Source organism: Hyla sarda, chromosome 9, assembly GCF_029499605.1.
Source record: "Hyla sarda isolate aHylSar1 chromosome 9, aHylSar1.hap1, whole genome shotgun sequence".
In the NCBI taxonomy this organism is placed as follows: Eukaryota; Metazoa; Chordata; class Amphibia; order Anura; family Hylidae; genus Hyla; species Hyla sarda.
Window position 1 is genome coordinate 145,115,443 of NC_079197.1, and position 233,914 is coordinate 145,349,356.

General features: G+C 42.8%; 3 protein-coding genes across 5 annotated transcripts; 1 reads left to right on the top strand and 2 right to left on the bottom strand.

Moving 5' to 3' along the window:
* Positions 1–7,284: 7,284 nt before the first annotated feature.
* On the bottom strand, positions 7,285–60,544 carry LOC130290411 (cytochrome P450 2G1-like). The gene is made up of 9 exons (XM_056538027.1): positions 60,302–60,544; positions 49,319–49,481; positions 47,829–47,978; positions 46,962–47,122; positions 41,054–41,230; positions 37,998–38,133; positions 35,658–35,845; positions 29,670–29,811; positions 7,285–7,830 (listed from the first exon to the last, which is right to left on the bottom strand). The coding sequence occupies exons 1-9, from the start codon at positions 60,476–60,478 to the stop codon at positions 7,646–7,648; spliced, it is 1,479 nt and encodes a 492-aa protein (XP_056394002.1). The 5' UTR covers positions 60,479–60,544; the 3' UTR covers positions 7,285–7,645.
* On the top strand, positions 51,078–218,274 carry LOC130290403 (cytochrome P450 2F2-like). 3 transcript variants are annotated; one of them, XM_056537997.1, is made up of 15 exons: positions 51,078–51,215; positions 60,344–60,467; positions 76,736–76,800; positions 107,863–107,897; positions 131,888–132,011; positions 162,941–163,110; positions 181,480–181,655; positions 185,929–186,091; positions 196,899–197,048; positions 197,246–197,406; positions 205,736–205,912; positions 206,034–206,175; positions 207,236–207,423; positions 214,186–214,327; positions 217,894–218,274. In XM_056537997.1, the coding sequence occupies exons 6-15, from the start codon at positions 163,089–163,091 to the stop codon at positions 218,073–218,075; spliced, it is 1,503 nt and encodes a 500-aa protein (XP_056393972.1). In that variant the 5' UTR covers positions 51,078–51,215; positions 60,344–60,467; positions 76,736–76,800; positions 107,863–107,897; positions 131,888–132,011; positions 162,941–163,088; the 3' UTR covers positions 218,076–218,274. The 3 variants fall into 3 exon arrangements, with proteins under 3 accessions (XP_056393972.1, XP_056393973.1, XP_056393974.1); XM_056537998.1 differs by lacking the exons at positions 76,736–76,800; positions 107,863–107,897; XM_056537999.1 differs by lacking the exons at positions 76,736–76,800; positions 107,863–107,897; positions 131,888–132,011.
* On the bottom strand, positions 77,315–132,022 carry LOC130290417 (cytochrome P450 2G1-like). The gene is made up of 9 exons (XM_056538045.1): positions 131,846–132,022; positions 123,329–123,491; positions 121,389–121,538; positions 118,623–118,783; positions 110,117–110,293; positions 107,851–107,986; positions 102,921–103,108; positions 88,834–88,975; positions 77,315–77,544 (listed from the first exon to the last, which is right to left on the bottom strand). The coding sequence occupies exons 1-9, from the start codon at positions 132,020–132,022 to the stop codon at positions 77,360–77,362; spliced, it is 1,479 nt and encodes a 492-aa protein (XP_056394020.1). The 3' UTR covers positions 77,315–77,359.
* Positions 218,275–233,914: the final 15,640 nt, after the last annotated feature.

Here is a 233,914-nt window from a genome sequence, read left to right on the forward strand (position 1 = left end):
GTATTAGGTAATTGTGCTGGCTATTTTTCCTTTTTTTTTTTTGCTGAACTCCACTGTGAATGGTGGTGGATTCTGTGTTTTGTCTCTCTACTAGTGTCACCTTTCACTGTGTTTCTTGATGGAATTACTGGGTAATAATTTGTACAACACAGGAAGTCTCGCTTAGTTAAACTAGACCTAGTGGGCTGAATGAAAACTGCAAGATTTCATGATATTTATAAAAATTTAAATAGCAAAATGGAAAAGTATTTAAAAAAAATCCCCAAAAATTTGTTAAAAAATATGGTTAACATAATATAACAAATTTAAACAATAAGCCATTATCTGATGACACGTTCCCTCTAACTTAATAGGAACTCTTCAACCAATCTACAACACCCCCCCCCCCCCCCCCCCCTTACTGGTTTACTGTGAGAAAAAAGTTGTCATAGAAGCAGCCCATGAAATCATGATTGATTTAGAGCATTTTTGAGGGATAGATTTACTGTAACTTGGAGCAATCACCCGTATCTACAGTATCTCACATAAGTGAGTCCACCCCTCTCATTTTTGTAAATATTGAATTCTATATTTACATGTGACAACACTGAAAAAATGGGCGCAAAGGAGACCTGAAAGAAAGGGCTTGCTATTGGCGCTATACTGGTTCATGGCAAAGAAGCAACTGCGGACCACAAAAGTAAAATATAAGTGGTTTATCAATAAAATTAATGGACTAAACTTTTAATATATTGTTCCTTACGTTGTTATAAGATACTTTGCTATTTACATGGTGAGGCACAGCTCTTGCAGGCTTCAGTGACGTCGCGCCTGCTGGGGAACACACACTTTCCGGGAGCTCACACACTGTGAGCAAAAGCAAAGATATGATACACAGCTTCTTAAAGCTCAGAATTTTTTTTTAAGGGCATGAGGGGTGTTAGGAGCAGTTATGGAATATAATCTGAGTTAGTTTAGAAAACTGCAACATGAGGGCAGAGGGTCCCCCCAGTCAGACCTGCGAGAGGATGCACAATGGCGCAGATAGGCTGTTACGCCGAGCGCTCCGGGTCCCCGCTCCACCCCGGAGCGCTCGCAGCATCCTCTCATTCGCAGCGCCCCGGTCAGACCTGCTGACCGGGTGCGCTGCAATATCACTCCCAGCCGGGATGCGATTCGCGATGCGGGAGGCGCCCGCTCGCGATGCGCATCCCGGCTCCCGTACCTGACCCGTTCCCCGTCTGTCTTGTCCCGACACGCGCGGCCCCGCTCCTTAGGGCGCGCGCGCGCCGGGTCTCTGCAATTTAAAGGGCCACTGCGCCACTGATTGGCGCAGCAGGCTTAATCAGTATGTTCACCTGTGCACTCCCTACTTATACCTCACTTCCCCTGCACTCCCTCGCCGGATCTTGTTGCCATTGTGCCAGTGAAAGCGTTTCCTTGTGTGTTCCTAGCCTGTGTTCCAGACCTCTTGCCGTTGCCCCTGACTACGATCCTTGCTGCCTGCCCTGACCTTCTGCTACGTCCGACCTTGCTCTTGTCTACTCCCTTGTACCGCGCTTATCTTCAGCAGTCAGAGAGGTTGAGCCGTTGCTGGTGGATACGACCTGGTTGCTACCGCCGCTGCAAGACCATCCCGCTTTGCGGCGGGCTCTGGTGAATACCAGTAGCAACTTAGAACCGGTCCACCAACACGGTCCACGCCAATCCTTCTCTGGCACAGAGGATCCACCTCCAGGCAGCCGAATCGTGACAGTATGCCCGGAAGAATTTATTTGTAGAAGGACAGCTCCAGCTCCCACAGAGGAGGCATCTACCTCCAATAGAAAGGGTTTAGATGGGTCAGGTCTGGAGAGCACGGGAGCAGAAGAAAAGGCAGACTTGAGATGTTTAAATGCGTCTTCCGCTTGGGGAGACCAGGACTTAGGATTGGCATTTTTCTTGGTTAAAGCCACGATAGGGGCCACAATAGTGGAGAAGTGTGGATGAAGTGACTCGTGATCTTTCCACCATATGAAAAGAAACCCAAAATTCTCTTTTACAGGCTTCATCCCGGATGAAAAGATTTGCTGATAAAAAAAGAAGAACTCCCCCCATTTTTGCTCCCGGAGACAAGGTATGGCTCTCCGCTAAATATGTCCGCTTTCGTGTCCCCAGTTACAAACTGGGACCACGCTATCTTGGTCCTTTCAAAATCTTGTGTCAGATTAACCCTGTCTCTTACAAACTCCTTCTTCCTCCTTCTCTCCGTATTCCCAATGCCTTCCATGTCTCTCTCCTTAAACCACTCATCATTAACCGCTTCTCTCCCAAAGTTGTTGCTCCCACTCCTGTTTCCGGTTCATCTGACGTCTTCTCCGTGAAGGAGATTCTGGCCTCCAAGACTGTCAGAGGTAAAAGATTTTTTTTAGTGGATTGGGAAAACTGTGGCCCAGAGGAGAGATCCTGGGAACCTGAGGACAACATCCTAGACAAAAGTCTTATCCTCAGGTTCTCAGGCCCCAAGAAGAGGGGGAGACCCAAGGGGGGGGGGTACTGTTACGCCGAGCGCTCCGGGTCCCCGCTCCTCCCCGGAGCGCTCGCAGCATCCTCTCATTCGCAGCGCCCCGATCAGACCTGCTGACCGGGTGCCCTGCAATATCACTCCCAGCCGGGATGCGATTCGCGATGCGGGAGGCGCCCGCTCGCGATGCGCATCCCGGCTCCCGTACCTGGCTTGCCCTGTCTTGCCCCGGCGCGCGCGGCCCCGCTCCTTAGGGCCACTGCGCCACTGATTGGCGCAGCAGGCTTAATCAGTATGTTCACCTGTGCACTCCCTACTTATACCTCACTTCCCCTGCACTCCCTCGACGGATCTTGTTGCCATTGTGCCAGTGAAAGCGTTCCCTTGTGTGTTCCTAGCCTGTGTTCCAGACCTCCTGCCGTTGCCCCTGACTACGATCATTGCTGCCTGCCCTGACCTTCTGCTACGTCCGACCTTGCTCTTGTCTACTCCCTTGTACCGCGCTAATCTTCAGCAGTCAGAGAGGTTGAGCCGTTGCTGGTGGTTACGACCTGGTTGCTACCGCCGCTGCAAGACCATCCCGCTTTGCGGCGGGCTCTGGTGAATACCAGTAGCAAATTAGAACTGGTCCACCAACACGGTCCACGCCAATCCCTCTCTGGCACAGAGGATCCACCTCCAGCCAGCCGAATCGTGACATAGGCATTGGCCAACTGACTACGTAGGATCTCTCTGTAGTAGGTCAGTTTGTCTTCTCTCTCAGTAGGTGTAAAAAAGGCCCCAATTCTGTCCCGGTAGCGAGGGTCCAATAAGGGGGAGAGCCAGAAGTCATCCCGATGCCGAATGGTGACAATTCAGCTGTCACTATGCAAGCAAGTGAGCATGCATCGTTCCATTTGTGCAAGTGACTCGGAGGGACTCCCTTCATCCCGTAATCCTGGCAACTAACAAATAATGTGGCTTCCTAAAAGGGCCTAAGCAAACGGCAGGTGTCACGTAGGAGCTGACACTGGTTGACATCGAAGTTACACAGGGGAGTACCCCTATTCGCTTGGATCAACAAGAAATCCTTGATGACCTTTTTCTGTTCGTATAGTCGGTCCAACGTATGGAGGGTGGAATTCCAATGGGTGGAAATGTTGCATATCAGACTATGTTGGAGGATGCAGTTCTAACGCTGCAGCTCAAGGAGGGTGTGCGTTGTGGTGTACGAGTGACTGAAGTGCATGCAAAGTTTCCTTCCCATTGTAAGGATGTCTTGCAGATGGATGGAACACTTTAGGAACCACTTGACAACCAGATTGAACATGTGTGCCATGCAGGGTTAATGGCTTCCTTGATGCAGCGCAGACAAGATGTTCTTCCCATTGTCAGTCACCATGGTACCCATTTCCACCAAGAAAGCCATGATTCGATTTCTTGATGAATCACTTTGACCAGCAGGTGAAGAACAGCGTGACACCGCCGTGCCTTGCACACATGGTATGCTGGAGGGTCACTGTGACTTGTCCGTGCAGTGGAGGCTGAGGACAAAGCGGAGGATGAGGAGGCAGAGTTGGACATTGTCACAGGACCAATGGCGGGACAGCATGGAAGCGGAAGCGGCGTGATCTTGCCAAGGTGCTGGTGTGGCTGTGCAGGAACCACATTCACCCAGTGGGCCGCAAAGGACATGTATTGTCCCTGATCATAGTTACAGCTCCACACTTTGGCACTGCTTTGCACTTTGGTACACACCGACTGGCTCAAAGACTGGCCCACCTTCTGTTCTACATGTTTGTGCAGGGCTGGTACTGCCTTCTTCACAAAGTAATGGCGGCTTGGCACTCTCCACCTTGTCTCGGCACAAACCATCAGTTCTTGGAAAGGTGTAGAATCCACCACTTGAAAAGCGAGGGACTGCAGTACCAGCAACTTGGACAGGAGCACATTCAGCTTCTGCGCCGTTGGATGAGTGGGCGCATACTGCTGTCTCTTGGACATAGCTTCGATGATGGATTGCTGCCAGAATGACTGACGAGAAGTCAGAGGAGCAGGAGCATCTGGATGAACAGAAGATGGAAAAGAGCTCCCTTCGGCTGAGGTGTTGGAGCCTTCGCTGGCTGAAACAGGGAGCGACGTGCCACTGGGTGATGCAGCGGCTGCTGCAGCAGGCTGGACCACCGCATCGGAGCCATGGTTCTCTCAGACCGCTTGATGGTGACACTGCATATGTTGATGCATGGCCGTGGTGCCAACATTGGAACCCTGGCCACGCTTCACCTTTTGACGACACATCTTGCAAGTGACCATGTTAACATCCTCTGGATGCTTGATAAAAAAGAGTGGCTGATTTTCCCCCCCAACAGTCTGGCACTGACTTACTGCTACTGCCGTTTACTCCGGGAACCCCTGCTCCACTACCTCCCGGGCAGGTAGGCTGCCACAAAGCAGGTGGTCACGGGCATGTTTGACTCCAGACTTCCAATTGCTGCCACTATGCTGACTCCCAACCATGCTATCACCTTGCTGGCTCAGCTGCTGCCTCACGGGAATCCTGCCATCCTCTTCTCCTGATGATGATGAATCCCCTTCTGCACCCGGCTCCAAATTGCGATCGGCTTTATCATCATCGAGTTGTGTCTGCATGTCACTGATGTCCTCCTCAGGTTCCTCAACAGTGTCTGTTTCAGGAGCCTGAACCCTCGTAACACCACCTCAACACCACCTCCCCCGCCACTCTCCTCATCACTACTTGCCTGCCTAGCGGAGGAAGCGGCGGATGTCTCCTCCACTTCTTGGATGGGCAGTAGCTTCTGACTGTCCTCTAGTTGATTGCCCTCACTGTATAGTGAAGCTGAGCCCACAACATACAATACTTCTCTGTGTGAGGGAACAACATAGGACAGAGGCAGTGAGAGGGCAGGGACTGCTCCCAGGCCCTGCCAACTGACGTTTGAGTCTGAGGAACCCACCGACTGTTGACTGGGGGTGTCAGAAGTCCCTTGGGATGAAATGGATTTAAGTTAACCAATCAATGACAACAGATGGGTTGCTGGTCGAGTCACGACCGCTAGCTGATAGCAGGAGCTCAGGCCTCTCGCTGTGACTCCTGCTGCCATGCGCCCCTAATCTGCTGCGACCTCTGCCTGTGCCTGATAAATTTAGGCCTCTGCCACTCCTCTGTGCACAGCCTGGCACTTCTCTGCCTGACATACTTGTAGAACTGCTGAGTGCTTATATATTTCACATATTTTTAGGATAATACGCCCCAGTATGGTTGCACCAAAAATAAGCACAACAATCTAGTAAGTCTTTTAGTGCTTTTACACTAACTGCCCCCTAGTAGCTTTAATCAGAAGAAACGTAGAAGTGCTATGTGCGTGTATATTTCACTCCATTTAGGATGATATGCCCCAATACGGTTGCACCAGAAATAAGTGTACTATCTATCTCTATGAACTGTCTCTGCCTGTCTGCCTGCCTGCAGTGTTGCAGGTTTGAGGTGAATGGATTTGCCGCTGTAAAGATCTGATTCTGTATTGTCAGTAACACACAAATCCCAGAAATACTGCCTAATGGTTGCCGAATATATAGGGCTGTGACATCATAGGGCTGGCTGGCTGCTGATAGGCTGCATTATGCCATGTGATTCAGGGTGATCCCTCCTGCCCACCTTCCCAGAATTCCTTGCCCCATGTCCTCACACATGTAGCCACCATTTTAGCCCCCTGGTCCACACAAAATGGAGTGAATGAAGCGATTTGTTATAACGAATCGCGTCAAATTTTGGAATCATTACGAATTGAATTTTGCATGGAATTCGAATTTGTCCAATTCGATTCGTCCATCTCTAATCTTCACCTAACAACTGCTATTTCTAAAATGGCTGCTGTAGCTATGTGCCTCTAGCTATTTGAAAGGCATTATGGAATTCCTGAAGTCATGTGATCCTTCTTCTATTTTCTGCCATGTGGCTGGTGGTATTTTAACAGGTTCTGCTGAACCAAACCACTCAAAGTTGGAGTTCTTGCCGAACCAAACTTTAGGCAAAGTACTGAGCTCAGGTTCTATGGGTTTGGTTTGCTCATCTCTAATTCCTATATTTTGTGTCAAATGCAGGCAACAATGGTTGATAGGATCAGTTTCTCTAAAACTTGTACTGTAATTACTAATGTTCCACATTAAGACTGCTACTATATTGCAAATTCAGTCAAGCATCACAGACTAACTATTAAAGCAACTACTTCAGGCCGCCATCTTGCAGCACCAGCAGGCTGAGGCAGAAGTTAATTCACTGCTTTTCTTTCTCATGAACATACACTGAGGTACCACAATATGTAATGGTTGAAGTGTAGCTATCATCGGGACAAACTTCTGACATATCATAAGTTGTCAGAAGTTTGCATCGGTGGGGGTCCAGTTGCTAAGACCCCTAATGATCGCAAGAATGAAGGGGAAGACATGTGCGAATGCAAGCACTGTGCCCATTTATCTGTTTTTAGCTTTAACTTTTTCATCCTAATAATCTCAGCTCAATGTGTCTACGCCATAGATGATGACAAGAAGAAAAGGAAGGAAACTGGCACCTCTAAAGCTCACCTCTAATCTCACGGGGATGGACCTTAGTCTATTTGACATCTAAACCCACTTCTACCCCCAATACTTCTTCAGCTAAAAATTGGACCCTAGCTTCTCTACCGCAAAAGCTTCCTTCAATACTCAAAGTCTATTCCCTTAGTGGAGATGACAACTGAGCTCCCTTTAACATTCCTCTCCTCTGCGAAGATAAAACATAACAGCTCTATACAAAAAACTAAAACTTTATTAGTATTTGGAAATAGAGACGACAATCAGATCTTGCAAGAATTCAGAGAATCCCCACAAAAGGTCTTCATGTCTGCTCTAATTGATATGGACAAACATATTTATTAAGGTTTATTTAGGTTTACATGTAAATGTGTTTAATTTCTGATTAATTTAAACCAGGCATCATTACATGTTATCCATGTTACATTACATATGATACATTGAGACATTTGCCACTTTATTGAGTTTTCATTTCATTTCATTATTTTTTTCTCTCTTTGAATTCCTTTATTTTATTTATTTTACCCTGAGGATCACATAGTTGAAGCTTGGTAGAAGCATTTGAAATAACACTGCATATCACCTTATCCGAAATTAAACACGGGGGATAAAAGACAACCGATAATTTTTGGGAATATTTACAAACCCAGCCATTAGGGGTTGGATGTCTTCCTCTGTGACTTGCGTCTCAGGAGATAGCCTATAGTTCTGTAAGATGGTTGTTAAGAAAATGAACAGCTCCATCTTGGCCAGACCTTCTCCGAGACAAATCCGCTTCCCTAATGTCGGAAACAAAAAAATCATTGTTAGCAGTAAATTATATTTATTTGATTGCATTCCACCAAATATGGTATATACTGCCTCCATTGTACCAGCAAATTATCTAGCATGCCTTTCTTCATCATGGTCCTTGTTACACTTATCTAACTAGTTTGTAGGCCATGTAAAGTTATACTTTTTTGTAAATATATGACATTTTATACTTTTTCTACCTTTTTAGAAATGTTATACCTTTTTCTTGTTACTGCTGCTCCTCTCTGCCCCTTGTTTACTGCTCATCGTCTAGGTTACAGACCACCTCTTTACTCTGGAAGCAGTGGCTATGCTGCTGCTGATGTCACAACCTTTCTCTGCACCTACCAGGAAAGGGCTGGGACCCTACACATACACACTGGCCCTCATTTACTATCGCCAAACCGACAGCATTTTTCGGGTTTATGTTTTCGCACATTGTCTGCGCCATGGCGCAGACAATGTGCGACATGTCGCGACACTAATTCCCGAACCACCCGACTCGGCTTGCTGAAAAGCCTAAAAAGAGGCAGCCACCGGGAAGGGGGCATGTCGACCTTCGCACGAAGCAGCGGCCTACACGACCCCTCAATACAACTCTATGGCAGAGCCGAAGCGCTGCCTTCGGCAATCTCCGGCTCTACCATAGAGATGTATTGAGGGGGCGTGTAGGCCGCCGCTTCGTGCGGAGGTCGACACCCGCTATCTGGGCGGAGAGCCTGGCCCCTGTACAGAGAGATCGCAGGGGGCCCCAATGGTTGGACCCCCCGCGATCTCAAACTTATCCCCTATCCTTAGGATAGGGGATACGTTTTTCACCACTGGACTACCTCTTTAAGGCCTAACCCAATGTTTCCCAACCAGGGAGCCTCCAGCTGTTGCAACACTACAACTGCCAGCATGCCCGGACAGCCTTTGGCTGTCTTGGCATGCTGGGAGTTGTAGTATTGCAATAGCTGGAGGCGCCTTGGTTGGCAAACACTGCCTTAGGACCCAGAGTATTGTATTATACTCCAGAGCTGTACTCACTATTCTGCTGGTGAGATCACTGTGAAACAGAACCACTTTTTTTAGATTTATTATTATATAGATGTATAGAGGGTGGGGTGTAGCTCTGTATAGGTATATGTAGAGCTACACCCCCCCCCCCTCTTCCCCATAGGTATATGCAGAGCTACCCTCCCTCTTTCCCATAAGTATATGCAGAGCTACACCCCCCCTTCCCCATAGGTATATAGTGTAACTCTGCATATACCTATGGGAAAGAGGGGGGGGGGGGTAGCTCTGCATATGCCTATGGGAAAGAGGGGGGGTAGCTCTGCATATACCTATGGGAAAGAGGGGGGGGGTAGCTCTGCATATACCTATGGGAAAGAGGGGGGGGGGTAGCTCTGCATATACCTATGGGAAAGAGGGGGGGGGGAGTAGCTCTGCATATACCTATGGGAAAGAGGGGGGGAGTGTAACTCTGCATATACCTATGCATATACCTATGGGAAAGAGGGGGGGGGGGTGTAACTCTGCATTTACCTATGGGAAAGAGGGGGTTTCCTGGCTACCTACCTGCCCTTTTACTGTGCAGGACACCAAGGAGGGCATTATTACATCTTGTGGGCCTATAGATGGGAAGATTGTAGAGGAGGGGAGGGCACTGAATATATGCACAGTCTGACATGTTTTTCCTGCAGATGTCTTATCCGGACAGAGAAGAAAAGGAAAGAGGACGCCGCTGATCAGAAAAGACGTAATTGTGAGTCCCAAAATGTAACTGTAATCACTTATATGGTGTATACATCCTGTGTACAGCTGATATCTACCGCCATATGGTCCTGTATATAATAACTTATATTGTATACAGATCCTGTATAGTATACTGGTCTGTATATAGTGGTTTTATTCAGTACAGTATGGCGGTATTATCCAGTTATTGTGTGGTGGTATATATTTACTCCTTGTATACCAGTATTATTGGTCATGGGAAGTTACTTACGTTAAAGTGTTTCTTATATATATAAATTTTAGTTTATTGTGTGTGGGATTTACGTGGAATAGGAGCGTGGCAGAAGATTGACGAGCTGCAGAGCCTAGCAGGGGCCCTTGCCTTTTTTTTTTGGTCCGGGGGCCCCGAGTGTTGTCAGTCCGCCCCTGGGGGGAGGGGAGGGAGGGGGTGTAATTAAGGGGGGTGCGTGTGTGTGGTGGGCGGGGGGGGGGAGGGAAGTGCCAAACAAAGGGTCCGCCCCGGGTACCAAATGCTCTAGGTACGCCCCTGTTCTGCAATAATACACTAGGTTTCCCAGGTCCCGTGGAAGATTTGAAATCCGCCCGGGAATTAAACCCAGTGTATTACTACAGTACAAGAATGTGACAGGAGGGTGGGAGAGGGGGGAAGAGGGGAATGTGACAGGAGGAGGGGAGAGAGGAGAGGGGAATGTGACAAGGGGGGAATGTGACAGGAGGAGGGGGGAGAGGAATGTGACAGAAGGGGGGGGGGAAGAGGGGAATGTGACAAGGGGGGAATGTGACAGGAGGAGAGGGGAGAGGAATGTGACAGGAGGGGGGGGGGAAGAGGGGAATGTGACAAGGGGGGAATGTGACAGGAGGAGGGGGGAGAGGAATGTGACAGGAGGAGGGGGGCGAGGGGAATGTGACAAGGGGGGAATGTGACAGGAGGAGGGGGGAGAGGAATGTGACAGGAGGGGGGGGAGAGGGGAATGTGACAAGGGGGGAATGTGACAGGACAGAGAGGGGAGAGGAATGTGACAGGAGGAGGGGGAGAGGAATGTGACAGGAGGGGGGGGAGAGGGGAATGTGACAAGGGGGGAATGTGACAGGACAGAGAGGGGAGAGGAATGTGACAGGAGGAGGGGGAGAGGAATGTGACAGGAGGAGGGGGAGAGGAATGTGACAGGAGGAGGGGGGCGAGGGGAATGTGACAAGGGGGGAATGTGACAGGAGGAGGGGGGAGAGGAATGTGAGAGGAGGCGGGGGAGAGGGGAATGTGACAAGGGGGGAATGTGACAGGAGGAGGGGGGAGAGGAATTTGACAGGAGGGGGGGGGGGGAGAGGGGAATGTGACAAGGGGGGAATGTGACAGGAGGGGGGGAGAGGGGAATGTGACAAGGGGGGAATGTGACAGGAGGAGGGGGGAGAGGAATGTGACAGGAGGGGGGGGGGAAGGGGAATGTGACAAGGGGGGAATGTGACAGGAGGAGGGGGAGAGGAATGTGACAGGAGGGGGGGGGGGGAGAGGGGAATGTGACAGGAGGGGGGGGAGAGGGGAATGTGACAAGGGGGAAATGTGACAGGACGGAGGGGGTTTGGGAATGTGCTTTCTGTTTGCTGCAGCCATAATCTCCAGCAAACATAAAGCAGTTCTTTTCTCACACTCCAGCGCTTCTGAGTGGAATGAATTCTGACAGGAATCTTGTCAGAATCCGAGAGGGATTCTGCTGCGACACTATAACTCATATGCAACATTGTGCGACACTCACATGCGACACATTAGTAAATATGTGTGAAATGCCCTAGCTATCAGTGGGAAAAAAGAAAAAATACAACCCGGAAAACTTAGTAAATGAGGGCCACTGACTCCCTTGCCAGGGAACTTTATCTTTAAAGGGGTACTCCACCCCTAGACATTGCAATAGCTGGGGACCCCCGCAATAGCGCTGGAGGGTCTGGCTCCCGACCATGGGGATGGAAGATCATGATGTCACGACTCCGCCCCCGTGGGACATCACGTCCCGCCCACTCAATGCAAGTCTATGCAAGCCCCCTCCCATAGACTAGCATTTAGGGGACGGCGCAACTCAAGGGTGAAGAGTAGTTGTCTTTGAGGGCTTTTGTTTCCAACAGGTATTTTTCCATGGTATTTACTAATGTATCTTGTATTTACTAATGTATCTTGTATTTTGCTCTTTTTACACTTACTCTGAGCTGTTGGGTTTTCCAGCGCTCAAATCTACCACATTTTATGTGGGAATTAGTAAATTTGAAGGTTTCTTCTGGAAATGTCGTTTTTTTTTTTTTTGGAGACATGCCAAGAGGGAAGTTAGTAGGGTTTTTTGGATTTTTTTGTCAGAAATTCTGGTGCATAACACATCGACAAAAAAAAAAAAAAAAAACTACAAAACCTTAGGAAATGAGGCTAAATAGTTCTAGAAAGGATGGTTCAGAAGTGTTATATTTTGGGAAATACAAGTACCGTATATACTCGAGTATAAGCCGAGTTTTTCAGCACGATTTTTCGTGCTGAAAACACCCCCCTCGGCTGATACTCGAGTGAACTCTCCACCCGCAGTGGTCTTCAACCTGCGGACCTCCAGAGGTTTCAAAACTACAACTCCCAGCAATCCCGGGCAGCCATCGGCTGTCCGGGCTTGCTGGGAGTTGAGTTTTGAAACCTCTGGAGGTCCGCAGGTTGAAGACCACTGCGGCCTTCGACATCATCCAGCCCCCTCTCACCCCCTTTAGTTCTGTACTCACCTCCACTCGGCGCTGGTCTGGTGCTGCAAGACTGTCCGGTGAGGAGGTCGTCCAGTGGGATAGTGGTTCCGGGCCGCCATCTTCACCGGGGAGGCCTCTTCTAAGCGCTTCGGGCCCGGCCCCAGAATAGTTACGTTGCCTTGACGATGACGCAGAGGTACGTTCATTACCAAGGTACCTCTGCGTCGTCGTCAAGGCAACGCCTCTATTCTGGGCCCGAAGCGCGGAGAAGAGGCGCCCCCGGTGAAGATAGCAGCCCAGAACCACTATCCCATCGGATGACCTCCTCACCGGACAGTCCTGCAGCACCGGACCAGCGCCAAGCGGAGGCGAGTACTGTACAGAACTAAAGGGGGTGAGAGGGGGCTGGATGATGTCGAAGGCCGTAGTGGTCTTCAACCTGCGGACCTCCAGAGGTTTCAAAACTACAACTCCCAGCAAGCCCGGACAGCCGATGGCTGCCCGGGCTTGCTGGGAGTTGTAGTTTTGAAACCTCTGGAGGTCCGCAGGTTGAAGACCACTGAGGGCGGATGATGACAAGAGGATGATGAAGGGGGGGTGTGGGATGATGACAAGGGGATGATGAAGGGGGGTGGGGATGATGACAAGGGGATGATGACAAAAGCATGATGAAGGGGGGGGTGTGGGATGATGACAAGGGGATGATGAAGGGGGGTGGGGATGATGACAAGGGGATGATGAAGGGGGGTGGGGATGATGAGAAGGGGATGATGAAGGGGGGGTGTGGGATGATGACAAGGGGATGATGACAGGTGATGATGATGAGGGTCTGGATGATGACAGGGTGATAATGATGAGGATGTTAATGACGGGGGTCTGGATGATGACAGGGGGGGATGATGTATTTCCCACCCTAGCCTTATACTCGAGTCAATAACTTTTCCTGGGATTTTGGGGTGAAATTAGGGGCCTCGGCTTATACTCGGGTCGGCTTATACTCGAGTATATACGGTATTTACCAAAGCAGCCATGTCAGGTGAGTCAGGAGACTTCTCCTTAAAGGGGTACTCCGGTGCTTAAACATCTTATCACCTATCCAAAGGATAGGGGATAAGATGCCTGATCGCGGGGGACCCCCGGGATCATGCACGCGGCACCCCGTTTGTAATCAGTCTCTGGAGCGTGTTCGCTCCAGGACTGATTACCGGCGATGTCACGCCTCCGCCCCTGTGTGACATCACGCTCTGCCCCTCAATACAAGCCAACGGGAGGGGGCATGATAGCTATCACGCCCCCTCCCGTAGCCTTGCATTGAGGGGCGGAGCGTGACGTCACACGGGGGTGGAGGCGTGACGTCACACACCGCCCGCCCTGCGGTCGACCATAATCAGACCCGGAGCGGACACGCTCCAGGGACTGATTACAAACGGGGTGCCGCGTACATGATCCCAGGGGTCCCCCGCGATCAGGCATCTTATCCCCTATCCTTTGGATAGGTGATAAGATGTTTAAGCACCGGAGTACCCCTTTAAGGAGAAGTCTCCTGACTCACCTGACATGGCTGCTTTGGTAAATACCGTATATACTCGAGTATAAGCCGACCCGAGTATAAGCCGAGGCCCCTAATTTCACCTCAAAATTCCAGGAAAAGTTATTGACTCGAGTATAAGCCTAGGGTGGGACTCCCGCAATCAGGCATCTTATCCCCTGAAAGCGACTCGACCTCACAGACAGCTGAGATAGGCGTGGTACACAAGGCGAAGGCAAGTTCGGACGTAGCATGAGGTCAAGGCAGGCGGCAAAGGTTCGTAGTCATGGGCAATGGCAAAGGGTCTGTATACACAGGCTAGGGATACACACAAAACGCTTTCTCAGGGCACTAGGGCAACAAGATCTGGCAAGGACAGGAAGGGGAAGTGGGTTTTTATAGGTTTTAGACTGATTGGGCCAGGCACCAATTAATGGTGCACTGGCCCTTTAAATATTAGCAAGTTTGCGCACGCGCGCCCTAAGGAGCGAGGCCGCGCGCGCCGGGAGGAAGCAGCAGCGGGAGGACGGTGAGTGACTTGGGAAGTCCCGTCACACGGATTGCATCCCCGCCGCTGACAGGGGGACGGCGCTCTCGGTCAGGAGCAGTGACCGGATCGCTGTTAAAGGGAGGACGCCGCGAGTGCTCCGGGGAAGCAGCGGGACCTGGAGCGTTCGGTGTTACAGTACCCCCCCACTTGGGTCTCCCCCTCTTTTTGGAACCCAGAAATTTATGAATTAGCTCCTTGTCAAGAATATTGGCCTCGGGTTCCGAAGACCTCTATTCAGGGCCACAATTCTCCCAATCAATAAGATAAAAATTTTTACTTTGGGCAAACTTGGAGGCGAGAATCTCTTTCACGGAGAAGACATCAGAGGACCCAGTGACAGGAGCAGGAATGGTGACCTTGGGGGAATAGCGGTTAAGTATGAGAGGTTTGAGAAGAGAAACATGGAAAGAGTTGGGAATACGAAGAGAAGGAGGAAGATGGAGCTTGTAGGAGACATTATTGATTTGGTTTTTGATTTTAAGGTAACGAGGACCCAGCTTGTAGCTAGGGACACGAAACCGTATGTATCGCCACACTTTGTCACCAGGGGCAAAGACAGGAGGAGTTCTCTTTTTATCCGCATGTCTCTTCATGTGAGAAGAGTAAGAGCGACTTTTGAGTCTCCTTCCAGAAAGAGGAGAAGTCCCGGGTTAATTCATCCACGGCAGGAACTCCAGATGAAGTGGGAATGGGGAGGGGGGGCAGCGGGTGACGGCCATACACCACAAAAAAATGGAGATTTGGAGGAAGACTCAGAATTTTTGAAATTGTACAAGAATTCAGCCCAGGGCAGAAGGTTGACCCAATCATCTTGACGGGAGGAGACAAAATGTTGCAAATAGTCACCAAGAATCTGGTTCACTCTTTCCACTTGTCCATTGGATTGGGGGTGATAGGAGGAAGAGAAATTCAATTTGATTTTTAATTGATTGCAGTGTGCTCTCCAAAATTTTGAAACAAATTGAACGCCTCTATCCGAGACTATATGTGTGGGAAGCCTGTGAAGACGAAAAATCTGCAGAAAAAATTGCTTCGTCAACTGTGGCGCAGAAGGAAGACCAGGAAGCGGGACAAAATGACCCATTTTGGAAAAACAATCAACGACCACCCAAATGACAGTGTTGCCATGAGATGAGGGAAGGTCAGTCATGAAGGGCAAACTCCGCTAGTTGCAGTCATAAATTGAGTTTGGCTGCCCAGAAGTCCAGCGGATCTTCAACGGTTGTTGGCAGGGTCATGTCGAGGTAAGCCACCACCTGCTGGTTCAGGTCCTGCTCCATGTCCACCTGCTGCTGATGAGTAGCTTCACTATGCGGCTGAAGGAAGCTACTCATCAGCTACTGTAGACTCAGGCTGCTGCTGATTGAGCCGGTACTGCTCCTGCCACCCCTCCCCTCCCCAGCAGCCATGGCAGTGGAAGGTGAGCGCAGAGGGCCCCCCGAGTCAGACCTGGGAGTGGATGGACCATGTGGCCGATAGGCATCGGCCAACCGACTACGTAGAAGCTCCCTGAAGTAGGTCAGTTTGACCTCCCTCTCAGTGGGTGTAAAAAAGGCCCCCATTCTGGGCCGGTAGTGAGGGTCTAATAAGGTTGAGATCCAGAAGTCATCGCGCTGACGAATTTTGACAATTCGGGGGTCACTATGCAAGCAATTCAGCATGCATAGTGCCATTTGTGACAGTGACTCACTGGGACTACCTGCCTCCATCTCCACTGCATACTGCCACGGTGTGTCTGGGTCCTCTGTCTCGCCTCCCTCGTAATAACCCTCCAGCTCCTCTGGCTGCTCCTGCTCCTCCCCTCCTGTCCAATGACCAGAAACACCGGCCATCTCATCCACCGTAAACTGTGCTCCGCTCTGCCCCTCATCATCCTCCTCCAGTTCATCCCCCACAGGACTCATGTAGCCTTCTGATGTAGGCGCAACATCTCCATTGCCATGACCAGCCATGTTTTCAATCATTTTTTGGAGTAAATGTAGGACTTAGTGGAATTACGTCGTTCATGGCGTAATTCGAGCGGCTAACAAAAAATGTGTCTTCCTCAAAGGGCCTCAGCAAACGGCAGGTGTCATGTCTGAGCTGCCACTCGTTCACATTGAAGTTACACAGGGGAGTACTCCTATCTGCTTGTATCATCAAAAAATCGGTGATGGCTTTTCTTTGTTCGTATAGTCTGTCCAACATATGGAGGGTGGAATTCCAACGTGTGGCAACGTCACAAATGAGACTATGTTGTGGGATACCGTTCTGACGCTGCAGCTCAAGCAAAGTGTGCTTGGCGGTGTACGAGTGGCTGAAGTGCATGCACAGTTTCCTTGCCATTGTCAAGACGTCTTGCAAATGGGGTGAAGACTTGATGAACTTCTTGACAACCAGATTCAACACATGTGCTATGCAGGGCGAATGGTTCACACTTCCTTGTCGCAGCGCGGCCACAATGTTCTTCCCATTGTCGGTCACCATGGTTCCCATTTCCAGATTTCGTGGAGTAAGCCATACTCGGATTTCTTCCCTAATGACATTCAGCAGTTCCTCACCTGTGTGACTCCGTTCTCCAAGGCAAACCATGTGAAGGATGGCTTGACACCGCTGTGCCCTACACACGTGGTACGATGAAGGGCCACCGAGATTTGGACGTGCAGTGGAGGCCGAGGACACGGGGGACGAGGAGGAGGAGGAGGCGCACACTGTAAAAGGACCAACTGCCTGGGACCGAGAGCGTGGAGGAGGAAGCGGTGTGACCTGTCCAAGTTGCTGTTGTGGCTGTGCAGGAACAACATTTACCCAGTGGGCCGTAAAAGACATATATTGTCCCTGCCCGTAGTTACAGCTCCACACGTCGGCGCTGCCGTGCACTTTTGAACACACCGACAGGCTCAAGGACTGGCCCACCTTCTCTTGTACAAACTTATGCGGGGCTGGTACTGCCTTCTACGGCTGTCCTTTCAAAGTATATAGGTCCTAGACAGAATAACAGTTACTAAATAGTACACTCCTTTGTTGTATGTATGCCCTTTGCAATGATGAGCGCACTGGTATGCGTATTTCTACGCAGAAAAAACACTTTTTTTTAAAAAAATACAACAGCAGGTGTATACTAATGTGTGGAATAGCACTGAATTTAGCACAGAGACAGAATAACAGGTAGTAAATAGTACACTACTTGGTTCTATGTATGCCCTTTGCAATGATGAGCGCACTGTTAAGCGTATATAGACGCAGAAAAAAAATTTTTTGTTGTTGTATACACCAGCCGGTGTATACTAATGTGTGGAATAGCACTGAATTTAGCACCGAGACAGAAATACAGGTACTAAATAGTACACTACTTGTTTGTATGTAGGCCCTTTGCAATGATAAGGCCACTGTTAAGCGTATTTGTACGCAGGAAAAACTTCTTTTTTTTTCTTTCATACACCGACAGGGGTATAACGTGTGGTATAACACTGAATTTAGCACAGAGACAAAAAAAAAAAGGTAGTATATGGTACGCTATTTGCTTGTATGTAGGCCCTTTGCAATGATAAGGCCACTGTTAAGCGTATTTGTACGCAGGAAAAACTTCTTTTTTTTTTCTTTCATACACCGGCAGGTGTATAACGTGTGGTATAACACTTAATTTAGCACAGAGACAGAGTAACAGGTGAAAAATGGTTAAAAAAAAAAAGGCACTAAAGTCCACACTAATATGACTTATTTCTGAACAGCAGCAGGACCCAACAGTGCAGCACCACACAAAAAATCCAGGGATTAAACCCTACATTGCACTCTGTCACACAATTCTGAGCAGCAGAAGTTTTGTGGAGCAAATAAAATTAAACTCAATTTGGCTGAAAAATGAGGAGATGAGATGCTTCAGAAAGTTCAGGCAGCTTGGAGATCTGTATGAGGCAGCTGACAGCTATCTGCCCCTCTCTGCTGCAATGCTCAATAACGTGAATAGGAGGTTTAGCAATCAATGATCCTTCTCAGAGTAACAGCACAGCACTCTGCACTCCTGCCTTTCCCTAATGCTGATGTGACTAGCAGTTGCAGTGTAACGCTGTGGTATGAGCTATTCACACACACACACAGTCCCGTCCTCTCCATCTGAGTGCATAGATGAAACGAAGAGAGGCAAGATGGCCGCCGATTATATAGGGGCTGTGACATCACAGGGGTCAGTGAACACTGATAGGCGGCATCTCACATGTGATTCAGGGTCAGCCCGCCTACCTTCATTCCCGCCGCTGTTTCCCGTCCTCCCATAATCCCCTGCCCCATGTACTCATATGTGGATCCGCCATCTTAGGTCTTCAATAGCCTGGAATGCTGTAAAATGGAGTTTAATGAAGCGATTATCGCGATAGAATCACAGCGATATTTGTATTCATTGCGAATCGAATTTTTCATGAAATTCGTAACGAATTCAGGTTCGTCAACTTCGATTCGCTCATCTCTAGTGATGAAGTCCATGGCTATGTGGGACCAAGGCTGTTCAGGCACTGGCAGAGGAAGGAGAAGACCTGCAGGCTTCTGGAGTGGAGTCTTGTCACGTGCACACACTGTACAGGCTCGTACGAAATCGGTCACATCTTTTCCAGGGAGGACCACCAATAGTGTCTGGCAATCAACTGTATAGATTTTTTTGACTCCAGTGTGACCAGCCAGATGGGAGGAATGACCCCATTTGAGAGTCCGGAGGCGAAGACGTGGAGGAACATAAGTTTTTCCTGGAGGAATTGGCATTGCAGGAGCAGAAGAGATCAGACACTCAGGAGGTATGATGTGCTGAGGAAGAGTCTCGGCTTCTGAGGTATCGGTGGAACGTGATAGAGCATCAGCCCTGACATTCTTGTCTGCAGGACACAAATGGATTTGAAAATTGAAGCGGGCAAAAAACAGCGACCATCTGGCCTGGCGAGGATTTAACCGCTGGGCGGATTGGAGATAAGACAGGTTTTTATGGTCCATGTAAATGGTAATGGGGTGAAGGGATCCCTCCAGGAGATGTCTCCATTCCTCAAGTGCCAACTTGATGGCCAACAGTTCACGGTCTCCTATAGAATAGTTCTTTTCAGGAGGAGAAAAAGTTTTGGAGAAGAAACCGCAAGTGACGTTTTTTCCCTTAGCGTTTTTTTGGAGAAGGACAGCTCCAGCTCCCACTGAGGATGCGTCAACCTCCAGGAAGAAAGGCTTCAGAGGATCTGGCCTGGACAAGACTGGTGCAGAGGCGAAGGCGGCCTTACGGCGAGTAAAAGCTTCATCCGCTTGGGGAGGCCAGGACCTCGGATTCACGTTTTTCTTTGTCAGTGCCACAATAGGAGCAAAGATGGTGGAGAAGTGGGGAATAAATTGACGATAGTAGTTGGCGAATCTGAGGAAGCGCTGGATAGCACGGAGTCCAGAGGGGCGTGGCCAATCCAAGACCATGGAGAGCTTGTCCGGATCCATTTAAAGACCTTGTCCAGAGACCAGGTATCCCAGGAAAGGAAGAGAGCTGCATTCAAAAAGGCATTTTTCCAATTTGGCGTAAAGATGATTTACACGAAGGCGCTGGAGCACTTGACGGACATGGAGCCGGTGTTCCTCTAGGTTGGAGGTAAATATTAGGATGTTGTCTAAATAGACAACAACGCAGGTATACAGTAAGTCCCGAAAAAATGTCATCGACAAAATCTTGAAATACTGCAGGGGCGTTGCAAAGTCCAAATGGTATGACGAGATACTCGAAGTGGCCATCTCTGGTGTTAAAAGCGGTTTTCCACTCATCTCCTTCTCGAATTCTGATGAGGTTATAAGCGCCCCTCAGGTCGAGTTTAGTGAAAATTTTAGCTTCACTCAGACGGTCAAATAGTTCCGAGATGAGAGGCAGAGGGTAGCGTTTTTTTACTGTGATTTTATTGAGGCCACGATAGTCTATGAAGGGGTGTAGCGAACCGTCCTTCTTGGCAACGAAGAAAAACCCCGCTCCAGCTGGGGAAGAAAACTTCCTGATGAAACCTCTCTTTAGATTCTCCTGTATGTATTCAGTCATGGCCTTAGTTTCTGGAGCAGAGAGAGGATAAATTCTGCCACGGGGTGGTGTGGTACCAGGGAGCAAGTCGATAGGGCAGTCGTAGGGCCTATGTGGTGGTAAGACCTCTGCCTGCTTTTTACAGAAGATGTCAGAAAAGTCCTGATAAGTTACATAGTTACATAGTTACATAGTTAGTACGGTCGAAAAAAGACATATGTCCATCAAGTTCAACCAGGGAATTAAGGGGTAGGGGTGTGGCGCGATATTGGGGAAGGGATGAGATTTTATATTTCTTCATAAGCATTAATCTTATTTTGTTCCAGGAATGTATCTAATCCTGTTTTAAAGCTGTTAATTGTTCCTGCTGTGACCAGTTCCTGAGGTAGACCGTTCCATAAATTCACAGTCCTCACGGTAAAGAAGGCGTGTCGCCCCTTGAGACTAAACTTTTTCTTCTCCAGACGGAGGGAGTGCCCCCTCGTCCTTTGGGGGGGGGTTTAACCTGGAACAGTTTTTCTCCATATTTTTTGTATGGGCCATTAATATACTTATATACGTTTATCATATCCCCCCTTAAACGTCTCTTCTCAAGACTAAACAATTGTAACTCCTTTAATCGCTCCTCATAGCTAAGATGTTCCATGCCCCATATTAGTTTAGTCGCGCGTCTCTGCACCCTTTCCAACTCCGCAGTGTCCCTTTTATGGACAGGTGACCAAAACTGAACAGCATATTCCAGGTGAGGCCGTACCAATGCTTTATAAAGGGGGAGTATTATGTCCCTGTCCCTTGAGTCCATGCCTCTTTTGATACATGACAATATCCTGCCGGCTTTGGAAGCAGCAGCCTGACATTGCATGCTATTCTGTAGTCTGTGATCTACAAGTACACCCAGATCCTTCTCTACCAGTGACTCTGCCAGTTTAATCCCCCCTAAGACATACGATGCATGCAGGTTATTAGTACCCAGATGCATAACTTTACATTTATCCACATTGAACCTCATTTGCCAAGTGGATGCCCAGACACTTAGTCTATCCAAGTCATCTTGTAACTTGTGCACATCCTCTATAGACTGTACTGTGCTACAAAGCTTGGTGTCATCTGCAAAGATAGAAACAGAGCTGTTAATACCATCCTCTATATCATTGATAAATAAATTAAACAACAGCGGTCCCAGTACTGAACCTTGGGGTACACCACTAATAACCGGGGACCAATCAGAGTACGAATCATTGACCACCACTCTCTGGGTACGATCCATGAGCCAGTGTTCAATCCAGTTAGTCCAGTCCAATTCAGTCCAGTTGATAGACTTTTGGAAGGCCAGACAATGGAGTTGCGACGGACACTTGACTGGTTGGTGCAGACTTGAGGCAATGTTTGTGGCAGGAAGAGCCCCAGGATTTAAATTCCCCAGTGGTCCAGTTGAGGGTAGGAGTGTGATGCTGGAGCCAGGGCAGGCCAAGAAGGATGTCAGAGGTACAGTTAGGCAAAACAAAAAATTTATTTTTTTCTTGATGGAGAACACCAACGGTCATGAGCAAAGGTTCAGTGCGGTAACGCACGGTGCAGTTCAGATTTTCTCAGTTTACAGAAGAAATGAAGAAGGGTTTGATGAGACGGGTAACAGGAATGAATCTGTTGATAAATGAGGCTTAAATAAAATTTCCTGCAGAACCTTAGTCCAGGAAGGCCACCGCAGAGAAGGAGGAATTAGCGGATGGAGAAATCCGCACTGGAATAGTCAGGCGTGGAGAGGAAGAATTCACACCTAGTAACGCCTCTCCCACGTTAACTAGGTGCGTGCGTTTCCCTGACGCGGAGGGCAAATAGGGCAGTCCTTAAGGAAATGTTCAGTACTGGCACAGTACAAGCACAAATTTCCATTTCTGCGGCGAGTCCTCTCTTCTTGGGTCAGGCGAGATCGATCCACTTGCATAGCCTCCTTGGCGGGATGCACAGGAGTAGGTTGCAAAGGACTCTGGAAGAGAGGTGCCAAGCGATAAAACCGCCGGGTGCGAACAAGATGCTTTTCTTGGTGGAGCTCCTGGCGTCTTTTCGAGAAACGCATATCTATGCGGGTGGCCAACTGGATAAGTTCAGGCAAGGTAGCGGGAATTTCTCGTACGGCCAGAACATCTTTGATGATGCTGGATAAACCTTTCTTGAAGGTCACGCAGAGGGCCTCATTGTTCCAAGCTAGCTCAGAGGTGAGGGTGCGGAACTGGATGGTGCATTCGCCCACTGAAGAGCTCCCTTGGACGAGTTTCAGAAGAGCCGTCTCGGCAGAGGAGAACCGGGCTGGCTCCTCGAAGACACTGCGTACTTCCTAGAAGAAGGACTGGATGGAAGCAATTGCAGGATCGTTGCGGTCCCAAAGCGGTGTGGCCCAGGACAAGGCCTTTCCAGATAGTAAACTGACCACGAAAGCCACCTTAGACCGTTCTGTGGGGAACTGGTCCGACATCATCTCAAGGTGCAGGGAACATTGGGACAGGAATCCCGGCACATCTTAGAGTCCCCATCAAATTTCTCAGGAAGAGACAAACGGACTCTAGAGGAAGTAGCGGCAGCTCGGAGTGGAGGAGATGCTGGAGCTGGCGGAGGAGATGGTATACGCTGTGGAGGCAGAAGCTGCTGGAGCATGGCGGCCAACTGCGACAGCTGTTGACCTTGTCGGGCGATCTGCTGAGACTGCTGGGCAACCACGGTAGTGAGGTCAGCGAGACTTGGCAGTGGCACCTCAGCGGGATCCATGGCCGGATCTACTGTCAGGATCCGGACTGGTATGCGGGTAGTGGATCCCCTGTGTCAGTGAGGCGATGACGTGGGCCGTACCAGGGGACCGGTTCTAAGAAGTTACTGGTTTTCACCAGAGCCCGCCGCAAGGTGGGATGGACTTGCTGCGGCGGTAACTCCCAGGTCGTATCCCCTGATAGCGACTCGACCTCACAGACAGCTGAGATAGACGTGGTACATAAGGACAGGGCAAAGGCAAGGTTGGACATAGCAAGAGGCAGCAAAGGTTCATAGTCAGGGGCAACAGCAAAGGGTCTGCATATACAGGCTAGGGATACACACAAAACGCTTTCTCAGGGCACTAGGGCAACAAGATCTGGCAAGGACTGGAAGGGGAAGTGGGTTTTTATAGGTTTTAGACTGATTGGGCACTGGCCCTTTAAATATTAGCAAGTTGGCGCATGCACGCCCTAAGGAGCGGGGCCACGCACGCCGGGAGGAAGCAGCAGCGGGAGGATGGTGAGTGACTTGGGATGCGATCCGTGAGCGGGGACGCCCCGCCACGCAGATCGCATACCCGCCACTGACAGGGGGACAGCACTCTCGGTCAGGAGCAGTGACCGGAGCGCTGTTAGAGGGAGGACGCCGTGAGCGCTCCGGGGAAGCAGCGGGACCCGGAGCGTTCGGCATTACAACATTGCACTTCCAATGGAGATCTATACAAGCTGTTTATCAATATCGGGAGCACTCCTTTTAGAAGCATGCATTTGTCAATCATTCACCAAAGACCTGCTCCAAATTCAACCAGGCAAGAGGAGCACAGTGCCTGAAGGGGAATTGGGCAGTTTGGAATACTCCTTTAACCCTTTCCCCCAAAATCAGGTACATGTACATGGTCATTAGGGACGACTTCCTGCATCACCACGTACAGGTACCTGATGAGAATAAACTGTCACAGCGCCGCCGGGCGCTGTGACAGTTTATTGAGCTCAGTTGTGCTGCTCAGTCAAGCATCCCTGAAGCAGGCCAGGGACAAATCGCAGCGGTCCCAGGCCGGCGATCGCTGCTATTGGTCCATCAGTACAGACGAATCAATAGCAGGGATCTGGTTCGAGTCTCCTTCTTCCCCCACTCCTCTGTTGCTTCACTGTGTGAAGCGATCAGTGGTGAGGGGGGCCCCATCGGAGGAGGCCACCCGCGTGCACTAGGGACTGATCCAAGTGCAGCTCCAATCCTGGGTTAACCCTGTAGATGTTGTGGTCACTGTGACCGCAGCGTCTATTACAGTGACAGAGGGAGGGAGCTCCCTCTGTCACTGATCGGCGCTCTGCAAAGTGAAAGCAGGGCGCTGATGGTTGCCATGACCGCAGGACTGACACTGGCCTCTGTTGTCATGGCAACATGAGGATCAGTCCCTACCTAAGGTAGGGACTGATATATCCTATGCCTGTCAGCACTGATAGACATAGGCATAATTCAATGGAGTACAGATGTGTGCTCTATTGAATTATGTGTATAATAGTAAAAAAAAAAAAAAAAAGTGTGAAAAAAGTGGAAAAAATAAGAAAAGTAAAAAAAAAAACAAAAGAAAAAAATGTGAAAAATAAAAGAAAAACATTTTGAAAAAAATATAAAAAAAATTATAAAATAAATTATAAATGTATAATACACCCCCCAAAATAGTCCCCCCATATACATCAACATGTCAGGCAAAAAGAGTCGTCACACAATAAAAAAGTTACAGCTCACGGAATGTGGCGACCTACAAACATGATTTTGAAAAAATCGTATCAATCTGCAGTGTAACGTTAACATGTCCTTTATACCGCATGACAAACGACCTAAAAAATTTAAAACAACCGCAGAATAGATTTTTTTAATGTATACCACTTCATAAAAATAAAAAGAGATCAAAGTGTCACATGTACCCCAGAATAATACCAATGAGAGTGTCTCCCAAAAAATATTTTTGCATCCCAAGGCCCCTGTAATTTTATATGATGCTAACAAAATATCCTAAACTAAAAGGATGCCTTAACCCCTTAAGGACCAGGCCAATTTTCACTGTAGGACCAGAGCATTTTTTGCATATCTGACCACTTTCACTTTAAGAATTAATATCTCTAAAACACTTTTACAGAATATTCTGATTCTGAGATAGTTTTTTCGTGACATATTCTACTTTATTTTGGTGGTAAATTTTCGTCGTTACTTTTCTGGTGAAAAATCCCAAAATGTCATGAAAATTTTGCATTTTTCTACATTTGAAGCTCTCTGCTTGTAAGGAAAATGGATATTCCAAATAAATTTAATTTTTATTCACAAATACAATATGTCCACTTTATGTTGGCATCATAAAATGGACATATTTTTACTTTTTGAAAAGATTAGAGGGCTTCAAAGTAGGGCAGCAATTTTCAAAAATGTCATGAAAATTGCAAAATCTGAAAGGACAGATGTTACAGAACTACAACTCCCAGCACGCCTCGGCAGTCTATGCATGCTGAGAGTTGTAGTTTGGAAACATCTGGAGGGCTACAGTTTGGGCACCACTGTAACAGTGGTCCCCAAACTGTGACCCTCCAGATGTTGCAAAACTACAACTCCCAACATGCCCAGACAGCCTTTGGCTGTCTGGGCATGCTGGGAGTTGCAGTTCGGGCTTCCTAGTGGTTGCCACACTAAAGATCGCTTTACTGCAACTTTCCTTTCCCTCCCCCACCGTCGCTTCCCTACCTGCGCCGCTGATCTCCGCTGATGTCTGCGATGATCGCCGGGCCCCACGTATCTTCTTTTCAGGTACCGGCTTCCATCTTCTCCCCTCGTTCTGCCCGACATCCAGGGGTGGGCAGAACAGGGGGTTGCCATGGTAACCTACTGTCCTGCGCTGCCATTGGTCAGAATCAGTTCTGATCAATGGCAGGGGATAGGAGGAGATCGCAGCACTGTGACCTCACTCCTAGCCATCTGGATGATCGGGGCTGTCACTGACAACTCCGATCATCCCTATGTTCCGGGTGATCGGGTCACCGGAGACCCGATCAGCCCGGAATAGCAGAAAATCGCATGTCTGAATTGACATGCGATTTTCTGCGATCGCCGACATGGGGGGGGGGGGGGGTCTCAGGACCCCCCTGGGCATTTGCACGGGATGCCTGCTGAATGATTTCAGCAGGCATCCCGGTCCGATCCCAGCCCAGCGCATGGCGGGGAACGGAACTGCCCATGACGTAACTGTACGTCCTTGGTCCTTAAGACCCAGGGTGTTGGGACGTAACGTTACGTCATGGGTCCTGTAGGGGTTCAAATCCACACAGCACGCCTTCATGTCTGAGGCCTGTGGGAGAGACACATAGCACACAAAGGCCACATATGGGATATTTCTAAGTATGTCAGAATTCAGGAAATAAATCTTGAGTTTTATTTTTTTGTCAACACCTACTGTGTTATAGGAAAAAAAATTTGATTAAAATGAAAAATCTACAAAAAAATTTAATATTAAAATTCTGCCTCCACTTTGTTTTATTTCTGTGAAATGCCTAAAGGGTTAATACATTTCTGCAATATCATTCTGACTACTTTAACCCCTTAAGGACTCAGGGTTTTTCAGTTTTTGCACTTTCGTTTTTTCCTCCTTACCTTTTAAAAATCATAACCCTTTCAATTTTCCACATCCATATTATGGCTTATTTTTTGCGTCGCCAATTCTACTTTGCAGTGACATTAGTCATTTTACCCAAAAATGCACGGCGAAACGGAAAAAAAAATCATTGTGCGACAAAATCGAAGAAAAAATGCCATTTTGTAACTTTTGGGGGCTTCCGTTTCTACACAGTGCATATTTCGGTAAAAATTACACCTTATAATTATTCTGTAGGTCCATACAGTTAAAATGATACCCTACTTATATAGGTTTGATTTTGTCACACTTCTGGAAAAAATCATAACTACATGCAGGAAAATGTATATGTTTAAAAATGTCATCTTCTGACCCCTATAACTTTTTTATTTTTCCACGTACCGGGCAGTATGCAGACTCATTTTTTGTGCCGTGATCTGAAGTTTTTATCGGTATGATTTTTGTTTTGATCGGACTTTTTGATCACTTTTTATTCATTTTTTAATGGTATAAAAAGTGACCAAAAATGCGCTTTTTTTGGACTTTGGAATTTTTTTGCGCATACGCCATTGACCGTGCGGTTTAATTAATGATATATTTTTATAGTTCGGACATTTACGCACGCGACGATACCGCATATGTTTATTATTTTTTTTACACTGTTTTATTTTTTTTATGGGAAAAGGGGGGTGATTCAAACTTTTATTAGGGAAGGGGTTAAATGACCTTAATTAACACTTTTTTTTACATTTTTTTTGCAGTGTTATAGGTCCCATAGGGACCTATAACATTGCACACACTGATCTTCTACACAGATCACAGGCGTGTATTAGCACGCCTGTGATCAGTGTTATCAGCGCTTGACTGCTTCTGCCTGGATCTCAGGCACGGAGCACTCATTCGCCAATCGGACACCGAGGAGGCAGGTAAGGGCCCTCCCGGTGTCCTGTAAGCTGTTCGAGATGCCGCGATTTCACCGTGGCGGTCCCGAACAGCCCGACTGAGCAGCCGGGTCACTTTCACTTTCACTTTAGAAGCGGCGGTCAGCTTTGACCGCCGCTTCTAAAGGGTTAATACCGCACATCACCGCAATCGGCGATGTGTGGTATTAGCCGCGGGTCCCGGCCGTTGATGAGCGCCGGGACCGACGCGATATGATGCGGAATCGCGGCGCGATCCCGCTTCATATCGCGGGAGCCAGCGCAGGACGTAAATATACGTCCTGCATCGTTAAGGGGTTAAGGGGTGTAGTTTATAAAATAGGCATGATTTATAGGGGTATCTAACATACAGGCCCCTCAATTCCACTTCAGAACTGAACTGGTCCCTGAAAAATCAGATTTTGCTATTTTCTTGGAAATCTGGAAAATTGCTACTAAATTTATCAATCCTCTAACATTAAGAAAAAGTGAATGAATGTTTATCAAATAATGGGAACATAAAGTAGACATATTGTAGATGTGAATTAACCATTAATTTGGTGCGGTATGACTATTTGTCCTACAAGAAGAAAATATCAAATCACATTTTTTTTTTTTTACAAAAAATGCTAAATATATCAATCAAAATTTACCACCAATGTAAAGTACAATATGTCATGAAAAAACAATCCCAGAATCACTTTCATAAGTGAAAGCGTTCCAAAGCTATTACCCAATAAGTGGACACATGTCAGATTTAGAAAATTAGCTTTGGTCATTAAGGTCAAAACAGGCTGTTGAGTAAAGGGGTTAAGGGTGTTTCTTTCTTGTTTACAATAAATTCTACCTTTTTACCTTTATGAGTGTGCACAGTATCATTGTTGAGTGATCTGAACTTGGCAAACCCAGAATAGATTCAAAAATAGTTTTGGCCAATTACGAATATTATTTTTTTCTTTTTCACAGTACACATCACAGTGATCATCCCTCTCTGCTTCCAGCTTGTGTGGTGTAAAGAAGGCTCTAATACTACTGTGTGAGACTGCCGTGCGAAGTTTCACATATGCGAAAATTAGCAAATGCAAATTTTCACATATGCGAAAATTAGCATATGCTAATTTTCGCATATGCGAATTTGTGCATATGCAAATTTTCGCACATGCGAAAATAAAACACGAATATTACGAATATGCAAATTTAGCGAATATATGACGAATATTGGTCCATATATTCGTGAAATATTGCGAATTCAAATATGGCCTATGCCGCTCAACACTAGTAAGCACTGAACAGGAACCCAGTATGTGAAAGATTATGAGGGACATTTATCAATGTTTGCTTATGAATTCCTTTTTTTAGTTATTTTTTTCTTACAATTTTTTTGCTTAGGCGCGATTTATTTATCAACGCGTTTCAGCCTGTTGATACATTTCTTTTGCATAAGCAATTTTTTTCTTTTTTTGCTTTGGTAGTGGCTTTTTCTGCTCCATGTCTGAGCTGGAGTAAATTTTGTAGGTTTTTTCATGCCATGCAACTTTTTTGCAACTATCGCACTTGATAAATCTCTGACCACTGCAACTCAAAAATCCCTTTTTACTTTGGTCAGCAAGATTTTTATTTTTTGCTTGGGACACTGCACAATCAAAAAGTCGCAGAACTTGTGACTTTTTGCAACAATTTTAAGCAAAAAAAATCTACTAAATGCTTTGATAAATCTCCCCCTATGTCGGCGGGAGCCACTCCCCCCCCCCCCTCCTCCAAAGCATTGTATGTTGATGCTGCCTTCAACATGCGATGGCCTTTGAGAGACCATCATATGCTGAAATTATTGTATGTCGGGGCCATCGTAGGTCGAGGGGTCACTGTATATGTCCTATGTACTTTTTTTCTTTAGCAGTGGTCCACTCAACATCTTCAGAATACCACCCAAAATCTCAGATCACCGTGTGCAGTAAATTTATCAGAAACCAACCCATGATTCCTTAGTTTTGCGTGGTTGAATCCATTTTAACCCTAATACCTGCCGAGAATGGCATGTAGCTGTCATTCTTCTTAAAACATCCTTTGCCGTCTAAGAAGTGGTTAGGATCAAACTTAGTGGGGCAGTCAAGCTTTGTGGGGTCTTGCTGAACAGTGCACAACAATGGATAGACATCGGTACCCTAGGGAATAAAAATGAGTATAATGGTGAAATAATGCTACTCATAATCTACAAATCAGATCAGTGCAGGCAATGGATCTCCTAGGATGCACATTGGGTGGATGTATAGTCAATGAACACACTACTTTAACTATATAAGGACATTCAAATACTCTTACATCTTATTTTCTTTAAAGAGTACCTGTCATCAACAAAAACTTTTAATATGTTGTTCATAATCATTAATGAAGAGATATTGTAATATATCTTCATTAAAAAGTATTAATATTTATACCAGTTTTTTCATTTTATACTTTTGGCCACTAGGGGTCTCTCTTCTATGCCTGGTCTGCAGGCAGCTTCCTATGCTTTTCATAGTAAGTGTACAGCTTTTAGGACTAATGTTGAAAGGGCACTGGTCCTTCCACAGGAAGTTCAGTACTCTCAGCTGTGAGCTACAAGCCTGCACATGCCTCTCATATAACAGCCAGTCACCTCCCCCCTGCTCTGTGTTCTCCTTGCCCCTCACTACATGTTATCTTATACATTGAATTATCTCACTGCACTCCCTGCTCAGTGCCCCCCCCCCCCCCCCTGACATTCATACATTCATCTTAATTACTGCCTCTGTAATTGTTCCCACCGCCCCTGGTTCTCAGCATTGACTTTTTAGTGCAGAGAGACACAAGAGAGAGAGAGACAGAGGCTGCCGTCCCTCCCCTGTACTTAGTCTGTATGCACACTGCAGAGCAGTGTTTCCCAACCAGGGTGCCTCCAGCTGTTGGCTGTCTGGGCATGCTGGGAGTTGTAGTTTTGCAACAGCTGGAGGTACCCTGGTTGGGAAACACTGCTGCAGAGGGAGAGCAGCATACAGGAAGACTGGCTGAAGCAGAGTCCCAGCCAGGCTTCATGTGACATCATGCCTGCCGGGACCCGCCTCCTTACACCCCTCAGAAAAACAGTGCTCCTGAGCTAATGAAGAGGGATAAAAAAAAAAGGTATTTCCACAGCGTTTTAAACCTCAATAAACACAGGGATAGGCATAGTTAGAGTAAGGGACAGATGGGGAGGGGGATCAGGGAAAGTTTAGATGATGACAGGTACTCTTTAAGCAATATTCACACTTTTTGTGCCTCATTTTGAATTGTAAACGGCTGGGGAAAAAATGGACCGAAGGAAAAAAATGGCAATTGTTGAGTGTTTACTGCTCATTAAATGTAGTATTTTTAGCCAAGAAAATATACATGGAAAGATTTTCTGCTTTGTATGTGCTTTAACCCATTTTGGGGTTTGGCGAAAAATACTGATCAAACTGCTATGTGTGAACACTGTCTTAATGAATATCTTCAATCTTGAACTTAGGTATTACCAGAGGAATTCTTTTTGAGGGTGTAGTTTCCTTCTGCATCTCCAATTTTTTGTTTTGAATTGCAGAACTTACAGAATATCAAGTATCTACCACTACAATTACGATCAACTAGAATCGTACCTCTTGAGTGGGAGTTCCAGAAGAGTTGACTATAAAATTATGTGCAGTAAAAAATATGCACTTAAAAGATGATAACCCGTTAATAAGGGACCAATAGTCATACAAACAGTACATCAAGAGGATGTATTAAAGGAGTTATCCAGGAAAAAACTTTTTTATATATATCAACTGGCTCCAGAAAGTTAAACAGATTTGTAAATTACTTATATTAAAAAATCTTAATCCTTTCAGTACTTATGACCTTTTAAAGTTAAGGTTGTTCTTTTCTGTCTAAGTGCTCTCTGATGACACCTTTCTCGGGAAATGCCCAGTTTAGAAGCAAATCCCCATAGCAAACCTCTTCTAAACTGGGCGTTTCCCGAGACAGGTGTCATCAGAGAGGACTTAGACAGAAAAGAACAACCTTAACTCATAAGTACTGAAAGGATTAAGATTTTTTTAATAGAAGCAATTTACAAATCTGTTTAACTTTCTGGAGCCAGTTGATATATAAAAAAAAAGTTTTTTCCTGGATAACTCCTTTAAACCTAAAATACAAACAAGAAAAACTCCTCAAACTGTTCAACACACAGCAGCACGAGGCACCGTATTTTTCGCCCTATAGGACCCACCGGCGTATAGGACGCACCCAATTTATAGGTGCAAAATAAAAAAAAATAAAGATTTTGAACCCAATAGTGGTCTTCAACATGCGGATCTCCAGATGTTGCAAAACTACAACTCCCAGCATGCCTGGACAGCCAACGGCTGTCGGGGCATGCTGGGAGTTGTAGTTTTGCAACATCTGGAGGTCCGCCGATTGAAGACCACCCGCCGATTGAAGACCACCCGCCGCTCCGGACCCGTCACCGCTGCCCTGGATGTCGCTCCATCGCTGTCACTGTGTTCCCGTCGCTCCGGAGCGTCTCTGCTGCTAGCCGGGTATCCTCGCTCTCCCTCGACGCCATCACGTCGTTACGCACGCCGACGCACGTACACGACGACGTGATGACGAGGAAGGAGAGCGCCGGCCATACAGGGAATCCCTGAACGGAGAAGACACCGAGGAGGCAGGTAAGGTCCTTCCCGGTGTCCTGTAAGCACTAACCCGGCTATTCAGTCGGGCTGTTCGGGACCGCCGCAGTGAAATCGCGGCGGTCCCGAACAGCCCGACTGAACAGCCGGGTTAGTGTCACTTTCCCTTCAGATGCGGCGGTCAGCTTTGATCGCCGCGTCTGAAGGGTTAATACAGGGCATCACCACGATAGGGGTGTATTCGCCTTATAAGACGCACCAACTTTTTCCTCCCAGTTTTGGGGAAGAAAAAGTGCGTCTTATACAGCGAAAAATACGGTAATTAAATATTATGAGAGGTCTATAAAAGATATCATTCCAAGAGTACTGTTTCCAATCTTCTGAAGGAACAATGTATTAGGGCATGCCCAATCTGGGCTCCCGCTAAAGCAAATAGACTACATGAGGATTTTACTGCTTAAGGACGCAGCCCATTTGGGCCTTAAGGACGCAGACAATTAAATTTTTACGTTGTGTTTTTTCCTCGTCGCCTTCAAAAAATCATAGCTCTTTTATTTTTTCATCCACAGACTAGTATGAGGGCTTGTTTTTTGCGCGACCAGTTGTCCGTTGTAATGCCATCACTCACTTTACCATAAAATTTATGGCGCAACCAAAAAAATACTATTTGTTTGGTGAAATTAAAAAGAAAACCGCAATTTTGCTAATTTTGGAAGGTTTCGTTTTCACGCCGTACAATTTACGGTTTATTCTTTGGGTCAATATGATTAAAATGATACCCATGATAACATACTTTTCTATTACTGTTGCGCTTAAAAAAAATCTCAAACTTTTGAACCAAATTAGTACGTTTAAAATCTCCCTTTTTTGAAGACCTATACCTTTTTCATTTTTCCGTATAAGTGGTGGTATGAGGGCAAATTTTTTGTGCCGTGATCTGTACTTTTTATTGATACCATATTTGCTTAGATAAAACTTTTAATCAATTTTAATAATTTTTTTTGAATAAAATGTTATAAAAAAGCAGCAATTTTGACTTTTTTTCTTTTACGTTCACACCGTTCACTGTACGGTATCATTAACATTTTATTTTAATAGTTCAGATATTTACGTACGCGGCCATACCAAATATGTATATAAATATTTTTTTAACACTTTTTGGGAGTGAAATAGGGAAAATGGGACAATTTTCACATTATTTTTTTTACTTTATTTTTTTTAAACTTTTTTTACTTTTATTTTTACACTTTAATAGTTCCCATACTGTTCAGTGCTATGTATAGGACATAGCACTGATCAGGGTTATCGGTCATCTTCTGCTCTGGAAGGCAGCGGAGGCAGGTGAGGGGACCTCCGTCTGCCGTGCTGGATGATCGGATCGCTGCGGCAGCGCTGTGGGCGATCCAATCATCCATTTTAATGATCTGAGGGGTTAATGGCGGACATCCTCGGGTGATCCGGCATCTCTCCGATGCTCGCGGTTATGCTTAGGACGTAAATGTACATCCTGGTGCGTTAAGTACCACCTCATCAGGACATACATTTTCGTCCTGCATCGTTAAGGGGTTAAATGACAGAGGCTTTGATCCCCATATATTGGGAAAAGATCACCTTTGTGAAGGATTTCCATCGCAGGAACTTATTACAACATCCTTATCAAAAGTGAGGATACTACAGACCAGAAAACTAGCGAACAGATACAAATCCCACTTTTCATACAACATAATGATCAGGTGGGGGTCCCAAAGAAAATTGGGAATAAATATTCTTAAAATTGATCCGGTCACCTTTTCTAGAAATATCCACTTTTATCTTTAGATGTTGGAAATCTCATTGAAACCATTGTTAATAAAATATGACAAACACGGATTGTGGCTTCCACAACTCCAAAGGGCGCTATCTATGTCATTACATAATTAACCACATCAACTTGTTAGGGAATTCCAAAATTCAGATAATCAAAGATATCACTTGTGCACCGAGGGGATGATCTTTATCATCTATATCCCCTCTAGATAATCATATGTGAGCCAAACCAAAAGATTACAACTAAAACTCTTTAGTAATATATCTATTGGCTTTTTGAGGTCATTCTCTATCCGAACATGTCACAGAGAAACTTGAGGGTACCGGGCAGAAAATCCAATTCTATATAATTAATATATATTAATTCTATATAATGTGAGAAACATCTTAGGTCGTTTGATGAACACTGATCAGCCTTTATGTGCATTTTTGAAATATTCAGATATTTATTACCTCTGGATCTCTGAATTATTAGTTGATTGGCTGGTATTAGTTCATTGTGATAGTAGTGTTGGGCACTGTAGATTCTTTGGGTTGGGTGCACTGCACCAGACCCAGTAAATTCATGGCGTTGGGATGGTAAACTAGGGATTTTTTATACATCCCCTGCTCATGGTTAAAACATTCCCCATACCAGGGGCTATGTGCCTAACCCAGCAAATCCATTCCCCAGGCACGGTCTATGGTTTATTCATTGATGGTATGCCTACTAATTTTCTTATTTTTTTTTATTATGTCGAATGAAGAAAAAAGAAAGCTTTTTAAAAAAAAAAAAATTAATAAAATAAACTATTTAATAATGAGTGAAAAAGGAGGTGTTTTTTATTTCAATTAAGTATTTTTTTTAAATAATTGTGTATGTGTTTTTTATGACTGATTTTTGGTTTAGTAGGGAATCCATCTAATAGATAGAATCTCTTACTAAGCAGGAACTTAGTACTAGCCCTTACAACAGCTAGCAATGACCCTGCTCCATTACCCCAGTACCAACCTGCATCAGGGATACTGGGAAGAGCCAGGTACTGGCAGGCCCAGACCATCAAAAATGATGGTCTGCGACTGGGGCAGGAGCAGGCTGGCAAAGCCAAAATAAAATGTCCTTTCCACCCTGGTGCTACTAGGCTGCTGCTGCTTGGTTTGAACCTAGCTTATCATGAACAATTGGAGGACCTCACACTTAAAAATAAAAATAAAATAATAATAATATTAAGAATTGTTACGTAGCAGTACCCTTGTGGGAACAGCCATTTACATTATGGCTATGAAATCCTGTTTTATGTTTTTTTAAGCTAAGAGGATGTCTACAAATAGTGATCAACTGATTTAATTGGGTGCCATACAAGTCTTGATTTTCCTTGCAGTGGAGCAGCAGGGAAACAGAGGACTTTCTTATAGCTTCTACTGAGGGACATGGCAATGAGGACTGTGATCACCTTGTCATTGGTTGACCATTATAACAAAAAACAATTATCTAAAACAGAATCAAACAACCTCTTTATAAATTCACCAGTGTCAGTTGTATTACTGTTCACTAATGATGCATTATTTCTTTATTCTACCTTGGGAATAGTGTATCCCTTGAAATGAACATCTTTTGTTGTTGCGTGAGGAAGATTCAGCGGTATAATATCACTAAATCTCTGGATCTCATGGATAACAGCATTCGTATATGGCATATTATTGCGGTCATCAACATTTGGGATGCGGTTTTCACCAACCACACGGTCTATCTCTGCATGCAGTTTAGCTGAAAGGAAAATCAATAAATTCAATGTTTTATGTAACAAAAACAGAACAAGCTTCATACAGAGAAAGTTATAATAGATGACAGAAATTCAGTTCATCCTCATCCAATCAGGTATAACACCTTCAAACTGGCAATAGGAAGCATGGAGCCATTGCTCTATTAGACATTTATGACGTATCTTGTGAATATGTTATTCATGGCCCATATAAGGATACCCCTTTAAGTTGATGGCCCACATGATATATTTGTCGGCTTGTGGCAAAACTCAGCATGCAGTAAGTCTCATAAATTCATTATTACAGGTGTGGTCTGATCAAATACTGGAGGGTACAAAAGTCCTCCCGATGCCATATATAAAAAGTTTTTTATAAAGATGCTTTTGGGAAGTGTATCTATTGATGAGAGATAGTTGAGTACTAGACTTGCCTCTTGGATGCATACAAAGACATTTTTCCCAGTTGACAGACTTTGAGAGAGGATGCATCATTGGACTAAGTGAAGCAGGGTGGCCATCTAGGTCATTCGGACTAGGCTCTTAAGAAGTGTTTGGAGCAGTGGTTATGAGAGGGCACACATAGCGAACAGGCTCAGGAAAGCCCAGGAAGGCCACCAATAAAAAGGATATTTTTATCTGCAGACAATCACAAGTAGCTCCCACTGTTTACTTTTCCATCATCCAGACACATGTGGAAAATTCATTACACACCCCGGTTGTGGCAAGAACATTTCCAAGTGCTTAGCAAAAGGAAATTTTGCGTGTCCTTTTGTTGATAGCCAGCCACCGTCCCCTTTGTTTGCAGAGGTATCGTGAATGAGAAACTTGGACTGCTACAGATTCAAACCATATAGGCCTAAAGGGGTACTCCGCCCCTAGACATCTTATGCCCCTTTAGATAGGAGATAAGATGTCTGATCGTGGGGGTCCCGCAGCTGGGGACCCCTGTGATCTTGGCTGCAGCACCCAAGACATCCGATGCATGGAGCCAACTTTGCTCTGTGCCGAATGACTAGCGATGTGGGGCAGACGGTCAAGAGCCACTCACAACATCATGGCCATGCCCCCTCTATGCAAGTCTATGGGAGGGGGCGTGATGGCCATCACGCCCCCTCCCATAGGCTTGAATTGAGGGGCGTGGTGATGATGTCATGAACCTCCGGCGCTGCACCCAATGCTCCAAACGAACGCTGGGTGCAACAGGGAGATAGTGGGGGTCCCCAAGGGGGCCCCCCATGATCAGACATCTTATCCCCTATCCTTTGGATAGGGGATAAGATGTCAAGCGGCAGAGTACCCCTTTTAGCGACAAATCCAGGTTCTAGTCTGGTTGAGTTACAGTATGGAAACCCAATGGTGAGTGTTTTAATCCTGCCTTTGCTGTAGAGCGACATGCTTCCCCATCTGCTGATGTGATGATCTAGGGAACCATCGCATACGACAGTCAATCACTTATAGTAGGATACAAGGGACATTTGTGCAGGACATCTTGAGGCCAAATGTGTTATCTTTTATGGCTTTAAACTGCTTTTTTCCAGAAGAATAATGTTCCCTCACACACAGCAAAGGTTTCCCAGGAATGTTTCCACCATACTGAAAAACCTCCTGGGTCATCTCAGTAAATCCTTTATGGGACCAGCTGGGGAGCCAGCTTTGGCAACCTATGAGTGTGCATGATCTACAGACTGAGCTGCAACATCTGTTCGCAAAAGTGCTGCAGGATGCCACATTGAACCTGTATGCTTCCATGCCCAACCATCTTTTATCCGGGTTACAGGTGGCGTACCAATTCCACTCTAGTATAAAAAATATTTACATATATCATTATTTCCTTCACACACATGGAGGGAAGGAGAATTTATCACTCCCTGGGTCAGCGCAGCACGACAATTTTTTTGCAAATAATTTGCACAATTTTGCCAATCTGCACTGGTTCAGAGAATCATAAATTCCTCCCATAAACTTTTATTTGATTCCAACAACTCCTTCCTTGTGCATAATTTTTATGGTGTTGCAGTACTGTGTTCTGGTCTGGGCTGTCCATTATTTTATATATTTTTTTTGCAGCCAGCAGATGTACCCATGATCAACTTGTCACTGAGGGATCTGGCTGACAAAAAGTTATTGCCCATAGGGGCCTACCAGCTTAATACTGACCTTGTATTTCAGGGTATCTCATAAGTATCAGGAATCCATGTCTTAAAGTAGAGCTGACTGTTTCTGTCCCAGCAAAAAACATGTTGAGTATGGTCATTCTCATGTTATCCCTGTCAAAACTAGGATTGTCCTTTTCCTGAAAACACAGTGGGAAGATTTATTAAGCTGTGTTAGTGGTGGAGGCTGCCAAAAGTCACAGAATCTTGCTCCAAACCCCTTGATTTGTGCAATATTTGTGTAACTTTAGACAGTCTGAATCGCTTACACCTAGAGGGCAAGAGGGGTGGCACAGATTGGCATGCAGGTAGTGTGCAGGGGGTGAGGAGTTACATTCCCTACATATAACATTAGGCTAAATTTTTACCTGCAAATATTGCAGTGGGCATATAAAACTAAAGTCAGCATTTGAAAGGTACAGTAATGTCGGTTTATTTGTTTTTGTATTTTTCTGTTTGGGTGTGTATTCACACACTAGTTTGTTCTGAGCAGTTTGCTATTCTCCCTGGACAGGGAATGGTTAATGTTCTGAACGAATGAGAACTTGGGTGTGTTTATTTTAACCAGAGTTCTTCTGCATTTTCTGCTGGTTATTGTGCAATACACTTCCAAGTCTGCTTGAGCATGCAACCTGTATTAATCCTGTGATATATTGTATCTTAATTTTTGCCATGATTAAGGGGTCCTCTGCCCCTAGACATCTTAAGGGGTCCTCCGCCCCTAGATATCTTATCCCCTATCCTTTGGCAATAAGAAGTCTGATCGCGGGGGTCCTGCAGCTGGGGACCCCTGCGATCATGACTGCGGCACCCCAGACATCCGATGCATGGAGCGAACTTTGCTCCGTGCGGGATGACTAGCGATGCGGGGCAGTTGGTCAAGAGCCGCTTGTGATATCACAGCCATGCCCCCTCAATGCAAGTCTAAGGGAGGGGGCGTGATGACCGTCACACCCCCTCCCACAGACTTGCATTAAGGGGCGTGGTCGTGACATCACAAACCTCCGGCGTTGCACCCGACGCTCTAAGCAAATGCCGGGTGCAGCAGGGAGATCGCGGGGGTCCCCAAGGGGCCTCCCCCACGATCAGACATCTTATCTCCTATCCTTTGGATAGAGGATAAGATGTCAAGGGGCGGAGTACCCCTTTAAGTGACAAATCCAGGTTCTAGTCTGGTTGGATTACAGTATGGAAACCCATTGGTGAGTGTTTTAATCCTGCCTTTGCTGTAGAGCGACATGCTGCCCCATCTGCTGATGTGATGATCTAGGGAACGATCGCATACGACAGTCAATTACTTGTAGTAGTATACAAGGGACATTTGTGCAGGACATCTTGAGACCACATCTTTTAGGGTTTTAAACTGCTTGAGTCTGCCAAGTCTGCTTGAGCATGCACCTTGTATTTATCCTGTGATATACTGTATCTTAGTTTTTGCTAGAAATGAAGAAGGAGTCCAGCACTGCAGTGAAGGCAGCTTTATTATGTGAGGAGCAAGCATTAAAAGCACACTAGTCAGACATGTTTCAAGCGTGAAAGCTCTTCCTCGGCCTTAGTTTTTGCCATGATTAAATAGTTTTGTTTTATTGTAGACTTTAGTCTGTGTCACATTTGTCAGTTTTAAGATTAGTATGTTTGTTCTGCTCAGTCTGTGTTCACACTGTTTTAGTCTAGTGTTAACTGTGCTCTGTATGTTATTAGCCCTGCATTGGTTTCTTGAAGTCTGTTCAGACTTGTCCGGTTTTAGTATTGCTTGTTACCTGTGCTCTGTATGTTATAATTCCTGTTTGGTATCCTGGAGTCTATTTAGAGTCATGTGGTTCTGGTTTAAAGTTTCATGTATTATATATCTGTTCCCTACTGGGTCAGCTTCCTGATCACACGGTGGAGTGTGCTGGCCAGTAGTCTATTTGGCTTTATTATAATGGCTACTCCTTTTGTGGAGTGGGGTGTCCAGTTTGTTTGTTCTGTGTCCCAGTGTGAACAGTGTCCTATGTTACCTGATCAGTTTAGTGTTTTAGCTTTCAGTTCTTCTGCTCATCCCCTGCAATTCCTGGTTTCTGCTGTATACTCGTACCATGCCTAATCTTGTTCATTTATCCATGTTTGCCGTTTATCTGGATTCCAGTTTGTTAATCGTTTGTTAATACACCATATTCTGCCCTGTTAGTACTTGTATCCTGTCTGGTTTATCTGCTCTGGTTTTTGTATTCCTGTTCTGTTTGTGGCCTGTGACTGACTATGTATATTATTTGTTTTTATGCCACTGCACTTTAGCGCAGGGAGGGACCAGCTCCAAGTTGTCGATTCACCACTTAGGGTGTATGGGCAAGTAGGTACAGGTACATTAATCTGATTATGGACAAATCTTGCTGAATAGTATGCAGTTGTTTCTGTAAAATAGAACTAAATGCAACATATTAGCAATAAAACTTTAAGAAGATGCGACTTTGGTTATGTAGAACAGCAAGAATGTGTAAATATTGTGGTTCTAATATATGTTTTTTTTTTTACTTTTCTTTGTTAGAAAATGATTTAAAAAAACATTACAACAATGCCAATACATATCACAGTATAGTGCATACAGACTTCATTTCTTTACATTGTTGTACTTAACAAAGAAAACAATTCAAAAAATTTTCTTTAATTTTAACCCCTCATCCTTTGAAGTCAGGTGAATTGTCCACCCATAAAAGGGAATTCATGATTTTTTCTTTAATGGCCTTAGCCACAGATTTTTATAAATTATGTACATCCCTTCCCCTTATCCCCTTACACCCTTCCCTTCAATTCCCTGGTTGGACTTGATTGACGTATGTCTTTTTCCAACCATACTAACTATGTAACTATGTAACTATGTACTGGTAATAATACCTTCTGTCACTGACATTCTCCACAATCCCCACTGTACTAGCAAGTGCCAACTAGATGTTTTTTAAGGAGCCAAGGGTTTGCTTTATGTCAATAAGGGTCAGCTTCCGGATCCCACCCCAGACAAATTCAGATGCCCCCACCACTCATCTCCAGTGCTTAACTTTCTCCTAACCATAACGCATATACCTGCTTGTGTTTGATGAGGAAACAATCAATGAAGTCTCTGGGTAAGTTGGAATCAAGTGTCTCCTCATTCATCTTTATTCGTTCCAAGATGAAATCGTTGAGTCTATTCAAACTTTTGTTTATTCTTTTGTGTGGTCCAGGTACATAGTTCATAACTGATGGCAGCATATCCAGTAACTGGTTTAAAAAAAAAAAAAAAAGCAAATTTTTCACTTCAAATTAAATGCTAACAATGTTACTATTAGTGTTGAGTGAACCAAACATGTTAAACCCGGACACTGTCCAAACTTTGCATAAAATTCTGTTTGGCATAAACACCAACCTTACGTGATTTTTTTTTTACTTAACCTGTACGCTGGAGTGCAAGCTTACCCCTGAGAGATGTCTAATCTGTAAAAACATTTAAAGGCAACAACTTGGAATTACAGTATGTGACAAGTCTGTAATTTGTTTGAGGGAATGGAAATCATATTGGTCATTCATGTTATAAAACAGAATGGATCACCAAGCTGCAAAATCTAGGTTAGGGGGCATCAAATTCAGAAATATTTACCCTGTCACCATCAATTACATGCTTTCTCTTTAACCTTTAGAGAGGGTGACAAAGGTTGCAAGGGAATCTTTGGCAGGGCTAACAGCAATTATGACATTGTTTATATGGTTTTTATTGATTTATTGAAAACAGAGATGAACTTGGTTGGTTTCTCTGTCTCAGCTAAACCTCAACAAAACTTTTGGTTTGGACAGAACTAGTCCTGTCAAAACCGGATTTTATGTTATATTACTTTTAATAGATTCCCTGGGCAAGCTTACTGTGCCCAACTGTGGGATTCTCCCCTTTGTACTACACAGCAAGTCAACGCTACTGTTCACAACATTGGCTTTCTGCCAATTGCCAACTGCTACAGAGTTTGTCATAAATTTTGCATATAAAGTCAGGATCAAAAGTTTGGGCACCCCAGGTAAAAATGTGTATTAATGTGCATAAAGAAGCCAAGGAAAGATGGAAAAATCTCCAAAAGGCATCAAATTACAGATTAGACATTCTTATAATATGTCAACAAAAGTTAGATTTCTTTTTGGCAGGAATGAGCAAAGGTACGTTTAGAGAAGGAGGGTAACAGAATTTAATGAGAAGAACCTCTGTCCAACTGTTAAGCATGAGGGTGGATCAATCATGCTTTGGGGTTGTATTGCAGCCAGCGGCACAGGGAACATCTCAAGAGTAGAAGGAAAAATGGATTCAATAAAATTTCAGCAAATTTTGGATGCTAACTTGATGCCAACTGTGAAAAAGCTGAAGTGAAAGAGAGGATGGCTTCTACAAATGGATAATGATGCTAAACACACCTCGAAATCCAAGGGGGATTTCATCAAGAGGCGTAAACTGAAGGTTTTGCCATGGCCTTACCTGAAAATCTATGGATAGACCTTAAAAGAGCAGTGCGTGACAGACAGCCCAGAAATCTCAAAGAACTGGAAGACTTTTGTAAGGAAGAATGGGCAAAGATACCTCAAACAAGAATTGAAAGACTCTTGGCTTGCTACAAAAAGTGTTTACAAGCTGTAATACTTGCCAAAGGAGGCAGTACAAGATTTTAACTCACTCTGCAGGGTGCCCAAACTTTTGCAGACACCATTTTTTTTCTGTTATTTTGAAAGTGAAAATGATGGAAATAAAATCTAACTTTTGTTGACATATTATAAGAATGTCTAATCTGTAATTTGATGCCTTTTGGAGATTTTTACATCTTTCCTTGGCTTCTTTATGCACATTAATACAAATTTTTACCAGGGGTGCCCAAACTTTTGATCCCCACTGTAAGGGTATACAGTAGGTGTTTCAGGAAACATTTTGCCCCTGTTTTTATGCTAACACCCCCCCCCCCCCCACTATTACCCGAGTTACTAGGTTAATTATTAGGCTGGCAACATTCAAATACATGACCCTTGCAAGCCTGGTAACACCAGTTTGCTGCTGTTTTGCTTTGTGCCTGGCTGTTTATGGAAAATAGGGTGGACACCCCTTTTGTTTTTCAATTATTAATTATTATTATTATTATTAAAAATGAACACCTATTTTTTATAACCAGCCAGGTAAATAAAAACAAACAAGCAAACAGCAGCTACATTGCATTCCCAGGGTGGCAAGGACTATTTATTTTGACCATTGCAAGCCCAATAATACCAAACTAGTGTTGAGCGGCATAGGCCATATTCGAATTCGCGAATATTCGCGAATATATGGGCGAATATTCGTCATATATTCGCGAATATTCGTTATATTCTCATTTCATTTTCGCATATGCGAATATTCGCGTATGCGAAAATTATCATATGTGAATATCAGCATATAAAAAAGTAGCACCCGCAAAAATTCGCATAAACGAAAATTCGCATATGTGAAATTTAGCATATGCTAATTTTCGCATATGCGAATTTTCGCACGACAGTCTCACACAGTAGTATTACAGCCTTCTTTACACCACACAAGCTGGAAGCAGAGAGGGGTGATCACTGTGATGTGTACTGTGAAGAAAAAAAAAAAAAAAAAAAAAAAAATATTCGTAATTACGAATATATAGCGCTATATTCGTGAAATTCGCGAATTCGCGAATATGCGATATTCGCGAATAATATTCGAATCGCGAATATTCGCGAGCAACACTATACCAAACTGCTCCTGCTCCAGTCTCTTCCTGTGCCACTGTATTCTGGGGTAAAAATGGGTTGTTAGTGCTAGCTGCTTTGACGCTAAGTCATGACTTAATACTGGGAGCTGTCTATTAGATGGCTTCTACTACTAAAATAAAAAAATTAAAAAAACGTTCAAAACATTCTGTTTTTAGTAAAATAACTTTCCCCCCAATTCTCCTCATTATTCCTTTTCTTGATCCAAAATAATCTGCCTTGAGGTGTAGGGGCATGCTTGGACCAGTTGTCCCGCATGTAACATCAGCGTTGACAGTTGTGTCAATGTTGCATCCAAGACCGGGGTCAATTACATCATTTTCAGACACGATTGTCAAAAATCACATGTTGGGAAAATGAGGTCACCAGCAAAGATCTTATATACAACATCTCAGCATCCATGTCATGTGTGATCATAGGGGTAAGCACTGATGTTGCATAGGGGACAACTGATCCAATCAAGCCCAGAAGTGGAAGGTTACCAAGGAATGATGGTATTTTACCGCAGAGGGGAACCACGCACTATAGTGTACAGCGCTGTTCACCAACCTGTGGCTCTCACGTCATGTCTGGAGATCCTCAGGCATGATTACAGTTGTAGTTTTGTAACACCTGGAAAGACACAGGTTGGGGAACAGAATGTTGTACACTGTACAGCAATGTTCACCAGCTGATGAAAAACTGCAACTCCCATCATGCCTATTTAGTCTTAGAAATGATGAGAGTTTTAGATTTTTAAACTAATAAAAGTGTTAACCAGGACACTCGGAGGGATTTTATTTTAAACGTTTAAACCTGGTTTTCCTTTTCTTGCACTTTTTTGGCTTAGTAATGGAAGTAGTCTGATTGGTGGCATCCATTACTAAGCCAAGAATTAGCATTAGCCTTTAAAATGGCTAGTGCTAGACCTCCATTAATACCCCAGGAAACAATGGCACTGGGGTACCAGGAAGAGCCAAGTGCCATCAGGTTCAGAACAACAAAAAATTTCACTTTTTCTGGTATTATTTTACTTTAAATTGCCAAAATAAATGGCCCTTGCCACCTTAGGTAATGCCAGGCTGCTGCTGTTTCATTTTATGCCTGTCTGGTTATTTTAAAAAAAATAGGAGGGATCCCATTAATATTTTCATAAAGAAATACATTTTTCAAAACCAGCCAGCAGCAGCCTTGCATTCAAAAAACTGTAATGGATGCTGTCTATTATTAAAATTAAGAACCCCCAAGGTCCCTTATTAACCCTTTTTATTTAACTAAAAAAAATCTTCTTTTATCTGTTCTTGACCTGAAGTATTCCTGGTCTTCTTCCTGTCTGCGCTTACTTCCTGCCAGAAGCAGAAAGTTTTTGGCACACAAGAAAACCTGTAGCAGTCATTGATTGACAGCAAGCAAATACTGTGATCATCAGCATTGGCTTGCTGTATAATGCGGGGGTAGAGGGGGATTCGGGCACAGTGTGCCTGGCCCAAGGATGGGGTGGGCAAGTACAGGGTGGGCCATTTATATGGATACACCTTAATAAAATGGGAATGGTTGGTGATATTAACTTCCTGTTTGTGGCACATTAGTATATGTGAGGGGGAGGGGGGGACTTTCAAGATGGGTGGTGACCATGGCGGCCATTTTGAAGTCAGACATTTTGAATCCAACTTTTGTTTTTCCAACAGGAAGAGGGTCATGTAACACATCAAATTTATTGGAAATTTCACAAGAAAAACAATGATGTGCTTGGTTTTAACGTAACTTTATTCTTTCATGAGTTATTTACAAGTTTCTGACCACTTATAAAATATGTTCAATGTGCTGCCCATTGTGTTGGATTGTCAATGCAACCCTCTTGTCCCACTCTTCACACACTGATAGCAACACCGCAGGAGAAATGCTAGCACAGGCTTCCAGTATCCGTATACACTGCTATATACTACTATATACACCGCAGGAGAAATGCTAGCACAGGCTTCCAGTATCCGTATACACTGCTATATACTACTATATACACTGCAGGAGAAATGCTAGCACAGGCTTCCAGTATCCATATACACTGCTATATACTACTATATACACCGCAGGAGAAATGCTAGCACAGGCTTCCAGTATCCGTATACACTGCTATATACTGCTATATACACCACAGGAGAAATGCCAACACAGGCTTCCAGTATCCTTATACACTGCTATATACTACTATATATACCGCAGGAGAAATGCTAGAACAGGCTTCCAGTATCCATATATACTGCTATATACTACTATATACACCGCAGGAGAAATGCTAGCACAGGCTTCCAGTATCTGTATACACTGCTATATACTACTATATACACCGCAGGAGAAATGCTAGCACAGGCTTCCAGTATCCGCAGTTTCAGGTGCTGCACATCTCATATCTTCACAGCATAGACAAATGCCTTCAGATGACCCCAAAGATAAAAGTCTTAGGGGGTCAGATCGGGAGACCTTGGGGGCAATTCAACTCGCCCAGGATGACCAATCCACCTGACACCCATAATGTGGTGGTCACCATCTTGCTGGAAAAACTCAGGGAACGTGCAGCTTCAGTGCATAAAGAGGGAAACACATCATCATGTAGCAATTTCGCATATCAAGTGGCCTTGAGGTTTCTATTGATGAAGAATGGCCCCACTATCTTTGTACCCCATATACCACACCATACCATCAATTGTTGTGTTCCAACAGTCTTGGAGGGATCTATCCAATGTGGGTTAGTGTCAGACCAATAGCGGTGGTTTTGTTTGTTAACTTCGCCATTCACATAAAAGTTTCCTCATCACTGAACCACATTTTCTCTCCTGTCAGAGTTGTAACTGTAGGCAGCTTGATACACTGAGCCTGTCTGTGCTGGAACATCAGAGAGTAGAGGAGCTGGGGGTACACAGCCAAAAGTAGCTCCGGGAGTCCAATCTGCCCAGCTTGTCTGCTTCAACTGAAAGACCTGGCTTGGTAGCCCAGACCTCAGTTATCTCCTGGTGCTCGGTACTTTACAGTTTATAAGTTCACTTTTGGCACCCCCTTTTCCGCTTCCCTGGTACCTGGCCACTGTCCCTCACCCTGTGCACTTACTGGTGCATATGTGTGTTGTTGTTTTTTTTTCACCTCAGTTGCAGAAAAATATTGTTTATCCAAAGTACACATATGCAGCTGTATAGACACTATACTTGGTGTTTAGTGCGTAATAAAGATACATAGTTGCACTTACCTGTCCGCACTGACTACTCATATCCTTAAACACTGCCGCGAACATGGTCAGGAGTTTCTGGAAACTGTCATTACTGTATTCAAACCGGTTTCCAAACACAATGGAGCAAATTACATTTGAGACGGCTTGAACCAGAAATCTAGTTGGGTCGATGAACTGTTCTGGATAAACAACATATAAATGGAAAATTTATATATAACATATAAATTATGTGTTAGGGAAGAAAGGAAGAAATAGGTAGGTAGTAAGACACAGTTTGAAGGAAAAAAAGAAGCACAAGAAGGAAGGAAGAAACAAAGGAAGGAAAAAAGGTTGAAAAAGAGAGAGAGGGAAGGAAGGAAAAGATAGGTAGTAAGACACATCAAAAAGAATAAGGGAGAGATAAAAAGAAAAGAAACAGCTAAAGAAAAGAAAAGAAAGAAAGACATGAAAGGTAGTATGAAATTAGAGAATAAGGTAGAGAAGGCGTGATCTTCTAAGTCTTTTTCAGCTGCAATATATTGTAAAAGACAACAAGACAGCCTTACATACTGCAGAGAAGTGTAAGAGTCAATAAACAAGACACTTGTAACACTAGAGGCAACTATCAGTTTTAAGTATATAGGTCCTGTGGATATCCCAAAAAATTGTATCCATTGTGCAATAGATACTGCAATAAACTTAAAGACCGCTACTAAGCATATTACAGGAAGTGCATAATGCAAAGTGATAGATGAAAATAAATACATACACCTACAGTATATAAAAATGATAGCTGGTATATAACTCATAACCCATAGCCTATAGGTACTGCACACCAGCGTGAGCTGGAAATAAACCTTTTGTATATATAACCCACTGCCTCCCTGTTAGATGATATTTAGGTACCTTTTTGTGTTCTGATCTCTGTCATAAGAAAATGGGCTTCTTCTTGGATCCTTTCTTCAATAGATTTCTTTCCCATGCCAAAATTTCTTAGAACTGTAAGGGAAAATCTGCGCAAATCTCTCCACATAGGACCATTGGCAAAAACTATACCTGAAAGAAACAAAAACATAGCTTATATATATTGTAATAAACTATGAAGCTTTCTAAATATTATCTGTTATCCATATTTGTTACTTTACTGAATGTAAAACATATAATTGTATTAGCGAAAGGAAAAATATGGATTCGGTGGCTGTACACTAATATTAAGTATGTTGAGTCTAGACTGAGGTACTGAGTTGCACTATACTCAAAAGGGCCAAAAATGTAAGCAAAAAATAGGGAATTCAGACTTCATGGTGTAAACTTATTACTTATTAAAGGGGTTATCCACCATAAGGTGATTTTTGTACGTACCTGGCAGACAGTAATGGACATGCTTAGGAAGGATCTGCGCTTGTCTTGGGGCTAAATGGCTATGTTGTGAGATTACCATAATACTGTGGCTAGCTTTTTGTAAACTGGTATTTCCTGTTTGAGTTTTCCTTTTTTGACTACAAATCCCATAATTTAATTTTCCTCCCTCGCACACATCAGCCACTCCACCCATTGAAACATAAATGAGCTGCATCCATTCAAAAGACCTGTGGTTTTCAATCAGGGTGCCTACAACTGTTGCATTAGTTGCTGATTGATCTCTCTGCCACCAAGCGATCGCTCCACCCATTGAAGCAGACAGACTCCCTGTCATCAGCCTAATGATGTCAGGTCTCGGCCGCATTGCAACCTGAGAAAAAATCTGTGACAACAGTCATTTTGTATGCTGTTAAAAATAAATCTTGGGGTAAAAAAATATTGGGGTGAAAGAAGAATTGTGAGAAAACCGTCACATACAGGTACAGACACTATATTATGAACTACACTAACTTTACAGCCCCTGTAGCATAGTCAAATAAAAAAAAAATCCTGGAATACCCCTTTAAAATGTAACCTTCCAATTATGGAAATGCAAGGAAAGAAGATGTAGCTGGTTAAATTTAAATAAAAATATGTGATTTATTAAATAAATATCAATGTTATACACTTAGTCTGGTATCCTTGCAGGGCCCTTGCTACAGATCCAGTAAAATTAGTTAAAATAACATTAAAACATGGTATCAATGCCAGTATTTGTAATAATCATTATAGCAGTCAAATTTTCACAGTATGCCACCTTTGTATTGTGTCTCAGTTATAGATCCTTAAAGACACATTTGATTAGATCCAATTATGTAGTCTATGCAAAAAAATCCCCAAAATTATCCTGTGTGCCAGTAATTAAACTAAGCAGCGTTGCAATGTGAGCGCTGGATGATGCAAAAGTTATAGTATAATTGCACGCTGTCCCATTATCTGGACGTGGCCTTTAGCGGAGGGTATTATATAATTGTATTACATACTTATAGGCTTACCATGTCCTTTCACAAATTGATCAATAGTAGGGAGCCTTCCACGACCACTAAATTCCTCTGCTCGGTCAATTAATGCTTCCTTGACAGCGTTGTACCCACATAGGACAACTATTGGATTGTGTCCGAAATATACCGTGTATACTGAGCCATATTTCTCTCTAAACTGAAAAATTAGATACATTTGTAAAATAATAAATCATATGCATTATACATTCCTTCAAAGTTGTTAGGCTAGGTTCATACTACGGAATTTCACACTATGGAGTAGAATTTCAAAGTGGAATTCCACTCAGAAATTTCAGTGCAGCAGAATCCCATTGCTGGCAATGGGATTCCGCTGCCCAGTGCACACTACGGAACATCAGTGGCGGATCATCCACCGTGGAAATTCCGCTGCCAATAAAATGAGGTTGCTCATTCTTTAGGCAGAATTCACACCCCAGACATTGTCGTCTATTAGAATGGCAATGTCTGCGTGGTCCTAGCGCCAACTGATTCAGTCGGCGCTCGGTTTACTCAGAATTTGGCCCGATTTTGTCCATCCAAAAATTCCGTACTTCGAACCTAGCCTTACATTTCTACTGTTATATCAAATTACCACCATATACATACAAAAGGAAAAACTGGAGCAAGCTCACCCATTCATTGCTGATGTGTCAATCAACTGCTTCATCTGGTTCAGACGGCCACAAAGAGAAATGGTCTGCAGGACCCAATCTTCAGTGCTAGGAAGTGAGATAAGTATCTCTGGTGTTCATCTTCCATAAAAACCAACGTGTTCTGAACCCCTATGTCATGGTCCTAAGCTATAACTAAATGTGGTGTCCCGGTACCGTATTGTATACCATACCTTGGTTAGGGGTCCCCAAAGTCAGAGTTCCTAGTAACTGTGGGGTTCCGCTTCTTTAGTCTTCCCCTAATCACCCCTCAAATAGTTAATATATTGCTAAAATAAATGTAAATACTGTATAGAAAGTGTATACTTACCTTGCATAGCGTCGCAGGGCCTGCGGGTCATGTGACTGTGGTTTAGTCTCTATGGTAGGTAAAAGGACCTTTGGAGGTTCTGGGTCATATGATACCCAAAATACCTTGTAAAGCTGATTGACAGATGGTCTGGACCAATCTAAAAATGACCAGCCCCTGCCCATATTAGGGAGCTGCAGCCAATAGATGCGCTCTTATTCTCTTTCTTCTAGTTCCTGTGCTGCGAGGCAAGCAGCATCTCTTTGCTCTTGGGTTGCTGACACTTCATGAGGACAGACCTCCGCAACTTACAACGACTGCTACTAGGCCACAGCCTGCCGGCCTCGGCTCAAATCAAACAGTGAGTTCTTACAAACTTCCTCGCTACTTCTAGCAAGGACCCTGGACCTAAACATAACCCTAAATCCAGTGGATTTGCACATACTAAATCCTACTAAGCTAAAGAACTTAAAAAAGTCCCAACCATACGTCAATCTCAGCTGCGCTGTACATAGACTTTGTTATAAGGACTGTTCCTGTATTCGCATGTTAAAATCTTCAGTAAAGTTTCTGAAAGTTTTCAGCAAAGCTCTGGTTGTGGACATTGCATTTATTCTACATCTCCCTATCGCTTTTGGGAAGGGTGGCAATAGGCCAAGCATCACAGTATTAACCCTCACCCTGGCATCACGACTGACAAGAGTTAATTATAACCATGATATACCGCACAGCAACACCCCAACTGCCATACACCCCCCCCCCCCCCCCAAGGCACCACATAAAGATCATGATGTAATGGTCCGAAACATGAAGGATTCTTAGGGCTGCCTGGGAGACCCCGATTTTATGATTTTGTAGTAATTTTTAAACAAAGTTCTTGTTTTTGTGAAAGAGGAACATCAGAGATACTTCACCTCCACCCACAAGACAGGTAAGTATCACTTTTATTTTTTAATTATTTTATTCTAACAAATTGTATTAGTGTTTTTAAAACAACAGAAAACTACAGAAAAGTAAAGCAAGCAGCAGCGTATCTCAAAGTTAACCTATTAAGAAAGGTAACAAAAGTGTATATAAAAAAGCTGAAGACATAAATGTGATTTATACATACCCAATGAATATATAGAAGAATATATACACAACAAACCAAACAGGAGAAATGAAAACTAACTTTTGTTTGAAATGTAGTTCAAGAGCAAAAAGTTAGTGGGCTGTGGAGAGTGACACAGTGGGGGAGATTTATCTAAACCTGTGCAGAGGCAAAGTTGTCCAGTTGCCTATAGCAACCAATCAGATTGCTACTTTCATTTTAAAAAGGGCCTGTGCAAAATGAAAGAAGCGAGCTGATTGGTTGCTATGGGCAACTGGGCAACTTTGCCTCTGCACAGGTTTTGATAATTGGGGAAGATTTATCAAAACCTGTCCAGGGGAAAAGTTGCCCAGTTGCCCATAGCAACCAATCAGATCGCTTCTTTCATTTTTGAAAAGGCCTCTGTAAAATGAAAGAAGGCATCTGATTGGTTGCTATGGGCAACTCAGCAACTTTTCCGTGGGACAGTTTTGATAAATCTCTCCCAATGTCCCCAAGTGAGTTTTCCATGTAGTTTTATGGTTGTTGGAGATGTCACCTTCCTATTTGCTCTTTATGTTGAATACCGTATTGTTTTTTAACCTTATATAATAATACTGTATGACTAATGCACTTATGTACCGTTAAGTGTTACTGCCCCCTAGTGATTATTTTGTATCAAGACTAAGAGCCAGTGATTTTCACATATGCATTAGCTATAGGCGTATATGGGAGAAAGTCCTAACTAGAAGTGACCCTTTGTTCAGGTCCGGTCCCCTCTCAAGCCTGAAGGAGGATTTTCTGTACCTGTGAAGAGGAGTCTAGTCAATCTTTGGAGAATATGGGAGAGAATGACAGGTGGTCTAGAACAGCCTATCTTACCCTCCTAAAGTTTATTCCTAAAAGACCACCCCGGACCTGGATGGAGCCATAGCATCGGTGAAGTCTACAGAATTTTTAGGACCACCAGTTAACAACCAATTGATTTCAGGCTCTCTATAATAGTGCCAGTAGCCATGAGGGCCATACCAGTCCTTCTCAAAACTGCCACAAGCCGAGTGGGCTACACTTTATTCAGACAAGGGGGAGGAGAGATGCAGTGCCTCACGGTTATTTATGGCCTATTGGGCTTTAAAGGGGTACTCCCACCCTAGACATCTTATCTAGTGTTGAGCGGCATAGGCCATATTCGAATTCGCGATATTTTGCGAATATATGGACGAATATTCGTCATATATTCGCTAAATTTGCATATTCGTAATATTCGCGTTTTATTTTCGCATATGCAAAAAAATTGCGCATGCGAAAATTAGCATATACAAAAATTAACATAAGCGGAAATTAGCATATGCAAATTTTCGCACATGCGAAAATTCGCACACCAGTCTCACACAGTAGTATTAGAGCCTTCTTTACACCACACAAGCTGGAAGCAGAGAGGGGTGATCACTGTGATGTGTACTGTGTAAAAAAAAAAAAAAAACAATATTCGTAATTATGAATATATAGTGCTATATTCGCGAATATTCGCGAATATGCGATATTCGCGAATAAAATTCACATTGCGAATATTCGCGAGCAACACTAATCTTATGCCCTATCCAAAGGATAGGGAATAAGATGTCTGACCGTGGGGGTCCCCCGCAATGTTGCATGCGGCACCCACCTGGTTCTTGTCCGGAAGCGCTGGAGGGTCTGGGTCGCCACCACATGAACGGAAGTCCGTGATGTCAGGACTCCGCCCCTGTGTGACGACCCTCCCATAGACTCGCATCAAGGGGATGGGGCGTGACATCACAGCCTTCCGTTCACGTGATCGCGACCGAGACTCTCCAGCGCTTCTGGACAAGAAACAGGTGGGTGCCGCATAAAACATTGCGGGGGTCCCCAGCGGTCAGACATCTTATCCCCTATCCTTTGGATAGGGGATAAGATGTCTAGGGTGGGAGTACCCCTTTAAGTCAGGTCTAGTTAGAGTAGCTGGGAGGTCTACAGTGTGGTGCCTTCATCCTGAAGCTATGGGCATTGCCGAGGATTAGGATATATAGAAGTGTCGGGAGCCAACCAATGTGAATTAACCCTCTTTGGTAAAGAAGAGAATAAGTGGACTGAGATTACTTTAACTTGCTAAGGAAATGAGAAGAAAGAAGACAGGGACCTGTAACTTGCATTCCAGCATTATCTCAGCATTCCCCTGTTCTGATTATCTACAGCCAAAGAATTAGAATTCATTGATATTTCACTGCGTGATTTGTATTTAGATTCAATTGAATCAATTAAAGATAGAGAGAATGGGGGAAATTTATCAAAGGATTTACACTGGTTTTTCCTGTCTAAATTTGTCGCACAGAAAGTCGCAGTCTAAATATGTGCGACTTTTCTGCGACTTTTGCTGTAGAGGATTTTTAGAACATGATGCATGCAAGTCTATTTTAGACGGAAATGCATTGGAAAATGAATGAATTTATCAAGTGCGACTTTTGTGCGACAAGTCGCATCTGCCCAAAATACGCTGAAATGTCAGACCATGTTGGAGCAGGTCTAAATGCAGTTTAAGCTGTAGACCCTGAAGTCTGAGCACAGAATTTGCAGCTCAGGTAGTGCAGCTCATCCAGGATGGCACATCAATGCGAGCTGTGGCAAGAAGGTTTGCTGTGTCTGTCAGCGTAGTGTCCAGAGCATGGAGGCGCTACCAGGAGACAGGCCAGTACATCAGGAGACGTGGAGGAGGCCGTAGGAGGGCAACAACCCAGCAGCAGGACCGCTACCTCCGCCTTTGTGCAAGCAGTAGCAGAAGGAGCACTGCCAGAGCCCTGCAAAATGACCTCCAGCAGGCCACAAATGTGCATGTGTCCACTCAAACGGTCAGAAACAGACTCCATGAGGGTGGTATGAGGGCCCGACGTCCACAGGTGGGGGTTATGCTTACAGCCCAACACTGTGCAGAACGTTTGGCATTTGCAAGAGAAAACCAAGATTGGCAAATTCGCCACTGGTGCCCTATGCTCTTCACAGATGAAAGCAGGTTCACACTGAGCACATGTGACAGACGTGACAAAGTCTGGAGACGCCGTGGAGAACGTTCTGCTGCCTGCAACATTCTCCAGTGTGACCGGTTTGGCGGTGGGTCAGTAATGGTGTGAGGTGGCATTTCTTTGGGGGGCCGCACAGCCCTCCATCTGCTGGCCAGAGGTAGCCTGACTGCCATTAGGTACCGAGATGAGATCCTCAGACCCCTTGTGAGACCATATGCTGGTGCAGTTGGCCCCTGGGTTCCTCCAAATGCAAAACAATGCTAAACCTCATGTGGCTGGAGTGTGTCAGCAGTTCCTGCAAGAGGAAGGCATTGATGCTATGGACTGACCCGCCTGTTCCCCAGACCTGAATCCGATTGAGCACATCTGGGACATCATGTCTCGCTCCATCCACCAACGCCACGTTACACCACAGACTGTCCAGGAGTTGGCGGATGCTTTAGTCCAGGTCTGGGAGGACATCCCTCAAGAGACCATCCTCCACCTGATCAGGAGCATGCCCAGGCGTTGTAGGGAGGTCATACGGGCACGTGGAGGCCACACACATTACCGAGCCTCATTGTGACTTGTATTAAGGACATTACATAAAGTTGGATCACCCTATAGTGCGGTTTCCACTGTGATTTTGAGTGTGACTCCATATCCAGACCTCCATGGGTTGATACATTTGATTTCCATTGATAATATTTGTGTGATTTTGTTGTCAGCACATTCAACTATGTAAAGACGAAAGTATTTCATATGATTCGTTCGTTCATTCAGATCTTAGATGTGTTATCTTAGTGTTCCCTTTATTTTTTTGAGCCAAACAGCTCGGGAAATCTCCAAGGCTTTATTTAGCACATAACAGGTAAAATCAAACATGCAGGGGCATCTCAGGCTACAGCTATTTTAGTGCCTTAGGGCACTAACTGCCTGTGTAGCCCACCAAACACCCTCAAGCCCATGACCATGACTGATTGGCGCACTGCCAGGCCCAGCCAGCCTGCGGGTACCATCCATTCTGCTGGCGTGGCTTTTCACCACAATGCAAATATCACTTCATGGGAAAGTTTATCAAAACCTGTGAAAAGGAAACGTTGCCCATTTGCCCATAGCAACCAATCAGATCGCTTCTTTCATTTTTCAGAGGCCTTTGTAATAGTGAAAGACGTAATCTGATTGGTTGCTATCAGCAACTGCACCACTTTTCATCTGCACAGGTTTTGATCAATCTCCCCCCATGTGTTGGGATACTTTCGGATACTTAAGGTCCTTTTTTGGACCTACCCCCTTAACCCCTTAAGGACACATGACGTACTGGAACGTCATGTGTCCACTCCCGATCTATAACGCGGGGCCACGGCGTGGCCCCGCGTCATAGCGGTTCGGGCCCGGCCTCTAACAACGGCCGGGACCCGTGGCTAATAGCGCGCGGCATTGATCGCTGTGCCGCGCGCTATTAACCCTTTAGACGCGGCGTTCAAAGTTGAACGCCGCGTCTAAAGTGAAACCGAAAGCATGCCGGCTAGCTCAGTGGGCTGTTCGGGATAGCCGCGGTGAAATCGCGGCATCCCGAACAGCTGACAGGACAGCGGGAGGGCCCCTACCTGCCTCCTCGCTGTCCGATCGCCGAATGACTGCTCAGTGCCTGAGATCCAGGCATGAGCAGTCATGCGGCAGAATCATCGATCACTGGTTTCTTATGAGAAACCAGTGATCAATGTAAAAGATCAGTGTGTGCAGTGTTATAGGTCCCTATGGGAGCTATAACACTGCAAAAAAAAAGTGCAAAAAAAAAGTGAATAAAGATCATTTAACCCCTTCCCTATTAAAAGTTTGAATCACCCCCCTTTTCCCATAAAAGAAAAAACACAGTGTAAATAAAAATAAAAATAAACATAAATGGTATCGCCGCGTGCGGAAATGTCCGAATTATAAAAATATATCGTTAATTAAACCGCACGGTCAATGGCGTGCGCACAAAAAAATTCCAAAGTCCAAAATAGTGCATTTTTGGTCACTTTTTATATCATGAAAAAATGAATAAAAAGCGATCAATAAGTCCTATCAATGCAAAAATGGTACCGTTAAAAACTTCAGATCACGGCGCAAAAAATGAGCCCTCATACCGCCCCATACACGGAAAAATAAAAAAGTTATAGGGGTCAGAAGATGACAATTTTAAACGTATTAATTTTCCTGCATGTAGTTATGATTTTTTCCAGAAGTCCGACAAAATCAAACCTATATAAGTAGGGTATCATTTTAATCGTATGGACCTACAGAATACATATCAGGTGTCATTTTTACCGAAAAATGTACTACGTAGAAACGGAAGCCCCCAAAAGTTACAAAACGGCGTTTTTTTTTAAATTTTGTCGCACAATGATTTTTTTTCCCGCTTCACCATAGATTTTTGGGCAAAATGACTGACGTCATTACAAAGTAGAATTGGTGGCGCAAAAAATAAGCCATCATATGGATTTTTAGGTGTAAATTTGAAAGAGTTATGATTTTTTAAAGGCAAGGAGCAAAAAACGAAAATGCAAAAACGGAAAAACCTCCGGTCCTTAAGGGGTTAAGTCTGATAAATAAAACTAGAGTGGTATATTTTGCTATAAACCATGTACTATGCACCTGTAGTCACACGCCATTTTCTCCAAACAGACAGCATAGAAAACAATGGCAGAAGGCAGAAGAGTAAAGTAGAAAGCCTGGTCCAAAGGTCTTCCTTCTGCAATTTGCTAACTGCTATGTCTGGCAGAATGACTGCTGTATGTGAACTTCTCCTGTCTTTTGGTGTTTATTCACTTGCTGTCAGCAGTTTTAGTGTATGGGTCCATGCCAGTTTTTTTTTTTTTTTTTTACTTATCCCACTGTCTATAATAAAGATTGTTTTTTATTGCAGGTCACACTGTTCTGTTTGTATGATAATGGATTGCAGTGGTTTCATAAGCTGTTTGTCTTGTTCAATCGACATTTATGATTGCAGTTTAGTTTTTAGAATGTAGTTTGCCTATACAGTGGTCCCTCAATATACAATTGGAATCCGTTCCAAATGGACCATTTGTTGAAACCGTCGCATGTTGAGGGATCCGTGCAATGTAAAGTATAGGACAGTGGTCTACAACCTGCGAACCTCCAGATGTTGCAAAACTACAACACCCAGCATGCCCGGACAGCCAACGGCTGTCCGGGCATGCTGGGTGTTGCAGTTTTGCAACATCTGGAGGTCCGCAGGTTGAAGACCACTGTTAGAGGAAGTTGTACTCACCTGTCCCCGCCGCTCCGGACTGTCACCGCTGCCCTGGATGTCGCCTTCCATCGCTGTCGCCACATCCCCGAGGTGTCCCCGACGCTCCGGTAAGGCCTCTGCTTCCCCGGCATCCGCGCGCTCCGTCGCCGCCATCACGTCGTTACGCACGCCGCTCCTATTGGATGACGGGGCAGTGATGTGATGACGATGATGGAGAGCTCCGGCAATGCAGGGGATCCCGAAGAGGATGCGCCGGAGCCCCGAGGACAGGTAAGTGATCGTCAGCGGACCACACGGGGCACCGTAAACGGCTATCCGATGGCAGCTGTAGCAGTCTGCGCTGCCGGATAGCAGTTTATGCAATGGACCCGACATACAAAAGCCTCTGAGAGACCATCGTATGTTGAAATGATTGTATGTCAGGGCCATCGTAGGTCGAGGGGTCACTGTATATTGATTGTTATGTACTGTTGCCATGTGCTGTTTCCTGTCCAGGTTATATATGTTTTTACATGTATTGCAGACTACTGTTCTTTTACGTTTCAGTCCTATATTTGTCAGACATTCCTTTAGTTGGTGTTTTCCTGTTGTCCAGTTTGCACATTGTCTAAATCATCCTGCTCGACTCCGTCTACTACTACTCCCTGCAAAATCACAATGCTGTGTGCCTCTAACTTCTATGGTTAGTGCCAATTTTCTTTGTTTTTGACATTGTTACAAGCTTTTATTAATTTCTTGTGCAATAGCTGATTGGTTCCAAAATTCTGCCCTAAGATAAATCCTTGGGGTATCTGAGTACTGGTAGCCATTGTGAGGATTTTTTCAAAAGAATTTGTTACAATGCCACATTAAAGGTTGGTACATAAAATGGGAATGCATAGGCTGGGGGGGGGGGGGGATGGCAGGGAGATTACGGGGGTCCCCAGTGGCGGGCCCCCCGCGCTCAGACAAATTATCCCCTATTCTTTGGATAGAGTATAAGATGTCTAGGGGTCGAGTACCCCTTTAATGGTACATCCTCTGATTGGTTGACTGTTAAAAGTGGGGTACCCCATGGGTCAGTTTTGGGTCCTATTCTATTTAATATATTTATTATTGACCTTGTAGAGGGTTTTGTAATAAAGTCAATCTTTGCAGAATATACTAGGCTCTGCAAAGTGGTTAACACAATAGAGGTTTGGGCTGAGAAGTGGCAGATGAGGTTCAACACTGATAAATGTAAGGTAATGCACATGGGGAGGAAAAATCTGGGCTGGAATTATGTATGAAATGGGAGCACACTTTGGACGTGGAAAAGGACTTAGGGGTCTTAGTTAATAGTAAATTTAGCTGTAGTGACCAGTGTCGGCAGCTGCTGCCAAGGCAAATAAAATCATGGGGTGCATCAATAGGGGCATAGATGCCCACGACAAGGAAATAATTCTACTGCTGTACAAATCACTAGTCAGACTACACATAGAATACTGTGTACAGTACTGGGCACCAGTGTACAAGAAAGATATAATGGAGCTGGAGGGTTCAGAGACGGGCAACCAGAGTAATTCGGGGAATGGGAGGACTACAGTACCCAGAAAGATTATCAGATTTGGGGTAATTTAGTTCAGGAAAAAGAAGGCTTAGGGGAGACCGAATAACTATGTATAAATATATCAGAGATCTCTCCCATGACCTATTTATACCCAGGATTTTATCTATAACAAGGGGGCATCCTCTACGTTTAGTGGAAAGAAGGTTTTTAAACCAGCACAGACGGGGGTTCTTTACTGTAAGAGCAGTGAGACTGTGGAATTTTCTTCCAGAAGAAGAGATCAAAAGGGTCTGGATGCATTTTACTAGATTTAAAGGAACAAAACGTTAAACCGGGGATTTATTCTGATGCCATATTTGGCGTTCGGAAGGATTCCCCCCCCCCCCCCCCTAGTATGGGGTAATTGGCATCAACCTCATAAGAGTTTTTTTGCCTTCTTCTGGATCATCACAGTAGGGACCCGATAGAGATATAGGTTTAACTTGATGGATCACCACTGTATTTAGCGTGGAGAGTCAGGTCTGCGTTCTCGAGAATGTTGAGGTCACAAAGGTTGACTTTCTGAGATTAGACACCTATCTCCTATCCTTTGGATATGGTATGGATAAGGGGGATAGTTTTTTTTTAAGTGGCTGGGATACCCCTTTAATTACTTAAACGCTAAGATAATAATGCTCTGGTATCCTCGGTAATAGGCTTATAGCCATGGCTGGCCTGGAGGACTAGGTTAGCTCCCTGACTTCCAAGTCAACCCATCTGTGCTTGTGTTTGAAGGGTTCTGATAAGAACAGTGAGGTAACAGTGAGAGAAACTCCCCGGTCTATACACTTAGATGCCGTGGTTGAATTATAGTGGGAGCCCAGCGGTCAGAACTGTCACTGTCCTAGCCCAGAGTCAGTTGCCCAAAAGTGAGATACCAGAGAACTGGAGAAAGTTCTGAATTTTTTAAGAGTGGTTGTTAAAAAAAAAAGCATTTACCTCAGAGAAGAGAATGATGAAGGAGCATGTGCTATTTGTATAGTGAATTGGTCTTTGCCATTCAAAGGTGTTTTTTCCGCTGGATCAATTAGGTACTTACTGTATTTTTTTGTTTTACCCTCTATGTAAACAGTTAATATAATTTTCAGAACATTCCCTTAAAACTAACCTCCATCAAGGATTTGACCATCTCTCCTCTCTTTATTTGCAGGACATTTCCAACAATAGGCAAGGGTGTAGGTCCTGGAGGTAAGTTACGTCTTCTGTATATGGAATTCCATGTGGAGTAGATAAGCGATGAAATGATCAGAGCCAGGAGCAGGGATTCAAACCAGGTAAGATCCATCTCGCCTGTAATGTATGTTCTGCTTGTTCTGCCTGAGCATTTGTTACAAATTATAGACTTACTGCAGGTCAAATCTCATCCTTAAAGGTTGTGTTCTTTGTTGTTTTCTCCAAGTAGGTTTTGGCATGGAAAGTGCTTGGCAAATTTCCTAGTACAGTCAATATTTGATCTTGCCAAAACCGATGCCAAAGGATCTGTTGTGGACAGTAGATTAACATGCTTGATAAACATTTATATATTCGTACAAAAAAAATTGAGAAACAGAAACATAGCTGCACATCCACCATTTGTATGTTGATGTACTTGCAGCAGCATGATCTCAGCATCATTTCAAAAACTAACAGGTTGTTAGTATACATTTTGGTCAAAAAGTACAAGCCCACATGTCAAGGCCACCTAGTCAGAGTGGGTCCCGTACCTAACACTGGCACAGTGCCGGGCGGCGACCACTGCCTCCACGACACCATGCCCACAGGGGAACGACCCAGTGGCTAGACAGCCCCACTGCTGCCCGACCAAGCCCCTGGCTCTGGGCCACACCACCCCACAGACTAAGCATCACAGCAACAATGGGCACCACAGAGCACCACACCAGGGTGAACACTAGTGTCGCTCGCGAATATTCGCAATACGAATTTTATTCGCGTATATCGCATATTCGCGAATATTCGCGAATATAGCGCTATATATTCGTAATTACGAATATTCGTGTTTTTTTTGCTTCCAGCTTGTGTGGTGTAAAGAAGGCTCTAATACTACTGTGTGAGACTGGTGTGCGAATTTTCGCATATGCGAATATTAGCATATGCTAATTTTCGCATATGCAAATTATTGGTTATGCTAATTTAGTATATGCTAATTTCCGCGTGTTATTTTCGCATACGCGAATTTGCGCATATTTTCGCATATGCGAAAATAAAACGAGAATATTACGAATATGCGAATATTCGCGAATATATGACGAATATTCGTCCATATATTTGCGAATATTCGCGAATTCGAATATGGCCTATGCCGCTCAACACTAGTGAACACCTACCATGTGCTCCCTGCCAGAGGGCTGGGAGAATGTAGGGGGAAACCCATATGCAGTCTCCTGCTGATTAAAAACTCCTGGACCGAATGGGTGGAGTGCAGTGCTGGCTATGAAAAATTATTTATATTGATATATTTGTTTAGTCTGAGCACAGAAACACAAGTGACTATGATCTGGTACTTAGGATGATGTCATGTTGGCGCTTTTTTTCCTTTTAAGCATTTAGTATTGGATGTGCTGTGTGTTGCCATATAGCATCTAATGAAGAGGCTGTGATGCATAAAAATGTGTTGACATCTATAAGACAAGAGTGGTTTGCATCTGAAATTCTTTTTTTTTTTTGTTTGTTTGTCTTTTTATCTTTACTGTTTCTACATCGGTTGACACATTTATAGATTGGAATCCCAGAGGCTGCACTACGGTGGATTTATACATGATAAGTTGTTGTGATCTGGACACAATAAACAGAAGCTGTGCGGCCCCTCATTGCACAACATATTGTCTCAGGAGCTCTACTCTTTCTATCTTTACTCAGAATCATAATACTGTGGATGACTGTCCCCTCATCGGTCTCTCCTTTGACTCTAAGCTATTAAAGCAACCGGCTATAGAGTACATATTTGTCTACCTCCTCTCAAGTTAGATGAGATGTTGATGCTTTGATTTTTTTATACAGGGTGGGCCATTTCTATGGATACACCTTAATAAAATGGGAATGGTTGGTGATAGTAACTTCCTGTTTGTGGCACATTAGTATATGTGAGGGGGGAAACTTTTCAAGATGGGTGGTGACCACGGCGGCCATTATGAAGTCGGCCATTTTGAATCCAACTTTTGTTTTTTCAATAGGAAGAGGGTCATGTGACACATCAAACTTATTAGGAATTCCACGAGAAAAACAATGATGTGCTTGGTTTTAGCATAACTTTATTCTTTCATGAGTTATTTACAAGTTTCTGACCACTTATCAAATGTGTTCAATGTGCTGCCCATTGTGTTGGATTGTCAATGTAACCCTCTTCTCTATATACTACTATATACTACTATATACACCGCAGGAGAAATGCTAGCACAGGCTTCCAGTATCCGTATACACTGCTATATACTACTATATACACCGCAGGAGAAATGCTAGAACAGGCTTCCAGTATCCGTATACACTGCTATATACTACTATATACACCGCAGGAGAAATGCTAGCACAGGCTTCCAGTATCCGTATACACTACTATATATTACTATATACACTGCAGAAGAAATGCTAGCACAGGCTTCCAGTATCCGTATACACTGCTATATACTACTATATACACCGCAGGAGAAATGCTAGCACAGGCTTCCAATATCTGTATACACTGCTATATACTACTATATACACCGCAGTAGAAATGCTAGCACAGGCTTCCAGTATCCGTATACACTGCTATATACTACTATATACACCGCAGGAGAAATGCTAGCACAGGCTTCCAGTATCCGTATACACTGCTATATACCACTATATACACCACAGGAGAAATGCTAGCACAGGCTTCCAGTATCTGTATACACTGCTATATACTACTATATACACCGCAAGAGAAATGCTAGCACAGGCTTCCAGTATCCGTATACACTGCTATATACTACTATATACACCGCAGGAGAAATGCTAGCACAGGCTTCCAGTATCCGTATACACTGCTATATACTACTATATACACCGCAGGAGAAATGCTAGCACAGGCTTCCAGTATCCGTATACACTGCTATATACTACTATATACACCGCAGGAGAAATGCTAGCACAGGCTTCCAGTATCCGTATACACTGCTATATACTACTATATACACCGCAGGAGAAATGCTAGCACAGGCTTCCAGTATCCGTAGTTTCAGGTGCTGCACATCTCGTATCTTCACAGCATAGACAATTGCCTTCCGATTACCCCAAAGATAAAAGTCTAAGGGGGTCAGATCAGGAGACATTGGGGGCCATTCAACTGGCCCACGACGACCAATCCACCTGACACCCATAATGTGGTGGTCACCATCTTGCTGGAAAAACTCAGGGAACGTGCAGCTTCAGTGCATAAAGAGGGAAACACATCATCATGTAGCAATTTCACATATCCAGAGGCCTTGAGGTTTCCATTGATGAAGAATGGCCCCACTATCTTTGTACCCCATATACCACACCATACCATCAATGTTTGTGTTCCAACAGTCTTGGAGGGATCTATCCAATGTGGGTTAGTGTCAGACCAATAGCGGTGGTTTTGTTTGTTAACTTCACCATTCACATAAAAGTTTCCTCATCACTGAACAAAATCTTCTGCGTAAACTGAGGGTCCTGTTCCAATTTTTGTTTTGCCCATTCTGCAGCACCTGAAACTACTTCCTTTGGAGCATACAGCAGCTGATAAGTACTGGAAGGGTTAACATTTTTAAATAGAAGTAATTTACAAATCCGTTTGACATTCTGGCAGCAGTTGATTTAAAATAAAAATGCTTTCCAGTGGAGTAACCCTTTAAGGGTGGTTTAACCCCTTAATTACGCAGGACGTAAATGTACGTCCTGGTGAGGTGGTACTTAACGCACCAGGACGTACATTTACGTCCTAAGCATAACCGCGGGCATCGGAGCGATGCCCGTGTCATGCGCGGCTGATCCCGGCTGCTGATCGCAGCCAGGGACCCGCCGGCAATGGCCGACGCCCGCGATCTCGCGGGCGTCCGCCATTAACCCCTCAGGTGCCGGGATCAATACAGATCCCGGCATCTGCGGCAGTTCGCGATTAAAATGAACGATCGGATCGCCCGCAGCGCTGCTGCGGGGATCCGATCATTCATAACGCCGCACGGAGGTCCCCTCTCCTTCCTCCGTTCGGCTCCCGGCATCTCCTGCTCTGGTCTGTGATCGAGCAGACCAGAGCAGAAGATGACCGATAACACTGATCTGTTCTATGTCCTATACATAGAACAGATCAGTATTAGCAATCATGGTATTGCTATGAATAGTCCCCTATGGGGACTATTCAAGTGTAAAAAAAAATTTAAAAAAATGTAAAAGTAAAAGTAAAAAAAAAGTGAAAAATCCCCTCCCCCAATAAAAAGTAAAACGTCCGTTTTTTCCTATTTTACCCCCAAAAAGCGTAAAAAACATTTTTTATAGACATATTTGGTATCGCCGCGTGCGTAAATGTCCGAACTATTAAAATAAAATGTTAATGATCCCGTACGGTGAACGGCGTGAACGAAAAAAAATTTAAAAAGTACAAAATTCCTACTTTTTTAATACATTTTATTAAAAAAAAAATTATAAAAAATGTATTAAAAGTTTTTTATATGCAAATGTGGTATCAAAAAAAAGTACAGATCATGGCGCAAAAAATGAGCCCCCATACCGCCGCTTATACGGAAAAATAAAAAAGTTATAGGTCATCAAAATAAAGGGATTATAAACGTACTAATTTGGTTAAAAAGTTTGTGATTTTTTTTTTAAGCACAACAATAATATAAAAGTATATAATAATGGATATCATTTTAATTGTATTGACCCTCAGAATAAAGAACACATGTCATTTTTACCAGAAATTGTACGGCGTGAAAACAAAACCTTCCAAAATTAGCAAAATTGCGTTTTTCGTTTTAATTTCCCCACAAAAATAGTGTTTTTTGGTTGCGCCATACATTTTATGATATAATGAGTGATTTCATTACAAAGGACAACTGGTCGCGCAAAAAACAAGCCCTCATACTAGTCTGTGGATGAAAATATAAAAGAGTTATGATTTTTAGAAGGCGAGGAGGAAAAAATGAAAACGTAAAAATTAAATTGTCTGAGTCCTTAAGGCCAAAATGGGCTGAGTCCTTAAGGGGTTAATCAACTTATTAAAGTATATCAATGGACCATACAAAAAATATGTAAAAAAAAAACTATTTCAGGTAAAACTCTCTCAAAAGCAAGGGGGCACTCCCTCCGAATGGAGAAAAAGGTTTTAATCCACCTAATGAACTGTGCCACTGCCCCTCCTATGAGCTGACATTGCCTCCTAATGAACTGTGCCAGTGGCCCCCCCCCCCCCCTAATAATCTATGTCACTGCCTCTTTATGGACTGTGTCACTGCCTCCCTAATGATATATGACCCTTCCCCTAATGAGCGGCAGCTATGTCACTGTCCCCTAATGAACTGTGCCACTGCCTCCTTAAAAATCTGTATCACGTCCCCCTAATGAGTTGTGTCACTGTCTCTAATAAACTGTGTCACTGTGACCATTTAATCTTTGTTTACCAACCTGTGACTCTTGAGGACTTGGCCCATTTTGGCAGTAGGAAAGCACGATTGTTTCTTGCATGACCAATTACACTTTGTATACTTTGTAATTGTTATTGGGGGGGGGCAGTTGATAAGAAAAAAACATTTTTGCAACTTTTGGGGGTTTGGTTTTTAAACAGTGTACTTTATGGTTAAAATGACATGTTCTCTTTATTCTGTAGATCAATGCGATTGAAACTATACCCAATTTATATAACTTTTTTTTTTTTTTTTTTACAAAATTAGTAGGCCTAATATTGTTCTTTGCTGACCCCTACCTATAACTTTTTTTTTCATATATGGGGCTGTATGAGAGCTAAATTTTTTTTGCGCCGTGATCAATATTCTTTATCGGTACCATTTTTGTTTTGATGGGAGTTTTTCTTTTTCTGATATTCAGTTAAAAATCTGTGTTTTTTTGTTTTTGGTATTTTTTTTAACGTTCACGCCATTTACCATACAGGATCATAAACCTTAGTTTGGACAATTACACATGCGGCGATACCAAATATATTTTATATATTTTATTTTTAATTTTTTCAGGGAGGGGTGTGTGGAAAAATAAGGGGGATTTTAAACTTAAATGGACACTGTCAGATACACAAACTTTTGATATGTTGTTAAGCATGTATAACCAATAGGTTTTGCAATTACTTTCATTAGAGAATTTTCAGTATTTCATACCAAAAAAGCCAGTCAAACAACTGCCCCCTGCCTGCTTGGACACATACTAGTCCTGCTGTGTCCATGCGTCATCACCTATGTCATGGACACACTTCCTTGATTGACAGCTGTGAGCGCAGGGCTCATACCTGAAGGAAAAATCCTCCCACTGTCAGCTTGTGTCCCGCTACTGTCAGTGAGAACAAGCTGGGAGTTGTAGTTTTGCTAATGCTAGGGGAGATGTGAGCAGACAGCATACTGGGGGAGGGGGCGGAGACCTGCACAGTGAGGCCACGCCCCCTCCCTTTGAGAGGAATTCAGACTAGTGAGCTAAATTAAAAGGGTAATGAAAAAATAAATAAAGGTGCTAGACACATAAAAATAGACGTACATGGTCAGGTTTAGGTACTGAGTGATATATATATATAAAAAAAAAGATTTTTGTTGGATCTGACGAGTACACTTTAACCCCTTAACGATGCAGGACGCTTCTAAAGTGAAAGTGAAAGTGACCCGGCTGCTCAGTCGGGCTGTTCGGGACCGCCGCGGTGAAATCGCGGCGTCCCGAATAGCTTACAGGACACCGGGAGGGCCCTTACCTGCCTCCTCAGTGTCCGATCGGCGAATGACTGCTCCGTGCCTGAGATCCAGGCAGGAGCAGTCAAGCGCCGATAACACTGATCACAGGTGTGTTAATACACGCCTGTGATCAGGATGAGAGATCAGTGTGTGCAGTGTTATAGGTCCCTATGGGACCTATAACACTGCAAAAAAAAAAAGTAAAAAAAAAGTGTTAATAAAGGTCATCTAACCCCTTCCCTAATAAAAGTTTGAACCACCCCCCTTTTCCCATAAAAAAAATAACAGTGTAAAAAAAAATTTAAATAAACATTTGTGGTATCGCCGCATGCGTAAATGTCCGAACTATAAAAATATATCATTAATTAAACCGCACAGTCAATGGCATACGCGCAAAAAAATTCCAAAGTCAAAAAAAGCGCATTTTTGGTCACTTTTTATACCATTAAAAAATGAATAAAAAGTTATCAAAAAGTCCGATCAAAACAAAAATCATACCGATAAAAACTTCAGATCACGGCGCAAAAAATGAGTCCTCATACCGCCCCGTACGTGGAAAAATAAAAAAGTTATAGGGGTCAGAATATGACATTTTTAACGTATAAATTTTCCTGCATGTAGTTATGATTTTTTCCAGAAGTGCGACAAAATCAAACCTATATAAGTATGGTATCATTTTAACCGTATGGACCTACAGAATAATTATAAGGTGTAATTTTTACCGAAATATGCACTGCGTAGAAACGGAAGCCCCCAAAAATTACAAAGTGGCGTTTTTTTCTTCGATTTTGTCGCACAATGATTTTTTTTTCCATTTCCCCATGCATTTTTGGGTAAAATGACTAGTGTCACTGCAAAGTAGAATTGGCGACGCAAAAAATAAGCCATAATATGGATTTTTAGGTGGAAAATTGAAAGGGTTATGATTTTTAAAAGGTAAGGAGGAAAAAACTAAAGTGCAAAAACTGAAAAACCCTGAGTCCTTAAGGGGTTAAAGATATAGGGGAGATTCATCAAAACCTGTGAAGATAATAAGTCCACCAGTTGCCCATTGCAACCAATCAGATCGCTTCTTTTATTTTTCAGAGGCCTTTTCAAAATTGAATGAAGCAATCTTAGTAGTTGCTATGGGCAACTGATCGACTTTTCCTCTGCACGAGTTTAAAAAAATCTTCCCGATAAAGATTGTCTTACTGCCCAAAATATGTGCGACATCTTATAGGGGATCGTTTCCCCTATATTTTTATATCTTGATGTCTGTAAAGCTATGTTCAATGTCCACACAGAAAATCTCTGTGCTGACATTCCCCCGAGAGTGGAGCGCGGGCAGAATATGCAGACGCTAGGACCGCTCCAAAATGCACCATCTCTTAGACGACAATGCATTTCTGTGCAGACTCTGCAGAGGAGGAGGACTATGGAATCAGGATTTCCACTGCAGAAATATCTGCTGCAGAAATTCCGCCGTATGCACAGCGCAGTATAATTGATAACTGATATCAATGGGACTTTGCTGCTGCAGAATCTTTGAGCAGAATTCTAATGCAAAATTCATCACAGAAATTCCATCCTGTGAACAAAGCCTATGGGCGCATTCACACCACCGACTGCAGCCAACCACAGTTTCCAGCCTGGAAACAAGAATTGATGAGCTCCAAAAATGAGTCGATGGAGTCACTAGCTGACTCCATCCAGTTCATTAAAATGAATAGGGTGTGGCGCAGGTCAGGCAGCAGACTCACCCCTAAATCATGATGTGAATGCAGCCTAAGATGTATCTGAATTTGGATTTTTTACTGGATTGCAAATAAAGTGATGTTTTACCCATGTACATGCTAGTTGCAAAATTGCTATTTTTTGGATTTGAGAGAATTGCTGTGCACTACGAGACTCCTAGGTGATGTCAGGGATGGACACGTGCTTGGCATTTCTCAGAGCACAATCAGTACGGTTTTCTTGCCAATAACCATAGCATGATAGTGTACTATGCTTACTCAGTCTTATTTTATGAATTATTGATATTCAGCAGTAAGCTCTACATAAAAGGGAGAACTGTGCTGAAATTGTGCATAAAGGCTTGTCCACAGCACTGACAAACAACGCCAAACTTCTTTCTTAAAACTTAGGCATGGGATACATAGCAATGACAACTGCTGTTTCACGCTATTGCCCTTTGTCAATGCCCTGCCCTTCAAAATACATTCCCCATACAAATACATCACACCCAACATTATTCAGCTAATGCACAGGTGAAAAAGATTTAAACAATGTAACTAACAACAGGCACATCTATATACTGTGCAAACAGTTAAACAGGATAGAAAATAAATCTAGTTATTTGTAGTAGGCACAATGCGATGCTGTATCAAATGAACTCGCTCAAATTGTTTTGGTCTTTAAGACCAAGCGGTCCTAGTGCTCTAGTCACTTGAATCCACTTGGCCTATTTTTTTTGTAATATTGATTTAAAAAATGGTGGTTTTTAAATCCTGTCCCTGCTGGAACACAATTGTTGGACATGTTACAGGCCTGCAAAGTAGATTTCATTAGTGTTATCAGGGGCATTGCTAGGGGGGGCTGAGGGGGCTGTAGTCCTGGGTCTGGTGCCTATAGCCCTAGGTCTCAGGCTGCCCCTTTATTTTTTTATTATTGCCACCTCTGTGGAGGTAGTGGCTTCTGGGAAGTTACGTGCCACATGTGGGTACGTCACATGCTGCCAGACTGACCACTTCAATAAAAAAAAATTTTAAGCTTGCGGGCAACAGATTTAACAGGCACACTGCCACTTTAATTGCAGGTGCAGCGGCTGATTGGAGTAGACATGCCCCGCACGCACATCTGCTCCTAGCCCCTGCCTGCAATTCTGTCACATTGGTGCTTAGTAGGGGAAACGGAGAAGAGGTCTTCTGGGCCTCCTGCACCTAAGCTGTGCTGCATCTGACCCCGCATCTGATGAGGTGGGATGTAAGGGGCCAGGTAAAGGTTTGCATAAGAAATGTGTGTATGTATGATGGATAGATAGATATATGCAACATGTATGTGTGTATGATGCATGTATGTATGATAGATGTGTGCATATGTGACAGAAGTATGTATGTATGTATGACTGATGTGTGTATGTATGATAAATGTAAACATGTTTAATAGATGTATGTATAATAGATCTGTGTATGTTTCATGGATGTATGCATAATAAAAGTATGTATGATAGATAAGTGCATTTATGTATGATAGATATATGTACGTATATGATATGTTTGTAAGTGTGATAGATGTGTGTATGCATGATAGATGTGTGCACATATGTATAATAGATGAGCATTATTGATGAGGGGTCTGGAAAAGGAGACAGACAGAGGTGTCTGGAGTAGGAGACAAACATAGGGGTCAGTAGAAGGAAATAGACAGAGGGGTCTAGAGGAGGAGGACAAAGGAGTCTTGAGGAGGAGGCAGACAGAGGAGTCTGGAGGAGTTGGTGGAAAGAGAGGTCTAAAGGCGGAGGAGGCAGACAGAGGGGTCTGAAAGAGAAGGCAGACAGAGGGTTCTTGATGAGAAGATGGACAGATGTGTCTGGAGAAGGAGATGGACAGAGGGGTCCAGAGGAGGAGGCGGACAGAGGGATCTGGAGAAGGAGGCCGGCAGAGGAGTCTGGAGGAGAAAGTGGACATAGCGATCTGGAAAAGAAGGCAGACAGATGGGTTTGGGGAGGAGATGGACAGAGGAGTCAGGAGAAGGAGATGGACAGAGGCATCAGGAGGAGAAGGCAGTCTAGAGGTGGAGGCAGACAGAGGAGTCTGGAAAAGGAACAAACAGAGGGGTCTGGGGTTGGGGCGAACAGAGGAATCTAGAGGAGGAGGCAGACAAAGGAGTCTAGAGGAGGTGATGGACAGAGGGGTCTGGAGGAGGGGGACTGAGGGGTCTGGAGGAGGAGAACTGAGGTGTCTGGAGGAGAACAGAGGGGTTGAAGGAGGACAGTGCAGGGGTGGAATTCAGCCGAACTGAGAAGAAACAGTGTGTAGCAGTATTATTATTACGGGTACAGTGTGTGACAGGGGGCACAGTTTCTGACAGGGTTATATTTTGGTGGCACAGTGTATGGCAGGGTTATACAGTAACCCCCCGACCTACGATGGCCCCGACATATGATAAAATCGACATACGATGGCCTCTCAGAGGCCATCGCATGTCGATGTCAGCATCGACATACGATGCTTTTATATGTCGGGGCCATCGCATTAAGTGCTATCCGACAGCGCAAAATGCTTAAGCTGCTGTCGGATAGCAGTGTAATGTGCCCCAGCAGGTTCACTTACCTATCCCCGCTGCTCCGGGTCCACTTCGCGATCCTCCGGCATCTTGCGCATCTTCTCCAGGGTCCGGGCCTTGCTTTCCGGCGTCGTTATCACGTCACTACGCACGCCGCGCCGGCGCAGCAGCGTAGTAACGTCACCGGAAAGCAAGACCCGGACCCTGCAGAAGATGCAGAAGACACCGGAGGATCGCGAAGAAGACACCGGAGCAGCGGGACAGCATCGGGAGCCCCTGGAACAGCAGCGGGAGCGGTGAGGACCTGGTGCGGAGCGGCGGGGACAGGTGAGTACAGATGCCTATACTTTACATTGCACGGATCCCTCAACATACGATGGATTCGACAAACGATGGGTCGTTTGGAACGAATTACCATCGTATGTTGAGGGACCACTGTATTCAGATGGAACAGTGTATGAAAAGGTTTTATTAAGGGGGCATGATGTCTCACAGGGTTTTATTCAGGTGGCACAGTTCCTGGCAGGATTACAATGATGATTGTCTTAATACAGAGGATGAGGATCTACCGTCAAATTTAGGAACCAGTGATGTCTGGGTGTCAGACTCTGCAGAGAAGATGAAGCTGGAAGAAGTCCTGGTGTCTGGACAAGATGAAAAAGAAAAGAAAAGAAAAGCAACAACTACAGAGAAGACTTCACTCAGGTCACTGATATCATTGTGTATTCTGTCTGATTATCCCATCAGAACTGTAGTCACTTGTAGATTCTGCAGTTATGATGGATGACAATGTTCCCCAATCTGTGGCTCTTTAGCTGTTACAAAACTACAACTCCCATAATGCCTGGTGCTCAAGGAATGATGGGAGTTGTAGATTTACAACAGTTGGACAGCAACTTAAACTGAGGTGATTGGTCGGGGTCCCAGCACCCTATTTTAAAATACCCGGGCTTATTTTTGGTCCCAGTCTGGCCCTGCCGATGGCCCCTTTGGTGTCTGAACAAATCCCTTCCTTTTCCAGTGTGGTACCTGCTGAAGAGAAGGACCTGTCAGACCAGGTACAATATTTATATGTGACTGTCAGTCATATTATTCCTACTATCACTCCCATCATGCTATACCAGTGCTATATGATCAGTTACAGTAGTATGACTGGTACATATAGTACTAGTATAGCATGATGAAGGTGATAGTAGTAATAATATGACTTACACATATTGCTCTAGTATAGTATAATGGGGTGATAGTAGTAGTCTGCTACTCTCAGCCCCATTATACTATACTAGTGCTATATGTCAGTCAAATTATTATGACTATCACTCCCATCATGCTATACCAGGGCTACACGTGTCAGACATACTACTAAGCAGCAGGTATGATGGCTGCTGGGGCAATACTTTTGATGTCATTAATGCCCCAACAGCCATCATAGCTGCTGACAACCAGTTGCAAGAAGAAGCAGAACAAAGAAGAAGATTGGAGCTCCGACATCATACAATCACATAATGTCAGGCTGCATGACATGCGGAGATCAAAAGAAATCCTGGCCTCCAATTATTTGTGCTGGCTCCTAGATTCAAAACAAATTTGTAAAGCGCTGCAGTGTGTTGTGTAGAGTAGTGGGAGAAAATTAAAGAAGGAGGCTGGTGTGGTTAGGGGCATGTCTGAGGGTGTGGCTAGGGGTGAGTCTGAGGGTGTGGCTAGGGGGTGTGCCTGAGGGTGTGGCTAGGGGCGTGTCTGAGGGTTTGGCTAGGGGTGTGTTTGAGGGTGTGGCTAGGGGCGTGTCTGAGGGTGTGGCTAGGGGCATGTCTGAGGTTATGGCGGAGGTGTGTCTGAGGGTATGGCTAGGGGTGTGTCTGAGGGTGTGGTGGAGGGGTGTGTCTGAGGGTGTGGTTAGGGGTGTCTGAGGGTGTGATGGAGGGGCGTGTCTGAGGGTGTGGTTAGGGGTGTCTCTGAGGGTGTGATGGAGGGGCATGTCTGAGAGTGTGGTTAGGGGCATGGCTGTGCTATTGGCTCTAGCCCCGGGTCTTCTGGAGATCTAGCTTTGGCCCTGAGTGTTACCATCATATTGGTCTCTAAAATCAATTATTAGTGTAGCCCAAACATTGCAAATACTTATCAACCTTACATATTTACGAATACAAACATATAGGGCCTCATGTACTATGTTACCCCTTTTTTTTTTTTTTTTTGCCCCAGTGATTTTTTATTCCACTTTCCCTCACATGCATGTTTTATATGTGTCATGAAACATTGACAGTTTTCATTTATTTAACCTCTGGTTTAACCCCTTAAGGGCACAGCCCATTTTGGTCTTAAAGGGGTACTCCGCCCCTAGATATTTTATCCCCTATGCAAAGGATAGGGGATAAGATGTTTGACCACAGGGGTCCCACCGCTGGGAACCCCAGCGATCTCTCCTGTAGCACCCCAGTGATCTTGTGCATGGAGCAAACTTCGAAGTTCGCTGCGTGTACAAGATGACAGGGGGTGCTGCAGGAGAGATTGCGAGGTTTCCCAGCGGCAGTAGCCCCGCGGTCAAACATCTTATCCCCTATCCTTTAGATAGGGGATAAGATGTCTAGGGGTGGAGTACCCCCCTTTAAGGACAAAGCCAATTTTTATGTTTTTATTTTTTCCTGCTCTCCTTTTAAAATCCATAATTCTTTAATTTTTCCACCTACGGACCCATATGAGGGCTTATTTTTTTGCGAGACCAATTGTACTTTGTAATGATATCTTTCCTTTTACCATAAAATATACCACAAAACCAAGAAAGTATTATTTGCAGATGAAAATGTATAAGAAAAATGCAATTTAGCAATTTTTTGGGAGGTTTGGTTTTTACACAGTCCACTTTATGGTTAAAAGAATACATTATCTTTATTCTGTAGGTCAATGCGATTAAAACAATACCCAATTTATTTAGTTTTTCTATTACTGTACTACTTTCTGCTGCTGGTACAGGCAGTCCAACATTTGTAAGGTTGAAATCCAAAGAGTGTTGGAAAACGTGTAGAGAATTAAATGATACACATTGAAATTAGTTATGCAAGTTAGTTGCCATTTTATTAACTACATTAGTTACCATAGTTAGTTATTATTATATTAATTAGATAGTTACTACATTTAGTTTCCATTATATTATGTAATTCTGTAATGTCCAATTATGTACATCCAAAATTGTAAAAATGCTACAGAATATGTTGTTGTACTATATAAATAAAATCAGCATGAATATAGTATAATAAGCAGGTTTCGGGACGATCATGTTGGCACTGCAATTATAGTGCAATTTTAGGCATAAGAATAGCAAAAGAGAATGTTTCCTAGTCTATGATTATGAGGAGACAGCCAAAGTGAGATTTCCTCATGTAGGCAATGCAGCAATCCTCTGCAGTTTGGCTTTCTTTTCTCCCCCAGGCCTAGCAGATTCATGTCACCTGTACTTTTAGTCTAAATTAAAAAATATTATCCTTCCAGTACTTATTAGCAGCTGTATGCTACAGAGGAAGTGGTTTTCTTTTTCAATTTCTTTTTTGTCTTGTCCGCAGTGCTCTCTGCTGACACCTCTGTCCGTGTCATGAACTGTCCAGAGTAGCATAGGTTTGCTATGAGGATTTTCTTCTGCTCTGGACAATTCCTGATATGGGCATCGGGTGTCAGCAGAGAGCACTGAGGACAAGACAAAAAAAAAAAAATTTAAATAATTTCCTCTGTAGCATACTGCTGCTAAAAAGTACTGGAAGGATAAAGATTTTTTTTAATAGAAGTCATTTACAAATCTGTTTAACTTTCTGGCACCAGTTGATTAAGAAAAAAAAATGTTTTCCACCGGAGTACCCCATTAAAGGAAATCTGTCATCAGAATCACCTGCACTAAACGTGTTACACAGGCTTGTAGTGCGGGTGATCCTGATTAAAACGCTTCTTACCTGGTTTAAAATGGTTCAGCTGTTCTGCAGATATCTATATTTTTAGTTTTCTGTTATTCCCTGGCTTGGGACTCAGTGGGAGGTGTTATCATCTGGGACTCGGCCACACGTCATTCTAGCTGGGCGGAGTGGCCGCCCGGCTCATGAATATTCATGAACTTATCCTCGTGGTCTAACTCCTTTTTCTCGGTCTGGTGGGGAGGGCCGCGCATGCGCCGCGTTCCGTACACCCGGAAGCGGCGTTCTCCCCCCGCGCCGCTTCCGGGTGTACGGAACGCGGTGCATGTGCGGCCCTCCCCACGTGACCTACAAAAAGGAGTTAGACTACGAGGATAAGTTCATGAATATTCATGAGCCGGGCGGCCACTCCACCCAGCTAGAATGACGTGTGGCCGAGTCCCAGATGATGACACCTCCCACTGAGTCCCAAGCCAGGGAATAACAGAAAACTAAAAATATAGATATCTGAAGAAGCGCTGAACCATTTTTAACCAGGTAAGAAGCGTTTTAATCAGGATCACCCGCACTACAAGCCTGTGTAACAGGTTTAGAGCAGGTAATTCTGATGACAGATTTTCTTTAATATATGTAAGTAATATGTATAGTTCTCTGGAACCAAGGGAGCTATAAAAATAAATTATAACAATAATGATTTTTGACAAACAATTACTACACCACAAAAAAAAAAATGGCTAACCTAAATTTTTGATTAAACAGACTGTGCGTAAAAGTGGCACAAAAGCACTATGCTCTGCTTTTTACAACGTGAACTGCCAACAAAGAGGAGTAATTTATGGACCTTTATTTATTTAAAACATACAAAATCTGTGTTTTTAAACAAGCATGTGGCCATAACTTTGACATTAGCTTAGCCTCAAAGGGTTACTCCACTGCTCAACATTTGGAACAAACTGTTCCGAATGCTGGAGCCATCGCTGGGAGCTTGTGACATCATAGCCCCACCCCCTCATTACATCACCCCCCACCCCCTCAATGACAGCCGCCACACCCCTCCCATAGACTTGCATTAAGGGGGCGGGGCATGATGCCATGAGGGGGTGGGGCTATGACACCACGAACTCCTGGCACTGGCTCCAGCATGCGGAACAGTTTGTTCCAAATGTTGAGCAGCGGAGTACCCCTTTAAAACCAGTATAAAAGTACTTGAATACATTCCTAGGTGATCTAGCAGACCTACAGGGCTATAGGGCTCTTGGGCTGTGTCATAACTAAGTTTCATGGTTATTGCTGACTACATATAAACGTATTCACTCAGAACTGAATTTTTTGAAAAGATTTGGCAAACTTTAGTTGAAAACTAGCAAAAAAGTTGAAAAGTAAAAAAAAAAATGTAATTATTCTGCACTCAGTACCCAATAATAATAAACTGAAAACAGAATTTTAGAAATTTTTGTTAATTTATTGAAAAGAAAAAACTAAAATATGACATTGACATCAGTATTCTGACTCTTTGCTCAGTACTTAGCTGGAACACTTTTGGCAGTGATTACAGCCTCCAGTCTTCTTGGGGATGAGGCCACAAGGTTTGTAAATTTATTCTTTTTACAAATCTCAAACCTTCTAGTACTAATCAGCTGCCATGGAGGAAGTTATGTATTCTTTCCAGTAGTAAGACACAATGCCCCCTGCTGCCATCTCTATTCTAACCTTTTTAGCTAAAAAATCTCATCTCCAGGCGTTCGCTCCATTGATGATGACAAGAGGAAAAGGAAAGAAATTGGCACATCTAAAGCTCACTTCTAAGCTCACAAAAAGAAGAACCTTAGTCTTTCTGGCACCTAAAACCATTTCTACACACTTCTCTAATAATTGGACCCTAGCTTCATAGTGAAGACAACAATTCCCTTCAACATGTGTTGAATTTTTGAAAAATTTAAACCAGATATCATTACATTCTATCCATGTTACATTGGATATGATACATTGGGAAATCTGTCACTTTATTTAACTTATTTGTGTTTTTATTTATTTGTTTATTTATTTATGTATTTATTTATTTATTCCTTTATTTTACCCTGAGGATCACATAGTTGAAGCTTGTTAAAGCATTTGAAATAACACTGCATATCACCATATCCGAAATTAAATGCGGGGAATGAATGACATCCGATAATTTTTGGGAATATTTGCAAACCCAGCCATTAGGGGTTTGATGTCTTCCTCTGTGACTTGCTTCTCAGGAGATAGCCTGAAGTTCTGTAATATGGTTGTTAAGAAAATGAACAGCTCCATCTTGGCCAGACCTTCTCCGAGACAAATCCGCTTCCCTAATGTAGGAAAAAAAAACATATTATTAGCTTTAAATTATTAAGTAGCTTGCAGTCCCCCAACAATGGCATATACTGCCTCCATTTGCACCAAAAAATACCTAGCATGTATTTCTTCATCATGGACCTTGTTACAGTTATCTAACTAGCTTTTAGACAAATATAAATATGAATAAACTAAGGACCAAACTTTTGCATAACAAAAATAATGTATTGTTTTACTTAAAGGAGTACTCCGGCGTGAACTTTTCCCATTTTATCCCGTCCGGGCTGCAAAATAAAAGAAAACACACTGTCTCTTACACTCCGGTACAGGTGTTCGGTCCCCGGGCTGTATTCTTCTTACTTCCTGTTAGCCCGTAGTGTTGCTTGCGAATATTCGCGATGCGAATTTTATTCGCGAATATCGCATATTCGCGAATATAGCACTATATATTCGTAATTATGAATTTTTTTTTTTTTTTCACAGTACACATCACAGTGATCATCCCTCTCTGCTTCCAGCTTGTGTGGTGTAAAGAAGGGTCTAATACTACTGAGTGAGACTGGCGTGCTAATTTTCGCATATGCAAATTTTCGCATATGCAAATTTTTGCACATGCGAAAATAAAAAGTGAATATTACGAATATGCAAATTTAGTTAATATATGACAAATATTCGTCCATATATTCGTGAAATATCGCAAATTCGAATATGGCCTATGCCGCTCAACACTATTAGCCCGACACGTCACACGGAGCTTCAGCCTATCACCGGTAGTGTTGAGCGGCATAGGCCATATTCGAATTTGCGATATTTCGCGAATATATAGAAGAATATTCGTCATATATTCGCTAAATTCGCATATTCGTAATATTCGCGCTTATTTTTGCATATGCGAATATTCGCGAAAATTAGCATATGCGGAAATTATCATAAGCGAAAATTCGCATATGCGAGAATTTGTACGCCAGTCTCGCACAGTAGTATTAGAGTCTTCTTTACACCACACAAGCTGGATGCAGAGAGGGATGATCACTGTGATGTGTACTGTGAAAAAAAAAATGAAAAAAAAAACAATGAATATTCGTAATTGCGAAAATATAGTGCTATATTCACGAATAAAATTTGCATTGCGAATATTCGCGAGTAACACTAATCACCGGCCGCAGTGATGTCCCGCCTAGGCTGGTGATAGGGTGAAGCTCCGTGTGATGTGTCGGGCTAACAGGAAGTAAGAAGAATACAGCCCGGGGACCGAACACCTGTACCGGAGCTCTGGGGGCTCGTTGGCAGGTAAGAGAAAGTTTGTTTTCTTTTATTTTGCAGCCTGGATGGAATAAAATGAGTAAATTGCGCTCCAGACTACTCGTTTAAAGGAACACTTTGGACCAAACTGCATTATATCAAGAACAAGATTTTTTAAGAAAAATGAAATTAAATAAATACAGGCGCAGATAAAATAGAACTTTTTATTATAACTTTTTATTATTTTAAAAAGGTGGAAGAAACGGTAAAGTGCATATGCGGATAACGGCCAATAAAACTGTCTTGAGTTCTCCTGGCAATCTGTCCAATAGAAACTGTAATGAAAAGCAGTGCCCAATAATATAATGTAATGTACTATTCAGTATTGTTAATGTCACACAGGAGGATAATTACCTACATGTTTTAGCAGCTTGTATAAATGTGTATAGAGACAATACAGAAATGTAGGTGCACTACTGTGGTAGATGTATACAATGACATTGGCTAATCCCTCAACACTGATGTTAAAATGGAGACATTCGCCAGTGTATCCTTATATTAAGAACACACCAACGCCAAGGTTTCTCAGATGGCACGGGACCTAACACTAACCTACCTGTGCGTGAAAAGCAAAAACCAGGGGCCAGTGGGCAATTACAGCAGCACTAGGCCGACATGCAGCCTACTCCCAGTTCCCTTCAGCGTGACTGAGCACACATACAATGGAAGGGGGGGAGAGAGGCTACAAGCCCCACCCAAGTTGGCTGATATAGGTGCATGGCCTCACAGGTGCAACCCTAATGCTGCCTGGAAAATTTTCAAGGCGCATTAACATATGGAGTTTACACACCTCCAAGTATAAATTTTTAAACAACAACAAAAAATGTGGTCTCCAATGGCTGGAGGTGCTCAACCCCAAATGCGGTTGTGCATATATACTGGGGGAGCAGATCCTGCCCTTGTAGTCCGTTGCTAGGGGCGATCCACAGCATAAAAATGCATACAATGGAGGATGCCTGCAGCGGACTACAAGTGCCACAATAGAATCCTACACCAGATAAACGGTGTGGATGTGTAACAATTAGAATACATTGTATACATCTACCACAGTAGTGCACCTACATTTCTGTATTGTATTATTCTAATTGTTACACATCCACACCGTTTATCTGGTGTAGGATTCTATTGTGGCACTTGTAGTCCGCTGCAGGCATCCTCCATTGTATGCATATTTATGCTGGGGATCGCCCTTAGCAACGGACTACAAGGGCAGGATCTGCTCCCCCAGTATAAATGCACAACTGGATTTGGGGTTGAGCACCTCCAGCCATTTGAGACCACGTTTTTTGTTGTTGTTTAAATGTGTATAGATGTAAAGAGGAACTCTTGGACATAAAGTGCAAAACGTGCTTTGTAATTGTATCGAGGTCTGTAAAATTAACATATATTAATGTAATATTATAAATAAAGCTGAAAAAAAGATAAATTATTAAAAAATTATTAAAAAACGTGGAGCTCACACTAAGGAACACAAGATTAACTGATGTCCTTCACTCAAAGGATAGGGAGAAAAGTTAAAAAATGTAAAAAGATCAGTCCTCAGTGTTCCACTCACGAATGAGTGTGTAATGGACATCTGGTTACTGTTTTATATATTCTCTGAAGCGAGCCTATATACCGCATGGGCCCTGCGGCAGGCAGACTTCTAGAGATTTTTTAGAATTGTGTAATAAATATTACTAATTTTGTACACTAACTGGCTTTACAAAAATTAATTATCACCAGATATCCATTACACACTCATTCGTGAGTGGAACACTGAGGACTGATCTTTTTACATTTTTTAAAGCTGAAAAAAAGCAGACCCTATATATGACTTAGTTCTTTCTTCAGCCAAGGAAATAAGTTGCGTCGTGCTGATGGAGTTTTCATACATGAGGTAGGACAAACGTTGTTTTCAATAATTTATGCTTATAGTATTTTCATCCTCTTATGTATCTATAGATAAACAGACTGTGATAGTTAGAACAAGGTATAGTGAGTATATTTCACCTGTCTAGCCGCATACATTAACGATACCTGTATTTGTGGAAGTCCCTGTGTGTTCCGTAATCCTATAAACTTACTGCAATCCTCTTCAACGCAGGTAAGGTACGTGTATGAGGAGAGCTGCTTGTGGGAGCGGACGGGTAGTGCCCCGGTCAGTGACGTCTCTACCGTACCGGACTCCCGCTGTAATCTGAGATGGTCAGCTGTTTGCCGCTAGTGATGTCACTACGGTGCGGGAGAAAGTCCACAATACCTCCAACGTGTTTCAAAGATGTTCCGGTCTCCTTCGTCTGGGATAGATCTGTATTGGTTGCCTCTGCTATTTGTACACCGAGCTGTCATCTTGAGCGTCACCACTGCCTCCTCTTCTGCATGAGTTAGTGAGGATATTGATTTGTGGTTTGCTATATTTTTCCATTGTGTTTAATGTTACTTTTCCTCGTATTTGTTCTCTTTTTATATTTCCTTATGTATTTTCTGAGTTTATCCTTTTAGTAAATATTTATTACTTGTCCAGAAAACCAAAGATTTCGAATTCCGTATTCAAACCATATGGTGCCCCTGTGTTTAATTCAAAGCTTCCATTCTTAACATCTGCACTATGTAAAGTCCTCTCCACCAATGGGGTGTAATTTGTTCCAGACAGCAAAAAATGTATCCTTTTTCTAGTTGAATTATGATTCTCCTTGTAGTGTATAGACAAAGGGTGTCCCTCAAAACCTCCTTTTATATTGTACAGGTGTTAAGATATTCTTTGGTAGAAAAGTCTTTTAGTGCATCCTATGTACCATTTGTGACAGGGACATTTGATGCCATAGATGACTCCCATTGTTTTACAGTGAATATGGCTGGTTATCCTCCTTGTTATATCTCCATTTTAAATAGAAAAAATGTTTTATTTTCCATATTACTACAGGGTTTACATTTCCGGCAAGGAAAAAAGCCTTTGGAATGTTGTAACAGGGGAGGAATAGATGTTGTGAATGTTTTTTCCTTTTTCTTATTATTATTTTTCACTGTAGGTGTCACCATATTACCCAAATTGGGTTCTTTTTTGAAAATAAACGAGGGTTTATCTGGCAGTTTCTCCCCTATCACTCGATAATTTTTCAAAATGTCCCAATGTCTTTGTATAATACGTTTTATTTAGTAGCTCTGGTTAGAAGATGTCGTAATAAATGGAACATGCACATTTTCATCATTATTATCACATTTATCTGTATTTAAATTTTTTTTTTAATAGTGTATTCCTATCGATTCCACTTCCTTATTTGTTTTTTCTAACTGATCTTTTTCATACCCACTGTTTATGATTTTTTTTTTTTTAAAGTTGCCTTTTGTTGATATTCTTTTCTTTCTGTACAGTTGCGGCGCAACCTTATGAACTGGCTCCCTGGAATATTTTCTAGCCAGGCTAGTAAGTGACAGCTGCTTTTTTGAATGATGCTATTAGAGTCCGTGGGTTTGTGGAAAGTATTAATTTTTATTTTGTTCTCTTCAATGTAAATGTTCAAATCTAAAAAATGGATGTTCATAAAAGTATAGGTGGGCGAGAATTCGAAGTAAAAATCATTTTCATTAACATCCATTAAAAACTGTTTTAAAAGTTCTTCTTCGCCTCACCAAACGAATACCACATAATCTATGAATGTTTTCCAAGGACCAAATTCACTCCCAGCTCGCCCAAAGGGAATATAGCAGTGTCTTTCCAATGTCCCCCATACAGATTAGAATAGCTGGGTGCGAATTTGGTCCCCATCACAGTCCCCCAGTTCTGTTTGTAAAATTCTTGGTACATAAAATAGTTGTGTTTTATGTACAACCAGGAATTTTACGTACAGTACTGGGGGACTGCGATGGGGACCAAATTCGCACCCAGCTATTCTAATCTGTATATGGGACATTGGGAAGACACTGCCATATTCACTGGGGGGCAAGCTAGGTGCGAATTTGGTCCTTGGAAAAGATTCATAGACAATGTGGTATTCATTTGGCAAGGCGGAGAGGAACTTTTAAAATAGTTTTTAATTGATGTTAATAAAAATCATTTTTACTCAGAATTCTTGGCCACCTATAGTTTTACGAACATCGATTTTTTTTAGATTTAAACATTTACATTGAAGAGAACAAAATAAAAAATAAAACTTTCCACAAACCCACGGAATCTAACAGCTTCGTTCAAAAAAACAGCTGTCACTTACCACCCTGGCTAGAAAATATACCACAAAACCAGTTCATCAGATTGCACCTTAACCGTACAGAATAGAAGAATATCAACAAGAGGCACCTTTTTTTTTTTTTTTTAAAGAAATTCATAAAAAGGGGGTATGAAGAAGATCAGTTGGAAAAACAAGTAAGGAAGTGGAGTCGGTAGATAATAATACACTATTAAAAAACAAAAATAAAATACAGATAAATGTGATAATAAAGACGAAAAAGTTATTACGACATATTCTAACCAGAGCACAGGGGCACCATATGGTTTGAATACTGAATTCAAAATCTTTGGTTTTCTGGACGAGTAATAAATATTTATTGAAAGGATAAACTCAGAAAATACATAAGGAAACAAAAAAAAGAGAACAGATACAAGGAAAAGTGACATTAAACGCAATAGAAAAATATAGCAAACAACAAATCAATATCCTCACTGACTCATGCAGGAGAGGAGGAAGTAGTGACGCTCAAGCCGGGTGTACAAATAGCGGAGGTAACCAATACTGATCTATCCCAGACGAAGGAGACTGGAACGTCTTTGAAACGTGTTGGAGGTATTGTGGACTTTCTAACACACCGTAGTGACGTCACTAGTGGCGAACAGCTGACCATCTCAGATTCTGGCGGGAGTACGGTACGGTAGAGACGTCACCGACCGGGGCAGTACACGGGGTACGTGTAAGCAGCTCTCATCATACACGTACCTTACCTGCATTGAAGAGGATTGCAATAAGTTTATAGGATTATGGAACACACACGGTCTTCCACAAATACAGGTATCGCTAATGTATGAGGCTAGACAATTGAAAAATACTCACTATACCTTGTTCTAACTATCGCAGTCTGTTTATATATAGATACATTAAAGGATGAAATTACTATAAGCATAAATGATTGAAAGCGTTTGTCCTACCTTATGTATGAAAACTCCATCAGCATAACGAACCTTATTTCCTTGACTGAAGAAAGAACTGTAGGGTGAGACTAAGTCACATATAGGGTCTGCTTTTTCAGCTTTATTTATAATATTAAATTAATATATATTAATTTTACAGACCTCGATACAATTACAAAGCACGCTTTGCACTTTATATCCAAGAGTTCCTCTTTACATCTATACACATTTATACAAGCTTCTAAAACATGTAGGTAATTATCCTGTGATTTCAACAATACTGAATAGCACATTACATTATATTATTGGGCACTGCTTTTCATTACAGTTTCTATTGGACAGATTGCAAGGAGAACTCAAGACACTGATAGTAACATAAAGAGGGAAACACATCATCGTGTAGGCCACTGGATTTGCGAAATTTCTGCATGATGATGTGTTTCCCTCTTTATGCACTTAAGCTGGTACGTTCCCTGAGTTTTTCCAGCAAGATGGTGCACCATCACATTATGGGTGTCAGGTTCGAGCATTCCTAGATGAACAGTTTCCTGAAAAGTGGATTGGTTGTCGTGGGCCAGTTAAATGGCACCCAAGGTCTCCCGATCTGACCCCCTAAGACTTTTATCTTTGGGGTCATCTGAAGGCAATTGTCTATGCTGTGAAGATACGAGATGTGCAGCACCTGAAACTACGTATACTGGAAGCCTGTGCTAGCATTTCTCCTGCGGTGTATATAGTAGTATATAGCAGTATATACAGATACTGGAAGCCTGTGCTAGCATTTCTCCTGCGGTGTTGCTATCAGTGTGTGAAGAGTGGGAGAAGAGGGTTGCATTGACAATCCAACCCAATGGGCAGCACATTGAATACATTTGATAAGTGGTCAGAAACTTGTAAATAACTCATGAAAGAATAAAGATATGTTAAAACCAAGCACATCATTGTTTTTCTTGTGAAATTCCCAATAAGTTTGATGTGTCACATGACCCTCTTCCTATTGAAAAAACAAAAGTTGGATTCAAAATGTCCGACATTGAAATGGCCGTCATTGTCACCACCCATCTTGAAAAGTTTCCCCCCTCACATATACTAATGTGCCACAAACAGGAAGTTAATATCACCAACCATTCCCATTTTGTTAAGCTGTACCCATATAAATGGCCCACCCTGTACTTTATTACTACTAAGCAGTATGCACTACTTTATGCTCTTTTTTTACTCAAATCATTTTATTTTTTATTTTTGCTGTCATGAATCGTCATCAAAGGGATGTACACCACCCCATAAACAAACAGGTTGATGCATAACTAAGCTGTGTCCTTTCTTTGACAGACAACATGAGCCCAGACCATGGACTCCTGGGTCCCCAGATTGGACCATTGGCCAGAACTTTCCCAGTTTCCTATGGGTGTTCTAACTTGTCCATCCTCCAGTGTAACATCATAGAGAGTGTTCAGCACAGCAGGCGGCAGCTATGGTGCTGTAATAACTCAATTATGAATGATGAAATATAAAAAATAATTAATTATGAAAAATGTAAAATTTAGAAAATTATCACAATTTAACAAAATTATGACCTGGTGAATTGTAGACAAACCTAATCAATACAATTCATATCTGAGTCCGACTATTTCCTCAGATATCAATTTTTTTTTTTTTGTGATGGGATGACATTAACGCTAAGGATGTTGTTTTGCAATATACAATAATACACAGGTATTATAAAAGTATGCAGATTTATTGGTTATAATGTTGTAAACATAAGTGAGTATTAAAGGGGTTGTGAGCTGCCCTGACTTTCGGAGCTCCGCTCACAGCATCTGGAAGTTCATTACTCCAAACGCTGTGTGCGGTCTTCCGTCTTCGCAGCCGCCAGGCGTGACATCACGCCTGGCCCCTCGCAATGTCTCGCCCACCCCCTCGTGATGTCTCGCCCGCCCCCTCAACGAAAGTCTATGGTAAAGGGGAGCGACTGCTTTCACGCCCCCTTCCCATAGACATTGGTAGAGGGGGCGGGCGTGATGTCAGGCGAAACGTCACGAGAGGGCAGGCGAGGCGGCCGCGAACACGGAAGCCCGCACACAGCGTTCGGAGCAATGAAGTTCCGGACGCTGTGTGCGGAGCTCCGAAAATTAGGGCAGCGCACAACCCCTTTAAACTCAATGATATATGCAAATGAATATCAATTATATATATTAGTAAGCATTACAAGCTTGTTAATTGACTATGTATAGTAGAACAATACATGTGAGTAGTGAGCAACTTTGTTAGGATACAACATGAGCTACAAGGTTAGGATATCAAATAAGAAAAGGTTATACACCACTCTGTCGAGAGGAAACCTCATGATATCAAGATGGGCAGTATCTAATAATAGACATATCAATATGGAATGCTAAATACACTCTGCCCCTTCTAACCCACTACACATCCCATGACTCCATGAATGGGCAAATCTATCTAAGGATGTAAACATGGAAGAAATTTGATATACTTCCACCCAATTCTGGATTTTATTGCAAGACTGGAGGCTCATATTATGCAATTCTTTCTTTACTGAAAATATCCAGCAGCAAAACAGTTAACAATAAGAAAAGGTGAAAAATTTTTAAAGGTGCAGACAAACATGCTATGCATAATACTTAGCCAATTAACAGTATGCAAGGTTATATAAGTCATTTGTGTCAACAGTTATCCCTCTTTCTTTGCTGCTCATGGAAAGATAAGTCACAGTATTGCTGTTCTCTATTTTCCATTCTAGTATTACTTGGGTATATTCCATATTACTTTTAGTCTATCTATGATTTATTTTCTATTCAAACGTATGTACAATTTCAATGGCGTCACCAACTTTGGCAATTTACTTGCCTTTTTTTCAGCCTCTCATCTGCTTCTTGGTGTTTCACCAAATTGTTAAAGCCAGTGATGGCCGCTCTACGGTCACGGGGTGTTCGTATAATAATATATCTAGACGATATCCTCATTATGGCTCAGTCTCTCTCTTTGATTCGACTTCACACTCAGTGGACCTTATCCCTGCTTACAGACTTAGGTTTTCTCATAGATTTGGAGAAATCCACCCTCACTCCTTCCAAGAAATTGGAATTTTTGGAATGTTTGGGTTTCGTTCTGAATACCGCCATTCTAAGTCTCCCCTCCAAGAAAATCTCTTTGATTCGAAAAGAAATTCACTCCTCAACAAGGACTTAATATCTCTACACTCAATTGCCCGGATCATAGCCCTTTTCTTGGCTTCTAGCCAAGCCATTTTTCCTGCCCCTCTCCATCACAGGGTACTTCAACGGTTAAAAATCCAAAACTTGCCAAAAGGCTTAGATTAATCAGAAGAAGTCAATTTTTTCCCAGAAGCCAAAGAAGAACTACTTTGGTGGCTCCAACACATTCAGTCTTGGAATGGGAAGATGATTTTGAACTCCAAACCAGATCTCTGTATAGAAAAGGACACGAGTCTTGCCGGATGGGGAGCTCGCTGTGGGCACCTCTTCACAGGAGGGAAATGGTCTCCTTTGGAATCCCATCTACATATTATTTGTCTGGAGCTTTTAGCAGGCTTTGTTGTTGCATTGTTGCATACTTCTCCGTATGGACAATGTTTCCGCTGTTCAATATATCAATTGTTCGGGCAGAACTAAATCAAAAACTCTAGCCAACATAGCCAAAGACATTTGGCATTTATTTCTGGACAAAAACATCATCTTGAAAGCAGAATATTTACCAAGCGTTTCCAACTCGGTGGCAGATTGGAAATCTGTCACTTTATTTAACTTACAGTATTTTTTTATTTTTTTATTTGTGTATTTATTTATTCCTTTATCTTATTTATTTTACTCTAAAGATCACATAGCAGAAGCTTGTTAAAGCATTTGAAGTAACACTTCATATCACCATATCCAAAATTAAATGCGGGGGATTAATAACATCCGATAATTTATGGGAATATTTGCAAACCCAGCCATTAGGGATTTGATGTCTTCTTATGTGACTTGCTTCTCAGGAGATAGCCTGAAGTTCTGTAATATGGTTGTTAAGAAAATTAACCTCGTACAACCCCTTTAACAATGCTATTGTGTAAAACATTGTCATTATCTTGAATAGAGATGAATGATCTTTCAGAAAGTTTGGCTCTCCGGGCTCGCCGAACTTTCTGAAAGTATTTGATTCACATTATACCTTTTTAACATGCCTTTTTAAACCAAAAAGTCATGCTAAAAATGCACAATGTGAACAGACCCATACTTGCCGCACCTTGTTCCAGGCTGTGAGCTTCTTCTTGTGTAGCTCTGCCTCTAGTGATGTCATCACTGTAGGCGGGGCTACACAAGAAGAGGCCCAGACCAACAAGGAGGTGGTAAGTGGACGTCTATGCACTGTACATACATATAGATGGCTGTATAATGTATACATTCCCCCACCACCCCCAATGAGTTAATTAATGCTCAGCAGCGCTAATTAACCTTTTCCTTGCTAGGCTGAGCAGTACTCGCAGCTGTCAGCTGTGAGCACAGCTTAGCCCATACATTGCCAGTTTGGCTGAGCCGAACCTGGCAATGTTCAAAAGTTCTGTGAGCCGCGATTCCAAACAACCCCCCTACACCCGGTCTCGTTCAAGTGTAATCCTGAAGAATGGCATGCAATGAATGGTATGGGAATGCATAATAACTCAAATAATTGAAATCATGTAATAGCTGTATTAGTTCTGCAATATATATATATATATATATATATATATATATATATATATATATATATATATAATTTTTATTTATTTGCTTATTTATTTATTTATTCTTTTTATGTACTGGGAATACACTGTTAGCAGTAAATTTGTTAGAAACAATCCCATTATTCAATAGTTTTTATCAATTTTAACTAATAATACCTGCAGAAAATGGCATGTAGACGTCATTCTTCTTAAAACATCCTTTGTTGTCTAAGAAATTGTTAGGATCAAACTTGCTGGGGCAGACAAGCTTTGTGGGGTCTTGATGTACAGTGCACAACAATGGATAGACATCTGTGCCCTAGGTACGTGGAGGATGAAAATTACTTTCATAGTGAAATAAATGCTACATATCATTAACAGTCAGATCAGGGTAGGCAATGGGTCTCCTTGGACACAAGTTGGGTAATGTATAGTTGATAAACCCACTCCTCCAACTGTATAAGGACATGTAAATATTCTCATATTTTACACTATGTTCACACATCGTTTTTTTAACCTAATTTTGAGCTGTACGTGGCCAAAAAAAATTCATTTTTTTTAGCCAGTTACTGCTAAAAGATTGATTGATTTTACTGTGTGTGAACATAGTCTTAGACTGAGTTTATACACAGTATTTTGGTCAGTATTTTCAGCTAAATCCAGGAGTGAAACTGACATAGAGAAAAATTATAAAGGAAGATTTGCTGCTTTTTCTGTGCTTTAAACCAATTCCTGAGTTTCCTAAATACTATGTGTGAACCCAGACTAAAAGGGGAACTCCAGTGGAAAACAAGGGGGAAACACATGTTTTCAAATCAGCCAGTGCAAGAATGTTAAAAAATATTGGTAAATTACTTCTATTTAATAATCGGAAGCCTTCCAGTACTTACCAGCTGCTGTATGCTACAGAGAAAATCTTTTGTTCTTTCCAGTCTGACCACAGTGCTCTCTGCTGACACCTCTGTCTGTGTCAGAAACTGTCCAGAGTAGAAGCAAATCCCCATAGAAAACCTCTCCTGCTCTTGACAGTTCCTGATGCATACAGAGGTGTCAGCAGAGAGCACTGTTGTCAGACTGGAAAGAACTAAACAAATGTCTCTGTAGTTTATCTGAACTATACAGCAGCTGATAAGTACTGGAAGGGTTATTAAATAGAAGTCAATTACAAATTTGTATAACTTTCTGGCACCAGTTGATTTGAAAACATTTTTTTTCCCCCGGAGTTCCCCTTAAAGGGTTACACAACAGGATGAGTATATTCAACATTGTATGGAGCAAGTGTGGGACACGAGCCCACTCCATAGCTGCTTTTGGATCACTCTGTATTGACTATGTTAACTGCTTAGATGCCACATCACTTAAAAAGCAGCATTAAAATGGTAATGCTACACGTCGTTGGTTGTAAAGTGGATGGATTGCCACCCCCCAATAAGATTGCACCAAAACAATCCATTGTTATGGCAGTCAGAGGCCATAGGCAGCCTGTACTAGCAGAACACTTTGATGAATTGCAAAACCAATGCCTTGAATTGATTAATCAATTAAATGATTGCTTATAGATGTCCTCTAGGGGACTTCAACAGTTCTAAAAAAAAAAAGTAACCCCAATAAAATTTCAAATCATGAATTTTTTCTATTTTTTAAATAAAAAAAAGTAAAAAATAAATAAATACATTGGTATCCCTGCATCGGGCAATGTCTAAAATATTGATATAAAAAAGGTTAAAAAAAAATACCAAATGCCAGAATTGGAGTGTTTTTATTTGGTTCAATCACATCATCTTTATTTGGTTAAATCACAAGAAATGATACCAATACAAACTACAGATACTGGTGCAAAAAAAAAATTAGCCCTCGTAGAGCTCCATATGCAGATGAGTAAAAATTGGAAAAATTAAGGTGCGTGTTATAGGCCAGTGCATGGTATACCCCGATAAAAATGGTATTTATTTATTTAGATTGTTTTTTGAATAATGAACGGCCTGGAGTACCCCTTTATTATCTAGAATAAATAAATGTGTTCTAGTACAGCTCACGAGTGTACCTAACTCTGGGGAACCGAGGATAACCAACAATGACACAAATACCATGTGTCTAAACCTGGGAAGGGATAAATATATATATATGTATATAACAAACAACAAAAAACGTGGTCTCAAATGGCTGGAGGTTCTCAACCCCACATGTGGTTGTGCATTTATACTGGGGGAGCAGATCCTGACCTTGTAATCCATTGCTAGGGGCGATCCCCAGCATAAAAATGCATACAATGGAGGATGCCTGCAGCGGACTACAAGTGCCACAATAGAATCCTACACCAGATAGACGGTGTGGATGTGTAACAATTAGAATAATACAATACAGAAATGTATGTGCACTACTGTGGTAGATGTATACAATGACATTGGCTATCCCTCAACACTGATGTTAAAATTGAGACATTCGCCAGTGTATCCTTATATGAAGGACACACCGGAGCCCGCACACCAACACCAAGGTTTCTCCAATTGGTGCGAGACCTAACGCTAATCCTACCTATGCTTGATAAGCAAAACAGGGGCCAATGGGCAATTACGGCAGCATTCGGTCGACTCACAACTTCCTCCCAGATACCCTCCAGCGTGACTGAGCACACATGCAATGGGAGGAGGGAGGCAAGCTGCAAGCCCCACCTGAGTTGGCTAATATGGGTGCCTGGCCTCACAGGTGCTACCTTAATGCTGCCTTGTAGATATTCAAGGCGCATTAATTTTGGAGTTTACACACCTCCAAATATAAATTTTAACAAACAACAAAAAACGTGGTCTCAAATGGCTGGAGATGCTCAACCCCAAATGCGGTTGTGCATTTATACTGGGGGAGCAGATCCTGCCCTTGTAGTCCGTTGCTAAGGGCGATCCCCAGCATAAAAATGCATACAATGGAGGATGCCTGCAGCGGACTACAAGTGCCACAAGTTTTGCTTATCAAGCACAGGTAGGATTAGCCTTAGATCTCGCACCAATTTGAGAAACCTTGGCGTTGATGTGCGGGCTCTGGTGTGTCCTTCATATAAGGATACACTGGCGAATGTCTCAATTTTAACATCAGTGTTGAGGGATAGTCAATGTGATTGTCTACATCTACCACAGTAGTGCACCCATATTCCTGTATATATATATATATATATATATATATATATATATATATATATATATATCTACAGAGATAAAGTGCATGTGTGCAGTTACTCCAACATATGAATGCAAATTAAAGGGGTACTCTGGTGGAAAACTATATATCGTTTTTTTCAAATCAACTGGTTCCAGAAAGTTAAACACATTTTTAAATTACTTAATCCTTCCAGTACTTATCAGCTGATGTAGGCTCTAGAGGAAGTTGAGTTGTTCTTTTCTGTCCGACCACAGTGCTCCCTCTGTCCCTGTCCAGAACTGTCCAGAGTAGAAGCAAATCTCCATGGCAAACTTCTCCTGCTGCAGACAGTTCCTGACATGGACAGAGGAGTACATTTTTTATTTCAGGTGAAGCATTGAAGCATTTTTGTACACATTTTTTGTGTGCTGGTGATGTGTAGGTGAACCAAATGTATTAAATGTTCATTAGGCATTTGATAAATTTTGTGCAGGTCACATTTTCTGAACTTTCACTCTACTAACACCAAAAGCTAAGATCAGTCTGATGTTTTTTATGTGACTTTTTGGTAGTTTTTGCACAAAAATTTGACTTTATTTTTAAGTCTTAGTTGATAAATTCATTACCACTGCAAAAGATTAACGTTAAAGGGATACTCCGATGAAAAACATTACATTTTTTTTTTAAATCGGCTGGTGCCAAAAAGTTAAACATATTTGTAAATTACTTCAATTTAAAAATGTTAATCCTGCCAGTACTTATCAGCTGCTGTACACTATAGAGGAAGTTCTTCTCTTTTGAGTTTATTTTCTGTCTGACCACAGTGCTCTCTGCTGACACCACTGTCTGTATCAGGAACTGTCTAGAGCAGGATAGGTTTGCTATGGGGATTTGCTCCTGACACAGATAGAGGTGTCAGCAGAGAGCACTGTGGTCAGACAGAAAATAAATTCAGAAAGAAAAGAACTTCCTGTGGATCATACAGCAGCTGATATGTACTGGAAGAATTAAGATTTTTTAATAGAAGTAATTTACAAATCTGTTTAACTTTCTGGAACCAGTTGATTAAAAAAATATATACCGTATATTTCCACCGTGTCATGATACAATGCACCAAGTGTGACATGGGATGCTACATTGGTGAAACCGGGCAGAAAATCAATAAAAGGATGAATCTACACAGACATTCCATCAACCGCCATAAAGAAAATGATATCATTGGATATCATTTTACCCAATCAGGCCACTCCATACAGGACCTTACAATCAGGATACTGAGAGGGAATTTCAAAAACACACAAGAGAGAAAGACATTTGAAGCTAAAATGATAAAAAAAAAAATTATTCCAAAAACAGGGGACTCAAAGTGGATTTGAGCTTTTTATCTCATTATCAAAATTTCTTATGACCTGTGCTGTACTGTATTCTCTTATAATCTGTGCTGTACTGTATTCTCTTATATCCTGTGCTGTACTGTATTCTCTTATATCCTGTGCTGTACTGTATTCTCTTATAATCTGTGCTGTACTGTATTCTCTTATATCCTGTGCTGTACTGTATTCTCTTATATCCTGTGCTGTACTGTATTCTCTTATAACCTGTACTGTACTGTATTCTCTTATAACCTGTGCTGTACTGTATTCTCTTATAACCTGTGCTGTACTGTATTCTCTTATAACCTGTGCTGTACTGTATTCTCTTATATCCTGTGCTGTACTGTATTCTCTTATATCCTGTACTGTACTGTATTCTCTTATAATCTGTGCTGTACTGTATTCTCTTATATCCTGTGCTGTACTGTATTCTCTTATATCCTGTGCTGTACTGTATTCTCTTATAACCTGTACTGTACTGTATTCTCTTATAACCTGTGCTGTACTGTATTCTCTTATAACCTGTGCTGTACTGTATTCTCTTATAACCTGTGCTGTACTGTATTCTCTTATATCCTGTGCTGTACTGTATTCTCTTATAACCTGTGCTGTACTGTATTCTCTTATATCCTGTACTGTACTGTATTCTCTTATAACCTGTGCTGTACTGTATTCTCTTATATCCTGTGCTGTACTGTATTCTCTTATAACCTGTGCTGTACTGTATTCTCTTATATCCTGTACTGTACTGTATTCTCTTATAACCTGTGCTGTACTGTATTCTCTTATATCCTGTGCTGTACTGTATTCTCTTATAACCTGTGCTGTACTGTATTCTCTTATATCCTGTGCTGTACTGTATTCTCTTATAACCTGTGCTGTACTGTATTCTCTTATATCCTGTGCTGTACTGTATTCTCTTATAACCTGTACTGTACTGTATTCTCTTATATCCTGTGCTGTACTGTATTCTCTTATATCCTGTGCTGTACTGTATTCTCTTATATCCTGTGCTGTACTGTACTCTCTTATAACCTGTGCTGTACTGTATTCTCTTATATCCTGTGCTGTACTGTATTCTCTTATATCCTGTACTGTACTGTATTCTCTTATAACCTGTGCTGTACTGTATTCTCTTATATCCTGTACTGTACTGTATTCTCTTATATCCTGTGCTGTACTGTATTCTCTTATATCCTGTACTGTACTGTATTCTCTTATATCCTGTACTGTACTGTATTCTCTTATATCCTGTACTGTACTGTATTCTCTTATATCCTGTACTGTACTGGATTCTCTTATAACCCGTGCTGTACTGTATTCTCTTATATCCTGTGCTGTACTGTATTCTCTTATATCCTGTACTGTACTGTATTCTCTTATATCCTGTACTGTACTGTATTCTCTTATAACCTGTGCTGTACTGTATTCTCTTATATCCTGTGCTGTACTGTATTCTCTTATATCCTGTGCTGTACTGTATTCTCTTATAACCTGTACTGTACTGTATTCTCTTATATCCTGTGCTGTACTGTATTCTCTTATATCCTGTACTGTACTGTATTCTCTTATATCCTGTGCTGTACTGTATTCTCTTATAACCTGTACTGTACTGTATTCTCTTATAACCTGTGCTGTACTGTATTCTCTTATATCCTGTGCTGTACTGTATTCTCTTATATCCTGTGCTGTACTGTATTCTCTTATAACCTGTACTGTACTGGATTCTCTTATAACCTGTGCTGTACTGTATTCTCTTATATCCTGTGCTGTACTGTATTCTCTTATAACCTGTACTGTACTGGATTCTCTTATAACCCGTGCTGTACTGTATTCTCTTATATCCTGTGCTGTACTGTATTCTCTTATAACCTGTACTGTACTGTATTCTCTTATATCCTGTACTGTACTGGATTCTCTTATAACCTGTACTGTACTGTATTCTCTTATAACCTGTGCTGTACTGTATTCTCTTATATCCTGTGCTGTACTGTATTCTCTTATAACCTGTACTGTACTGTATTCTCTTATAACCTGTACTGTACTGTATTCTCTTATATCCTGTACTGTACTGTATTCTCTTATAACCTGTACTGTACTGTATTCTCTTATAACCTGTACTGTACTGTATTCTCTTATAATCTGTGCTGTACTGTATTCTCTTATATCCTGTACTGTACTGTATTCTCTTATAACCTGTACTGTACTGTATTCTCTTATAACCAGTACTGTACTGTATTCTCTTATATCCTGTACTGTACTGTATTCTCTTATAACCTGTGCTGTACTGTATTCTCTTATATCCTGTACTGTACTGTATTCTCTTATATCCTGTACTGTACTGTATTCTCTTATATCCTGTACTGTACTGTATTCTCTTATATCCTGTGCTGTACTGTATTCTCTTATAACCTGTGCTGTACTGTATTCTCTTATATCCTGTACTGTACTGTATTCTCTTATATCCTGTACTGTACTGTATTCTCTTATATCCTGTACTGTACTGTATTCTCTTATAACCTGTCCTGTACTGTATTCTCTTATATCCTGTACTGTACTGTATTCTCTTATAACCTGTCCTGTACTGTATTCTCTTATATCCTGTACTGTACTGTATTCTCTTATATCCTGTACTGTACTGTATTCTCTTATCACCTGTGCTGTACTGTATTCTCTTATATCCTGTACTGTACTGTATTCTCTTATATCCTGTACTGTACTGTATTCTCTTATATCCTGTACTGTACTGTATTCTCTTATATCCTGTGCTGTACTGTATTCTCTTATAACCTGTGCTGTACTGTATTCTCTTATATCCTGTACTGTACTGTATTCTCTTATATCCTGTACTGTACTGTATTCTCTTATATCCTGTACTGTACTGTATTCTCTTATATCCTGTACTGTACTGTATTCTCTTATAACCTGTGCTGTACTGTATTTTCTTATATCCTGTGCTGTACTGTATTCTCTTATATCCTGTGCTGTACTGTATTCTCTTATAACCTGTACTGTACTGTATTCTCTTATATCCTGTGCTGTACTGTATTCTCTTATATCCTGTACTGTACTGTATTCTCTTATATCCTGTGCTGTACTGTATTCTCTTATATCCTGTACTGTACTGTATTCTCTTATATCCTGCACTGTACTGTATTCTCTTATATGCTGTACTGTATTCTCTTATATCCTGTACTGTACTGTATGCTCTTATAACCTGTGCTGTACTGTATTCTCTTATAACCTGTGCTGTACTGTATTCTCTTATATCCTGTGCTGTACTGTATTCTCTTATATCCTGTGCTGTACTGTATTCTCTTATAACCTGTGCTGTACTGTATTCTCTTATAACCTGTACTGTACTGTATTCTCTTATATCCTGTGCTGTATTGGATTCTCTTATAACCTGTACTGTACTGTATTCTCTTATATCCTGTACTGTACTGTATTCTCTTATATCCTGTGCTGTATTGGATTCTCTTATATCCTGTACTGTACTGTATTCTCTTATATCCTGTGCTGTACTGTATTCTCTTATATCCTGTGCTGTACTGTATTCTCTTATATCCTGTGCTGTACTGTATTCTCTTATAACCTGTGCTGTACTGTATTCTCTTATATCCTGTACTGTACTGTATTCTCTTATATCCTGTACTGTACTGTATTCTCTTATTTCCTGTGCTGTACTGTATTCTCTTATTACCTGTGCTGTACTGTATTCTCTTATATCCTGTACTGTACTGTATTCTCTTATATCCTGTACTGTCCTGTATTCTCTTATATCCTGTACTGTACTGTATTCTCTTATATCCTGTACTGTACTGGATTCTCTTATAACCCGTGCTGTACTGTATTCTCTTATATCCTGTGCTGTACTGTATTCTCTTATATCCTGTACTGTACTGTATTCTCTTATATCCTGTACTGTACTGTATTCTCTTATAACCTGTGCTGTACTGTATTCTCTTATATGCTGTGCTGTACTGTATTCTCTTATATCCTGTGCTGTACTGTATTCTCTTATAACCTGTACTGTACTGTATTCTCTTATATCCTATGCTGTACTGTATTCTCTTATATCCTGTACTGTACTGTATTCTCTTATATCCTGTGCTGTACTGTATTCTCTTATAACCTGTACTGTACTGTATTCTCTTATAACCTGTGCTATACTGTATTCTCTTATATCCTGTACTGTACTGTATTCTCTTATATCCTGTGCTGTACTGTATTCTCTTATATCCTGTGCTGTACTGTATTCTCTTATATCCTGTGCTGTACTGTATTCTCTTATAACCTGTACTGTACTGTATTCTCTTATAACCTGTGCTGTACTGTATTCTCTTATATCCTGTGCTGTACTGTATTCTCTTATAACCTGTACTGTACTGGATTCTCTTATAACCCGTGCTGTACTGTATTCTCTTATATCCTGTGCTGTACTGTATTCTCTTATAACCTGTACTGTACTGTATTCTCTTATATCCTGTACTGTACTGTATTCTCTTATATCCTGTACTGTACTGGATTCTCTTATAACCTGTACTGTACTGTATTCTCTTATAACCTGTGCTGTACTGTATTCTCTTATATCCTGTGCTGTACTGTATTCTCTTATAACCTGTACTGTACTGTATTCTCTTATAACCTGTACTGTACTGTATTCTCTTATATCCTGTACTGTACTGTATTCTCTTATAACCTGTACTGTACTGTATTCTCTTATAATCTGTGCTGTACTGTATTCTCTTATATCCTGTACTGTACTGTATTCTCTTATAACCTGTACTGTACTGTATTCTCTTATAACCTATACTGTACTGTATTCTCTTATAACCTGTACTGTACTGTATTCTCTTATATCCTGTACTGTACTGTATTCTCTTATATCCTGTACTGTACTGTATTCTCTTATATCCTGTACTGTACTGTATTCTCTTATAACCCGTGCTGTACTGTATTCTCTTATATCCTGTACTGTACTGTATTCTCTTATATCCTGTACTGTACTGTATTCTCTTATATCCTGTACTGTACTGTATTCTCTTATATCCTGTGCTGTACTGTATTCTCTTATAACCTGTGCTGTACTGTATTCTCTTATATCCTGTACTGTACTGTATTCTCTTATATCCTGTACTGTACTGTATTCTCTTATATCCTGTGCTGTACTGTATTCTCTTATATCCTGTACTGTACTGTATTATCTTATATCCTGTGCTGTACTGTATTCTCTTATAACCTGTGCTGTACTGTATTCTATTATATCCTGTGCTGTACTGTATTCTCTTATAACCTGTACTGTACTGTATTCTCTTATATCCTGTGCTGTACTGTATTCTCTTATAACCTGTGCTGTACTGTATTCTCTTATATCCTGTGCTGTACTGTATTCTCTTATATCCTGTACTGTACTGTATTCTCTTATAACCTGTACTGTACTGTATTCTCTTATATCCTGTACTGTACTGTATTCTCTTATAACCTGTACTGTACTGTATTCTCTTATAACCTGTACTGTACTGTATTCTCTTATATCCTGTACTGTATTCTCTTATAATCTGTACTGTACTGTACTGTATTCTCTTATAACCTGTACTGTACTGTATTCTCTTATAACCTGTACTGTACTGTATTCTCTTATATCCTGTACTGTACTGTATTCTCTTATAACCTGTACTGTACTGTATTCTCTTATAACCTGTACTGTACTGCATTCTCTTATAACCTGTACTGTACTGTATTCTCTTATATCCTGTGCTGTACTGTATTCTCTTATAACCTGTGCTGTGCTGTATTCTCTTATATCCTGTGCTGTACTGTATTCTCTTATAACCTGTACTGTACTGTATTCTCTTATATCCTGTGCTGTACTGTATTCTCTTATAAACTGTACTGTACTGTATTCTCTTATATCCTGTGCTGTACTGTATTCTCTTATAACCTGTACTGTACTGTATTCTCTTATAACCTGTGCTGTACTGTATTCTCTTATAACCTGTTATGTACTGTATTCTCTTATATCCTGTGCTGTACTGTATTCTCTTATAACCTGTGCTGTACTGTATTCTCTTATAACCTGTACTGTACTGTATTATCTTATATCCTGTGCTTTACTGTATTCTCTTATAACCTGTACTGTACTGTATTCTCTTATAACCTGTGCTGTACTGTATTCTCTTTTAACCTGTACTTTACTGTATTCTATTATAACCTGTACGGTACTGTATTCTCTTATAACCTGTACTGTACTGGATTCTCTTATAACCTGTGCTGTACTGTATTCTCTTATATCCTGTGCTGTATTCTCTTATATCCTGTGCTGTACTGTATTCTCTTATAACATGTACTGTACTGTATTCTCTTATAACCTGTGCTGTACTGTATTCTCTTATAACCTGTGCTGTACTGGATTCTCTTATAACCTGTACTGTACTGCATTCTCTTATAACCTGTGCTGCACTGTATTCTCTTATAACCTGTACTGTACTGTATTCTCTTATATCCTGCACTGTACTGTATTCTCTTATATCCTGTGTTGTACTGTATTCTCTTATAACCTGTACTGTACTGCATTCTCTTATAACCTGTGCTGTACTGTATTCTCTTAAAACCTGTGCTGTACTGTATTCTCTTATATCCTGTACTGTATTCTCTTATATCCTGTTCTGTACTGTATTCTCTTATAACCTGTACTGTACTGTATTCTCTTATAACCTGTGCTGTACTGTATTCTCTTATAACATGTACTGTACTGTATTCTCTTATAACCTGTGCTGTACTGTATTCTCTTATAACCTGTGCTGTACTGGATTCTCTTATAACCTGTACTGTACTGCATTCTCTTATAACCTGTGCTGTACTGTATTCTCTTATAACCTGTACTGTACTGTATTCTCTTATATCCTGCACTGTACTGTATTCTCTTATATCCTGTGTTGTACTGTATTCTCTTATAACCTGTACTGTACTGCATTCTCTTATAACCTGTGCTGTACTGTATTCTCTTAAAACCTGTGCTGTACTGTATTCTCTTATATCCTGTACTGTATTCTCTTATATCCTGTTCTGTACTGTATTCTCTTATAACCTGTACTGTACTGTATTCTCTTATAACCTGTGCTGTACTGTATTCTCTTATAACCTGTGCTGTACTGTATTCTCTTATATCCTTGACTGTACTGTACTGTATTCTCTTATATCCTGTACTGTACTGTATTCTCTTAAAACCTGTGCTGTACTGTATTCTCTTATATCCTGTACTGTATTCTCTTATATCCTGTTCTGTACTGTATTCTCTTATAACCTGTACTGTACTGTATTCTCTTATATCCTGTGCTGTACTGTATTCTCTTATATCCTGTGCTGTACTGTATTCTCTTATAACCTGTACTGTACTGTATTCTCTTATAACCTGTGCTGTACTGTATTCTCTTATATCCTGTGCTGTACTGTATTCTCTTATATCCTGTGCTGTACTGTATTCTCTTATAACCTGTGCTGTACTGTATTCTCTTATATCCTTGTCTGTACTGTACTGTATTCTCTTATATCCTGTGCTGTACTGTATTCTCTTATATCCTGTGCTGTACTGTATTCTCTTATATCCTGTGCTGTACTGTATTCTCTTATAACCTGTGCTGTACTGTATTCTCTTATATCCTGTACTGTACTGTATTCTCTTATTGCCTGTGCTGTACTGTATTCTCTTATAGCCTGTGCTGTACTGTATTCTCTTATATCCTGTGCTGTACTGTATTCTCTTATATCCTGTGCTGTACTGTATTCTCTTATAACCTGTGCTGTACTATATTCTCTTATAACCTGTACTGTACTGTATTCTCTTATAACCTGTGCTGTACTGGATTCTCTTATATCCTGTACTGTACTGTATTCTCTTATAACCTGTGCTATACTGTATTCTCTTATAACCTGTACTGTACTGTATTCTCTTATAACCTGTGCTGTACTGTATTCTCTTATATCCTTTACTGTACTGTATTCTCTTATAACCTGTGCTGTACTGGATTCTCTTATATCCTGTGCTCTACTGTATTCTTATATCCTGTGCTGTACTGTCTTCTCTTATAACCTGTACTGTACTGTATTCTCTTATATCCTGTGCTGTACTGGATTCTCTTATATCCTGTACTGTACTGTATTCTCTTATAACCTGTACTGTACTGTATTCTCTTATAACCTGTACTGTACTGTATTCTCTTATATCCTGTGCTGTACTGTATTATCTTATATCCTGTGCTGTACTGTATTCTCTTATAACCTGTACTCTACTGTATTCTCTTATATCCTGTGCTGTACTGTATTCTCTTATATCCTTTACTGTACTGTATTCTCTTATAACCTGTACTGTACTGTATTCTCTTATAGCCTGTACTGTACTGTGTCTTCTGCTTGTGAGCTTAGATTTGCTTTGGACTTGATAAAGGGAGGAATCCCGAAAGCTTCTCTACAAAATTCTGTTAGTCCGATAAAAAAAAAGGTATTACAAGATACTGCAACATTTTTTTGATTTGCATCTGCCTCACTGGACTAATATGGCTACTCAAATTTACTACATATATATATATATATATATATATATATATATATATTAAATTTGAGTAGCCGTATTAGTCCAGTGATGCAGATGCAAATCAAAAAAATGTTGCAGTATCTTGTAATACCTTTTTTATTGGACTAACAGAATTTCGTTTTTTGATTTGCATCTATATATATATATATATATATATATATATATATATATCTTTTTTTATTTAGGTATTTATTTGTAGAGTTGAGCGGCATAGGCCATATTTGAATTTGCGATATTTCGTGAATATATGGACGAATATTCGTCATATATTCGCTAAATTCGCATATTCGTAATATTTGCGTTTTATTTTCGCATAAGAGAAAATTTGCATATGCGAAAATGAGCATATACAAAAATGTGCACATGCAATATTCGCACATCAGTCTCACACAGTAGTATTAGAGCCTTCTTTACACCACACAAGCTGGAAGCAGAGAGGGATTATCACTGTGAAAAAAAACCAAAAAACAAATATTCGTAATTGCGAATATATAGAGCTATATTCGCGAATATTCACGAATTCGCAAATATGCGATATTTGTGGATAAAATTCGCATTGCGAATATTCGCGAGCAACACTATTTATTTGTACCCTTTAATTGTTGGGGGGTGGGGGTTCCAGGTCCAGAATCAGGGGTATGGGATTCTAGTTACATCAGCCATTATTTTAAAGCTATTAATGTAGGGCGCAATGCAAAAAAACTCAAAAAAATGTATACATCTCTCAAAGATAACTGTCTCTACTTCTTTCAAAGCATACTATGCCAATAGTAAAACGCATTTTGTGTAAGATGTGCATGAAGACCAATTTTCAGTGCAATTTTAGGTGGTCTTCTCAAAGAGTTTTTTTTACTCTACTGTGTTACTGAATTCTGAGATAATAGATGAAAACCTCTGGAGGGTCCTGATTTAATTTTTAAGGAAACCCAGATTTGCTTTTCTTTGTGACAGAGCAGCAGGGAAATAAAGGACGTTCTTATTGGTTTTCCTACAGATTTTATATATATTCAGAGTCAAGGCAGTGAGCACTGTGATCACCTTCTCATTGGGGGATCATTATAAAAAAAAATATTTTTTAAATAAAAATAAAGCAAAAAACCTCTTTATAAATTCACTAGTGTCATTTGTATTGCTGGTCAGCAGTAAAGCATAATTTTTTTCCTTACCTTTGGTATAGTGTATCCCTTGAAATAAACATCTCTTGTTGTTGTATGGGGAACATTCAGTGGCAGGATATCACTAAACCTCTGGATCTCATGTATTACAGCATTCATATATGGCATATTATTGCGGTCATCAGTATTTGGGATGCGATTTTCACCAATCACACGGTCTATTTCTGCATGCAGTTTAGCTGGGAGGAAAATAAATAAAATTAATATTTAAAGTCACGAATACAGAACAATTAGGTCTATTTAGAGATAGATGGTGGAAATAATCCACATCCATCAGTTATCACACAGCCCCATTAAAGGGGTACTCCACCACTAGACATTGTCACGATGCCGGCTGGCAGGAGGTGGATCCTCTGTGCCAGAGAGGGATTGGCGTGGACCGTGCTAGTGGACCGGTTCTAAGTCACTACTGGTTTTCACCAGAGCCCGCCGCAAAGCGGGATGGTCTTGCTGCGGCGGTAGTGACCAGGTCGTATCCACTAGCAACGGCTCAACCTCTCTGACTGCTGAAGATAGGCGCGGTACAAGGGGGTAGACAGAAGCAAGGTCGGACGTAGCAGAAGGTCGGGGGCAGGCGGCAAGGTTCGTAGTCAGGGTGGATAGCAGAAGTTCTGGTACACAGGCTTTAGACACACAAAACGCTTTCACTAGGCACAAGGGCAACAAGATCCGGCAAGGGAGTGCAAGGGAGGAGCTCAGATATAGCCAGGGAGCAGGTGGGAGCCAATTAAGCTAATTGGGCCAGGCACCAATCATTGGTGCACTGGCCCTTTAAGTCTCAGGGAGCTGGCGCGCGCGCGCCCTAGAGAGCGGAGCCGCGCGCGCCAGCATATGACAGCAGGAGACGGGAACGGGTAAGTGACCTGGGATGCGATTCGCGAGCGGGCGCGTCCCGCTGTGCGAATCGCATCCCCGACGGCCATGACAGTGCAGCGCTCCCGGTCAGCGGGACCGACCGGGGCGCTGCGGAGAGAGAGACGCCGTACGCGCTCCGGGGAGGAGCGGGGACCCGGAGCGCTAGGCGTAACAGTACCCCCCCCCTTAGGTCTCCCCTTCTCTTTGTCCGGTAACTGCCTCCCCTGGGATGAGGAGACCGGGAAAGGATGGAGGGATTCCTCAACGGAAGGCAGAACAGCAGGAGTAGGAATGGGGAGGGAGGGCAGAGGGCGAGGCCTGGCACGGGGCAGTGTGACACCAGGACGAGGGCCATGAGGAGGCACCGAGGCTTGCCTGACTGGACTGGGAGGGGGGGAGAGGCACTTCTTAAGGCAGGCAGAGTCCATAACGACTTTAGGGAGACCGGATACAGAAGGAACCACAGGGTCACGGCAGGGAGTACTGGGAACCGGTTTAAGGCAGTCCTTGAAGCAAGAGGTACCCCAGCTCTTGATCTCCCCTGTGGACCAATCCAGGGTTGGGGAATGGTGTTGAAGCCAGGGTAGTCCCAGGAGAATTTCGGACGTGCAATTGGAGAGGACCAAAAACTAAATTTTTTCGTGATGATTTCCGATGCACATTAGGAGGGGCTTCGTGCGATAACGCACGGTGCAATCCAACCTGGCTCCGTTGACCGCGGAAATGTGGAGTGGCTTGACAAGACGGGTCACCGGGATGCGGAATTTATTCACCAAGGACTCCCGAATAAAATTCCCAGAGGCACCAGAGTCCAGGCAGGCCACGGCTGAGAGGGAAGAGCTGGCTGAAGTAGAAATCCGTACAGGCACCGTGAGACGTGGAGAAGCCGACTTAGCATCAAGAGACGCCACACCCACGAGAGCTGGGTGCGAGCGTGCGTTTCCTAGACGTGGAGGACGGATAGGGCAATCCACCAAAAAATGTTCGGTACTGGCACAGTACAGACAAAGATTCTCTTCCTTACGGCGATTCCTCTCTTCCAGGGTCAGGCGAGACCGATCCACTTGCATGGCCTCCTCGGCGGGAGGCCTAGGCGCAGATTGCAGTGGAGACTGTGGGAGAGGTGTCCAGAGATCTAAGTCTTTTTCCTGGCGGAGCTCTTGATGCCTCTCAGAAAAACGCATGTCAATGCGAGTGGCTAGATGAATGAGTTCATGCAGGTTAGCAGGAGTTTCTCGTGCGGCCAGAACATCTTTAATGTTGCTGGATAGGCCTTTTTTAAAGGTCGCGCAGAGGGCCTCATTATTCCAGGATAGTTCTGAAGCAAGAGTACGGAATTGTATGGCGTACTCGCCAACGGAAGAATTACCCTGGACCAGGTTCAGCCGGGCAGTCTCAGCAGAAGAGGCTCGGGCAGGTTCCTCAAAGACACTTCGAATTTCCGAGAAGAAGGAGTGTACAGAGGCAGTGACGGGGTCATTGCGGTCCCAGAGCGGTGTGGCCCATGACAGGGCTTTTCCAGACAGAAGGCTGACTACGAAAGCCACCTTAGACCTTTCAGTAGGAAACTGGTCCGACATCATCTCCAAGTGCAGGGAACATTGCGAAAGAAAGCCACGGCAACACTTAGAGTCCCCATTAAATTTGTCCGGCAAGGACAGGCGGAGGCTAGGAGTGGCCACTCGCTGCGGAAGAGGTGCAGGAGCTGGCGGAGGAGATGGTTGTTGCTGCTGTAGCTGAGACTGAAATTGCTGTTGCTGTGACTGGAGCTGCTGAAGCTGCGACTGGAGTTGCTGTGTCATGGTGGTCAAGTACGACAGCTGGTGCTCTTGACGGGCTTGCTGGGCGACCAGTGTAGGGAGGTCGGCGACAACTGGCAGAGGAACTTCAGCGGGATCCATGGCCGGATCTACTGTCACGATGCCGGCTGGCAGGAGGTGGATCCTCTGTGCCAGAGAGGGATTGGCGTGGACCGTGCTAGTGGACCGGTTCTAAGTCACTACTGGTTTTCACCAGAGCCCGCCGCAAAGCGGGATGGTCTTGCTGCGGCGGTAGTGACCAGGTCGTATCCACTAGCAACGGCTCAACCTCTCTGACTGCTGAAGATAGGCGCGGTACAAGGGGGTAGACAGAAGCAAGGTCGGACGTAGCAGAAGGTCGGGGGCAGGCGGCAAGGTTCGTAGTCAGGGTGGATAGCAGAAGTTCTGGTACACAGGCTTTAGACACACAAAACGCTTTCACTAGGCACAAGGACAACAAGATCCGGCAAGGGAGTGCAAGGGAGGAGCTCAGATATAGCCAGGGAGCAGGTGGGAGCCAATTAAGCTAATTGGGCCAGGCACCAATCATTGGTGCACTGGCCCTTTAAGTCTCAGGGAGCTGGCGCGCGCGCGCCCTAGAGAGCGGAGCCGCGCGCGCCAGCATATGACAGCAGGAGACGGGAACGGGTAAGTGACCTGGGATGCGATTCGCGAGCGGGCGCGTCCCGCTGTGCGAATCGCATCCCCGACGGCCATGACAGTGCAGCGCTCCCGGTCAGCGGGACCGACCGGGGCGCTGCGGAGAGAGAGACGCCGTACGCGCTCCGGGGAGGAGCGGGGACCCGGAGCGCTAGGCGTAACAGACATCTTATCCCCTATCCAAATAATAGGGAATAAGATGTCTGATTGCGGGGGGTCCCGCCACCAGGAACCCCCGCAATCTCGGCTGTGGCACCCCAGACATCCGATGCACAGAGCGAACTTTGCTCCATGCCGGATGACTGGTGATGCGGGGCGGAGGCTCGTGACATCGCGGACACGCCCTGCTTGTGATGTCACGGCCATGCCACGGCCGAACGCCGGGTGCAGCAGGAAGATCGGGGGGGGGGGGGGGGTCCCTAGCTGTGGGACCCACACGATCAGACATCTTTTTCCCTATCCTAGATGTCTAGGGGCGGAGTACCTCTTTAACTTAAAGGGGTATGGCCCATAAATGATTGAAAATGTGGTCAGATTAGACACTGGGTCTTGGCACAACAAAAAGTCTTGCCATACAAAAAGTCTCACAGAAGCTCTATTGTGTATCTTTTGATAAGAGATTGTTAACTGCTCGATGTGCCTCAAAGACAGTGGTCTGATTTTAGTATGGAGGCCTTGAGGTGATCGCTTAAATCCTACCATTTGCTGTGGAGTGACAAACTGCCCCAACTGTGGGTGTGAGGATCTGGGGAGCCAGGTCACCCCTAATAGTCATATGAGGGACATTAACAGCTCAGTGATATATACAGGATATCCTGTGGTCACATGTGTTACCCCTCATGTCAGGGTTTTCATCTGGCTTTTTTTTTTTTAGCAGGATAATGCTCTTCTTCACACCACAGGGGTTTCCCAGGAATGTCTCCAATGTCTCCATATTGTTATCACTTACATGTATCATTGAACCTTTCATATACAAAGGGGGGGGGAGGGCTTTATCATTCCCTAAATTCTGCTAGATTTTGCTCAAGCTCAGTTCTTGGGAGTTTGCACAAATAATTTGCACAAATTTGCCAATTTGTACTGTGCGGGAAAATTATCATTTCCCCCAATGAAATTTCTTTTGATTCCAAAAACTCTTTCTAGTGTTTTTTGTCAATGAGTTTATATGATGTTGCAGTACTAGTAGTGTGGGCTTTCTATATGTTTTCTTGCTATATGCACCGTATAATTATTATTAAAGAGGTATCATCACTAGGGGATGACTAGCTGATCTTTGGGAGTCTAACTATTGAGACCCCCACCAGTCCCAAGAAAGGAGGAAATTGTCCCCAAATGAATAAAGCAAAGGCGGTGTGCTGTATTGATTCCTCACAGAATAGCCATATACACATGTTATGATCCATTCATTTGGGGGACAATATTCCTCCATTCTTGGGATTGTTTGGGTCATAGCAGTTGGATCCCCACTGATAAGCAGGTTAGCCATTACTCTGTGAATAGGAGGTAACATTTGATGTTAAGAATACTCTTTTAATTAAAATACATATAAATGTATATACCTTGAATTTGCCACAAATATATGTATTAAATTATCAGCTCATACTGACCTTGTATTTCAGGGTATCTCATAAGTATCAGGAGTCCATGTCTTAAGGTAGTGCTGACTGTTTCTGTCCCGGCAAAAAACAAGTTCAGTATGGTCATTCTCATGTTTTTCCTGTCAAAGTAAGGATTGTCCTTTTCCTGAAAACACAATGTATAACTGAATTTTGAAAAAAAAAAATTAAAATTTCCATTTTCCAAGTGACATTTTTAAAGGTGGACCTGTCCAAGCTGAAGTCTTTAGCTGATTGGCTAAACCTTACAGAAAAAGTATGCAGCAGTTTCTGTAAAATATTTGTCATGACCGACCGGGGGGACAGGGAGTATGAGCCCTAAGCTGTCCCTAGAAACACTCCCTGCCTACTTGCCCATCCACCCTAAACGGTGGATGAACGACTTGGAGCCAGTCCTCCCTGCGCTAAAGTGCATTGGGTGTAAAAACAAATAATAACATACATAGTTGGTCAAAGGCCAGAAACATAATGGGAAAACTACCAAACAACCAGATATACCAGACAGAATATAAACATACAAACAGGGCAGAATATAGTATACTAACAAACAGTTCAGAAACTGGAATCCAGATAAACGGAAAATAAGAATAAATGAACTAGACAAGGTATAGAATAAGTAAACAGTAGAAACAAGGAAATGCAGGGGATGAACAGAAGATCTGAATGTTAAACACTAAACTGCTCAGGAACATGGAACACTGTTCACACTGGACTAAGATAACTAACATAAACAGATTGAGTTCAGAGGACACAGATCAGTGAGTAAGCATAGAGGACACTATAGACCAATGGTAAAGCACAGAGGAATCACTAGATCAGTGATCATGTGCTCTATGATCAGTGCATCTACTATAAACTCTAAAGATCAGCAATCATGAACTCCATAAAAAAAACTGATACAAGAAAACCAAACTCCATAACGTAGAGGAACACGGGTCAGGATAATCACAGTGTGAACACAGACTAAGAAACAAGGTACAAGCAGAACGGACATACACTAATCCTAAAAAAGACAATTGTACTTCAGACTAAAATCTACAATAAACAAGACTATTAACCATGGTTAAAAACTCAGAAATACAAGGTGCATGATTAAGCAGACATGAACAGAGTAGCACTAAAGCTAAGATGCATAATAAAACATAGTCAGATAAATGCAATCACCAGCCACCAGAGTGCAGCAGAGCTAGGGTTTTAAAGCCACACCCGAGCTGCAATTTGAAGAGAACCTTAACTCTTCCAAGGCTAAGAAGAATTAGAACAATAACTGCTCAGACATAAAAAACAGTATTTGAACAGACCCCAAGACATAAAAAACACAAAAGCAAATAAACAGACATTACAATAGTACTAAATACAACACATAAGGCTCATTAGCATAGCAATAGAACAATAGAGCATTGGAGATATAACTTTAGTTGTCCAAAAACAACAAAAGGAATTGATCTGGCACTGCTGGAGTATTAGGACACAATACACACTATGGAGGAAATTCAGGCAAGTGCACAATGTGCATCAACGGACTGGTGGTGCTCTATTGTAACAGTCACTCGTATAGCATATAAGATGGTAGAAATGAATCAATGGCACTCACCATCTGTAGTCTTCAGAAAGTTTAATAAAACTTCAAAGTAGCACAGTAGACATACAGCAGGGAAATGCTAGAGACAAACACGTCTCTCTCCCCTGTTTGTCTCTAGCGTTTCCCCGCTGCATGTCTACTGTGCTACTTTGAAGTTTTATAAACTTTCTGAAGACTACAGATGGTGAGTGCCATTGATTCATTTCGACCATCTGACATCTTTGGTTGTGTAGGACATAAAGGATGTATTTAATTAATTGTGTATTGGAAATAACACCTTCGGTCACTGACATTTTGTTACCATCCCCTAAGGTATATTGACTCAATCATTGGCGCAATCGTCACTGTATCTGAGTGTGCCAGGCTGCCAGCTAGATGTTTTTTAAGCTGCCGGACACCAAAGAGATCAAGGGTATGCTTTATGCCAATGAGGATAGGCTACTGGATCCCAACACAGGCAAATGCAGGTGCTTAACTTTTTCCTAAATCTAAGGGTCTATTCACATGGCAGAATTCCGCCTCAAATTAAAGCCCATAGACAACTATGAGATTCCGCACTCCCATTCACACTTCTGAAATTCAGAAGTGTGAATGGGATTGCGGAATCCCATAGAAGTCTATAGGCTTTAATTTGAGGCGGAATTCTGCAGTGTGAATTGACTTTTATGCAGATACCTGCTGCTGCTTGAGGAGGAAGCAATCGATGAAGTCTCTGGGTGAGTCGGGATCAAACGTCTCCTCATTCATCTTTACTCGTTCTAAGATGAAATCGCCAAGTCTTTGGAGGCTTTTCATTATTCTCTTGTGTGGTCCGGGTACATAGTTCATGATTGATGGCAGCATTTCAAGCAACTGGGAGAAGAAGAGCAAATGTTCTACTTCAACGAAATGCTGATTATGTTACTATGATTATGGCTAGGTTACAATTGTATCAAGTAATGTGCTACCCCCTTATATGCAAGCGTTATCTAGCTATAACAATTCTTAGAAATGGTTTAGCAAAAGCACCTTTTTTTAAGGTTAAAATATATTAATTAAAGTGTACATGTCATTAGCAACAACTATTTTATATAATGTAGATAACATTATATGTATATTTGTTAAATACATTGGTTATAAAATGTATATATTTGTGGGTGAAAAAATGCTGTAACTGCAGCTATTGCCTGTGTGACTCTATGAGGAGACCAAATACAGGAAGTGTGGGCGGGACAAGCAGGGCTCTGTGCAGGCTCCTGGCTTGTCAATCATCCTGATGTGTCACAGAGTCTCACTGCACAGAGCCCTTCTTGTCCTCAGTGTACAGAGCCCTGCTTGTCCTCAGTGTACAGAGCCCTGCTTGTCCTCAGTGTACAGAGCCCTGCTTGTCCTCGGTGTACAGAGCCCTTCTTATCCTCAGTGTACAGAGCCCTGCTTGTCCTCAGTGTACAGAGCCCTGCTTGTCCTCAGTATACAGAGCCCTGCTTGTCCTCAGTGGACAGAGCCCTGCTTGTCTTCAGTGTACAGAGCCCTGCTTGTCCTCAGTATACAGAGCCCTACTTTTCCTCAGTGTACAGAGCTCAGCTTGTCCTCAGTGTACAGAGCCCTACTTGTCCTCAGTGTACAGAGCCCTGCTTGTCCTCAGTATACAGAGCCCTGCTTGTCCTCAGTGTACAGAGCCCTGCTTGTCCTCAGTGTACAGAGCCCTGCTTGTCCTCGGTGTAGAGCCCTGCTTATCCTCGGTGTAGAGCCCTGCTTGTCCTTAGTGCACACAGCCCTGCTTGTCCCCAGTGTACAGATTCCTGCTTGTCCTCAGTGTACAGAGCCCTGCTTGTCCTCAGTGTACAGAGCCCTGCTTGTCCTCAGTGTACAGAGCCCTGCTTGTCCTCAGTGTACAGAGCCCTGCTTGTCCTCAGTGAACAGAGCCCTGCTTGTCCTCAGTGCACAGAGCCCTGCTTGTCCTCAGTCTACAGAGGCCTGCTTGTCCTCAGTGTACAGAGCCCTGCTTGTCCTCAGTGTAAAGAACTCTGCTTGTTCTCTGTGCACAGAGCCCTGCTTGTCCTCAGTGCACAGAGCTCTGCTTGTCCTATGAGCTCTGCTTGTTCTCTGTATACAGAGCCCTGCTTGTCCTCAGTGTACAGAGCCCTGCTTGTCCTCAGTGCACAGAGCTCTGCTTGTCCTATGAGCTCTGCTTGTTCTCTGTATACAGAGCCCTGCTTGTCCTCAGTGTACAGAGCCCTGCTTGTCCTCAGTGTACAGAGCCCTGCTTGTGCTCATTGTACAGAGCCCTGCTTATCCTTGGTGTACAGAGCCCTGCTTGTCCTCAGTGCACAGAGACCAGCTTGTCTTTAGTGCACAGTGCCCTGCTAGTCCTTAGTGTACAGAGCTCTGCTTGTTCTCAGTGTAAAGAGCCCTGCTTATCTTCACTGCACAGAGCCCGCTTGTCCTCATTGCACAGAGCTCTGCTTGTACTCAGTGTACAGAGAACTGCTTGTCCTCAGTGTACAGAGCCCTGCTTGTCCACAATGTACAGAGCCCTGCTTGTCCTCTGTGCAGGCTCCTGGCTTGTCAATCATCCTGATGTGTCACAGAGTCTCACTGCACAGAGCCCTTCTTGTCCTCAGTGTACAGAGCCCTGCTTGTCCTCAGTGTACAGAGCCCTGCTTGTCCTCAGTGTACAGAGCCCTGCTTGTCCTCAGTGTACAGAGCCCTGCTTGTCCTCAGTGTACAGAGCCCTGCTTGTCCACAGTGTACAGTGCCCTGCTTGTCCTCTGTGCAGGCTCCTGGCTTGTCAATCATCCTGATGTGTCACAGAGTCTCATTGCACAGAGCCCTTCTTGTCCTCAGTGTACAGAGCCCTGCTTGTCCTCAGTGTACAGAGCCCTGCTTGTCCTCAGTGTACAAAGCCCTGCTTGTCCTCAGTGTACAGAGCCCTGCTTGTCTTCAGTGTACAGAGCCCTGCTTGTCCTCAGTATACAGAGCCCTGCGTGTCCTCAGTGTACAGAGCCCTGCTTGTCCTCAGTGTACAGAGCCCTGCTTGTCCTCAGTGTACAGAGCCCTGCTTGTCCTCAGTGTACAGAGCCCTACTTGTCCTCAGTGTACAGAGCCCTGCTTGTCCTCAGTGTACAGAGCCCTGCTTGTTCTCAGTGTACAGAGCCCTGCTTGTCCTCAGTGTACAGAGCCCTGCTTGTCCTCAGTGTACAGAGCCCTGCTTGTCCTCAGTGTACAGAGCCCTGCTTGTCCTCGGTGTACAGAGCCCTTCTTATCCTCAGTGTATAGAGCCCTGCTTGTCCTCGGTGTAGAGCCCTGCTTGCTGTTAGTGCACACAGCACTGCTTGTCCCTTGGTACAGAGCCCTGCTTGTCCCCAGTGTACAGATTCCTGCTTGTCCTCAGTGTACAGAACCCTGCTTGTCTTCAGTGTACAGAGCACTGCTTGTCCTCAGTGTACAGAGCCCTGCTTGTCCTCAGTGCACAGAATCCTGCTTTTCCTCAGTATACAGAGCCCTGCTTGTCCTCAGTTCACAGAGCCCTGCTTGTCCTCAGTGTTCAGAGTCCTGCTTGTCCTCAGTGTACAGAACCCTGCTTGTTCTCAGTGCACAGAGCCCTGCTTGTCTTCAGTGCACAGAGCCCTGCTTGTCCTAAGAGCTCTGCTTGTTCTCTGTATACAGAGCCCTGCTTGTCCTCAGTGTACAGAGCTTTGCTTGTCCTCAGTGCACAGAGCCCTGCTTATCCTCAGTGTACAGAGCCCTGCTTGTCCTCAATGTACAGAGCCCTGCTAGTCCTCAGTGTACAGAGTCCTGCTAGTCCTCAGTGTACAGAGCCCTGCTTGTCCTCAGTGTACAGAACCCTGTTTGTCCACAGCGCACAGAGCCCTGCTTGTCCTCAGTGCACAGAGCCCTGCTTGTCCTCTGTGCACATAGCCCTGCTTGTTCTTAATTCACAGAACCAGGGGCGCACCTAGAGCATTTGGCACCCGGGGCGGACCCTTTGTTTGGCACCCCCCCCCCACGCACACACACGCACCCCCCCTTAATTGCACCCCCTCCCTCCACTCCCCCTAGGGGCGGATTGACAACACTCGGGGCCCCCGGACCAAATAAAAGGCAACGGCCCCTGCTAGGCTCTGCAGCTCGTCAATCTTCTGCTACACTCCTATTCCACCCAAATCCCACACACAATAAATTAAAATTTATAAATGTAAGAAACACTTTAAAGTAGGTAAATTGCCATGATCAATAATACTGCTATACAAGGAGCAAATATATACCACCGCACAATAACTGGATAATACCGCCATACTGTACTGAATTAAACCACTATACACAGACCAGTATACTATACAGGATCTGTATACAACATGTGATTATATACAGGACCATATGGCGGTAGATGTCAGCTATACACAGGATCTGTACCATATAAGTGATTACAGTTTCATTTTGGGACTCACAATTACGTATTTTTTGATCAGCGGCGTCCTCTTTCTTTTTCCTCTCCGTCCGGATAAGACCACCATGTGGATCTCTTAACATCTGCAGGAAAAACGTGCCAGACTCTGCATTTTTTCAGTGCCCTCCTCTACACAATCTTCCCATCTATAGGTCCACAATCTGTAATAATGCCCTCCTTGGTGTCCTGCACAGTAAAAGGGCAGGTAGGTAGGTAACCAGATAACCCCCTCTTTCCCATAGGTATATGCAGAGCTACACCCCTCATTCCCGTAGGTATATGCAGAGCTACCTCCCCCTTTTCCCATAGGTATATGCAGAGCTACAACCCCCATCTTTCCCATATGTATATGCAGGGTTACCCCCCTCTTCTTTCCCATAGGTATATGCAGAGCTACCCTCCTCTTTCCCATAGGTATATGCAGAACTACACCCCCCCTTCCCCATAGGTATATGCAGAGCTACAACCCCCCCTTCCCCATAGATATATGCAGAGCTACACCCCCCTCTTCCCCATAGGTATATGCAGGGCTACACCCCCTCTCCCTCCCTTTCTCATAGGTATATGCAGAGCACCCCCTCTCCCTCCCTTTCCCATAGGGATATGCAGAGCACCCCCCTCTCCCTCCCTTTCCAATAGATATATGCAGAGCACCCCCCTCTCCCATAGGTATATGCAGAGCACCCCCCTCACCCTCCCTTTCCCATAGGTATATGCAGAGCACCCCCTCTCCCTCCCTTTCCCATAGGTATATGCAGAGCACCCCCCCTCTCCCACCCTTTCCCATAGGTATATGCAGAGCACCCCCCTCTCCTTCCCTTTCCCATAGGTATATGCAGAGCAACCCCCCTCTCCCATAGGTATATGCAGAGCACCCCACTCTCCCATAGGTAAATGCAGAGCACCCCACTCTCCCATCGGTATATGCAGAGCACCCCCCCTCTCCCATAGGTATATGCAGAGCACCCCCCTCCCATAGGTATATGCAGAGCACCCCCCCCCTCTCCCATAGGTATATGCAGAGCACCCCCCCTTCCCTGTAGGTATAGGCAGGGTTAAAAAAAATAAAAAAAAGGATGCTCACCTGATATCCCACGCAGCGATCTCCTGAGCTGCATGGCCCACGTCTTCTCCCCTCCACAGTACAGGCGCCGATGAGTCACGTCATCGGCGCCTGTACTGCGTGAGGGCGGAGGTCACGTCTCCTCTGTGTAAGCTGCAGATGTGGCTCACACAGAGCGGATGCCTTCTCCTGTATGTGCGTGTATCGCGCATGTAGGAGAAGGCACCGCTGTCTGCTGGGGATCTGGGACGAGTGTCCTAGATCCTCAGTAGTTGCGGCGGCGGGTCAGTCCGCCCCTGGCACCCCCCTTGAGAGTGGCACCTGGGGCAGTATAGTTCCCCCACATTAGGTGCAGTATAGTTCCCCCACATTAGGTGCAGTATAGTTTCCCCACATTAGGTGCAGTATAGTTCTCCACATATACAGTGTATGGCTGGAGGCTGTATGCCTGTGTACTGCCCCACTTCAGTGTTCCGACCACCACTCCTCCGGTCCGGGGTCACAATCTACTGCTATGGCCTACAGGCCATAGCAGTAGGTCCTGGGACCGGAGGAGTGGTGGTGGGAACACTGAAGATGACGTACAACATACAGGTAACTTAGCATGTGCACGCGCGTCCTCCTCCTCTGCTGCTCCGCTCCTCTCTGCTGTTGCAATGGGCGCACACACGGGATGTCAGTTACGTCCCTGCGTGCGCTACCTCCCGGCAGCCCCTGCGTTTTTAAGGTTAACGCGGGGGCCGCCAGAGAGAGGTAACCGCTGGGGCATCCTTGTGTCCCGAAAAGATCTTTCGGGACACAGGGATGTCCAGAATGTGATGGGGGCCCCCTGCGGTGGTCAGGGCCAGAGCGAGGCCCCAATCAGAGCGAGGGTTGGTAGAGCCGCCTCTGGCTCTGACTGCCGGCCGCCGTGGCCCGCGAGAGTACAGAGTTGCGAGAGTAGAGAGGATTTAAACTCTCTTGCGGTCTTGCAGCATGGGCAGCTCTGCTCCTCCATCAGCCCCTACGTTAATCCGTCCCTGACTAAAACGTATTTTTTTCTCTCAAAATTAAAAGCAGCCCGAATGCTGCTAAGTGAATTCTAATCACAGGGCTTAGTTTTCAGTCTGCTGTACTCACCGCATCCCACTCTGCAGCGATGTGCTCAATACCCCATAATAAAAAAAAAATTTTGATTATTTTTTAACCCATTAAAGACGCTGGGCATACATGTACATACATGTACACCCTATGCTAACTCTGGTCAAGCCACCGTGACCCGTGTCTAATGCTAGTCATCACCGATCATAGTGGTGCCCAGTATAAACTCCTTAGACGCCACAATCAAAGTTGATTGCGGCGTTTAAAATAAATGTAAAAAAAAAACACAATCCTGACTGCTAAATTGTGCAATGGCATAGCATTGCTCAGTGTATGCAGTCTACGATTGCATGTAATAGTCCCCTATGGGGACAAAAAAATTGATAAAAAAAATAAATTATTAATAAATATGATTCAACCTCTTTCTTATAAAAGCCTGAATCACCCCCTTTTCCCATAAAAAAGTAAACAAAAATAAACATATGTGGTATTGCATATGTCAAAACAAAAATGGTACCAATAAAAACTACAGATAACGGCACAAAAAAAGGCCCTCACACATCCCCATATACGAAAAAATGAATAAAATAGGGGTGAGAAGAGCACAATTTTAAACATGCTAATTTTCATGCAGAAAGTTATAATTTTTTAAAAGAAATAAAACCTATATAATTTGGGTATCATTGTTACCATTTGGACCTACAGAATAAAGAAAATGTGTCATTTTTACCGAAAAGTACACGTAGAAGAAGAAACCCCTAAAAGTTTAAAAAAAAAATGGGTGAAAAAACAAGCCCTCATATGGGTCTGTAGGTGAAAAATTTTAAGCGTTATGATTTTTGGAAGGAGAGCAGGAATTAATGAAAGTGCAAAAGTGAAAAAAAAGGGGTTAAAAAAAAGGAAAAAACTAACATTTTGCATGGGCATATGTTTCAAATCCTTGCTATGCCACTAAAAATTTTGCAGAGTGGGACTCCCACTTTTTTTTATACACCTGGAGTGGAGTCACCTGTGGTAGATTCACTTTATTGGACATGATTTGGAAAGACACAGTCCTGTCTATATAAGGTCAGCTGACTATGCCTATGGATGCGTTTTTGCAGAGTAATAACATTACTAGTTATGTATATTAGATTTATAGGGACAGATCGTTGATCCAGGGATTTATTCTGATGCCATATTTGGAGTGGGGAAGGAATTTTTACCTGTAGTATGAGGTTTTTTTTGCCTTCCTCTGGATCAACTCAGTAGGGACTCATTAGGGTTAAAGGTTATACTTGATGGACTCTGGTCTTTTTTCAACCTTATGAACTATGCAACTTATGAACTATGTAACTATTAGAGCAAACACTAAGCCCTGAGGGGAAAATAACTTTCTGTAGAACTCAGAGACAAGACTGATTGGGGGCACACATCTAGAGAAGAGTACACAAATTATTATTATAGTTTTTTTTGTTTTGTTTTTTGCTGCATCGGAAGTTTCCAAGAGCACAGTGGCCTCTATAACTCTTAAATGGAAGAAATAATCTTCCATTTAGTAATCAGGATTAGTAATCAGGAGTGAAGGTCCTGTGTGCAAAGTGATCAGAAAGAAGTTACTATTCAGTAAAAGAAAAATTAAAGTCCAACTAAAACACCTAGACTCTCAATCTGTGTTAAATAAGATTCTCTGTTGTGTTGAAACCAAGATTGAATTTTGTGGCCTCAATTCTAAGTATCACACCTGTAGGAAACTAGGCACTACTCGTTACCTGCCCAATATCATCCCTACAGTGAAGTATGGTGGCGACAGCATTATGCTGTGTGGGTGTTTTTAAGCAGCTGGGACAGAGAGATTGGTCAGGGTTGAGGGAAAGATGAATGGAACATAGTACAAAATAATCTTAATAAAAGCCTGTTAAAAAGGGCTCTTAATACAAAATTTATTAGTTTGAACAAGACAATGACCCCCTAGTACACAGCCAAGAAAACTGTCCTTGTGTGGCCCTTGAGTGGCTAAATACTGGAACCCAATCAAACATCTCTGGAGAGACCTACAAATCGCTGTCTGCCAACGGTCCCCATTCAATCCGACAGAGCTTGAGAAGATCTGCAGAGAAGAATGGCAGAACATCCCTAAATCCAGCTTTCTTTATGGGGTATTGAGTGCAGAATGATGAGGGGGGTTTTTTTAACCACAAGGCCACAACATGACAAAAAATTTTAAAAAGGAAATAATGTAATGGACCATGTGGTCTTATTTCTGTCAACAATATTCTATTATTCTATGTTACACGAAAACTAATTTACTAAACTACTTAACTACTTTATGGTCCAGTTAAAATTCTGCTTCTGAAATACAATGACTGATGAAAAAAGATCAGATGGATCCAGTAGACAACAATGTAAAAATTACACTATAGAATCACATTGCAAGGATTTTACTTTTAACTTTAGTGTGAGTGACACTGCTGTATAAAAATTCTTGTATTTGACATTAGTTACAGTCAATTGTAATGTTCTGCCCTCACTAGAGGTGTAACTTATAGCTTCTGCAAAATCTGTAAAAGCTTCTGCTCTCCAACTTACTTGATGTCTAGTGCATAGTACAGAAAAATATTAGCACTTACCTGTCCACACTGACTACTCATATCCTTGAACACTGCCGCGAACATGGTCAGGAGTTTCTGGAAACTGTCATTACTGTATTCAAACCGGTTTCCAAACACAATGGAGCAAATTATATTTGAGACGGCTTGAACCAGAAATCTAGTTGGGTCGATGAACTGTTCTGGATAAACAACATAGAAATGATAGATTCTTGTAAAACATATAATTTATGTGTTAGGGAGAAAAGGAAGAAAAGAGGAAAGAAGGAAACAAAAGTAAAAAAAGGAAGTATGAAGGAATGACGGAAAGGAAGGAAGGAAAAACGGTAGAAAAAGAGAGAAGTTTGAAGGAAGGGAAGAACAGGAAGGAAGGAAGAAATGAAGGAAGGAAAAAAGGAGGAAGGAAGGGAGAGAAGTATAAAAGAAGGAAGGAAAGAAGAACAAGAAGGAAGGGAGAAAAGTATGAAAGAATAATGGAAAGCAGAACAAGAAGGAAGGAAGGAAGGGAAGTATGAAAGAAGGAAGGAAAGGAGGACAAGAAAGAAGGAAGGAAAGATGGACGGAAGGAAAACATGTAGAAAAGGAAATAATTATGAAGGAAGGAAGAAAAGAAGAACAAGAAGATAGGAGGGAAAATTTACAAAAAGAGAAGTTGAAAGCAAGGAAAGAAGAACAGGAAAGAAGTAAACGAGGAAGGAAAAAAGGTTAAAAAAAAAAAAAGAATGTTGAGGGAAGGAAGAAGGAAGGAAAAAAGGAGGAAGAAAGGGAGAGAAGTAAGGAATTAAGAACAAGAAGGAAGGAAAGATGAAAGGAAGGAAAAAATGTAGAAAAGGAGATAATTATGAAGGAAGGAAAGAAAGAAAGAAAGAAAGAGGAACAGGAAGATAGGAGGGAAAAGGTACAAAAAGAGGTTTAAAGCAAGGAAAGAAGAACAGGAAAAAAGTTAAAAGCAATGGAGAGATAGGTAGGAAGAAATAAAGGAAATAGAATAAAGAGAAAAGGATAGAAAGAGATTAATAGGTAGGAAGAAAGATAGGTGGAAGAAAGAAAGGAAGGATAGCAATGAACTAGATGAAAAAAAATGGAATTAAGAAAGAAAGAGTACAAAGAAAGGTAGAAAAAAAGAGAATGGTTTGCTATATTAGCTGCAATATATTGTAAAAGACAACAACACAGCCTCAGATACTTAAAGGGGATCTGTCATCAGTGTCACCCACACTAACCTGTTCGTACAGGCTTGTAGTGTGGATGACGCTGATTAAAATTATATGTACCAGAAGCCGATACGTTCCGTTATCATTCTTATTCCGTTTATACAAATAAGCAGCTTGGTTCATGGGCGGTGCTTACAAGCCTCCACAAACACGCTGACGTCATGGCTGCTGCTTCCTCATTCTGCCCAGCTAATAAATATTCATATGGGAAGCAGCAGCAAATGTGCAGATGTAGGCAGAAAGGAGCAAGCTTGTGAGGGCCGCTCGGCAACAAGCTGCTTATTCGTATAAACGGAAAAAAGAAGGAGAACAGGCGAATGGAGGAGCTCGTGGTATGTATCATTTTATTTTTTGTCACCCACACTACAAGCCTGTACCAATAGGTTAGTGCAGGTGACACTGATGATGGATTCCCTATAAAACAAGTCCAAGAATATTGGCAACAAGACAGCGGGTGACATTTTTTGAAAAGTTTTGAATATGTCAATATTTTCTTACTAAATACATTTTCAAAGGAGTTATTGACATAAAATTTTCACCAGATGTTGTTCACTACCCAATTAATCCATTAACAAAGAAACAAATTAACAAAGAAACTAAACAAAATTTGTCAGAAAATTCGAATTGCGAATATTCACGAGCAACACTAATTAGAACTACAAAGCCATGGCTAAGACAAAGAAACAAGTCTAGCACAGACAGGACTAAAACCCAAATAGAACAAAATCAGAACAAAACTGAAATCGAGAGCCTGGAGGCCTCAAATACCCCTCCTAAGCTTCTGATTGGCCCAGGCTTCTAACACCTCACTCCTCACTCCTCATTTTTATTTTATGGATTACCTGGATTGTTACTAACATCTGGGGAAAATGTCATGCCAAAAGCACCCTTGGAAATATAATTAGTGGGGAAAATGGTGACGTGTTCAATACTTACGTCACTAGCTTCATATGTAGATAACTCAAAAATTCCTATGCATTGTGCTATCGATATTGCAATGCATGTAAAGATTGCTACTTAACATATTATTGTAACTGCATAATTCAAAGAAATAGATAAAAATAAATATATACACCTACATTATATAAATATTATAATTAGTATATAACTACTACATAACCTATAGCCTGTAGGTACTCCAAAAGCATGGTCTGTGCTTAAAGCCTGAACAGTGGATTAACATGGGTGAGGAGGAAACAAATCTTGTGTATATATAACCCATACAGGGGCCGGAGTATAGTGATGTCACGGACCCGTCCCCTCAATACAAGTCTATGAGAGTAGGCTATGGGATGTCTATGGGATGGTCACCACACCCCTTCCCATAGACTTGCATTGAGAGGGCAGGCCATGATGTCACAAGGGGCGGGGCCTTTATGTCACAATACTCCGGCCCCTGTATCGCCCGTCATCAGGCACGGATCGAAGTTTGCTCCGTGCAGCAGATGACACAGTGTGCTGCAGGTGAGATCATGGGGGTTCCCAGCGGCAGGACCCCCATGATCAGACATCTTATCCCCTATCCTTTGGATAGAAGATAAGGTGTCTAGGAGTGGAGTACCCCTTTAAGTACCTTTTTGTGTTCTGATCTCTGCCATAAGAAAATGGGCTTCTTCTTGGATCCTTTCTTCAATAGTCTTCTTTCCCATGCCAAAATTTCTTAGAATTGTAAGTGAAAATCTGCGCAAATCTCTCCACCGAGGACCATTGCTAAAAATTACACCTGAAACAAAAAAAAAACATAGCTTATCTATGTATGTTGTAGTAAACTATAATTCACTGAAAAGGAGTATCATGCAAATTGCACATATCCCTAGTATTAATGCTAAAATATGATCACTGACGGCAATTGTAATACTAAAGCATAACCTTTAATGAGATATTATTAAAAGATAAACGACCCAACCCGTGGCGATAAGTATAAACCAACTGATCAAACATTTAATGAATACACAATCAGTATTCAATTGACCAACAAGAGAAGAAATGTACACACACACACACACACACACAGGTACTAGAGGTTTATCAGGGGATATTTCCCTTTTTTAGAGGGAGATGTCTGTATATGTGCTAATGAGTCTCTATAAATGGACAATTGGTTTCCCATTCTATAAACAGATGTGGTCATAAGATGCTAAGCCAGCAATGCTTCAGCAGGAAACATTGGCGTTAGTTCCAGAGCTCCAACAGTGTCGTGGCCTCCAAGAGGCCTCCTGTAGACTATGACACTATGGGAGCTTGGGACCTAGCGCCAATGTTACCTGTCGAGCCTGCACTAATCTAACAATTGACACCTGAGTGAGTAGTCCTGGGTGGACCGGTGTCTGTACATCTTTGCAAATTGAGAGCACTATCTTATGACCATATGTGTTCATAACCATATCTGTTTACCCAAGCCTGTACATATCCCCTGATGAACCCCTAGTACCTGTGGGGGAAAAATGCATCGGGATTAATAATTTGTGTTTACAGGATATCTGGATTTTTCTTTTTTAAAGGGAGATGTCTGTATATGTGCTAATGAGTCTCTATAAATGGACAATTGGTTTCCCAATTTATAATTAATTGTTGGTCAATTGAATACTGATTGTGTATTAATTACATGCTTGATTATTTGCTTTATACATGTCCACATTTAATAATATCTCATTAAAGGTTATATTTTAGTATTACTATTTGCCAAAAGTGATAATGTTGTAAAAAATGATATACCATATTTTTCGCCCGATGAGATGCACCCAATTTTAAATGAGGAAAATCTAGAATACAATGTAAAGTATAGGTCACAGTGATCTGGAACCAGCAGACCTCTAGATGTTGCAAAACTACAACCCCCAGCATGCCAGGACAGCCGTTGCAGGAGTTGTAGTTTTGCAACATCTGGAGATCCGCAGGTTGAAGACCACTGGTATAGGAGGTAATACTCACGTGTCCCCGCCGCTCCGGACTGTCACCACTCGTCACTGCTGGCCTGGATGCCGCCTTCCATCGCTGTCGCCGCGTCCCCGGGGGTGTCCCCTTCGCTCCGGAACGTCTCTGCTGCCCGGTATCCTCACTCTCCGTCGCCGCCATCACGTCGCTACGCACACGACAACGTGATGACGACGAAGGAGAGCGCCGGCCATGCAGGGGATCCCGGCACGGAGCAGACACCGAGGAGGCAGGTAAGGTCCCTCCCAGTGCAGCCAGTTTAGTGTCACTTTCGCTTCAGACACGGCGGTCAGCTTTGATCGCCGCATCTGAAGGGTTAATACAGGGCATCACCGCGATCGGTGATGTCCTGTATTAGCCGCAGGTCCCGGCCGTTGATGGCCGCAGGGACCGCTGTGATAGGTGTGTTTTCGCCGTATAAGACGCACCAACTTTTCCCCCCCAGGTTTGGGGAAGAAAAAGTGCGTCTTATACGGCGAAAAATACGGTACCTTTCCATACATTATCTGATATCTATATTTGTTACTATACTTAAAGTAAAACACATAACTGTATTAAACACTATGCTCATAGGCTTACCATATCCTTGCACATATTGATCAGTAGTAGGAAGCCTTCCACGACCACTAAATTCCTCTGCTCGGTCAATTAATGCTTCCTTGACAGCATCGTAACCACAAAGGACAACTATTGGATTATGTCCAAAATATACCGTGTATACTGAGCCATATTTATCTCTAAACTGAAGAATAACATACAAATTGGAAAATATTAAAGCATATACATTATATATTTCATTCAAAGATATATTATTGCAATGCCACACTTATACTTACCGTATTTACCGGGGTATACCACGCACCGGGTTTTACCCAAATATCCATGGTAAAATGAGGGTGCGTGTGTGCGCGTGTATACCCCGATACACCCCCAGGAAAGGCAGGGGGAGAGAGGCCGTCGCTGCCCGCTTCTGTCCCCCTGCCTTTCCTGGGGTCTAGAGCCCTGCTGCCGGCCCTTCTCTCCCCCTGGCTATAGGCGTTGTTGCTATGCACGGCGCGGCGCACTGACGTGCAGCGCATAGCAACGACGCAGGGGACGCACGCCGGAGGCCTGCAGCAGCGCGGACCCGACCCCGGCAACAGGTTATTATGCCACCGGGGATGGGGGGAGGCAACGGGGCAGCAGCGCCGGCAATGGTTGCCGCTGCCCCTTCTCTCCCCCTGGCTGTCGGCGCCGCTTCTCTCCCCCTGGCTGTCGGCGCCGCTTCTCTCCCCCTGGCTATCGGCGCCGGCAATGGGGCGCCGGCACCGATAGTCAGGGGGACAGAACGGGCAGCGGCGCCGATAGCCAGGGGGAGAGAAGGGCCGGCAGCAGGGCTCTAGACCCCAGGAAAGGCAGGGGGAGAGAAGCGGGCAGCGACGGCCTCTCTCCTCCTGCCTTTCCTGGGGGTGTATCGGCGTATAACACGCACATAGACTTTAGGCTAAAAATTTTAGTCTAAAAAGTGCGTGTTATATGCCGATAAATACTACATTGAAAAAAAAGCCTGCTGGACATTGTCTTTGGGAAGAGTATCGCTGGTGTTTGTCTTCCATAAGTACAATAAATTTTGTTTATCTGTTAAAAACCGTTAAAAAATCTTAAAATAAGGCTGGGTTCACATCACATTATAGGCAATACGGGACCCCCATACGGCTGGGGGGAGCTAAAACCGGGCGCTCCTGTATCCCTGCCGTATGCGGCCTGTATGTCATGTATTTCAATGAGCCAACCAGAGTGAAACGCTGACTTTGGTCGGCTCATTGTTGCCCCGTATGCGGTTTTCCCACCGGACCTAAAACCGTGGAAGAAAACCGCATATGGGGCAAAAATGAGCCGACCGGAGTCAGCGTTTCACTCCAGTCGGCTCATTGAAATACATAACATACGGCAGGGCTACGGGAGCGCCCAGTTTTAGCTCCCCCCCCCAGCCGTATGGGGTCCCCTATTGCCTAAAACGTGATGTGAACCCAGCCTCAGGATGTCCCGGCAAGCCCAAAACCCTACGTGTTTTGGACTGCTACATTAGGGTAATTACCTATGATTTTTATGGAAAACCAAACACCAAAAATGCTCACGTAACTTCATCCCTCCCCCCACCAAACAAGTTCTCACTTTTAGTTCTAACAAATTTTGTTAGAATTTTTTTGAAATAACAGAATGTACAGAAACAATGTATAGCAGACAAAATCGTATCGCAAAGTATAAGTTATCAAATCAAGAAAAAGGTAACAAAACACCCTTGTTACCTTTCTTGATTTGTTAACTTATACTTTGTATGGTATAAAAAGACAAATAACAGAAATGTGATTTACAAAACAAAGAAAGGAATGGGGGCTCAAACTATCAATCATAAACTAATTAACCCCTTAAGGACTCAGCTTTTTTTCCGTTTTTGCATTTTCATTTTTTCCTCATCACCTTCTAAAAATCATAACGCTTTCAATTTTGCACATAAAATTCCATATGATTGCTTATTTTTTGCGCCACCAATTCTACTATGCAGTGACATTAGCAATTTTACCAAAAAATTCACGGCAAAACGTAAAAAAAAAATCATTGTGTGACAAAATTGAAGAAAAAACTTAATTTTGTAATTTTGGGGGCTTCCATTTCTACGCAGTGCATTTTTTGGTAAAAAATGACACCTTATCTTTATTCTTTAGGTCCATACGGTTAAAATGATACCCTACTTATGTAGGTTAGATTTTTTTGTACTTCTGTAAAAAATCATAACTACATGCAGGAAATGTATATGTTTAAAATTGTCATCTTCTGGCCCCTATAACTTTTTTATTTTTCCGCATATGGGGCGGTATGAGGGCTCATTTTTTGCATTGATCGGACTTTTTGATTGCTTTTTATCCATTTTTTTTATGATATAAAAAGTGACCAAAAAACGCTATTTTGGAATTTGGAATTTTTTTGTGCGTACGCCAATGACCGTGCAGTTTAATTAACAATATATTTTTATAGTTCGAACATTTACGCACATGGTGATACCACATATGTTTATTTTTATTTACACAGTTTTTTTATGGGAAAAGGGGGTGATTCAAACTTTTATTAAGGAAGGGGTTAAATGACCTTTGTTAACTTTTTTTCACTTTTTTTTTTTGCAGTGTAATAGCTCCCGTAGGGACCTTTAACACTGCACACACTGATCTTTTACCCTGATCCCTGCAAAGCCATAGCTTTGCACGGATCAGCGAGATAGGGGCAGTGACGGATAGGACGTGACGGAGACAGGTGAGGGAACCTCCGCTCACATCCTCACTGATCAGGACATCGCGGTTTTATCACGATAGTCCTGATCAGCCCGACTGAGCTGCCGGGAAGCGTTTACTTTCATTTTCAGCACGGCGATCAACTTTGATCGCCGCATCTGAAGGGTTAATAGTGTGCAGCACAACGATCAGTGCCGCGTGCTATTAGCCCAGGGTCCCGGCTGAATAGCAGCCGGGACCGACCCGGTGTGATGCGATGTTTTAAGTGCGAGTGCAATGTTTTAAACACCGGGACTGGGCGCAGGGCGTACAGGTATGCCCTGCATCCTTAAGAGGTTAAAGGAGTGCTACTAGGTGCATTGAAACATAACCATCACAGACAAGAGAAAAAGAAACACATCATAATAGTGCATACTCTTCATATATGAAAATATATCAAACTTTATTTGCAATTATCAAAAATCTAAAACGCTCACAAACAAGAACTGAATGGAGCACATTTGCTCTACCTCAAGGAGAACATGTATAAAGGTATACCCCAAAATAAATCAGCGCCATCACCCTCATCAAAGAATAGTCAATATAAATCAGAGTTATAGCATATACCTGCTAATGTAAGACATATGTAACACCAATGATATGGGGGGGGGGCAAATACAATACATGATATAGAGTATAATGCTAAATAAAAGTCCAACCCCAGTATCCACTAGAATAGAATAAGTTGTTATTATAAACAAATAATAATCATCTCCAAGCTGGTAAACTGATAATGGACAGAGATCAGAGGGGGGAGGCAATTCCACCAGGTGTTTTAAACATGTGCACCCTTACAGAAACCCGGAGGGAAGGCAAACTTAAAATAGGATTCACATTAAAAACTACAGATGGCATCAAAAAGAGATGGAAAATATTTGAGAGATTTAATTTAGGGAGACTAGACAGATCAATAGCCATTTCAGCTTTTATCTTATACAGTGATCCCTTGGCATACGATGGTTTCAACAAACGATGGGCTTATATGTTGAATACTGCATCGACTTACGATGCATCTGACGCCCCCCGGAGAACCTTTTTCCAGGATGGCCCCCATCCTGAAAAACGATTCTCCGGTGGTGCTGACTGCTGGAGCTGCCGCTGGGCCATTTGATTTGCCCTGTTACACTGCACTGGCACTCACTTGTCCCCGCTGCTCAGGCCATAAGTGCGCCGTCCCTGTATGCAATCACCGATGCCTGCAGTGTCCTCGTCACCACTGCTCACTCCGCCACTGCGTCCAATCCCTGCAGCCCTGCACCGCCCTCATTACTGCGCCCCATCACCACGCCACCCCTGCATCCAATAAGCCTGCAGCTTCTGCTGCAGCATGCAATCATAGCTGCCCTGCTCATTTCTCGCACACTAGGGGTCCAAATGCACCTCTAGTGTGTGTGAAGTTGCAGGGGTATATATCAGCAAGGCAATATTTTGTATTGCTTCTTATTCAATACAGTACTGTATATAAGGCCAGAGGGCAGTGGCGTTGCTAGGGTTGGTGTTACCCTCTGCAGTAGAAAATGGTGTCATCTCCCATTGCGAAAAACGATTTCCAGTAATATAATCAAATATACCAATTGCCATGTAAGCGTAAAGCTTTTACCATGTGAAGGACGGCTCTCAGTGTGAACTAATCTGTGATTAGGGTATGCTGGGAGTTGTAGCTTTGTAGCTGGAGGCACCCTGGTTGGGAAATACTGAGAAAGAAAGATAGATAGATAGATAGATAGATATGACATGGAAAGAACAGTGTTTCCTGAACAGGGTGCCTCCAGGGGTTGCAAAACTACAACTGCCAGAGGCATATTCACAGTGTAGGGTCCGTCCCAATGAGGTCACCTTATCCTGGTGGGATGGTCCAAACTATTTGGCCAAATGGTGAGCAAAGTACCTACATTTTTTCATTTTTTGCATTGTAGCAATATAGCATTTCGTGTTTTATCTGTATCTGTGTGCTAGCAGTGTGCTGCTGTATTCTCCTGTTTATAGATAGATAGATAGATAGATAGATAGATAGATAGGGAATACATATAGGACAGGGGTACTCAACTATTTTTAGTGAGGGTCTGCTTATTCAGGTCTGCCATCCGGTAAAGGTCCAACCTGCCTCAGTGCTACGAAGGAAATAGCAAACGAGCAACTGAAGTGTAGAGGATGTATGACCTGAATACTGCCACACACTGTACCCCTGAATATAATTCTGCCACACACTGTACCCCTGAATATAATTCCGCCACACACTGTACCCCTGAATATAATACTGCCACACACTGCACCCCCGAATCTAATACTGCCACACACTGGGCCCCTGGTATGTTACTGCCATACACTATTCCCCTGCAATATTACTGCCACATGCTATGCCCTAATCCCGACTAATTGTACCTCTGTGTCCATTAAAACAATGAATGCCCCCACAATAAATGAAGCCACTCTGCCCACAGAATGAGTGATGCCACTGTGCTCCCTCAATAAATAACGCCACTGACCCAAGCAGTGCAGGTGAAAGCTGCCGTGCCGATCAGCAGAGGAGGAAGAGGAGCTGAGTAAGTCCCCAGCGAGAGAGCTCAGTCTTCCACAGGCCTCCAACCATCCCTGTCACAGTCTGTTTCTGTATGCACCCGCTCTGCTCTGCAGATTGAGCTTACAAAAACTGCCAGTGACAGGGATGATCGGACGCACCTGGGTCAGGGTGTCACACCACCAGAGGTCACCCCCCCCCCCCCCCCACTAGCAGAGGGGGAGGTCAGCACTGTATACAATACTGGACTATACTGTATACAATACTGTACTGATTGAACTGTTTTAAGTTGCTCCTTCTGACTAATAAAAGTAAGGACATATTTTATCTGTACTCTTTTTGTGGTTATTTTTACCTTTATTCTTAGCAGACAATCCCATTTCAGATTATGTTGGATTCAAGAACATACCACTAAAATAATCAGATTGTATTGATTATGTATCCTAAGAGTGTAATTAGAATGTTACATTGTCATTTCAATATGGTCATGTTTCTCTGGGCTCCTTCTACCAGGATGCTCCTTAGAGGCTAGCTGCAGCTTTACCAACCATTTCAAACTGCTCTGATTACTTGGTGCACCTCTCTACCTTCTGCATTGGCTCTTTGAAGGGATGGTAAAAACATAGGCTAAGTTCACAATGACTAGGAAACTCATGGATTTCTTAGGTACAAGAGTGGAGGTTTCCTAAGATGGCGCCTCAACATGCTGTTTTTCCATTAACTCTGGGTCTCTTATCACTGCTCCACAGGACAGCTCTACACAGTCTGATTGCTCCTTAAAGGAGAACTCCAGTCAAATGAAATTACCTTTATATAGCTGCACAAGATAAAGTTATATAACTTTGCAATGTTAGGTGTGATCTTTGCTGGGCACACCAGCTCAATTTGAATATTCGTTGTCGCGGCTCACATGACCCGCACCTAAGCACCAAAATTGATATTCCTACAGTGAAGCAGCGCAAGGCAGTGTTTGGCAGCTCCCAAAGTCAGGTCCAGTCTAATCAAGTTAAGCCTAGTCAAGTTAAGTCTATTCAAGCTAACTCTAGTAAAGTGTTAGTCACGTCGATAAAGTCCCAGCAATCCCATAAGAGAAACTTTGGTTTCTTGCTTCATATATTAATACAATTGCACATCAGTTGAACGGAACTGTCTCTACTACCTTCCTGCAATTGTTCAAGTAAAGTTCAAAAGGCTACCTTAACCTGGCATTTGAAGTATTCTTTACCCGACATAGTAGGCAGGTTAACACTCCTGGCATCACGAACATTCACATTAGTGACATCACCCACAAGTCTACAATTCACGCTATTCCCTGCCTACTACACCTGTTCCTCTTATCCTGCCTTCTTCTCTGCCTGATCCTGCCTGATGCTCTTGTACATCACTGACCTTCTGTATATGACCTGGACTGTTGACTACACCTCTTTATTTTAAGCAAGCTAACACCACCTGGTTACTTCTGAGCTACTCAGCTCTGCTACATCGAATGCACCAGGGTGTAATGCTTTGCCTGGCCATCTGCCACTTGTGGTAACGATCCAGCTGAAGTCCAGTTTCCATGTCCTGGTGTGGGATAAAGGGTGAACATCAGCTGACTGCCTATACAAACCCCAATAATATAATATCCCCCGCTCTGTAATATTGATAGTCTGTCTTATAATCATAACAATCACAGAGAAGAATGTTGCTACATCACAAACATATGTTATATAAACCCCAGCAGGTGTGCTGACAGCTAGTAGCCTCAAGCCCTTGACAAAGCCAACTTGCTTGGCAAAACGTTTGGGAGGCTACCTGTTTTAATGAGCGGTCTTACCAATGGATGGGTTAAGTTTAAAGCTCAGATTAGTGCCGACAACATACATATTCAGAACTTTAAATGCAATAACTGTGCTGGTAACTCTGGTTTTTAGTCTTATTAGAAAGGAGACAGTTTCTAGAGGGGAAAAAATGTACTATTCTACCCTTTTACAAATATCTGGTGTGACCACACATATACAGTTTGGGTCAGTAGCCCATAGGTGAGATTCCAGGGTGCTGGAGAATGTTCTAAGGAATAGTTGATCTTAAGAGTAGTTGGAAAAAGAAATGAATTTACTTTAGAGAAGATAATGCTAAGGGGATATGTGTAATGTGTATAGTAAATTGGTCTTTAAGGCAATTCAAGGGTGGCTTTTACTTTTCTCTGGATCAGCTTGGGTTTCTCAGTAATAACAGTATACACTTAGTTCTTTTTCACTCTCTATTCTCTATGTAAGCAGTTAAAGGGGTACTCTGTTGGAATTTTTTTTTTTTTATGAACTGGTGCCACAAAGTTAAACAGATTTGAAAATTACTTCTAATGAAAAATCTTTACCCTTCCAGTACTTTTTAGCAACTGTATTCTACAGAGGTTCTGTTCTTTTTTAATTAATTTTTTGTCTTGTCCACAGTGCTCTCTGCTGACACCTTATGCCCGTATCAGGAACTGTCCAGAGCAGGAGAAAATCCTCATAGCAAACCTATGCTTCTCTGGGCAGTTCCTGACACGGACAGAGGTGTCAGCAGAGAGCACTGTGGACAAGACAAAAAAAGAAATTCAAAAAGAACAAAATTTTCTCTGTAGCATACAGCTGCTAAAAAGTACTGGAAGGGTAAAGATGTTTTAATAGAATTAATTTACAAATCTGTTTAACTTTCTGGCACCAGTTGACATAGAAACATAGAATGTGTCAGCAGATAAGAACCATTTGGCCCATCTAGTCTGCCCAATAATCTGAATACTATGAATAGTCCCTGGCCCTATCTTATATGAAGGATAGCCTTATGCTTATCCCATGCATGTTTAAACTCCTTCACTGTATTTGCAGCGACCACTTCTGCAGGAAGGCTATTCCATGCATCCACTACTCTCTCAGTAAAGTAATACTTCCTGATATTACTGCAGAAACCTTTGCCCCTCTAATTTAAAACTATGTCCTCTTGTGGTAGTTTTTCTTCTTTTATATATCATCTCCTCCTTTACCGTGTTGATTCCCTTTATGTATTTAAAAGTCTCTATCATATCCCCTCTGTCTCTTCTTTCTTCTATACATGTTCAGGTCCTTTAACCTTTCCTGGTAAGGTTTATCCTGCAATCCATGTACTAGTTTAGTATCTTCTTTGAACTCTCTCTAGAGTATCTATATCCTTCTGGAGATACGGCCTCCAGTACTTATAAAGACCTAAAAAAAATGTTTTTTCACTGGAATACCCCTTTAAACAAATTTTTCAAACTTCCCTGTCAAAACTAACCTCCATCAAGGATTTGACCATCTCTCCTCTCTTTATTTGAAGGACATTTCCAACAATAGGCAAGGGTGTAGGTCCTGGAGGTAAGTTACGTCTTCTGTATATGGAATCCCATGTGGAGTAGATAAACCATGAAATGATCAGAGCCAGGAGCAGGGATACAAACCAGGTAAGATCCATCTTCTTCAAGTGTTAAGTATGTTATACTTGTTTTACCAGATCATCAGGGACAGCTGGTTAAATAGTTGCCATTATTATAATATACACTATTTGTAGGAATATAAAGATATTATTTTCTCCAATGAAAACTAGATCTGGGGTTGGGATGTACTTGGCATTTCTTAGAGCACAGTCAATATAGTTTCTTGCCAAAACAGATAGCAAGATAATGTTCTATGTTTACTATGCTTTTTTTTTAATTTTTTATAAATTTTTGTTACTCTGCTGCAGTCTGAGCATTAGATGAAAGGGAAGAGCTTAAAGGGGTACTCCGCCCCTAGACAGCTTATCCCCTATCCAAAGGATAGGGGATAAGATGTCAGATTGTGGGGGTCCAGCCGCTGGGGACCCCCGGGATCTACCATGCAGCATTCACCTTTAGCGGCTTCTGGAACCGATGGAGGTCCTCAGGCTGAGTCCATCTCAACCACGAGGACGTAGCATAGTGACGTCACGGCTCCACCCCTGTGTGATGTCACGCTCCGCCCCCTAAATGCAAGTCTATAGGAGGGGCGTGACAGCTGCCACGCCCCTTCCCATAGACTTACATTGAGGGGCGGAGCATGACATCACACGGGGGCGGAGCTGTGACATCACTATGCTTCGTCCCCGTGGTCACCATTAACAAGCTCCGGGGACTGATTCTAACGGGGTGTGTCGTGGAAGATCACAGGGGTCCCCAGCGTCCGGATCCCCGCGATCAGGCATCTTATCCCATATCCTTTGGATAGGGGATAAGATGTCTAAGCACCAGAGTACCCCTTTAACTGACATTTTACATAAAAAATGACTTGTCCACAGCACTCCCTAATAACTAATTTCTATATTATAACACAGACATGGGATGCAGAGTCAAGCCAATGGCTGTTTTTCGTTAATGCACTTTTTCAAGGCTCTACCCCTTCACAATACACAATATAATCCCCATATAAATAGGTAACGCTCAACTTTATTCAACCGATATATGCATGAAAAAGATAATCCAACAATAGACATAACAACAGAAAAGTGTTATGCAACACAACTTAACCAGTTCCGAGTATGCGGATGGCAGCATCACAGGTTTGATTATAATCCTCTAAAATAAGTACAAAAAGGTGCAGTCTCCAGATAATGTGCAAACAAAATGTGATTTATTAAACTAATATCACAACAGCCGTAACATGAGTTGAATAAATCACGTTTGGTTTGCAAGCTGGAGTGCTGCGCAATTGTCTACCAACAATATATACTGTATATTCGTTGTGCAGAAAGTAAAACACGGTAAGCATAAACAGGACAATAAATCTAGTTATTTGTAGTAGACGCCCTGACATGCTTTCTCATGTGAACACACTTCGATCGCTTTGGTCATTAAGACTAAGCGGTCCTTGTGCCCTAGTCACAGAAATAGACTTGGCCCCTTTTTGTAATCATTTCTGCTTGTTTCCTCTGGAACACAATTGTTGGACATGTTAGGTTTTAGGCCTACATAGTATATTTTTATTAGCCTTACTATCATGTTGTTCTCTGAATCCCATTATTAGCCAATGTCCTTACTTAGCAACCTTACATGTTCAAGGAAAGATATATATATATATATATATATATATATATATATACAGTGGTCCCTCAACATACGATGGTAATCCGTTCCAAATGGTCCATCGTTTGTTGAAACCATTGTATGTTGAGGGATCCGTGCAATGTAAAGTATAGGACAGTGGTCTACCACCTGCGGACCTCCAGATGTTACAAAACTACAACACCCAGCATGCCCGGACAGCCAACGGCTGTCCGGGCATGCTGGGAGTTGTAGTTTTGCAACATCTGGAGGTCCGCAGGTTGAAGACCACTGGTATTGGAGGTTGTACTCACCTGTCCCCGCCGCTCTGGACCATCACAGCTCCTCACCGCTGCCCTGGATGTCGCCGTCCATCGTTGTCGCTGCGTCCCCGGGGTGTCCCCGACGCTCCTGTAAGGCCTCTGCTTCCCCGGCATCCTTGCTCTCCGTCGCCGCCACCACGCCGCTACACACGCCGCTCCTATTGGATGATGGGATGGCGTGCACAGCGACGTGATGACGACGATGGAGAGCGCCGACGATGCAGGGGATCCCGAAGAGGACGCGCCGGAGCCCCGAGGACAGGTAAGTGATCGTCAGCGGACCACACGGGGCACCGTAAACGGCTATCCGGTAGCAGCTGAAGCAGTCTGCGCTGCCGGATAGCAGTTTATGCGATGGCCCCGACATACAAAAGCATCGTATGTTGATGCTGCCTTCAACATGAGATGACCTCTGAGAGACCATCTTATGCTGAAATGATTGTATGTCGGGGCCATCGTAGGTCGGGGGGGGGGGGGGGGGGGGCGGGTCACTGTACAAAGTCCCAAAATCACAGCACCAGCCAGGTCATGGATCTTGAAAAACTTGATTACTTTATTCTCCCCACAGCAAATGCAACGTTTCGGCAATAGTAGCCTTTATCAAGCAATGCTTGATAAGATGCTTGATGAAGGCTACTATTGTCGAAACTTGCATTTGCTGTGGGGAGAATAAAGTATTCAAGTTTTTCAAGATCCATGACCTGGCTGGTGCTGTGATTTTGGGACTTTGACTACATTGATCCTGGGCTGGTTGCCTGGGTGGTCAGGGGCACAGAGGTCGCTCCCCGGTGCTGTCTCCCACCCCTGTCTTCTATATATATATATATATATATATATATATAATATGCAAAGATGCTCGGCACCACTCTAGTGTATGACACCGGACTAAAAGAATATAAGTACGGTCCCTTGAAACTGCTGGAGGTTCCTAATTGCGGTGCTGCACATCTGATAGAGTTTATAAAACTTGAATCACGGAGAAAATAGAATGGAAAAATGGAGCACTCACCGGAGTCCTGTGCAGTTGCTTCTTTATTCACATGAAGACATAGGGTAAAACAGCAGGGAGGACAGGTGGACGGATGCGGGGGGAGAGATCGACTCGGTGACGGGCCGTTTGCGGGGTCTGACGAAGCTCTTCGGTGCGCAAACGGCCCGTCACCGAGTCGATCTCTCCCCCCGCATCCGTCCACCTGTCCTCCCTGCTGTTTAACCCTATGTCTTCATGTGAATAAAGAAGCAACTGCACAGAACTCCGGTGAGTGCTCCATTTTTCCATTATATGTATATATATATAAATATATATATATATATATATATATATATATATATATATATATATATATGTGGGATGAGTATTTTCCTCAGGGCGAGGCCACCACTCCTGGTGTAATGGAGCTTCAGAAGGCCATTAAGCACTTCGCGGGCATTCTGGGTAGGGGAATATGTAAAGCAGCTCATTACATCCCCTTTTCAGTTAATGTTCCCTGGTATCAGCTTAGCTCCTGTAAAGGAATATAAAAAGCTGATCGGGATTTTATGCCAAGCCAGACTACTCCCCAAACGGGAAGTTTCTACCCATCTGCAGACAGCTGTTTAAAACAGCTGTCTGCAGATGGGTAGAAACTTTCCTTTTGGGGAGTAGTCTGGCTTGGCATAAAATCCCGATCAGCTTTTTATATTCCTTAACAGGAGCTAAGCTGATACCAGGGAACATTACCTGAAAAGTGATGTAATGAGCTGCTTTGCATATTCCTATATATATATATATATATATATATATATATATATATATATATATATACATCCCTTGTACTTGTACATGTGACCTCTTTTATATTGGAAAGACCATTATCTATATTTTTCTAATCGTTCTTCCAATATGACAGTAGATGCACGTACAAGTTATTGAATTAACGTAAGTAATTAAGTAATTAATGTATGTAGGGGATCCACCCATCACCACATCCCAAGGGTGTAAAGAAATTACAACACCCTACATTTGTATTTACATTCAGGTTTATTCTGTAAAAAAAATTATCAATGGGGGAGAAACTTTCATACTTGCCTTAGAGCAGGACATCTCAGAGATTTTGGTTTCTTCTAAGTAAATTGATGGTCTTTGAAGCCGCCACCTCTCTATTTAGAGGATCTTCTTCAAGTATGTACCAGTGGTGATTATGCCTCTTATGATGTTGTCCATATTTTCATAGCCAAATAATCTTTTTTTCTTCTTTCTGCATTCTATTGTGGCTCTGACCTTGGCTAGGTGACTTTTTGCATCTCACAGGTCCTTTGGGTTCATTTGTGACCATTTGTCATGCACCATTATTCTGTTACTTATCTCCACAAACTGAGTCCCTAAAAACAAAGTTCACTGGTGACCACTAAGGGGTCCTATAGATGATTGCTTTTGGTGGCTGTTTAGTAGAGTTGAGCAAACTTTTTAAAACACCTTGGTTTGAGACAGGTTCATTGGAAACCGGCAATGAAATAAGCCTAAAAACACATGTATAACACTACCTAAAGTTCTTTTTAACACTGCTAGTGTCACCTAGGAATGTATTCAAGTAGTTATAGACCATGTTCACATATCGGAATTTCCATGTCAAATTCCGCATTAGAATCCAGCACGGAGATTCCGCTGCAGCAGAGTCCTGTTTAATTCAGCGGGATTCCGTTGCTCTGTGCACACATTTTCTGTGTCCATGGAAAAAATGAATGTGTTTATTCTTTCTGCAGACTCAACATAGAATGCACAGCTGTCTATGGGACAACAAATTCCTGTGCGGTCCTAGCGCCGGCATGTGATGTGACCAAAAAAATACAAAGTTCTGGCATTTGTAATTCTTTTATGTTTATGTTATTCACTGTGCAGTTTCATTGATGTTATGATTTAGTGGTTTAGACAATTGCACTCGTGGAAATACCAATTTGTGGCAATACCAATCATTTTATTTGTCTTTTTATATTCAGTTTTCCTTTTTTTTTTTTTTTTTTTTTTTAGGGGAAATTTCTATCCCATATCCTCAGATCTCAACCTCATATTCTGTCCTCATATCTCATTCTCATATCCCGACCTCATATTTCATCCTCAGATGGGACTGAGCTGTGAAGAAGACATTGTAGGCCGAAAACAGGGGGCTTTGCTGTGTGGGAGGCGTGGTTTGTGGGAGTGTAGCTTGCAGGCCCGGCTGGCCCATTCACCTTGAGATTTTGGAGTAAGGTGGGGTTGAGCTGTGATGACGAGTTTGTAGTTGGAGGACCTGTTATGTGAGTGTATCAAGCAAAAATGGTCTGTTTGGTCAAAAAAGGGATAGAAATAGAACAGTGGCTTGCAGGAGGGGGCATGGCTTGTTGAAGGGGTGTGTCTTGTAAGCTGGACTGACACAATCATCTGGATATGCGAAGCTTGAGAAGTAAGTCACGGGAAGTCGCACAGACTTGCATAGAATTTTAGACAAAAAAAACACCCTTGCAAATGGGGGTGGGTTAGGATTCATTTAACTATCCTATATTTTCAGTTGACATATGTGTCACAGTAACATGTGTACCAAGTGTAATCAAAATATCTCCAGCTGTATGGTATCTGGCATCATGCAGTGATATATATATATATATATATATATATATATATATATATATATATACACATATATTATAATATGTAAAATATTTTTCAAAACTTTTGATATTTTGTCTAAGAAGATTAGCTTAGTCATACCAGACCAGTGTCAGAAGAGTTTACTTATCTGAGAGAAGTTAATTATTGTTTATACAAAGAAAAAAGATTTACTACAGAGATCATCCGGGGTTATGTAGAAGAGATCAGAACATAATGCAGACTCATGTTTATTGCCTTAGTTACCTAATATCTCAATATCAGTAGATTTCTTATGTTGAACTCAGAAGTGGGGTTTTCATGGTCCTGTAATGTTATGGAGGAAAGATCTGTCATAATTCTGTGTATACTGTATCACCTTGTGGCACTTAAATCTATCGCAAATAAACCTATGTATTTTTGATAAGGTGAGTGCTCCCTTAGAAAAAGTATGAAAAATACTTTTGAGTGTTGCTTGAGACAAGCACAGTTCAGCCCCTTCACCAGTTTGTTACTCCCCTCTGTGCACTGGTCACCTCCTTTACCCTCTGATTGACCACTAGGCTATATTGTAACCCCTGCCTTTCCCCTGTAATCTAGAACCACAGGGAAACGTCAAATGGGCACCAAAACCGCTGACACCCTTTGTAATCTCCGGGCAGGCCCCCAGCGTTCTGAACATTTTTGTTTAGAACGTTGGGTTCAGGTGGCCGTGGTTTTGAGGTCACGCCAGACCCCCTCCAATCACGTCTATGGGAGGGGGTGTGACAAGTGACCATAGCTGCCACGCCCCCTCTCATAGACATGAATGAAGGGGGCTGGCGGGACATCACAATCATGGCCGTCTTAACCCAGTGTTCTGAACAAAAATGTTCAGAACACTGGGCTGCTGCCTGGAGATCGCGGGGGGGGGGGGACGGGGGGGGGACTGTGGTCCTAGCTTCCGGACCTAGCTTCCGGACCTAGCTTCCGGACCTCCCGCGACCAGACAACTTGTCCCCTATAAATTGAGTAGGGGATAAGATGTCCAGGGGTGGAGTACCCCTTTAGGGTCTATTCACACGTACAGGATCCTGCGCAGATTTGATGCGCATGATTTGTAACTGCAGATTAGAAGCTGTGTTCAGTCATTTAGTTTACATTGAAATCTGCAGCAAAAAATCCTGTGCATCAAAATCTGCGCAGGATACTGTTCATGTGAATAGACCCTTAAACTCTGATATTTTTGCGTCGAGGGAGTCAAATAACTAATGAGATGTATGTATTGATTCAGGTTTCAAAGCCCTTACAATGCCCTTACTTCATACCCTAAAAACCTGACACAGCTGCTTCAACTGGGACCCCTCTTTGTATTGCATTGCAGCATTTCCACACCACATGGGGCATGCTGTGTATTTGAACAATCTCTAGCATATCTATAATCCGCCATTTGCAGATTATTTGCAAGAACATTCACATTAACATTTGCAGATTATACCATGTAATGGTGCAGAGCCATATATTATATATGGCACCACTGTAGCAAAGATACAAATGCCCCCAAATCCTGTTACCCCCTATTTTTATGTCCCTAGTACATTTTTAAGGATAGAAGAGATTGCAAGGAATGTACTCACCCTTTCTTAGAAGTGTAAAGAAGGCTTTATTCCATTACTGGGTACAACAGCAGTGCGGGAGGGAGGAGAGAAGAGCTCCGTGGATCTCGTGGTCCGACGGTTCCGTTTCGCGGTCAAACACCGCTTGGTCACGCCTGGGGGCATGACCAAGCGGTGTTTGACCGCAAAACGGAACCGTCGGACCACGAGCTCCATGGAGCTCTTCTCTCCTCCCTCCCGCACTGCTGTTGTACCCAGTAATGGAATAAAGCCTTCTTTACACTTCTAAGAACGGGTGAGTGCATTCCTTGCAATCTCTTCTATCCTTTCCATTGTTGTCTTTTGCTACAATAGGATTTTTTGCACCCCCGAGAAGCCACAACACTTTTCCTAAATCTTGTTTGAACACACCTGAAATCCAATAGGAGCTACCTGATAGGAGTGCCGAGTCTTTGCTCTATCTAGTACATTTTTAACTGTGCCCCTACGGACTGTGAAGGTACAATATTCGTCCGTGGAAGAAGTTATGTTGTTATAGAAGTCTGGGACTATCACCCACTCATGTAGTAGTCTATAAAATGCATGATATTGATGTGATGACATACTGAATGTGCACAGTGCAACGCTAACGTTGCTTTCTTTGAATGGAACAGATCTGATGAATACTATGTGATAGCAGGATAACAGGCATTTTGTCTGAATCAACATATATTTAATGTCTGGAATATTTGACAATAATTAAGTACAGACTAGAGTGCATGTGGAGACTACATTAAGACATGTGCGTCATGTAACATATTAGTCTGGTGGCGGCCGTAAGAATATATTAACATTATATTTGTAATGGTTTTTTTTTAACAAGTAATTATTAAAAGTTATGTATTAAAAGGTCCCCTTTTTTTTCTCAATTTTTTCCCCTATGGACTATACTCCTTTTTTTTTTTATAATAAAATGTTTTGGTATTTTCCGGCACAAGACCGTACAAAGGAAAAAGGGCATTTTTACGATTTGTATATAGCATTTCTGCATCATCTGCGCATAATTATCAATGATAATAGTATACATTAGAGATGAGAGAGCTGATCCCAGCAAAATCAGATTTGAGCCAAATTTTGCATTTGGCTCGGCTCGTCAAACTTTCAAACCATCCCTGGTTTGGCTTGCACAAAATCACATAAAACACGTGGGGTTTTGGCACCCAGAGACAGCAGGAAGCACAGGGGGCAATAAAGTGACGTTGGGGTGACAAGCATGTCACTTGATAACCTAGGTATTAATATGATTTGCTGGTTTATGTGTCAATCAACTCCAAAAGCCAATAGTAGACAGCAAGGGGGTAGGGAATTTTACACAGTTTTTAAGGGCTTGCAGCATTGCGGTGGGTGGAGTGAGAGAGAGAGAGAGAGAGAGAGAGAGAGAGAGAGAGAGAGAGAGAGAAAGAGAGATTAAGACAGATAGACAGTGTGTGTAAACAGGAGCCTGAATCCTGCAGAATCCCAAAAGCCTTATCCTATCAATAACCCCCACAACAGGCTGTGCATAAATCCTATGGGGGCTGTATAAAAATTCACAGCCTTGATCTGTGGGCTGATCTTAGTGGGACCTTCTGTCCACTGTCTCATTGTATACTACAAATTCCAGCAAGCCTTTTTCAAGGCTCATACAGAAAAACTAAACAACTACTGAAAGGAGCAAAGCTGTGGCTGACTTGTATGATAGCAATACATATTCAAAGCCCCACAAAACACACAGAATAGCTCCTTTATTTACAATTTTCGCGATTGATTGCACACACAGTATACCTACCGATTGAAACATGATAGTGTGTGTAGTCAATTAGAATGTGTAAAGCCACTGTACTTGTATATTCTTGGTTTTCTTAAACAACCATACTTTCCTGATCTTGTTCCATGCTCCGGTTCTCCCCTTACCTACCTTCATATCTTCCCTTCTGGGGCACTCTTGGAGCATGGGAGGAGCTTTGTGATGTCAGCCCTGCTGTTTGCTAGCAGCAGGAACAAGCAAAGAAGCAGGAGAGGTGACGTCAAAAAGCTCTGCCTATGCTCCAAGCCCCGGAGCAGAAGATACGGAGGAAGATAGTGAGAAAACCAGGGCAGAGAACGAGATCAGGTAAGTATTGTTGTCATCAATGTCACCTGCACTACCTGCCTGTACCGAAAGGTAAGTGTAGATAAAAAAAGAAGACAGATTTCCTTTAAACACACATTATACCTACCTGGTTGTGACATAGCAGTGCACCAAAAAATGTGTTCAAACAACATGCATTAGCCTTGTTAAACATGCATAATATCTACCTGATTGTGACATAGCAGCGCAATTAAAAACACGTGAATTCAACACGTATTAGCCTTGTAAAACCACTGTATGTGTATATTCTTGGTTTTATCAAACACACATTATATCTACCTGGTTGTAACATAGCAGCACAATTAAAAACTTGTACATTCAACACGAATTGCCTACAGTAGTTGACTAGTAGATGAATGCATAATAACTCCGGATTATATTCACTAACTACTACTACTACTGTGTTTGAGGAACCCACCGACTGTTGACTGGGGGCGTCAGATGTCACTTGTGATGAAGTGGATGACCGAGTTAACCAGTCAATTACAGATGATGGGTTGCTGGTCGAGACATGACCGCTAGCTGATACCAGGAGCTCAGGCCTCTTGCTGTGACTCCTGCTGCCACTCGCCCCTAATCTGCTGCGACCTCTACCTGCGCCTGATGAATTTAGGCCTCTGTCACTCCTCTGCCGGCTATTAACCCTTTAGATCGCCGCTGTCAAAGTTGACAGCGGCATCTAAAGGTGCCTGTAGTCAGTCCCTGGTGGTCCAGTGGGGTGGATCGCCCCCCCCCCCCCCCGCAGCGCGATCGCGCGCGGGGGGGGGGTTCGATCCACTGCTGAGGTAGCCTGAGGGCTTAGCTCTCCTTCGATGTCAGCTCTGGCTCTCTGAATGATACAGCCTGGCAGGGCCAGGATTTATCATTCGAGCACAGAGCACACAGATAAATGGGATTGTATGTTATCCCATTGATCTGTATGAGGAATCAAATGATTCCTCGTAAAAGTCCCCTAAGGTAACTAAAAGTGTAAAAAGAAAAAGTTTTAAAAAAGTTTAAAAACACACACATTAACCCCTTTCTTATTAAAAGTTTAAATCACCCCCCTTTTCCCAAATTCCATATAAAAAATATATAAACATAATAAAAAATAAACATATATGATATCACCGCGTGCGTAAATGTCCGAACTATAAAAATATATCATAAATTAAACCGCATGGTCAATGGTGTACGCGCGAAAAAATTCCAAAGTACAAAATAGCGTATTTTTGGCCACTGTTCATACCATTAAAAAAAGGAATAAAATGCCATAAAAAAACCTGATCAAAACTAAAATGATACCGTTTAAAACTTCAGATCACGGCACAAAAAATAGCCCTCATACCACCCTGTACGCGAAAAAATAAAAAAGTTTTAGGGGTCAAAAGAGGACAATTTTAAATTTATACATTTTCCTACATGTAGTTATGATTTTTTCCAAAAGTGCGACAAAATCTAACCTATATAAGTAGGATATCATTTTAATCGTATGGACCTACAGAATACAGATAAAGTGTAATTTTTACCAAAAAATGTACGGCGTAGAAACAGAAGCCCCCAAAATTTACAAAATTGTGTTTTTTCTTCAATTTTGTCGCACAATGATTTTTTTTTTTTCGTTTGGCCATAGATTTTTGTGTAAAATGACTGACGTCATTACAAAGTATAATTGGTGGCACAAAAAATAAGCTCTCATATGGATTTTTAGGTGCAAAATTGAAAGGGTTATGATTTTTAAAAGGTAAGGAGGAAAAAACGAAAGTGCAAAAACAGAAAAACGCTTGGTCCTTAAGGGGTTAAGACTTTAACAGAAACAAAATGATACACCGAGTAGATGTACGTATGTGGTATGCACTTATGAGGGCAATAGAATGCTCTCCACTACACTTAACAATATTTGTCTACAACACCAGCAAGTGTGTACTTTTGGATGTCCTTTCACAGTATGTAGGCCTTTCAGATTTTAACAGGAACAAATTTGGGCTTGAGGTGAATCACTGCTGTAATACACCCACAATTTCACTTTCTCTTTTAATCTTTCTGCCTTCCCTATCTGTGCTTTTAGGCTGGATTCGGGCTTGAGGTGTATCGCTGCTGTAATACACCCGCAATTGCAATTTCTCTCTCAATCTCTCTCCCTTCCCTATCAGTGCTTCTATGCTGGATTTGGACTTCAGGTGAAACACTGCTGTAAAAAAGTTTTTCTATGCAACACACTGCTGTCTGTCCCTCTCTCTCTCTCTCTCTGTAATAGAACACTGATGTTACTGGGAGGTGAATCGCTGATGTAAAAACTGATTTTCTGTTCAACACACACTGCTGTCTGTCCCTCTCTCTGTAATAGAATGCTGATCTGACTGGCCGCAGGGGTGGCTGCATGCTGCATGTGATTCAGGTCATCCGGCTTACCGCCTTCCCAGAGTTCCTTGCCCCATGTCCTGACATGTGGATCTGCCATTTTAGATGCTCTGGAGCCTGGACCACACTAAATGGAGTTTAAAGAAGCGATTTGTGCGATCGAATCGCGGCAATATACGCATTAGTTGCGAATCGGCTATTTCCTGAAATTCTTAACAAATTCGGATTCGTCAGATTTGATTCGATCATCCCTAATGTCAACATGTTAGTGAAAACAAGGCTGCATGTGACTGGGGTGGGTCATGAGAACCATGGAGACAAAACATTTCATAACCAAGCAGCGAAGAAGTAAAAGGGCACTCATGCTCATTGACATCAGCAAAAGAAGTCAAAGCTGTTCTTGCAGGAGTCAGTGACCTACTCATTAGTGGTGCAGTGTTAGGGTATCATAAACAATATATGTATAACCATGGTCTGTTGAAGTTCCGTAAGGAAAGAAACAGCTGTAACCACTGGCGTCTACTCACACTAAGCAGCATGCCGCCACCGAAAACCTGTATGTATCTGCACTGAAAATAAAGAGGAAGACACAGTACAGTTGGTGAGTGCCTTCGGATTCTTTTACTATGGATTTGCACACACCTGAAGTTTTATCGCGAATGAGCACCACTACATTCTGTGCATAAACGGTTTCTCCAAGTAGGTTAGCTACCGCACTCATGTACAGAGGACATACTTGCAGCGCCTGCACTTTTATCTTTACTCACTAATAAAATTATGGGTTGTCTGCAGACCCCACTATATGGAACATCTCTATGTTTCATATAGTGGGGTCTGCAGACAACCCATAATTTTATTAGTAGTTTAAAATTCAATGTATGAACAGAATGCCATAAGAGCCTAAGCTCTCCCCAGTGTTGGCTTTTGTTATATTAGTTGACAAAGAATTTTGGATGTCATGTTTACCAATACTTGTTTATGTATAGATACAAAAAAAGTGTGTACAGTATTGTTGACAATTCTGTAGCTATTTGTATCATGACTGATTTTTCTATAAAAATAAATTTTTAAATAGAAGAAAATAGAAACTAATGTTTGATATATCAGCACGACTAACCTTTTTGAATTAGTGCTTATAAAAATATAAGCACGGGTGTCTGTCAGAGTTTGCAAAATATTAACCAGCTTTTAGTTGCCAATGTCAATTTTAGCTGGGGTCAACATCACCATAGGTAATAGTGCCATAAGGACAGCTGGCAAACATCAGAATAGTGAAGATGGTAGAAGTAGATTACCTCAACCAGAAAGAACAGGGGGGGACATTATCTAAAAATTTCTAGTTTTATAGTCACATGGAGCACTGACACAATATCAGTATTGGAGGGAAAAGCCTGACTGGCCTAACAAACAAAAGAATCCTTTAGCGGGCCCAGATTCTGACACAAAAATGGGCCCCAAAAGTCCAGCAGTATAACACCATACGGCTATAAACAATCACCAAAAAAGTTTGTAAATTAAATAATTTATGTGGACAATGATAACGAAATGATTGAGGATGAAATAAAAAATGTGTTCCTTATCTGCACCTTTAAAATTTTTATTTTTTTAAATGATTATTGCTAACCTAGGATATCAAGTCCAACACTAACTATGTCAATGGTTCCCCTGAGCATAAATATAGTTGACAGTAATTAAATTAAGCATATTAAATTAGAAATACAAGTAAAAGTAAAACATTTTTGTTGTGTTTTGTTGTTTGTTTTGGTTTGTTTCTTTTGTAAGCTGTGCTTTAGATCTTATAGTGAATAGTGTTGCTCGCGAATATTCGCAATGCGAATTTTATTTGCAAATATCGCACTATATATTCGTAATTACGAATATTAGTTTTTTTTTTTTTTTTTTTCACAGTACACATCACAGTTATCATCCCTCTCTGCTTCCAGCTTGTGTGGTGTAAGAAGGCTCTAATAATACTGTGTGAGACTGGCGTGCAAATTTTCGCATATGCTAATTTTCGCATATGCAAAATTACGGAAATAAAACGCGAATATTACGAATATGCGAAGTTAGCAAATATATGACAAATATAGCATATGCTGATTTTCACATATGCGAATTTTCGCATACGTGAAAATAAAACACGAATATTACAAATTTTGCGAATATATGATGAATATTCGTCAATATATTCGCTAAATATCGGGAATTCGAATATGGCCTATGCCGCTCAACACTACCGCTCAACACTAGAGACCACTGAGAAAAATAAATCCTTTTACTATTCACCATTAGTGTTGAGCGGCATAGGCCATATTCGAATTCGCGATATTTCGCGAATATATGGACGAATATTCGTTATATATTCGCTAACTTTGCATAGTTGCAATATGCGCGTTTTATTTTCGCATATGCGAAAATGCGCGTATGCGAAAATTTGCATATGCTAAAGTTAGCATAAGCAAATTTTTGCACATGCGAAAATTTGAACGCCAGTCTCACACAGTAGTATTAGAGCCTTCTTTACACTATACAAGCTTGAAGCAGAGAGGGGTGATCACTGTGATGTGTACTCTGTAAAAAAAATAAAAAATAAATAAATAAAAAAATATTCGTAATTATGAATATATAGTGCTATATTTGCGAATATTCGTGAATTTGCGAATATGCGATATTCACAAATAAAATTCGTATTGTGAATATTCGAGAGCAACACTAGTGGTCTCCACCTGTAGTTTTTCAACAACTGGAGGGCCATTGCTTTAACCCCTTAAGGACGCAGGACGTAAATGTACGTCCTGGTGCGGTGGTACTTAACGCACCAGGACATACATTTACGTCCTGTGCATAACCGCAGGCGTCGGAGCGATACCCGTGTCATGCGCGGCTGATCCCGGCTGCTGATCGCAGCCAGGGACCCGCCGGCAATGGCCGACGCCCGCAATCTCGCGGGCGTCCGCCATTAACCCCTCAGGTGCCGGGATCAATACAGATCCCGGCATCTGCGGCAGTGCGCGATTTCAATGAATGATCGGATCGCCCGCAGCGCTGCTGCGGGGATCCGATCATTTAGAACGCCGCACGGAGGTCCCCTCTCCTTCCTCCTTCCAGCTCCCGGCGTCTCCTGCTCTGGTCTGAGATCGAGCAGACCAGAGCAGAAGATCACCGAAAACACTGATCTGTTCTATGTCCTATACATTGAACAGATCAGTATTAGCAATCATGGTATTGCTATGAATAGTCCCCTATGGGGACTATTCAAGTGTAAAAAAAAAAAAAAAGTTAAAGTAAAAAAAAAGTTAAAAATCCCCTCCCCCAATAAAAAAGTTAAACGTCCGTTTTTTTCTATTTGACCCCCAAAAAGCGTAAAAAATTTTATTTTATAGACATATTTGGTATCGCCGCGTGCGTAAATGTCCGAACTATTAAAATAAAATGTTAATGATCCCGTACGGTGAACGGCGTGAACGAAAAAAAAAAAAGTCCAAAATTGCTACTTTTTAAATACATTTTATTTAAAAAAATAATAAAAAATTTATTAAAAGTTTTTTATATGCAAATGTGGTATCAAAAAAAAGTACAGATCATGGCGCAAAAAATGAGCCCTCATACTGCCGCTTATATGGAAAAATAAAAAAGTTAGAGGTCATCAAAATAAAGGGATTGTAAACGTACTAATTTGGTTAAAAAGTTTGTGATTTTTTTTAAGCACAACAATAATAGAAATATTATGTAATAATGGGTATCATTTTAATCATATGGACCCTCAGAATAAAGAAAACACGTCATTTTTACCGTAAATTGTACGGCGTGAAAACGAAACCTTCCAAAATTAGCAAATTTGAGTTTTTCTTTTTAATTTCCCCACAAAAATAATGTTTTTTGGTTGCGCCATACATTTTATGATATAATGAGTTATGTCATTACAAAGGACAACTGGTCGCGCAAAAAACAAGCCCTCATACTAGTCTGTGGATGAAAATATAAAAGAGTTATGATTTTTAGAAGGCGAGGAGGAAAACATGAAAACGTAAAAATTAAATTGTCTGAGTCCTTAAGGCCAAAATGGGCTGAGTCCTTAAGGGGTTAAAGGGTTTTTCCTCTCATAGACATTTATAATCAGATCTATAGGGTATGCCATAAACACCTGATAAATGTGGGTCCAAATCTCCACAACTAAGGATCCCCTTCTTTCTAATCTCGTGAGGCAGCCACAATATACAGATGGCAACGAATGTAGAGGTAAGAATACAAGTGTGCATCTCCTTGTATTTACAAATCATTTTTTCAAATTAAATAATTTCACACCTGTCACTCACCCAGAGTCTAAAAGAGCACAAAACTCATGGCATACGTTCTTCCCTTACATTAGCATTTATATTAAAAAATAATCCCTAAATGATCATTATTTTCAATTTGACACGGTTCAAGATAAAACCCTGGGATTGGAGAATGGAGAGGTATATTCCTAAATTGTGTACTGAACTGAAGGTTTAGGTACAATTTGTACTTCTGTTCAATTTTGTTATAATCTATAAAGTGATTGTCATGTAAATAAATATTATATAAAGTATAGACTTAGTAGTGTGGGAAACGGTGTTATAAGTTATACAACAGCCTACAACGTAGCATCACAGTTTCTTAGTACTGGGTCACTGTGATGGACTCAGGAGGGTTCTAATGCAAAATCGGTAAATAAATGCCTTGCTTTCTATTAGCTATTCACTTCAAATATAGCTAACAATTCACCAATTATTGTAAGCCATGAAACGCACCAGCTTAGACCTTTACATGAAAGATAATAGACAGTAGGAAGTTACTTTTAGGTGAAAGTGAGTCCTCATAACTAAACTGACCCTGTGCCACTTCACAGGTTGCAGACATAACCATGTCACAGCTCCGTACAACTTTTGACCATAGTTTATAAGGCCTTACTGAACCTTCATATGTTTTTTTTTATTTCTTGCCGAGACACATAGAGGCATATGCAGGGGAGTAACTACCATAATTGCAACCACCGTGGCCATTATGGGCTCATAGGCTCAAGAAGAGCCAACACCAGATGTTACTCACTGGATTAGAACCATTAGATAATAGCCAGCATCACTTCTTCATGCTCTAGGGTCCTCTTGACCATTTGGCGCCAACTCATATAGGATCCAAAGAAGGGAACAAGAAGGGGGTAAATGGAGGATTCTGGTCTGGGATCTGAAATTACGTTTTGGATCTGGTCTAGAATCTAAATTATATTTGGGGTCTAGTGTGGGGTCTCCATTAACCCCTTAAGGACTTAGCCCTTTTTCCCCTTAAGGACTCGGCTGTTTTTTGCAATTCTGACCACTGTCACTTTAAACATTAATAACTCTGGAATGCTTTAATTTATCATTCTGATTACGAGATTGTTTTTTCGTGACATATTCTACTTTATTATAGTGGTAAATTTTTGTGGGAAATTGCATCCTTTCTTGGTGAAAAATCCCCAAATTTGATGAAAAAAATGAAAATTTTGCATTTTTCGAACTTTGAAGCTCTCTGCTTGAAAGGAAAATGGATAATCAAAATAAAAAAATTTGGGGTTAACATATACGATATGTCTACTTTATGTTTGTATCATAAAATTTATGAGTTTTTACTTTTGGAAGACACCAGAGGGCTTCAAAGTTCAGCAGCAATTTTCACATTTTTTACAAAATTTTCAAACTCCCTATTTTTCAGGGACCAGTTCAGTTTTGAAGGGGATTTGAAGGGCCTTCATATTAGAAATACCCCATAAATGACCCCATTATAAAAACTGCACCCCCAAAAGTATTCAAAATGACATTCAGTAAGTGTTTTAACCCTTTAGGTGTTTCACAGGAAGAGCAGCAAAGTGAAGGAGAAAATTCCAAATCTTCATTTTTTACACTGGCATGTTCTTGTAGACCCAATTTTTGAATTTTTGCAAGGGGTAAAAAGGAGAAAATTTTTACTTGTATTTGAAACCCAATGTCTCTCAAGTAAGGACATACCTCATATGTCTATATTAATTGTTCGGCAGGCGCAGTAGAGGGCTCAGAAGGTAAGGAGCGACAAATGGTTTTTGGGGGGCATGTCACCTTTAGGAAGCCCCTATGGTGCCAGAACAGCAAAAAAAAAAAAAAAAAAACACATGGCATACCATTTTGGAAACTAGACCCCTCTGGGAACATAACAAGGGGTAAAGTGAACCTTAATACCCACATTTTTAAAAAGGGTAAGAGCAGAAAATAACTCCCAAAATTTGAAGCCGAATTTCTCCTGATTCAGAAAACACCCCATATGGGGGTGAAAAGTGCTCTGCTGGCGCACTACAGGTCTCAGAAGTGGAGTAGTCACATTTGGCGTTTTGGAAGCAAATTTTGCGCTGGGGGCATGCCCCCCCTATGGTGCCAAAACAGCAAAAAACAAAACAAACATATGGCATACTGTTTTGGAAACTAGACCCCTCGGGGAATGTAACAAGGGGTAATGTAAACCTTAATACCCCACAGGTGTTTCACGACTTTTGCATATGTAAAAAAAAAAAAAGATTTTTACCTAAAATGCTTGGTTTCCCAAAAATTGTACATTTTTAAAAAGGGTAATAGCAGAAAATACCCCCAAAATTTGTAACACAATGTCTCCCGAGTACGGCGATACCCCAAATGTGACCCTAAACTGTTGCCTTGAAATACGACAGGGCTCCAAAGTGAGAGTGCCACGCGCATTTGAGGCCTAAATTAGGGACTTGCGTAGGGGTGGGCATAGGGGTATTCTACGCCAGTGATTCCCAAACAGGGTGCCTCCAGCTGTTGTAAAACTCCCAGCATGCCTAGACAGTCAGTGGCTGTCCGGAAATGCTGGGAGTAGTTGTTTTGCAACAGCTGGAGGCTCCGTTTTGAAAACAGTGGCATACCAGACGTTTTTTATTGGGGAAGGGAGGGGGGCTGTGTAGGGGTATGTGTATATGTAGTGTTTTTTACTTTTTATTTTATTTTGTGTTAGTGTAGTATAGTGTAGTGTTTTTAGGGTACAGTCACACGGGCGGGGGTTCACAGTAGTTTCTCGCTGGCAGTTTGAGCTGCGGCAGAAAATTTGCCACAGCTCAAACTTGCAGCCGGATACTTACTGTAAACCTCCGCCCATGTGAGTGTACCCTGTAAATTCACATTGGGGGGAGAAACATCCAGCGGTTGCAAAACTACAACTCCCAGCATGTACAGTCTATCAGTGCATGCTGGGAGTAGTTGTTTTGCAACAGTGGCGTACCAGACATTTTTAATTTTTATTGGGGAGGGAGGCTGTGTAGGGGTATGTGTATGTGTAGGGTTTTTTTACTTTTTATATTTTTTTGTGTTAGTGTAGTGTAGTGTTTTTAGGGTACAGTCACACGGGCGGGGGTTCACAATAGTTTCTCGCTGGCAGTTTGAGCTGCGGCAGAAAATTTGCCGCAGCTCAAACTTGCAGCCGGATACTTACTGTAAACCTCCGCCCATGTGAGTGTACCCTGTAAATTCACATTGGGGGGGAGAAACATTCAGCGGTTGCAAAACTACAACTCCCAGCATGTATGGTCTATCAGTGCATGCTGGGAGTTGTAGTTTTGCAACAGCTGGAGGCACACTGGTTGTGAAACACCGAGTTCGGTAACAAACTCAGTGTTTTGCAACCAGTGTGCCTTCAGCTGTTGCAAAACTACAACTCCCAGCATGCACTGATAGACCGTAAATGCTGGGAGTTGTAGTTGTGCAACAGCTGGAGGCATACTACTTTTTTTTCGGGATGCTGGGGATTGTAGTTATGCAACAGCTGGAGACACACTGATTTGCTACTTAACTCAGTGTTACACAACCAGTGTGCCTTCAGCTGTTGCAAAACTACAACTCTCAGCAGTCACCGACAGCCAACGGGCATGCTGGGAGTTGTAGTTATGCAACCAGCAGATGCACCACTACAACTCCCAGCATGCACTTTAGCTGATTGTGCAAGCTGGGAGTTGTAGTTATACAACAGCTGAAGGTACACTTTTCCATAGAAAAAATGTGCCTCCAGCTGTTGCAAAACTTTAAGTCCCAGCATGCCCATAAGGGAATGCTGGGAGTTGTGGTGGTGATGCAAAAAGGGCATGCTGGGAGCTGTTGCTAAGCAACAGCAGGAGGCTGTCACTCAGCTCCACCTGCTGCTCCGGCACACAGGTCAGTCCCTCGTCGTTGCCGCCGCCGCCACTCCTGGGGCCCCGATCCCAACATTTACCCAAAAATGCAGGGCAAAACGGAAAAAAAAATCATTGTGCGACAAAATCGGAAAAAAACGCCATTTTGTAACTTTTGGTGGCTTCCGTTTCTACGCAGTGCATATTTCGGTAAAAATTACACCTTATCATTATTCTGTAGGTCCATGCGGTTAAAATGATACCCTACTTATATAGGTTTGATTTTGTCGCACTTCTAGAAAAAATCATAACTACATGCAGGAAAATTTATACGTTTAAAAATGTCATCTTCTGACCCCTATAACTTTTTTATTTTTCCACGTACAGGGCAGTATGAGGACTCATTTCTTGCGCCGTGATCTGAAGTTTTTATCAGTATGATTTTTGTTTTGATCGGACGTTTTGATCACTTTTTATTCATTTTTTAATGGTATAAAAAGTGACCAAAATACACTTTTTTGGACTTTGGAATTTTTTTGCGCGTACGCTATTGACCATGCGGTTTAATTAATGATATATTTTTATAGTTCGGACATTTACGCACGCGGCGATACCACATATGTTTATTTTATTTATTTTTTTACACTGTTTTATTTTTTTTATGGGAAAAGGGGGGTGATTCAAACTTTAATAAGGGAAGGGGTTAAATGACCTTTATTAACACTTTTTTTTTTTTTTTTTTGCAGTGTTATAGGTCCCATAGGGACCTATAACACTGCACACACTGATCTTTTACACAGATCACAGGCATGTATTAACACGCCTGTGATCAGTGTTATCGGCGCTTGACTGCTCCTGCCTGGATCTCAGACACGGAGCAGTCATTCGCCGATCGGACACCAAGGAGGCAGGTAAGGGCCCTCCCGGTGTCCGGTCAGCTGTTCGGGACGCCGCGATTTCACCGCGGCGGTCCCGAACAGCCCGACTGAGCAGCCGGGTCACTTTCACTTTAGAAGTGGCGGTCAGCTTTGACCGCCGCTTCTAAAGGGTTAATACCGCACATCGCCGCGATCGGCGATGTGTGGTATTAGCCGCGGGTCCCGGCCGTTGATGAGCGCCGGGACCGACGCGATATGATGCAGGATCGCGGCGCGATCCCGCTTCATATCGCGGGAGCCGGCGCAGGACGTAAATATACGTCCTGCGTCGTTAAGGGGTTAAGGACTGGGGGTTTTTCCGTTTTTGCATTTTTGTTTTTTGCTCTTTGCCTTTAAAAAATCATAACTCTTTCAATTTTGCACCTAAAAATCCATGTGATGGCTTTTTTTTTTGCGCCACCAATTCTACTTTGTAATGACGTCAGTCATTTTGCCCAAAAATCTACGGTGAAACGGAAAAAAAAATAATTGCGCGACAAAATTGAAAAAAACCACGCCATTTTGTAACTTTTGGGGGCTACCGTTTCCATGTAGTACATTTTTCGGTAAAAATGATACCTTCTCTTTATTCTGTAGGTCCATACGATTAAAATGATACCTTAATTATATAGGTTTCATTTTGTCGGACTTCTAGAAAAAATCATAACTACATGCAGGAAAATTTATACGTTTAAAATTGTCATCTTCTGACCCCCATAACTTTTTTATTTTTCCGTGTATGGGGCGGTATGGGGGCTCATTTTTTGCGCCGTGATCTGAAGTTTTTAACGGTACAATTTTTGCATTGATAGGACTTATTATTAATTTTTAAATGATATAAAAAGTGACCAAAAATGCACTATTTTGGACTTTGGAATTTTTTGCGCGCACGCCATTGACCGAGTGGTTTAATTAATGATATATTTTTATAATTCGGACATTACCGCACGCGGTGATACCATATATGTTTATTTTTATTTTTATTTACACTGTGTTTTTTTATGGGAAAAGGGGGGTGATTCAAACTTTTAATATGGGAGGGGTTAAATGATATTCATTCACTTCTTTTTTTTCACTTTTTCACCATAGGGACCTATAACACTGCACACACTGATCATTGTTATCCCATAGGGACCTATAACACTGCACATACTGATCTTTATCATTGATCACTGATTTCTCATAAGAAACCAGTGATCGACGATTCTGCCACTTGACTGCTCATGCCTGGATCTCAGGCACTGAGCAGTCATTCGGCGATCGGACAGCGAGGAGGCAGGTAGGGGCCCTCCCGCTGTCCTGTAAGCTGTTCGGGATGCCGCTATCTCGAACAGCCCACTGAGTTAACCGGCAGCTTTCACTTTCGCTTTTAGTGCTGCGCGCTATTAGCGCCGGGTCCCGGCTTCACTATGACGCCGGGCCCGCCGTGATATGATGCGGGGTTACCTTGTAACCCCGCGTTATATCACCGGAGCAGGACCAAGGACGTACCTGTATGTCCTTGGTCCTTAAGGAGTTAAGGACTCTGAAATGAAGACGTATGAGAACGTCATGAGTCCTTAAGGGGTTCATTTTTGTGTCAGGTCTGTTGACCTAAGTTAACGTTGGGGTCTTGGGTCAAAATTTTTTTTTTTTGTTCTGGTCAAGACTCTTCATTTATTTAGGGGCTGGAATGGGGTGTGAATTTTGAGGTATCTTTCTGAGTATGAAATAATTTTGGATCCTAGTCAGGAATCATTATTTATTTAGGGGTTTGATTCCATTCTGGGGTCTGGTCTGATTTCTAAATTAATTTTGAGGTCTTTCCTTGGGTCTGACTTTATTTTGGGGTCTTGTTTTCACAGTATATCTGGCAGATATATCATCACTAGAGATGAGTGAACTGAACCCAGCTAACCTAGATTAAATCCGAATTTCTGGTTTTGCTAGACTTGCCCACATTTTGGGTGCCCAGAGCGAGCAGGGGGCAGTGACATGATGTCAGGGTGACCAGCAAATCATATGATAACCCAGGTATCATATGAGTTGTTGGTTTATGTGTCAGTCAACTGCAAAGGCCAATAGGAGATAGCAAAGGGGTAAGTAATTTTACACAGCTTTAAGTGTGTGCGACCCCATGAAGCTGGCAGCAGTCACGAAGAGACCCAGACCGAGAGAAGGACAGAGAGAGACATAGCACCTTTACTTAAATTTTCAGGAATTAATTGCGCACACGGTATACCGGTTGTAACATAGCAGCGCAATTAATTGCATGTACATTCAACAAGTATTCGTCTTGTAAAGCCACTTAACATGAATCATATTGATTTTAGTAAACACGCATTATATTTCCCAGCACAATTAGTAGAGTGTGCATCCCACATTTATTAGCCTTGTTAACCCAAACAATGTGAATCTTATTGATTCTAGCAAACATGAGCTATATTAACCTGGTTGTTGCAAAGCAGCGCAATTAATAGCATGTGAATGCAACACATATTAGTCTTGCAAAGCCAAACAACCTAAATCTTATTGACTTTAGCAAACACACATTATATCTACCTGGTTGTGACATAGCAGTGCAATTAATAGAGTGTGCATTCAACACGTATTAGACTTGTAAAGCCAAACAATGTGAATTGTATTGATTTGAGCAAACAAGCATCCTGGTTGCGATACAGGAGAGCAATTAAACATGTACATCCAACATGTATTAGCCTTGTTAAGCCACTGTACGTTAATATTCTTGGTTTATTCAAACTTGCTACAAAATGTTGAAAGATAAAGTTGACTAGTAGGTGACCGAAAAATCACCTCAAAAAGATCAAACTAACCTAAAAATATGTCTAGAAAAAGAATTGTTGTGTGAAGTAGAGGACAGAAGACCCCTGCCATGTCCTCTGCCAGTAAAAATGTTAGTGGCAGTACCAGCACCAGTACAGGTAGTAGCAACAACTATTCCTAGTCCGGTCTGGAAAAATTTGAAAACCTCAATTTTTAAAGCTCCTGCTGTCCACTGGCTACTTTAACTCTTACCATTCTGCCTACTTCTGCCGTATATTGGCTACTACAGGTCAGACACCTCCTGCTGTTTGCTGGCTACTTTGAATCCGCTGCCATATCTTGTACACTGGCTAATATCTGTCAGCCACCTCCTGATGCACACTGAATACCACCAGTCCTACTAGTCCCCCATTATTTTTGCTTCTGCTACTTTCAGCCAGGCCTTGAAAAATGTAAAAAAAAAAAAGAAAACAATTTTTAAACCTCCTTTCAGTTGGCTACTACAACTCATGCCAGTCCACTTCCTCCTCCTATACTCTGCCAACTAGCCATCCCTTTAGTCTAGCTGCACCTTTGCTGCTGCTATTCTCAGCCCGACCATGAGAAATTAGAAAAATCAAAATTTTTAAACATTCTGCTGTCCGTTGGCTACCACAACTCTTACCAGTCCGCTTCCTCAGACGGTACTCTGCCTACTACCATTCCAACTAGTCCGGCCTCACCCTTGCTACTGCTACTTCCAGACAGGCTTTGAGAAATTAAAAACCTCAGTTTGGAAACCTCCTGCTGCCCTTTGGCTACTATAACTCTTACCAGTCCACTTCCTTCTGCTGTATGGTGGAGCTTACCAGACCCATTCTGCCATCACCCTTGCTGCTGCTAATTCAAACCTGGCCTGGAAAAAGTAAAAATAAAAACTACATTTTTAAACCTCATGCTGTCCGCTGGCTACTACACTCTTACCAGTCAGCTTCCTTTTACTCTAAGTTGGCCTGTGGTCAGTCCCTCTAGTCCGCCATCACCTTTGCTGCTGCTCTTTACAAAAACTAATTGTTCTTCACCATTTTGGAACACAAATCCTGTTTTAGCTTCCAAAAAGAGAAACTTTTGGAATGCTTGGAAAAATCTGTGTCGTTTTCTTCACTTGCCAGACTCAAAACCTGTTGCCACTCTCAAAAAGGGAGAATTTTTCGAAACACCTGGAAAAATCCATGCCTTCTTTTTCACTCCGCAGACTCAAAACATTTTGCTACTCCCAAAAAGGGGTAATTTTGGAATGCTTGAAAAAAATGTATGCTGTCTTCTTAATTTGCCAGGCTCAAAACCTGTTGCTGCTCCCTAAAAGGGATAATATTAGGAATGCCTGGGAAATAAATGCTGTCTTCTTCACATGTTAGACCCAAAACCTGTTACTACTCCCAATAAAGGGATACTTTTTTGACACGCTTGAAAAAAGCTATTGCGTCTTCTGATACCTTTTTGTGTATTTTAACACTGGCAAGCATCCACCGACAACCAGGGATACTTTATGCTGCTTTATTTTAGTGTGAATAAGCCTTAAAAATCTGCGAGTGCATTAAACAAGCTGTTAGTTACCATTGGTTACCGCAAGTCGTCATAACTCAGCCTTAAACCCACATTAAAACTAGTTGAACACATTCCTAACAGTGTTAGGGTGGGTTCACACCATGTTTTCACTGTACGGCTGCTGGATCCGGTTGGGGGGAGTGAAAATCGGGCGCTCCCATATCTAATGCTTTTGAGTGAGCCGACCTGATTCAAACGGTGACTCTGGTCAGCGCATTTTTGCCCCGTATCCAGTTATCTGACCGGACCTAAAACCGTGGTAAACTACGATTTTAGGTCCGGTCAAAAAACCAGATATGGGGCAAAAATGTGCCGAACGGCAGCCATACAGTGAAAATGAGGTTTGAACTAACCCTTAGAGAGCTTCAGAGCTGTTATAATTGTCTTTAGGGGATTATTTCTTGCCAGTCCGCATGGAACCAAGCCGAACTGACATTTTCAGAAAAGTTTGCTAATCTCTGATCATCAAGTCGGTACAAAAATCATAATGCATCTACAGTTGTCAATGCCATTGAAACAAAATAACAGCCCTACCCATTGTATCTTACAGTCTAATGGGATTAAAGGATAAAGCAATAATTCCCAACCCTGTTACTATTGGGGAGCATTTGAAAAATATTTCCACTCCCAGATAACAATTATTACAACTATCAAAGAAGCTTAGTGTAGGAAAGGATAAAGGATTTAATACTTTTATATTCTAATCAAGATTTGTTGTTTTACCCATAGAAGGTCTTTCTGCTGTCTTCTGGAGAAATCCTGACCAGTTTCAAGGAGACTCACAGGGTATAAGAATTGTCACAGTACCCAGTATTCCCAGTATTGCAATAACTTTCAAATAATATATTAAGTGAAAACCTTTCTACCAAGTCTGTAGTTTAACTGTCTTTTTTCCCTTTTAATTTAAGAAATGTTTAGGATATACAATAAGTAATCACTGGGATGAGGAATGAGAGTTGGGAGCTGTGAAAGATAAATTTAGGTTTGTAAGAACTATGCTCATTCTGGTTATTGATGGTGTTAGAGCTAGAATAGTGGTTGAAGAGAACTTCATATGTCTAAAAAGGGGAACTTTTAGGATGAATTTAAAGGGGTACTCCACTGGAAAAAAAAAATTTTTTAAATCAACTGGTGCCACAAAGTCAAACAGTTTTGCAAATTACTTCTATTAAAATATCTTTATCCTTCCAGTACTTATCAGCTGCTGTATGATCCACAGGAAGTTATTTTCATTTTGAATTTCCTTTCTGTGCTCTCTATTGACACGTCTGTCCATTTTAGGAACTGTTCAGAGTAGGAGCAAATCCCCCTAGCAAACCTATCCTGCTCTGGACAGTTCCTGAGACAGAGGTGTCTATAGAGAGCACTGTGGTTCGACAGAAAGGTAATTTAAAAATAAAAGAACTTCCTGTGATTCATACAGCAGCTGATAAGTACTGGAAGGATTAATATTTTTAATAGAAGTAATTTGCAAATCTGTTTAACTTTCTGGCACCAGTTGATTTTAAAAAAAAAAAATGTTTTCCAGTGGAGTACCCCTTTAAAGGGTTGAAGATTATCAGGGTGTTTAAAAAAGAAGAGGGGGAAGCCTAGAAAGACATAGCATTAAGAAGAGGTGAAAAACCTTGGCTGGACTGAGATTTGGCTAGTATCTAGAAATTAAAGGAGAATTCCATCCATATGAAATTACCTTTATATAGCTGCACATGTTAAAAGGTTACTGAGATGGGAAACAAATGGCTTCGAATCAAGTTATACAGATTTGTCAATTACATCTATTTAAATTTTTTTATCTTTTCATTACTTATCAGTTGCTGTATACTACAGAGAAAGTTGTGTAGTTCTTTCCAGTCTGACCACAGTTCTCTCTGCTGACACCTCTGTCTATGTCAAAACCTATCCAGAGAAGAAGCAAATCCCCATAGCAAACCTCTCCTGCTTTGAACAGTTCCTGAAATGGACAGAGGTGGCAGCAGAGAGCACTGTGGTCAGGCTATAAAGAACTACACAACTTTCTCTGTACTATAAAATAGCTGAATAATGGAAGGATTAAGATTTTCAAATAGCAGTAACTTACAAATCTGTTTAACTTTCTGACACCAGTTGATTTGGCAAAACATTTTTGCTGCTTGAGTACCCCTTTAAAGTAATACATTTTTACTGAGCACACACCCTGTTTCTCTCAGCTTTCCCTCCAGGCAGGAAGTCTATTAGTTCCTATAACACATGATGACCGTGTTTTAGGGGCCCAACAGGTTACTTTGTAACATCACACTCCCTTCTCTTAAGTGTGCCAGTTGTGATTTCCCCTGATTGACTGAGGCATGCACACCTCCCTCATCTATATTCACTGCTTCTCTAACCATGTGACCTGCTTAGCTCGTCTAAGGCAGCTTCTCCCACAGCTCACACAGGAAACAAATGCAGGAACTCTTTTTAAATTTTTATTTTTACCACTTTTGGCTGGATATCTCCTTTGAAGAAGAGTGATAGTAAAAAAGCCAGGTTGGAGAGGACTGTATATTTGTATATAGATGGGTGGATGTCATGCTATAGATTTGGTACATTGGCTAGCAAAGCCATATGGTAGAAAATGTAGGCTTTAAGCAACTGAAGTCTGCTGCTTAGTAAGCCTCCTATGCTCCGCTTGTGCAATATGGCACTCCATTGCATGTTATATATGAGAGATCACCTCTTCTGGAGAATTATTAAACCTTCTTTTCATAATATGGCATTGAATAGAACATGACCCAATTTTCTTCTTTCATTCATACCAACAGTACCGACCTCTTTTGTAAAAGTAAACTCATCAGTGATGTCAATTACGTAGCATAGTCAGGTTACACCAAAAGTATTAGTAGCTGCAGCACCAGGAGTAATATTTAAAGGCCAAGCAAGTTATAAGAGCTGCTAAAGCACAGGCAGAAGAGAAACTAGCTCAGTCAGTGATGAAAGGACATAAGACATTCATTAGACATATAAATTAAAAAAGGAGAAAAGAATAACTAAGTTAAAGAGTACCTGTCCTCAAACCATATTTTCTAAACTAACTCAGATTATATTCCCTTACTACTCCTAACACCCCTCCTGCCCTTATTTTTTGCTTTAAAAAGCTTATTTTAGCTTTAAAAAGCTCTGTATCATACCTTTCCTCTTGCTCACATTGTGTGAGCTCCTCCCAGGAGAAAGTGGGTGTTCCCCAGCAGGCATGACGTCACTGAAGCCTGCAAGAGCTGTGCCACACCATGCCCCGCACACACTTCCTAAGTTTGGTCTCCAGTTAGGGTGGGAAGAGACCAAATTTACTGTTTGACTTGTACAGGGAACAGAACAGATCCACCTAGTGGCTGTTTTTTCAATCACATTAAAAACATATAAAGGTTGAGAACAGCAAGTAAATAGAAAAGTGTCTTATAATTTAATAAGGAAGAATATATTAAAATTTTAGTTTGGTGACAGGTACTCTTTAAAAACAGGTAGGAAGATATATAGAAAGGATAAAAGACTAATCGACTGCCTCAATAAATATTTCTGTTCAGTTTTCACAGAAGAAAATGAAGGAAAAAAGACTAATAAATCATTTGATGCATGTGTCTTTACAGAGGAAAAGGTTATAAGTTAGCTGTCTAAAGTTAAGACAAATAAGTAATTTGGGCCTGATGGGATACACCAAAAGATACTAAAAGAACACATTTATTTAACCAATCATTAGTAACAGGAGTTGTCTCATAAGATTGGAAGTTAGCAAATGTTGTCCCCATTCATAGGAAAGGTAGCAGAGAGGATTCAGGCAACTATAGGCCAGTAAATCTGACATCAATAGTGTAGAAATGATTGGAAACTCTATTAAAGGATAGGATTGTGGAACATCTAAAATCCCATGGATTAAAAAATGAAAAACAACATGGGTTTATTTCAGGTAGATCATGTCAAGCTAATCTTATAGATTTTTTTGATTGGGTGACTAAAATAATAGATGGTGAAGGTGCAATACCTATCCTTATCTAGATTTTAGCATGGATTTTGACACTGTCCCACATAGAAGACTGTCTTCTATGTCCCCCTCAATGCAAGCCTATGGGAGGGGGTGTGATGGCCACCACGCCCCCTCCCATAAGCTTGCATTGAGGGGTCGGGGTGTGACATCACAAGGGGGCGGGGCCATGATGTCACGATACTCCGGCCCCTGTATCATGAGTCATCAGGCACGGAGCGAACTTAGCTCTGTGCAGCTGATTACTGGGGGTGCCGCAGGAGAGATCGCGGGGGTCTCCAGCGGTGGGACCCTCGCGATCGGACATCTTATCCCCTATCCATTGTATAGGTGATAGGGATAAGATGTCTAGGGGTGGAGTACCCCTTTAAAGGTAGGCAGACAATGTAACAGGGCAGCAGGAAATGCTAGCAGAATGCTTGGACGTATAGGGAGAGGTATAAGCAGTAGAAAGACGGAAGTGCTCATGCCGCTGTACAGGGCAATGGTGAGGCCTCACTTGGAGTATTGTGCACAGTACTGGAGGCCATATCTCCAGAAGGAGATAGATATTTTGGAGAGAGTTCAGAGAAGAGCTACTAAAGTAACACATGGGTTGAAGGATAAAACTTATCAGGAAAGGTTAAAGGACCTTAACATGTATAGCTTGGAAGAAAGACGAGGAGAATCAACACGATAAAGAAGGAGAGTATATTTAAAAGAAGAAAAACTACCACAAGAGGACATAGTTTTAAATTAAAAAAAGGTTTAAAAGTAATATGAGGAAGTATTACTTTACTGAGAGAGTAGTGGATGCATGGAATAGCCTTTCTGTAGAAGTGGTAGCTGTTAATAAAGTGTAGGAGTTTAAGAATGCATGGGATAGGCACAAGGCTATCCTTCATATAAGATAGAGATAGGTATCAGGCTATCCTTCTTATAAGATAGAGATATGTATACGGCTATCCTTCATATGAGATAAAGATAGGTATAAGGCTATCCTTCATATAAGATAGTGATAGGTATAAGGCTATCCTTCATATAAGATAGAGATAGGTATAAGACTATCCTCCATATAAGATAGAGATAGGTATAAGGCTATTCTTCATATAAGATAGAGATAGGTATAAGGCTATCCTTCATATAAGATAGGGGATAGGCATAAGGCTATTCTTCATATAAGATAGAGATAGGCATCAGGCTATCCTTCATATAAGATAGAGATAGACATAAAGCTATCCTTCATATAAGATAGAGATAGGTATAAGGCTATCCTTCATATAAGATAGGGGATAGGCATAAGGCTATTCTTCATATAAGATAAAGATAGGTATAAGGCTATCCTTCATATAAGATAGGGATAGGTATCAGCCTATCCTTCTTATAAGGTAGAGCTATGTATAAGGCTATCCTTCATATACGTTAGGGACAAGGGCGATTCATAAGTGTTTGGAATATTGCGTTGACTAGATGGGCCAAATGGCTCTTATTTGCCGACACATTCTATGTTTCTAAAATATCACATTTATGTTTAATATTTCATTTTTACATTCTAAAATACAGACTTCCATGGATCACATTTTGGAGGATTATGGATTTACAATAAGGTTGCATGCATATTTTGGTGCCCTACTCTGTCTTCATACAACAAGTTGCAGTGATATTTTCTCAACTATAGTTATGCAAAGAGATACTATGTGATTGTTTAATTTTGTAAAATTAAGTAACATTTTTGCCTTGACCACCCTCATATAAATGTGAATTCCTTCTAATCCCTATGATTTAAGTTGCACTTAGTTTTTTTCCCCATTAAGCTGTAAGGTAAATAACTTATGGGGTTAAACCTACACTTTGGATAGAATCCAAAAGAGGTGTGTTAGTGATATCTGAGCCATTGTGTAACACAACAAATGGTGCTGTAAACTAAAGTTACTATCCATAGCTGCTGCTGGTTGGCTGTCAGGATTATACCACTCATGTATACTGATGGAAAAGGACACATTCAAATCTTCTCCGAGAAAACCTCAACTAGCAAAACACAGATAACTTTTCTACCAAGACCTCATCACTGCTGAAAGCCAAGGCTAAAAATGTTTCCCAACATTGTGACAGGTCAGGATATTTTATATACATACATATATAAATAAATAAATAAATCTATCTATCTATCTATCTATCTATATATGTATATAATTTTTTTCATTAACTATTAATATACAAAGCACAAGAGTTGCACTGATGCCATGATCAACCAATCAGGTATCTACATATTGATATCTTATATTAACCTTTTAAATAAATAATTTTAAATAGATATTTTCTGCGCAGGCACTAAGATTTATATCTGACAATTTACATATTTATGGACATGTAATTTATATTTGGTTAATTGTTAAACATGTATTTAATGATAAAATACATTTGTTACCAGTTCAAGATTGTACGCCCTACACAAAACGATTACTTACATTTCTTGCCTGTATGTTCTTGGTTCAGAGCTATGACCATTTACATAGGAAACAAAATACGGTATATATACGGTATATATATATATATATATATATATATATATATATATGCTGCATCTCTAGGGTGCTATAGGGATGGTGGTGGCAGAGGGCAGTATTATAGTTTTATAATGCAGTATTGTATGTGATGCTGTTTGTCTATTTTCCTTCCTTTTTTTTATTTTAAAATATGCATGATACCTTTTTAAATATAAAAAATCAAAAAAATCTATGAAGTATAGAATTTTTTATATAACATGTATAAAATTAATTTAACCCCTTAAGGACTCAGCGTTTTTCCGTTTTTGCACTTTCGTTTTTTCCTCCTTACCTTTTAAAAATCATAACCCTTTCAATTTTCCACCTAAAAATCCATATTATGGCTTATTTTTTGCGTCACCAATTCTACTTTGCAGTGAAATTAGTCATTTTACCCAAAAATGCACGGTGAAACGGAAAAAAAATCATTGTGCGACAAAATCGAAAAAAACCCCGCCATTTTGTAACTTTTGGGGGCTTCCGTTTCTACGCAGTGCATATTTCGTTAAAAATTACACCTTATCATTATTCTGTAGGTCCATACGGGTAAAATGATACCCTACTTATATAGGTTGGATTTTGTTGTACTTCTGGAAAAAATCATAACTACATGCAGGAAAATTTATACGTTTAAAAATGTCATCTTCTGACCCCTATAACTTTTTAATTTTTCCACGTACGGGGCGGTATGAGGACTCATTTCTTGCGCCGTGATCTGAAGTTTTTATCGGTATGATTTTTGTTTTTATCGGACTTTTTGATCACTTTTTATTCATTTTTTAATGGTATAAAAAGCGACCAAAATACGCTTTTTTGGACTTTGGAATTTTTTTGCGCGTACGCCATTGACCGTACGGCTAAATTAATGATATATTTTTATAGTTCAGACATTTACGCATGCGGCGATACCACATATGTTTATTTTTTATTTTTTTTACACTGTTTTCTTTTTTTTATGGGAAAAGGGGGGTGATTCAAACTTTTATTAGGGAAGGGGTTAAATGACCTTTATTAATACTTTTTTTTTACATTTTTTTTGCAGTGTTATAGGTCCCATAGGGACCTATAACACTGCACACACTGATCTCTTACACAGATCACAGGCGTGTATTAACACGCCTGTGATCAGTGTTATCGGCGCTTGACTGCTCCTGCCTGGATCTCAGGCACGGAGCAGTCATTCGTCGATCGGACACCGAGGAGGCAGGTAAGGGCCCTCCCGGTGTCCGGTCAGCTGTTCGGGACTTCGCGATTTCACCGTGGCGGTCCCGAACAGCCCGACTGAGCAGCCAGGTCACTTTCAGTTTCACTTTAGAAGCGGCGGTCAGCTTTGACTGCCGCTTCTAAAGGGTTAATACCGCACATCGCCGCGATCGGCGATGTGTGGTATTAGCCGCGGGTCCCGGCCTTTGATTAGCGCCGGGACCGACGCAATATGATGCGGGATCGCGGCACGATCCCGCTTCATATCGAAGGATGTAAATATACGTCCTGCGTCGTTAAGGGGTTAATTAGCTTCATATGTGAAAAGGGCTCTGTCGTGAACCTTATATAAATACATCTTTGTCAAAGGACATAGATAGATAGATAGATATGAATAAAAAAAGGTTTTGCAGCTGATAAGGTTTAGATTTTGTTCATTGTTACTTTTTGTAGTATCGTTTTAAATTATATAGTATTTTATTAACCACCAAAATTTATTTTGCTTCTCAATGTTTGGTTCCTAGTGGAGCTTCCTTTATAACAAGCAAAAGTTATAATAAAACAAAAGAAAAAGTTGAAGGAGTTGTGAGGGGAACAAAAAGCTCTGCTTAACCCTTTAAGGACCAATGCAAATAAACCTGTACGCCCCTGAAAGACCAGGCCTGTTTTTTCAAATCGAGGATGTCTGTCTTTATTAGAGAATAACTCTGGTAACGTTTTGCCAATCACGATAATTCTGACATTGTTTTTTTGTCACAAGTTGTCTTTCATGTAAATAGTAAAAGTAAGCCGATATCATTTGTAGTTTTTTTTTTACAATGCAAAAAATCATGAAATTTTTACAAAAAATTACGATTTTTTGCTATTTTAACACTAATTGGTTGCATATATTTATACTTACTGACCAAATAGTTCATGAAACTTATACTTTCAGATGTCTACTTTATTTTGACGTCATTTTTTAGTTTTTAATTAACATTTTAAATTAGTTAGAACCCTAACAATTTAACTTGAAATTTTGAAAATTTAGAAAATTTGAAAAGTAATTTTTTTTTATGTGCTATGCAAGGTTTGCAGAAATTAAAAGGTAGTAGAACATAGGAACACCCCCCAAATGACCCCATTTTAAAAACTAGACCCCTCAAGGTATTCGCTAGGGGGTATAGTGAGTATTTTAACACCATAGTGTCAGTGTCAGTGTTAAAAATTCGAAAATTGCAATTTTTCACAAATGCATCATTTGGGGGGCATATTTTTTGTACATCACTTCTGATATTGAAAGAAATGCACCCTATATTTTATTTAGCTGCTTGTCCCATGTTCGGAAATACCCCCGCTTTGGCCATATATGGTTCCTTGGCCGCGTGGTAGGACTCAGAAGGAGAGGAGCGCCATTTGGCTTTCAGGGCAGAACAGTACCCCCACCCCCACAAGTGACCCCATTTATATACCGCACCCCTACAAGTTATTGGCTGGTCGGCTGGCAGTATAACGCGTCTGTCTGTGACAGTTAAGGCTCCTGATGGATATATCCGCCATGTTGTGGGAATAAGCACCCGCTCATGGCGAATATATCCATCACTGCTGCGGCTGGGTAGCTCAGTGTGTCCGCTCATGACTGCTGGCGGAAAATCCGCCGCTATGAGTGGACGCACAAAGCTACCCAGCCGCAGCAGCGAGCTCATTACCGTGACTGCTGCATAATGTGTAGGATCACGTGGCGGACATCCGCAGCATATTACATTAATTTTTATTAGATTCATTTAATAAATGTATATTTAATATATATATATATATATTTTTTACACTTTTATTACATTTTTATTTATTTTTACACTTTTATTTTATTTATTTATTTATGTTTACACTTTTTAATGCTTTGGAATACTTAGTATTCCAAAGCATTGTAGTTATATGCTGCCTGCCAGTTTTCACTGGCAGGCAATACCCAGGGCAGACCTGGGGGTCTTTGTAGGACCCCCGGCAGCCCAGGTATGCAGCAGCACCCCGCGATCGCGATGCGGGGTGCTGCAGAGGAGACAGAGGGAGCCCCCTCCCTCTGTCAGAACTCCATACAGCGCGCGGTCACTTCTGACCGCGGCTGTAGGGGTTAAACTGTCGGGAGTGAAGTGAACTTCACTCCCGGCAGTGCGGCCACACACAGCACCCCGCGATCGCGCTGCAGGGTGCTGCAGAGGAGACAGAGGGAGCCCCCTCCCTCTGTCAGAACTCCTTACAGCCGCGGTCACTTCTGACCGCGGCTGTAAGGGTTAAACTGCCGGGAGTGAAGTGAACTTCACTCCCGGCAGTGCGGCAGGTCCCGGCCAGCCGCGGACACACACAGCACCCCGTGATCGCGATACGGGGTGCTGCAGGAGTGACAGAGGGAGCTCCCTCCCTCTGTCATAACACTTACAGCCGCGGTCACTTCCGACCGCGGCTGTAAGGGTTAAAACTGCCGGGACCGAAGTTTACTTCGGTCCTGGCAGTGCAGCAGGGTCCCGGCTGTGTGATATAGCCGAGTCCCTGCCGCGATCTCGTGGGTGCACTGGGCAGCACCCACGAGAAGAATGGACGAGTATAGACGTCCAGGTGCGGGAACGCCCGCCAACCTGGACGTCTATACTCGTCCTTGGTCGTTATCGGGTTAAGGCTCCCTGTTGTCCCGGTGTACCTTATGAGTAGATGAGTAGAGAGGACCTAGGACCATATCACAACCTTGGCAACATTGTGCAGCAATAGTGAAGGGGGGATACTTTTCGGCAAACTCCACCGTGACTAATGTGACAGCTGGCCACGCCCCCTTTTCTAGCCATCTAGTCACTCCGCATTTCACGCATAACTTTGTTAACCCTTCACCTACATTCACTGCTGTGAATGTTAACATGTAAACATGTACTGACATGTCTGCCTTATAATAAAAACAGACAACAGTGTATCATTTTATAAAGCTTTATTAATAGAAGTAATCATATATTCAAACACATTTCACAGAATCATTTCTACATAAACCATATCTATCTATCTAAATATATATATATATATATATATATATATATATATATATATTTTATTTTTTTTATTTATAAAAGATAAGTGTTAAATACATTTAGATCTTGATACAGTCATTGAATAACAAGCACATAGAGTAAAAATACATTATTATATTTTTATTTACAGGGATAACCAAGCAGCTTGTAGTAAAAAGCGTGTTTCCATCTGTTATATCAGACAAAGGAGCCTGTATTAGGGGTTCAGTACCGCAATTTGTCACGTTATTCATTACAGTCATTCTCTTTCTGATAATTAAATACATGCAGTCGCGTGCTATACCTGACAGAGAAGCCTGTATTAGCACAATAGTTTGTCCTGTTTTTCATTTAACTTTAGAAGTAGTCATATAGCCAAACACATTTCAAAGAACAGTTTTTTTTTGCTCAGTATGTAATATAAATTTATAGAAAGTGTGAATTTATATACAATTTATATCAGGTTTCCACAGCAGCACAGAATGTTATATAAATAATTACCGTATTTATCGGGGTATACCACGCACCGGCCTATAACACGCAACCTCATTTGTACCAAGGATATTTGGGTAAAAAAAAGTTTTTTACCCAAATATCCTTGGTAAAATGAGGGTGCGTGTGTGTGCATGCGTATACCCCAATATACCCCTAGGAAAGGCAGGGGGAGAGAGCCCATCACTGCCCGCTTCTCTCCCCCTGCCTTTCCTGGGGTCTAGAGCCCTGCTGCTGCCGCTTCTCTCCCGCTGGCTGTCTGCGCTGCTGCCCGTTCTCTCCTCCTGACTATCAGTGCCGGCGCCGATAGCCAGGGGGAGAGAAGCGGCCCCGGCAACGGGGCAGCGGCGCCGATAGCCTGGAGGAGAGAAGGGGCAGCGGCACCCATTGCCGGCACTGCTGCCCCGTTGACGGCGCCCCTCCCCCATCCCCGGTTGTATAATTACCTGTTGCCGGGGTCGGGTCCACGCTGTTTCAGGCCTCCGGTGTGCGTCCATGCGTCATTGCTATGCACTGCATGGCGCGGCGCAATGACGAGTGACGTCATTGCGTCTCGCAGCGCATAGCAACAACGCAGGGGACGCACACCGGAGGCCTGAAGCAGCACAGACCCGACCCCGGCAACAGGTAATTATGCCACCGGGGATGGGGGGTGGCAATGGGTGCCGCTGCCCCTTCTCTCCCCCTGTCTGTCGGCGCCGGCAATGGGTGCCGCTGCCCCTTCTCTCCCCCTGTCTGTCAGTGTCGGCAATGGGACAGCGGCACCGATAGCCAGGGGGGAGAGAAGGGCCGGGAGCAGGGCTCTAGACCCCAGGGCAGGCGGTCTCTGCACCTGCAAAGCCGCTGCAGTTCATTGATTTAAAGCGCCCGCTTTAAATCATTGAACTGTAGCGGCTTATCGGCGTATAACACGCAGGTAGACTTTAGGCTAAAAATGTGAGCCTAAAAAGTGCACGTTATATGCCGATAAATACGGTATATCACATTATATATATAGAAACAGAGGCTTTTTATGCTATATTCACACATGTAGATGTAATATGATAAGACATCATGACAGCTGAATAGTTTACTTATACATTTTGAGTACCGTATATACTCGAGTATAAGCCGACCCGAGTATAAGCCGAGACCCCTAATTTCAACCCAAAATCCCAGGAAAAGTTATTGACTCGAGTATAAGCCTAGGGTGGGAAATACCTCATCCCCCCCTGTCATCATCCAGACCCGTCATTAACATCCTCATCATCCCCTTGTCATCATCCCACACATCCCCCCTTCATCATCCCCTTGTCATCATCCCACACATCCCCCCTTCATCATCCCCTTGTCATCATCCCACACATCCCCTTATCATCCCACACATCCCCCCTTGTCATCATCCCACACATCCCCCCTTCATCATCCCCTTGTCATCATCCCACACATCCCCCCTTCATCATCCCACACATCCCCTTATCCCACACATCCCCCCTTCATCATCCCCTTGTCATCATCCCACACATCCCCTTATCATCCCACACATCCCCCCTTCATCATCCCCTTGTCATCATCCCACACATCCCCTTATCATCCCACACATCCCCCCTTCATCATCCCCTTGTAATCATCCCACACCCCCCCCTTCATCATCCCCACCCCCCTTCATCATCCCCACACCCCCCCCCCTTCATCATCCTCTTCTCATCATTCGCCCTCAGTGGTCTTCAACCTGCGGACCTCCAGAGGTTTCAAAACTACAACTCCCAGCAAGCCCGGGCAGCCATCGGCTGTCCGGGCTTGCTGGGAGTTGTAGTTTTGAAACCTCCGGAGGTCCGCAGGTTGAAGACCACTGCGGCCTTCAACATGCGGACCACCAGAGGTTTCAAAACTACAACTCCCAGCAAGCCCGGGCAGCCATCGGCTGTCCGGGCTTGCTGGGAGTTGTAGTTTTGAAACCTCCGGAGGTCCGCAGTTTGAAGACCACTGCGGCCTTCAACATCATCCAGCCCCCTCTCACCCCCTTTAGTTCTGAGTACTCACCTCCGCTCGGCGCTGGTCCGGTCCTGCAGGGCTGTCCGGAGAGGAGGTGGTCCGGTGAGGAGGTGGTCCGGGCTGCTATCTTCACCGGGGGCGCCTCTTCTCCGCGCTTCCGGCCCGGAATAGAGGCGTTGCCTTGACATGTACGTTGGCAATGAACGCACCTCTGCGTCGTTGTCACGGCAACGTGACTATTCTGAGGCCGGGCCCGAAGCGCTTAGAAGAGGCCTCCCCGGTGAAGATAGCAGCCCGGAACCACTATGCCACCGGACCACCTCCTCTCCGGACAGCCCTGCAGGACCGGACCAGCGCCGAGCGGAGGTGAGTACTCAGAACTAAAGGGGGTGAGAGGGGGCTGGATGATGTTGAAGGCCGCAGTGGTCTTCAACCTGCGGACCTCCGGAGGTTTCAAAACTACAACTCCCAGCAAGCCCGGACAGCCGATGGCTGCCCGGGCTTGCTGGGAGATGTAGTTTTGAAACCTCTGGAAGTCCGCAGGTTGAAGACCACTGCGGGTGGGGGAGTTCACTCGAGTATAAGCCGAGGGGGGTGTTTTCAGCACGAAAAATCGTGCTGAAAAACTCGGCTTATACTCGAGTATATACGGTATATATCAACGAATAGAGACTCCTCTATGTAGGGGATCTTGAATTATTTTAGTGTTGGATCTAAAACAGATCATTTATAGTATCGCACATTGCATAATATTAATACAGACTTCTAATATAGCGTTCCATGACCCATAAAATTAATAACTGCCTAATATTGTGTCCCAGCAGCTATAATATTAATACCACACCCTGATATTATGTCCCATCAACCATAATATTAAATTTTCAACCTTACAAACTGCTACTATGTTGCTTTTATATAGTTTTTGATACATACATCAAACACATTTCATAGAATAAGCTGTTTTCTTTTGTACATTTGTAAAGTTAAAAAAACATTTACAGGAATAAAGTAATACTAACTCTTAATATTGTGCCCCAACAGTCATAACATGAATACCAAACCTAATATGTTTCAGCAGCCATAATATTAATACCACCTACTAATAGAGCGGTCCATGACCCATAAAATTCATGACACTGCCTAATATTATGTCCCAGCAGCTATAATATTAATACTATGCCCTGATATTATGTCTCATCAACCATAATACTACATTTTCAACCTTACAAATGGTTACTATGTGTCTTTTATATAATTTTGATACATATATCAAACACATTTCACAGAATAAGCTGTTTTCTTTTGTACATTTGTAAAGTTAAATACCATTTACAGGAATAAGGTAATACTAACTCTTAATATTGTGCCCCAATCAGGCATAACTTGAATACCAACGCCCAATATGTTTCAGCAGCCATAATATTAATACCGTCTTCTAATATTGTGTTCCATGAACCATAAAATGGATAACACTGCCTAATATTGGGCCCCAACAGCTATAATATTAACACCACGGCCTGATATTATGTCCCATCAACCATAATATTAATACCACTGCCTAATATTGTGTCTCTAGGTTGGAGTCTTTTTTCAGCCTTACAAACTGTTACAATGTTTCCCTTTGGAGCATTCTAGGTTTTGTTTTCTTTCTTTGTAATCCATGATATGCTCAAAGTTCACAACTTAGAGTTACAATTATTTTACACCGCTCTATAAGTTCTTTAGGTACTGTATACATGACAAAGATATTATCCCCAATAATATACAGCACAACAAGGTATTGTTCCAATAAGGAAAAGAAATAGATCCAAATCAAGCTGTATAAATAGGTTTTTTTCCGGCAGATGCACATTTTTTCTGTACAGAAGCCATACAGTAGTGAAAACGGGGTACAGGCAGGTTTTTCTATTACACCCTTAAAAGAGGTGCAAAAGCAGCGCACATAGCCGCATCCCAGAACAGCTGTATAAACAAAGCATTTCCCGACAGTCAATCCCCCTATTTCTCACATGAGACATCCCTAAAAGTAACATAGATGTGTATGTAGGGGCTATATCAATGAATAAAGCCGCCTCTATGTAAAGGATCTTGAATTATTTTAGCGCAGGATCTAAAACAGATCATTTATAGCATCGTGCATTTCATAACTTTAATACCACACTTAATAGTGTTTCATCAGACATAACATTAATACAGTCTTCTAATATAGAGATCCATGACCCATAACATTAATACCACTGGCTAATATTGGGTCCCATGAGCTATAATATTAAAGGGGTAGTCCAGTGGTGAAAAACTTATCCCCTATCCTAAGGATAGGGGATAAGTTTGAGATCGCGGGGGGTCCGACTACTGGGGCCCCCTGCGATCTCTCTGTACGGGGGCCAGGCTCTCCGGCCAGATAGCGGGTGTCGACCCCCGCACGAAGCGGCGGCCGACACGCCCCCTCAATACATCTCTGTGGCAGAGCCGGAGATTGCCGAAGGCAGCGCTTCGGCTCTGCCATAGAGTTGTATTGAGGGGGCGTGTCGGCCGCCGCTTCGTGCGGAGGTCGACACACCTCCTTCCCGCGGGCTGTCGGGGCTCCGTACAAGAGATCACGGGGGGCCCCAGCGGTCGGACCCCCCGCGATCTGCAACTTATCCCCTATCCTTAGGATAGGGGATAAGTTGTTCACCACTGAGTCACCACTGGACTACTCCTTTAATACCGCAGCCTAATATTATGTCCCATCAAACATAATATTAATACCACTGCTTAATATTGTGTCTCTAGGTTGAAATCTTTTTGCAACATTACAAACTGTTACAATGTTTCCCTTTGGAGCAATTATGGTTTTGTTTTCTTTCTTTGTAAACAATGATATTCTAAAAGTTCACAATTTACAGTTAGTTATTTTACACCGCTCTATAAGTGCTTTAGGTACTGTATACATGACAAAGATTCAGGAAAATGTTATCCCCCAATAATATACATTGCAAACAGTTGTTCCAAATGTAAGGAAAAAAATATACCCAATCATACAAATATTACTAACATATAAACTAAAAGAAAATACTATATTGGTGATGTTATATAATTATAATACATAAATAATTCCATTTATTATTATCAGTGACTGTAATAATAACAGGACATGTATGAACACATAGTAAATACTAGGGTAGGGGTATGTTAGGCTTCTGAATCAAAGTATTTACATGAACAGGTCCCATTCAATTAATAAAAAGCTCAATTTTATACAATAAAAGTGTTGTAGGAGAACGCAAGTAAGTAACATAGACAAAATTAACTTGAGGTAAGGATCTCATCTCTAAGAATTATATATATATATATATATATATATATATATATATATATATATATATATATATATTCTATAATGAAGGCACTACCAATGTAATTGCCTGGCAGTGCTGAAAATCATGGAATATTCTTAGGATCCCGGTAACATGAATTGTAAGGTTACACAGCTTCAATGTAGCCATCTATGTCAGGAGGGGTCAATTCAATCATACAAGGCCTGAGAGCGTATGTTTTAGTGGTAGACCAAGTGAGCTACATTGCTGGTAATTGTCATTTTACTGCTGTAGTTTTAAACTCCAATAGTAGAGTTTAATTTATAAAATAAACATCACACAAATTTGCGGTAGATGTACAAATGATTCTATTATTTTGAGCATTTTTGTGTTTTGTTTCCTTTATTTGTAAATTACAGGCAGGCTAATACCGCTCCAAATTTTGGCTAAATAATGGCCAAAATTCCAAGAATATTCCTAGGGGCCATTTGAAGTTTTTATCTAAATAGCTGATAGGAAAACAATACAAGACCAAAAAAGGAATAAATTAATTGAAAAGTGCACACAACATTCCATTAGATCTTTGAGGCCTAATGGTATATGGTATATATACAGCTGACTAGTTTGTTTATACAATATGTGCATGGATTTAGCCAGCACAAAGACAAAGTCCTGCAACACATTTCAAATTTGCGCTGTTTGGACGTAACCAAACAATTATATTGATATGGTTTATGTAGAAATGATTCTGTGAAATGTGTTTGAATATATGATTACTTCTATTAATAAAGCTTTATAAAATGATACACTGTTGTCTGTTTTTATTATAAGGCAGACATGTCAGTACATGTTTACATATTAACATTCACAGCAGTGAATGTAGGTGAAGGGTTAACAAAGTTATGCGTGAAATGCGGCGTGACAAGACGGCACAAAGGGCCTATTGAGGCTCTGCTAGAAAAGGGGGTGTGGCCAGCTGTCACATTAGTTCCGCTGGAGTTTGACGAGAACTTTCAGGGGGCGTGGCCACCTGTCACATTAGTCACGGTGGAGTTTGACAAAAAGTATCCCCCCTTCACTACTTGCAGCTATTGGCCACCACATGCCAGGGTGGATTTGCTCACATGCAGTTACACAATGATGATCGCGTGATGATAGCGATATAGTACCCACCCCCTTTCATCTCGGAAGGTATACTTCTGAGACATTAGAAAGCTGGAAGTAGAACTCCCCTTTACATTGGTTTTCCATAATTAGAGGAAGATGGCTTCATTTCTGCACAAACAGCATCATCCCTTACTACTTATCTGGCATTAACCCCTTAAGGACCAGGCCATTTTACACCTTAAGGACCAGAGCGTTTTTTGCATATCTGACCACTGTCACTTTAAACATTAATAACTTTGGAATGCTTTTAGTTATCATTCTGATTCCGAGATTGTTTTTTCGTGACATATTCTACTTAATTTAGTGGTAAATTTTTTTTGGTAACTTGCATCCTTTCTTGGTGAAAAATCACCAAATTTGATGAAAAAAATTAAAATTTGGCATTTTCCTAACTTTGAAGCTCTCTGCTTGTAATGAAAATGGAAATTCAAAATACATTTTTTTTGGTTCACATATACAATATGTCTACTTAATGTTTGCATCATAAAATTTATGAGGTTTTTCTTTTGGAAGACACCAGAGAGCTTCAAAGTTCAGCAGCAATTTTGAAATTTTTCAAAAAAATTTCAAACTCACAATTTTTCAGGGACCAGTTTAGTTTTGAAGTGGATTTGAAGGGTCTTCATCTTAGAAATACCCCATAAAAGATCCCATTATAAAAACTACACCCCCAAAGTATTCAAAATGACATTCAGTAAGTGTATTAACCCTTTAGGTGTTTCACAGGAATAGCAGCAAAGTGAAGGAGAGAATTCAAAATCTTCATTTTTTACACTCGCATGTTCTTGTAGACCCAATTTTTGAATTTTTGCAAGGGGTAAAAAGGAGAAAATTTTTACTTGTATTTGAAACCCAATTTCTCTCAAATAAGCACATACCTCATATGTCTATGTAAAGTGTTCGGCGGGCGCAGTAGAGGGCTCAGAAGGGAAGGAGCGACAAATGGTTTTTGGGGGGCATGTCACCTTTAGGATGCCCCTATGGTGCCAGAACAGCAAAAAACCCCACATGGCATACCATTTTGGAAACTAGACCCCTCGGGGAACGTAACAAGGGGTAAAGTGAACCTTAATACCCCACAGGTGATTCACGACTTTTGCATATGAAAAAAAATTTTTTTTTACCTAAAATGCTTGGTTTCCCAAAAATTTTACATTTTTAAAAAGGGTAATAGCAGAAAATACCCCCCAAAATTTGAAGCCCAATTTCTACCGATTCAGAAAACACCCCATATGGGGGTGAGAATTGCTCTGCTGGCGCACTACAGGTCTCAGAAGAGAAGGAGTCACATTTGGCTTTTTGAAAGCAAATTTTGCTCTGGGGGCATGCCGCATTTAGGAAGCCCCTATGGTGCCAGGACAGCAAAAAAAAAAAACACATGGCATACCATTTTGGAAACTAGACCCCTCGGGGAACGTAACAAGGGGTAATGTGAACCTTTATACCCCACAGGTGTTTCACGACTTTTGCATATGTAAAAAAAAAAATATTTTTTTTACCTAAAATGCTTGTTTTCCCCAAATTTTTACATTTTTAAAAAGGGTAATAGCAGAAAATACCCCCCAAAATTTGTAACACAATTTCTCCCGAGTACGGCGATACCCCATATGTGGCCCTAAACTGTTGCCTTGAAATACGACAGGGCTCCAAAGTGAGAGCGCCATGCGCATTTGAGGCCTAGATTAGGGACTTGCATAGGGGTGGACATAGGGGTATTCTACGCCAGTGATTCCCAATCAGGGTACCTCCAGCTGTTGTAAAACTCCCAGCATGCCTAGACAGTCAGTGGCTATCTGGCAATACTGGGAGTAGTTGTTTTGCAACCGCTGGATGCTCCGTTTTGGAAACAGTGGCGTACCAGACGTTTTTCATTTTTATTGGGGAGGGGGAGGGAATGTGTATATGTAGTGTTTTTTACTTTTTATTTAATTTTTTGTTAGTGTAGTGTAGTGTTTTTAGGGTACAGTCGCATGGGCGGGGGTTCACAGTAGTTTCTCGCTGGCAGTTTAAGCTGCGGCAGAAAATTTGCCGCAGCTCAAACTTGCAGCCGGATACTTACTGTAAACCTCCGCCCATGTGAGTGTACCCTGTACATTCACATTGGGGGGGGAAGAAACATCCAGCTGTTGCAAAACTACAACTCCCAGCATGTACGGTCTATCAGTGCATGCTGGGAGTTGTAGTTTTGCAACAGCTGGAGGCACACTGGTTGTGAAACACCAAGTTTGGTAACAAACTCAGTGTTTTGCAACCAGTGTGCCTTCAGCTGTTGCAAAACTACAGCTCCCAGCATGCACTGATAGACCGTACATACTGGGAGTTGTAGTTATGCAACAGCTGGAGGCATACTACTTTGGCTCGGGATGCTGGGGATTGTAGTTATGCAACAGCTGGAGACACACTGGTTTGCTACTTAACTCAGTGTTTCACAACCAGTCTGCCTTCAGCTGTTGCAAAACTACAACTCTCAGCAGTCACCGACAGCCAACGGGCATGCTGGTAGTTGTAGTTATGCAACCAGCAGATGCACCACTACTACTCCCAGCATGCACTTTAGCTGATTGTGCAAGCTGGGATTTGTAGTTATACAACAGCTGAAGGTACACTTTTCCATAGAAAAAAATGTGCATCCAGCTGTTGCAAAACTATAAGTCCCAGCATGCCCACCATGTGGTGGTCTGCCTCCTGCTGTTGCATAACTACAGCTCCCAGCATGCCCTTTTTGCATGCTGGGAGCTGTTGCTAAGCAACAGCAGGAGGCTGTCACTCACCTCCTGCTGCTGCTACGGGACATAGGTCAGTCCCTCGCCGCCACCGCCGCCGCTCCTGGGGTCCCGATCAGAACATTGATGCCGGGGATCGGGGTCCCCAGCTCCCGGGGTCTTCTTCCCGCACCTGCTCACGTCCTCCGGAAGAGGGGCGGAGCGGGTTGCGGGAGTGATACCCGCAGCAGGTGCCCTGATTGGTCGGCCGGTAAACCGATTTCAGCAGGCATCGGGCACCAGCTCCCCTCCGGCTAGCGGTGGGGGGCCGGGAATGGACAGGACGTACTCCTATGTCCTCGGTCCTTAAGGACTCGGAAACGGGGGCGTAGGAGTACGTCCATTGTCCTTAAGGGGTTAAAGAGATAACTGGAGAAGAGCATTAGTAGCAAACAGCTTGTGGATATGTAGGACACTGTTTTGAACTAAAGTAGTCATGTTTTTTTTTATCTTTTAAAATCTTTTAATGGCATTTTTCGCTACAAAATCTATTTTAATATCAAATGCAAAAAATAAAAAAATAAAAAAAATAAAAACAAATCCCCTTCTGTTTTAACCCTCCCATAAGGAGAAAGAGAATATTCTTTCATAGCAGGTAACTTACAGATGTATGCCCAATATGGTGAAATTTAATACAGTACAATGTTTGATAATATAATATTTTATATAATATTTTAATTAATAATTTGTCCAATTGTATTTCTCTAGACAAACACAGATCATGTAATACAGAACAGATTGTGAGATCCACAAATGTTACAGTACATTTGCGACAACTGTAAATTGTATCTATATCATCAGACAATGACACATTGTTTAAATCAAGATTTTATCTGATTTTTATTAATTTATTTATTTTTTTAGGCAGATTTTTTGTATCATCATTGATAAAACAAAAAAAAAATCTCAAAATGCTTTCCAGTTCTTCCCACTGTCCACTATTTTCTACAGCTAACTTGTCAGCATTTCTGCATAGATTAGGACAAGATGAGCAGAGTCATCTCAGTATCTATTGGGGGGGATGGGGGGGATTATTGATAGTGATGAGCGTCATTGCCCATATTCGAATTTGTGATATTTCATGAAAATATAGACGAATATTCGTCCTATATTCGCAAATTTCGCATATTCGTTATATTCGCATGTGCGAATATTTGCATATGCGACTAGTTGCATATGTGAATATTCACATAATCGCGTATTCAAGGAAGAAAACAGTGAGGGGGTGGGCAATTTTACTATTGGTTGCTAGGGATGTTGTTGATAACCTCTGACAAGTGTATTTGCATCATTCTAAAGAATATTTGCGATAAAAATTTGAAATGCGAATATTCGCGCCCAACACTAATTATTGACAGCTTTAATGTACTGTTGGATTGTAATTATACACACAGAGAAAGAAAACCTATGTATGTAGCTCCTGTCACTCTCTGCAGAGGGGGCTGTACTCATCTCTTCCTGGAGACTATAATCATAATAATCTGCCAATTAACTCTTATTGATTACAGCTGCCATAAAGCAGACACATCCTGCTGTACAATCAATAAAGAATATATATATATATATATATATATATATATATATATATAAAAGCAAAGGAGCAACAGCACTCTAAAATCCAAAAGATATAAAAGGAAAGGTGCAGGCAACCTGTAAAAGGATCAAGTCCAACGATCCATCCAAATGTAAAAAAGGAAGATCAGGGCAGCACTCCAATAACGTGATAAAAGGTAAAATGTATTCCATCAAAACAATGTGCAAAACAGCAGCGACGTTTCGATCCTCTCCAGGATCTTTTTCAAGCTGAACTAAACATTTTTGTGATTTCTTTTATACACATAGTCATAAAGTGAAACAATTATCAATGAAGTGTACTGTCAAAATACAATAAAGTGCAATTAAAGCAAAAACTGTGTACAGTAGAGTGATCAGTATACAATGTAAGGCTCATATATCCTTCTTGTTATGAGCAAGGTGCATATACAAGTATCCAGAAAAACTGGATACTAAAGTGCTTACAGTGATCTTAAAACAATCAGATTGCCTATAATTAAAAACAGTCAAACAATCAGAGGAATAATTACAGTAACACTATACCTTAAGCGTGTGTGATGGACACTCGGCGTTCCGGAAGCGCCGTCTGTGCCAGCCCGCCCCCTAACATGACGTTATAATTAATCATTGGTTTGAGATCTCCGTCCTGCAAACGCCACTACATATCGGCGCGTGCGCAATGCCGGCTAGTCCGTCCGTGCATGGTCACGTACCTGCGCCTGCGCACCAAGGAGATTGGTGCGACGGCGCCATCTTGAGAACTGGAAAAGCTTCCCTTACATATATAAACATAGGAAAACCATACAAATACAAGAATTACAAATCACAGACATTATAACACAGCAGTCAATAAGTAAACCGGTGACCACGAGGCAGGGTTCCATGCCAACCCCATGCCGCCAAAGCTCAATTCCAGGTAAGTGGTTTTAAATAAATAAAAACATTTAAAAAAAAACTAAAAAATAATTAAATTTTAACTTAAATTAAAACTTTTTATTTAATTTAATTATTTTTTATTTTTTTTAAAAATGTTTTTCTTTATTTAAAACCACTTACCTGGAATTGAGCTTTGGCGGCATGGGGTTGGCATGGAACCCTGCCTCGTGGTCACCGGTTTACTTATTGACTGCTGTGTTATAATGTCTGTGATTTGTAATTCTTGTATTTGTATGGTTTTCCTATGTTTTTCTATGTAAGGGAAGCTTTTCCAGTTCTCAAGATGGCGTCGTCGCACCAATCTCCTTGGTGCGCAGGCGCAGGTACGTGACCATGCACGGACGGACTAGCCGGCATTGCGCACGCGCCGATATGTAGTGGCGTTTGCAAGACGGAGATCTCAAACCACTGATTAACTATAACGTCATGTTAGGGGGCGGGCTGGCACAGACGGCGCTTCCGGAACGCCGAGTGTCCATCACACACGCTTAAGGTGTAGCGTTACTGTAATTATTCCTCTGATTGTTTGACTGTTTTTAATTATAGGCAATCTGATTGTTTTAAGATCACTGTAAGCACTTTAGTATCCAGTTTTTCTGGATACTTGTATATGCACCTTGCTCATAATAAGAAGGATATATGAGCCTTACATTGTATATTGATCACTCTACTGTACACAGTTTTTGCTTTAATTGCACTTTATTGTATTTTTACACTTTATTGATAATTGTTTCACTTTATGACTATGTGTATAAAAGAAATCACAAATATGTTTAGTTCAGCTTGAAAAAGATCCTGGAGAGGATCGAAACGTCGCTGCTGTTTTGCACATTGTTTTGATGGAATAAATTTTACCTTTTTTCACGTTATTGGAGTGCTGCCCTGATCTTCCTTTATATATATATATATATATATATATATATATATATATATATATGCAAAGTTTCTCATCACACCACCACATATGGTAGCGTGCCCTCTGATCAGCTCTGGCTCTGGTTACAAGGTCTCAGAAGCTGATTGGGATTTACGCCAAGTCAGAGTTCTCCCCAGAAGGGAAGAGGACCCATCTACAGACCCGATGTTTCGGGTGCTTGCCCCTCGTCAGTACACAGCAGGGTGTTCTGGCTTGGCTGAGAGACCTGTAGCAACTAGCTAAAAGAGACGAGTATTTTCCTCAGGGAGAGGCACCGCTCTTTGGAGAATGGCACCTGGCTTCTTCCGCCCCCTTCCCATTTTCTGTTAAACCAGACCAAATTTTGGGAGTCTGTTTCGGGAAGACAGAAAAGAACTACACAACTTCCTCTGTAGTATACAGCAGCTGATAAGTACTGGAAGGATTAACATTTTTTATAGAAGTAATTTACAAATCTGTTTAACTTTCTGGTACCAGTTGATTACCAAAAATAGTTTTCTGCCAGAGCACCTCTTTAAGCTTTTATTGCTATCATGTACATTTTTCATACTTTACATTACATAAGTCCTAGATTTCTAACTTGTTGTCTTGTTGATTTCTCAGGTTTGGAAAGGATCAATCTTAGCTCTGTGCCAATAGCACTACTTGTTCTCTGCTTTTCCTTTTTGATAATCCTTCAAAGGAGAAAGGGCAAACTTCCACCAGGCCCTAAAGCCTTGCCATTTTTGGGCAATCTCCACCAGCTGGATACCAAATATTTGGTCAAGTCTCTACAAGAGGTATAGTATTTATATTGGTGTATCTGCTCTACAGAAGCAAAGATCTATTGCATCAATTGGTTGTCATACAAATAGAACTTTTTTTTTTTCAAATATGTTTTTATTGAGTTTTCAAAAAAAGGGTATATTCCATAAACAATCAGGCAGACGCAGCTGCGAATGGTAAGTGCAAGGAATACAAGAACAACGGAACCAAAGTTTATAGAAACTACGAAGCCAACGTTTCTAATATTTATAAATAACTCTAATAATAGGAGAATGATGATGGGGGGGAGAAGAGTAGGATAGGAGAAGGGAGGGGTTGTAGGTGGGAAAGGAAAGGAGAGGAAGGGGTTCAGGGGATGCAGACTCTCGAATCGTGCAGATGGGTGTTGGTGAAGGAGGTGTCACTGCCAGTCATGCATAGATGTCAGGTATAGGTACATATAGCGTATTACTGAATCATTAAAGTACAAAGTCACACATTTCAACTTAGAGAGGAGCTTAACCAAGGCTGCCAGATTCTTATAAACTTATCATGGGTTCTCAGTGCCAATATGCATATATGGTGGACTTTGGATAGCCATTCGCCCTTGGAGGGGGAGGTATTTTGTAACCAATGAAGTGAAATCAACGTTTTTGCTGCTGCCAGAAAGTGAGAGATGAGAGACTGGCCACTCAGAGAATATCCAGACAAGGGTAAACCAAGTAGTACAGCCTCTGGAGTAAGGGTTACCCTCTTCTTCACTATAGAATTAATGGTAGTGTTCACTTCCTTCCAGAAGGAAGATATAATAGGGCAAGTCCACCAAATATGCAGGTGTGTTCCTACACGCTTAGCTCAGCGCCAACAAAGGTTCATGGTAGATAAGTTGTGGGTGTTTAGAAACTCTGGCATCTTATACCAACGGGAAACTATCTTATAGTGTGATTCCTGCAGTCTAACACACCTCGAAAATCTATGGGAGTGTCTCAATATTGTGGCAGTGTCAGCGTCGGAAAAGGGTCTCCCCAATTCCTTTGGGCAATGAAGTGTGGTGGTGAACAAGTGTAAGTGGATGTGACAAATGACAAGCATGAGGATAGATTCCTATGTTTGGGTTGAGTATCGAGGATAAAGTCCTCAAATCGGATCAACTGCCTCATAGGGTCAAACATATCTTTAAACACAGAACAACAATGGACAAAGTGGTGTGCATGCATAAATGAGAATCTCTGCAGTGGGATCAATGATTGCAAAGTCTTAGACGTTGCCGTCACTCCATCCTTAAATAGTTGGGCCACCGGGATATTTCTCAACTTGCCCCACATCGCCTGGAAGGTGGGGGAGAATTTGTCTACAGCTGCAGGTATCAGATAACAGGAAATAGGTGAGACAGAGGGAGCAAGGGAGAGAGATAGATCAAGCCGGGTGGAGTAAATTCCCTGATATAGAAGATGTTTAGAGTCTGGCCTATATCTCGTGCTTGGTGGCAGCCAGATGTCTCTCAGTGAATTGCCTGGGGAATTTCTCTCAACATCCCGTGTGTTAGGCATATTTGGTGCCAGAGGTCTCGTCAGATCTCGCCATCTCTGTAGTTGAATGGCCTTGTATATATTCCTCACATCCGGGAGTCATATTCCTCCCTCTAAGTAGTGTCTGGCTATTAGGCTATGCACCATTCTGGGTCTACTCATTCGCCATATATATCGAGAGAACATATAGGCAATTTGACAAAAAAATTTGAGTGAAAGGGCGATGGGAAGCATTTGTAATTTATGGAGGACTTTGGGAAATACGTAACATTTGACTACATTCTTCCTACCGAGCCACGAAATCAATGGAAGGTCATATTCTGACAACAGTTGTTTAATGTCTTTCAATAGGGGTTTAAAGTTCACCTCATACACTTTGGTGGCAGAATCAGGTACAAATAGAACATTTGTCCCTCTTCTCTATTAGAGGCTTGTAGACAGGAGGTCCCCCACTCAGCACACAACTCAATTAGCCAGACAGGAAAGCTACTAAGAAAGAACGGCCAAACCTTATGCCAACCATGTATTACAAGGTTGCCCACTCATTTGAATGGCTGTCATGTAATACTTCAATTTCTCTTCTTTTATCCTTTTATAAAGAGGTTCTTCAGGATTAAAAAATAATAGTTGCTTTTCAAAAATAGTGCTAAACCTGTCCAGAAGTTGTGTCTGATATTGCATCTCAGCGCCACTAAAAATCATTCAAATGTTTTTGAAAAAAAAAAAAAGCAGCCATGTTTTTCATAAATCCTTGTCCCTAGGTATAGTCTTTCTTTTGTAAGTTCAGCTATTTGTGCTGTATAATTCTCTGGTCCTGAGTTTAGAAGAACCCTACTCCCTAACCTTTAGTCTTCACCCCCAAAAAATACCCCAGAACCTAACCCCGTTTGCAGATATATAGATATCTGACACCACTATCAGCTATTGTAGCTCTAAGAGGGGATCATTGCTCTGTGACTCACCAGATTCATATGTTTTATTGAATATAATACTAAGACTCTCCCATGTCTCCCATGCAGAGATGAGCTGATGGTAGCTATACCTATTAACCCCCTAACGACGCAGGACGTATATTTACATCCTGCGCCGGCTCCCGAGACATCACATCGCGTCGGTCCCGGCGCTCATCAACGGCCAGGCCCCGCGGCTAATACCACACATCGCCGATCGCGGCAATGTGCGATATTAACCCTTTAGAAGCTGCGGTCAAAGCTGACCGCCGCTTCTAGAGCGAAAGTGAAAGTATCCCGGCTAGTCATCGGGCTGTTCGGGACCGCCGCGGTGAAATCGCGGCGTCCCGAACAGCTTACAGGACACCGGGAGGGCCGTTACCTGCCTCCTCGGTGTCCGATTGACGAATGACTGCTCTGTGCCTGAGATCCAGGCAGGAGCAGTCAAGCGCGGATAACACTGATCACAGGCGTGTTAATACACGCCAGTGATCAGCATAGGAGATCAGTGTGTGCAGTGTGAAGCGTATTTTGGTCACTTTTTATACCATTAAAAAATGAATAAAAAGTGATCAAAAAGTCCGATCAAAACAAAAATCATACCGTTAAAAACTTCAGATCACGGCGCAAAAAACAAGCCCTCATACCGTCCTGTATGTGGAAAAATAAAAAAGTTATAGGGGTCAGAAGATGACATTTTTAAACGTATACATTTTCCTGCATGTAGTTATGATTTTTTCCAGAAGTACTACAAAATCAAACCTATATAAGTAGGATATAATTTTAACCGTATGGACCTACAGAATAATGATAAGGTGTCATTTTTACCAAAATATGCACTGCGTAGAAACAGAAGCCCCCAAAATTGACAAAATGGCATTTTTTCTTCGATTTTGTCGCACAATGATTTTTTTTGCCGTTTCGCCGTGAATTTTTGGGTAAAATGACTAAAGTCACTGGAAAGTAGAATTGGCGACGCAAAAAAATAAGCCATAATATGGATTTTTAGGTGGAAAATTGAGAGGGTTATGATTTTTAAAAGGTAAGGAGGAAAAAACGAAAGTGCAAAATGGAAAAACCCTGAGTCCTTAAGGGGTAAAAGAGTACCTGTCAACAAATAAAACGTTTAATATATTGTTCCTTCTATAATTAGCAGACACTTTCCCTTTCATTTGCTTTTAAAATTATCAACATAAATATGTTTAAAATGTAATAGAAAAAACGGCCACTAGGTGGCTCTGTTCTCTTCCCTGTCACAATTAATACAGTGAGTTCAGTCTCCTCCCGGCCTGGCAGGAGAACAAACTCAGTAAGTGTTTCTCTGCACTGAGCTTGATTGACAGCTGCACAGTATGTGAAAGCTCCACAGATTCTCACAGAAAGCTGCACAGACTGAAACATGCACAGAACCTGAGGTCTTCTATTTATCACAGCACTGCAACTATGTGAGGGCAGAAGTGGTTCCCCAGCAGGCTTCAGTGATGTCATGCCTGCTAGGAAACGCCCACTTTCTTCTGCTGGGAAATTGCACTTTGTGAGCAAGAATAAAGGTATGATACACAGTTTTTTAAAGCTCAGATTTTTTTTTAAGGGTGAGAGGGGTGTACTAACTCAGGAAACATAGCCTGAGTTAGTTTAGAACAATTTATTTGGTGACAGGTACTCTTTAAGGGTAACAGAGAAGCATCCCCCCAGCCTTGTTATGGGATTTCGCTCTTGTTGTCTTATTGCTTTGGATTTGGTGTTATACATTTGTAATTCATTATGGTTTTTACAAGCTTAAATTATATTTATCTTTTCAAATATCTCATATCTCCTTCCGATTGTAGCTAAGCAACAAATATGGTCCAGTCTTCACCATCTACTTAGGACCACAACCCAATGTTGTCCTCTTTGGATACAAAGCAGTAAAGGAAGCTTTGGTGGAACAGGCTGACAATTTTAGTGGCAGAGGAGATTTCCCAGCAGTTTACAGATTCACTCAAGGGAATGGTAAGTGTTTTCATACTATAGCACTGACTATATATATATATATATATATATATATGATCTGATGAGGAATTGTATTCTTTATTGTATGTATCAGATGCTTTTACCTAAGATGAAGTCTTGGCCATATTTTAAAGGGGCTGTCCACTTTAAATAAAGCCTTTTTAATCGAAAGGTACCCTAAGCATAAGCTGACCATAAGTGGGCGTCAACTTTATTTAGAAAGGTGAGTATTTAAAAAAAAAAAAAAAAAAGTATGAATGCCGGGTACAGGATGTTGTTAATATGAGCAGCAAAATAAAATGAGCATTGGAATCAGGGCATCAGAGGCTACAGAATAATGTTTAAAAAAAAATATATATATATATATATATATATTTTATTTTTTAAACTGACCACAGACCTTCTTTAAATACATGCAGTCTAGTTTTCTAAAACCACTAGCAGGGTACCTGGAGTTACCCTGTTTTTTTCTACCTAATTTTTGTGGGAGAGGAAAAGCAACATAGAAGATACTGTCCTGATATCCTGTCTTCATATCCCAGCCCCATATCCCCTCCTTATACCCCATCCTCATATCCCGACCTCAGCCAACTAGTGGTTTATTTCATAGAAATGGTGAGCTGCACATTATTTTGGAATAGTTAAGTTCAGTACATTTGTTCAGCTAGTTGTGCAAACCATAGTGACACAGCAGATTTTACATGATGAAGACTTCTCGAAACATGTGTAGAGGTGGAAGCGGGGGTGCACAATTAACCAGGAGTCCCAGATGTCCCTATCAGGTTTATGAGAGATCATGTTGTAACATACTGCATTGCCATATAGTCATTTGTTTGTGCATTAATGTACATAGTGAACTAGGGCTGATGATATTCCTGGGGATGCTCCCTGCTGTTGCATTTGGAGTTTATGTGTTTTAAGGGGGGTATTTTAATGGGTGGGCTACTGTCTTTTTTTTTTGGTATTTTGTATTGTTAACATCAGGGCTGTGGAGTCGGTAGATAAATGTTCCAACTCCGACTCCACCGTTTTTTGTACTTCCGACTCCGACTCCCCGACTCCTCTGTATTAATATGCGAATGTATTTATAAACACTTACAGTTGAATCCAAGAAGCTGTTCCACCAAGTTCTTCTAAGCTCTTCTAGCAGAGAGAGGTAGTTGGACAGAAGCTGCTGCCTTCTCCTTTTTGTGTGCTGATCTGCTGCTGAAGATAGGGCAGTGGGAGGATCCAGGAAGGGGCATTTATTATAAAACATGATTTCCCTAGTAGAATCCCATAGTCATGTTTAAAGTTTAAGCTAACAATCGGAGTTTACAAGTTTTTATAGCCTTAGCTGAATGGCAGCAGTTTTTCCAATGGTTTACAGCTTCAGTCTTGAACTATTGACCCTCCATTCCCTTCACTTATACAAGTGTCTCTAGTCCTGCAAAAAACATATTTACTTAATCCCTTTTCAGTGAGAGGCTAGGTTACTCATGGGTTCCCAGTAACAGCAGAACACAACACTATGGAAAGTATAAGTATTGCCGCTCCTAATTGTGCGTTGCACGCCATATAGTGAAGCACATGAAAAGCTTCTTCACGGTCACTTAAAGTGTTTGTTTTGCGGTTACGTGAGCCACTGCATGCATTGGTCTTTATTTTTACAGTAGAGAAGTCATTAATTATAACTTTTAGTGAATTGGGACATTTAAACTTGCTTTTTTTTTATTCCAATCTAAATTTAGTAGGAGTCGGAGTCGGTGCATTGTTTGCCGACTCCGACTCCAGGCATCCAAAATTTTGTCCAACTCCGACTCCTCGACTCTGACTCCACAGCCCTGGTTGACATTAAAGTTTAGTTTTGTCATAAAAGTCAGTCCTTTGTATTAGTTTGGATTGACTTATGCTGGATTGGGGGTTTAATTTTATAATATGCACCTCACAAGGCACAAGGCCTGCATGCATGTACTCTAACATTTTGTATCCAAAACTAATGCAAATCTTCCAAAAATGTATTGCATTTGCAACGCTCCATTTCACGTCCATTTTATGATACTTTTCAAAACAGTCTATTTTGAAAAAATCTAACCAAGAGTAAGCTTGACATAGGACATATACTCTTTTGTCATGGCATGTTACATAAGAAGTCACATGCATTTGCCTAAATAGATTTTCCCCAATGACTTTGTCTCCCAACTACTCGATCTTTTTCCCAAAATGGAGTGGTATGGCCCTTTAATGGGGCTTTTTTTTTAATTTTTTTTTTTTTAAATCAACATATGCCAGAAAGTTAAATAGATTTTTAAATTAGACAAAAAATGAAGTAGGAAATGGGAGAGCACACAAGAAGCAACTTCACCTTCCAACGAACTGCAGTAACGGCGACCTATTACAATATCTCCTGCGGGGTGCACATACAAGTGTATGAAGCATCAATGTATAGCAAACGAAAGAGCACGTACGTGCACTCACCACTCAACGGAGAAGGCTGCGTCAAGGAGTCCGGTTGACGGGGTGCTGGGTCACAGCATCAGCACAGGTGTGTGGCGCCCGAAGCCTCCGAGCGCCACACACCTGCGCTGATGCTGTGACCCAGCCCCCCGTCAACCGGACTCCTTGACGCAGCCTTCTCTGTTGAGCAGTGAGTGCACGTACGTGCTCTTTCGTTTGCTATAGATTTGTAAATTACTTCTATTTAAAAATCTTGATCTTTCCAGCACTTATCAGCTGCTGTATGCTCCACAGGACGTTCTTTTCTTTTTAAATGTCTTTTCTGTCTGACCACAATGCTCTCTGCTGACACCTCTGTCCATGTCAGGAACTGTCCAGAGCAGGATAGGTTTGCAATGGGAATTTGCTCCTACTCTGGACAGTTCCTAAAATGGACAGAGGTGTCAGTAGAGAGCACTGTGGTCAGACAGAAAGGAAAGTAAAAAAGAAAAGAACTTCCTGTGGAGCATACAGCAGCTGATAAGTACTGGAAGGATTAAGATCTTTCAATAGAAGTAAATTTCAAATCTGTTTAACTTTCTGGCGCCAGTTAATAAAAAAAAAAAATCTTTCCCAGCGGAGTACTCCTTTAATAGCCTAGCCGCCATTTAATGGCATATCCCAGCAGTATTCTTTAGTGTTTGTGGTGAGACAACCCCTGTAATGTTTGGCTTTACGTTCTCATATGTGTTTTGTATTGGTATTAAAACATTCCAGAAGAGAGACAAGAGAATGTTCGATGTTACATCAGCCCATAAATACAATACATACATCTTGTACTGTGACTGCCGCCTTCTCTCCTAGTTCAGGTTTCATCACAGAACAAGAAGAATTCTGATATAAACCTTTTATTTAGTGGCCGCCCTGTACCAGATTAGTGTAGTAAGGAATAAATATCCATTAAGTTGTGTTCCATTATTCAGACACGGACATTTCACAGTTCTCACAATATTCTTTATTCTCTGTGGATAAAAATGATCTGTAGAGTAAATATTGTGAAAGCTGCGGATTACATTGGTAACTGGATCCTCCGCTAAGTAATGTAGAACACTCCTGACCCCAGCACGGCCTACCGGTCTGCAGGATCTGGCACAAATATTGGAATAAAAATCTGCTGTGTCACTATGGTTTGCACAACCAGCTGAACAACCTTATTGCACTGAAATATTCCAAAATAATGTGCAGCTCACTATTTCTATGAAATAAACCATTTGTTGGCTGAGGTTACTGATAACTCCCATACCCTGGAGTTAAAAAAGATTATATAAAAAACTGGGAATGAAGCAATATGGTTTAGGTTCTTATGACAGAACTGAGGGTGCTAGATCCCCAAATACATTACATATATTATCCCTATAGACACCAGCCCTTATTTACATGAAATAATTACAGGTCACCCTGAATTTATTTCCATAGAAGTCTATTAATCTGCCTAATGCATCCTACTCAGTGACCTGCTGCCCACATACTCCATTACATATTTGATATAATAGGTTTCTTCTAACCCCTTAACCTGTTAAGGACACAGGGCGTACCTGTACGCTCTGCACCTGCTCCCCTGCTATGACACAGGGTTACGAGCTGATTCCGCATCATAGCGGGTCGGTCCCAGCAGCTATCAACAGCCGGGACCCGTGGCTAATACTGGACATCATCAATAGCAGTGATGTCTGGTATTAACCCCTAAAATGAAAAAAGTGCTTCCCGGCAGCTCAGTTGGCTGATCGGGATCACCAAGGTAAAACCGCAGTGTCCCGATCAGCAGAGAGTACACGAAGAGGGTCCCTACCTTCCTCCTTGGCATCCAATCGTCGCTCGATTGCTCCATACCTGAGAGCGCGGATAATACTGATCAATGCTATGCTATGGTATAGCATTGATCAGTATATGCAATCAGAAGATTGCATGTTATAGTCCCCTATGGGTGCTATAAATGTATAAAAAAAATGAAAAAAGTTAATAAATGTGATTTGACCCTTCCCTAACAAAAGTTTGAATCATCCCCCTTTTCCCATAAAAAACAAAATATATGTAAACAAAAATAAATATAAACATATGTCCAAACTATAAAGATATAATGTTAATTAAACTGCATGGTCAATAGCGTGAACACATAAAAAAAGGCATAGTCCAAAATTGCATATTTTTGGTCACTTTGTATACCCTATAAAGAATGTATGAAAAGAGATCAAAAAGTCTCATCAAAACAAAAATGGTAGAGACAAAAACTTTAGATCATGGCGCAAAAAATTAGCTCTCATACAGCCCCGTATGTGGAAAAATAAAAATGTTATAAGGGACAGAAGAGAACGTTTTTAAACATACAAATTTTAGTGCAAAAATTTATAATTTTTAACAGTAGTAAACAAAATCAAATCTATATAAGTTGGGTATCATTTTAATCATATGGAAAAAGCCAAAAGTTACACAATTGTTTTATTTATTTATTTATTTCTATTTTGTCCCACAATTTTTTGGGTTTTGCCTTTGATTTTTTGGTCATTACAAAGTAAAATTGGTAGTGCATAAAACAAGCCCTCATATGGGTCTGTAGGTGGAAAAATGAAAGCATTAGGATTTTTAAAAGGTGAGGAGGAAAAAACAAAAGTGCAAAAATCGAAAAACTGAGTCCTGAAAGGGTTAAAGACTCAGTTTTCCACCTTTTTGAATTTACAAAAACACGCCATTTTGTAGATTTTGTGGGTTTTTCGCAGTGCACTTTTCGGTAAAAATGACACCTTATCTTTATTCTGCAGGCCCGTACAATTAAAATAATACCCAACTTATTTAGATATGATTATGTTTTGCTTCTTTTAACAAATTATAACTTTTTGTACAAAAATTTGCATCTTTAACCCCTTAAGGACCAAGACAATTTTGACCTTAAGGACCAGGCCAATTTTATTTTTGCATTTTAATTTTTCCTCCTCGCCTTCTAAAATGCATAACTCTTTTATATTTCCATCCACAGACCCATATGAGGGATTTTTATTTGTGAGGTGATTACCTCTGCAGCACCTGCTGTGCTGACTGCAGACTCTCTGCTGCACCCAGCGCTGGTGGCTCCTGTCCCTTCTGCTGCACCTAGTGGGAGCAAGGAGCACCCTTACTACAGTGCCTAGTCTTCACCCCGCTCTGGATCCCCAAGTAGTTATCAGTCCCAGCCATCCCCTCCCCCTGTAGTGCTTGTTGATGCAGCTGTTTCCCTCCTGTTCCCCCTGTGGTCTGCAGGGAGCGGTCCCTGTTCAGTGCCAGGCCTTCTACCCCCTCTGGGTCCGTGAGTGGGTGCAGGCGTAGCAGCTGCCGCTCCACTGACGGTCGCAGGAGGTGGTACAGGTACTTTTCCAGGCTTCCTGCTTATTGAGACAGAGCTAGCACTTTTAGTCCTCCCGGGGTGGCCTTGGCCTGCGGAGTCCTGCAGAACCTCTGGTTCCTCCAGTGTCCGTTCTCGAGGTTGCCACAGAAGACTGGCTCTAGACAGAGCTCCTCCATGTCGGCTGCTTCCCACGCTCCAGGCGGTGTTGACGGTGTGCCTCCAGCGGTGTTTTTTTTGTCATCTGGTGAGTGTACCTTTTCTGGGGCTTGGGGGGAGTGGGGGTTGGTGTTTAGTTGGGCTTTGGCAGATCAGTTAGATTTGCTAGCGCCCATCTCCCCCCTTTCCCTCTTTTTCACTATGGCAAGGAGGCATATCTTTTGAGTCAGGTGTATTGTTTATCTCAGGAGGTGTGTCAAGATATATATGTATTTTATTTCTTTCCATTAAAATGTGAAAAAACGTGAAAAAACACTCTGGGTATTGATAGTGATGGGTCACCAATAACTACCTTCTTAAATCGCCACCGTCATAAAGTGCATAGGAGAATTGCAACTATTCCTTCATGTGCAATATTCCATTGCACAATACCGGGCAATGTTCAGACTGTGCGGTATTTTTGTGGTTCTTTTGTGTTTCTCAGAGCTCACAATATACAGTCTTTTTTATGTGCAATGTGGCAATAAAAGTGTCCCGTGCCGGCAATTAAAGTGTCCCGTGCCGGTGTCTCTTGCAAAATTGTTTCTCCAAGTGTCACATATTACACAGTATGTTGCAGACTGTATCCATATAACTAGTGCATATATAGAATGGTGAAATGTTGCACAATGTATCCACAGTCAATATATGTAACACCACAGGTTTTTGCACATTGCCACTTATCTTTCTCTTCCTCCGGTAGTAAGGTGCGTTTTGTGTGCACTGGAATAAAGTGCACTGGAGCTTGTGGTATGCTCAGGGCTGCCGGTCCTACGCGTTTCCTCTAAACGATTCCTCAGGGACCTTATTTTCGGCTTCCACCTTCTTTATGCATCCATTAGTTTATGCAGCTCGTGCAGCTCCATTTCATCTGTGCGGCACTGATGACGGCCGTACTGCTTTTGCCTTCCCGCCGAGTTTTTATATTCTTTGACTCCTCCTTCACTCCACCTCTACTCTGACCAACCAATCACGGTGTGAACAGCCGTCCACGGCTTTTCCTATTCCCGAGACTGAACTCTTCAGGTATGACAGGGAGGGGGGTATCCTTTCAACTCAGGTGTGCTTCTCAGCCCTCGTTCTGAGTTCCGGATGTATCTGTGGATTAGTAGCGGTGTTTGCGTTCCAGGATAATTTTCGGATGAGTTAACTCCTTTATGGCTGGAGATATTTAAACGTTCTTTCTTATTGTTGTCATTATTTAAACATTCTTTCTTATTATTGTCCTTTTGATAGTTATATTGTAATTTCAGCATTGTTGTACAGTTGCTAAATGGATTTACTATGGTGACCAGTGCATATGTGATTTTTGATGATATTGGAAGTACTCTTATTACTAACTTTCACTAATCTATGAAACACGCATACGATATGAAGTCGTTTAAGCCCTCTGGTTTTACTGCGGCCAATGTATACGTCCAGAAGGCTTCTCTCTGGAGGAGTTTCTTGTCCCAGTCTCCACCTCTTGTCGGTGGGGGGACGACTTCTATGACCTGGGCACTTAGACTTTTGACATCGCTTTCATGATGGGCTGCAAAGTGATTTGCCACAGGTGTGTTTCTCATATGCACTATATCCCCTATATGCTCCTGTAGTCTTCGTCTGAAAGTCCTAAAGGTTTTTCCCACATAATTGTAGGGACATGTACAGGTAAGTAAATAGATTACTCCTTTTGTGTCACAATTAGCAAATTCTTTCATGTAGTATTCTTTACTTGTGACCGCACTTATGAAGCTTTTTCCTTTTTTAACATACTGGCACATAGTGCATTTGCTACAGGGAAACGTTCCTTTTGGCTTTTCCATAGACCATCCTTTTTGGGTTACTTTTTCAAAGTTACTCTGCACTATTCTGTCCCTAAGGTTGCTCCCTCTCTTGTATGTAATTTGGGGTGCGTACGGGATTAATCCTTTCAGGGTAACATCTAGTCTAAGTATATCCCAGTATTTTATAAGGATGTCCCTGACTTCGCTCGCATTTTCATCATATACCCCTATGATTCTAGATGCATCACTGCCCTCTTGTCGTTCTTTATTTCTGGGGGTAAGGAGTATTGATCTATTTGCTCTCAGGGCCCTATGATAAGCTTTTTTTTAGAACCTTGTTTGGATAGCCTCTGTTTTTTAGTCTTAGACGTAATTCACTGGCTTTTATCCTAAATTCTTCCAATGTGGAACAATTTCTCCTAATCCGGAGATATTGGCCTGTTGGTATTCCCTGCTTCAGTGGGCGTGGATGGCAACTATCCCACCGAAGCAGGGAATTTGTGGCCGTCTCTTTACGGTATACAGTAGTCTGTACATGCCTGTTCTCTGTAATCCATATCTTCAAGTCCAGGAACACCATGCTTTCTTCACTGATGGTTCAAGTTTTTTCACATTTTAATGGAAAGAAATAAAATGATATTTTAAGGTTCCCTAAAATAATTCATTTGTTGTTGACAATTGGGAGACCTAATCTAGCACAAGATACTGTTGTATCGATCAGTTATATAAAGATATATATGTATTATCTATTTATCGTATCTTTATGTAGAATGTAATGCATTGTACAAAAGGACTATATACCGTAAATTTATTGGAGATAAAAAAAAAAAAAAGATAACTATTGACGATAAATTGTCTCATGCACTGATAGTATAAAAAAAAAAGAAAAAAGAAAAGGTAAGAGGGACATGACGTTTGTAGAACTGTGTAAATAAATAAAAATATATATTGCTGATAAATCACATGCCCATATAGGCCGCTATCAGTATCTATATGTGTCACTTTCTGAAGATGTCAGTATTTCTACAGAGACAGTGTCTGGGGTGTTTCTGATATATATATGTAGCGAACGGTCTATAGGGCCACCATGTGGGGTGTCACATTTTTTGTCATTCACAGAAATGGAAATATTCATTGTTTATATAATAAATACATGTACGATTTTGGATTTCAAAGGCGATTTATAGCCATGTTAATTGTTTTCCTATACTTTGACTGGATCTTTATTTTTATTGCGAACGTGATTGGAATGAGACGTAGTTGGGTGGCCCCTTTTTTTGTGAGCTCAGTTGCTTTCTTTAATATAAGGATGACAGGTATATTTGGAAATGCTAGAGCTTGTGATTCAGGAAATTCCATTATTGGCAACAAACGAGTTTGCTTCCTCTAATTGCTGTTCTGTGGATCACCTTTCGCTTCTCCATTGGGCAATTCATTGCCCTCTTATCCGTGTTCTGGGGAGCCATATACAACGTTGTCTTTGCTGATTGACACGGGTTTGGCGTGCTTTTCCATCTTCCCCTTGACAATGTGGATAAGTTGGCGGGCTGCCCGTTAGGTTGCGTTTGTTGCCTTTAAGAGTACAATTATTTAAAAAGAGAAAAACTTTTTTTTATGTGTGTGTGTGTATGTGTATGTGTACGTGCACATTCACGGGCGCAGTCAATATGGGTTTGCTTAATCTTGCTGGTAGGGTTGTGCCTATGGGCAGTTTTTCTTTGTATTTATTTATTTTTCTTTCTTTCTTTCTCCTTCAGGCTGTCTGTCTCTGGGCTAGGCTTTCAGATCACTGCATCTGTGCGACAGGTCTTTTCAATGCTGCTTTTCATGTCTGGTGCAGGTTTTGTGCAGTTGCAAGTTGCAACTGGGGCGCCATTACTTATTTATTTATTTATTTATTTATTTATTTAATATTTCTGGCTGTGTGATGCAGGGCAGGCATCATCTTTTATTTATCTGCTTTTTGGGCGGGGAGGTTGGGACAAAGTTTTTGGTGGTTTATTGAGCCCTTGAAGGTTGGGTCTGGGTCAGTTCTGCAGGTGCGGACTGTGGATTTTCTTTCTCTTTTGTGACCCCTAGTGGCAGCCATGTTGCAGGTTTGCCCTTCCTGTAGCGGAACCGTTTTGTTCTCGTGGTTTTAGTTTAGTTTTTTCAGAGCTTCACAGGCGGGTGATGTTGCAACCCTCAGAGTTTGAGCCAGGTGTTCTGTGCATGGGCGATCATTTTTTGTGATGGTTTGTTTATCTGTGTATCCGTGGGTCTTGGACAGAACAGGTTGATCGCAGTTCCTGGGTTTTTTGTTACGCTGTCCCAGGGACAAAAATGTAAACTGGTGTCCTGCTTCTTTATTTCAAGGGGGAGGGGCCGGGTTGGGCACATTAAGAGCTGGCAGGGTCTCAGCAGTCTTATATTTTTATGGTTCAGACATTTACGCATGCGGGGATACCACATATGTTTATTTTTGTTTACATATTTACAATTGAATTGATTGACAAATCTGACTGGAGCGTCTGAGGGGTTAATGCCAGGCATCTTCACGATCATTGATCTCCGGCATTAGATACTGGTCCCAGCTCCTGAGCCCACGTCATAGAAGGAGTACATGTACAGGGAGTACATGTACACCTTGTGTCCTTAAGGGGTTGAAGGACATCTCCGGCAAAAATTTACTTACCGTATCCCTATCCACAGGATGGGGGATATGTAGTGGATTGCAGGAGGCCTTACAGATGGGATGGGACAGGAACAGGCGCTCAGTGAGGAGCGTTTGCTGCAGCCAGCACTAGCCCCATTAATTTCTATGAGAGCACAAAAAAGACCCAAGTACAGCTCTAGGGCATCATTAGCGCTTCTATAGAGATGAATGGAGTGCGTGCCGTCTCCTGTCCTGAGGATCACAAAGGGCCCCAATGGTCTGACTCCCTGCGATCAGCTAATTTTTGCTGGAGTACTCCTTTAAATAGAGACATACATAAAGGGGGAGATTTAATCTGAATGCAGCCTTACTGTATTAAGAATAACGTTCATTGTGTACTACAACTTTCTGTTTTCTTAGGGATAGCATTTTCCAATGGGGAGAAGTGGAAGGTCCTCAGGCGTTTTGCTTTGGTCACCCTTCGAAATTTCGGAATGGGGAAGAGGAGCGTAGAGGAAAGAATTCAAGAGGAGGCACAATTTATGTTGGAAGAGTTCAGGAACACAAAACGTAAGGGCCAGGAGATCCTAGAATGTTGCATATTCTGTAGTCAATCCTTTGTATTCTTTCTCAAAACTTTGTGAGATTTTTTCTTTTTTTCTTTTTAGCAGATAATACTGGAAATGTTTAATAACCAATGTTAAGTTCTTCATTATTACTGCTTGCATGTAAAAGAATATTTCTGACTCTGTAACTTTGTGCTATAGAAAAGCCTTTTGATCCAACCTTCTTCCTAAGTCGAGCCGTCTCCAATGTCATCTGCTCCATTGTCTTTGGTGATCGATTTCAGTATGAAGACAAGAGGTTCCTGTCACTTCTTCAGTTCATCAATGACAATTTTCAAGTCATCAGCTCTGGCTGGGGAAAGGTAAGACGAAAAATTACTTTTGAGACCTATTTCTGCTTATCTGTAGTTTCTACTAAACGGGCATTTCTCTCAATAAATTATCCTCTATTCACAGAATATGGGATAACAAGCAGATCTGTGGTAAAATGTCCCTCGCAACCAATGATACACACCACACATAATTCTTAAATCCTAATTCTCTCTGGGGCTTTTGAACACTGTAGAGCCCCGAGCTTGGCAATTCTCGTAAGCCCCTTAGAGAATGAAAGGAACCCTGGTTGAACACACAGTGAGCTCCATTAATTCCTGGAAGTTTTTTTTGTCATTACCAGGATCTGAGGGTGTATCAGTGGTCATTTGGTGATCAGAAAACCCCTTTAACCCTTTAAAGGCACAACAATGGATCCTTTAAACTGTTTCCACTGCTTAAACTAATACTATTATTGAAGCTTCAAACAATTGTTTCTGGGTAGAATTCATTTCATACCAATTTTTATAGCTTTTATAATGGTTGTATCCTGTTGTTTCCCCTATGCAAATATATTTTAACAATATTACACAAAAGCACAGAAATGTGAACTAAAAATTTATCTATCTATCTATAGTGATGTCGCGAACATAAAATTTTCGGTTTGCGAACCGCGAACGCGAGTTTCTGCAAAAGTTTGCGAACCAGGCGAACCGCCATTGACTTCAATGGGAAGGCAAATTTTAAAACCCACAGGGACTCTTTCTGGCCACAATAGTGATTTAAAAGTTGTTTCAAGGAGACTAACACCTGGATTGTGGCGTGCCGGAGTGGGATCCATGGCAAAACTCCCATGGAAAATTACATAGTTGATGCAGAGTCTGATTTTAATCCATAAAGGGCATAAATCACCTATTATTCCTAAATGTTTTGTAATAACGTGCTTTAGCCCCCTTTAGGCAGCACATAGCATCTATAGGCATCACATAGTTAGATTCCCCCCTTTAGACAGCTCATAGATTCCCCCATATTAGGCAGCACATAGTTAGAGCCTCCCTTTAGGCAGCACATAGTTAGATCCCCCCTTTAGGCAGCACATAGTTAGAGCCCCTCTTGAGGCAGCACATAGTGGGATTTGAACACAAGGCCCCATCGCTGCAAGTCAGCAGTGCTAACCTCTGAGCCACCATGTTACCCTTAGCATACATCTAATATCCACGGTTGCAAAAATGGACAGAGATGTCAGCAGAAAGTACCTGAAAAATTAGGCATGTACACATGCCTGAAAAATTTGGTATTGCTGCAGCCGTTTCTGTAGCAGCGGCCATAAAAATTGCAGCACCATAACAAGTGCAGCAGCAGAGGCCAGAAAAATTAGGCATGTACACATGGATGAAAAATTGGGTATTGTTGCAGCCGCATCTGTAGCAGCAGCCAGAAAGATTGCAGCACCATAAAAAGTGCAGCAGCAGAGGCCAGAAAAATTAGGCATGTACACCTGGCTGGAAAATTTGGTATTGTCGCAGCTGTAGCAGCGGCCATAAAAATTGAAGCACCATAACAAGTGCAGCAGCAGAGGCCAGAAAAATTAGGCATGTACACATGGATGAAAAATTGGGTATTGTCGCAGCCGCAGCTGTAGCAGCAGCCTGAAAAATTGCAGCACCATAACAAGTGCAGCAGCAGAGGCCAGAAAAATTAGGCATGTACACCTGGCTGGAAAATTTGGTATTTTAGCAGCTGTAGCAGCGGCCATAAAAATTGCAGCACTATAACAAGTGCAGCAGCAGTGGCCAGAAAAATTAGGCATGTACACATGGATAAAAAATTGGGTATTGTCGCAGCCACAGCGGTAGCAGCGGCCATAAAAATTGCAACACCATAACAAGTGCAGCAGCAGAGGCCAGAAAAAATTAGGCATAAACACCTGGCAGGAAAATATGGTATTGTCGCAGCCGCTGCTGTAGCAGCGGCCTGAAACATTTATGTTTGTTTTGACAGGCAGAAAGTGCCCTAAAACATTGCGACTTGAACCCTAGTTGGTGGCAGATAAGTCACGCAAGTGACTCCTCTTCCTCACAATCCTCTTCCAGCGTTGCCGCAGGTCCAGCAAGCGATGCTGATAAGGCTGTTTCTGGTGGTGATGGTGTCCACAACTCGTCGTCTTCACGCTCATCTACTGCCTGATCCAGCACTCTTCGCAGGGCACGCTCCAGGAAGAAAACAAACGGTATGATGTCGCTGATGGTGCCTTCGGTGCGACTGACCAGGTTTGTCACCTCCACAAAAGGACGCATGAGCCTACTGGCATTGCACATGAGCCTCCAGTAACGTGGCTAAAAAATTCCCAGCTCCGCAGATGATGTCCTAGCACCCCGGTCATATAAATATTCGTTGATGGCTTTTTCTTGTTGGAGCAGGCGGTCGAACATTAGGAGTGTTGAATTCCAATGTGTCGGGCTGTCGCAAATCAAGCGCCTCATTGGCATGTTGTTTCGCCGCTGGATATCTGGCAAGTGCGCCATGGCCGTGTAGGAACGCCAGAAATGGCCACACACCTTCCTGGACTGCTTCAGGACATCCTGTAAGCCTGGGTACTTGAGCACAAAGCGTTGTACAATCAGATTACACACATGTGCCATGCACGGCACATGTGTCAACTTGCCCAACCTCAATTCCGCCAACAAATTTGTTCCGTTGTCACAAACCACCTTGCCGATCCCCAGATGGTGCGGAGTCAGCCACAGGTCCACCTGTGCGTTCAAGGCCGACAGGAGCGCTGGTGCGGTGTGATTCTCTGCTTTGAGGCAAGTCAACCCCAAGATGGCATGACACTGCCGTATCCGGGATGTGGAATAGCACCTGGGGAGCTGGGGGGATGCTGGTGATGTGGAGCAAGACACAGCAGTGGCCGAGGATGTTATGGAAGAGGATGGAGTAGGAGGAGTAGAGGAGGTGGCAGCAGGCCTGCTTGCAAGTCGTGGCGGTGTCATCAACTCCTCTGCAGAGCCACGCATTCCATGCTTGGCAGCCGTCACCAGGTTTACCCAATGAGCAGTGTAGGTGATATACCTGCCCTGACCATGCTTTGCAGACCAGGTATCAATGGTCAGATGGACCCTTGCCCCTACACTGTGTGCCAGACATGCCATAATTTCCTTTTGCACAATGGAGTAAAGGTTGGGGATTGCCTTTTGTGCAAAAAAATTTCGTCCGGGTACCTTCCACTGCGGTGTCCCAATGGCTACAAATTTTTTAAAGGCCTCAGACTCCACCAGCTTGTATGGTAAAAGCTGGCGGGCTAGCAGTTCAGACAAGCCAGTTGTCAGACGCCGGGCTAGGGGGGTGACTTTTAGACATTGTCTTCTTGCGCTCAAACATCTCCTTGACAGACACCTGACTGTGGGCAGATGAGCAGGAACTGCTCAAGGCGAGAGATGGAGAAGCGGATGGTTGAGAGGGGGCAAGGAGGGCAGCAGTGGTTTACCTGGCTGAAGATGCTGGACCAGGAGGAGGATGGCGGCTTTGACTTTGTGTGCTGCTTGTACTGACGTGTTGATCCCATATGCGTTTGTGATGTGACATCATGTGCCTTCGCAAAGCAGTTGTGCCTAGGTGGGTGTTGGACTTCCCACGACTCAGTTTCTTCTGGCACAGGTTGCAAATGGCCTCGCTGTTGTCAGAGGCAGACACACAACAAAAATGCCACACTGCTGAGCTCTGCGATGACGGCATTCTGGTGGTGGCGACAGCATGCGTTGATTAGTGTCCCGCCTGCTGACCCCGGGTGCCGACTGTCTGACTGTGCCACTAGCTCCTTGCGACGACCTCCCCCTGCTTCCAACTCGTCTCCTCCTCCTCTCTGTCTCCCCATCTGAACTTTCCCCCTCTTCTTCTCTTCTAGCGGGCACCCACGTGGCATCCACGGACACATCGTCATCATCAACACCTTCACCGCTATTTGACACCTCAAGAAAGGAAGCAGCAGCGGGTACAATATCATCATCACACCGTACGTCCATGTGTGTAATGCTGCCTGACTGAGACATATCCCTGTTAACTACATCCTCTGGCAATAATGGTTGTGCATCGCTCATGTCTTCAAACTGATGTGTAAATAACTCCTCTGACGGATCAAGTAAAGCTGCTGTGGTGCTAGTGTTGGTGGTGGCGGCAGGCGGGCAAGTGGTAGCATGAGAGGTGCCCGAAGCTAAGCTAGAGGAGGAGAGGAACGGTGCGTCAAGGTTCCGAGCGGAAGCTGTAGTAGATTGGGTGTCTTGTGATAGCCAGTCAACTAAGTCCTCAGAACTTTGGGGGTTCAGGGTACGTGGCCTCTGAACACTGGCCATTCTAGGGCCAAAGGGAATCCCAGCACCACGACGGCCCCTGCGGGTTGGCCTTCCTCTGCCTGTCATTTTTTTGGTTAAATTTACACAAGTGTCACACCTAATGTGATTTGCACTAGGGTGACACAATTTGCCCTGCAGGCAAGTAAAATGGCAACTGTGACGTGAACTTACAGTGACGGCTGATTTTATTTAACAGCCAAAAAAGGTATTTTTTTTTTAATTTGCGCAACTGTCACACCTAATGTGATTTGCACTAGGGTGACACAATTTTCCCTTCAGGCAGGAAAAATGGCAACTGTGACGTGAACTAACAGTGACGGCTGATTTTATTTAACAGCCAAAAAAGGTATTTGTTTTTTTCATTTGCGCAACTGTCACACCTAATGTGATTTGCACTAGGGTGAAACAATTTGCCCTGCAGGCAGGAAAAATGGCAACTGTGACGTGAACTAACAGTGATGACTGATTTTATTTAACAGCCAAAAAAGGTATTTTTTTTAATTTGCACAACTGTCGCACCTAATGTGGTTTGCACTAGGGTGACACAATTTGCCCTGCAGGCAGGAAAACTGGCAACTGTGACGTGAACTAACAGTGACGGCTGATTTTATTTAACAGCCAAAAAAGTTTTTTTTTTTTTTTATTTGCGAAACTGTCACACCTAATGTGATTTGCACTAGGGTGACAATGAGCAAAAAAACTTGCCAGCGGAGTTCCCCTTTTATGCAGTGGTCCCCAACGAGGGTGCCTCCAGCTGTTGCAAAACACACGGACTAATATATTTCAGCCCATTGAATACTGTAGTAGTTAGTTGCTTTAAAGAAAAAAAGTTTGCCAGCGGAGTTCCCCTTTTAAGCAGTGGTCCACAACCAGGGTACCTACAGCTGTTGCAAAACACACGGACTGATATCTTTCAGCCCTTTGAATACTGTAGTAGTTAGTTGCTTGAAGGAACTTAAGATTGACTCTGGAGTACCCCTTTTAACCAGCGGTTCCCTCCCAACCAGGGTGCCCCCAGCTGTTGCAAGACTAACGGACTGATATCTTTCAGCCCTTTGAATACTGTAGTAGTTAGTTGCTTGAAGGAACTTAAGTTTGATTCTGGAGTACCCCTTTTAACCAGCGGTTCCCTCCCAACCAGGACCGATATCTTTCATCTCTAAAATGGGCTTTTTTGGGTGCTGTCCTTAAAGCAGATGTTACACTAGTGCTTTAGGAGTAAACTGGACCCTGAATAAACCACCTAGCAGCAACCTAGCTATCGCTTTCCCTATACAGCAGAAGCAGCTTCTCTGACCCTCCACTTTCTAAGCCTGCAGCATGCTGAATGAGGGTAAAATGGCGTCCGTGCAAGAGATAGGAGGGTCTGGAAGGGAGGGACTGCTGCTGATTGGCTGTAATGTGTCTGCTGACTCTGACTCACAGGGTCAAAGTTTACTGCAATGTTAAAGTATAGGGGGCGGATCGAACTTCACATATGTTCGCCCGGCGATGCGAACGCGAACGTGCGAAATCCGCCGGGAACTGTTCGCCGGTGAACAATTTGCGACATCTCTATCTATCTATCTATCTATCTATCTATCTATGTAGAGAGTAGGCAGCACAACCACATAATCAGACAAAATCTTGGGGTGCAAGCAAAAATAGCAGTCCCAATCGCAGACTGCACAGATAATCCAAAATGCAAAAATTCAGCAGCACAACCAGTAGTAGAGTGCAAAAGATGGGATTTATTGACCCATATCAGATGCGATATGGGTCAATAAATCCAATTTTTTGCACTTTACTACTGGGTGTGCTGCAGAATTTTTGCATTTTGGAATATCTATCTATCTACCAATAACTTCCAAATAAAAGCAGCACATCCAGGCAAATAAGGCAAAGCTGTAGGGGTGCCAGCATATCCAGAACCTCGGTCCTCCGGTTCCACAATCCAGATACAAATAAATGCAGCACACCACAAGGTAGAATAAAGTTGTGGATACAAATAAATGCAGCACACCACAAGGTAGAATAAAGTTGTGGATTTATTCCAAAATGTGCACATTTTGGAATAAATCCACTACTTTATTCTACCTTGTGGTGTGCTGCATCTATTTGTATTAGCTATCTATCTCTATAGTACATGTGATGGAATGTGGTCATTATTTTGTTTTTTTCTATGGAACTCCAGTCAATTGATGGAGAAACTGAAAACTATTTTTCTGACATTTTTAGGTTACAAGTTTTCAAGCAACTTTTTACGTATCTTATTTCCATCATAAATTCCAAACACAAGTGGTTTATATTGTCATTTTAGTTTATATTCCCCCATGTTCCAATCTATGGATCCAGAAATGATGGGGAAAAGCACATATATACCATAAAATGTATGGCATAGATGTAGTTGCATAAATCAGTGTCAGTGTTTGGGGAAATTATCTATAATCTTCATGATTCTATAGTTTAGCTGTCCTGGAACAGATCTGTCTACCACAGCTATCCATAACTATCCTGAAACTGCTGTATGCCAGTATCATTTACGTGGCCCCAAAAAATTAGGTAGAGATCACTAGATTTGGGGATTATATAGACAGGATGAGCTGTATCCACCTGCCTAAAACCAAATATTTCTGGTTTTGTCCATAACAACCAATCACAGCTCAGATTTCATATCTGAACGAGCTCTGGTGAAATGAGCCATGATTGGTTGTTATAAGAAAAAACAGACAGATTTGATTTCAGACAGATAAATTTGGGCCACAATGTTCTAATTGAAAAGCATTGTGTGATCAAGACAACCCCTTTCCATGTGTCTCATACATCACAAAAATACCACCGAAGGAAGGTCTTGAGCCAGAGGTAAGAGCCTGTAACCAGAGCGGCAATAACAGACCAGGATTAAAGATGAGCGAGTCAAGTCAAGCGAGTTTTGCTTAGAACTTTTTGGTGCCTGAATGCATGATAGGATGAGGAATTAACACTGAGATGATGTGAGGGAAGCCCAGCATACATTGCAGCTAGCAGCAAGATCACATAACACCAGGTTAGACAATTATTGCATGCATTCAATCCACTGCCTGCTGTCCTGTCTGCTGGCTGCTACAACTACTACCAGTTCACCATTGCCTGCTGTCGGCTGGATACTACAACTAACACCAGTTCACCACTGCCTGCTGTCTGCTGGATACTACAACTTCCACCAGTTCACCACTGCCTGCTGTCCGCTGGATACTACAACTACCACCAGTTCATCACTACCTGCTGTCTGCTGGATACTACAACTACTACCAGTTCACCACTGCCTGCTGTCCGCTGGATACTACAACTACCACCAGTTCATCACTACCTGCTGTCTGCTGGATACTACAACTTCCACCAGTCCCCCACTACACTCTGTCCTGTCTGCTGGCTACAGCTACAACTAGTCCACCACAACCAGTTTTCTGCTGGCTACAACTACCACCAGTACATCACCCTTGCTGCTGCTACTACCCAGGCCTACTACTACCCAGGCCTACACATACCCAACCCAAAGTGCCCATAAAAGGGATATTTTGTTCGGCTTTTCATACATGTGCATTTTAACACAGGCAGACATCTGGCAACAACCAGGCATTTGGCAGCTTTATTTTGGTGGTTAAAATCTTACAAATTTTGCTGGTACAGTGTGTTTTTAAACAAGCTGTTAGTTACCATAGGTGACCATATGTGCTGTAACTTTGACATAGACATAGCCTTCAAACCCCTTTAAAACTATTTGAATGCATTCCCAGGTGACTCTAGCAGTGTTATACAGGGCTTCTGAGCTATTATAGGCAGTTTGATACGCGTGTCTTGAAGGTTAGTGCAGTGCTGGTTTGCGTGAAAGTTGTTCGCAACAAACCAAACTTTTTTTTAAAGTTCAGCGAGCACGGCAAACTTAAAATTAGGAAAAAATTGCTTATCTCTAGCCAATACATCAATGTACATTGTTGGTCATTCTACAAGCCAGTATGATTTGTAATGATGGTAAAGGCATCACAACATTAACAATTCCTTTCATCCTGAACAGTTGTATAACATATTCCCCGGGATCATGAATCACTTACCAGGACCTCACAATCGCATTTTCAAAAATTTTGAGAACATTAAATCCTTTTTGCTAGAGATTGTGAAGGACCATGAAAACACATTACAGCCTGAATGTCCACGTGACTTCATAGACTGCTTCCTTATCAAGATGCAAAAGGTAAGTAGGTAAATCCAACACCCAAGAACTAATAAACAACGTGAGACTTTTGCCCTTTTCCGTTTTTGTTTTTTTTCCATTTAACATTCCCGTCTATATAAATCCTTTTGGCTGGTAATAGGAGAAGGGAAACCCTATGAGCAGCTTCAACACGGAGACCCTTGTGATGACAACTCATAACTTGTTCTTCGGAGGAACAGAAACTGTTAGCACTACTCTAAGATATGGCATCCTTATTCTGATGAAATACCCAGAAATCACAGGTAAGGAAAGGTTTTTCAAGGATTTTTATTACTTCAATAAATGTTACTACACCAATATTAAAAACACACTCTCTCTCATTTATAAAATAAAACTTTCCACATGTCAAAGAGACATGTCAAAAGTTTTGATCAGTCGGGGACTCGGAGCTCTGGAGAACTAGTGCGCAGAAGCACGCGGTAGCGCACTTCACTCCCTGTATTGTAGCAATCTCTGTCCTGCACTCTTCTGCCCGCTCGTTCTTCTGATTGCTGGGGGTCTCAGCTCTGCCGGTGGCTCATAACCAGATTTGCATTGCATTGTATTGTAAAGCATTGTACACACCCATCAAAGTAATACATGTATTTAACTCTATGTTGAAGTGCAGGGTATGGAATGTGTCATATATACTGTACGTTCGGTACTCAAATTAGTTATATTTCATATATTAGTTATATTTCATCTACACTCAACATATGACATGGGAATTCCATCTCGGTTGTCTAATGTAATGAATGTTTGCAATACATGGTGATAGACATGACACAAACACACATCTAATAGACCATAATACATACAACCTGGGGTGGTTTGGCTGGTAAACTAAGGTAAACCTCACCTGTACTGTTGGAGAAGGAGCAGAAACATTGTTCGGTTTACAGGTGATGGACAAAGTGGAATATATATTTTAGCTATATATCTGAACAAAAAACTAAGATTTTAATCAGAGGTGTAACTTGTAGCTTCATGGCCCTGATGCAAAATGATACTGGTGCAAAATGATACTGGAGCAGGTGTGCTTTGGGGCCCCTTAGGCACCAGGGCCGTGGTGCGATTGCTACATCTGCACACCCTATAACTTCACCCCCTGCGATCAGATGTTATCCCCTATCCGGGCCGAATACTTGCATGAAATTCACAGCCAAACCACACAACACTATGCTGTTGTGTTGCTTTACAGATATTCAATATGTGTAAACTGTGTAAAATCTGATTGTTAAATGTTTCTCTTAAATATAGTAGCTGTAGTAGCTGTAGATGTTGTGTTGCAGTTTACAATTCACATGAGTTATTTCCATCCAGAGAAAGTTCATCAAGAGATAGACAAAGTGATTGGAAGAAATCGATGCCCAGCAGTGGAGGATAGGAGCAAAATGCCATATACTGATGCTGTGATCCACGAGATACAACGTTTTACCAGTGTAATTCCACTCAGTCTACCACATTGTGTCATACAGGACACCCAGTTCAGAGGTTATCACCTGCCCAAGGTGAGAGGTGAAGTACATTTTAAAGGGATTTCCAGACCAATTAACACAAAGTATGGACATGGCAGGACAAGGAGGGGTCAGGCCCGGAAAGAGCAATAACATGTAGGGTCACAAAAAGGTCTGCAGGCAAATAGCAGTAGACTAGGAGCAATCCCAAAGAGAAATGACATAGACACTATGGCCACACTGGCCCTGATTTACTAAGAGTGGAGTGGAGTTTTCTTTGTGTGTTTTAGTTCCCTACAAGTATTTTGTCACAGTATTTACTAAAGTTTCCCTACATTTTGCAATTTTCCCTACATTTCTCTTTTTTTAACAACTGCTCTGATCTGTAGGGTTTTTCCTCAGCTCAAATCTACCACATTTTCTGAGGAAACCTTAGTAAATATGTTGTTTTTTTTTTTTAAATGTCTGGGACACGCCCACTTTTTGATGACCACGCCCCATTCTCCCAGAGCCCATGCCCTCTTTTAATTCTTGGTTTTGGTTTTGGTTTTGCACAATAAAACAGATCGGGTTTTCAATAGTTAATCAGGGTCATATCATAACATGTTGTTGAGGCCAAAACATGTATTGGAGTGGTGGCATCTTAGGGCTACACTGTCATTGGATTACAGTGGCTGGTACCATTATGTTTGGTAAAGTGCCTTTTTACACGTAATGTATTTTTACCTCAAGGCTGCTTGCCCCTTGCGCTTTATGTCTGTTCCTATATTGGAATATATTGTGGCCATAGCGTCTATGTCAATTCTCTTTGTTATTGCTCCTGGTATCCTTCCATTTGCTTGCATACCTTTTTGTGACCCTACAGGGTATTGCTCTGTATTCTTTATACTAAGCTCCTAGTGGAGGGTTCACGACCTGGCGCCTTGTTGTTGCTTTTTCCTGGTTTTCAGCAAACGTTTTTATTATATAATATACTTGTCAAAATAACATGTTTTTTCTACATACCGTATATACTCGAGTATAAGCCGAGTTTTTCAGCACCTCGTCTTATACTCCCTCGTCTTATACTCGAGTGAACTCTCCGCCTGTCAATCCCTTCGGCTGTCCGGGCATGCTGGGACTTGTTGTTTTGAAACATCTGGAGGTCCGCAGGTTGAAGACCACTGCGGCCTTCGTCATCATCCAGACCCTCCCTTTTGTTTTCTACTCACCTCCCCTCGATGGGAAGGAAGGGTGAGCTGGTCCGGGCCATCTATGCTGCAGGGACCGTCCGGTGAGGAGGGTTAGTCGTTCCGGGCTGTACGTTTTCATCGGGAGGGCCTCTTCTCCACTCCGGGCCAGCCCCGGACGAGTGATGTTGCCTTGCCAACGACGCACGGGACGTCCTTGCGCAGCAGACGTACCTGCGCATGGACGTCCCTGTGCATCATCGTCAAGGCAATGTCACTAGTCCGGGAGCGGAGAAGAGGCCACCCCGGTGAAGATGGACAGCCCGGAACGACTAACCATCCCCACCGGACGGTCCCTGCAGCATAGATGGCCCGGACCAGCTCACCCTTCCTTCCCACCAAGGGGAGGTGAGTAGAAAACTAAAGGGGGGTCTGGATGATGACAAAGGCCGCAGTGGTCTTCAACCTGCGGACCTCCAGATGTTTCAAAACTACAACTCCCAGCATGCCCGGACAGCTGGGACTTGTAGTTTTGCAACATCTGGAGGTCCGCAGGTTGAAGACCACTGAAAGGGTTTGACAGGCGGTGATGATTAAGGGGGGGGGCACAGGGGGGATGATGTATTTCCCACCCTAGGCTTATAGTTGAGTCAATAACTTTTCCTGGGTTTTTGGGGTGAAATTAGGGGCCTCGGCTTATATTCGGGTCGGCTTATACTCGAGTATATACGGTATGTTTTGAGGCTCCATTGTTCTCTTCTTGTTTTGCATGTACATGGGAGCTTACATTTAGGCTTCCAACATTATATAGGGGTTATACATTTGTTATTCCCATAACATGTTTACGGTTTTCTATATTTCTCTTGTAGTAGCCACAGTTTTCCCCTGTATTTACCGTGGGATTGACCTACTGGACCTGTGGCAACCAGTTTTATAGCAAAAATTAATATGGCACTCTCTGGTATATAGAAGGTGCTTGAGTAGGATCACACTTGTCACGATGCCGGCTGGCAGGAGGTGGATCCTCTGTGCCAGAGAGGGATTGGCGAGGACCGTGCTAGTGGACCGGTTCTAAGTCACTACTGGTTTTCACCAGAGCCCGCCGCAAAGCGGGATGGTCTTGCTGCGGCGGTAGTGACCAGGTCGTATCCACTAGCAACGGCTCAACCTCTCTGACTGCTGAAGATAGGCGCGGTACAAGGGAGTAGACAGAAGCAAGGTCGGACGTAGCAGAAGGTCGGGGGCAGGCGGCAAGGTTCATAGTCAGGGTGGATAGCAGAAGTTCTGGTACACAGGCTTTGGACACACAAAACGCTTTCACTGGCACAAGGCAACAAGATCCGGCAAGGGAGTGCAAGGGAGGAGATCAGATATAGCCAGGGAGCAGGTGGAAGCCAATTAAGCTAATTGGGCCAGGCACCAATCATTGGTGCACTGGCCCTTTAAGTCTCAGGGAGCTGGCGCGCGCGTGCCCTAGAGAGCGGAGCCGCGCGCGCCAGCACATGACAGCAGGGGACGGGAACGGGTAAGTGACCTGGGATGCGATTCGCGAGCGGGCGCGTCCCGCTGTGCGAATCGCATCCCCGACGGCCATGACAGTGCAGCGCTCCCGGTCAGCGGGACCGACCGGGGCGCTGCGGAGAGAGAGACGCCGTACGCGCTCCGGGGAGGAGCGGGGACCCGGAGCGCTAGGCGTAACAGTACCCCCCCCCCTTAGGTCTCCCCTTCTCTTTGTCCGGTAACTGCCTCCCCTGGGATGAGGACACCGGGAAAGGATGGAGGGATTCCTCAACGGCAGGCAGTACAGCAGGAGTGGGAATGGGAAGGGAGGGCAGAGGGCGAGGCCTGGCACGGGGCAGTGTGACACCAGGACGAGGGCCATGAGGAGGCACCGAGGCTTGCCTGACTGGACTGGGAGGGGGGGAGAGGCACTTCTTATGGCAGGCAGAGTCCATAAAGACCTTAGGGAGACCGGTTACAGGGGGAACCACAGGGTCACGGCAGGGAGTACTGGGAACCGGTTTAAGGCAGTCCTTGAAGCAAGAGGTACCCCAGCTCTTGATCTCCCCTGTGGACCAATCCAGGGTTGGGGAATGGTGTTGAAGCCAGGGTAGTCCAAGGAGAATTTCGGAAGTGCAATTGGAGAGGACCAAAAACTCAAATTTTTCGTGATGAGTTCCGATGCACATTAGGAGGGGCTCCGTGCGGTAACGCACGGTGCAATCCAACCTGGCTCCGTTGACCGCGGAAATGTGGAGTGGCTTGACGAGACGGGTCACCGGGATGCGGAATTTATTCACCAAGGACTCCCGAATAAAATTCCCAGAGGCACCAGAGTCCAGGCAGGCCACGGCTGAGAGGGAAGAGCTGGCTGAAGGAGAAATCCGTACAGGCACCGTGAGACGTGGAGAAGCCGACTTAGCATCAGGAGACGCCACACCCACGAGAGCTGGGTGCGAGCGTGCGTTTCCCAGACGTGGAGGACGGATAGGGCAATCCACCAAAAAATGTTCGGTACTGGCACAGTACAGACAAAGATTCTCTTCCTTACGGCGATTCCTCTCTTCCAGGGTCAGGCGAGACCGATCCACTTGCATGGCCTCCTCGGCGGGAGGCCTAGGCGCAGATTGCAATGGAGACTGTGGGAGAGGTGTCCAGAGATCTAAGTCTTTTTCCTGGCGGAGCTCTTGATGCCTCTCAGAAAAACGCATGTCAATGCGAGTGGCTAGATGAATGAGTTCATGCAGGTTAGCAGGAGTTTCTCGTGCGGCCAGAACATCTTTAATGTTGCTGGATAGGCCTTTTTTAAAGGTCGCGCAGAGGGCCTCATTATTCCAGGATAGTTCAGAAGCAAGAGTACGGAATTGTATGGCGTACTCGCCAACGGAAGAATTACCCTGGACCAGGTTCAGCAGGGCAGTCTCAGCAGAAGAGGCTCGGGCAGGTTCCTCAAAGACACTTCGAATTTCCGAGAAGAAGGAGTGTACAGAGGCAGTGACGGGGTCATTGCGGTCCCAGAGCGGTGTGGCCCATGACAGGGCTTTTCCAGACAGAAGGCTGACTACGAAAGCCACCTTAGACCTTTCAGTAGGAAACTGGTCCAACATCATCTCCAAGTGCAGGGAACATTGCGAAAGAAAGCCACGGCAAAACTTAGAGTCCCCATTAAATTTGTCCGGCAAGGACAGGCGGAGGCTAGGAGTGGCCACTCGCTGCGGAAGGGGTGCAGGAGCTGGCGGAGGAGATGGTTGCTGCTGTAGCAGAGGCAGAAGTTGCGACTGAAGTTGCTGCACCATGGTGGACACTTCCGACAGCTGGTGGGTTAGATGGGCGATCTGTCGGGATTGCTGGGCGACCACCGTGGTGATATCAGAGATATAAGGCAGAGGAACCTCAGCGGGATCCATGGCCGGATCTACTGTCACGATGCCGGCTGGCAGGAGGTGGATCCTCTGTGCCAGAGAGGGATTGGCGAGGACCGTGCTAGTGGACCGGTTCTAAGTCACTACTGGTTTTCACCAGAGCCCACCGCAAAGCGGGATGGTCTTGCTGCGGCGGTAGTGACCAGGTCGTATCCACTAGCAACGGCTCAACCTCTCTGACTGCTGAAGATAGGCGCGGTACAAGGGAGTAGACAGAAGCAAGGTCGGACGTAGCAGAAGGTCGGGGGCAGGCGGCAAGGTTCGTAGTCAGGGTGGATAGCAGAAGTTCTGGTACACAGGCTTTGGACACACAAAACGCTTTCACTGGCACAAGGCAACAAGATCCGGCAAGGGAGTGCAAGGGAGGAGATCAGATATAGCCAGGGAGCAGGTGGAAGCCAATTAAGCTAATTGGGCCAGGCACCAATCATTGGTGCACTGGCCCTTTAAGTCTCAGGGAGCTGGCGCGCGCGCGCCCTAGAGAGCGGAGCCGCGCGCGCCAGCACATGACAGCAGGGGACGGGAACGGGTAAGTGACCTGGGATGCGATTCGCGAGCGGGCGCGTCCCGCTGTGCGAATCGCATCCCCGACGGCCATGACAGTGCAGCGCTCCCGGTCAGCGGGACCGACCGGGGCGCTGCGGAGAGAGAGACGCCGTACGCGCTCCGGGGAGGAGCGGGGACCCGGAGCGCTAGGCGTAACAACACTCCTCAATATACAAGATAAATAAACTCGGCACTCATATGCAGTTGAATGGTGTGAATTTTATTCCGCATACAAAGCAATCCAGACAGGTATTGACGTTTCGACCTATACAAGGGTCTTCATCAGATATCTAGGATTTCTGTGGAGGCTAGTGCAGGAAAAAATGGCCTGTCGCCGGGAAAATTTGACTTCATATTTTCCCGCCGACAGGCCATTTTTTCCTGCACTAGCCTCCGCAGCAATCCTAGATATCTGATGAAGACCCTTGTATGGGTCGAAACGTCAATACCTGTCTGGATAGCTTTGCAACCAGCTTTATAGTAATGTTTAATCTCTTGTAGAGTCATATCCACCATTCTTGCTCATAAATGGGATGAGCCTTCTAAGCACCAATTGTTTAGCCAATATTGCTGCAGAGCCTAAGTTTAGATAAGGGACCAAATGTCTCTTAGATCCCATAGACAGCACTAAGAAATGGAAATAACACACTTGGAGATTTGTTAGAAAACTATGAAGCTCTACACACTTCTCCCCATTACACGGATGCTTTTTTATGCACAACTTTATGCCAAGTAGATTTTGGATTGTTACTGTAAGATTACTGCAGGATTACTTCAAGACATTCATGTATCCTCTGTCATCTGTTCTTGGGAAGAAACTGATGTGTTTTTTAAAGGTTGGCAGCTCCAGAGATGTCTGGCAGCCAGTTTAGAAAATGATGAAAGAATACATATAACTTTTCAGAAAGTCGTGACTTATTAAAGGGGTACTCCACCCCTAGACATCTTATCCCCTATCCAAATATAGCAGCAGCACCCACCTGTTTCTGCTCTGGAAGCACTGGAGGGTCCCGACCAGCGGAATGGAAGTCTGTGACGTCACGCCCCACCCCCTCAATGCAAGTCTATGGGAGGGGGCGTGGCGGCTGTCACACCCCCTCCCATAGACTTGCATTGAGGGGACAGGGCATGATGTCACATGGGGGCGGAGTCGTGACATCAAGGACTTCCATTCCGGCTGTCACGCCACCTCTCATAGACTTGCATTGAGGGGACGGGGCGAGATGTCACATGGGGGCGGAGTCGGGACGTCACGGACTTCCATTCTGGCTGTCTAGCCCCCTCCCATAGACTTGCATTGAGGGGACGGGCGTGATGTCACATGGGGGTGGAGTCGTGACGTCACAGACTTCCGTTCCAGTGGTCGGGACCCAGACCCTCCAACGCTTCCGGAGCAGAAACAGGTGGGTGCCGCATGCTATATTGCGGGGGTCCCCAGCGGCGGGACCCCGGCGATCAGACATCATATCCCCTATCCTTTGGATAGGGGATAAGATGTCTAGGGATGGAGTACCCCTTTAAAGGAAATCCGTCAGATGTATTTTTAGTTGTAAGATGAAGCTAGTATGGAGAACCGATAGCACATTGAATAAATGTAAGAGAAGAAATCTAGAGATGGCGCATGGATCAATAAATAGGAATGCAGTTTATTAACCTAATGATGAATGTCTCCTCCCTAGGGCACAAATGTGATACCGGTTCTCACTTCTGTCCACAATGATCCTGAGAAATTCAAGGAACCTGAAGTATTCAACCCAGATAATTTCTTGGATGAGAATAACCGGTTCAAGAATAATGATGCTTTTATGCCTTTCTCTACAGGTACAGTAACACTATAACTATATGTGATTTTATGTGTGTGTATATGACTATTTCATTGGGTACAGTAGTTATATGACTATATGTGTATATATAACTATATCAATGTGTAGTATGACTATATGTGTGTATATATGACTATATCATTGAGTAAAGTAATGATATGACTATATGTGACTATATATGTGTATATACCAATGTGTACAATAATGATATGACTATATCTGTGTATATATGAATATATCAATGTGTACTATGACTATATGTGTGTATATATATGACTATATCATTGGGTACAGTAGTTATATGACTATATGTGTATATATAACTATATCAATGTGTAGTATGACTATATGTGTGTATATATGACTATATCATTGGGTACATTAATTATATGACTCTATGTGACTATATATGTGTATATACCAATGTGTACAATAATGATATGACTATATATGTGTATATATGAATATATCAATGTGTACTATGACTATATGTGTGTATATATGACTATATCATTGGGTACATTAATTATATGACTCTATGTGACTATATATGTGTATATACCAATGTGTACAGTAATAATATGACTATATCTGTGTATATATGAATATATCAATGTGTAGAAGTAGCTTGTGCCATATATTTTGGAGAAGCTATATCACCAGTATACTATATATATTCTCATACTACTGTATATACCACCATACTTACACAATATTACCAGAGGTGGCTCTAGACTCTAAGACCTTAGGCAAAACTCAATCATTAGGACCCACCCACCCCCACCTCCTCCAGTGTGGGTATCGATGCTAATCTGGGGTTTCTTAAGGGTTTGAAAACATAAAATAATGGCACCACATTAGGACAACATACAAGGGTGTGGAAATTTTAAATAAAACTACTTGTCCAGGGGATTAAAACGGAGCACAATTTCTTTGTCCCTCATGACGATCCATTTGTCCTGGTAGACAAAATAATTTTAACCCAAATAGTATGTAAATAAGGTCTTTATTAGTTTATTTATTTAGTTTTTGTGTTTTGGTTCATGGGTGACAGAGGGGTGTTGAGGTGTAGAGGGGTGTACATGGGTGACAGAGTGGTGTACATTGGTGACAGAGGGGTGTACATGCTTGACAGAGGGGGACTACGTGGGTGACAGAGGGGTATACATGGGTGACAGAGGGGTGTGCATGGGTGACAGAGGGGGGCTACATGGGTGACAGAGGGGTATACATGGGTGACAGAGGGGTGTACATGGGTGACAGAGGGGGGGTACATGGGTGACAGAGTGGTATACATGGGTGACAGAGGGGTGTACATGGGTGACAGAGGGGGGGTACATGGGTGACAGAGGGGTGTACATGGGTGACAGAGGGGGGGTACTTGGGTGACAGAGGGGGGTACATGGGTGACAAAGGGGTGTACATGGGTGACATAGGGGGTACATGTTTGACAGAGGGGTGTACATGGGTGACAGAGGGGTGTGCATAGGTGACGAAGGGGTGTACATGGGTGACAGAGTGGTGTACATGGGTGACAAAGGGGTGTACATGGGTGACAGAGGGGGGCTACATGGGTGACAGAGGAGGGGTACATGGGTGACAGAGGGGTGTACATGAGTGACAGAGGGGGGGGTACATGGGTGACAGAGAGGTGTGCATAGGTGACAAAGGGGTGTACATGGGTGACAGAGTGGTGTACATGGGTGACAAAGGGGTGTACATGGGTGACAGAGGGGTGTACATGGGTGACAAAGGGGTGTACATGGGTGACAGAGGGGTGTACATGGGTGACAAAGGGGTGTACATGGGTGACAGAGGGGTGTACATGGGTGACAGAGTGGTGTACATGGGTGACAAAGGGGTGTACATGGGTGACAGAGGGGGGTACATGGGTGACAGAGGGGTATACATGGGTGACAGAGTGGTGTACATGGGTGACAAAGGGGTGTACATGGGTGACAGAGGGGTGTAGAAGAGTGTTAATGGGTGACGGGGGGCGTAGGGGGTGAAAGAGGGGTGGACAGGAGTGACAAGGTGGTAACAGAGGGGTGGACAGAGGTGACAAAGGGACAGAGGGGTAAATAGTGGGGGTTGAACATTGGTGATAGGGGGTAGATTGGGGGTGGTCCAAGGGGGTGGTGAACATGGGTGACAGGGGCGGACAACGTGGACACGGATGACAGGAAAGTGGACAAGGGTGAAAGGGGGTAACAGAGGGTGTTGAGAAAGAGGGGTGAACAGGGGTGACAGAGGGGAGAGGGTGCAGTACCTTAATTAGGCTGAGCTGTTTTTCAACATCCTTCTGCAGGGGGCAAGGAAGAATCTGTTGGCTTAGAAGAATCCGGGAGGGCGGATAGAATCAGGTGGGTCGGGAAGAATACGGGGGCCTGGTAGACTCCGGGGAGGCGGGTAGACTCCAGGGGGCTGGGAAGACTCTGGTGCCCCCTCCCCCCCCCCCCCCCCATTTATCTCCTTCTTGGCCTGCGTGCCTGTGACTCACTCACGGCACTGCAGGGGGAGGGGTACGCTGTGTGCGCAGTGTGCACGTACACGCAAAATGCACGCAGGCTTCCCCTCCCCCTGTGGTGATTCACAGGCACACAGACTGGGGCGGGAGTTTAAAAAAATTATAATAATTTGCCTGCTGAAGCCCGTGGAACCCTTGGCAGTTCTCGATGGAAACCGGTTGGAAATCACTGTTGTAGGCGGTCCAAGGTACTAAGCTTAGGGAAGTCTCTCTCACTCTTTCTCTCATACAAGAAAAGTACTGTCTTTTGATGTTTTTTGAGCTGTAAAAATACTTTTGGGTCACACAAACAACATGAAAAGTATAGCCTGAATCATGTGATATGTGTATATAACTAACTATATCATTTAAAGGGGTTCTCCGGTGCTTGCACATCTTTTCCCCTATCCAAAGGATAGGGGATAAGATGCCTGATCGCGGGGGTCCTGCAGCTGGGGACCCCCGGGATCATGCACGCGGCATCCCGTTTGTAATCAGTCCCCGGAGCGTGTTCTCTCCGGGTCTGATTACAAACGACCACCGGGCCGGCGGCGTGTGACGTAACGTCTCCGCCCCCGTATGACGTCACGCTCCGCCCCTCAATGCAAGCCTACGGCGGCGTGTGATGTAACGTCTCCGCCCCCGTGTGACGTCACGCTCCGCCCCTCAGGCTTGCATTGAGGGGCGGAGCGTGACGTCACATGGGGGCGGAGGCGTGACGTCACACGCCGTCGGCCCGGTGGTCGCCTGTAATCAGACCCGGAGCGAACACGCTCCGGGGACTGATTACAAATGGGGTGCCGCGTGCATGATCCTGGGGGTCCCCAGCGGCTGGTCTCCCGCGATCAGGCATCTTATCCCCTATCCTTTGGGAAAAGATGTGTAAGCCCCGGAGTACCCCTTTAACCAGCACAGTGAAAAACTATAAAGGAAAGATTTGCACCTTTTTCTGTGTTTTGGAACCACTCCTGGATTTGGCTCAGAATACTGACCAAAATACAATGTGTGAGCTTAGCCTCACTGTTACATTAATGACCATATGTGTTTTCATTTATTAGGTAAACGCATCTGTCTGGGGGAAGGTTTAGCCCGCATGGAGCTTTTCATCTTTTTCACTACTTTCCTGCAAAATTTAAATTTCAAGCCCACAGTGCACCCTGATGAGATCGACCTCACCCCATCAGTCAGCGGCGTTGGCAATATACCCGCTACCTACCAGCTCATTGCTGTGCCTCGCTAGGATGCCAAGAAGAGTTTGTTTATGATTCTTATCTAATTAAAAGTAATTCCGTGCAAACCAGGAGAGGGCAGCATTGTTATGTCTATTAGTAGATAATAGACAGTGCGGAAATCTATATTATACTAAAATGTAAACACAATAAACAGAAGATGTAATATACAATAAAGTTACTATATTGGTACTATGCCCAATAAATAAATGACAGTTTCTGTTCAAAATGCCATGTTTCTTTCAACCTTAATCCATAAAGAAATGACTTACACTCACACTTGGGAGTTACAGAAACAACATATTGCTGCGCTGTTAAAGTTATGTCCAACAACATCACTGGGAGATATGCAAACTACCTAATATGGCCCATTTGACAGTTTTGGGCTTCCTGAGCACCATTGATGGCACTAAGCATTAAGGGTGAGTCAGAGGAGCAACCTGCATCTATCAGACATTTATGTTCAGATGTGAATACAAATTTAACCTCTTAAAGGGGTAGTCCAGTGGTGAAAAACGTATCCCCTATACTAAGGATAGGGGATAAGTTTGAGATGGTGGGGGTCCGACCGCTGGGGCCCCCTGCGATCTCTCTGTACGGGGGCCAGGCTCTCCGGCCAGATAGCGGGTGTCGACCTCCGCACGAAGCGGCGGCTGACATGCCCCCTCAATACATCTCTATGGCAGAGCCGGAGATTGCCGAAGGCAGCGCTTCGGCTCTGCCATAGAGTTGTATTGAGGGGGCGTGTTGGCCGACGCTTTGTGCGGAGGTCGACACGCCCCCTTCCCACGGGCTGTTGGGGCTCCGTACAGGAGATCGCAGAGGGCCCCAGCGGTTGGACCCCCGCGATCTCAAACTTATCCCCTATACTTAGGATAGGGGATAAGTTTTTCATCACTGGGTCACCACTGGACTACTCCTTTAAGGACTCAGGAATTTTTAGCAAATCTGACCACCCTCACTTTATGTATAAACACCTTGGGGACAAAGGGTTTTTCCGTTTTTGCACTTTCGTTTTTTCCTCCTTACCTTTTAAAAATCATAACCCTTCCAATTTTGCACCTAAAAATCCATATGATGGCTTATTTTTTGTGCCACCAATTCTACTTTGTAATGACATCAGTCATTTTACCCCAAAATCTACGGTGAAACGAAAAAAAAATCATTGTGCGACAAAATTTAAGAAAAGAAACACAATTTTGTAAATTCTGGGGGCTTCCATTTCTACACAGTACATTTTTCTTTAAAAATGACGCATTCTCTTTATTAAAATGATACCCTACTTATATAGGTTTGATTTTGTCGCACTTCTGGAAAAAATCATAACTACGTGCAGGAAAATTTGCACGTTTAAAATTGTCATCTTCTGACCCCTATAACTTTTTATATTTTTCCGCGGGGCGGTATGAGGGCTCATTTTTTGCGCCCTGATCTGAAGTTTTTAGTACCATTTTTGTATTGATTGGGCTTTTTGATCGCTTTTTATTCATTTTTTCATGATATGAAAAGTGACCAAAAATACGCTATTTTGGAATTGGAATTTTTTTGTGCGTACGCCATTGACCGTGCGGTTTAATTAATTATATATTTTTATAATTCGGACATTTCTGCATGTGGCGATATCACATATATTTATTTTTATTTACACCGTTTTTTTAATGGGAAAAGGGGGGTGATTCAAACTTTTATTAGGGAAGGGGTTAAATGATCTTTAGGGGGCTATAACACTGCACACACTGATCTTGTACATTGATCAATGGTTTCTCATAGGAAACCATGGATCAATGATTCTGCCACTTGACTGCTCATGCCTGGACAGCAAGGAGGAAGGTAAGGGGACCCTCCTGCTGTCCTACAGCTGTTCGGGATGCCGCGATTTCACCGTCACGATCCCGAACAGCACCACTGAGCTAACCGGCATTAATTTACTTTCACTTTAGATGCAGCGTTCAACTTTGAACGCCGCGTCTAAAGGGTTAATACCGCGCGGCACCGCGATCAGTGCCGCACACTATTAATCACTGGCTAATTGCTATTAACAACGGCCGGGCATTATACAGGTTAAAGGAAAACTTTCAGCCTGTTCACCTACACTAAACCCAATACACCTGGTTATAATGGGGTGAGCAGGAGTCCAACGAGGGGGTCACTTACTTAAATATGTCCAGTAGGTCCTGAGATATAACCCCCAGAATATCCTCTGCTAAATTCACTGAATTGCGCACATGAGGCCGAGCTCCGCCCACTCAATTTACATAATCATTGTCTGTGACTCCACTTCACTAGGATGTGGAGGCACAAACAATAAAAATGTAAATTGAGTGGGTGGAGCCCTGTCCCCTGTGCGCAATTCAGTGAATTTAGCAGAGGATCTTCTGGGGGTTATATCTCAGGACCTACTGGACATATTTAAGTAAGTGACCCCCTCGTTGGACTCCTGCTCACCCCATTATAACCTGGTGTATTGGGTTTAGTGTAGGGGAACAGGTTAACAGTTTTCCTTTTATAGCTCTGAGTTGCCTTGACTTATGAATTTCTTACAGAGATAGTTTTTTATGACATTCTACTTTAAGATAGTGGTCATTGCATCATTTCTTGGTGAAAAATTCCAAGAGTTCTTGAAAATTTAGCATTTTTCTAACTTTGAAACTCTCTGCTTGTAAGGAAAATGGACATCCCAAATAAATGATATATTGATTCACAAAACATATAGTGGTATACAGACCTCTAGGTATAAATGAAATAAATTGTATTAGATAAATATTAAAATTGAGATGTGAGGTAGGTGTGTATGTGCAAATAGACTAGCAGTAGATGATATGAGTAAAAATTAGTTTATTAATGTAAAATATAGTAGTCCTAGCAGGGCCCTTGCTATGGATCTACTAAATAAATGAACAACAAATTTGCGCAAAAACAGTTACAAATAATATTACGTTGTGCAAAGAATAATAAAAAAATATTAAAATATAAAATTAAATAAAATAATGGGGCAATCAGTCACCAATGGTATAGGAAATTGTGGACAGTTATAACGCTTTGTAATCCATAGAAATGATTTGTAATCCACAGAGATACTTTTAGGGTATACTTCATGTATAGTTGCAGTCCACTGAAGTTTTAGCAAAATAGTAACAAATAGAGTATCACATAAAGTATATGCCGGTGCTTCTGCACCACTCACCGCTCCGCTGTGTGCAGGAAACATGGGATGGAAGCCCCTATTTCGCTGGGCTCCGTATCGCAGACTGGCTCGGCTTGGCGGGCGGCTCAGTGTGGATGTCTGCGTGATAAGTCCGAGGATTTCCCAATTCTGATGGTAACAAGGATGCGGTGTGTGGCTGGTGAGTGGATGCAGGTGCAGATTAGCAATGCTGAAGGCGTCGTCCTCGTGTTGGAGAGCGCACGTATGCACAGTGGTCCCAAAAGCAAGGGATTCCAACTTTTGCAAATGGTAGTATGGTGTTAGGCTTCCAATGGTGATCTGAATGCTGGGGGTGGATAAGCAAGACGCGTTTCGGGAGAGACCTCTTTTTCAATAGCTGACAATAGTTTGTTAACCCTTTAGGTGTTTCAGAGGAATAGCAGCAAATTGGAGGAGAAAACTCAAAATCACAATTTTTTGCAGTAACATTTTCTTGTAACCCCATTTTTTACAAAAGGAGAAAAAGCCAAATAAAATTTGTAGCCCAATTTCTCTTGAGTATAGAAATACCTCATATCTGGATGTAAAGTGCTCTGCGGGTGCACTACAGGGCTTAGAAGGGAAGGAGCACCTTTGGGATTTTCGAGAATTTTGCTGAAATGATTTTTGGGGGGAATGTTGCATTTAAGAAGCCCCATGGTGCTAGAACAGCAAAGAAAAACCACATGGCACATTATTTGGGAAACTACACCCCTCAAGAAAGTTGACAAGGGGTAAGGTGAGCCTTAATGCCCCACAGGTGTTTGACAAATTATTGTTAAAGTTGGACATGAAAATGAAAAATTTTTTTTTTTTTTTTACTGAAATGCTGTTGTAACCCCAAAGGTTTCATTTTCACAAGGGATAATAGGGCAAAAAGCCCTATGGTAGTAGCCCATATGTGGACGTAAAGTGCTCTGGGAGCGCAATACAATACTAAGAAGATAAGGAGCAAAATGTGGCTTTTGGAGAGAGAATTTTACTAAAATGGTTTTTGGGGAGCATGTCGCAGTTAGGAAGCCCCCATGGTGGCCCTAAACTGTTGCCTTGAAATACGACAGGGCTCCGGAGTGAGAGAGCTCCATGCTTATTTGAGGACTAAATTAGTTATTTGCATAAGGGAGGCTGAGGCTATGTTCAGACGGAGGACTGTCCACACGAAAAATTTTTGTGCGAACATTTCACCTACAGTGGAGCGCTGGAAGAACATGCCGGCGCTATGAGAGCTTGGAAGTGCCTCAGTGTCTCATAGACGGCAATATGTGGACTCCACAGAAAGAATAGACATGCACATGCTTACTGTGGACTCTGTGGTGATCACGGCATCTAAGGGGTTAATGGTAGACATCAGCGTGATCACTGATGTCCACCATTATTAGCAGGTCCCCGGCTGCTGATAGCAGCCTGGACCTGTCGTGCATGATGTAAGCACCGCTCCGATGCTTGCGGTCATGTACAGGATGTAAATGTACATCCCAGGGTCTGAAGTACTGCCGCACCAGGACGTACATTTATGTCTGTGGTCGTTAAGGGGTTAAAATTATCCTCTTCTGACTCCTATAACTTTTTTAATTTTTCTGTATAAGAAGATGTGTAGAGCTCATTTTTTTGTACTATGATCTCTAGTTTTAATCTGTACCATTTTTACTTTCATGGGACTTTTTGATCATTTTTTATACAGTTGTTTGTGTATACAGAGGGACCAAAAACACACAATTCTGAATTTTTTTATTTTTTTACGTATACGCCATTGTTCGTGTGGTTTAATTAACACTATATTTTTATAGTTCAGACATTTACGTATTATGGCAATAGCCCATATGTTTATTTATTTTTACATGTTTTTTTTTTAACTGGTTGCCGACTAAGGACGAGCCGGCTCGTCCTAATCAGTGAGTACTTGCCGCATTAGGACGAGCCGTCTCATCCTGAAGCTAAACTGTCACAGCATATAAACAAAAAACTAAACTATTTCAGCAAACTTCTCTCTCCAAAAGCCCAATGGTGCTCCTTCTTTTCTGAGACTTGTAGTGCGCCAACAGAGCACTTTACGTCCACATATGGGGTATTTACTTACTCGGGAGAAATTGGGCTTCACATTTTTTGTGGTCCAATTTTTCCTATTACCCCATGTGAAAATGAAAAATTTGGAGTAACACCATCATTCTTATTCAAAGATTAGGGAAGGGACCATAGTCACTGGATGAAATAGTGTAGTTCCTGGGTGCTCTACTCCCAGTAAAATCACAGTAGGAAAAAGAACTCGCACACACTAGTATTCTGTAATAAATCTTCTTTCTTTATGTAAGTATTCTTCAATAATACAAAAGCAAAATGCAGTGTAATACCATCATTTTAGTGTTAAAAATCACATTTTTCATTTTCACATCCAAATTCACTGCAAACCTGTCAAACACCTGTGAGGTGTTAAGGCTCACTATACCCCTTGTTACGATCCTTGAGTCGTGTAGTTTCCCAAATAGTGTGCCATGTGTTTTTTTATTTTATTTTATTTTTTTGCTGTTCTGGTACCCTGGGGGCTTCCTAAATGCAACATGCCCCCCAAAAACCATTTCAGCAAAATTCGCCCTCCAAATTCCCACATTTGCTCTTTCCCTCTTGAAATGTTGTGAGCCCGCAGAGCACTTTACGTCAACATATGAGGTATTGCCTTACTTGAGAGATATTGAGCTACAAATTTTGCAGGGCTTTTTCTCATTATAACCCTTGTAAAAATGAAAAAAAATGGGGCTACATAAACACGTAAGTGTAAAAAATGGAGATCTTGATTTTTCTCCTCCTGTTCCTGTGAAACACCTAAAGGGTTAACAAACTTTCTGAATGTCATTTTGAATACTTTGAGGGGTACAGTTTCTCTAATGAGGTCATTTGTGGGGTATTTCTCACAAAAAGGCTCCTCAAATACACTTAACTGGTCCCTGAAAAATTAAGATTTTGAATTTTTCGTGAAAATTTTGAAAATTGCTGCTATACTTTGAAGCCCTCTAATGTCTTCAAAAAGTAAAAACATGTCAACTTTATGATGTCAACATAAAGTAGACATATTGTATTTGTGAATCAATATATAATTTATTTGGAATGTCCATTTTCCTTACAAGAAGAGAGTTTCAAAGTTTGAAAAAAGCTAAATTTTCATGAAATTTGGGGATTTTTCGCCAAGAAAGGATGCAAGTAATGACCAAAATTTACCACTATGTTAAAGTAGAATAGTAACATAGTAACATAGTTCATAAGGTTGAAAAAAGACCAGAGTCCATCAAGTTCAACCTGTATCCCTAATGAGTCCCTACTGAGTAGATCCAGAGGAAGGCAAAAAACCCTCATACTAGAGGTAAAAATTCCTTCCCGACTCAAAATATGGCATCAGAATAAATCCCTGGATCAACGTTCTGTTCCTATAAATCTAGTATACATAACCAGAAATGTTATTACTCTCCAAAAATGCATACAGACCCCATTTGAATTATTTTACAGAGTTGTACATGATCACCTCCTCTGGCAGAGAATTCCATAGTCTCACTGCTCTTACAGTAAAGAACCCTGTCTGTGCTGGTGTAGAAACCTTCTTTCCTCAAGACGTAGAGTGCCCCCTTGTTAGGGTGGGTTCACACCACAATTTTCTATACAGTTTTTTGATACGGTTTAAAAAAAAAATGTATGCAACCGTACAGCAAACCGCCATAGACTTTCCATTCAAAACCATATACACCATATTGCATACGGTTGTCTCCGTTTTTCACACCACACGGTTTTTAACTTTTTTTTCTGGACAGAAAACCGTGGCCTACCACGGTTTTTGGTCCAGGTGAAAAACCGTATTGACCCGTATACGTTTTTTTTTAACATGGGAGTCAATGGGAACCGTACAGAACTGTATGTGTGTAGGGTTCCATCCAGTTTTTACCATACGATTTTTGACTTTGCACAGTTTTTTTTCTTGGAATTTCAATCAAACAAATGAAACTTTATTCATAATGGAGTGAAAAGTTCAAAACGTATACGTTTTTTTTCTTAAAAAACGGATGCAACCGGACATCACTTTTGAAACTGTATGCGGTTTTCAACCGTATACTGATAAAACTTTGTACACACGTTTTGATACAGTTTAGTCAGGTTTTGAGGAATTCGTTTTTTTATCAAAAACCTGAAGAAAAACTGTATTGCAAAAACGTGGTGTGAACCTACCCTTATAGATACAGTCCTGGGTATAAATAGATCATTGGAGAGATGGCAGTTGGCGTGGCGCCGATAGGCATCGGTCAACTGACTACGTAGGATGTGTCTTTAGTAGGTTAGTTTGTCCTCCCTCTCAGTGGGTGTAAAAAAGGCCCCCATTTTGGGCCAGTAGCGAGGGTCCAATAAGGTGGAGAGCCTGAAGTCCTCCCACTGCCGAATGTTGACAATTCGGCGGTCACTACGCAAGCAAGTGAGCATGCATCATGCCAATTGTGCAAGTGACTCAGAGGGACTTCCTGCCTCCATCTCTACTGCATACTGCCACGGTGTGTCTGGGTCCTCTGTCTCGCCTTCCTCATAACCCTCTAGCTCCTCTAGCTGATCATGCTCCTCCTCTCCTGTCAGATGACTAGAAGCACCACCCATCTCATGAAACCTAAACCGTGCTCCACTGTACCCCTCATCCTCCTCCTCCTCCAGTTCAGCCCCCACAGGGCTCATGTGGCCATGAGATGTAGGCGCAATGTCTCCATTGCCTTGACCAACACTTGTTGTAGGAAATGAAGCAGTGAAATGATGTTGTTCATCCCATAATCCTGGCAACTTACTAAAAAGTGGCTTCCTCAAAGGGCCTCAACACGGCAGGTGTCATGTAGAGCTGCCACTGGTTCACATTGAAGTTACACAGGAGAGTACCCCTATCCGCTTGGATCATGAAGAAATCATTGATGGCTTTTCTCTGTTCATACAGTTGGTCCAACATATGGAGGGTGGAATTTCAACGTGTGGCAACATCACAAATCAGACTATGTTGGGGGATACCATTCTGACGCTGCAGCTCAAGAAGGGTGTGCTTTGCGGTGTACGAGTGGCTGAAGTGCATGCAAAGTTTCCTTCCCATTGTTTGGATGTCTTGCAAATGAGGGGAACACTTTAGGAACTGCTTGACAACAAGATTTAATGCGTGTGCCATGCAGGGCACATGGCTCACCCTTCCTTGTCGCAGAGCGGCAAAAATGTTCTTCCCTTTCCAGTTTTTGTGGAGTAAGCCATGCACCGATTTCTTTACGAATGACTTTTAGCAGTTCCTCCCCTGTGTGACTCTTTTTGCCAAGGCAAACCATGTGAAGAACGGTGTGACACCGCCGTGCCCTGCACACATGGTATGCTGAAGGGCCACTGAGACTCGTCTGGGCAGTGAAGGCTGAGGACACGGTGGAGGATGAGGAGACGGAGTCGCACACTGTCACAGTACCAACGGGCTGAAAGAGTGGAGGAGGAAGCAGCATGACCTATCCAAGTTGGGGTTGTGACTGTGCAGAAACCACATTCACCCAGTGAGCCATAAAGGACATGTATTGTCCCTGACCGTTGTTACAGCTCCAGACGTTGGCGCTGCCATGCACTTTGGTACACACCGACAGGCTCAAGGATTGGACCACATTCACTTCCACAAAATTATGCAGGGCTGGAAATGCCTTCTTAACAAAGAAATTATGGCTTGGCACTCTACCCCTCAGCTCGGCACAAGCCATCAGTTCTCTGAAAGGTGCAGGGTCCACCCCTTGAAAAGGGAGGGACTGAAGCATCAGCAACTTAGACAGGAGCACATTTAGCTTCTGCGCTGTTGGATGAGTGGGTGTATACTTTTGTCTCTTGTATATGGCTTCGCGGATGGATTGTTGGCGGAATGGCTGACTAAAAGTGGGAGGAGCAGGAGCATCTGGAGCGACAGAAGGAGGGTATGACACACAGCCCCCTTAGGCTGAGGTGGTGGAGCCTTGGCTGGCTGAAAGAGGGAGCGGTGTGCAACTGGGTGATGCAGCAGGCTGGACCACTACATCGGAGACACGATTCTCCCAGGCCGCTTTATGGTGGCGAAGCATATGTTGACGCAGGTCCCTGGTGCCAACATTGGGACCCTGGCCACGCTTCACCTTCTGCCAACATATCATCATATCATATCTTGCATGTTGCTATGTGAACCTCCTCCTGATGCTTGATGAAAAACTGCCACACTGCCGAGTAGCTTATTTTCCCACCAACAGTCTACACTGATTGACTGCTACTGCCGCCGTCTCCAGGAATCCCTGTTCCACTACCTCCCAGGAAGGTAGGCTGCCATGAAGCAGGTGGTCTCCCCCGGGCACGTTTGGCTCCAGAATTTCCACTTCTGCCACCATGCTGACTGCCAACCATGCTACCACTTGCTGGCTTATCTGCTGCCTCATGGGCAACCTGCAACTCTCTTCTCCTGATGATGATGAAGCCCCTTCTACACCCGGCTCCCAATTGCGATCAGCTTCATCATCATCAAGAAGTGTCTGCTCGTCACTGATGTCCTCCTCAGGTTCCTCAAAAGTGTCTGCTTCAGGACTCTGAACCCTGGCAACACCACCTCCCACGTCACTCTCCGCATCACTACTTGCCCGCCTAATGGAGGAAGCGGAGGATGTCTCCTCCACTTCTTGGCTGGGCAGTAGCTGCTGACTGTCCTCAATTAGATCGTCCTCAGTGAATAGTGGAGCTGAACCCATAGTATAAGATACTTCTGTAGGAGAGGGATCAGCATAGGATAGAGGAAATGGGAGGACAGGGACTGCTCCCGGGCCATGCCAACTGAGGGTTGTGTCTGAGGAACCCACCAACTGTTGACTGGGGGTGTCAGATGTCCCTTGTGATGAAGTGGATGACTATGTTAACCAATCGAAGACGGCAGATGGGTTGCTGGCTGGGACACGACCGCTAGCTGATAAGGGGAGCTCAGGCCTCTCACTGTGACTTCTGCTGCCACTCGCTCCTAGTCTGCTGCAACCTCTGCCTGAAGGATTTAGGCCTCTGCCACTCCTCTGTGCACGTCCTGGCACTTCTCTGCCTGACATACTTAGTGCGTATATGAGGGGAGTACAATACGCTTCACTGCACTTAAAAAAGTATTTGTCTAGAACAGCAGCAGGTGTGCACTTTTGGCTGTATCTAGGCCTTTGACAGATTAACAGGAACAAAATATTACACTACTTAGATGTAGGTATGTGGTATGCACTGAGGAGAGCAGAAAAATGCTCTACAGGACACTTAAAAAAGTATCTGAGTACAGCACCAGCCGGTTAGTACATTTGCCTGGACTTTCAGAGTAAGTAGGCCCTTGACAGATTAGCAGGTAAAAAATAGTACAGTACTTAGATGTACAAATGCGGTATGCACCTATGAGGGCAGAAAAATGCGCTACAATGCGCCTAAAAACTCTGTATTTTTGTAAAACACCAGCAGGAGATTACTTTTAGCTGTCCTTTCACAGTATGTAGGCCCTTGAAAGATTAACAGGTATAAAATAGTACACCACTTAGATGTACGTATGCGGTATGCACTGATGAGGGCAGAAAAATGTGCTACAATACACCTAAAAACTCTGTATTTTTGTAAAACACCAGCAGGAGATTACTTTTAGCTGTCCTTTCACAGTATGTAGGCCCTTAACAGATTAACAAGTACAAAATAGTACACCACTTAGATGTACGGATGCGGTATGCACTTATGAGGGCAAAAAAATGCACTACAATGCGCCTAAAAACTCTGTATTTTTGTAAAACACCAGCCAGTGATTACTTTTATCTGTCCTTTCACAGTATATAGGCCCTTGACAGATTAACAGGTACAAAACAGTACACTACTTAGATGTCCATATGCGGATTGCACTCATGAGGGCAGAAAAATGCGCTACAATGCGCCTAAAAACTCTCTCTTTTTTTTTTAAAACACCAGCCAGTGATTATTTTTCTCTGCCCTTTCACAGTATGTAGGCTTTTGACAGATTAACAGGTACAAAATAGTACACTACTTAGATGTACGTATGCCCCACAAAGATTTTTTTTTTGTTTCGCCATAGGTTTGCGGTGAAATGATTGGTGCCATTACTAAGTACAATTGGTGGTACACAAGCCCTCATATGGGTCTGTAGGTGAATTATTGAAAGCGTTATGATTTTTAGACAGTGAGTGGAAAAAACTAAATTGAAAAAATGAAAAAAACGTGTGGTTAATACTCTAATTATGGCTTATTAGTATCTTTGCAGTTTTAGGTATCACCACAATTGATTGAAGAACCTCTAACTATTTTCTGAACATTTAGAACATTTATAGAAATCTACAGTAGAAGAAGAGTCAGATTTTAGGTGCTGCACTTAGTAGTATTTGTAGAATTTTTTCTAATGGTCCAAAACACTATTGTATAGTATGGCAGCTTGGCAGTGTATCAGGTTAACCAACCTTTGTAAAGCTAGGATGCCATGGAATGAGTCCATGTCCATGGTGTGCTAGCCTGATGCCCTAGTAAAGTGGCATCATGACATACTACAAGGGTGTTTTTTGCACATAGAAAAAATGAATTAAAAATTCTGTTCTCTTTTTATCAATCAGTCATCAATCTTATTTTCACTTTTATGCCCCCCAGACCCCTTTATCCCTTTCTGCCCTAACAACGATCCCCCTAAGACCCCTGCTTCATTCTTATTTTCACTTTTATGCCCCCCAGAACCCCTTTATCCCCTACTGCCCTAACACCCCCCAAGACCCCTGCATAATTTATATTTCCACATTTATGCCCCCCTGACCCCTTTATCCTCTTCTGCCCTAACAACTACCCCCCTCCAAGACCCCTACGTCATTCTTACTTTCACTTTTAGACAGTCCTGCTGCTTCTCTGTGCCAGGTCCCACGCTACTCTATTGCTCTGGCCTCTTCTTGTCAGGCCTGGCCAGAGCAGATGATTCAGGCAACGCTAATCACACTGCCTGCATCATAGCGCTTGCTGGGCAAGGAGCGCAGTGTTCCCTTGCTCTGGCAGCACTCAGTTATTCATTTGTATCAGTGTATACCAATACATATGAATGTCAGGACAATGGCTGTAACCTCTGGCCAGTTCCCTGAACCGGACAGAGGTCCGGATGACTGGCGGCCGTGGTCCGCTGATCTATTGCATCAATTGGTTGTCATACAAATAGAACATTTGTCGACCACAACATTTAGTCCTCATCCCCAGAAATACCCCAGAACCTAAACCCGGTTGTCAGGTATGAAGTAGATATCTGATATCACTATGTATCACTAATATTGTAGCTCTAAGAAGGGATCATCACTCTGTGACCCACCAGATTTTATTTCTCTCATATGAATATCATAGTGAGACTCTCCCATGTCTTTCCTGGTGCAGAGATGAGCTGACGGTATCTATACCATCGGTCACAAAGCAGAATCCCCCCAGCCTTGTTATGGGATTTCGCTCTTGTTGTCTTATTGCTTTGGATTTGGTGCTATACATTTGTTATTCATTATGTTTTTTTTTTTTATATGTTAGAGCTGATTGTATAAATAACAACTTTGTAATTGGATTTCATTTAAAAAAAAAAAAAAATGCTTCCTTTTATGTGTATTTTTATTTTGAAAATGTGGCCACTAGAGTTATCCCTAGGAGTCCCTGGCCGCAAGCTTTTTCATTGATTTCAGATTCACGCCAGCCTGGCAGTGAGTCCGAAATCGCAGCACTGGCTGAGCGCGTGACCAGCTCAGGGCAGCTTCCCGTCTGTCAATCAGACAGGCAGGAGCGCAGTACGCACACTCAGGGCTCTGTACACTGAGGATTAAGTGGCGCTCTGAACACTGAGGACAAGCGGCGCTCTGTACACCGAGGACAAGAGGCGCCACCGAAGTGAGGGCGGAAGCAGTCCCCCCCAGCAGGCTTCAGTGATGCAGCGCCCACATCCTCCTGCCGGGTGCTCACACTAAGTGAGCAAGAAGATAAGTAAGTTACAGAGCTTTTTAAAGCTTTTTAGGGCAGGGAAGGTGTTAGGTGTAGTTAGGGAACATAGCTTAAGTTAGTTTAGAAAAGTTTATTTAGTGATAGGTACTCTTAAAATTATATTTATTTTTTTCAAATTATATTTCCTATCTCCTTCCGATTGTAGCAGGGCAACAAATATGGTCCAGTCTTCACCATCTACTTAGGACCATAACCCAATGTTGTCCTCTATGGATACAAAGCAGTAAAGGAAATTTTGGTGGAACAGGCTGACAATTTTAGTGGCAGAGGAGATTTTCCTGCAGTTTACAGATTCACTCAAGGGAATAATAAGTGTTTTCATACTATAGCTCTGACTATATATATATATGATCTGATGAGGAATTGTATTCTTTATTGTTGGTATAAGATGCTTTTAACTAAGATGATGTTTTGCCAATATTTTTAAGGGGCTGTCCACTTTTAATAATGCCGTTTTATTAGAATGGTGCCCTAAGTTTAAAGTGACCACAGGTGGCGGCAAATTTTATTTAAAAAGATGAGCATTTTAAAAAAGTGCTTCAAGGTATAAAACTGTTCATGGTAAAAAGCAAAACAAAAAAAAAGAAAGTGCCATTGGTTTTGCTCAACTTTTGATGTTGCGCTAAGAACACAACATTTCCATAAGCATAGGGGGTAAGATGTCTGATCGTGTGGGGCCTGCTGCTGAGACCTCCCGTGATCTCCCTTCAGCACCCGCATTCTATGCCGGTGCTGAATCACCAGTTTCGGAAACCTGCAGGGAGATCGCGGGGGGCCCGCTGCTGAGACATCTTATCCCCTATCCTTTGGATAGGGGGATAAAATGTTTTGCCCGGAATACCCCTTTAACTTCCGGCACTAAAGGAACCCGCAGCGACTTCATCCCTACATACATTTCTCCTGGTCTGCCCAGCGTTCTATAATATAAACACGCACACATTATTCAGTAGATATATATATATTATTAGATGGTGGTGTATTTTTATAACTGGTCCTCGTATGACCCGGCTGTAATTGTCTCGATGACCATCCTTTCAGTGATGATCCAAATTCTTTGCCCATTTATGTTGTTCGCTGGAAACAGGACTTGTCCCGGTCTGATGATATTTGCCCTTATCAGGAGGTCCTGTCTGCTTGCGACTTCTTCAGGTGAAAGATGGCGCCATTCTTCTCTGTCCAATCTTATTTCAGTGGGGGAAGCGAAACACTGTAGAATGAAATATTCTTCATGAATTATTTCATATGACGCTATAGAAAAAGGAGGATTAATGGAGGAAAGAAAACCGAGCAAACAATAAAAGCTCACCTCTCTGTGCCACATCAGGAAAACAATAGCTATTGTTATAACAAGTATTATCTGCAGTGATAGCAGTACTGTTGCATCCATTTTAGCCTCTTTGTGGGCGCAATAAAAACAAAACTCAAACTCCAAGCTCCAAAGTATATGGGGGAGATGTATCAAAACCTGTCCAGAAGAAAAGTTGCTGAGTTGCCCATAGCAACCAATCAGATCACTACTTTCATTTTACAGAGGCCTTTTCAAAAATGAAAGAAGCAATCTGATTGGTTGCTATGGGCAACTCAGCATGGACCGTTCCTAACTTACTTAACTCCTTTGCCCAGGGGGGTCCTGAGACACCCCTTGTTGGTGATCACCGTGGTACGCCAGCAAATCACGGCATTTCCAGGCAAATCGGGTCTCTGGTGACCCAATGGCCCGGAAAAAAAAAGTGATTGGTGCTATCCGAGACAGCACCAATCACCCTTATGCAGCATTAGGTGACGGCATCAGCGTGTGACGGCATCAGCGTGTTCATCGGCGACGGCGGGATCCTGGCCGGTGGTGGCAGCAGCAGATGGTGAGGGCTGTGGGCCTCTTGCTGTTGCATAAGTGCAACTCCCATCATGCAAAGCCAAAGGGCATACTGGGAGTTGTAGTAATGCAACAGCTGGAGGCACACAACTACAACTCCCAACATGCCCTTCTGCTGTCTGTGCATGCTGGGAGTTGTAATTATGCAATAGCTGGAGGCCCACTTTCTGATAGAAAAAAGAGCCTCCAGCTTTTGCATAACTACAACTCCCAGCAAGCACTGACAGTCAAAAGGCATGCTGGGCATAGTTATGCAACAGCTAGAGGTGCATAACTACAATTCCAAGCATGCCCTTCAGCGGTCCGCGCATGCTGGAAGTTGTAGTTATGCAACCGCTAGAGGCACTTCTTTTCTGTCAAAAAGTGTGCCTGCAAGCTGTTGCATAACTACAACTACCAGCATGCCCTTCGGCTGTCAGGGTACGCTGGGAGATGTAGTCATACAACAGCAAGAGCACATGGCGAGTTTACTGTAAGTTTCCTATATCAAAAAATGTGCAAGAGGTGGTGCTGGGGTTTAATTCAAATAACATAAAACCAAAACTCCACACCTCGAAAAAATTCAAGGTGGGGGTACAAAACCCCTTTTGGTGCACCAATAGGGGTTTTGTACCCCCACCATGAATTTTTTCTTGGTGTGGGGTTTTGGTCTTGTGTTACTGTAAGTTTCCGGCACATAGTCTAAGTTGCGGAAAATCCGCCGTGGCTCAAACTTGTAGCGGGAAACTTGTTGTAAACTGACCATGTGTACGTACTGGCATACTGGAAAAAAAACAATTACA

Bases quoted from the DNA above. Each gene is read 5' to 3' on its own strand.
- LOC130290411 (XM_056538027.1), bottom strand. From the start codon at position 60,478: ATGGATCTTACCTGGTTTGAATCCCTGCTCCTGGCTCTGATCATTTCA. The intron at 49,482-60,301 runs GTTAGTTTTAAG...CTAATTTTTCAG, and splicing joins TGGTCAAATCCTTGATGGAG to TTTAGAGAGAAATATGGCTC. The intron at 38,134-41,053 runs GTATATGCGTTA...CTGTGTTTTCAG, and splicing joins TCCTCATCAAACACAAGCAG to GAAAAGGACAATCCTAGTTT.
- LOC130290403 (XM_056537997.1), top strand. From the start codon at position 163,089: ATGTTTCCCAACATTGTGACAG. The intron at 207,424-214,185 runs GTGAGAGGTGAA...TCTCCTCCCTAG, and splicing joins GAGGTTATCACCTGCCCAAG to GGCACAAATGTGATACCGGT. The intron at 214,328-217,893 runs GTACAGTAACAC...TTCATTTATTAG, and splicing joins TTTTATGCCTTTCTCTACAG to GTAAACGCATCTGTCTGGGG.
- LOC130290417 (XM_056538045.1), bottom strand. From the start codon at position 132,022: ATGGATCTTACCTGGTTTGTATCCCTGCTCCTGGCTCTGATCATTTCA. The intron at 123,492-131,845 runs GTTAGTTTTGAC...GTTATTCTTCAG, and splicing joins TGGTCAAATCCTTGATGGAG to TTTAGAGATAAATATGGCTC. The intron at 121,539-123,328 runs GTAAGCCTATGA...TTTTTGTTTCAG, and splicing joins TCAATATGTGCAAGGATATG to GTGTAATTTTTAGCAATGGT.